The following is a 226,089-nucleotide window of genomic DNA, read 5'->3' as shown; positions in this document are numbered from 1 at the left end:
GACTGGATTGGAGTTGTCAAAGCTGGTTTCCATCAATATATTTCCATCGTTCCCCAAGATCAGAGCAGCATAATTACGATTCCAGAGCGTCCATGGGAAAGAATAACAGCAATTATGAAGTTGACAGAAGCAGAATGTCATGGAAGTAAAACTTCAATTCGCCAAAGTTATTAAGATCATGTCAAAATTTTGATGGTTGGTCCAAAGCTGTTTTCCTTCCAAGAAAAAATGTAAATTTACATATATATTGTGAACAGTATAAGAGGAAAAGCTATTTTAAACATGGTGAGAATTAAAGATCTCAGATTTAAAGCAACAGCTTCAGCGTCTTCTGCAGCCACATCAATGTGTTGAACAGATTTCTGACTGCGAAGGCCAAATCACTGAACTGAAACACAACGGAATGGTGGATATTACCCATGATTCCCTGCTTCCTGAACCACAGGAGCTGATGCTGTCACAAATCCACCGAACTCTGGTTAGAATTTTTGATATTATAAAAGTGCTCCTGACTATTGGAGATAAACACTGGTTTTTTATTACTTCTAAAGGCTAATTTATGTTCAACGTTAGATACAGAAACAGATGCAGCATTCTGTCCCCACTTTTTGTTCATTGCGATGAAAAGGAGCAGTACCAAAGGACGTCATGGGGGGCAGATTCAAAGTATCCACTTAATGCGTTCAAATCCTTGTTGCTCTGATAGTGAGTTGTGTTTTGCAAGATCCATTGGGATATCTTGTTTTGTTTTCTTTGGAACAACTGCCTCACTTGTTATGGTACTTGCTGAGTTTGTATAGAGCACAGAGATAAAACTTTAGCGCCACAGTTATTTGTATGCATGAGCTCTGGTCCTGTCACTGCTTAATGAGCTCCTGTAGCAGCAACAAATGATCCCTCAAAAAAAAAAAAAGCAGATTAATGGCTCATATTTTAAATAACGAATGTGTGCAATTTTGAAAGTGGTATACTCGGCCAATTATCAATATTCTGTACGTCTCCAAAAGAACCTGTGTTGCATTAAATCAGTGCGAGTGTGATTTATTCCATCTTAATATTTGTCTTCATGATGCTTCTTTACCACTGAGGAAGACTGTATATGATGCATTCAATTAGTTTGAGGGTTGCATTATGACATCATATAATAAATCACTCAGCAAATGTTATAGTGCTCAAAAATCTAACGAGAAAAACACAACAGTGGTCAGCATATACGACTTTGCTGAACAGGCTGAGTAATAGCTCATATCTGCCACACATGATAAATATTTTTATTTGTTAAGCGAGTGGGAATTTTCTTCTGTATCTACACAACACTTGACGAGTCCAAATGAGTTCTGCGACCATCTGACCTTTGACCCAGCGTCAGCAGCAGGCCAACGTTTTCACTTATCAAGTCAAATATCTCCATCTACCGTGTCTTCTTCTTCTTTCCTCTCCCACACACGCCTTCAGAGAAATATTCCTCAATTACATCCTTAAGACATAAAAAACTGGAGCAAAACTTAAACTGCTTCCTTTGTCATTCCTTTGATTCACAGGACATGTCATGGCCCCTGAATTGATGTGGGTGTTATTATAAATCAAGGAAAAGCCTCAGGGACCTGTCCGGGTTGAAAGTGAAGAGAAAAACAAAAAATACTGTAATGCACTAATGATAAGGCAAAGAGAAATACAGCATGGCGGCAGTAAAGCCCCTTGCCGTTGGTTGCCACCCGCCAAACTAAGAAGAAGAAGAGGCGATCGGGCCGACCAGAGAAGAAGAAGACATAGTAGATGGCGGTAATGCACCTTGACGTTTGTTTCCCCCCGCCAATAAGATGAACAAAGAAAGAAGAGGCGATTGGGATGTGTACCAACAGTTTCATCCAGTAATGCAGTACAGGACAATGCACCACATTTCCCCAGGTTGAGGACAAAACGTGGGGCGAGGCGCACATCAGAGGGAGCGCGACTGTGTTAATGAGAGGGAGGAAGTGAAAAGATGAAAAGACGATGAGGGAGGAAGGGGCCGAGGAAATCACTGCAACGAAAGGGAAGAGGGGGAGGAGGGGTAACGCAGATATGAGTTGGGAGGCGGAATGAAGAGATGGCGAGATAAAAGATGGGAAGAGTTTATGTGTCACAGTAGCGCCAGATGAGAAGGGAAATGAGATGAAGAGATATACGTGGAAATGGCTGCGAGAAACCAAGGAAGATTGTTCCAGGGCGGAAAGATGGAGAACGACAGATAAAAGTGACAGAGGGCATTGAGACATCTTCATTTATGGTTTTGCCTCGTGCATGAATCTGGAGTTTCATTGGTGCGTTAATCCTCCCTGTGTATCTACAGCATCAATATCCTCGTTCTCTATTTCACTCTGCTCTCCTTCTATTACCCCTGACTCATGTTTTATCACCCCCACTGTTTCAAATCCTCGTGACCTTGCGATGTGCGAATTCACTGACGTTAACGTGCCCCGGGACTAAACGGAATAAAACGCACTGGAACTTTTTTTTTTTAACAGTGTGTTGCTGTGATGCATTCGACGTTTCCTTCATCCTGGTGATTTCCATCAAGCGCTCAGCTGAACAACGAGGTGGGACATTTTTCTTCACCTCGTGACCGATGGGATTTTTTTTGCAAAGCGCAGCAAACAATCAGAGGCTTCGTTAAACATTGATGAAGACAGAAGGCCAGGTGGCGACGGCCGTAAATCCAACACTGAGCGATACAAAGCGGGACAAAGGCAGTTTCAGTGCATGTTTATATGAAGAGGAACATCACCATTCACAAAGAAGTACCTCATCTACATTAATAACCGTTTCCATAACGACCATCAACATCCCACTGGCCCTATTTCGTCCTCGTTTCATTCAGCATGTTGAGCTGTCGAGTTGCATGTCAGTGGTTTGGATTTTCCATTATCGTATCTCCCGACTGTGGCTGCTTATGTAAAGGCTGACGGATACATGCTCTAATTATAAACAGTGGAAGTGTTGGACCACTTGTAAACCTGTAGTTCTACATCCACCCGGAGGCAGCTGCTAATATAAGCACAGAGCCATCAATGTAGAAAACGGGGGGGGGGGGGGGGGGGGGGGGGTTGACTTTACAGATTCCTGCCGCCATTTCTGCACCAATTGAAGGAAATGAAGTTTCCAGTGGCTGCAACATTTTATGTGTGCCGATTCAGTTTTTCCTCTTTAAGATAAAATATCAATTTATCACCCACTTGACCCTTTATGGTGTTTTTATTTTCTTCTATTTTTAAAGTCAGACGTTTCTCAAGCAAAGGGGTCAGTGAGGGTGAGTTGGGGGTGTGGAGGGGCGGGAGGCTACCAGGCGGAACTGGCTGGTAATTGAATGCCGGGTTGGATCACACACACATGACTGAGCTTGGCAATATGATGGAGCAACGTCATGTTTGCCAACCACACATATTCCACAACATCACATTTACAGCTCATTTATCTCTTCACATTCATGCATGATTTATATCAATATTATATCTTTTTGCCAAAAAGAAAATAGGGAGCCCTCTGGATATTTTGTGGTTTTACAGCCAGAAGACAGGAAACACGAGATCCAGTCACTGAACTGGACCATTATTGATCGTTGATCCTCAGTGTTCAGAAATCAATATGACAGAGTCACACTGCACCAGGATATTTAACAAACTGATATTTAATGAGTTCATCACCATCTGCACACAGACAAGGAAGTGAAGATTTTACGCTCATTATCAAAATATCATGGTCGCGTACAAAAGAGATGCAAAAGTTCGTGAACAGCTTTGTTCACGTCATCACTCACAATACTTCAAATCAGACACCAGCACCACAAACCTGCAGATTCACAGAGAGAAGAGTTGTTTTATCTGCTTTGATTTGATTTTTTTAAAAAGTTAAACGTACTCACTAATGTGATGCATGAGGTTATCAGTGGTTAAGAAATCAGGGAGGGTGGAGTTAAAGAAAATCAACACAAAGTCCACTCTATAGTGAGTTCACTATATTGTGGTGCTGTCCAAATGTTTAGTGACATTTTGAATAGCCTACACAGTGGAGTGGTCCTGCAACAATGATGTGCAGAGAAAATTTGGTGTTTGAAAGAGTCTTGGGTTTTTTTCTTGTATCGATGAGCTCATGATATTTTCCTCTACAAATAAGCTCCTATATGAGGAGGAGGGGTTAGTGAATGAGTGGAGAATTTATGTCACGTCCTGTTGCTCCACCCCTCACGCTTCTGAGGGGAGAATCTCCTGCAGCGTTGTTCATGTGTGAAACATTCAGACATGGTGGCGTCAAGTCTCCGAAACAAGTATTGTCATAAACAATGATTGTCAGAAACAATGATTTCTACAGTTAATAGGAGGTTTAGTATGAATAGAGCGTATAGGATTATAAATGGAGTAATTAGGTTTTTTTTTTTTTTTACACTTTTATGTACCTGTCTTAAATGTATGTTTTTGGTCTTTTACAAATCAATACTCATCATTATCCTGTCACATATTGGTAAAAGTCATCAATACCAGCTATGCACAATCGCTTCCTGCAAGGTCTACAAGCGCCATCAACAACCATCAAACCCCACTGGGCTCCTCCATCATTATCTTCTCGTGTCTTTCGGCCGCGGTCCTGAAGGGCTGCCCCTGTGCCTTGAGGATGACACATTTACACAGCGTGAGCAAAGGCTTGTGAGGCCGCAGCTGACGCAGGTCGCTGGATGAAGAGATCATGTTTTGGGGGTTCTGGTTAAAAAAAAAAAAAAAAAATGGAGGAAAAACTCAATTTTAATAACCTCATCAAAAACACACAGATCACACAATAACAGTACGAGCTTATAATTCACTTACCCTCCACAGTGCCACCAAAATGAACAGTGGGATGCACATCAGCGGAATGACCAGAATTATAGCGCCGATGGTGGCGCCCATAGGTTCGAGATTGTAACCATACACAGACAAAGAGTATCTATTTGCCAGTCTACACAGCAGCAAGATCTGGTGGACAGAAAATAGTCCTGTTAGAAGGTTTAGCTTTAAAGAAACAAGTGTGGTCTGCTTTGTAGAGTGAGACAAACATTGGTCCTGCAACTTGCAACAGTCAGATGCAGATTCGCAGGTATAACTTTTCCAGTGACACACGTGGATATGATGTTTATCGTCACAATATATATTGTTTCTGTGGTTTGACGTAAAAAAACAGAAGTTTAACTGACTTGGGTTTTTTTTTTTTTACACGTGAAACTCCAGAACCAAGGTTCATGTCTTTATTACATTGTTTACATTTGGTTTCACATTGTAATTCAAGGAGCAGACTTTTGTATGACATGTGCGTCCTGTTTTTTTCACCTATGTGGGCCGTGTCCACTCACCACAGAGAGGAGCGGCGTGATGAACATCCAGCAGTACTTGATCACGGGGTTTGGTGGATACCCGATCATGTCCTCAATGTTGTCGTAGAAACGGTCCGCTCCTGCATCTCAGCAATGGATGGGAGGTGTTCATCAATAAAAAGGGAACAAAATTGTTGTTTTCACAGGGAATATAATTCAATGAGAAGGGGAAGCAGGTTTTCCTAACAACCTCAAACTACTGCCAACCTGTTTACATATGTTTAGTAGATCAGTAATTAATTAAAAAAACAAATCCAGACACATTTATAGAGAGCACAAACATATTCATTAAATATTGTGAAAAGGAAATAATGATAAAAGAAAAAAAAAAAAGCAAAGATCCACATGCAGAGAAAGTGCTGATGCAGGCTTAGACCAGCAGGTAGAGCACTCGTCACAGCCCTGAATGAAGATGGACAGTGGCATATTTTACATTGAAATGTTTCCTATTATTCCCATGTACCATGTATACACAGGATTGTGTTTTACCATTCCCACCGCCAGGAATATTAATTGAAAATTCAACAATTAATTTCAATTAAGCATTTTACATTTTCAGTTTACCGTGCCTATGGAGACTAAAAGAAAAAATTCGATTTCAGATAGAAGTTATTTCTTTTTTTGAAATAACCTTTTTTTAGCCGATGATATGACTTACCGTACACCCAGCCGATGATGATGGTCTCCAAACAGGAAATGAAAAGGAAAATGATCTCACTGGTTCCATACTGGTCAACCAAATGAAAGGCGATTATCCCTCCCTGAAGCACGAGCAGGAAAGAAAAATATGTTAAAAACTCAAAACGTCATAGCAGGTGCATCACGGCATCACCGTCCGAACAATAACTGTTCGTCTCCTGCAGTTTCCAGCAGGGTTGCCAGATCTGCGGTTTGGTTTAAGGCTACAATGTCGATCCTGTATCATGTGTTTCTTCGAGGTCGGGTTTGGGCTCCCCAGGTCCCTTTTAGCTGGGGCCCCTGAAAGTCCCTTTAAATGCTCCTGTTTCCTACCTCAGTGATGAACGTCAGCCCCAGTAGGAAGCAAACCACAGCAATGACCAGGACCAGGATCTCCCTCGCTCCAGGCCTCCTCAGGTGACGTGGGAACATGTCTGTGATGGATGTGGCCAGACTCTCCACCAACATAAACTGTGAGCACAGACCCTCATGATTAGATTTTTGTAACTATGATACAGAGATGCTGTATTTTGTATGACGCATTACAGACATGAGTGTCGACACCCAGGAGGAGGACCGTGAGGAAGAAGAGCACAGTCCAGAAAGTTGAGCCGGGCAGCATCGACAGAGCCAACGGAAAGGATATGAAGATCAAGGTGGGACCTGTGAAAGCAAAAATTAAATAATGTCCAATTCTTTAGAATGAGCTGTGAAAAATGAGCTCTGGAAAATGTCAAGACAATTGGGTCCCGACATCCTCCTCTCACGTATGAGGAAGACATCAGGAGATTCTCCGAGTCAGACCTGTTCACAACAGGAAAACATCTGAAACATTCTGGTGAATTCAAACTTGACCCAACCCATCTCTCTCTGTCCTGCCGTAAATACAGTTTGTCTACATGTAGAAAAAGATGCAGGTAATAATTTGTCTCAGCTGCTATTGGCCATATTACTCATGATTTTAACTGATTTAATGTTTTTCTATATTGTACTTATTGTCTCCATCTCTCTTTCAGCTGAAGTTTGTGTGGATCGTTTCTGGACTAAAGATATCCTTGATCCTAAATTGTACAGCTTATAGTTGATGAATGTATAGAAAAAAAAAAAATATATATATATATATATATATATATATATATATATATATATATATATATATATATATATATATATATATATAAAAGAAAACGTCATAGAAAGTCGACATCATTTTCAATGCCTGTGAAAATCCTTTGGCACAGCGACTGAAGTGAAACACCTTTTTAGCTGTTTCTAAATACAAGATGCCATCTTGTGGACAGTGGAGGTAGTTGGCACCACTGCCAGCTTTCCAATGCATGGTGATAAACACAGCAACTGTTTTAGGATTGCAGCGTTAACTCACCTGCATTGACAATCTCCTCTAGCGGAACATTCTGCGTATGAGATATGAATCCCAACACTGAGAACACAATGAAACCTGCAAAGATGCTAGTCGCACAGGTCACACAGCACAGCACCATGCAATCCCTGCAACAGAAAAGACAAGTCTGAGTTTTCAGAAAGCAGCACTGATGCAAGATGGCGAATGTGATGACGTGCATGAATAAGCATCCCCAACCTGTAGCAGTTGCGGTTGTATTTGTTGTAGCTTCCCAGAGTGGTCAGCACCCCGTGACACGTGGCGCAGGAGTACATCACACACATTCCTGCATCCTCCCATGCCTGGAGAAGCCATGAGATTCGAATCACACTGTCACACATGACAACTCTTTATATGCTCTAATCAGTTCATCTCCAAGTGGATGTTCAAACCAAATTTGCAGAAATTCCCTCAAGGTGACCTTGAGATATTGTGTTCATGACAGACAGACAATCCGACGACATAATGGCTCTTGCCACTGACTGTTAGCTGAGGCATAAACATTTTTTTAAGGAAATTGTAGAGATAAGAGAGAGAACATCCAACAGAAAATACAACTCATCACAATTAAACAGAACTCAGTGTTAACAACTACAGTATGTATGTGCATCACATTTATATTTTTACATTCAAGTCTGTGGGTGTAGCTGCATTGTTTACACGACTGTCTGTCTTCAGGCCCTCGTCCTGACAGCATCTGGATAACATTAGGGGCACCACAGTGCTGAGAGTCTTTCCTGCCATATGAGACGGTACACTTCCCACTACACAACACACAGCTCCCCCTGCAACGGGTCTGAGTCAGTCCCAGCCTCGGGTCAGGGATGGACGCCTCAGTCTGAGGTGAAGGACCTTCCCTTCTGACACTGGACAAAGAGGAAACTGTTGCGCCCTTAGGAGCATGCGGTTTATTTCGAAGTCTTGGTTGGCTGCTCTGCATATTCACACATGGACAACAGCCGACACATTCACACATGACACAGACCACAGATGTAGGCCAGAGCTCCATTATGATTTCCTCTGCAGCTCAAGAGAAAAACAGATGCCTGCACACTAAACTCGAGCATGCTATTAGAAACAGATCTGCTTTTTAAGACCATCTCACATTGTGCAACTCTTCTCTCTGACATATAACTCCTTTCACCTGCTTTCAACATTCAACAATAATGAGTTGTTCCCTTTGCTTGCTTCCAAGGTTACAGAATAAGATTCTCACGATAGTTCAGAGTTTTATGAAAAGCTGTTTTTCTGGATCGCCTGATAAGCGCAGCCACAGCTCGTCTTCTGACCGCAATTGCATTCAAAATAAAAAGGAATCCAATAAAGTGTCTGGGAAAGAAACTGCAACAGTAAAAATATTCTTTGAGAAATAATCTCATTTATTTCATGCACACACTTCCTACAGGAATCCTTCTATAAACATGTGTGTGCATGTACGCAAACGTGGCTGCGTGGGAAGAGGAAATGACCCCCCGCCTGCCACCCAAAGACAAAATTCTGCAGGGTTAACCCTCTGATGATAGTGTTTCACCCCAGAAGCTGACAGTTGTGTTGTGAGAAAAAGAGGCAGAGAGAAGCAGGCAGGATGGGGGGGGGGGCTGCGGATGGCTTTGACGATCCATTTTGTGGGAGAAAGACCCTCCCCCCTTCTTAAGCTGTTGTTGCAAGCAGCATTCCAACTAGTCTAGAATCCACCCTGTTCTTTTTAAAGAATGTAATGCCATGTGTGCTTTTATGTAAAAAAGGTTCAAACATTTGCAGCAATGGTAAATTACCAACTTCAGTTTCAGCTTCAATCTCGTTATGCTGACTCATTTTAGTGTCTCTTTAGTCGTAACAAACACTAACATGTTAATGTCCTCAAAATAACCATAAACTGGCAAAAGTCCAAACTATAGAACTAAATATCGGTATTTGGCGCCTGAATATAGATAATCGTAAATTGCTATAAGGGTATTTTGTCCCACCCTGAGTGATGGTGTTTATGTCTCACTGAGAGAGGGCCTCAGTTTGCTTTTATTGTTAAGTCCCCGAGAGATGAGCAGTGAGCCGAGAGACCATGTTCTGGTTGGTTGTGAGGACAGTGCTCATGAGAGGCAATGACACAGCCAACACTTTATTTTAGAGCCACGTGCTGAATTTTAAAAAGTAATCTTACACTTGAGTCAGCGAGCCTGCTGAAATTTGGGTAGAGGTAGTAGTACAGGCCCTGCTGGGCTCCTGGGAGCGTCACTCCACGGAAGAAGAGGATGAGCAGCAGCAGGTAGGGGAAGGTAGCTGTGAAGTAGACCACCTATAAAACACACAATAACACAGGTTGTTGGTTTCATATGCATTGACAGTGCATGTTACTTTGTAAAGCTTTACTAGTCACACCAAATTTAGCATTCAGGTTTCACACTTTTTGCTCAGGTTTTGGTCTCCACCCTCTCAATCCTGACTAGATATCTGTCTCTTTTGCTGCCCACACTCTACTACACTAGTTAGCTGGTCGCTAACTTTGTCCATGTGCAATTTAGTGTCGGCACATTGTGTAAACTGGGTTTAACTCACTTGATTTTTAAATGAAATCAAAAATAAATCCTGAATAGCAGTAAATATACCAAAACAAACAAAACAAGTGAAAGATGCTATAACATTTTAGAATCAAAACCAGATGACGATTCTACATCTTATGAAGTAGATTTGTTTTATATATACTGTATTTAAACAAGAAATAGATAAACAATACAGTGAAAATAAATGATCACTGATCAAGTCCCCTTCAGTAAATCTATACCAATCCAAAAACAAAAAGAGCTACCGGCAGCTAACATGAGGTCTATGCAACTGCCAACGCAGCATCAATCAGCGTTTTCAAATGGTGAGTTGTTTTCAGTTCCTTCAAATACAACACACGCAGCAATTTCACTTTAAGAACCACTTTATTTCTCCTTTTTGAGTGCACACAAGTGAATCAAGTTCAGTGGCTTGTTCAAAGCAATAGATCAGCAACTTTCCTGTCAGTGTCCGACATCTTCCTGGCAACCTGGCAAAAGGCCTGCCTGTGGAGTCACATCACCCTATGTAGATGAGGCTGATTGGACTGTACCACTATACAACAGCCAGAGGGGTGTTCTCAGGACCCCAATTCATCCATGCCTCTTCTTTCAAGCAGAATCCCCCTGCAATTTATTATGTACTGGCCAGCATGGTATAACTGTGCATTCAGGTGCTCCTCACAAAGTCCCATTTCCTGAGTTGTGAAGTTCGGACTTTGGTGTGTTCAGAATGTCAAAGTGTGGAAACAAATTTGACGCTGTAAATAAAATGAGTCATTTTTATGTTTTTAATGGATTTAAACAACACCAAAACAGCCTCTTCCAGTATTTGCAATAACAAAGCAGAGAAAAAGGATCAGGTGTGAAGAAATAATTCTAAATTAACTCATAGTAACGTCTGGTTTGGCTCAAAATTCTGGTGTTGGTCACTCATGAGAGATGCAGTTTGGAAATGACAGAAGTGTAACATTTGGCAAGTTCACATTAAAAGCTATAGCAGCGAATTGGGAACTTTGTGAATTGAGGGGCGTTCATGTGAATTTTTAAATTATTATTATATATATTACATGTTCTACTTTCACTTGCTCTCCAAGTGTTATTCCTTCCCATGATCCTTCACATCCTGTATGTTAAAAAGCTACTCACCTTTCCAATGGATTTGATTCCCTTCCATACACAGAAGTAACACATGACCCAGGCCAGCAGGAGACAGAGAGCCAGGTCCCAGTGCACTTCACCCAAGAGCTTGTCAGACACTCTTAACAAACGATGCCTGTCGATGACACCGGAAACAAATGAATACACAACACACAAAGATGTTATAATCGCTCTAATCGTTTGTCTTGGATGGTTTCAATTTATATTGAAAAAGGCTGCAAGGAGAAGAGCACACATTATTCTTGTCATGTGGAGCAATAGTATGTCAGGATTGATTCACAGTATCTGTTCTCACGCTAAATCACAAGATTAACATGTGGAGAGAAGCAGATGTGTTTTGAAATGTCTAAAGATGAGGGGGAGCGAACTATGGTGCAAAAAAATTGAGTTTTGACATTTCCCAGTCTTTCACATGTGAAGAATGCAGCAGGATTTCGTTGTCTTGATCCACGCCTGTGCAAGTACACCGCATTTTGCAGATGTTTTACGAGAGGGCTAAGTTACAGTAAATGACAATTTTCAGGAGAATTCAACCATCTGAGAGCAGCCAAAGTTGTGTTGTATTTACATTTAGAGCATTTAAACTGCTTTGTTTTCCCTGCTGTGTTTGGGTGGCTCAATCATTTACATCACACCCACTCAGCAGCCCAGGAGTAAAAATGGCCTCTCAGTATCAGAGAACCATGAGGAGCTAATAGCTGAAGAATGTTTGGCCTAAAGAGAAGCTCACTAAAGGGGGAGATTTTACTGTTGTGTTCTCATGTTAGAAGAAGTAAAGTCACCGGCGTCTCTCTCACCTCCAGAACTCCTCTTCTGATGAACTGTCCGGCTGTGACAGGTCCGTTACATTGCTGGAAAAGTAAAACATTACACACAGTTATGTCAAGTGAGTTGAAATCACAGTAATAATAACAGTACTTTCTGAAAGGCTAAACACTATTCAGGTTCTTCTACATTGCAGTCTTTCTAAACAATATCACACAGAAATGCAATCAACGATGTCTAATGAGATGTGATTTTCATCATTATTTAAATATATATATATATTTATTTATTTTTCCGACCGTACATATAAAGATAGATGATGTGACATATTGCCTCTGGTGGCTGGTGGCAGTATAGGTTCCCTCCTCCATGTGAGTGGATGGGACATGTACTGAACTAAAAAGACTGGGCCACAAACAGCTCAATGGTTAAGATGCAACTTACAAGTACTGGACGGACTCAAAGTCTTCAGGCAAGGTGATGTTGTTTAGGAACGACCAGTTGGTGTTGGAGGAAAACAGGTGGGAGTTGTCCAACATGTTGACTCGACTATGACATAACTCTACAATGGCAGAGGAGAGAGAGAGAGAGAGATCACAGGCAGGCGAATGGTGCGTATGTCAAAACACTAAAATATGTTGGAGGTTTTATTGTGCATTTCCTCCGAGGTCTGCAACAAAGGGAGCTTTAGTGTGTATGTGTGTTGAATTCCATGCTGCTGATCAAATACAGATGTGCATAAAAAGCCAGCATGTGTTGTTGATGGCGTCCTACCAGTGTTCCACCAGTTGTCACAAGTAGACCAGGGCAGGGGGCTTTTGAAGGAGTTAATCATGTAGAAGATATTCCAGGCCAAAATGATGATGAAGAAGGTGCTCAGATAAAACGTGGCCACTTGGGACGCCATCCCCACTCCTGCAGTACACAATGGGTTTTCAAGCAGTTAGTGAAAGCCTCTGTGGCGGCCGTCTTCTGCCGTGTAATGCAACACTCACAGCTCCGCAGGGCTGGTTTGGATCCCAGCTCTCCAACACTGGTGCATACATGTGTTCTCCGGTTCACTTGGGTTTAGTGTGAACAATAAACCAAAAGTGTGCACAATCAATGAAATGTCCCCTTACACTTACTATTAGTGAATCCTCTGCCCTACACAACTCAGCCTGTTTGAAATGTCCAGTAGATAAATGGGGTCACAAGCTTGACGGAGGATGTACAAGTCAGCTATTGTTGAGAGTGGAGCGCTGCTGAACTCCTGCAGAGGTAGTAAAACCAGACCACTGAAGAAACTCAAAGACAGGCTTCTACACTTTCCTCAGAAAACAGCTCAACAAGGTTAAAATGCTTATACAACTGTTACCTCTATATTGTTGGTGGAAAGTAAGAAGTAATCTCTTGTTATTTACATGATTTGAGAGCGTGCGAGGCTGCAAACAGCTTCGAAACCAATTATGCAAACAATGAAAAACATCCATTTCCTGTTCTATCAATAGACTAATTGTGTAATTCTCCAAAAATGCGTCGAAGCCTTGTTTTTACCCTCGAACATGGGACATATCTTCCTCCAGGCAGTGACTGCACCCTCGCTGGTGTACTGGCCCAACGCAATCTCCAGGAAGAGGAGAGGGGCGCCGAAGAAGAGGAAGAGCACAAAGTATGGGATGAGAAAAACAACTGGAAGGAGACAAAAGATGAAGAAGTCTCAGACCGAAGTGGTGTGAGGAGGAGGTTCGACAAACACCGGCATTCAATAATCACACATTATGTAGCAATTCCTGTCCATGTTATAGAAGAGTAGGGAATGGTTGGAATATCAGATACATCCGCATTGAATGGAGTTACAGTCATATTATATTATTCGCAATATCCTGTTTGTCTATTTGTTTGTTAGTTAGTTTGCAGGATTGCGCAAAAACCTCTGAACAGATTCTGGACAGAAAGGACATGAAACAAAAAAGAAAATCATTACATTTTGGGTGAATCCGGGAAAGATCGAGAATTTTTTTGGTCATTTTCACTGAGAATCATTGAGAATGGGATTCATTCATGGATCTTGATAAGAAAAAAAAACTAAACTCAGGCATGTTTAGGGGACGGATATCTATGCATGTGTACAATATGGTGCAGCTTAACTGAATTTAAGGGGAATGTTGGGCCTTGAGGGAGATATGTGCTCTACTGAGAGTTCTAGTTGTGGTTTTGAGTGACTTGATTTAAGACTTTTGGTGTCTTCTGTCAAATTATGGCAAGATAAAACATTTCATAGCAGTTGATATTGTTAACTATATCAAGGGTCCTTCCTTGGGAAACGCCCCACCCCTCCACTACATTTCATTGAAATTAGTGTTGTAGTTTTTGCGTAATCCTGTATCACAATCAAACAAATCAACAATCAAGCGGACAGAAGTGAAAACAGGTATGTGTTGTACCTCCTCACTGAACACATTGCATGAGCATTACTTCCATATATATACAGTGAACTTATGTTATGTTGCTGTTGATGAAAACTATATTGCGATAATTATTGTTGTCAAATTGCATGTTATATATGCAAAGCCGACTCTCACCTCCTCCGTGCCTGAAACACAAATAAGGAAATAGCCACAAGTTCCCAAAGCCAATGATTCCCCCAGTCGTGGAGAGTAGGAATTCCTTGTTGTCGGCCCACTTCCCCCTCGGCTGAGCCCCCTCTTCACGCGCTCCCTCATCTGGCCCCACTGTTGCAGCACTCGGTCCTCTGGCTTTTTCCTCGGTCATGGTCTCTCACTCTGTTGCATGGACACATAATAAACACTGGAGTGATTTGCAAGCCAGGTCTCCCATGCTCTATGCAGCTCTCTTATACTCGTGCACTTTTGCAGATATGGAACAAAAGCGTTTATGATGGTGCTTATAATTGTCACAGCAGTTCACACTACATGGAGTCTGGTTGAATCAGCTCCAGAAGAAAGAGGCTGTGACAGAACCAACCAAACTGCAACATGTAATCCACTGCTCATAAATTGAAAGACATTCACACAAACATGTCTAGCCTCTGAAACAAAGATTAGAAGGACTCACCCTTGCAGCCTGCAGCGTGCTTTCTCAATCAAGTTCTTTGACTGAGGGAACTTTGAAAAAAGAAAAGAAAAGATTTGTAAAGAGGGAGTGTCCACACACACACACACACACACACACACACACACACACACACACTCACACACTCACACACACACACACACACACACACTCACACACACACACACACACACACACACACACACACACACACACACGGTCCTCATCACGCAGTAACGTCACATTGACGCATTGACGTTAGTGCGTGACGAAGCAGGAAGTAAAAGTAAACAACGGATAGGAAGTGAAAATGTCAGGCAGCGTCAGTCATCCTCTCTCCTCCCGAGTCTGTGGCTTCTCTGGTGCTTTGTTAGAAAATGCCTGAAGGCTTCACCCCCCGATAAGGACAGGGACCCAGCAGGAGGCCGGCGGGACCCCGGTAAGACACCTGTGGAGCCGGGGAGAGTCTGGCTGCGGCTGCCGCTAATGATAAGCTAGCTGGATGTGATCAGTTCCCTGGTTTTGTTTACTGGGTGAAATGTCCTCACGGCCATGGCTTAAAAACTTCACCCTGACATTAGGTGTGTGCGACGAATAAAATCACCCCCTCTCCCTCCCTCCCCCACCTGTCCCCGGTCCTCACACCTGCTCAAACTTCGGCTGCACGTTCAGACTAAAGAGTTTGTTCTGTCCTCCTGTTGTTTCAGATGTAGCCATGTTAGCCATCAGGGCGTCAGAGGAGGAGTCCGCCGAGATGGAGGAGATGGACACCTCGGAGCCCAACTGGTGCTGGTTCTACCTGGCGGAGTGTGGAGTGTGGCACATGTTCGAGGTACCTCACGGGACAGGAGGACAATTCTAGGACACATAGAGAGATTACACGTGAAAACAAGAAAGAACACAACAATGTCGTCAGTGCAATATGTTCTCAATTTGCCCTTTTAGTTTCTGTCCACACCAAACTCTGTGATTACTCATGCAATAACTGTGATAGTGTTATATTCATATTTCTTTATTAGAGTCATGTTCCTACCTTTACATTTAGTCTCTTGTTCTTTGCTCTATGTGCAGTGCCCTTGACAAGCAGCCGTAACACAATAATTTATCTATCAATATCCACGGAAAGATAAAAAATCTGAGTTGTATACTAACCTGAGAAAGTAAGAGTAGTGTGTATGACTGTAAAAAAAACAGTGAACAGGATAACGGCTGTGAAATCTGATTGTAAAAACGCATTTAAATGAAAGATCCAAGTGATCAAAGTGCATTGAGGGTCTGAGGGTCAGTCTGACTCCACTGTGTGTACTGCCCCTCCCTCTGACACACATCAACCGTTGTGCGTCTCCTGTCTCCCATCAGCAGAGCAATTGATTAGATGATCAGAAAACCACTCTGCTAATCTCATCATGTGTAAGAATCTTGGGTGTCACTCTTGAAAATGACCTCATCTGAGATAAGCATGACATCACAATTGTCCAGTCGTGTTTTCTGCAGCTCGGGAACGTTTTGGAGGATCAGTTTTTACCCAGAAGGAACCTTGAGATCGTCATTCACGTCTTCATTTGGATTATTGCAATTCTGAACCTACAGATTCTACATAAATCACAGCTTGTCCAAAAGGCAGCAGCCAGCATGTTACTCAGATTTTAGCTTATCTTCATTGGCTTCCAGTTATCTTTGAAATTGATGTTAAGTTTTTATTGTTAAATTCTAAGGCCTGTTCTGGTAAATTTCAGATGAAGTGTCCATGTAGTTCAGGATGTGGTGATTTTTGGAATATTTTATTGACACTTGGCCAAAAATAATCATTTGTTCATGACCTAAATGTAAGACTAGGACCCAAATAATAATAATTTACATTAATTGCACATAATCATATGGATTGATTTTGAAATTAGGAAGAAATGCAATTTATTGGCTTGGATAACTGAATAATGAATAATCGGAATTTTTGCCTCTCATGCATTCATTTATTTTGTCCATTCACTACATAATAAATTAAATAATCATATAATAAACTGTGTTCCTCCCTTTTCCTATCAGATTGACCCCAGTGCAGCGTGCTCTGTGACCAGTGCTCAGATTGAGCAGTGCTACAGCAGAAACCAACGCGGTGTGATGGAATTCTACACGGCCAAGTACACCTACAGACTGGACTTTTCAGGTGTGGTGATGACAGACCAACTTCTTTGCCTGACACTGCACAGTCAAAAGTAAATCTAGAGCCACTTTAATCAGACGGACAATATGCATCTTAACGTAGGTAAAAAGATAGATATAAAGATAAGTTGTGTTCGAGTTCATCCTGTCGAAGAATGAATATTATTATTATATGAGTTTCTGTCGCTAATTGTAATTAAATTCCTCACCAGTGATGCGACAGATCAATGTGACAACAGGGAAGCAGCGGCCAATTAAACGCTCCCTCCACTCTGCAACTGGCTTCAGGTAAGATTTGGTGGTTAAAGTTTAAACGTTTTGTCTTCATCCTCCATGAAAGAGAGAGACGTTTGTAGGAAGCAGGATGAGGTTGGCATGCTTGACATGAAAGGTCAGGGTTCAAACATCTTCCAACCTCAGAAATCCTTAAAATCTGACCCCAAATTCCTACGAGCTCCACAGGGAGCTTCCCTGCTGCTGACCCTCAGTTTAAGTCTCTAAAAAGCAAAGATGTCGCCACCAAAAACACACTTCACAGAATTGATTTTTCTTATATGACACTGAATAAATAACATAACACAAATACACCCAGCCCTGTTTTGTTGTAACAATCCCTCTGTCACTTCTTCTCTCAGGTTTATATGTGATAATCTTGCTTTGCCCGTCCCCTGTCACTGGGAGAGAATAAATACAGATGAGCCCTATCAGGTGAGTGAAGTAATACAAACATTATTTGTTTGATTCACAAACATTGTTGGTGATGGGTTTGTAGCTTTTACACAAACTGAGTATTTCTGTATTTAATATACAGTAGCATACAAAACCAATTAGTAACACTGCAAGTTTTGACAGGAGCTAAAACAACGTGGATATTTAGAAAAATATGTCCTACTCTGCAGTTGTTTACTGATTTTAAATTTCCAGCCAAGCTTTGACTGTTACACACTTGATTGTGTGTCCACAGCTGATCCAGCTCGGCAGAGACACATATGAGTTCAAAGAAGTCGCCAGGTTGTACGAAAGGACAATGGACCATCCAATCAAATCCATCCAGAGGATTCAGAACCTGGACCTGTGGGAGTTCTTCTGCAGGTACACAATGGTCGTATTGTTTTGAGCGTACCCCACAGTGTCCAGAGTGTTAAGCTTTGATGGACTGAAAGAGAACAATCTGTTTTGGGTCCATAAACCTTTTTCACAATCATATATGACATTCTCAGCTGCTCCACGGACACGATTCAAGTTTCTTCATCGTATGTCTGAAAATCTGCTAGTTGGTTGGCACATCATCCGCTGCACATGTCCTGGGACGCTGGCAGGTCCAGCAGCTTTCCTTGCATTGCCGCTGTGCAGTGTCCTTGTAAGTGTTCAGCTCATGGGGATGCCGTGGAAGTTCTGACCGTTTCCCTGCTGTAGTTTTCCCAGTTAAAACTTAGATCCCCTGACAGTGAGGGGTTTCTGTTACAGGCAGGTTCAATCTTTCATATTCTCGTCAGTGAGGGTCTAAATGCCTCACCACATGCACCTAAACCCATGCCAGGGCATTCTTTCCTTTTCAGAAACATTGAATTCATTTTGCTGCAACATCTGAGACATCAGTAAGTCTTTGTTCGTGGAAGTCAATCACACACGTCCCTCTTGCCCCGTGTGGCTTTAAATTACACTCATTTGTGACAAAGTGATGACCAGTGCTCTGTGCTGTGTTGTCAATACTTTGTTTCCCCCCCCCGAAGGAAGAAAACACAGTTGCGAAAAGTCAAGCGTACGCTGGATATCGAGGAGCGAATGCTGTTTCACGGCACCGGACACAGCAACATACAAGCGATATGTACGTTTAACTTTGACTGGCGGCTGACAGGAAGCCACGGCGACGTCTACGGCAAAGGTAAATACTCTGGTGTGATGTAGCATCATTGAAATAATTTAACACACTCATTTTTTGGGTCAGAATCTAACATTTTCCTCACTCGGCTCTCCTCCAGGGAGCTATTTTGCGCGGGATGCCAAATACTCCAGTAAGTTCTGTCACACTACGGGGAAGCACAACAACATCCTGCAGAGGCACGGACTCGCCCCACCGATATTTGCGAGTGAGCCGCCCTACAAGACCATGTTCCTGGCCAGAGTGCTCGTCGGAGAATACACGGTCGGCCATCCCATGTACTGCAGGCCGCCCTCCAAGGACGCCAGCTTCACCAACTTTTTCGACAGCTGCGTGGACGACATGGCCAACCCAAAGATTTATGTCATTTTCGACAGCAATCAGATTTACCCAGAGTATCTGATTGAGTTCTACTGACGCCGAACAAGAACACATGTACTTTTTATTTTGGGGCTGGATCTCAAATCATCAAAATATTTACGACACAGAGTCGGATGACGGGATGAAGCGGAAAAAGAAGCAGTTTAAAGGACGTTTGCTTTTTCTTCCAGTCGGATCCAGTGCCTGACTGGAGCATGAGTCATCTATTAAAGTGCCTTCGGGGGAAACTGCAGAGACAGTAAAGACTTTGTGTACAGTTTGTATACTGTACAGTCTAAGTTATGATGGAACTAGTGGTTAGAATGTTTCTGTGACATAAAAAAGGATGAAATACTAATTTAAGGTCAGTGTTTATGGCGATTGTTTTTTTTTTGTTTTTTTTTTATAAAACGCAGAATCTGTGCTCCGCTTGTGCAATATCTGTTGTTTAAAGTAAGAGTGGCAGCCTGATGGTTAGAGGTGACGTCCTGTCGCCGGCTACAGCCCTGTCATTCCATCCACAGTGCCACATATGAGCTTATTCATGTAGACATGATTCCAAATGACCAAACCAAAACCCACAACACGTTCCTGCTCACTCATGTAACATTGTTGTGTGTCATTCAGTGACGTCAACATCTGTGTGTCGCTAGTACAGAGTATTACGTACACATGGATATATTTTTATTTTGTTTTTATTCATAAAAACACTTCTACCTCTGATTTTTTTTTTTACCCATGCATCAGTGCACTTTCCCCCCTTTCCATGAAAGGTTTTTTTAATTGTGTCACAATGACATAAAGTTGTGATGTCATGCACACTCGTTGTCCTCTACTCTCAACAACAAGTGCCAGTGACGATTGAATTTGGTAAAAAAAAAAAAAAAAAAGACAAGTTCCCAAGATCCGTTTTCGCATAGCGTTGTGTGGCATCATCATCTTTCTTTGAGGGACGAGCAGGAAATCTTTGCACCCAGTGTAAATGTATTCAAAAAAGATATCATAGCCAGCACATGTATAGTACTCTAAAGAAAAATAACCACACAATGTAATGTTGCTTTGCTCTGTGTATTTGTTGAGAACACTGTGTGATTGTGTGAGTTGTTGAACAGCTGGAACAATAAACAGATTGTACGTTTACTGAAACAGTACGAGAACAGCAACAGCATTTCCTTATTGTGAATGCAGGAAAGTCTTCAGTCTTAACACTTAAGCCGTGTGTGTGTGTGTGTGTGAGAGAGAGTGCGTGACGCTATATGTGTGTCTGTAATTTGCACATGTTTGAACTAATAAACTTTTCAGCATTAAAGCGAAACTATTTCTATCTTCTGTGGAACGTTTTTCAGAGACGACTCAGTGTCACATGCTCGTCCTGTGTTTTGAAGCAGAAAGCTCATTTTACACTCAAGACTAGAAAAGTCCTGGTGTGTTTTAAGATTTCTGTTTACAGCACATAACGTTTCCAAACTTTAATGACACACTTTCAACACGTACAAGGACATTAAACTTCCTCCACAGCCCAATCAGCAACATTTCTGTTGCAATCAAGGCATCACTATGGTGTGTTTCTTTACTTCATGTTCATCAGTGGTGAAGAACGTAAAGGAACAAATAACTTGACAAAAATATACTCAAGTAAAAGTATCACATTAACTTTTCTACTTGAGTAAAATACAATACTTAGAAGTACTTGCTATGTGTAGCCTGTAGAAATGTATGGAGCTGCACTTCAGGTAGAAATCCAGCAGAGGTCCCTGTCGACACGTGTAACAGATGAGGAACGGTCGTTGACCCCCTGGCACTCTTCAGCTGAGGCTGGTCCACATTATGTGAGGAGGGTTTTTCACTCTAATGGCAGATTATTGTCAATATTCCTGCACAAGCCTCCTGCAGAGTGAGTCTGCAGCTCATCAGGATGTTTTCAGAAACTCGTGTCTTTACCGACATTATTATTACTTCATTCATTCAAGACATGTGCATGTTGCTGTAATGAATTCCTATGGTGAAATATAAGAGGACGCCAATATCAGTTTCTTCTAAAACGTCTCTCACTTTGCTCCACTTCACTTTGGCACAGATGATTTTCACGTGTTGTGCTTCATCTGCATTAATTCATTGTGATTGCAAATTTCTGTGTGTATACAGTATATATATATAGACCCTGTAGTGGTAGAGACAAGTGAGCTATTTTCATTTCATACCTTTATTCTTCTGCTCGACTGCAGTTCATGTATTTTTTTTATTCAACTGAATTTATGTGACAGAAAGAGAGAATTGAAATTATACCAGAGGTTTGTAAAGGCTGCAGAAAGTGCGAGAGGTGGCTGTGGCTGAGGGTTGGATTGATCGTCCTCCAACCAGAAGGTGGGTGGTTCAATCCCAGCCTTCCTCAGGTACATGCCAAAGTGTCCTTGGGCAAGATGCTGAACACAAAGTGCTGCCCATATATGCACTGTATGAATATATGGGTGAATGGCAAAAGGTGCTGTAAAGTCATCAAAACTAGAAAAGTATATATATATATATAAACCATAATGATGCAATTCTATTCTTTGCTGGTGTGAAAAGAGCAAAAACCACATTCATTTTTTCTTGCCCTCCCTCCGTCCTCGTTTTTCTTTCATCCTTGATGAGTTTGCATCCCTGACATTAGCATCCCTCCCTCCCAGATGACTCCAGCACTCTCACACATATTAGCTCATTGCACATTATGTGCATGTGAATTTTTTTTATTGCTCTGATATTGGTATTTTTATTTCAGACTGAGCTGTTTTCCAGACCCAGGCCATCATCTCTCTGTAAACTATTTCAGATGAGTTAATTGGTCCTGAGGGTGAGATGGACAGATTCAGCGATGAGTGGAGCAGATGGTGTTTAAAGTGTTTGTGCTGCTTTCTGTGCATAACAAACACAGCTTTCAATCAGTATATGTCTCAGTAGATGTATGCTGAGTTCTACTTTGAAATGTTTGAAACTGGGGCAGTGAGTTCACGATAAGTGTCAAATTTGATTTTGACTTAAATATTTACAGCTCCGAGTCTGGAGAGTTATTAGAAACTGTGATGTTTGATCAGATGATATCAACATGTGGAGCGCTGTGTGTGTGTGTGTGTGTGTGTGTGTGTGTGTGTGTGTGTGTGTGTGTTCATTCAAATTTACACATTTTCATTTGTCTCGAAATAACTTTGGATGACATCACCCCGCTGAGAGCAAAAATCACGTTTTTTATTATGGAAAAAGTTTCATTGTTCTTTACAAAACACAGCAAATTATTTCGCTACAGGTTTTCTATAATTTAACCAAATATTCACGATCATCAAAAAACTTATCAAATCATTTTAAGAGGCTCTCTCTGTGTCACAAACTCATTGTGTGACAGGAACCACAACCTGATGTCCCTGAGCAGAGAGAAAAAAAACATTTAATGATAAAAACATTTTAACGTCATGTTGTCTAGGAGGAATGAGAGAGGATGTTCTAATGTGATGGAGAAACAGCACAGTGTTGGGGCTTTTACACATAAAATAACACATATTAATAAATTAAATTCAATCACAGGAAATTAAACATCTTCATTCCACATAACAACACGTAAGTGACGACAGTTCTTTGCTTGGCACGAGAGGCGTAAAAGACTCAGTACAAGCTTTGGCACCATGGAGGAATTTTTCTTTTCATTTTTACACTCAGAAGCTTTTAAAATGCGCCTGGTGCAAAAACATCTTTAGTGACAACCGAGTGTGACCGTCTCTGAGTTCTTTGACTGTGTGTACAATAGAGCAGTGTTATTAGAGGGCAGTACCTGAAGATGTCTTAGCTCTGGCACGATTTCAATGTTAACGATTCGCTGCATTAAGAGGAAAAGTTCAAGGCTCGACCACCCTGAGAGAAATTAGTCCGAGAATTTATTTTGAAATTCTTTCATCCACCGATTTTAAATTTCACTCCTTTGATCTTGTCCGTCTCACAATTGACAGTTTAGCAAATCTTTTTTTTTCTCCCAATACCTGGTGCCTACATTACCCATATTGCACCCAGACAGCCCTGTAGGATATTCATGGCTAACATAGCCTTAAGCTGCAAGGTAAAGAGCGCGCTACAGACGTCTGGGTTTGTTTTGTTGTCTTCACAGATCACTTGAGGATTTCATTCAACTCCGTTTGAAGCCACAAAAGACTTTATACTTTTTTTCTTAAAGTACGTAGATTTCCGCAGGTAGGTACCAGGTTTCCCCAAAATCTATAACCAGACTTTGATGCGTTACAGGAGTTCCCCTTTAAGACGAACCAGCTTATGATCGTCATTCATCTGTCAGTGCCAACAACTTGAAAACCCACTCTGTGGAGATGATTTAAATACTTTTTCTACATCCTCAAATTAAGTGCTCGAAAACAGACCCAAGATTTTAATAATCGTGGAAGAAGAAGAATCAGCTCATGTTTGATCTCAAGGTATTTTTCTTTTTTGGACTTTGCAATCATTTGAGTTCATTATTTAATTTGACAAATAAGCATCACATTATAAAATTTTGTACAAAAGAGGACATTAGTTTTAGTAGTTTGAACCGACACACGTTGTCAGGAAGAGCCTGCCCCTTGAATTCCAAAAAACTCTACGCTTCATACAGACGTCACATCCCATGAATCATGTCCTTCCCAAGCTCCAGGTCTTTTCTACATCCCGTCCGGCTTCAGTCTCTGCAGGACACTATACTTCATTATTTAGGAGACAGTGCAGCAGATCTCTCAAGTTCATAGGTCGCTCTTCTGCGTCCCGAGCTTAGTCCTCAGCCCCTGCCTGTCCATGATGTTCCACAGCTTGCGCAGGTTGGACTGGGTGATGATGTCATCAGGTTTGAGCTGGAGCGCACGCAGGTAGTTGGCCTCTGCGTCAGGAAGTTTGCCGTTTAGGTGGAGGATGGCGCCGAGGTTCATCAGAGCGGCCGGGTACTAAAAGAGAAGGAGACACAGTGGTGAATGAAGGAGATGAGGTGTTTTGTGGCAATGGAAACTATTCTAAACCGTATCTAGGAATTCTGATTCGCTTTTTCTGCAGCGTTTCTCACAAAATGTATAGTTTCCTTTCAGTCTAGCTCTGAATGTTTTTGTTTTACTTCGCCTCCTATTGGTTACCTTTAACTCTTGTTGTTATTGTGTTAATGTTATTATTATCACTACATATGTGAATTTTATCTTGATTGAAATGTCTTCGTGGTTGGGTTAAGGAAAGGGTGAAATTTGCTGATGGCTTAGAAAATCAAATTTGCTTTAACCCCCCCCCCCCATCACAATGTCACACTGTAGTAGCAGAAATGGCTAAACGTGCGTTCTTAGACAGCTCAGCAGTGAACAAAGAGGAAGCTACAGATTGTGTGTGGGTGAGTGTTATCGATATGAATAAACATTTCGAGGTGTGTTCCTCTTTAATAAAAATACCATCTGGCCTGGAACACTGAACCAGCAATGAAAATCTGCAAAATCCAGGTCACAGATCTGATTCCCAGTGAGCCATAACTAACAAACACACCCAAATCTCATCCCTTAAAAAAGTCATCTGCACCTCAACCCCCCCACCCCCAGGCCTGGCCTCGTTCCCAGGCCTGCGTCCTCGCATGCATGACATATGGTTAGCAACTTGGCAACTAGTTCACAGATTTCTCCGCAGAAACACGACCGTTCATCTCCTCTTAACCCTGAGAGTTCGCTCGACCGCATTCCACGTCTAAAGCAGCATTAAAAGACGGGTCTTTGGCAGCGGCTCGGGGGCTTGTTTGGAATATTTCCAGAGGAGGCTGGAGACGTAATGAATGAACGCAGTGAGAGGAGCTGCAGCACAGCGCTATCGCTCCTGCTTCTCACCTAGTGCAACAAATGACTGTATTAAGAATGTGCCTTCATCTGCTTTTATTTTTTCTTACCACTGCAGAGCTCTATGAGCGGTAGAGACACACTAAGCCAGATAAATGACGGTGCCTTCTTCTTTCTAAACAAGTGGGTGGAACATGCAATCTGGGCTGAATCTCAGTGAAGGGGATCAGGGAACGTTAGAAATGGAGCTGTGTTTACATGTGTTCTGTGTAGATAAGAAAACAGCTATAGGTGAGTCAGTCATTCATTTTCTTTGTCTCTGATTTGACAGTTTCCCTCTGAAGTCGAGTCACTCTCGCTGTGATAACACCTCACAGAGAGGAAACGGATGTAAACTCTTCATTTACAGAATGTAGAAATGCATCCTAAGCAAGTTTGTCAGAAAAAAACGTTACAAAACAAGATACCTGCATTAAATCACTGAGTTATTTCAGGGAAGAAATGGAAAATTAAGGAGCAGCCACAGTGAGCATTAGACGTTGTTTGGTTTTGAGCCCGCTCTGTTGTGGTGTTGGAACAAATTTTAAGACACCATCCTTGCTGTTGCCAAGGTAACCGCAGGTGTAGCCAAATATACCAGGGTGACGAAAATCTTGAGTTCATCACATAATCTTTTTTTCATTTACAGGACCCACAGAGTTTCAGGTATATCCTCAACAACGAGTGAACTGTTTCTATTCTGATCACAGTTCAGCAATATATGAGAGATCGACCTCTACGTGAGCGCTGTAAATAAAGCATTTCACCCTGTGTGCGGAAAATGATGCATTTTCTCGGGAGGCACATGATTATTGCTTTTCTCTGCAGCACGTATGATGTGCACTGAATCTTTCATGACCTGAAAGCTGTTGGATTTACTTGATATTTTAGAGACTTTCACTCACTAAGCAGGTGTGAGCTGGGGAGACGTTAAAGACAAGAGACTAATGATAAGAGAAGCCATCCGAGGTTCTGAATACTGGATGACGACAGAATTTTTCAAAGTAAAATATCAAGGCAGTGGTATAACCAGCACTCTTCCTTTCTAATGTCTTTCGTCAGCTTCTAGGGCTTAGACAGGATATAAAAAGACAGACAGACCTTATCTACAAAGTGCAAGACACTGATCTCCATCATGGCAACGACGTTCATAGAATAATTTCCTCTGAAGAATTTTGTCTTCAAATTAAAAACCGAGCGGAATGACAGAGCTTTTGTTTTGAAAAGTTGTGAACTTGGGTCTGAATATTTTGTCGGTTAACAGACCTCTGGTTTGACAATGAAATCTTCACTGCAGATAAACCAGGTAGGATGAACGCAAAGTTTTCTAACATGACTGTTTACAAAAAGCTCTACACACAATGTCCAGTACACAAACGATTCAAAGAGTCAATACATCGTAGTAACTGAGGAGGATTAACACAGGAGAAGCAAACAGGCAGGTTTAGAACAGGCTCTGCACTGGTCGGGTTAAAAACAGTTTGAAATCAATTTAAATGAACACAATTGGATAATTATATGTGGGGGGTGCTTGAGTTTGTCTGACAGGACTGTGGAGTTAAACCAGACAAAAATAAAACACTGCAACACAACACTAGTAACTCCAGTGCAGGGCATGCAGATGAAAATCTAAACCTCTCTCCTGACAACTGGCAACTCTGCACACCAACATGACAAATTAGCGCAGGAAGCTGCTCCTCAGCCTCGTCTGAAAACACAGAGGTTTCTGTGACTCTAAATTACCGCTCCACGACTGGTCCACGCAGCCCTTTTCCTTTCAAAATGACTGATTCGTATGAGGTAGAAATACGATACAGCGGCCCCCGACTTCCTCGGCCGCATCTGTTGACTTCCAGAGACACGGTACGGCACATACGGCTCCGTCTGTTTCGATGCGATGGTCGACATACATTCCAGATCAGACGCCGGGAAACTCTGGAGTCGTTTTTCTTCAGGATTTGCTTTTAAGCACAACGAGACACAACGACCTATGCACAGTTTCCATTTACTGTTTGCCAGGAACAACAGTGCCATGACAGTGCTACAGCATAATGTCAGGATGATGGGTAATATGCCGTGTGTTGTAAATTGAATTTATAGTGCAGGTTTCCATGAGAAATGCTAACAGGCCCACCAGCCCGGCTACTTACATCTGGTCTGAGGCTGGCAGCGCGCTCGTACTGTTTCTCTGCGGCCTCATTGAGACTCGCCTGTCTGAGGAGAGAGAAGAACAGTGGGAGAATTAACACAAACACACGATCTGCACAAATATTTCACAGTTCTCGACGACATTAACTTGCTCTTTTTATCTCACAAAGCAAAGCACGGACTTGAGTTCTTTCAGAGACTAATATGATTACTGTGGGGCACAAGCTCATAAAATACTTGGGAATAACGTTCTGTGTCGAGCGAATAGTGTCTTTAATAGGTAGCTACAGTAGCTGTGTCGTAAATGTCTGATTTGGGGGCATCGTTTCACCACATTAGACAACAGTTAATCTCCTTATTTATATATGATTTTATCCAAGGAACGAATGAGCCAGACTTTCATAGTCATCATCTTTAACTGACCTTCCTCGGTTCTGTCTGGTGAAGTGATGCAGTCATTAAACGACTGATAAAGAATTGGATTGTAATCGTCCTAAAGGAGGGAAGTGTCACAAGTAATTCCTTCATTTCCTAAAAGAATAAAACATTAGAACTGTTGTTAATCTGCCCTTCAGATTTGTCTTTGGACTTTTGATTTATTAATTTTTTTGTTGGACTTTGGTTTTTTTGTATTTCTGGATTTAAATCTCAGTTGTTTGCACTTTGAGTTGATTGTTTCCTGTGTTACTTTGAAGCTTCTTTTCTTTGCGTGCCTCTCTAACTTTATGTCTCTGTCTGGTTTCCCTCCTCCCTCACTGTCCCCACCTGCTCTAATGAGTCACGTCTCAGTATCTCCGCCTGCTTCCTGCTCCTATCTCTCCTCCGTCTGTTCGTCTGTTACATTTCCTCAAGCTTCAATTCTGCTGGTTTCTTTTTTTTTCTTTCTGTGCATTAACGATAACTACCTCATCATTTGATCCACCATTTCTATTTGCATGTCTATGAAAACCTGTTATCATCCTAATTATGATCATCAGTGTAACAATGTGCTTTTAAAACAAGCCAATAAGATTCCTTGCTCACTTTTATCAGCAGCTTTAACTTTAAATCCAGCCAATGATGCATCACTAATCCTAATCTGTTTGAAAACGTTTCATGGTGCATTCATTCTGTTTTCAGACATGAACGTTTAAATTCCGTCAAGTTCCCTCAAATTTCGATGTCTTTCCCTGTTGACATCTTTGTCAGAGTCTTCTACATGTACCACCGGGATATTTGTATTTTTACAATTTTGTGTTAGAAACATCATCAAAACAATCACCACTTTCCTGCTGTCTTAGCACATGGACTCTACAAATATCTCGAGCAACTGACTCGGACGTTAGCGTTCACATACAGTAGAGCCCCTCTGGAAAACTGTCTAAAAGTAGCTTAAGAGTCAATATCCAGTCGCACTACAACACAGCAGAACGATCTGTCCTTTAGATTTACTCTGACGTGTCCAAAAGCCAACCTCGGCCAAAGCCTGAGACTTTTAACTTTTTTACAAATCCTCTGCGGTGTTGCTTTTATGGTGGAGGCCTGAGAGCAGTAATTACTTTTCCAGATATGTGGAGCAAAAAGGAATCAAGGCACGTTGCTCCAGTGATTCCTTCAGCTGCTGCGAGTAAAGGACGTTCCCACTCTCTTTTGACACCTTTTAAGTCTCATGCGCTGTGTGTGCACGTGCTTGCCAAACTTTAAGGGGGAATTCTCCAATGGCGTCTTTACAAGCCCTGGACTGAAACAGCACCATGATGGTATAAACTGCAGGGCTGTTTATACATGTAATACATAATAGCTTTATGGCAGCTATTTCCATCCATAGAGAGGAAATTTACTATACTTTACAATGCTGGTATTACTTATATTTCAAAGCTGTTTATTAAATGGCAGTGGCACAGAGTAAACCCACAAATGGTGAAGCAGCACAGCAGCAAACTTTGTCTTTCAACAACCTCATTTCTTGAAAAAGAGACATTTTCTCAATTTTCCGAAACCGTTTGCTTTTTCCAGTGAGGGAAACTCCATTTCTAAGTTTCACCAACCTGAGCATGTGGGCAGCACTGAAGACCACATCAAACTCTGAGTTGTCCAGCTCCGCAGCTCTCTCTGCCATCTGGGCGGCCTCGCCAAGACGGGACTGCTCCAGTAGAAACTGACCTGCAGAGGGGGGTGGGGACAGAAGAAGTCTTGCTCTTAACAGCGTGTAGAATTCCTGTTTAGTAATTACATTTTCTTATTATTTTCAGATTTGAGTGTTGTGTTGTGGCAAACTGTTAGAAGTGTTGTGGACAGAGAGTGAAGCAGTGACAGACAGAGACTGAAACAAAGGATGATGAGTGGAGGTGGTGAAAGACACGAGCGCCACAGGAAATGCAGAGAAAGCGGTTGACAGCACAGATCAAACGGGAGGTATTTTGTGTGTTTTCCTGTGGGGGTCCGGCCACCTGGAGCGGCACCTATACGAGCGCCTGCCTCAGTCGTGGCTGCAGATGTTGCTGAACGTTGGAAAAGAGGAATGTGCATTGAGCTGTGCATCCGTTTGCTGAAAGCTTTCAAAACAACAATTTAGAATCGGGTCGCACTCTGGACAGTTTGAATTAAAACACATAACTGTGAACAATGTCAGGAAACGGAGCCTCACCGTAGTGATCACACTCCATGTCAGCACTTCCTCACACTCCCTCATATGTGTGTGTTTGTGTGTGTGTCCGCTGTGTTATAATGTGGGACGGATACCATCGCTCCTTACACACTCACACCTGGAGCTCATCCAGTGAACCCAGGTTAACTAAAGCAGCCAGATCTGCGATAAAAAACACAGAGGACCAGACCAAATAAACATCACCTATAGCAAGAAGCTACAAGATAATGGTGAAAAGAGAAAACAGGCGGACAAAGGGGTAAGAAGGGGAAGCAGCTTGGTCCAAAGACAGCAAACGCACCCCTCGCCAGGGACCAGACTGAACCCAAACCCCACAGATATGGCAGCACAGAGAAAGCACCCGCAGGAACGGAGCGAGATACAGAATTAGGAGACGGGGACATCGCACAATGGGGCTTTCAGCGAGACGGGGCAGCTTTCATTTCCTATGAATATCTCGGAGATAGCGGCAACAAGCGTCTTCCTCCGCACTGATATGAAATTCAGTATTAACAAAACGGCAGGAGGAAGGCGTTATCATGTTTCACTCCGTGTTACAAATGGTAAACAGTGTCTCCTCACTCAGATAAACATGGCACACTACATGTCTGTTTGTTATGTGTGCTTGCACCATCTGCGAGGCCTCACAGCGCTCCAACACTCCCAGCACGGACAACACTAAATTAAAGTGCAGGGCGTTTTTGGAAATAAAAACAGTGAGGGAGTTGACACTTCAAAAATGATTATGACCTTTTGTTTCTTTCCAAAATTCTTATCAGGTTAAATGTTGATTTGACTGTATTTTGACGAGAACCCAACTTATATGGATTTTAAGGGGCCAATGCAAATATTAGGGTGTAAAAGTTTTCCAATAATGATAAATCAGAATACATATCAATGTATTTTATTCAAATTAAACACTTTAAATTCAAACTAAATGATATTTTATAGTTTAACCATAAACGTAACCATATATTTATTGTAAATAATTAGGTTAATTAATAATAATTATTATTATCTTTTCTGTATTGTTTATTCAGCAAAAATAAAAGTTTTCATATCAGCAAACAAACTGATTCCAATATGTCTCTTCAAGTTAAAAATTTTACATTTTCACCCTTTTTGTCTGTTGTTTTCATTATAAGCAAAACTACACAAAAACAATTACAAAGATTTCATCGAAACTTGTTGGAAGGATGTGGAATGGGTCAAAATTTTTGAATTAAAATGTCGGTGTGGGTCCAAATCAGGGGTCAGATTCTAGGATTTCGTTTTTTCCATTGGGAGATTGAACATTTCTTAGATAAGCACAGTCGCCTCTTCCCTCAAATGTCTCCTGGTTGAGGGAGCAAAGAAAACAGAATTTGAAGTCATGGAGTTTGGAGTGTTTCTCAGCCAAACCTCTTGCATTCCCATTTATTTCTCCGAGAATAATTAAGAGATCTTGCTGGAAACAATCTGTCATGTTTCAGGGACTGATATAAAAGAGTGTATGAAATTTGGTCAGGGGGACTGTTGGACGTAGTGTTTCGTGTTTTTTCTCCCTTGTGAATGAACCTAGCTGTCGTTAACCAATCAATCCAGCCTTCAAGAAGCCTGCTCCGACTGCCAGTCTCTGCCCGAGTATTACTGTGAGCATCTGGTTAAATTAGCTGTTATTACTGGGGTGCGTTTGAGGGTTTACTGACTGAGGGAAATGATCCAGGAGTATTTCAACGGCCGCCACAGTAAGAGCTGTTTGAATTCTCTAATTGATAAGGAAAGGAGCATCAAAGTTTCCTAACTTATCTTCATTAGCAAACTATCTTTCTCCACTTATATAAGGTTTATATAGGCTAATGCTTGTAAGAGTTGTAAGAGGAGCTGATGTATTTATTAATGACTCTGTGTGTGTGTTCCTCCCTCTGTTGAATTCTGATCCTGAACACAGCTCACTGCAGCGATGCCTGATCATTGCAGTAAAGCTTGTAAGAGCTGCACCACAGACGTTTGGATTAGTAGGAAAGTAGGATATTACTTCAAATTATATTTTCTCTGCTCTGTCAACCACAGGAGACATTTGAGGGCATCAGTATTTCTCAGATTTTTGAATTTTCAGGCTTTATGTTCAAGGGTTTTCAGCATCTGTAAGAAAATCATTCTTACCATAGTGCATGTAGCAGGTTCCTTTTGTTGGGTCCAGTTGAATTGCTCTCAGAAAATACTTCTCTGCTTCTGTCTTCTGCCCCTAAAGAAAGAAGGTGGAAATAATTGTTTGAACTTTTGGATTTTACTTACATTAAGACTTACTTACATAAACAATCTAAATATCTTCGACATACAAGCTAGTATAACAGAGTCTAAACACCCGATTTGTCGTCCTTTTGCTTTCGTATCATCTCCGTCCTAACAAGCATTTTAGCTCTGTATCCATTACGATCCCTGTGCATAATAACCTGAAAACGCTTATCATGTGACCATTCACTTTCACTGGGCGTAGATTGTCTACTCTGCAGTTGGTGCTTGGAAAATATTACAAATGAGAAACAACAATGGACGCTGCAGATGTGCACAAGACTTTTCAGGTTTTAGCTTTTGATATCATGTGTTTACATTTTAAAAAAAATAACTTTGGGCAAAAGCGTCGAATTGAGAGATTGAGTGAAGACATGCAGCAAAGGGCGGGGTCAGAATCGAACCAGGGGCTGCTCAAGCCTCCCTACGTGACATGGATTTACTATTAAAAGAAAGAGGGGCGGGTCAAAGTTGTGTTGTTGTCGTACATAAGCAAAAGGCTCTTAGATTCCGAGGAGAACACGTTGGGGGTAAACCACAGTACAAGGCTTCAGTTTGACTTTGCCTCCCCACGTGTTGTATTGTGGATTGACTCCGGCAGGACGGCCAAAAATGTAGCTGATGGAGTGATTCAATAAGGAAGTAGTGTAATTGCATTATAAGCAGGTCCACTGGCCCATTGTCCAGGGTCCGTCCAATCTCCTGTTCCTTAAACCCTGTTGTAGTATTGGAGGGGGCCTCTGTGTGCGAGAGTCAGGGGCCAGCGTGGATCTGGAGCCCCGAGCCTGAGGGAGCGCAGCAGATGTCCGGCCACACCGGGTGACTCTAATCTGAACCTGTGCTCTAGGTGTGTGTGTGTCTATATCTTCAAATCTTTTAAACAAAGAGAGGAAATGATCAGAACGCAGCCTTAAAGCCTGTAAGGGTTTGCAGCTGCGTGTGCGTCAGAGAAAAGGGCGCAGCAGGTTGGTCGTGTCTTCGCTCAGTCCCTGAGGCTGTGGAAGGAAAGGGGTCAAACGCCTCCGCAGAGGTCACGGAGGGCACGCGGCTTGGTCCCACCTCTAAACTTGACTCAGCTGTGAACACATCTGTTGTCACATAAATGTGTTTTTGTTTTTGTGGGATGGAGGAGGTGGTGTGAGGAGAGGAAGCGTGAGTTTTTCTGCAGATAAAAAAACAGCGTGAGTGTAATGTAACGTTCGGAAGAGCCTGAGCAAACTTCTGTGCCCTTGATGTCCACCAACGCTCTCGTATAAATACAGATACACACAGCGAGGGACTGAGAAATAATCTGGAAGTCATCCAATCACAGAGAGATGTCTACACCAGACAAACTCCCCGTGTCTGCGACCTTCAGACATCAGAAGTTCTAATACCTGTTTTTTCTTTGAGCTCTCTGGCATCAGTCCTGAATCAGGCCCAATTCAAGGTCAACCACATTTCAGCCGAGCCGTTTTCAGACATGAATGTTTTGAAAATTGCGACTTTCCACATATGAAGAGGGCAGCAGGAGATTGTAGGGGTCAGACGTGCTCACAGCAACGTCTTTTGTGTAGGACAGCTCTCTTTCATCCTGAGATATCTGTATTCTTCCAGTTTTAGATCGTCGCTTGTTAGAAACCTCATCAACAAGACATTTTCCTACTTTATTTTTAAATTTCAGACATTGATCAGGGGACTGACATAAAAAACAGGAAAATGTTCAGAGAAACTGACTCGGACATTTGCAGCTCCCATGAAGATTTTTAGGAAAATGATTTCAGTGCATGTCTGAAAGCAGGTATAGTGGCCATGGATGCTAGAGGCCAAACACTTCATTCATTAAATGGATTATGATTCCCGCTAAGCGTCTGATGAGAGGAGAAGCGTGTGTCTGTCGGGCACCTTTCAGTAAGACAGTCACGTCTCATACGAATTATCACACTTCTCCAGGCTCTGCAGAGGAATCAATAAGAGGAGGTTTGCCTTTCTGCAATGTCCCATAAGTCACTCAATATGCATTATTCATCACTCCGCTCAGCCACCTCAGGTCCCATTTAATTACACTCAGCCAGGTAATTAACAGCTGCAGTCGCTACGAAGACAATGCTTTGTCTTCCTCAGTGTGTGTGTGTGTGTGTGTGGGTGTGTGTGTGTGTGTGTGTGTGTGTGTGTGTGTGTGTGTTATCGGACTTACAATGATGGACAGGAGTTTGCCGTAAGTGAGGTGGGCGGGGATATGGTCAGGCTTGGTCCTGAGGGACTCTCTGTACCAGTGGCCTGCTTCCTCCAGTCTGTTCAGCCTCATGTAGGCCTCTCCTGAAACACATCACCCACCAGAGGTAAATTTTTTTCAGGGATATAATAAGTTGACTTTAAAATGATTGAAAACCCAGAAAGGCAGAATTTGTCATTTTATTTAAAAAACTGAAGTTAAGCGTTTTTACCTCCACCAAGGAGGTTTTGACCTCTATGTACTGGACCGTCATGGGATTACGCAAAAAATTACTGAATGGGCGGCACTGACGTCACATTAATAGAAACACTGCCCTCTCTCCATCTGACTAAACACACTTCCTGCTCGCGTTCAGCTCATCCCATGAACCCGTGCGGACATCACCCCTTGAATATATCAGCGCTGCCGTCAGGATGAGCTTCCCTTAATGTAATTAGTGCTACAATAACAAGGAGACTGACGTGATTTATTACATGGATTAGTTTCAAGAGGACACAAAGTCCATCCACGCATTCATGAGCTACAGTCCTGGAACTAGACAGGTGGTTCGAAGGTTTTGTTTGGCAACAAGTTAATGTCAGTTTGTTAAATTAATTTATTGAAAGAGCAAGATCCAAAATGGAAACATGTGAGATCCATCACTGAAGCCAAACTTGACCCGGGAGTAAACTTTTTATTTATCTTACATCGTAAACAATCAAAGGTGAATAGTATTATATACGCCATATGGATACATCATCAAAATAAAATGACATTTCAAACAAAGTAATGAACTTTTAACCCTCTTATTGCAGCTGGTGTGTTTTAGATAAAGATTCAGGGTGAAACAGGCTCCGACAGTAACTTACCCATCATGTTAAAAAGGCTGTGTGGTGCAAACTGTTTGGGCATTTTCTGCACCGCTTCCTTATAAACAGACAGAGCCTCCTGCAGTGGAGCAAAAATTAAAAAGTTCAATTAGAAAGTCCAGTTTTCAGTTTGAATTCAGGCAGAATACAGGCCAGTTCTAGTCCGACGTTAAGAATCCTCAGGTCCTTCTGACTCACGAGAGACACTGACCTCCTGCTGGCCCTGTTCGTGCAGCAGCTTCCCCAGGTTGTACAGGCAGCTGGTGACGGAGCTCTTGTGGGCGTGCGGGTCCTTCAAGTTCTCGTCAGGGATTTCGGCACAAGTGAGGAAGGTGCGTTTGGCCTCTTCCAGGCTGCCCTGGTTCATCAGGATGATTCCCGTGTTCAAATATGCCGCTAAGTGAGAGAAAGAGGGGGAGTTAAACCTCCCCTCACTTACAGACCTTCTGACACAGACACCAACCCTAGACAACGACTAGTCCACAACTTTCTGTGGTTGTTACAGGTTTGTTAGCATGTGTCATTTCTGACTGGTTTCATGCACAACTTAGATTTCTATCCACGAGGGCGGTTATGTTTTTGTGTGCGTTTATTTCTTAGTTAGCAGGATTATGTGGAAAAAACGACTCAACCGAAATCCAGCATAATTTTTTCTTTAACAACATGTTGGATTTTTTGACATTTCCCGAGAATAATTCAGGGATTGTCATAAACACAAAATCAGACATGTTTAGAGGACTGATAGCAGCTTGTTTGAACTGAAGATTAAGGTTTAAGATTTGTATCAAAATAAGTATTTAAGGAGATTGGGAGGATGTGGAGGATCTGACAGATATTTAAAGCCCAAAACAGGCAGGACAGAGGTCAGAGGCAGATAAATGGACCGTGAGAAAAGTATAAGGAATAGAAATAAATGAGGCAAATAAGATTGAGCTAAGGGAGCACTGAAGATTTCAACCGGTCCTCTCTCCCGTGCACGACTGTCCTTGGTAAAGTAATTGACGGGTGCTGATCACACGTGAGCGCTCGAGTGTGAGATTGAGTCTCATCATTTGCCCATCGAGCTGAAATGGCCTGAGTGTGGTCCTTTTAAAATGGCCACGTGTCAAAAGGATGCGTACATTAGCATAGAGATTGGAGCCTGATAGCGATCCGATAAGAGATCATCAGCTCAAACGTCATTAATCTAAACGTGTGACTTACATGCCAGTGTCGGTCGACTCCCAATGGCCAGTTTGTAATAATGCAGCGCTTCAGCCGAGCGCTCGTTCTCCTGCAGCAGCAAACCTCTAATACAGAAAAAAATCAAAAAAGTGTGAGAAACACCGCAATCTACACAACAGAGGATATGTCTTTCTATATTAAATCTAAAAACAGTAAAGGAAGCGTTGACCAACATGACAGCACATCAAAGCGACGAGGGGGATTTTGGGTGAAAGCTAAGGAATAAAAAACACAGTATCCTTTAACCGAAAATACCAGCGCATACCCCGAACATACCCAACCATCCATCATGTTCAAATAGAGCCTCTGTTTTAAAGAATGTGAAAACACCATCGTTTGGTTTCCCCCGCACTCTGTGTTGCTCTGCCAGCTTCCTGACAACCCGTAACTTGAGAGGGAGCGGAGAAGTGGGGGAGAGAAAAAAACAATGTCAGCGTGTGAGCGGGGGGGGGACACAGGTCTGCTGCGAGGCTTTGACACCTCGCGACGCAGGATTGGAAGCGGCTCTGCGTTCTCCCACAGGCCCTGCGAACCACGACTAATCAAATCAATGGCAGAAGGTACAAAGAGCCACCAGACACACACACAGGAGTGATTTTCCCTTTGTCACGCTCTTGCATCACGCCTCGCACACTTGCTTCTTAGATCTATTTTTGTTTTTGCCTTCTTCCAAGTTTTTGCCGTCTGCCACTTGATTCCTCGTCGTCTATTTATTCCCACCTTTCTTGTTGTGCCTCTGCGATCTCGAGTTGATGGATGGGAGGGATCAGAACTCTTTTAGTTCTGAGCAGAAGGAGGCGAAGCGGCATCTTAAACACTCACAGGTTATACAGCATGTCGGCCATGTTCCCTCGGTAGTGCAGAGCGTTCCTGTACGCCCTTTCCGCCTCCGCCATCTTGCCCTGGTTCTTCAGTACGTTTCCCAAGTTTCCCCAGGCTGCAGGAGAGGAGTCCGACAAAAGTTAGACTTTCAGAGGAAAATCACAATGTTGGTGAGAAATAAACAACTGCAACTTGTTATTTAAATCACAAGTCATCATTATTTACTCGTGTGCATGGCTTTACTGCTTATTTTCAATATGTATTTTATGTTAAATAGCATTACATCTGTATTGCACTGTTATGTGTGTATATAAAAAGATTTCTGTATATTACCTTGTCATTATCTATACACTGTATATGAAGATGGATGACACATCTCCACTTCCTCCCACTATACAGAAATGAAGCCAAAATATCCCAGATACGAATGATGCCATCTTGCGCATTTGAAGCCAGAGTCTGTACAGTAGCGACTGCTGGGCAGAGACGTGGCATCGAGGTCTCATTGATACATGCGCTCGACTAATCACTAGTCAGTATCTGCTCAATCATGATACGAATAACATGTGTGATTTTTTTATTGTCCCATCCAATAACATGGAGGAGACATGGTTTACGACCCATTCTGCAGCCAACCACCATGTGGCGATCAAGCCTCTTTGGCTTTAGTTTTGGGAGCTGTCTGTCACCCATCTTTAAATACAGTCTATGGCTGAAATGCAAACTGAATTGAAAACATCTGCAGTCAGGAAATACAAAAGGTAAAGTTGTTAGTAGAATGTTATACTGCGGTCACACACAAAAACAGAATAATAAACCTGCACTATTTACTGTTTTTGTATGCCGGGGAAAATGTAATGTCTATAACACGACTCAAGTCGACTGTTGTGGAGAATGAGAGTCTGAGCTTTTGTCTCACAGGGATCAGTTTTGCCTGAATATTTGAAACTTTGTCCATATTTAATATGGACACCTGGCATTTTGACATTATATATGAGACAGAAAATGTGGAAAACCTCAACAGGTCCCATTTAAATGACTATATCAAAGTCAGTCTTGCAGAGATGAAGTATCGTTCTGCTGCTTCCTCTGTGAGCTGAGCTTTGTTGCAGAGATGGTAAATTCTGTTTTTTTCTTGCTGACAGTGCCACATCGTCACATCTTTCAGGATCAGAAACATTGAGGTTCAGAGGACACCTTGTGTAGAGATACACATCATCCAAAGGGCTGGGTATTGTTTGAAATTCTTAAAGTAGTTTTCCGGAGAACATTTTTCTCTCCAACTAAAATAGAACAAAACTTTAAATGCGCCAGTGGAACTTTGCCATAAGAACAAAAAAGTTAAGTTTTGCTCCAAACAAAAAGTCTGTCTTATCTATCCTCGCAAACCTGATGCTTTTCAAATAATAAATCGATGTTTTACATCCAATTTTTACAAACTCAGTGGAAATGTTTACTGTTTTTTCGCGTCCTTAAAACAAAACCATACAAGACTTATAAAGACATTGCTGCATAGGAACCATTGCTCTAAACTCCACAGGGTACATTCTGAAGTTAGGAAGCTTATGTTGACACAGTGACTGTGGCCACAAGGGGCCGTCTTGCAGCTGTGGCTCAGGGGGCAGAGTGGGTCGATCCCCATCTCCTCCAGTCCACGTGCCAAAGTGTTCTTGGGCAAGATGCTTATCCCAAAATTGCCTCTGATGGCTTTGCAGACAGTGCGAGATAGAAGAAGCACAGCATACAATAGTGCTGAAAGAATGTGTGGTATGATGGATGAATGTGGCTTGTACAACAAAGCAAAATGCAAAAATGCTCTATAAATATAAGCGCCTTGTTTAAAATCAGCAAGAATTTTGCTTCCACCTTTCAGGGCTGCACCATGATCAGTCAGAATCCCCAGCTCTTACCTTTAGCAGGATTCACACTGATCCCAGACTTGTAGAGATTCTCCTCGTTGCTCCAGTCCCTGTTTCTCTGAACAGTTCTGAGTCCATTCAGCAACACTAGACCCGCACAGAGACACAACAGTACGGCCCTGCAGCCTCTAGTCCTCAGTCTCACATACACTGTTCTGAAACCCGCAGCCACCAGCAAACAGAAGCCGATACTGGGAATGTAAAGTACCCTCTCTGCTATCACAAAACCTACATAGAAGAATAGATTGGTGGCGGGGATGAAAGGCAATGACAGGATGCTTAATGAAAACAGCACCAGGTTTTCGGTCGGGGGCAGGGACGTCTGCGGAGGACAGTGGTGAAGTCCAGCTGACCCGTTCAGGGTGGTCTTTGGCGGCCCATGGTCTGTGTTATGATTTGTGTCAGGAGCGTGGTAACCGTTCCCGTTGGTGATTGACTTCCCATTCGCTACATGGGCTTTCCCATTGGCCTCCTTTAGTTTGGAGGCGGGACCACGAAGGCCAAACATAGCCAGGAGGATCAAACCACCGTAGAAGGCAACAGTGTGAAAGTTCCTCCAGTCGGCCAAGGATCGGACCAAGGGCACGGCGTCCATGGACCAATCGAAGCTCAGCTTGTCAGGGCAAAGCAGGAGCCAGGCGTTGACAGCGGGCAGGTGCAGGAAGGTCAGCGTGCGAGTGAGGAAATGCGGCGAGTCGGCAGCGGGGTTGTCAGAGTTGGAGAAGTTGGGGGGCTTGTTGCCCATCCAGTAGAGACGGGCCGACAGCAGAATCACTCCCCAGGAAGCCAGCAAACTGAGACTCAGCAAAACACTGATGTTCTTTCTCTGAAAGGGAGGAGAGAAAAAAAGTCACACTAAAGGAAAACACCTAAATCAACATTTTTGGTCGAAGCCGCAGCTTTTTGTCTGCGCTCCAGAGCACCTGAAGTTGTTTTCTGTTACAGAGCTATTTTTGATTTCTGTCAAGTTTCTCGAACTCTGGATCTGAGCATTAGCTCACCTATAAGTATATTTTAAATCTCAGTGGATCCCAAGATATTAAAACAGGCAATCCAGCAGTTGTGGTCATGTGCATCAGAACAAGGATTTGGGGTCTGATTTATAAATCCACCTTTTAAAGAAATAAAAATAAAAAACCTCCCTAATTTATAATTTCAAAAAGTAATCTCTGGAATGTTTTCGATAGCTGTCTGCAGCTAAAACCACACTCATGTACATTGTGCACTTCTCTGTGACACTGCAAATTAAAAAAGCACCGCAGCCAGAAACAACGCAGCGCTGTCGACATGGAGAAAGTAAAATATGACAAATTGAAACTGGTGAGAGACGCCCTGGGATTTGGACAGCTCTGCACTCTAATACATGTCACTTTCAGCCAGCAATGACGGTTTACATCAAGACATCATAATCTTAATGGATAATGTCACATTGAAAGCGATGAAAGACGCATTGTTTTGGATTTCTCGTTTGGTTTGCGAGAACCTCAGGAGTGTTTCATTAAGGATAACAAGGAAAAAACTCAATTATAATAACAAAAAAAATCTATGTATTTCCATATGACTGTGAGGTGAGGATTATTTCTATCATTTCTCATGTATTAGTATTCCTCCCTCCCTTCACTTTTGATCTAGTTGTGGTCAACTTTGAAGTAAATATGAAGCATGAGAGCTTTTCCTTCCTAAGTCCTTCCTCGTTGCCTGTCAGAGTTGCAGTGAGTGTGACTGTTAATCAGCTTAGGGCCACATTGTGTTGGTATGTAGATGCTGTTTACATCTCATAAGAGCATTAATTCCGTAACATGATCGCAATTAGGTTCTCTGTCACGCAACACCTTTCACCCCACTGTCATACGCCATGACTGAATGGCCTCCTTTTAAACAGCCTAAGCTCAAAATTATGTTAACTCCTATTGATACATACTTGGAGTGAAATGGAGAGAACACTTCATAAAACATAAAAATAAAATCTGCAGGAGAATATCTCAGATTCGAACTAGCTCTCCAGGGCCAAAAGTATAATGCCTTTCATTTGCTCCACATTGGGCTGTATTCTGCTGCATGATGACATCCTTGACCTGTTGACCTTTGGACGTAGCCTTGTTAGATTTCATGTTAGTCTCAGCAGGGAGAGAAATAAACGTAGCAGGAAGAGAGATGACGTTGTTTGTTTGCTTTCCTGTATGTCACATTTCTTCAATACCACATATTGACATTGATACTTTCTGAAATCCATTACTAGACAAAATATCCCCAGTTCACGACAACGCCATCCTGTGCATGATGTTTTTCTCTGTCTTTCTAAAACCAACTTACAAATTAAAACCAAATTTGCCAGAGAAATAGAGAACTTGGACCTAAATCGGTGTAATAACACGTTCTTTTGAATTTTTGGTTTACTCCATGTCCAATCCAGATGCGATCGATACGCTTTGGCCTCATGCTGTCCATCTTTACATAAACTCTATGGTTTACCTTGTGGATTAAATACAACATAACATCATGAGTGATGATCAGTGATGCTGCTCACTTCCTATGTTCTGGGGCCATTTATTCTTCCGAGCACATGAACTCTGTTTGAACCTCTCCTGGATTAGAGCTGCGTGTGCATGTTTGCATCCTGTAAGTGCTGTTTAAAGTCATTACACAGCACAGGACAAGTTTATATATTAGTGGTCGAGTAGTAAATGGTTGTGATATAACTGATAATCACCGATATAATACAAATTTGACTGAAGTACTCTCTCTTACAGAGTAAGGTCATGTGAACACTCCCAAGAACCATAACACCAGTTATCCAACCCGCAAAACCCAAGTCGGGATTAGAATAAGAGGGTTTGCGTTGACTCGCCTGACCCCTGGCTCCAGTTCAGTGATTGATTTCTCCAGAGCTGACATGGAAAAGCATGTTTCTTGAGCAGGTTAGATGAGGTGGGAATAATAGGCCCAGCTAGTTATAGAAAGCCAGAGAACTCTTTAAATTGGGAACTGAGGAAGGAAGAGAACAGTATATTGATTTGGAGGCTGAAAGGTGGTGCACAAAGGATAAGAGTCTCTTTTACACAAAAAGAGGGGGTGTGCTTATTGATGGATGAGCCCATATTGCCTGTCAGGGGAGGAAACTGTCTGAGAAATCCAATTCTGCTTGGTCTCAGAAGATAAGCCAATTCCAGCAAGAGAGTCATTTGTGGTATTTAGGTGAATGAGCTTAATTTTACCCCTCACTGCCTTGTCTATTTCCAAATCGTTCTTTAATTGAGTTCCTGATCAATCAGACGCAGACAAACATACGCAGACACTCCAAATGAGTCTGATTCAGCTTTTCAGCTATTTTATGATTTCACAGTCAGCAGTAAACATTAGTTTTCAAGCCAACATATCTTTTTAATATGTTTTTGCACAGACGGCTTTAAAGTTTTGTCAGGAAATGATGTTCTTATTTGTGGAGATCTGGATGTGCTTTGTTTGGAGACTTTGTCACTTATTTCATTACTTTGACTGCCTAAAGCCTGTCTGACATATATCCTTTACCATTTAAACTACATTTCTAGCAAAAAGTACATGTCCATGTGTATCAACTAGGCTCTTGGTACCTGATAGAACCTGCTGGGACCCGGGTTGGGCAAAGACAACACTGCACATGCGGGGAAACGGGGAAAATGTTGGGCAGGTCGGGTTCGCTTAGTTTCTCTGGATACATAATTGCAGCCCGAGCCCCTCTCTAGCATCACATTTTAATAACTTCTGGAAATGTGTAATGTCATATTATAAGTTTTGGCTTGTTACAAAATTAAAAATACACCAACAAAAAAATCAAATGGAAGAGACAGGCCAGATTTCTCTATTTTTTAGCTTCACTGCTGTCTGGTTTAAATCGTTAAGAACTAGTTCCAGCTCCATCCGTAGAGATTCACAGTCATCCAAGAACAGTTGAATGGAGGGAAACTGGACTTGGTCGTCGATACTTTAAGACTTTGACCTCTCAGCTAAGAGGCGTCTTCAGTTTTGAAGAATTGAATGGGTTCAGTTCCAGCTATGATTGATTGACCTTCCCAAGATCTGTACGTATCCACGGAGCACACGATGGCATGATTCCCAGCCAGCTGCCGACCGTTACATCCCGTTCGCTCCAAGCCTTTAAACCTAACACTCTTTCACATATGTATCTCCTCCTCTCTGGATTCTCATTTGGAAATTCATCGTCGATTTCTGTGGCTTTCCCTCAACTACTTTTTCTACTCTCTTTCAGTTTATTATCCACTCTCTTTATTGAATCAACCATTCTCTCATTCTCTCCGTCTCTCTCCCTCTTTCCACATATAAACACTCTTGAGGCTTCATCTTTTACCGGTGCTATTCGTTATGACTTTCTTTCACTTTATTAAACCCAGAAGTGTGTGGTCTGACTGTTGACACTGAAGCTTGCAGTGTGTTTAAAACATGTCTGAAGAACCAGCGGGATACGGCTGACTTCATATGTGCACTGTTTAAAGCTGCTGTGGACTGACGCAAGACAGCAGGGGAACGATCTTCCGGACCTTTCTTGTAAAGTCATGTCCAATTTCAGCGGCTCATAACTCTTTCCAACATTCTAGGCTGATTATGCTTGGGAATTTTGTTGCTTATTTGTCTGATTGATTTCAATTAACCTCTTGTTATCCTCCAATTTATTAACCTTAATGATAACTGATTAGATTTCTTCTCATGAATCTCTAAAATAAAGACAAAACCAACGTACTAACCATAACTGCCAGCTACTCTTTGAGTTAAAGTTGCATTGGGAGCCGACTATGGGGCCATTCTTTCTCATTGACATGTGCATGGAAAGGTCTTTCAGCGTTTTGGACACAGTGTGTTTGTGCAGCACTCATCCAGCAGTGCTCATATTTGATGCATTAAACTGTGATGAAAGGTACAATGAGGCATGCATCCAGTTCTTTTTCCAGCTCACTAATGTGCTCAGCATTCCCCCGACTTTACCGCAAATCACCCCGGCCACCAGACAGCGGCATGTCTGGCCGTGAGAGGGCTGACTTTGATCTATTGACCCGAATCCTGCCTTCTTCTCTCTGATGACTTTATATAAAGATGGACATCATGACAGCTCCATGCAGATATTCAAGTATTAAGTCTTATGATATGTTTGTTGTTAAATAGTTGCAATAAAAGGGGTTTTAGCATCATGATTGACAGCTGTGATTAGCGCTTTGATTAGGCGGGTGTATACATGTGAACTCCGGCTCCAACAAACATCATAAGCAAGATAGCAATATCGCTAGAACTGTTAGCACTGTTGCCTCACAGCAAGAAGGTCCCCGGTTTGGATCCCGAGTTGTCCTGAACATCTTGCACGTTCTGCCGGTGTCTGCTTTGGAATTTCTCCAGGATTCGACTCCCATAGTCCAAAAACATTTTGGGTTAGCTTAATTGGAAACTAATCAGATGCCCTTCGTCCACGAGGGCATCTGATTAAAGAAGGGCTGCCATCGGTTTTTAACTTGACATTTAAAAAGCTTCCTGTTTGAGAAAAGTCAGGACATCTGTATCATAGGTCGTTTACACAGGGATTCTTTGCATCTGATTTAGCTTAGCTGACCCAGTTTGTGGTTACTTGATGGATGCCTTCAATTCATTTGTGGTATTGAAGTGATTCTGAAGCTAATTATAAACAGCTTTAATGCAAGATACAATGGGCCTCATTGTGTGACCACGTTAAGTGGCACATTCAAGTGATTTAAGGCACAATCCATCATTTGCTTAATTACCAAAATGGATAATTCAATAGTCAGAGCAATCAAGTACATCACTGTTTTTAACTTTCTGCTGACTTTGTTATGACAGCGGAAGGATGCACAAACAGGTATACTCATCCAGGCTTTTGGGTGCTTTGACTATAGTGATGATCAACTCAAACAAACACTTTTTCTGACTGACTTGGAGCCGTAAGTGGTTTCAGACAGGAATAAAAACATGTTTTGCATGAGAACGAAAAAATGAACTCCTGTCTAAAGACCATCCATCAGAACTAGTAATGGAGGCCATCATTTCACAGCTGAATGCTTCTTCTACAGGATAATTGGCACAACATTCATCGAGCCATCAGCCCGTCACGCTGCGTGCCTGCAGCGCTCATTGAGACAAACGAGGGGCCCATAGCGCTTAAAAGTGCAAACCGGAGAGGACACTGTCAGATCCATTAACTGAGTACCTGTGGTAAAAAGCTGTCATCCGTCATTTGGCTGCAGGTGACAAAAATCCAAAGGTGTGGAAATTAGAAGGAATAGGAAGAAAGAGAAAAAGTCCTTAATTTTATTTAAAGAACTATATTTAATTTACACATTTGATCTGATCTGATTTATGCTTAAACAACAACAAAAAACTACTGTATGCTTCTGTTACTGACAAACTAAAAGTAGAAAGAACAAGGACTTAAGATCATGGCATATAAGTCTCATTTTGCCTTGTCAATAAACTGCAGAGCTAACACCGCACCTACCTTTGTCCCCATCTATCACTCTCTAACTCTGCCCCTGTCCTTCGTTGTCTCATTCGAAATCTCATCTCGCCCTGATTAGGGAGTTAATAGGATGAGAAATTGGGTGCCGGTCAGAGCGCATCTGTCCCTCTGTTACACAGGAGCTGATTTGCATTTCCTTATTGTTTGCGGCAGAGACCAGGTAATGTGGTAAGGTTCTTCTGCTTCATTTAAAAATAAAATGGAAAAACCCTGAATAGAAAATATCACACTCTTATGTTTTTTCTTGGCCACAAATGTTTGCCATCTCTCCACCTGCTATTCAGCAGCGACTGATCATGCCTCAGTGGCAGAGTCTGATACAGGAGAGGCCAAGTGGTTCAATCCCAAAGTGCTTTCAGGGCTCAGTGGGTGAGAGAGACGGAGAACAGATAAAGCAAAGGAAGTGAGAGCATAGTTTCCCTCTCTCGCTGTTCTCTCTCTATATCCCTCTCTTTCTGTGTTCCCATGCGTCCCGAGACGTCTGGCTCGTAATCGAGGAAAACAATTGCCCTCGATCCTGGCCCCGGCACGTAACGAGCTCCCCACCAAGATAACCGTGACTGGGGCAATATGGGAGGGCACTGCCAGAGTGATAAACGAGCCAGATGTTAGTGGTAGCGGGGGGGCACTGGGAGGTTGGCAGCGGGACTTGACGGGCTGGCACAGGGATCCTGGCCAGGGTTATTGTGTCTGGGCACAGGGGCGGAGGCTGCTTGATGATATCCCTGCTCTGCTGCATAATAAATACACAGGAAAATGTGATTTTTCATAACGGCCTCTGACAAGAGGGCTGATGAAATCTTTCCCACTGTAATGCAACAGACTGGAACACACAGTGCTCGATGTCTGACAGGTTGTGTGTACAGAGGCAGATGGAATTATGGGAAAGCCTGATAATACGATGCAATCGAAACAAAAACTACCTCTAATTTATTTAATGTATTCAATTCTTCACTCTTCTTTTTGTTGAAGTTTAAACTGTAGTCAAACTTTCAAAAGATATCAGTATGATATTTGATGAATCATATGTCAAACAATCTTTATCTGCACAAAGCGGATTTCCTCTCTGCGGATTCTTCTTCTCTGTCCATTGGTTGGTTTATAAACAGGATTACACAAAAACTAATAAGTATTTTTAAACACAACTTGATTGAAGGATGTGGTGTGGGTCAGGGAAGAACTCATTAAATTTTAGTGCAGGCAGCTGCTGGGCCATGGCAAATGCTGACTGACATTGCTGTGGACATTGATGTTCTGAAGAGTACCCTGAATCTTACTTATATGACTCTGTGCTGTCTTTGAGTTCCCCTCACTATTTTTTCCTTTTTATTTTATGTTCAGATTGTGTCTCAGCAGCATTGGGCAATTCAACAAATGCATAGTTGTCTTGATGCCACAGTAATAATAACTTTCCATTTGGTTTCCACTGTGTTTTCCTTTTTTTTTTTTAAGAGAAAACACAGAGGTAGTTTGTTGTATTATTGCATCATATTGTTTTTCTTCTCTCTTCTCTCTTTATATTTATTTTATAAATGAGTAACATCTGTTTTCCCGCTGTGTAGCTACTCTAGCATGATTTACTAGAATACAATTTGAAAGACAGGTGTTGTGTTGCATCTGCTAAGGTCTAGTGGTTGTGAAAGCACACGTGTGAGTCATTCTCGGCACCGAGAAGCAAACACATCACGACTCCTTCTCTCCGCCCTGTCTGATCTCTCCGGGCTGCTCGCCGCTCGCCCTTCACCAGCGGGTTGAGGATTATCGTTCTGCCAGAAACAACTCCTGGAGAAGCTTCCCCCTCGGGCCCGGTGAAGCCTTGAACGACCGTAGGTAAAACGATTTAGATGGAGGCAGATCGTAAATAACCAGCACACATGTTTGAAATAGGCGGAAGATAGAGGAGAAACTTACACAAGACAACGAAAATGCACTACTCACAATTACATCACAAACCTTGCAACAAACAGAGGTATTTATAGATGTTTTTCACAAACCACTATAAAAAGATCCTCTAACACACACACACACACACACACACACACACACACACACACACACTGAGAGCCAGACTGTCCTTGCTCCGTAAAACCCAAGGGGACTTTTTATTATGCTGGTTATACGTTTTTTACGAGGGGCCATCATGTTGGCTAAGGAGCTGTTTCTCTAATCAAATGTGGAGAGCCTGCAGGAGGAGGCTGTCCACTCAAACACTGATTCCCACAATCAGAGGAGTCATTGCACCAAGGTTGTCCTCCTCGAAAACTTCAGTTTGGAGGAGAAAATGGAGTCCTGCAGAGGAAGCATATTGTGTGTTTGTGTGTGCGTACATTTGGACAGCTAACTTGATGAGTGCACGAAAGCTTCCCCCAGATTAGGGTGTGTTATTGTTTTTCTGCCAGGACCTTTACGTCACCTCGAAATAGGAAAAGCAAGTCACCCCGAAAATAGCTTTTCCTGCCACGAATGAGTGTGTTCACACACAAAATGAGGCAGAGATGCTAATTTAATTTCTAGATTTCTTGCATTAATGCAAATCTTTTTACCGCAGCAGATGGAAATCGGTGGCCGTGTTGTGAGGAAGTGGAAAACTTCCCCCCTCTGCATTCAGTTTCTTCCTGTTTGCACATGACAAATGAGAACGCATTTCATGCGCAGGCCGTGTGGTTTGCACAGGCGAGCCGCTTTTCTAATTACACACCTGACAAAATGCAAACCGTTTCCACACAAACAAAATTATGTTGAGAGAGAACAAAAACACTTAATCTGCCAGGGAGGAAGCATTCACAGCTGGCTGAGGTTTGCCTCTGAGGTAAGGAAGAGGAAACAGGAGTTGTAGAGGGGCCAAGGCGAGCGTCGGTGAACAAACGCTAACCCCGGGCAGCATGCATTCATTTACCTTTCCTAACAGGAGGAGAAGAGCCTGGCGAAGTCGGAGCCTCTGGAATACAAAGAGGTCATAAACAGCCGACACGGCCAGCACCGTAACCCCCTGCTCCTTCCACAGCATGCTGGCTGCTGCACACCACAGGCTGGCCAGCATCCAGCCCCAGCACCAGGCAACTGATGTGCCACCGCTGCATCTCCTGGTCTCATGGGCCCCGTGTGGGTCCCTGCGAAGTCCACAGTGTCTCGCGTAACAGAGAAGGGACAGCAAGAAAAAGAAAGCAGCTCCGACGTCCGCCCTGCCAACCACACCTGCCACTGCCTCTGTGTGAATCGGATGAGATGCGAAAAGGAGACCGGCCAGCAGGCTCCACAATCCTCCGCCCAGGAGAGGGCGGCTGAGGGCCGTGAAGAGGGCCGTGACCAGGCCGTGCAGCACCACGTTCAGCAGGTGGTAGCCCCAGGGACGCAGGACATGCAGGGTGTAGTTGAGGCGGAAGGAGAGGGTGCAGAGCGGGCGGAAGGACTTGTGGCTGCCGCTGTGTGTGAGCAGGGTGCCCCAGAAGTCGTCATACAGGATGTTGGTCCATGGAGTCTCAGGGAGAAGGTCCTGGTTGGTCTTGATAGCTCGGCTGGAAGAGCAGAAAAAATCCATAGTGTTATAGATGCAGTATAAATCATCAGTTTCAACATTTTCACTATAACTCAGTATATAACTAGAATGACACTCAGAGAGCTCATACCTCCGCCAAGGCCCAACAGTCCTCTTATAAAAACACATTTAAATTCAAAAGATCCAGATTTTTATTTGGATCAGCACCAACTTGCACACACATAAATATCAGGCCCCTAAACATGTCAGAGTTTTTTCTTCAAGATCTATAAATCATCAGCAAAAATGTAGAAAAACACCTTGTCTCCCAATGTTACAGAAAAAAATAAATAAAATAAGAATCCGTGCCCTGATCTGGATGTGCACCAAAATTGTATAGGTTCTTTCCTGACCCATAACACATCCTTCAAGCAGTTTTGTGTAATGCTGCTCACTAACAGACAAACAAATGCCAATAAAAACATATCCTCCGTGGCTGAGGTAATGAATAGTTCAATTGTTTTTCAATATTATTTTTTTCTTACTAATTTTTACTGACTTCGTTCGTTTTTTCCTGTTTGTTTTCTTGTTATATTGCGTTGTGTTGACAGACTGTTAGATTGGGGCATAATGTAGCTGTGAACACTCACATCTTAATGTACACTTGCACTATTCATAGATCCAGCATCAGTTGAATTGGTGTTTCTGCACAGTTGCATGCTGCGGATCAAAATGACTCTTTAAATGGTGCGAGTCAACCAGCTCAGTGAAGTTGTAAACCATAAAATAAAAAAAACTGAAGTTAGAGTCGCTATAAAGCTTCTTAAATCTGAGATGCACCGTGGAGGCGGATGATATTTGATTCCAGATCATAATAAACCGCACCTTTTAAGTACAAGTACTCCTGTGGTCGTTTGTTATTATTAAGAAGCTGCTTTAAGCTCAATATAAACATTGTAAAAATAAGTATTTTAACATATGAATCTGTAATTTTCAAATAAAATCATCCTCCTGCATCTTGACACACATATGGAAGAATGTTTTCCATCCTCCCAATGATCCCCGCATAAGTGAAATTTAATAGACAAATGCAAAGAGTACGCCAAATGTAATAAACAGACCACAGAGGCCGTTATTGAAGTGAGACATGGCCTCTGAGACATGAGCTCACACACCGCACACACAGACACACACACACACACACACACACAGCATGCACATACGTCACAGTGTACCTGCAAACACAAATGCACAGGTGGCTTCACGCCCCAGAGGCTGCTGTGGATTCTCGTAATTAGTGGATCATTACTGGAGACACGAGCTGCATTCGTACACACACACACACGCACACACACACACGTACACACATGCTACAAATGAGTTCACCACAGGGATTAAGAGTGATGAATGGGGAGGCAGCTTCAACAACTGAGCAGCAGTGTAGGAGAAGAATCTCCAAAGTAAAGCAAAAAAAAAAAAAATGGAAATTTTAAAAGGTAAATCTGGCGTTGATATTACACAGGGCCTGTCAATAATAAAAGATATATTTATATTTTTGCAGATTATTTTCCTGAATCTGAAACTAGTGCCAGGGAGGAAACCAACACACATGAAACAAAGAAAGCAAAAGGGATCTGGTCACAGGAAAGGAAAAAGGAAAAACACAATGTGGTAAAAAGAGAGTTGTTAATATGTTTTTTTTTTTAAATGCTACGATCTATAAAGCATGTGAGAAAACACTCAGCGGTGGGTAATCCCACCAAACAAGTGGACACTGGACTTGAGTTCTGAAATGAAACCAAAATAATTTGAAATAGCCTTAAATATCCAAGTTACCTTTTAAAAGTTACCACTTTTACCGCTGTTCACAAGCTGCCGCATTGCTGACGTCATCACTCATAAATCAATTCATATTTTATTTTCACGTTGCCACATGACAGCTCGCATCACGTGGCAACCTCCCCTCCTCAGGGTTTGATTATTATCAGCACTGTTTGTGTTTGAGCATGTCGCAGCACAGAGGGAAAAGGAACGCGACGGGGGGCCGAGCCGAGGACTTCCTTTGTCTGGAGATAACTTAGAGCTGAGAGTGTGGAGAATGAGGGAGGGAGAGAGAGAGAGATTACAGCCTGTACAGTTATTAAACCAAAAGAGAGGAGGAAAATAGAAAATGGGCAGCAAATGGCACGTACAGTAAACCTGCAGACCTGGCGTCAAAGTGATAATTGCTCAATGAATGATCCCTCATTTCATTTTCTGAATGTGTTTTCCTTCCAGCCCTGTCATCGCAGGAGCTGTAGTAAATTCCTCCGTTTCCCAGGATTGTTCTGCATCAGAGAAAGGCCGGTGTGTGTTTCTCAGGCTCCGGAGCCAAAGTGGAACTCTCCCTCGTCCGATATTTCTTTGGAGCCAGTGCATGACATCATCCAGTTTACCAACCTCTTCCTCTTTCACTGTAGTTCCACCGTGAGCTGTTACTCATGAGAGGTTTTACGGTCCCGCCACAGAGGGACTGAGGGACGAATACATGAGCTATAAACATGAAGTGAGATGTAATAATTATCAACATTGAAAGTTTTATTTCTGCTGGATTTACTTTGAGTGTAATGTCTTCAGAGTATAGAGGCTATGCCAGTGTCGCATTACAACAAGACTCTTGTAACTTTTAACTTCACCTCTAAGAGCTGTGGCTCAGGGGTTAGAGCGGTCGTCCTCTAACCAGAAGTTTGGCAGGGGGCGTTTCTGAATGGCCTTCCAGGTTTCCATTCATGCCACAGGTGGCCTCCCACATTTGATTTGAGGGTGTTAACTTTTTCAAATATATATAAATATTATGTCAAACATCCCAAATGGTTGACTCTAAGTAAGCATTAGCCCTGCAAGGTACAAGATGGTTTGAAACACTAGGTGGCGTATATTCATGCCATACATACAGATTTGTTTTGGAAATTTGGTTAAAAAAGAATTTTAAACCAGCAGGAATGTGTTTAATCAAAGAACAGTCATGTAGTTTAGTTCACAGCTGAAAAAACACATTTAACATTCAGTATCTCTTTAAAGATTTGGCATGTAGGATTTAGTGACACCTAAATGAATAACCTTGACCTCAACCTCTCCTTCCTGCCGGTAGGAGAACTACGGTGGCCCTTAAGTATCATAAAAACTCTGCAGAGCCAGAGTTTGCTTTGTCCATTATGGAACCTGCTCCCGATGTAAATTTCAAACCCTCATTCCAGGGCAATGAAAACTATTATTTACTCATGAAAACAACATTATGGTTCATTTTCTATCTGCCAATGAATCAATTTCACCTCAGTCTCACACACTGGACCTTTTTAATTATCCTCAAAATTACATTTTTCTGATGCATCAATGACAGAATAAATCTCTGATCTGCCAAAATCTGCAACTGTGGCTTTTGTTTTCACCATTTTTCTGTCACCACAGGCAAAAATAGACTCATTATCAAATCCGAAACATGGCTATATCCCCCCTCACCCAACTCCCTCGTGTACCCTGGCATGACTCGGGTCTCAATACTCACTGGTGATAAATAATTTAAATATTCAAATCAGCGCCAACCACTCATCCCCTCCCCTGTTCCTGGCCAGCACTGCAAGGATGAAAAGAATGCATTAGCCAAGAGGGTTTGGGAATGGATTGAAAGTACTGGTGTGTGAGCGTTCATGTTTGTGTGTGTGAGGGGCCAAAGGAATAAATAGTTACATGCAAAGTGTGCGTCCTTATGTTTGAGAGATTGTGCACATGTGCGAGAGCGTGTGCGTGTGTGACTACGGAGGCCAGCGCTGACGGCTTCATTGAGGCCTGTCGCTGCAGCGCCGCAGATAGAGTGGTCTCCCGGAGTGATTGCTCTTACAGAAGGGGGTCTTTTGTATTCAGCCACCGTATATGGGGCAGGCAGGCTGCGGGGCACTCCATTCACAATCCTCAAAGTACAGGACGGGTTCGGTCTTTTCAGTTTTTTTTTTTTCTTCTGGGGTGGGGGGAGGTAAAATCGCAGGGATTTCCATCAGCGGCTGAAAAGAGACATTAGCGGTTGGGGATTTTTTTTCCCCTTTTTTTCGAGGTCCATTTGTAGAAGTGGGAGGTCTTCTTTCACCTGTCCACCGCTTTTGATGAGAAAATTGGCGTCTTTCAGTGTTTGGGTATGTGTCTTTTCCATATGCAAATGAGGCACTCCACTGCCTCCCCAGCAGTGATCTCACCACCAGTGATTTTCTCCTTCATGCACTGTGGCTGCCACTGGGCCTCTTTAAGGGACAGTCCACCACATAATCCTACACGGAATGTGAAAAAATATATAAGGGAGGGGGGGCTGACATTTTCTGTATATTCTGAATATGTAAATCAAAGATGTATTGAGAATAGAAATGTGATAAATGATATTTGGTACGTAATTTTTTACACTGCAGGTGTCTGTATTCGGGGGAAACACTGAGCTTGAGTCGGGTTTGGACACAAAAAACGGAACTCTTGTCAGGTTCGGTTTCGCTCAGTTAGTGTTCTATCGGCTACGGTCGAGTTTGGACAGAAAATTGTGGCACAAGTAGTCCAATAAAGAGGAGTAAAATATTTTCAGGTGGAGCAGTGGTCATCTCTGGTACAAATAGGTACAGTCAGTTATTGAAAATCTTTATAAAATATAATCTGAGAGCACTTTCTAACATTAGAGGCCCTGAAAACGTATTTTCTCAATCAGCTTTTTTTACTTTGAGTAACATAAAAGCATATATATATAAAGTTATATATATTATATATGTTCGTCAGCTGGATTATACAAAAAAATGCTGATTTCAGATTTCTACAAACTTGTTAGAAGGATGGGACATGGGCCAAGAAAGTGCCCATTTGATTTTAATGCAGATCTGGCACATCCAGGATTTTTTTATCATCTTATTCAGGTCTTTGACCTTTTCGCCATCTTCCCAGTAAATATTTCATAGATCTTGATTCAAATTCAGGCTTATTCAGGGGACTGATATATCTATGAGTGTGTGTGTGGAGGAGGCTGGGAGAGCACCCCCACCTGTACGAGAGGATCACTCAGCGCAGGTGAGAGCTGTTAGCTGATTGGTCCTCAGCTTTAAAAGGCAGCAGCAGAGGACTGAGACAGACACATGGAGAAAGACTGAGAGACACTGAGCTGAGCAGAAAGTGCTGCTACTTTAAGTTTCTGTTTTAGTAAGTTTCTGTTTTGTTTAATAAAGATGCTGAAAAGCACCAGCACTGCCTCTGGCCGTGTGTGGCATGGTCAGCTGCCGCAGTGGCGCCCAACGTGGGGCTTCACACATAAAGTGATGTCAAGTTTTCCCATGCACCGAACACATGAATCGAAATCTCACTATTGTTGTGTGGCTGTTTGCTTATGTTGCCAGGCAGCTGAGTCACATCTGATCAAGCCACACCCACAGATAAAATAAAAAAACATTTGTTATGTGAAACCTCTTAAAAAACCTCTTAAAAATAACTAAGGGGTCTATAAAACTTGGTTAATTAATACTTTAATCAAAACCAAATTGAATTTAAGTTCTCTGGGTACACACATGTTCACAGAACTTTATTTAAACACTGTGTTCCAAAGCAATTCCTACCCACATATGAACACATCACTTCAACCCATATTAACAAATGTAAATGGAGGTTTCATTGGAATACCACCCAACATAAATAGCTACTTTGTGGTTGTTTCAAATGAAAACACCAGCGAACATGATTTCATCCATTAATGAGCTCAACGGAAACATGATAAGATTATTTCACTTTTCTAATAAATCCTGCAATGGAATCCCAGACCACTGGAGTGTATCTGTGTGTGTTTATATCTCTCTGAGGACATCAGTGCAAAAACATGATCGCACGCTCTATTTTATATAAACCTCTCTGGCCTCTTAATCAAATGCACTAAGTTGTTTATCCAAGACTTCAGCTGCAGTTTCAATCACGTAGACCCTGGTGATTATTCCCCAAGTCAACTCTCACGAGGCTGAGCCAGGGAGACATCTCTCTCTCTCTCTCTAAATCTTATAAAATAGTTGTTTTCTTAATTGCATCCATTTGAAATTCAGTTTACAGATTTCATTTAACACACTGTACCACACCTCATTCCCGCCTCTCTGCACTCTGACTGTATAAACACATCCATATAAACTAAAACAGTAATATTAACAGTTTTAATAAACAACACACTTGAGTCTAATTTAACTCTAATAAACCTTATCCAATAAACTGCATCTCTTAATCATGATTGGCTGAATTATTACATTTCCTAGCAGAGCGTCCCCCTCCTCCCTGACGGCAGTAGAGATTGGATGACGCAAACATTCAACCAGTTGCAAGTCAGTGTCAGGTGTCAATCATGAAGTTTCACCTTGTTTTTATAGCATCAGATAACTAACCGAAACCAAACTTAAAATTAACCTCAATGTGATGAGAACCTAAATTTACAGAAACAATTTTTAACATGCATTTTGACTTTTTGGCCCATGTCCTGTGCACTAACATGGAGAAAGCAGAGTTTACTGAGATGCTTTTGAGGAGCTGTCATGTCGTCCATCTCAGTCCATGTTCCCTGTCCCCCATCGTTCCCTTCATTCCCTTCATTCTCCTTCTCTGTGCCCCTGTCTCTCCTTTGTCTTCACTGTCTTCCTTATTATCTGCTTCTGCTTCATCTGCTCACCAAGCTCTTTCCAAGACACTTCGTCTGGCTGAGATCTATCACATTTCCATCTCTGAGAGCTAATTAGGCACACGAACAGAGAGCTGCAGCAGACAGGACTTCTCCTCACACAATGCTGACGTTGGGCTGAAGCACCAACGTGAGCACACCAGTGATGCTGCAGGAGTAACAGGAAAGCAGATGATTAAGACTGGATGAGGACAAAACTAATTATATCAGCACAGAGGAGCTGGGGAGGCACAGGAGCTGCCACTCGATAATTAAAATCTGCATGAATTATCCTGTGTGTGCACTTATTATATTGTGTACAAAAATGAAATCTGATTCCCTGAAGTATCTTTTTTCTAAATATATTTTAATTAGTCACTTCCGAACAATAACAATGACAATTTGTTAAGATTTTTTTTATTTTCACAGAACACAATGTGCTTGAACAACGAACAATTTTCAAAATAAATTCAATGATGCATGTTTTTGCTAAAAGCTTAACAGTAAACAATGAATTGTTTGAATGTGCACGTCACTAAACCAGGACCTGTGCATGGAGGTTGACCACTCTGTGTAAATGTTGGCCCCTTTATGGCCCTTTTAGAAAAATCTTAGATCCGCCACTGAACCAATCCATAGATAAGTTCTGCTAAACTATAAGAAAGCATCGACAGTGCTTCTAATTAACTTGTCCTGCTGGGGTAAAAAAAAAAATTCATAATTTACTGACAATGAAAAGAAGCTATTGATTTCTATTTCTTTATGCACAATGATCTGTATTGGCAGGAGGCGCTCCAGCATTTATTGATCCCACTCTCATTAAGATTCAGTCTCACAGTTTCTGGTAAAGTGTATTAAAGAGAGTGTCAGGGTCCACATCACCTCTGTGTTAATCCAATACTAACAGGATTAGAAAGTGATCATCGAGTGCATAGTTTCTGAGACATGCACGGAGGTCGGGGGTCAAAGAGTAATCCGATTTAAGGTTCTGTGTGGGCTCATATACTGCACATGTGGAATGACACAATATGTATATGAGAACCTCCGAGTGTTGGAAGGAAAACAACTGTTCAGGGCTTTGTTCCCGGTGAACGCCGCAGCTGGTTGAGGATAAAAATCCCATAAATTTCACCTCAATGGTCACTCCAGCCGGGAACGTATTGTGCTGCACCACATGAGGCGAGCGAGCACGTGGAGATCTGCTCTTTTTCCCCGGTCACAGAGGTACCTGCCCATCCATCACGGCACAGGGTTGAACGATCATGATTTAAGCCATTATACGCTTTCTGCCTGGGCCTGAGTGATTCATCCATTGGCTCGTTATCAGCCGCCGGTGTGTAGCAGCAAGACACAGGCAACGAGGAGGTGGTGATGAAAGAGTGACGTGTTGAGAGAAGCCAGAATATTATAAATTCAGAATGTCTTTGTTCTGAGCAGCGGCATGAAAATATCTGGAAAATTAGTTTCAGACATTTTCCAGAGTTTTACCTTTCACATATGAAGAGTGCAGCAGGTGATTTTTTTCAGTGTGAGACGTGTTCACAACAGGAAAATTAATTTGTGAGTCAAGGGGTGGTGGGGGGGTCCAGGCTGCAACGTGCTGTCCAAAACTGACCGAGCCAGAGAATTAGCCATGCCTGACCTGAACCCAACAGGCATTCTGTTTTTTGTGTGCCTGAGGTTTTCCCCGATTACAGATTACAAGTGCAGCATTAAAATTCAAGTAGATAGCCCAGCCGACAAGACCGAAACCCAAATATCATTTCAAAGTTAAAAACTTCATGAACACGCCCACTCTCTAACAATGAATTTTCCGGAAATGTTCCAGCCGTATTCACATGCGCAGGAAAAGTTACAGAAAATGTCAAGAGCAACTGACTCAGCTTGGAAGCAACTTAACAGCCATACATACAGACAATGATAACATATTTCCTAATTTATTATCAACTCTTATTTTCTGTTTATTTTGTGTATCTGTGGGCCGAAAGGTCAGGAAGTGAGTATTAAGGGTGTGTTCAAACATCATACTTCAACAACACCACTCGCAGAACAATACCCCCACCAGAAGTGGCCCGGCTACTTTCCCACACTCCCACGCCACAGTGGCACGAATATGAGGGGGAAAAGGAAAAATGGATAAATATCCAGATAGCATTCATAAAACTCTGACACACTGCCAGTGGATTGGCTGCGACAGATTTATGCTGAGCTGTGTGGAGGCTCTTCCCTTTCCTCGGTGGGTGAGAGTGAATCTAAATTAATTTGGCAGATTTCCATGCCCGGCTCAGATGTAATTATTTGTTTCTTTCCATCATTTGAAATGTGTGAACAGTGATAAACTGCTCAGTAGAGCCGACCACTGAGGACACAGAGGAAAAAAGAAGGGAAAAAATGGCAAGATTCTCGTCTTTTTTCTTTGTATATGTTAGTGGAAACAAACCTGAGACACAAGTGGATGAAACTTCCTTTGTATTCAAAACACTAACCTAAATTTTTTTATCTGTTCCTGCTCAGCTCACTGGATCTATCTATTCATTAATTAAAAATAGCCCGTCCTCCCAGCAGTTTTCCCAAGGGTGCAAAAAAACCAGGAAGAAGTTTAGGGGAAAAAAGAAACGGGCAGTTTAAAGACTCATGCAGAGATTTTTGTGGAAAAAAAAGGATTTTAGACAGCAACAGCAAGACAGATTAATATTTACATTAATCATTGTTGTAAAGAAGCTGTATATGTTGTGTACTATATGTATGTGTATAAATATAGCTGAGGTTCCTATTGTTGTAAATATAGACATGTTGCACAGCCAACAATGCTTCTGCAGTGACCCGAGGTGACCCCATCACGTTGGACCGCCTGTAGAACAAGTTCAAAGTGCACACAAGAGAACGTACAGATTTAACACACAACAGGTGCATGTATTTGCTCTTATAAGGCAATAAGCTTTTTTTTTTTTTTCGTTTAGATCCCTACACAAATAAATATCAATGTTTCAAAAACCTAAAAGGACATTTTAAAACTTAATGAAGGACTGAGGATGATTACAAACATTTTTTATCTTCCCCTCACATCAATATCTACCCACATGCAATCAAGTGACACAAGTATTGGTGAAATTAACTGCAGTGATCAAAGAGCCACACTTCTGGACACGCACTCCTCATCACTGAGATCCAGCTGTTTAAGCTTCATCAACAGAACCAACAGCTCAGCTCCGACCTGATTAAGATAAAGTCCCCTTCACATCCTCAGTCTGTCCCAGCAGCCAATCAGGACAAACTGATTTCTTCCGGGGGCTCTGGGCTTCAAAGAGGCAGAAACAGTCTGAGCTAAGTGTCAGGAAGTTGGCTGTCTCTCTTGTGTCAGGCCGCGGACTCGCTTTCATGTCCCCTGTGAAGCTGGTTTCCTGATTAGCAAATAGGCCGGAGTCAACTCATTGTGTTTAAGGTGAATGTGGACTGTGCACTCATACAGACCTTGACCATGACTTTAAAGATATGCAGGGACATAAATAAACTAGAAGGGCACTCGGAGAGCGAATACCTCCACCGAGGCTGATTGTTCACTTTATCACCATATTTACATGTATTGAGATCTGATACATATACCGTGTACACAGGAAGTTATGTTGCATGTAACTGCTTACAACACAGACAAAATATCTGCCGTGCATATCATTTCTATTTTGTATTTCCCAGCATTTATGTTGAATGTTTCATTTAATAATTATCTTATCTTACTCACAATTCTGCCCATTTTATCTTTCCTAAGTGAATATCAAATGAACTTTCGTGGATACCTAAAAGATAACATGAATTTTCTTGCTAAAAATAAGATAAAAGATTGTCAACACCCTAATGTCCGTACATTTATCTGGAGCCCAGAGGTGATTATCTCATCGTAAGACTGGGAGCAGGTGCACAAAGTTCACAAATGTCGCTAACACCTTTAAAGCTCACTAATGAACGCATTATGTCCCAGTTGTTTTAATCCTTGCACAAACAAACATGTAAACAGAACAAGAAGTGAATGTAAACAGAGGGAATTAGCCACTACCTGCTTCCAGTCATAGCTAAGCTAAATTAGAGGATAGCTAATCTATGCCCAGCAGCTACAGCTCCATGCTTAACGAAACCAACAAGAGCGTGGAATCAATCTTTTCATCTAATTCTCAACATTTTATTTGATAGACTGCAACTTTATAGAGTCCGGACTCAAACCCACAGACATTGAATGGAATATTATTTTTCGAATACATTGTTTTAGTTTGTCTAGTGGTTAAAAAATAACAAACCCAATCAATGAGTTGGCGACTCCTTCATTTATTTTTCAGCAGATTGATTGCAAAGTCTTCATCTTCATCTAAGCGACTGATTGATCACTTCCCTTTAGCTGCTCGCACAAAACAGAAGTGATCCGACGACGAGCTGCTGCTGCCGCCTCAGCTGAAAAGGTGACCGAGCCCACCGCAGTGTTCCCTGAGTGATGGTGTCAATGAAAGGCTGTGATGAATCTTCAGCCTGCACCAGGGCGAGTGCTATGGGAAATCAATGGCTAATAAAACTAAATGCTTTACTCTCCCCCAGGGCATACAAAAAGCACAGTCAGTGGAAGGAGAAACTCGGTTGGGGGTTCGAGGGGGTCAAAACTGAAACCTTAAAGATCATAGTTATAAACAATAATCAAGGGTTTGTTTCATTTAGATAAAAACTTTTAATGACGAAAAGAGATAGTGCCAATTTTACTTCCGCGCATCCTCTTATGTTGGTTGTTAAGCAATGCATCCACTAGAGGGCAATCTTGAGTGGAGACATGTTACTTATTCCTTAGAAAGTGGCAAAAGGCGCAGTCTCTCCTCAAAAAGTTCCACCAAATTTCTTCATGTTCTATTGTCGTCTTGCTTAAACTACTATCTCCACTGTTGCCCCCAAGATTTCCAGTCATATCCCTAAGCTTTCAAGGACGTGCAAAAAATATATATGAAATGAACGCAGAGTATGGACATAAAGTTCTGTTTGGATCTGTATCTAAACTTGAGCCTTTGCTTTGCACCCGCAGAGGAATGCTAAGCTGTGCAGCTGTTTCTCTTGCATGTTAAGCATCCAATCAGAAACTGGTATTTGGAGGAGGTCAACAACAAATTACAGTTTCACACCTCCATGAATTGAACACCCCAAAGACCACCAGGAACTGCTTTGGAATAAGATTCTTACATACAGATTAGTTTCCCCCTCATGCATTAAGACTGGAGCCCTTAATGTGAAATTTATGGGTATTTTAAAAGTGTCTCACCCAATAAATATGCCATATGCCTGCAGTGGGGTGCTGCGCCAAAGAGATTTCATCATGAGAAGTACATTTAAATGAGCCAATATCCAGAAGCAATGGACTGGATTTTATAGGGTTTCTAAAATCCTTTCCTGGCATTACCACGCATCCAGCGCTTATCGGTAAAGCAGTGGCCAACTTTAACACCATCCATCCCATCAGTGGGACCCAGCCAGTAAACCACCTCCGGCACATTAGAAAAAAAAATCTCTTCATCCAAATTCTTCATCTATTATGGCCCCAGCAGTTAATTACAGTGTCTGACTGTGGACGGTTAATTAGGGTGGCTTCCTCCGACTCGCCTGCATCCACAGTGATAAATGTGATGCTTGATTAATGTTCTGCCTTGGCCAAACAATACACGAATCACAGCTGTGTACAGGCTGGGGATATGATTTAAAATGCCAGACAGATGTTTTGCTGTATCTCTGCTCCGTACTGCAGATACAACATTGCTGCTTCTTCTGGAATTCAGGCAGAAATATGCTGTTTTACTGTGGTTCTAATTTACTGCTTGCCACTTTTACTCTCAAATCATAATATGCATGTCATACATCATTTGCATGTATGAAGACATAACCTCTGGAATATACACTTTGTGAAAAGATTAGCTATTTTTCTAAACATTTAGTAAGTTTCAGGAAATTTGGGAGTTTCCTGGATTTTCTGGAACATAATGACATACAAAAATGTTTGGTTGGAATGATGAACAGATTTGAGTGCTAACAGGACTGTTTTATTCTCTTCCTATTTTTATCTGATAATCACAACATTCTGCACTGTCATTGGGTTTTTAGGTTTGTAGGAAAATAGGACAATTCTATGTCGGTCTTTGTCACAATCTGCTTCAAACGTGATATCAGAAAGAAAGCTTTAGAAGGAAAGCTTTAAATACTGGTAAATGTTTTAATTAAGTGACAAATATAAATGCAATAGGGTGTGTCCACCACCAAAGGCAACTAAATAATAGTCTATTATGTAGTAATAGGAATTTATTTTTGGCTACGTGGGTTATGTACAAAGTAATCAATACAAATTCTGCTGTCATGCATTCAAACTTAATATTTGGGAAATGTTAAAGTCATAACAAGCTATTTTCTTAGCAAATATTCTGTTGAGTTTACTGTAACAGCTCCAAAAACATGATGATTCCATTATCAAGCGTGTGAGCATGTCTTTTGTTGCACCAGGTATAATTCCCTTACCTCTTTAATTCACTCTGCCTTCTGCCTCTACAATCAATTCCGCTGACCTAGTTCCAACAAGCAACGGGTGTTGGCACAGTGACCTAAAAAAAAAAAACTACTGCCCAACTAAAATTTCATGATGATCGATCAGCCCCCTCCATACTTGAATTCAAATGAGGGACTCCCGCACTGGGGACAAATACAGTGTTGAACATTAATTTTTCTCCACAGGAACATTCTCTGCTCACTTTTCACATAGTCCAGCAGGATGGTTTGCATGTGTACATGTTCGCTCACATAGGCAGAGCACCAGGTGTGGACACAAAGCATCAGTAACGTCCTACATTAAAAACCGTAACCATCACTTTATTCACCGGAATCAACAACATGGTAGATCTTGGCTATGCCCAGATGGATCCAATGTTCTTTCTGTCTGGTGTCCCTCAAAAATAAATATATCATACCCTGAAAACAAACCAAACACTGGATTGTGGTCCTCACTTGACACTCCTACTATGAAGCAGCCCACGAGTCAGGAGTAAGGAGAATTTTAGCTAAAGACCAATCAAATGATGATTTGAGGAGTCCATGTTTTGCGGTACAGGTCTGTTCCGTGGAGCCCAAACAACTGCTCAAACTTCCAAGCAACTTTGAGAAACCAGATAATTTCTGATCTTGCTGTGGAGATTACAATGAGGCCAACTTTAATTGCTGATGACAAATCACAGAGCCAGTTGAGGATCTGAGTGCTGCAGTGCTGCCAAGGGAGCAGCTGGAGAAACAAAGCCGCATTCTGTTTCTCGTCAAAAGCCTTCTGTCTGTGATTTAACAAAAAAAAACACTTTAATGCTTCAACAGAATTGGCTCGTAATCTGATCACAAATTAAAAAATGCAGCTATTTTGAGAATGTGGAGGATGTGTATGTAAAGGTTGGCTGCAAGTTGTACAGAAAACACAACACCCTGCAATGTCACAGTTCTGGAGCAGTTAGCCTCCTCTCTGCTTTGACAGCTTTCAGTGGTCAGATTCACATGCAGCAGTTGTAATGGCCAAGTATGCTACACTAACGGAGTGTCCAGCACTGTATCCAATCAGGAATAGGCCTTCCTTTCTTTTGCCGTGACCGGTTGTCACATTCCAGCATTAGCCGGAGAGAAATGGCAGCTATAGAGGGGTACCACGGAGGGCAACCCTGACCAAATCTGTCTTCCTTTCAAGGATCCGTGCTAATTATCTAAGATCTTTTCAAATTCTGATCTGTGATCTGTTGAACATGGCTGGTACAACGAAAACCATTTGCCTCAACTAGGCTTGCACATTGGAACCAATGAAGTCATCCCAGAAGTGCAAACCCCATCCATTTGACCCCAAACTTAAGACAAAGCAAAAGTTGGTGAAAGTGATTCAAAGGTACTTTAAGTTGAACCACGTTTTCATTCAACTCTGAGAAACCTCAGCAACGCAAACTACATGAATGGTGAACATAAATAATTATTGCCTATGAATTATGAGACCAACAGCATCCAGTGCAATAACAAAGTATGTCAAATGCACTTCCCCCACAGGAGGTTTCATATAATCCAAGTTTGTCAAACTATCAGCATGGCTTCCAAAATATATGGTCCTGTTTAAAATGCAGCAGGAAACCCCATTATGAAACCATAAAACGCATCGTATAACATCATAAAAGTGGCATATTCCTGTCTAAGATGGACTGGAGGGACAAGCAGACATGATGTCATGCAGCAACACCATGACATTCACATCAGTGGACTGGGTTACAAGTGTTTGTAGCCAAGTTGTGCTTTGTCATTCAATATATCCATATAAATTGCAGCTATAGAAAGTGATGATCGAAAGAACGTGGACCTTTCCTTCTTGCTGCCACAGTTGAAAGGACTGACATGAGGGTTTGCTCAGTGGAACAGTTTGATACCAGTTAGCAAAATCCGCCTGCCAACACCTCCAGATATGGGATGTATCAGTTGCATATTTTTCAAGTTGATCCTGCTCTTGTTAGCTTCTCCAGGATTACCAACCCTAGCTTTAAGTTAGATTTTGTGTTGAACGTCACATCAAGGCTTCATATTTACATACAGACATGAGAGAGGTATAAATCTTCCTCTAACTTCCTGCAAGAAAGAACAGAGAGCTTCTCCCACACGTCGACCTTTGACTTCTCGAGCGCTGCAAACACACTAGGAAGCTATTTCAAAAGAAAACAAATGAGAAGGAGTGCCGGAGGACGGGTCATTTCATTTCCCAGACAAACATCTTCCCTGTCTGCAACAGGAATGTCACATGGTATGTTTCTTCTGCTGATAGCACTGTCACTTAGATGCTGCAGGTTATGGCAAGAAAAAAAACCCCAGCAGGGCCATGCAGTGTAGATTAAATTGTTGTTCAGCCGCTTCAGTAATGGATGGACTGGGGGAATTGTCACGGTAACGAGCGAGCCTTGGGAGGAAAGATGTCTGGGTGGATCTTTTGATCACACAAACCAGTGCGGTGGCGCCGTGGCACTCAGTGACCTCAACTCAACAGAGCTGAGATACAAATCTGCAACCATACAACACCTTTGGACGTTTGATCAGTTCAGTTTCACATGAAAAATGTTTGCCTCTGCTATTGAATTTCTTTAAGGCAGCGGGCAACCAATCAAAGTATCCACACAGTCCCAGCTCCCTGCTGCATGTTTCTCATCAGAAATGAAAGTGAAACCGTGCCACAGAGCTCACACAAACTGGTTGTATTACTATCAAAAGCGAAACATGAATAATTCAGCGCCCTTCCACCAAAAGATGAAAATGATATATTGAAAGGGTTAACTGTGAAGGAGATAAAGCTGCAAAAATAAATTGCTGTCATAGTTCTTCAAAAAAAAAAAAGCAGCATTTTCCATAACCATTGATCCATGAATATCAAAATGATGGTGAGAAAACAAATTACATTCTGGAGAAAGATAAGTAGAGTGGCGGTTTTTTCTCTGGCTGAGTGCGGCAGGAAACCAGCCAATATCAAGTGCAGGTTTCTCCCATTTATCAAGGTTGATTTGCAGTATGAGTTTCTTGCAATCAAAAAAGCCACATTTAGTTAAACAGCAATTCACCTTAAACCCCGGGTACCTGCAAAAACATGCCATTGCATGACTCTACTGAGCAAAGATGAGGTGTATTGAACAGCGCGGTGTATCAAACATGGGAGAACTGACCTTGCCTAGATAAATAAGGAGGATCGTTAACATGACGGATGATGTGCTTTTTTGGTCCTACGCGCAGATTAATGACATTCCGACGGAGCCAAACCTGAATGAATCGGTGTTACGATTGGGCAGGAAATGATGTACCACAAAAACCAAAAACCTGCGGCTGCATGGTTAGACAGGAAATTACAATCCACTTTCCAACTCAGCGCAGTTTAGCATCAAGCCGTGATTCCCTCCTTTAGAACAAAGCTATGTTTGTTTTCCAACTTGCAATTTCCAGCTCCTTCTGTTTCAAACTATCTATAATAATCAGCCGTCTCGCACTTCTTAATGTCATCACCACTCTGTGTAACCTTCTATTGTGAGAACCTCCAAAAGACACATCTGCACTGAGACTTCCCCACTTCCTCTGTCTGTGCTATCTACCGTGGTTCTCCACTTTTAGACGCTTATCAGGAGGAAACAGGAAGAGGATAGAGGCTATCTAGCTTTGCAGAGTAAATCAAGAAGATGGGAATGAAATGAGAATATAGTTTATGGCATCCAAGCATATAAATCCAGAAAGAGTGAATATGGACAGATAACAATTTGACACTTGAGACATTTTATACATGCACAGCTTTTTGATTTTGACATCCTACAGCTTCTGTTTCGGCAAATTATTTTACAGAATGACTGATGTTGTGCTACAAAGACACTAAAGGGGAGAAAAACACCAATTATAGCAAACTAGAGTGACAAAGCTCACAGTATAATCACTGCACTCCTCCGATATTACAATAGCAAACACTATAACTGTACCCTTGAGTGGAGCTGGCAGGGACTGTCATCTGATCCCACCTGAATCTTAAATCCCTCAAGCCCTCACACAAACCCCCTCAATCTCCCCTGCACAGGTTTTTATGAGGTGAGAAGCGCAAACGGATTTTCCCCACACACACCGAGCCCACTTCTGACCCAGAAAGCCGTATGCACATTGGTACATTTCACAGGAGTAAGCTGAAGTATCCGTGCATGAAGGTGGAATGAGTTCGTTTTTTTTGCATTGCTCAGCGAGGGTTCAGCGCCAAGGTTGACGATCTAATGGATCTCTATTGGTTTTGTGAAGAGCCTGGTTCTTAGAACTATAATTAAGGCACAGCGCACTCTCATATATCCCATGCTGAGATGAATGGGAGTTTTATCGCAGCGAAACGTTTTTTCCTCATCATATTAGAAGTATTTATCAAACTGAAAAACATATATTCCTCGTTTTATCTTCAGCAGCAATTTATTCCAACTCAGTAAAATGAATGAAGCTTGAGGGAAAAAAAGCTTCAGGTGATGATAACGGCTGTCAGCTTAAAATGTTAGCGGAACTCAAACAGCCGTTATCTGCATATTTTATGTGGAGCTGTCACTGACGTCTTTATTTGCCAAATGTTTGGTCTGGTAAGCATCAGCAAAATTAAAGGAACTGTTCAATATTTTGTTGAGTTTAAAAGATAGATCTTAAGCTAACACATGCGAGCCATTCACAGACATATCGGTATCTGTGTTTATGTTTGATATTCATCAATCTAAAAGCCTTTATTGTAACAATGCAAAAAATATTTGACATTATAAGTTTGTTTATTTTCTTGATTCAAGTTCTGTGTATTTGGTTGTGTTTGTGCTTATATCGGAATCTGAACTTTTTTAGTCCTTTACTCTGAAACATCCAAACTGGTCTGAGCAAAAATCGTATCAATCTTCTCATCTCATCAAAAAGATAATACGCTTATTTTCCAAAATGTCAAACAATTTCTTTGGGGTCAGTCGATGCAAACGTGAAGATTTTATTTCGGACGCTGCCTTCATGACTTCAAACCCTTTCAAAAAGATCTGCATGCACAGCTCAAAGATCATACAAACCACAGCCAGCAGACCCGAGCCATCTCCCTCCACCTGATCATTTACACCATCAACTACTTACGGCTGCACCATCACTGGGGGGAAAGCTGTCAGCGCAACAGCTCCTCATGCACAAACAGACTCCTCCACATTCTGAGAAACTGCCTGATGAGAGTCAGAACTAAGCGTTTTTCTCTGTCAGAGCTGATGCCGGCTGTAGTGAAACACGATGGCTTTGTGTTGCAAAAAAAAAAACGCACATTTGATTTTCTGCTCTGACAGCTGTTCTGGGCTACAGACAAAAAACTTCACAGTCACTGAAAGATGATACTCGATGGCTATTGATCGCAAAAAGTAGAAAGGGTAACTGCTTGGGATTTGTGTGATCCCCCAGCTCGGGTTGGGTTTTATATTACACCCTAACTGCTCTAAGTTGTTTGAGAAGTCCACCTTGTAGTTTGAAGAGGGAAAGTGGACGCCGGCCTCTGTGAGTAATCTAACGCCACAAAAAGCAGCTTTGCTTACAAAGTGTGCTATAGTAGATCCAAGCCTGTGCTGCTCAACACAATTATGAAGGGTCTCAGTTGGAGACGAGCACGATAAACACACGTGACGTTGACTGGATAAGAAACTAGAAAGATTTATTTTTCACCACACTATCTGTGGTTCTGAGGAATTCATCCTCCCAAATCCAGCCGGGGTGTTGCGTGACAAATGTGCGGCTTTGGCATTTGTATCTTACAGGGCGCTGGCAAACCTGTGCATGGATACCAGTGTTTAGGGATCCACATATGGTGTGTGTACAGGGAGGGTCGTGGGACTGAGGTTGCGTGGCCATGTCTTGGCAGACGGGCGGGTTGAATGCAGCCTACAAAGCATAAGGGCCGGCCAAGGGTTAGCAACGCTTCAACCGGCCTCGTATGCAGGACAATGATGGACAACGTTAAAATAGACAAAAGCATTTCTTCTCTGTTTGTCTACAGGGTCCTGAGGCAACAGATCTATGAAGTACAACATGTATTAAATTAGTCATCTGTCATTAATGTATCAAACAAAAGGAATTCCCCAAAGCTTCAAACTGTGACTACGGCTAACAGCTGCTATGATTCCAACCAATCTAACCCTTGGTTGGAAAGTTTTCTGGTTATTTCGAAACTTTCAAAAGCTCAATGAAGAATACTGGATTAATACCCTCACTGCCCAATGATGCCTCAAAATAAAAACAAGTAGAGTCACTAATTCAGAGGAAAACTTCAAATCTTCAATTTATTCTTAGGTCAAAAGTTTGAGTTGGCTTATCTTGGAACTGTACATGAAGGGGATTCAGTCTGTTATGGCAATAACTTGCAAAAACGTTTCTGACAAACTGCCTCACTACCCTTTCATTATAAAGAACAAGCCATGCAAGCGGCTGCGTTTGCCAGATGACTGTTTTTTTCTGCCCCTTTAAGGATTGCAAAAGCTGGAGCGCATCCCAGCACAAGAAGATGGGCTTTAACATTTTATCTTGAAGTCTTCAGTGCAACTGCTGTGATTTCTTTTAATCAGCGTTGAACTGGACACCGTTGTAAAGCTGAAGAGAAATTCTACTTCACCCAGTTCAACACACTGGTTTCAAAGTCCTGACATCTGCAGGGTTGATCACTGTGTGCTGATGTCAATTAAAGCTGCGAGTAATCAAGATGAGACTCTTTGTCTCCTTCCTTGTCTTGAATTAATAAAAGAGACATTTTGAAAGTCTTCTGATTTGTCTTTGGACTTCAAAACTTGTTTGTATATATAGATTTTTTTGGGGGATATTTGGATTTGGATCTTTTTCTGGTTTCCCTCCTTTGTGATTGTCTGCACCTGCCCTAATGCGTCGCACCTGAATTTGCCAATCCCCTCGTTATTTTTGTGTATATAGTCCCTGTGCTCCACGCTCCTCTCTCAGTTCGTCTGTTAGCATCCCTGCTTTTCCTTTGTGCTTCAATTTTGCTTGTTTGTCTTCTGTTTATTTATGAGTTCGGAGCTTTAGTTGTTTGTATTCCTGCCTGTTTAATCGAATTCCATAGACCACGCCTGCCTTGCCGTTTGCTCTTATTTTGCTTCTGCCAAAAACCACACCGTCGATTCTGTTGTTTAATCAGTAGTCCGTGTCTTCAACCTCACATCTGAAGAGGCAAAGGCAAAAGCATCAATAGCAAACACTGACTCTTTTGACGCCAAGCGAGTAAAAACGTGTGTAATGCTTAAATACATGCAAGTGCAAACAATAGTGACACATCAGAAGAGTTTTTTTCACCACCAACCCTTTTTGTGAGGTTTGCTTCTGTTCCTCCTCGAAAAACATATAATGTACGCAAACCTGACCCAAGCCTCCTACCTCAAAACCATCTCAAATTACTATTCATAAGCACTTTTTATATCAGTTATTCTCACCACATTGTTCATTTTCAATTTCTGCTTGTATTCTACGATGTCACTCATTTCTAAAACGCTTACAGTGAAAATTCCTCCTGACAGGCACGAGCCGCACACAGCCCAGTCGGAGACATTTTGCTCACTCACATCATTAGCCCACTTCTTCCCTCAATATTTATCTCCTCCGAGCACACACAGTAACTTAAACAGCCTCAGCACAAACGAAGGCAGGTTTTAGATAATTATTCCACGAGAGGCACAGGAATTCCTGGCAACATTTACCAGAGTGGGCAGAAACCCTTCCCAGCGAGCCTTGGGAGCACCAACACATTCAAATGAACTGATTATGAGCTGCAACAATATCAGAATCAGAGATGACAAGGGTCCTTTTGTTGGAGCATGACCAAATACAATCATTAATTGTACTAAGTGATGTTTTTGAAGCTTATGGATTTTGTCTGTTGGTCCTGTAATTATACCCTCGAATTAAAAGTTGAGGGACATTACAAAGTTAAAGCTGCAGTGTATTATTTACACTAACACATTATGTAAAAGATTTAAACAGACTTTTTTCTAAACTGCATTACTGATCCCTTTAACCTTCTGTTACTTTGACCTTTTGGGGTTGGGCCTGCCTTTACAACCAGCCACTAGATGGAGAGTTGATACTAGGCTTCGACAGCTGTGTTCACTACAGGATATGTTAGCTTGGTACAAAGAAGCCAGTTAAATCGGAGCATACCCGACTGACTCTAAAGTAATTTTGTTCACATGTATTTTTAGCTCAAAAAAGTGACAGCCCTAATTTTATCGAATTTAAGTCGAATGTTTCCTCCAGTTTTGGTCGACTTTGTAACTGCTACAAAGTTTTTCAATAAGTAATACGTGGTACAATACACCTATGTAGCTAGGGGCAATAAATAAACAATCAGAAACACTTAAGAAACCTGCCCTCCTGCTTTACAGTTAAATTTACTGCTCTCTTATCTGAGTGGCTGTTGATACAAGCATAGGCTTATTCCTGACACAACAATGCTCCTCATTAACGGAGCATATGTCCACATACTTGCTACATACAGATGTTTCTGTGGAACAATTGTAAGTCGCCTAAATGACCAAAATAAAGACGCGAGAAAACAGCTCTCTCCGTGTTTTTAACGCTCTCTGGGGGTTTTGCAGTGATAGATTGTCACATGTGTGTTCCAAGGGGCTAAAGTGTGTGCAGCAACATTCATACAGGCAATTGATTAGCACTTCAATTCAAAGCAGTGCGGTTTGAACTATGATGAAAGGGCACTTCTGAAAGACAATGCCATACTGATGCATTTATGGGTTAACCTCAGAAACCAAGCTAGAGAAGTAACAGATGTTGAAGCCAGCAGAGTCAACGATCCTCAACTTCATTGTGGGGCGCTTCTCTTCAGTCACTGCTGGGATATTTATGTGGATCTTTTAATTGTTTAAACCCTTGTTTGGGATAAAGATTTTCAGCTTTACCCATGAGGATATATTAGATACAGAAATGTCACGGTGGTTGTACTGGGAATGTGCTGGTTGGTAAAATCCAAGTTTCACCAAACTCCTCTAAACCCACAGACCCTCACCCAGAAATTAAATTGTTCAGCTCTTCTAAAACAAAGAAGGAAGATGTTTTTACTTGAATCCCCAAATGGCCCATAATATATTTCTGAGTACTGCTGAGGGATTGTGATGTGACTGGGGTCACAGATGTTTTATGAATTCTTATTCTTCCACTTAGGATGCATTTCATTTCACAATGTCGCCTTTTATCTTGTCCTTGCTTCCATTTCTGTGTTGACTGAATAATGTCCTCGTCTTCCTGCTGAAGGCATCCATTACTGAGTTGATTTGTCAAAGGGATCTGTTAAAAATCATCGGAGCCTCATTTGTTAACCTGTCAAGAGCTTTGATGGGTATTCAAAGGAGAGTTCGGAGGTTAGATTAAATATATTTTCCAATCTATGACCACAGTTAAACAGCAATCAATCTAACTGCCTACATAAACATATCAATACTGTGTAAATAAATGTAGGCCTTCTGGCTAAACCCAAGAAAGGCCTGGCTGTAAACCAGCAGATCTCGGCTTGATTTTTCCCCCAAATCAGAAATGTACTGGCTCTCATGCTCTCCCAGCTCCTGTAAAACTCTGTCATTTCACACGCACAAGCTTTTCGCTGGGATTACCATTGGCCAGGAGAGTGCTTGGCCAGGCCCAGAGCAGTGCCCAGGAAAAACACTTGACATGATTGAAAAAGCAGAGAGCAGGCCAGAACATCCCCACAAATTGGAGTGCACGGACGCAGACGAGTTATCAGCTTCGCCATCTTGTCTCGCACGATAGGAACTGCATGTGACGTGCAACGAGAATTTGATTACAGGGTGAAAGGTCAGATAAGATTGTCTGAGTTCACAGAAGAGGACAAAAGTAGGAAAACAAATTTGTCTACATCCGAGGCCGTCATCTCCAGAGCAGGATGATTAGTGCAGCGCTCCTCCTCTTCAATCCCTCTCTTGCTTTAACCTTTTCCTCATAACTCTTTTCTAATCCCCGAAGGATGAGACCGGGAGCACACAGCTCTTGACCCCGAGCGGGGACAGCGTTTGATGAACGACCACGGAAGGTCAGACCTCTGATTGGTATTCACACTCCTCCATCTGAGAGTGCTGAACCAAAAACGCAAGTGTCTGTCCCCCCCGGAGTGTAAATTACCATGGTGACTTTGATAGATACACAGTGTCCGTGGATACTGAACTTTCACTGAGGCGATGGAGTGCGAGCGTGGGGCGAGGCGGGCGGACCAGTGCACCGGGTAATCTGTCACCAAATGGCGTTTTGACAACCTCGCAGTGTCACGGTCACATGTACGGACAAGGCTGATGGATGAATTACGGCGCTTTGTGGGGGTATTTGGCGAGGTGTGATGTAACTGGAGACTCACTTCCACCAACGCTCTTTCTTTAATGCATCTCGTCCTCCATCACCTCCACACACACACCAAACACACAGTGGGGTTACCGATGGATGTTGAAAAGTGGGGATGGGGCTCTCTGACCTTTTTAAGTGTCTGGAGACGCTTACCAGACTGAGCTTTGGACGAACAGGGGTCAACCTGTTCACCTTCTTTAAATCCTCAGAGAAATCCACCACATGGCTTAAATGTCAGTGATTTTCACTTTGCGATTTAATACTAGATAACGGAAGAACTATTAATATAAATTCTGACAGGGCTTAAAGCAGTTATGCCCATATACAGACTTTAGAATCAACAAAGAACTACCTGTCATTCCCTCTTCTTAAGAGGCTGAACTTGTTTACAGTAAGGGTGACTATTCTCACAAGCATAGATAGAAGGAATAGAAGAGCATCTACTGATACCACTATGTTGCTTGAGAAAATGTCACAATTTTTATTTTTTAAATTTGCAGTAATGCAAAAATATTCTCTGATTTGTCCGATGTGAGGTTCTCTCTGATTTCAATCTTTTTGTTTCTGGATAGTTTGTCGGACAAAAGCTGGTGAACATTTCATAATCAAAATAATTAATTGAGTAAAATAATGAATAAACAAATAAACGGATAATTAATCTTTATCTTGTGATCCCCTCAGGCTTGTTTTGGGATCTCTTCCAGGGTCACAACCCGCAGGCTGCTCATTATGAATACGGTATATTCACAGAAGTGGATATTACCAACTAAACTGTATTTTTATGAAAACAAACTCAGATGTTTGTTATTAAAAGTGTCTTGTCTGATCCACCTTTCCCTTTCCTCCTTACTGTACACCTCTGTGCATCAGGATTCCTCTGAAGGTCCCCCCACAGCATGGTCCTGTGTTGACATTTTTATTCAGCTGTTTGCAAAATTAAAACTCCCAGTTTAAATTAACTGGGTTCCCTCAGGGATGGGGGGCATTGTTATAACAGGCAGGGATTGATTCCTCTTCTTAAACAACACAAAGAGTATGTGAGGCGCTTCATGTGCGCAGCAGGCGCTGGGACCTGGGCTGCACAACATGTTGTGGACAAGAAGCATGTGCAGATGTGGAGATGAAATCATGTGCCATTTTACGCACATGCAAGGAACATAGGATACATGCATGAAGTGAAATGTGGAGTTAAGCATTATGAGGAATAACTGGAGAGCTGTGCAAGTTGAAGGACCAAACTGCTCCTGCTGCAATTTTACCCCTCAGCTCTCAGCACACTCCCCTCCTGTCTTTCCCTGTCTTTGTGCCTGCAGCCTGCAAATAAGCTCGGATTTATTATAAGGCTGCACGGACAAAAGCACATGCAAACCAGCGAGCACTGCGTCCCCCTCCTCCTCGTCCTCCTCCTCTGCTTCTAACAGGAGCAGATGACATGTGGAGGAGCGGAGGCTGACGGTGCTGCAGACCCCATCGTACCTGTCATCGTAGCAGAAATCTGCGTCCAACGTGTTCACATAGAGACCCACTGCCACGGCCGTGCACGCCAGCTCCGTGATCATCTCTCCGGAGCAGAGTGGGAGAGGAGCTGGTGTAGAAAACGACAGGAATCAGATCCCTTCCTTCTCCTCCTCCTCCTCCTCTTCCCTCTCTCAAGTCTTATTGTGCTCTTAATTTAGCTCTCCGAGGTGATTTTCTCTCCCCATGACGCAAAGTGTGCCAAAGTTTGCCATAATCCTCCTAACCCATGGTGCTGAGGCTCGGGGTGTTGCCGGGGTGTGGAGCCGTCTATCGCCGGCTGTGGCTCGGGGCTGTGCGCATTTCTGTGCCGCGGTGTCCTCCTCCTGCTCCTCCGGCTCAGTGTGCGCATCTCTGGGCTCAGGCACCGGAGAGAGACGAGCGGCGAGACGCGTGCGGTTTTCAGGGGAGGCCGCGCATGCGCACCGCAGAACAAGGTGGAGGGAGCTGGAAATAAAGTGACACCGCTTCCATCCTCACTGGAGAACTGAGGTGTGGGATGTGATGCAGGAAGTCAGGCACAAGAGTGTGACTGTAGCCAGGGTGATATTCTAACCATAATGTAAAAGTAAAGGGAAAATCATTCCATGTAATTCATGTGTAATGAGGTGTATGAGATTTCCTACAGGTACAGGATATAAACACAGAGACTTATATCAAGTTTGATTTTTAAATCATGTTTGAGGTGTTAAAGGCAGTCCTTACTCCAACAATAGAATATACAAAACAAATATATAATACAAATAAATCAAAACAACATCCACAGTGTCAAAATTAAATATCATAAATATCAGTCCCCTCTTTTTCCGACTCATAATACATTAATACTTTAAAAGTATCTACAATGTCAACAAACTGACTATATCGGGGTGAGGAGTTAGATATGTCAAAAGCTGCCAGTTGAGGTGGTTGGGCGTCTTATCAGGATTCCTCTTGGGCACTTTCCTTTGGAAGATTACCAGGAACGCCAAACTGAGATGAGACACAGGGGTGGACCGAGAACTGTCTGGAGAGACACTGTAACCCCTCCTACTTGGGAATCGGCCTCGGGGTCCCTCAGAGGAGCTGGAAAGAGAAGCTGGGGAGAGAGATGTCTGGAACAACCTGCTCCATATTAATCACTCCATATTAACCCATACAATGACTTCTGCTGCTGCAGGGACCACATTATCTCCTTCCAACCCCCCAAATTAAAAATATTGATTTAGTTGCCATCCACCAATCCCCCCAACTGTCACCACGAGGGGGCCTAACTGAGAGAGGTTGTGTGATGGATGAACTCGCCCTATATGGCGTGGATGCATACGGGTGTCGGTCAGGCAACCAGCTGGACCGATGCCTGTCCCACAGTCAGGGAATCAAAACAGATGGTTGGAGAGGGATGTGTGGAGAGTCAGGGCATCGGCTGCCGATGGGTGAGACAGTGACAGAGCACCACAGGCCGAGGTTAGGGAACCATTTGTAACAGCGACCCTGATTCCAAACAAGGCTCGACCCTGACCCCCGCGGAACCTGTTGGACTATTTAGGAAAGACAGGGTGCTCTGTTTTTATCCCTGAGACTTATGTCCAAGTGCTTCCTCCTCTGCAGCATCCATCAGCGCTGAGAGGTAACAAACGAGGGTCCTTGTTTGGGCTGGAAGAAGAAACTGTCCCTCTGATAAACGATCTGTGAGACAACCTCAGAACTCGGCCTTCTTGCCGTTGCTTTTGTCATCTGTACACGGCAAACACACACATGCAAACACAAAGCCCGTACGAGACGAACACCGTGCCCTCGTGCTGCCCCGTGGGGGGACAAGGGGCGCTCTGTCCTGCAGCAGCCAGCACAAGTGATTAAGGGATTAGCGACGGAAAAGCAGGAGAAATATTCCGCAGTGTAAACAGGTCCACGCACGGCAAAACAAACACGTCACAGGAGAAGAAGTGTTTACCCGCTGTGACTGATTATGGACGAGCATAGTGAGTGTATCGCTCGCTCTAAAGGTGTAAACATGGGATGGTTCAACATAAAAACATCCTTTTTAGGTTTTAGCTGCAGGTTTAATTTGCATCTGACGTGGGAGTTCTGATCTGATGAGATGATAAGTAAATTACTAAACATGCTTACAATGTTTTTATCTCTAGGAATCCTGAATTAAGTCTCAATATTTGTCTTTGGTTGAAATTCTTCTTTTATTTCCCGTTCAGTTTCCTCTGGTTTTTGAAGGTGAAAATCATTTTGTAGATCTTATAATTTAAAGCACATGGGTTTGATCACTTTTAAGCAACGTTGTTTTGTTTTAGGAATAATGAAAACACTTCAGGTAAAATTTCTCATGTCTAATTCAAACCTTTTAATAATAAAGTAAATTTCCATCGACCCTGTTATTAAGAGATTTCAGGCCACACCAAGCGAGTAATGGTAATTTCCCTCCTGCTATTTACTCCGGAAACACTGCTGCTTCACCCCTGCAGATAAACATCTCACAGGAAACAGATAATCACAGCTGGAAGCACCAGGCCCTGCAAAAAATAGCTCACTGATGGTATTAATATCAACATCTACCCTCAACAAACTGAAATCAGGAGCCAAATCAAACCCACCCCTTTGTGGAAAATAAGGTCACCTTATAATTCTGCCATTCGGGAGGATCAGAAATAGAACTCTGCCCGGAAAAAAATGAGGGGCTTGATAATTTGTTTGGTTTTGATGCTGTGTTACGATGGATACGATGATGAGCGCTTGTTTTAGAAACAGAATATTCAGTGTAATATTCAGTAACCAAATCGAAACAGTGTGGCACTTTAATAACAATATAGAAGAAAATAAAGCATTATATTTGTATTTCCAGTCACATTAGAGGTTGGAGTCGTACTTTCTACCAGCATACATAACAACGCTTTTAGTTGACCGGCCACTTTCTGTGACTTGAGTCATAGTCTGATCGAATTAGATATCAAACTGGGTCACATTACACCAGAATGGGCTCCGTTAATGGAAAATGTGAGTCTGAATCCTCAGAAATACACGATGATGTTTACAACATTGGAAACAACAGTTTACCATTCACCTGTGTGAGGCTCAGTGTCAAACATGTCTTCACATACCTGTCTGCATGTCCCACTGCGACTGGTGCGAGACATTTTTCTGTCCACATCTCTCTGCAGTGACTCATGCTGAAAACAGTGATTCTAATCTAATCAACCAAATCCCCTCTTTTCTCACAACCAGGGAATCTGGCAGAGAATCGTTGGCGTGACGATGGCTGCCTCCCCTCTGATGGCTGTGGGCCCAGCCCCAGAAAAATCCCAGTTTGTGCTGGGGACAGTGTAAACAGGACAGGATGAAGATGCTCAGATGGAAGACATTAGTGGAGGTAGAAGTAAAGGTGGATTGGAGGAGTTTGTGCTCGAAGGCGTTTTCTCCCAGGTGCTTCCTCACATTTAACAAACGACCACTAACACTGGCTCATTTCTTCCTCCCGCTCATCTTTTCCCTCAATTTCAATCCGTAGATGCTCAAGAAAACTTCCTGCTTCCCTTCCAAATTTGACCCCTTTGATTATTTTCTGCTCGTGGGTTGAGTTCCCCTCAGTTCCCCTCGTTTCACAATAAAAGGGGCATTCTTTGACATTCACCAGCTGTGATCTTAAAGACGTCATTGGACGAAGTTTAAAGAGCCGCGTAACGCCAACACAGCTCCCTTCCTGTTCATGAAGTCGGGGGAACCTTGAGATGATTTCTCACGTTAGGTAGAGGAACAGGAACTTGTATCATGTCCAAACACCATCGTGAGAAACCGCCGTGATCACAGCGAAGGGCCCAAGTGTTTGACGTATTCCCTTCACTTCCCCTCTGCATGTCTCACTCCTGCTTTGCAGTGGACCTAAGATGGGATCGCCTCGCACGATTTCCCTACATGCACTCCTTCTGTCTCCCCCGGCCTTCATCACATCCCGTCACCCAGTTCTTCCTGTCGTCTGTAGAGTGGAAAGTCAGGAAATCGTCGTTTACTCACTACTGGAAACAGCTTTTTCTGATTTCTCCCCTGCGTGTTTGTTTGTGTGCACTGACAGTCGGCCTTTTATCATCCATGTGGGCACATGAAAGAGGCTGAGCCAGGATGTGTGTGTTTTATATATACATACAGTAGATGTGTGCAAACATGCGTGCCAGCATCGAGGAGAGGAGAGGTCAACAGGACGTGATTCACATTGCCACAACAAAACTCAGCAGCATTTATAACTCGGTCGCGTTCGTGTCAAACCGGTTTGGCGGCCATGGTGATCTGTCAGAGCAAAAAACGGTGCTGGATCCCAACACGGTCCAGACACGGCAAGAGACATTCACCATCTGCCTTTACCGAGATAAAAATAAAAACTCTGGGACAGTTTCATGGGGGCGAGGCTGACGGAGCAGACCTATGGATGGGCTGCAGATGTGCAGGCTGCTGCTGATATAGTTATAAAATGCAAGGACGGTGGAGGACGTGATACAAGGAGATGCTTTGTACCGGGGGTGCACTGTGGAAAAGTGTATTCTGGGTTTCTTCACAATTTTGTTAAGTAATGTAAACAGCTCGAATTACGTGTGTATTAATATTAGAACTATGAGAAATGAGAAATTTACCACATCGACCTCTTGACTCTTAGAGTAATTCCCACAAGCCCAACGAATATGAACTCAAAACACTCGCATTTGTTTTCAAGCATGTGAGAAAGACATGATTTATTAAATGAGAAAAGACAGAGCAGAACAGAGATAAAGATTAAAAAGGGATCCAGGATCTGTCTTTGGTTTTTACCAAGCTGCCTCTGGTCTGGGAGCCTGGAAATTGAGTTTCCAGACATGTCAACAGAGGTGATCCAAGTCTCCCTGAAGTCCCACGACGCTCCCCTGTCCCTGGATGGTCCTTAAAAACCAGTGTTTTCTCAAGAGTCACTCAAACGTAAAGACAAAAGGCCGGGATGGACATAATTCAATCAAACAGCGCGGACGTTTATTCCAGGTGTTTTAAAACATGTGTTTTTTTTATGTGTTGTCGTCTGAGAAGAGCGCACGGTCAAGGACCGAGCCCCGAAAATACTTAACATTTGTTTCTCGTCAAAAACTGTAAATGATATTAAATAAAACAAGATGTTGCAGACAGTGAATAAATTACACAATTTGGATGAAATCCTACACATGATTAAAACAAGCAGGATCGGTCACGTGTAAAATATAATCAGCGATCATATAATCGCAATCCCCCCCCGATGAGCGGATTATAACCACGTGTGAAAAGTTCATCGGCTCGTGATTCTGTCGTCGCAACTCTTCAGCCCGACGACGGCGTAACATCTCGGCGACAGCAGCGGATCGAAGAGCTGCACCAGCGCCGAGAGGGAAACGCTCTCCTGCAGAACAAACAAAGACACACGCCCAGAAAACAAAAGGAATTAGAAACACATGGACGTAAAACATTTTTCAGCTTCTCCTCCCACTTTGGCTTTGTGACCCCTGGCATCTGCCTGCTGTGTGATGTTCTTACTAACAACGATTTCTCTATTGAATGTGCAGGGAAGAACCATCTGTACAAATATTGTGTCAGGAGAACTCATGCGTAAAAACAAGTTTGTCTTCCTGGATGGCTACAAATCTAAATGTGACTTATGAATTAAATAGATTTATGAATTATGTTGATCACCCCCTGGTGGCTGGTGAAAGTATAGGTCATACGTTCACGTTAAGTACATTTTCTGTCATGATTGTTTGTTCAAGTGTTTCTTTATTATCTTTGATTTAATGCTTATAAAAATGGGTGAGACTGACTCGTGATCGGCAGAATCTAGATTCCGCCGCACCCATATCCTGGATAATTGGTTTAATTTAATTCAGAGAGGAAGTGGAGACGCGTCATCCATCTTTATATACAGTCAATGCTTGCTACTGGCTACGTATGTACTTTTGAGTATTTTGAGTATTTAGAGAAATTGTTCACATACTTGCTATTACTGCAAATAAAAAACATGGCGGCACTGAAGTTAGCGTATCTTCCTTACACTGCCCCTACTGTTCATGTGCTGCATCTTGAGGACATGTTGCGTTAACCAAACGTGAACCAAACGGACGCAGGACAAAGCCAGTAAGAATTTCTCCAGACTAATTCTGTACTTCTGCTGCGTTCTAACGATTTCATCATAATGTGAAGAAAAGGAAAAACCCCTGTTATTGTGACTCGGGAGAGCTCGTACATTGTTCCACTGCTCGTCTTGTCATCGCTCCATTCCAATACATGATGAGCTGCTTTTGTCATGTTGCACATTTGGAGGAGTTCGGTTCATAAGTGAAACCAGATAGAAACAGAAGAGGTCCAAGTTTCAGTGGATGTAAGTCTATTGTCTGTGTGTAAGTGAAAGCAGCATTAGATGATGTGGCTTTTTGCACAGTGCACTGCCAGATGACAGCCCCCCCCCCCACAGCTGCATTTTCTTAACTCTCATACTGACGTCGTTTTCAACTCGTAAATAAACTGCGAGAGCAAAATAGAATTGATGAAATTCAGTTACGGCTTTTGGTTTCGGTGCAACGAGATTTTTTCAGAGGCCTCGTCCGTGTGATTTCCTGAGAGTGGTGTAAAATCAATTTGTATTCAATTGTTGCCTCCTCACCTGATTTTCACCTTGGTTTTACTTGTTTACTTGGTTTTACTTCTTGTGTAACATACGTTGTATTGACAAGTGTTTGATTCTCCGAACCCAATTTTAACGCTAGTATTTATTTATGACATATTGTTAGGTGTCATTGGGTTTCTAGAAAAGTGCAGTAAAATAAAATGTTTTATCAACATTGAATTTTATTTAGATGGTGATGGGACAGCAGGATAATGCAAAAGATTCAGCACAGGGATGGGACAAGGGCCAAGAAAGAAGCCGTTACATTTTGGCGTTGGGTCTGGATCCAGGATTTTATTTCTTCTCCTTCTTTAATATTGTGAAAAAGGATTTTTTTTTTCTATATTTTCATCGACTTCCCAGGAAATCATTTGTAGATCTTGTTAAAAAAACAGATTTAAATCCATGAATGTTGACAGTTGGGTGCGGCTCCGTTGAATTTAAGGAGAGCGTTGGGCCTCGGTGGAGGTAGTTAGTTCTCTGTACCGCTGAGGCTGATGATGGAACAAACTGATCTGTGTGTTTTCTACATGCTGCTTAAGAACACTTATCATCACATGGATCTCATTCATCGGCTCCTCTTCTCCTCCTCCGGGGAGATCTCTCGTTGATGTCCGGCGCTCTCGACGTTTTACTGTATATGCTCGTGATTGCACGACCTTATTGAGGAAGTCCGTCTGACACACGAGCTCAGCATGTAATCAGAGGTTGAGAGCCGGCGGCTCGTACGCACTTTATCTCATCTCAGTGACTCGGAGCAGAAATTAGCATTGTTGTGTTTGGCTGCTGAATCATTTGACGTTTAACTGGAGGCTGGTTTGAATTTGGACGACACCTTCGTTACTGTGAAAGATTTGAAGGGATCAAGGGATGATGACACACAGGATTCGTCGGCTGGGACACAAAGTTCAAATCACAACCAACAGGCTGATTATATCATGAAGTGAGACCTGTGTGCCACATGACTGCTGGGTAATTTCACTGTGAGTTACACACTCACTTCAGTGTTTTTGCACACTTCCCATGTACAGCATGACCCCAACAACACAAGTGACCTGTATCCATACATTTATAAGAATATTCAGTAAGAACACGTTGAGGGATTTTACCTGTTCTTTCAGGAAACACAGACGATCCAGGAGAATCAGACCTTCGATGCAGGGAGCCAGCGTCACCTTCAACTACGCGACAGGAAGACAGGAGACAAAGATTCATTTCTCTACATGAAACAAACATAAATATTCATTCATTTCATTTAAGAGTTTTTCACAGTCACACATCTGCTAATATGTCCCTTAAAGAGCTACTCCCACTAATGTGACAAGTGTCAATAGATGATAAAGCCCAGCATGCATTGGGGCGTGGATACCATGTGATGGAGCCCGACAAAATGCCCTTTGCATGTTCAAAACAACAGATAGAAGGGACTCACCATGTTGAAGGCGTCCATCTCGCCCATGCGTGGCCTGTGTGTTTCGTGGTAACTCTGGATGTCGTCATCCGTGAGCTGAGGAACAAGAGAAAGGTGTCGATCAGAAAAGGAGAGACAATGTGAATACAGGGGAATAAAAGAGAGAGAGAGAAGAATCCGCCTGATTTGAATTTGAATATGAATTCTGGGCCCGACCTTTGATTCGTCCAGCTCCAGTCTGCGTAGAGCTCGACGAACGTAGTCCACGAAGGATGTAGACTTGGAGTACACTTTCCCCACTCGCTTCTCACTGTGGAACAAACACACATATGTACATTCTGTCATTCCTGAGTCCCTGAACATCTCATTTCCACCTGACGGAATAAACAACATTCGCTCATCATGCCTTTTTTTTCTTCACTGTTAAACACGTCTAAAGGACTAAACTGGGATGAATAGACGCAGCCTGGAGGAAACGAATGGATATCCGATCCTGATCTGATGTAAGTCATTAACCTGAAGGTCACAGAGCAGTGGGGACCTGTGTCTTTTAGGAATCTTTGATCGAGTGTGTCTGATAAGAGCTAATTGGAGTCTGCGACATTTACCTGAATCGTTCGTTTAACAAATCTGGATCCAGATCTGGACTGAAATGTCCCTAAACTCTCAGTCATTAATGATGCTAATTAACAACAGCAAATGTGCAGGAAAGCTCCATTTGTATAAAAGGTAAAGAGCGGCTCATTATCCTCATCTAGTGATAAAATGTTCATCAGAATCTCCCGAGCCCAAATGAACGTCCTCAAACTAATTGTTTTTTGTGTCAGAGTCAAACACATGAAGACGAAAAATAATGAACGTAGAATACATTTTAAAAAAAGAAGAAGAAATAAAAATTGAAACCTGTATTTTCGTCTTTCCAGAAATGGTTACATCCACCACTTTTGTTCCAGAATGAAATATCTCGACAGCTGCTCTTTTTTTTATTTTTTACAGCAGTAATGACAGGAGAGGGTGAATCCTGTGATAATCCCCTGATCTTTCCTCTAGCGCCACCATGAGGATGACATGTGTCAGTTTAAGTTCTAAAATAAACCAGAAACAAAACCTTTTTCTCTCTGGTTCAGAAGAAATGTGAGATATCTTGGAATATAATGTGCAGTGTTCTCTCACACAACTCCAGGTGACAATTCCTGTCTGTTACCTTTTATAGGAGCTGTAGTGATCCCTCAGAATAACGTGAAGAACTGCTCGGTAGAACAGAGACTCCATCTGAATCTGTAGAAAAGATCGGATGTAACTTGACTCAACATGATGCACTTTACTGTATTTTTCAAAAACAAAAGTTTATTATCCCCTCGAGACCCATCCAACATGTGTACGAATGCTCGATAAACATTTCTGACACTTTCCGAGCCGAGGACTGTTTTTCTGATTCTGCCCCCGGCTCCAGAAAAGTAATCAATCCTCTGCGTGATTGCATTAATATTTATAAATATTCCATATGAACGTGTGAGCCTATCGTGTGTCAGCTGTGGCCTGGAGCTCAGCGTTCTGCATTTATAAATAAATACACTGCAGTCCATCACAGACTGAAAACAATAGCAGAGTTAATGGGCTGATTGTTTGAACACAGGCAGGAGATTAACGGTGATGATAACCGAGTCGTGAAGGATTGTGAACCCCTGCGTGTTTGATGGATTTGTTTTGATGGGTGCAAAGACATTTAACTCCCAGTCGTTTACAATGATGACTGCTAGTTTATGATATTGATTACACAGAGTATCCATTCCTTACTCACCCCCTGGCCGAGTGAGACTCTCTCCAGCGCCTGTGTTTTTCCAGAAAAACGATATAAAGCGTTAATACCAGCTAAAATCCACCCGGACACAAATACCATTCCCTGCTGTGTGCAGTCAGTTTATTCACTTGAATTCAGGCTCTTGTTACAGAACCGCAAAACAGTCGCTACTACATGTTTATGTTAGAAAGATGCTGCTGTGCACTTTTTATTTTTTATTTTTGCGGCGTCACTCAAACTCACCAAACACGCAGACATCCTGGCGTTCCTGCCGCAGAAGCAGGACTGGCTGCGGAGGTACCGGCTCAGAGGGAAACCACACACACTGTGCAAACACTCTGAGGAGGAAAACACACAGGAACTAAAACAGTGAGGTGACTGATCAGCTTGTGTTGAATAATCTTGTTGCAATCAGTGGATATGAATTTTAAATATCTGTCCAGGGAAGCTCATTTTAAATTACGTTAATGAAGAATCCATCTCTTCTTCTTTGTTTTTATTATCTCAATCATCTAAACTTTATAGATTTAACTTGAATGACAACGCGAGCACCAGGTTTTTGTTTGAGTCTGCACCAAATTGCACACTCATAAATATCTGTCTAGTAAACATGCCTGGTTTTATTTTCTAATAAAAATCTGTGATTTACTTTCTGAGAAATAAATCGATCAAAGATTATGAAGGATTTGTTCAACTAACAACCAAATAAACAAACGCAGACAAAAACATAAACCTGCTCGGTGGAGGTAACAGTCATGTACTAGCATCTTGTTTGCCATGTTGGGAAATACACATATTTGGTTTCTCTCAAACACACACACACACAGATTCCCAATGGGAGCACACTGTGTGACTTCTTGACAGCCTGCCATCCTTTTCATGTCATTTCTAAAAAGGGTCAGTGACCGGGGCCGAGACACGGTGAGTCCAGAGGGACGCGGTCAAAGGAAGCACTAATAACATGTGCAGCTGCGGCTGCTCATGAAAACTGCTCTGGACACGCTAACATGGAAGCGGTTGGGTCAGCCTCCCCTTCAGCCCTGCACATGGCGCGCTGACACAGGCCCTTAGCGGTAATTGGAGCAGACAAGCCTTTCCTCAGTCTGACGTGTAGATTACAGCCCGTGCATGAGGCTGTTTATAATAACCGGCCTCATGCTGACCACGGAGATCACATCTGAAGTAGCCGTGTGCATGCACTGCAATTAAAAGGACAAATATTTCTCATGTCCTTGTGCACGACTGGACACGTCCACTTGAAAATGCGGGCGGCCGCAGACGTGAGACGCCTGAGCTCTCTCGCCTGTGAGCAGTTGTGAGTAAACACGATGGGATTGGACAGAAAGTTCTGACATCATCTACACGAAACGAATGATGCATTTGAGGAAATGCTTCATTCCAAAAAGATCAGATCATACAAGTTCGTAACCGCCTTCTAGAACGAAGCTTTTCAGCCATTTAGCTCCTTTCTGGGGTGAGGCGGGCCACCACAGGAGCTGGCCTGCATCCCAGACTGCACTGTAAGGCCAACATGGGAGAGAGAGCTTGAGCGTGTGTGTGTGAGTGAGTGAATTCCTTTTGTTCCTCTCTTTAAAAGATGTGTTTCGAGAAACAAGCACAGAGGAGTGTTTTCAATCAGATGTCATGAGATCATTTTCCCCCCCTCAGCTGAAGCTACGACGGCCCTGATGACGCCAGGGTCGGAGGGCGCACTGTTAAGAAGCGATGACTCTATCGACTTCACAGAGGGTTCTTTCTTAAAGTCATGCAACGTCGTCGGGGACATTTTCCTGATATTGACCAGAGATATTTGAGTCAGTTGCGCTGGACATTTTACAGAACTTTTCCCACCAGGTCCAGAGAAAAATATCCAGAAACTGGGCTGTGTCACCATCAGTGCGTGTGTGCGTGCGTGTGTGTGTGTGTGTGTGTGTGTGCGTGCGTGTGCGTGTGCTTACCCTGTGCAGCCGGGTCAAACTCCTCAGACAGCAGGTGATAGCAGCAGCCCACGCTGCAGACAGCGGCCAGCTCCGGTTTGGCCACAAACATCCGCAGGGTGCTGGGAGCCAAGTCGCCGCACGTGTGCAGCCCGACCATGACGGCGTCCTCGAGGGTGGAGAAAGCACGCAGAGAAAGAAGAGAAGAGAAGAAGCAGAAGAGAGGAAGGAGATCGATGGTGAACTTTATTGATGATGACGCGCCTGCACATTTGGCGCAGCAGTCACATCCCACACTCACCGCGGTGATGCAAACTCCAGCTGCGGTGACAGACGTGTAATTTCAGGAGCTGCTGGCCCTCCTGTCTGCACCGTCACCCGACACGCACTAAATCTATTTCCAACATTTACTTTCCGACTCTCTGCGTCTGCTCACCTCCAGCTCGTCGATGAGCTCTCTCAGCTCCGTCTCCGCGGTAACGTACGACGTGAGGGGTGAAAATACGGTGGCGGCGCTCTCGCCTCTGTTCAGGGCTTTCCTCTCCAGGTTCTCCCTCTTCCTCCTCTCCCTCTCCTCCTCGCTCAGCCGGCTGGGGGGAATTCTGGTGGATGTAGTCTCTATCACGTCCACTGACAGGGAGCTAAGGAAGAGCTCCTCGGTTTCTGGGTTTGTTGTGGGGCTGACATCTGATAATACAGTTAAAACCTTCTCCTTCTCCTGTGTCATGATTCCACCACATAAAACACCACTGTCATCATTCGCTCCAGGTTTTAGTTCTACTCCTAACTCCTTCTGAGGTGAATGCGCGGCCTCTCCACGTGCCCTCGCTGCCTTGCTGTGTTTCTGGTAGACTCTGGAGAACTTCTTCAGCTTCCTGTTCCTCTCCTGGGCTCCGTGGGTGTTGGTGCTGGACGAGTCGATGCCGTAAACCCGGAGACCGTACTGCAGCGACAGGAAGGAACTCAGGTAGCCTTTCCCCGAGCCCACATCTATCACCTGGGTGGGAGAACAAAAGATGGACGGAGAAATAAATTCCTAAATCAGGGTCGTAAGACCAATTATGGAAGTTTATAGTTGTGTTATTCTACCTGTTTGACTCCACAGCGCTGAGCCAAACAGGCCACCACCTCAGACATGGCCTGGACCTCATGAGACTTTTTGGAGTTCATGAACTCATCTGTTTCCAGCTCAGCACCTGGAGCATCACAGCAGCAGAAAAGTGAAACATATTTACATGTACTTTTAAATAAGTCCCAGATCCCTCCTGGATGTTTTCATACCGTCGTCGCTCCTTCCTGTCTCTGCTGGTGCAGCGCCACCCTCAGACCCCGTCTCTCTGAGGCCCTGCAGCAGCTCCTCCCTGCTCCAACACACTCCGAGGCCTGGGAGCGAGTGGGCCCTGGCTGCCTGCAGAAGTTCACGGATATCGACCAGTCGCTTTGTTTCACAGCAGAATCCAAACGTGGTTCTGGGCTCATCTGTTTGGGAAGAAAGGCACAGAAACGTCAGCAAATTTGCAAAAAATTGTATTAACTAATGTAGACATTTACTTAAACTTAACATCCATTCAAATTCTGAAGTTTTTGTTCTCTTTTATAAGAATGAATGAAATCATGTGAAGACTTTGTTCATTACCCAATACAAAGGAATTTCATTTGTGTTGCTTTCAGCATCAATTTATAGTTTAACAGCAGCTTCATTGTCCAGAAACAATGATGTGGTTACAGCTGGATGATCCACAGGCCTCAGTGTGAATGTGTTTTCATTGGATCTACTTTTCTACCGCAGATGAGAAGACTGCAGTCGTTGTGCTCTCAAGAAAATGAGACTAAATTAAAACAGGGCTGCCTCCACTTGGTTCGATGCCCCCAGAGGACGAGAATATTCCTCTTTGGTTTCTGACTGACACTTTCATTTAAACCTTATTTTCTATTGACTAGAGAAATACAAATAATTACTCCATTAGAACTTTTGGCTTGTGTTTATTCTTTGTATTTGGTAACAATGCACTCATTAATGTTGGTTATCCATTCATCGAAACTTAAATAAGCTGTTAATAAATCAATTTTGCCCACAACTGCTGAGTATATTAATAACGATAAATTAACTTCTTGAGTAATCAGTTCAATAACTAATTATGCTTTTACATATTACTATTATTATATAATTTGAAAACAAACAAACAATGAAATAAAAAAGAAATATAATATTATTATAAAATCATAAATCAAACTAATCATAAACGAATCTAATATAGATGCATTATTAGAAACTGCTGCTCACAAGTTTACTTAACAAACTTTTTAATTAAATTATTTTCATGGCCACACGACTTCATGTGTATTGACCTTTAGCTTCGGGCTCTGGCTCCCCCTGCTGGTCGCCGCCGGAGCTGACAGCGGACAGGACCTCTTCCGGCGTCACGGCCACGAAGCGCGTCCACACGTCGCGCGTGTAAAAGTCCACAGTGTGCGCGTCAGCGATGCTCAGGGTCACCGACAGGAAGCGCGTGACTCCGTGGATCCTCTGCTGGATGTCTGAGAGGCTGAGAGAGGAGGCACACATGTTCGATTCCCACCGAACCGACGCGTGGGAGAAGTCCTCCGCTGATGACGTACGTCCAGACATCATCAATAGAAAATGCTTGTTTGATTATTTTCCCTCAGGAAACAAGAAACTAACAAAGTACAGAGACTGAACAGCCGAGTCAGCGTGCGACAGAAAACTAGAGATGATTCTGGAGACTTAGAAAGAAATTTAGTCATTTTCAAAGTATTTTCAGGTTCGTAACAGATGCTGGCTTTAGAACACGCTCTGGGATCGACTGGACGTGGCTGCTCTCTTTCTACGTCATCTCCCAGCGACAGCGGAAACCTCCACATGTAAACATCTCGCGTCTTTTTTTTTTGAAGATTTGGCTCAAATGGCGCCGACAGATCGTAAAATGAAGAATAAAAAGTTTACAGGGAAAGATGGGAGCTGGAAGAAATCAAACAGCGGCGTGCAGGGGGTGAAGAAGAAGAAATGGACCCCAGACCACAAAGTGTTCGAAGGCAGCGTCAATGAAGGTACTTCTGTTTTATTCAGCTTCTCTGTTGAAGTTTATTTACATTAGTTAGATACAGAGAAAAAGTTAAATCACACAAGAAGAGAAAGATCCAGGTACAGCACGTTTAAACCTTTAGATATGCATGTCACCAAACTCAACCTAGAAATATAGTCATTTAATTCCTCTGCTTCGTTTGTCAAAATGTGCTGCTAGATAAAATATTTAAAAACATATTTTTTTAAACATATGTATCTTCTGATAAATTCGGCATATAAATTATCTAATAATTATTGAACAATAAGGAGTGTCAATTTGAACTTGTGTGTATTCTTCACTCCTCAGGTCAAGGGTTTGCCTTCAAGAGGAAGGAGAAAGTCAGACACGAGTACAACAAGCTGCTGCGGAAGGATAGGAAGAGGAACCCCGAGTCCAAGCAGCTGTACCAGGATGAGTACCCAGAACATCTCAGACATCTGTACCAGGCCGAGGCACAGAAACTCAAACAGGAGGCCTGGACCAACAGGGTCAACAGGAGTAAGCAGAGGATGAAGGGGAAGGAGAGAGAAGAAGAAACTGATGAAGATGATGATGCAAAAGAGACGAAAGCTGCAGATCCAGATCCAGAAGTTACTGTTGGATCTGAGCCGACAGATTCTGTGACTGGGGACGCTGAGCAGTCTGCAGCCGCAGAGAAAGAGAGGTGAGGACTATTTTCACCTCTGTCCATGTATTTGTTTGTCTACTGGTTGGCAGCTTTACACTAAAAACACTGAATGTATTCCACGAAACTTGGTAGGAGGATGTGATGTTGGTCAGAGAAGAACAAATATTGTTTATAGGAAAGAGTTGTGTAACCAAATTACAACTAAAATGTCAGAGCCATTAAATGTATCAAAGTATTGCTGGGTGTATGTATCATGTTGATGTGTCAGATGTTCATTATTAGTTGCAGGCAAAAGCAATTCAGCTTTAAAATGTGAAATGAATTCTCAGTAATGTTCTCCTCTAGTCTCCCAATGAGCAACCGCATGAGGAAGAAAATACAGAATAAGACGTCGTACCAGAAGACAAAAGAGGAATTTGAGAAAATCAAAGAAAAGCGGAGGCAAAAGAAAGGGGTGAGCTGTTTCTCTGTTTTACTTCTCATTCCATGCTCTGTTTCCTCTGAGTTTTATTTTACTTGACTTTAAATCAAAGTGCAGTCTGACTGGTTGTGTTCCTCTGCAGGAGTACTTGAAGAACAAGCAGCAGAGAGAAGAAGCCATTCAAAAGTACAAACAGAAAAAGTTGGAGACGTTTCAGATGCTGAGCAAGAAGACAAAGAAGGGGCAACCGAATCTGAACCTGCAGATGGAATATTTACTTCAGAAGATACAGAGAACTGAGAAATGAGTCTGGGAGCGATTGAACTGAAGAACTTTCCTGTATCTGACTGTTTTCAAAAACCTGATGTGGTGCATCAGGATTCTTTCACACATGATTCACATGTCGAGTGATAATCTGATCTCAGACTGATTTGCTCCTTCATGAGGGGCTGTTTCATTTCATCTGTGCTTTTTCTGTTATATTATGATTTTTTTTTTGTATTTTGCTCTGGAAAATGTTGAGGCCCATTTCATCCTCACACCACAAGATGGCGTTGTAATACATGAACCGATGGAAGAACATACACGTGTAAGAAGACATTCATTAAAAGTTATAGTCACAAGATTTTAAACATTAACACAGCGACCAACTATTTTTTATGTAAAGACATGAATAGGGAGTGATGATGAAATCACGCTAGAGGTGATGAATATCATATATTTAACCTTAAACCATAGACCTTATGTTGAGATGGGCAACATGACAGCTCGCAAAAGAGAAGCCAATACGTCTTGATCGCCACCTGTCATAAGCCCTGTCTCCTCTATGTTAATGAATGGGACGTGGACCACTTGAATTGTCAAAATAATTTCTCTGAAAGATGGTTTTGGTCATTTCAGGAAGTGGAGGAGCCTCGTCCATCTTTATCTGCAGTGACTTTAATCAATAAATATTTGAGTTTCCTGAAAGTTCTTTCAAGATGAGCAAGGAATAGTTTTGGTAAGTTGCTCCACAACACAAAATTAATGAGAAATGTTGCAACAGTCAGTTAGTTTAACTTTTATTACATCCGCCGAGGAGGTTTTGTTTTTGAGTTGTGTTTTCTGACTACCATGATCGGTCAGGGAAGAATTTGGTTCAGATTCAGATCTTGTCTCTTTCTTTAACGTGGTGAGATTATATGTTTTTACAACATTGTGATAAATTTCGTGGTGTAGTTATGGAATAATTCATGGATCTTGATGGAATAAACCAGACATGTTTAAGAGACTGATATTCATGAGTTTGTGCAATTTGGTGCAGATCCAAATAAAATCCTGGCTCCAGTGAATTTAAAAGTGGTTTCAGTATGTGCTCTACTGAGAGGCAGTTTTGAAATGGGGAATAAAAATTAGTTTAAGTTGATTGCCAACCTAAAATAATATTTCACTAATCTAAAATGTCTGTATAGTTACATAGTTTTACTTTTATGAACAAGTTACATCTTTAGAAAATTAAAAAACATTTTCTGATCCAAGTAGACATTTAAGTCCTAATTTAACCCCAGTCAACGATACATTAAAGTTCATGACACCATGATCCTGCTGTCGTCATAGTTACACAGGATGTAAACGTTGCATACGTGTTGCCCTCATCAAGAGAGTTGACTCTGCAGCCCTCCCTCTCTCTCTCTCTCTCTCTCCCTCTCCCCCTCTCTCAGCGAGGCAGCAGCAGGGACGCAGGCTGAAAAGCCTCAGGCTGCTTCCTCATGGCATCACATGGTTGCAGAATGACTAACATTCATCTCTGAAGCAAAGACTTCCTAAACTCCGAGCGCGGCCGCTGCTCTGCTGATCACTGAGAGCTGAGGGAACAAAAGGCTTTTCACCATCTTGTGGGAGTTATTTGGAAAAGGTAAGAGCTTAACTCAATTTTCTGGTTTATTTGAAAAAAGCGATTGTTACGTGAAAGTGTTCAGAGCCCGAATTGAGATGAGATCAAATAAAAGCTGAAGAAGAGAAGTTTTTTTAATGTGTAACTTTTTATATTCATCATCATCATCCGACACGTGATGCTGCTGATAATGTGGATCAAAACTCCACTTGGCACCGAGATCATTTTGTAATTACTTCACAGTCACGTTTGTGTTGTGGCATTTGATCTTTGAAAACCACATTTTCCAGCTCTAAGTTCAAAATCAGGCGCCTGCTGCACATTAACAGTCTCCAACAGGACAGACTCCAGTTGACAGAACAATAAGACTTTGCTTCAACCCTTTTTTCTTGAGTCGTGACGTGATGGAAAACAAGAAGAGTCACTGTGAGAGCTCAGAGGGGGGAAACATGAAACAGTCTTGCAGCACAGTTTTCATTTTCAGTTTTTTCCTGCCTCTGGGTGACGGCTCTTACAGTCTGGCACGTATTACGCCGTCATGTGTTCTGTATGGTCGGGTATTAAGATAATCCTTTACACTGTGTTTACATTTCTTTTTCAGCTGCTTGTCTCGGTCCTGTTAGAAAAAGGGAAGCGCTGTAGAGTTAACAAAGTGTTGCACTGTTGCATTAATGTTCTTATTAGTTGTGTAACGCCACTAGTGCCAAAACAGACTTTTGCGGTGATGAGAAGTTTAAAGTTTGACCACTTGTCTTTCATATTTGTCTCCATCTTCGTTATCAGGGATCTAATCATCTCATGCTATATACATTCTGACTCTGTCATCATGGTGACCACGATAGCCCCAGAGGACAGGATGCAGGGCCAGTGAGGACGCCCGACGTCTGATTGCAGAATTACATGCTCCTCAAGTGTCCTTAGAAAGACAGAATAACAGAGAGGCAATGGAGGAGGAGTGCAGGGTGAACGGCTTCGGACTGAACCCAGGCAGGAGGAGCTCGGACTGGGGTCGCATCGCCCTGCTGGACAAGACCAAGGAGTTCTTCCAGACCTGCGACGTGGAGGGCAAAGGCTTCATCACCCGCACCGACATGAGGGTTAGGAAAACAGTGTGTGTGTGAATAAGGCTGAGAAGGAATTTGTAAAAATATGCAAACTATTCGGAATCCAGGGATTTTATTAGGACGGATATGCTGAGCGCTTGAGGCTGCAGCTAATGAGCTCTTAAACTTGCTTCTCTGTAACTCCACAACTCCAGATTTTTTCATTTCCAAACATAAGTCTTCAGCCCCAGTTATTTGGCTGAGCAATAAAAACAATATCAATAATTTTCATAATAAAATTCATCAATACCAATATAACAAAAGTTCAGTATTTATCTGTGTATTGATTTTGCTTTGTTCAAGAACAGTGAGGAGCTATAACACGTAATTAAACCAAAAACTTCACTCAGCAGCGTCTTTTATTTAATACAGATTATTAACTTGAATGAATAACGAGAGAATTTGTTTTATCTTTATATAATTTTATCGTATCTCCGTTTGAAAGAACAAAGTCTTAATGCAATTTTTTTCTCATCATATATGTTGTGGTGCAAAACCCAACACTTCCCTCTTTTAATGAAAAAACCCTCGACTCCATTAACCCTCTGCAGAGAACATTAGGACGTGCTTCATCAGTTTCACGTCACCTCGCAGACACTTCAGCCTCATCTTCACCATTTTCTCTTAGTTGTGAGTTAGTTTTTTCTCTCCATGTTACATCACCGCACTTCACCCATTCAACACTATCAAAACATCTGGTGAAGTGGCAAAGTGGCACCGCTGATGGAAATGGTGATGAGGATGATAAGTTCAGCACACACACACACACACACACACACACACAAACTTCAGAGCACTTACAGTGAGCGAGCCGTGTTCTATGTTAATTATGAGCCTTTTGAGTTTCATACCTTTTGTTGCTTTTGTTGGTGTTTATTCTCTACTGAGGGTTGCAGAGCCTGATTCTGCATATTTAAGCCTTTTAAGATACTTTCTGATTGTAATGCCGTAAAAAAGCAACTTAACTGATTTCGACTCTCACTCCTGATCTCTCTCAGGATGAACCGTGAGCCACATTTTATGTTGTTGATCATGCATGTGCAGTTTGGCTCAGTGCAACATTATTTTAAATATCCTGTGTGTTTTCCTCGCAGAGGCTCCACAGAGAGCTGCCGCTGTCTGCGGCCGAGCTGGAGGACGTGTTCGACTCCCTGGACACAGAGCGAACAGGTTACCTCACGCTGGAGGTCTTCTCCTCAGGATTCAGTGGGTTTCAGACTCTATACACACTCAAATGCAATTAAATATAATTGAATGCATTAAAGTATTGCTTTATTTATTATATATTGAATAGTTCAAGTACTGAACACGAACAATGACTTTAAGTTTTGTACATTTACAGTCAAGTTGGAGGTAAAAATCATGTTCAGATGCTTCTTTTGTGTTTATTTTGAAAAACACTGCTCTGCCTCAGGTCAGTTCCTGCACGGCCGAAGGATCTCCATCGCAGACGACCACAATAAAGCCCCCAGCCCCACGTGCGGAGCCAAGGAGGCTCTTTATCAGAGCCAGTGGGAGGCCAAGCTGTTAGGAGGGGAGGACGAGGAGGAGAGGCACTTCTCTATGCTGCTGGAGAGCCTGGGAGCCAGCAACGTGTTTGAGGAGTGAGTTATCACTAAACACTTTCTAATATATACGCATTTACTCATGTGTTTATATATATTCTGCTTCTGCACCTCTTCAGTCCAGGTGAGGTGCGCAGTCTCTGGGCGCAGCTCCGGCGAGACGAGCCTCACCTCCTGTCCAACTTTGAGGAGTTCCTGGCCAGGGTCACCCACCAAATAAAAGAGGCCCACCAGGACAAAAGAGAGATGGAGAGCGCCCTCCAGAGGTAGTAACACACACAAGCACTCGTGTCCTAACCCTACTGACTGTCTACCGACTCTGACTGTCTGCAGATTGTTGTTTTTTTATCCTGTTCATATCGCAAAACCATAATAGTTCAAAGATTCATTCTTTTTCTATATTTGATTCTATATTTCATTACGTACGGCCAAATAACTTGTCTAGAAAGGAAGGAAAAAGTTAAAATAAGTTGATTTGAGATCGATCGATAGATGTATAGATAGATAAATAGATAGATGGATAGATAGATAGATAGATAGATAGATAGATAGATAGATAGATAGATATATTATACAATTTCAATAGAACATCAGGGTTTTAAAATAAATGCAGTCAGTTTGGATGCACGCTTCATTTCTCAATAGGTTCTCACACTTAAAACATTTAAGTGCTCCACCTCATGTACCATAATGTTCTTCATGTGTGTGTGTGTTACTGCACCGTGCCAGGCCTGCAGCCTGAGAGCGATTGCATGGATTTACCTTTAATTCTCTATAGAACAAACGTTATCCGTGTCAAATGACTGCTAATCTGGAGGCTCGCTCTGAAGTCTGACCACCTTCCGCTGCCGTGGAAACACATTAATATAACATCATGAAAGGCGGCGAGAGATGTGACATGACTCGATTAGTATTTTAATTGCTTTTCTCTTGTTATAAGCAGAGGACCTCATCTGATGATTACTGAGATGATGTGAAATTACAGATGTGTGTTTGTGTGTGTGTGTGTTTGTGTGTGTGTGTGTGTGTGTGTTTGTGTGTGTGTGTGTGTGTGTGTGTGTGTGTGTGTGTGTGTGTGTGTGTGTGTGTACACATGTGTTGATGGGATGTAAAACATGTATGTGGTAGTTTTCCCACGACACTGCATGGTACAGCTTGTTTTTCCTCGCGACTTAACTAATTGGCTGATTTGGGTCTTAACAGTTGTCAGAGGGAATGTAAATACCGCTCAGTATTCTTTTGAAAATGAAGCTCAGTGTGTGTGTGTGTGTGTTTAAGTATTTACATGTAATTAGAAATGCAGAGCTTAAGCTGAGCCGAGACGACAAAGCCACCCTGTTCCTAGATGTTATAGATATTATGTCACACTGTTCATTCACCAGTTTACCATCATTGTCTCATCCCTGATGTCCCCTCCTGTCCCTCTCTGCAGGAAGGCTGCAACACACGACAGCGAGATCCGCCATTTGTACGAGGAGATGGAGGCGCAGATCAAAAACGAGAAAGACAGGCTGCTGCTGAAGGTACAGCTGCTCGCCTCTCCTCTGCTTTACAAAGTGGTTGTGTTGTTTTGTGGAGATTTTCAACTGCGAGTCATGTGATGCCATCTACCCGAGCGCTCTTAAAAACTTTTTCTCCCCTTGGGCCTTCGCAGGACTCTGAGCGTCTTCAGTTGCGCAGCCAGGACCTGGAGCACCAACTGTTTTCAAAGGAGAAGGAGCTGGAGCAGATTTTCCAGAAACAGAAGCGGGTGAGTGGACGTTTCCAACACAACCGAACAACAAAAACAACAGTTCACACAAAATTCAGAAGCTGGAAACTCACTTGGTGTGATTGATTATAAACATTAATGTAAAACGATGTAACCAAAGACAAGGCACAATCATACAACATGGGGTTCATGTGAAAAAAAACGCCCTATATCGCAATGTATCTGCACTAAACATGATTCAGTTCTTCCTTACTTAGTAGTTTTTGCATCATCCTGCTAAAATTATAAAGCAACTTTCAAACACAGAGGAAAAAATTAAACGTGAATGTCTAGGGTGTGGAATCCAAACAAAAAACTAGATCTAGTGAATTGAAATGTGGTTTCATTTTGGGGCCCTGGTGGAGGAATGCACGTTACTGAGCTATTTGGTTTTAGTTTTAAAATATTGGGAGATAGTTGTGTCTTTCAGTAACATGGATGTCATTGTTATCAGTTTGAAGGCTTTGTCACCTCAGGACTTCTGACATAATAAGTTAATTAAGAAAAACTGAGGTGATGCATTATGCTTCTGTAGTTTTGTAAAGAAAAGAAAAGTCACCAGAATGTGCCTCAGTGTAAAAGGTGGTATTACTCTTTACCCTCTCATCATGTGCCGTGGGGAGGAGATTTAAACTGTTCCCTTTTCTCCTCGGATACTCTAAGAACGCTCGTAGGGAATTAGTGCCTTTTCATTTCCCCCCTCTCCAGTTAGAGCTCCAGTGCCGCGAGCTGAGCAGCGAGAAGCAGGAGAGCCACGTGGAGAACGTTAAGCTGAAGATGACCAACGACGAGCTGCTGCGGGCGCTGGAGTGCACCAGCCAGGAGCTGGGGCTGGCCCAGGAGCAGCTGACCGTGCTGCAGGAGCAGGCCGCCCGGCTGCACCAGGAGAAGGAGATGTGGGTACACACACACACACACACACACACCCACACACACACACACACACTCACACACACTCGCTCACTGCACTTATTTAAGTATCGTTTGCATCAACAGTGTGTTTCCTCACCAGCCTTAAGTCTTAGATATGTCTAATCCTTACTTAGTCTTTACCTTTACCCTAAACTAAGCTTTAACTTGAAATAAACCCTGACAGTAGGTTTGAAATACTTCAAACACATACTCTCACTTGTACTTTTACTGAGAACTGAATGTTTCTGTGTTGTTCTGTCTTGTTTTAGGGAAATGTACAGAGTAACCGAGGGCCTGCAGAGAGAAAAGCAAAGTCTCATGAAGCAGCTTGACCTCCTCAGGTATGATAGGGTCTTTTTTTTTTTGACACCTTGGTGGTAATTGGTTTAAATCTTTTTGGCTTCTGGCTCGGTCCCTAATTGGCAAACACCACAAATCAAATTCCAAAAGCAGTTGAAGGATTTTCATAATCCCGGCAGAGGGGCATTTCTGCTTCTGCCAAGGTCACCCCTGTGTATTTATTGTATCATAATCAAGATTACACAAAAACTGCAAAACAGATTTCCACGTAACTCTGTGGCACGAAGCGCTGTGGCTCAGGAAAGAAGCCATTACATTTTGGTGCAGATCCAAATCAAGTGAGATCCTCCAGACTTCATCTATCATCTATGAGTGTGTGAGGTTTTCTGCAGCTTGATAATTTAAGGCATCTGTTGGGCCTTGGCGGAGGAATGCGTTCCACTGAGTGATATTCTATTCTTTTATTTTCCATTGAAAAGTTTTCAACTTTAATTTCAGAGAGATGAACAAACATTTGAAGGACGAGCGAGACATTTGCTGCGGTGTAGTAAGTCAATGTCACTTAATTGCTGTGGTTATCCATCGTGGTTTGACCTGAATTCATATTTTTGTAACACGTCCCTCTTTGTTCAAACAAGCCCCGCACGTCGCTCAGAAAGAAGCAGAAGCAGAGAGCGGGCGTGGCCAACATGTTCGACGACACCAGCCAGCCGGTGAAAAGGTGATTCATTCATCGTCTGTGTTCTCTTTTAACGCAAATCACTCCTGTCAGATTCTTTCCTGTGTGTCAAAGAAGAATTTCCTCTTCTGTGTGATGAGAAAATCATTTATGAAAGAAGGAAAAACAGAGGATATCTGATTCTATACACGTCCAAAAATCAACCAAATTAACACTTTTAACACAAATGATACTTTTATCAGACATATTTGAGCACTTTGGCCTCCAGACTCTAATTTGTTCAAGTCAAGTGGATTGATCCAGTATATCCTCTGTCTCTCCTCTGTTTCCAAAGAGCCCCTCTCTTGGTGGACGGGTCCTTCCAGTCTCTGGAGGCCTTGCCTATAGAGCACCTTCATATCGTGTTTGTTGCTTCCTCCTCCTGTAGTGAGGATGATACTACTGCTACACCCCCAACCAATACCTCCTCCTCCTCCACTGTCAGCGCCCCTGCGTGTCAGCAGCGTCCTGCAGCCAAGAAAAACTCCAGTTTATCCAACGGCTTCGCCAACTCTGCTCCTCCCAAAGTGCACGATGTGAAGACGAAAGCCAAAAAGTGGCCCAGCAAGGTGGCTCCAGTGAAGAGGGTGACAAGGAAAGACAGAGAAGGAGGGAGGCGAGTGGAAGTCGAGAAGAAGACAGGGGTGGAGGAGGAGGCGTTGGACGGCCCAATAGACGGCTGGCCCCTCCGTCGAGTCATCTCCATCGAGGAGGACCACCTACCCCACCTGCTCCAGGGCGGGCCCCAGCTCCTACTGCACCAGCTGAGTGAGGAGGAGGATGAGGAGGACGACGATGAGGAGGAAGATGCAGGGGCAGCACAGAGTGACATTGAATCTAGTGTTGTCGTGGCAGCAGACGTCCTCGCCACCCAAACCCCCAGTCGTATTCCAGTATCAGTAGAAGCTCCCATGGCGAGGAAATCCCGCCTCGCTCTGGCAAAAAAGACGCCCATTTCTCCGAGAGGACAGCCTGTAGGGAAGGAGACGAAACCAGTGCGTCGACACACACACACACACAAATATAGGCCTGTACACATATACATATATCTCTTTACACCGATATTTAAAAAATGTATTTGTGTGTCACATTAAAGCTACGCTATGTTTTTATATTTGTTTATATTTCTTTTGGTTGGAGCACCTGTCACAAAACCCAGTTTCCCTCAGGGATCAATAATAAAGTATTTCTGATTCTGATCTTTCATCATCAGAAGACGAGAGAAGTGGAACTCTTCGCCCCGGACCGCCTCTTTAAAGTCGTCCTGGTCGGCAACTCCAGCGTGGGCAAGACGTCGCTGCTGCGCTCCTTCTGTGAGGGTCGTTTCCACCCGGCCACCACTGCTACTGTGGGTGAGAAGAAAGACGTACTGTAACGATACCGCACCGAGTCTGTGGCTGTTTTGAACCAGTCTGAGCAGCATGTGTATGTACGCGCGTGTTTGTGGATGCGAGCACAGAAGAGGGCGACTTAGTGTCACATGAAAGAGCTTGTTGAAGTCACACTGCCTGTCTCAGAGCCCTGGCACACATTGTACTGTGCAGATTATGTCACTTCTGAGGGATTTCTCTCTGCTTTCATCTTTCCAAATCCTCACTCAAGCCTCGTTATCTCCACTTAGTTCAACCCCTCTGTCAGTGTCGCACCTCGCTCGGCCCGGAATCACTATTTCTGTCTTGGTTTACTCTGTCAAAAACAATTATTGTCATCAAATATTAGTTACATATGAGAAATGCAACGTCTTTTATCATTCAGACAATGACACCAGATAAAAACCCTCCTACATGGAAGTTCTTGAATAATCCTGGTGATATTATTGTATGTTATGTAGGTATTGACTACAGTGTGAAGACGTTAACCCTGGACAACCTGCAGGTAGCCATGCAGCTCTGGGACACAGCGGGTCAAGAGAGGTTAGTTTTTATTTTCATTTTTAGATGCAGAACAGTTTCAGCCAAAATATATTTATAAAAAAATAAAATAAAATAATCTAATAATTTAAATAAAACAGAATCAAAATAATAAAATGAAATAATGTAATATACTTAAATTACATTCATGAATAAAGTGTATAATTCATCCAGAAGTACCACATCAATTAATTTAAATCCATATTAATAACCAAGTACAGCATACTATGTGTACGTTAGTGTATTTTTCCTTGGTTGAATGCGTATATACAATTTTTTAAACACTGTTACTGATTAAAATCTCTTTGTTATACTTTTTTAAAATGTCTTTTCTGTATAGTTTTACAGTTGTGGTATTCACATGATGATATCTGACACCCGTCACTGCAGGTACCGCAGCATAACCAAGCAGTTCTTCCGCAAAGCCGACGGCGTGGTGGTGATGTACGACGTCACGGAGGAGGAGAGCTTCTCGGCCGTGCGACCCTGGCTCATCAACGTCCAGGTGTGACCTTTGACCTGCCATGTTTTAATTTTACGTTATGCTTTTTTATATTTACAGCTGAATAGATTTTATATATGGTCTTGTTTGTAGTGTGATTAATTAGCCTAGTATTTGAATTATTATTATAAGGTTCAACATAGGTTTCAATTCTCATCTTAAAGGAGCAATTTTAAAGGATCCGTTGATTTTTAGAGCTTGACCCAAACCACAGACTAACCGTCAGGATAAATCAACTTTCTGTTTCTTGAAAATCCTCCTAACTCGATGGATGCACAACATTAAATCATCTTGTTTTTAGGAAGCTGCAGGAGAAGGGATCCCTGTCCTCCTTATAGGCAATAAAATGGACATGGATGGAGAGAGGCAGGTGTCATTCAAAGAGGCCGAGCAACTGGCTTATGTGAGTTTAACTCAGATGTCCTGGATAATTGACGCTTTGGACTGGTCCCTTTTTTCGATTCTGTTAGAAAACCACTGCAACACCAATGAAATCAAAATCTGTTCAAATTCAACCTGCAATTATTGACTGTTCCAACTTTGTCTTTGACGACGTGTCCGTGCAGGACAACAAGGTGATGTTCTTCGAGGTCAGTGCCTACACAGGCAAGAACGTGACAGAGTCCCTGACGCACCTGGCCAGGTAAGATCCCGGCTGTTTATCAAGTCAGTGTGTAATGTAAAAGAAAGAAAACATACAGATTCATGTGCAAGACTAGAATAACCTATGACCTCTTACCAGAAAAATCGAATCAGTTCCTCTGTGGTGGCGTCAACGTTGTTTGACAGTGTCTTCTCTTTCTTCCTCCATTTGTCTTTCCTCAGAGTGTTAATGGAGCAGGAGGACAGGGTGAGAGACACGACAGTCAGCCTCAGTGCTCAGCCCATGAAGAAGAAAGCCTGCTGCAAGTGAAGACTCACAGAACGACACAAAGAAAACAGCTACAACTTTTGGAAGAAATTGGCTTCTGATCACTTCCGAACCTGCATTATTAGAAGAGATGAGTGAAATCAGTTTTCTACTTGTGTTAAGGACCTTCACATAGATTGCCGCCATTTTTGGCTCAGAAATTCAGTGACGATGCTGTCGGCCTGAAATGATGAAGCTGAGATTATCTGCAGTGAAACTAAGGTGCTGGGCTATTTCATGTAAATAAACTCATGCTCCGTGAGTTTATTCCCTTGTCAACTTGTCTCTTGTATATAGATTGTAAAAAAAAAAAAATGTAGTTACTTAAATTGTCGTTTCCACGGGGACAAGAGGCCTAAACATTTTCTTTTGCAAAATATCAGCGTTCTAAATTTTCTCCCTACGTCTCTGGTGTCATATGTTTATTCTGTTGAAGCTAAAACTGAAATAAATTATTAGAAATTCATTGAAATGGTTTTAAATCAAAAATGAAATCAAGAGAAAAAGAAACTATTTGACTTTGATTCTTTGTAATTTTATTCACGGTCTTTGTTCACGTTCTTTCCGACACAAAGTGGTTCATGACGTGTTGCATCTGTGTGTTGGTTCCTGCCCGGAGACATTGTTCGGTTTTATTCTGGCACCAAAGTACAGTTGTTCTGAATCGTTTTCCTCAATTAAAAGAATTAAATTAATTACAGTTCATCTTCGTGGAGTCAATAAATCAAAACAAAAAAATCACATGCGGATATATAATCAAATAAAAGAATCACTGTTGCTTCAATACAGTTACACATAAATCATCAATCTTCACAAATAACTTAAATAAAAACAGGTAATGACTGTGCTCTTTTCCTTTTAACATCACACAGATCAACGCTTTTCAATTAGCTGCACTAACAATATAAAGACTCTTACATTTTTTATTTTATAATCAAAAAACTTAAAGGTCGAGAAAAAGAAATCAAGTTCATTTCAGAGGTTACATTCAACGATGTTCCCGGGTCGATCGAGTTGGTTCACGTGATGGAACTATTGCTGATAAGAGACTTGCCTATTCTGATGACATCGCTTAGGTGCTGGCATAGTGGCATCCAATCAGATGTGTCGGGGGTTACCCTCGTTAACCAGCCGGGATTCTTGTCTGGGAGCCTGTGCCCCTCCCCCCTCTCCAGATGTGTCCAGAGGGGCTGCGGGAACGTCCACGCCAGAGCGCCGCCACCGCTGCTGTCGTCGTGGTTGTCGTTGTTGTTCCTAACGCATTTTATAGTCGTGGGAGATGGCGGCCTCGCAGAGTTGTCCTTTGAAGTCCAGCTCCAGGGTGAACTCCAGGTCACGCTACCGAAGATAAAATGTCCACGTGAATAAAACCGTCACAAACCACAACAGGTATTTCAATCCAGTGGTGCAAGTTCACTTACTCTCTCTTGAACTTTAAATTAAACTAAATTGAATTAAATAAAGGTTTGTTTACTGATACTACTCAGGTACATTTACTTGTACTTATTCTCAAAGACAGATTATTAGATAAGACTTCTTCTTCTCTTTCTTTTTAATATTTTGCTATAGCCAGCCAGTTAGCTTAGCTTAGCACAAAGACTGGAAACGGGGGGAAACAGTTAGCCTGACTCTTTCCAAAGGGAATTTCCATTTTAACCACAGCCAAGGACATTATTCTTTTCACTGGCATTTGTTTGTGTGTCTGAGCAGAATCACTGGAGTCCATAACATTTTCTGGAGGGGTGAGGCATGAACCTGGGAAGAACTCAATCATTTTTGGCATGAATATAGATAAACAGGCAGTTTCTTTAACAGGGCGAGATCGGGGCTTTAGCCTTGGAGGAGGTGTGTAGTCTCAGAGCGCCCTCCTGTTTACATTGTGGTGTTTCGACTTCGTGCCGATCCCTGATGAGTCTTACCACATTCTTCTCATTGGGCCGGACGGTGATGCTGCCAAAGATCTCCTCTCCCTTCTTGACAGTTAAGTAGTCCTCCAAGTAAAACACCGTCTGCTTCCAGTGAGTGCTGGGAGCATCTGGAGCTGAGGAGAGGAGGGGAGAAGGACAGAAGGGAAAGGGAGGACGGAAAAGAAACAGGAAAAAAGAGGGGAGGAGACGAGGTGGGTTTAAACAGGACAGGGGTGAAGCAGAAAAGAGAGGACATGGGGAGAGAGGACGGAAAAGTGACGTGAAGGCGAGTGTGGGAAAAGCAAAGATTTACAAAACGGCCTTGGGTGTGTTCACGTGGAAAAGATGAAACTGCAAAGCAACTGGATTCTTACTCTTCCAGTGGGAGAAACACAGAGGAGAGAACTCCCTCAGTGATGCTCAGCCTCGGGCCCGACAGACTCGGCCAAACATAGAACCTCCTCTACACAGTATTATGTAAGCCCTGGGTACACACACATGTATTAACATAAGCTTACATAACAGCTTAGCTACTAGTCATAGGCGTCCTCGACGGCAAGTTACACCGGAGAGGTGCTCGGTGGTTGTGATCGGGTCGACTCGTGTAACGCCAGCAGAGTGTAGCCGAGAGCTACGAAGCTGAAGTGCAGGAGGTTTCTATTAATAGACTCTGACTTACTGCTCAGAAAAAAACTCACAGGCTTGTTGGACATCAGCGTGAAGAAGAATGTGAAAACTAAACCTCGCAGTCTCTCCCATCGTGTATTCTTTATGTAGTCTATTATAAATACCTGCATCTTCTGGCCTCTTCATCAAAACCCAGAGAGTCAGGAAACAGAAACGATAATGAAACATGTTTTTATATTAACATATTTGTTTCATTTGGTTTTGCTATTTCTTGCCCCCATTGTAAAACGGTGGCAGCAGAACTATCAGAGACAGATATCTGAAAATGTGATGAACAGAGTGTCCGTGTTCCACTGGTGAGGTCACGACTCACCGGTGGAAAATCCTGTCTTCTTGTGACACTTGGTGAACTCGATGTTGAAGTAAGTGACCAGGGCGTGGACGTAATCATTGCGTTGAATCTGCAGACAGAAGGCTGAGGTGAAGGACAGGTCCTCTGGCTTCACAGTGTAGATGTCCACTTCCTGCAGAATGAAATAAAATCTTATTTCATTTCCTCCACGGAGGAGGTTGTGTGTTCATCTGCGTTGGTTAGTTTGTTTGTTAGGCACACACACACTCACACATCACCCCCCCCCATTTTCCATTATACATGTATATGTCCTACCTGATTATTCATCGTGTGTGTGCGTGTGTGTGTTTGTGTGAGTGTGAAAGCCCACAGGTTGAATCATGGGCTGAGGCTTGCTCACAGTACACATGCGTGTGGGTGTCCTCCATCAAGTCTACTAAGGGAGGGAAGGTTTTTGTTGTGTGTCTGTGGGTGTTTGTGTGTGTGTGTGTGTGTGTGTGTGTGTGTGTGTGTGTGTGTGTGTGTGCTTGTGTCTATATCGAGCACCGCCTCACAAAAATGGCCTCAAATTTAAGTATCACATTTTCTTGCCTGCCAAGCTTCACACAAACCGGTGCAGAATAGTGGAGGTGGAGGTGAGTGTCTCTACTTAGCATGTAGGTGTTGTATTTAATAAGGTGGGTGGGTTGCGCTACAACCTGCTCACCTCGTCCGGCCTATTGGGCGTTTGGATCGCTCAGCCTGACGAATTGCGATTTGTCACCTCTGTCCTTTCCAGTGATACCAGGCCAGTTTCATATCCAGCAAAGCGTAGGCGGAGAAGAAAAAATTCCCTGGGAGTGACTTTGTAATTTCAGCATGACAGGAGTGAGTGGCAGTTTGAATTACGTTGGGCTGAGGTGGCTGGCAGCGAAGGGGAAGGGGGTGAATACACCCTGAATACGAGATGCAGGCAGTGAGAGTTCATTTCCAGACTAAAAAGTTAACTAACCTCCACACTAACAAATAAGTCACCTTTTTCCAACACAAGAGGAACCCTCCTTTTGTTCCCTGTGTTGTGACGGAGAGCCCGTCTCATTCCTGCTGGTGACTGGGCGCCTGCTCGTGTGTGACATTTCACCAGAGGGAGAGACGGAGTGAGACTTCCCTATTCGCTCGGACCAGCGAGGCCTGACATTGTTTAAATCAGAGACCGTGACCGGGCATGAACGGTAAGAGGAGGTGAGGATTTAAGAAGGAAAAAGTGGGAGATGAGACTAAAAAATGACACGAAGAACAGATAAGAAGAAAGAGACAATCGGATAATATCGCATATTTCAAAATAGAGAAGAGAAAACGTGATATAAGGCGGTGAAGAGGACGAGTGAAAGAGGAGAGTAAATGGAAAGAGAAGTAAAAAAGGAGAGAAAAAAGCTATCACCTCCCTCAATGCTCTTATCCTCTGTTCATTTGTGAGATAAAGGAAAAGCCCACCGTTGTATCTTTGAGGATGGAAACAGAGCGGCAGACTATTACAGCTCCACAGAAACCTCTATTATGTCCCAGAAAATGGTCTCAGCTGACGGGGATGAGTTCATGTACTCGGTCAGAAAAACCACAAAAGAGGGAAAACTTTGCTTGTTTGTCTGATGTGCAAGTTTTTACAATTCAGTTGATGTGTCATTGGTCTTTACATACAGTCTGTATACTTGAACACATCTAACCTTCAGGAGGCAGGAGTTGGTCACCACCTGCTTGGTATCTACCACATCCACCAGAGGCTCTCTGATGGCCACGTTGCGAATGCAGCTCATGTCGAATCCGTACACGTTTTCCCACCCTGTGCACACACAAAGAAAAACATCTGAGGCACAACCACCCATGTGGGAACACGTGAACACAGTCTGTGTTTTCAGGTTTTTTTTGTTTTTTTTGGAAAGCCCTGTTCTCTTTGTTCCTGCCAAGCTGTCAGCACAATAAAAGGTAGCAGCAAAAATAAAACAGAGCGCTTAACTCCTGCCAGGAAGAACAGCCTCGCACTCCTGCTGTCTTTCTGTCTATCCAGCCCCGGTGTGGAAAAAGACGAGCCCTCCTGAAAATAAACTCCGGCTTCCTCCTCCTCTTCCTCCTCCACCATGTCTGGCACATTTTTTTAAATAGAATTTGGGCTGAAATTTTACAGAACGAGCATTCCTTCCTCCACTCCCTCTGTCCGTCCACGAAGTAAGAGCTCAGGGGGTTCGGGTGGGAGGAATTATTTTGGGATTTGAGTGAAAGTATGTTGCTACGTGGAAGGGAACAGGGCAGACCACCTGTGTAGTGACAGGAAGTTACTGACCCAGATTCTGAGTCTGTGCATGTTTAATATTGCCACTTTGATCGGGATTGTAAGATTAAGCTCAGCGCTCCTGCTGTGAAAGCTATTTGGACACATGGAGTGAGTTTAGAGGAAATAATGCACTGTGGAATAAAGTCACTTTTGGTGCTACTTTCTAAAAGGCTTGTTTTACACAAGTTTCTTTGTCGTTACTAATGGCTTCATTAATGGTTAGCCAGCTTTATTGTTAAAAAGGACATAAACGCAACTCCAAATGAATGCTAATGCTGGTCCCTGCCCACTAATGTACACAGTAGCTATTTGCTCGCGAATTAGCCATATAATCTTTATTTCTTTATAACTGCACACACTCTCATAGGGGATGGCAGAATTGGCAAATCCAAATCATCCAAATCATCAATATAGGAACTAATTAAATTATCTTATAATCTTAATACATCTACGAGTTGCAGGTTATAGAAACCTTAAGCAGGGTTTGGGTTCAGCTTAACTATTTTGCCTGTAGGTGTGAATGCGAGCATGAATGCATGTTTGTTGGCCGGCGCCCAACGTCAGCTGGGATCGGCTCCAGCGACCCTCAAAGGATCTGCGCTATAGCTAATGGAAGGATGGATGGATGCACAATGATCATTAATTATGCACAGCTAGGAGGGGAAACTGAGTGAGATGGAAACATGAAAAATGAGATGACTGTACAAAAAGAGAAAAAAAAACACCAGAGTAAACAGCATGCAACTCTACAGAGGCTACTCACAGTGAATCTTGAAATCCTTGTACTGCCTGTCTTCGATGGCGACGACATAGAGAGCGGCCCGGTCAGGGAACATCAGGCCTCCGGGTTTCTGCGGGAGAGAAGCTTCACATATCGGTGGACGCACCACAAAGCCCATCCATCATCCTCACTGTTCACACACACCTGGTATGCGACATAAGCTCACACATGGTGGGTTTAAAAGCCTGCAGGCAGCTGAGCTCAGGAACCAGCTCACTCATGTATGACCTCAGCATCTGGGCAGCAGACGCACGCACATGAGCATACGGTAAATCCTCTCCTTAATCACTGGCCTGTGTTTGTGTGTCAAAAGCCTTTTTTTGTGTGAGCAGCTACAAACAGCGGGAAACCAACGTACCAGCCACTTGTCCCTGGCAAATATGACGGTGTTGAGCATGGACTCGTAGAAGAGGCAGTAGCCCATCCACTCGGAGATGATGATGTCCACCTTCTCCACGGGGAGCTCCACCTCCTCCACCTTGCCCTTGAAGATGGTGATGACTGTGGTTCAGAGACGCACAAAAAATGCTGCAATTATTACATCGGGCAAGGAAGTTATGTCTGTTTGTTTGTTGGATTGCGCAAAAACTACTACATGGATTTCCACTAAACTTGGAAGGATGGTCCAAGAAAGAACTTTTTCAAGATTTGTGAGCCACACACAGATATCGTGAATAAATGGATGGACTGAAAGTGAAAAAAAAACATTGTATCTGCACTGGTGCCGATATATTAAACACTGTCACTAAAGAGAAAAACTGTGGTGGTAGAAAACTTTCATCTATTTATTTATTTCTCAGTCATTAAACTATAAATAAAGATCTGGACATGATATTCGGCACTTTTAACTTTTAATTCCTATGTGTTACTGAAATCATCAGCAACGTACCTGAATTGAAAATGGAAAAGATGAAACAAAAACCAGCCTAATTTCCACTGTGCAGGTCTTAGAAAAAAACAATCATCTGCTGCCAGACCTCCGCCTGTGACGTCCAGGGCCACGTTTTACAGCGGCAATCAGCGTCACTGCAGGAGTTCTGATTGATGGCGGAGATCCTGGTTATTCAACAGGGACGAGCTGCCAGTTAACCACCAGAGCTGTGACTAATGTTGTCGGGGCGTGACGGTGATGATGAAAATATGCAGATTTTTCACGCCACGCCTAATCCACGTGTCATCGTGCTGTTCTGCATTCAGACACAGGGACATAAGGTGTATTGTAGTCATGGAAAACCACTCAAACTTACCATTGTGCAGGTGATTCGACTTGATGATCTTCTCGGAGTATTCAGATATACTTGAACATTCTATCTGTGAGCAAAAATGAAAAAGAACGATTTTCTTGTGCAGAACCAAACAGGGCGTTTTCCACCATATTCCCACCATACACATTTACAGCAGATTCACCTTTAGGGTGTGAGACGAAGGACAAATTTAATCAAGCTCTGATAATCCATCGAAACACTTACGTCCCTGGTCACCGCAGACCCAGAGCCACATGGAAACTAATCCATCATTTTGCTGGCCCATCCATGGGTTTAATATAGTATATGAATCATACATAACTGTAGGAGACACTGGTGGTAATGTATAACCCGTGACTTGTGGCTCTAAGGGGAGCCAGATGGTTCTCAGTGCCTCTATGTGTGAGATTGTCTAAAGGAGATTATCAATTTCTATCCACTGGTTCTAAAGAGGAATTTTCAAAAAAGGCAGGATACACGTGTAAGTGTGTGTCAGATAAGATATTTAATTTGGACACCGAATGGTGTGTATGCGGCTTTTCTCTCTGATAGAATCTTAAACTAGATCTAAAATCTGACAGATGATGTATTTGTGGGGTGCATGTATCCGCCTCACCCCGTACACGTGTTTGGCACCGGCGTTGGCAGCGAACATGGAGAGGATCCCCGTTCCACTCCCAACGTCCAGGACGATTTTGTCCTTGAACACGTGCTTGTTGTGGTACATGGCGTTCCGGTAGGTCAGCGTCCGCACCTCGTCTTTCAGCATCTCCTGTTTCAAGATGGAGACAAGGTGAAATATTTTTAAAACATTTCTCATATCTTTTCGAGACATTTCTCTTGTGTTGTTCTTTCACATAATGAAATCCAAGGTTCTGTTAAGAGGCAGAAACCAAATCCTTTTGGTAGAGCTGGTTCAGGTCTGTGTTGGACTATTATATATAAAGTTACGAAATTAACATGCAAATAATGCAAACATTGGACAGAATGACGGTTTGCTCAGCAACATGTTTCATGTATAATGGTGCAGAAAATACAGTATTTGGGCCAGAGGTCTCCATGACAGTGGTGGAGCTTCTTGAAATAGGCAGGGGTACGACACAAAGCCTTTGGGGAGCGCCTGATATCCATCTCCCCGAGCCCATTCACACATCCCACTTTCACTTCTTCTTCTCTGCTTCGCACTCCTCTAATCAGGCCACTCTCTTTGTCTGCAAGCTGACAAAAACCTGACCCACATGCTAAATATGGACTCTATTAAAAAAAAGGTCTATATGTCCGCAAAACTTTTCCACCATCCTCATTTTGTAGATCAAGGTCATTAGATTGGCTGAAGCTCTATAAATGTAATTTAGCAGTTCACTGTAGACGACTGTAAAAGACCGACAGGAATTGGTTTAATTTATGAAGAGCTGGGAAAACTGCTGCAGTAATAACCCTCCTCTGCTGTCCACCAGTGCAGATTCAACTCAAACCTAATGTTTGGTCTTTCGTTGGTGGAGATAGAGTTATATTTTCACTGGAGGACTCAACTCTTTTCAGATGATCGCCTTGTTTTGAAACCCAAAGCCTCTCTGTTGATGGAAATCTGTTTCTTGACATTAAGAGCTGACTGAGAGCCAGACCACCAGGGCTGAAGCTCCTTGGCAGAGCTGAGCGGGTTCAACAGAACAGGGAGCATCTGGTGTCATTCTTTTACTCTAATCATACCAAGCTGCTCGTCACGGTCCGCCCTACCTCATGGATGCCAAAGTGGGCGTAAGAGTCAAAGTAGTAGTCCCGTGATGTCATTTCCTCGGGGCTGAGGAACTTGGCGATCTTGCCCCTACTGGGACAGGTGGACAAGGCTGCTACATGAGGCGTGTGGGGGACGCAGGACATGTGGTGAGTGGTAGGCACTGGTTTAGGCAGCGGGGAGGGCTGAGCAGACTGAGAGAGTGGGGCCGTCACAGGCTGCTGCCGCTGGAGGGGAAAGAGGAGAAGAGAGGGGTAAAGTTGTTAGCAGAATTAAGAAATGACAGCGAGTTAAAAAAGAATGAGTTGTTCAGGAAAGTGTTTTTTTACATTACAGAGTTGACAGTGTTTGGTTTATAGAGGCAGAATTAGTTAATTTACAGCTTTTTTCACATGGACAATAAAACAGAGGAAGCCATGATATGATAAGCAGTCGATAAGCAATTAAAGCATATTCAGTCAGTAAGTAATTCCACAGACAGCTGGTAAAGGATGCAGGTTCCGTTTCAGCACCACGGACAGAGGACATGTGATCAACCAATACGTGCATGCATTAGAATCTGATCATTTAACCTGAACTGCACATCTGCATGTATCACTAGTATTACTGCACATCTGCATGTATCACTAGTATTACTGCACATCTCCTGCATGTATCACTCGTATTACTGCACATCTCCTGCATGTATCACTAGTATTACTGCACATCTCCTGCATGTATCACTAGTATTACTGCACATCTTCTGCATGTATCACTAGTATTACTGCAGTCACATTAGTGTGCACAGATCCCCCTCTCCATATCATCTGCAGGACACCGGGAAGTGCACGTTGCTATGCGCGCACGCCATCGCAGCATCACCGATTCCTAAAAACGAGGTTGGCACAACGATACCACGGATATAATTAACAATCAAGTCAAATATCGATCTGCACATTAAAAATAACGATGCTGACAGTTCCCCCCTCGCGGTCCATCTGTTAACCGGCTGCAGGACATCACAAGGTCCCTACCTCCGAGCTGTCCGCCTCCGCCATCTTCCGCCGCAGCAGCAAACACCGCGACGAATGCCTCAGTCCCATGAGAGCCGACGAGATTTACGCACTAACTCCTCAAAGTGGTCGGGAAGGTTTGGTGTAGAGTAGAAACGTGTCAGAAATAACCCAGAGTTACCGAATGTGTGGCTCCAATGTGCGCAAAAAAGAAAGTCATAATAGGACACGTGTGATGCCGGTTGGCACTGTTTCAGTCACATTCAAAAAAAGTTGATAAATCGATTTGCGTAACGTGGAACGGTCAGTAATCCATACTGTAAATGTGAGACAGGTTGTTTTAAAGTGGGGGACGGGTATTGCCTGGAAGGACCGTGTTGCAGCAGAGAGGTTGACGGTCAGATCCCAGCAGGAGTCGGTGGATCTGTTAACACCGGTGCGCACCGGGTTGGGTGTCCCCCGTACCCAAACACCGAACCCCAAATCAGTGCGCAAAGATCCGGCTATCCGCGGGGATGTTTATTAAAGTGTCGCCACCACCAAGAAAAGTGGAGACAAGCTGCAACCAGCTGCGTCCTGGAGACAAAAACTCCTTCTTCTCGTCTCCTTCACCGTTTGGAAACACTTGACATCTCTCAGCTGTGACGCTCCTTCACAATCCACATCTCCATGCGCCCTTCACGTCTCCAGATCCCGAGGAAGTTTAAAAAAAATAAAGGGTTCAAAACTGTCAACCCTCGGATAACATGAAATCACACATGAAAACAGAGAGAGAATCTCATAATTGGAGCCATTAAATGAAATCAATCTCTGCTCTCCTCCGCCTCCTCACTCCACTTTCCTGCAGGAACAGAAGCGCAGCTCCTCAGATGCTGGATTATATAACATAGGTGTTTCAGCCTATGTTGAAAAATCAAACCAAATACGACATGAGGCATTAAGATGCTTTATTAGACTTCAGCTACATGCATTCTTGATGTAATGGAATTTGCAGGGGAGATAACTACATGTATTTTCTATTAATTGGGACGCAGTCACAGGTGTGCACATTTTGACTTGTACTATAGCTGGTTTTTGTCGCAGCAGCCAATCAGGATCGAGGACCGGTGTTCTAGAATTAGCTGGACCAATGAGAAATTAGATTTTTACACTAACAGTTCAACCAGTTTGTCCTTCGCTGCAATTTCATATTGTTTCCTTTTTATATTCAGTCTATGATTGTTACAGAAGGCTCTGCTGAGTACGGAAGCATATTGCTGTCAAGATGTAAATAGATAAAACCATTCAGTGACATGTTATAACATAAAACTTTTCACGTTATAATATAAAACATCCTATTCTAACGTAATATTTTATTGTTGTTGAAACACAAATGTTTTCATGTTATAACGTAGAACATGTCGCATTATAACGTGATAATGTACGTGTATAACATATAAAGTGTACCGCTGATTTCTGCATCTTGCTGCTCGCTCATTTCATACTTACTGTCTGAAATTAATTGACTTGTTTTGAAAAGATATTTGACACCAAAGGGAAAGAAAATGGGCTCATGTCACATTATTGAAAAATAAAACACAATGAAACACACCAGGTTTTAGTCACATTTACAGATGAGCTGCATTGGTGGTGCTTAAAAAACACCAGCCTACGCAACACTGTCAATGATAATGTGTGCATCTTATATGTTATTCACACACACACACACACACACACACACCAGTGTGGGGGCAGGAGCACAGAGTCAGGAGTGAAAGAAGTGGGCATACAATTTTTGATTGATGAAGCTGATACCAATGATAAAGATATGAGAAACAACCCTGTTGAATTCCACTGTCAGAGTCTGTGAAGAACCAGGACTCATGGAGACAGATGTCTTGTGATTAGACACCAACAGTGGTGGCCTGGACCGCAATCCTTCGAGTAGTGTCGTGTGTAGAGGCACTTTTTTAGTCTTTATTATAAAAATCCAGTTGAGCTGTGATATAAGAGAATGACGCAACAAAATCAGTGTATATGTGTAATTTATTATGTAAATATTTTAACGATTGAAATAAAATACTTCATTTAAAACCAACACCACATTATGACGGTGGTAAACTTTACCATTCTTATATAAAAGGATCAGACAGTAAGAATAACACTACACTGTGTACAGACATTCTTTTTCCAGATTCATATCAGGTCCGTTTGACCTTTGACCTTTGACCAATGGCTACCAGGATCAAACCAGTTCATCCTTGAGTCCAAGTGAATATTTTTACCAAATTAGAAGAAATTCCCACAGGGCGTTCATGAGATATGTTCTCGAGAATGGGCAGAAAACATAATGTGTCCTCTGGCATAAAAAATGAACTAGTGCGTTTGTACAGGTGTTATGATGAGAGGGGCGGAGTTTCTTCCATTTTCGTTTGGCTGAGGGCAGAAGTACGGATAAAGTTTCTCTCTATAACAATGGCTTATCAAAGAACAGATGCATGATTTAGAGTCTGCATTGTAAAAAGAAACCAAACCTTTGTCATGGTCTACAAAAACGCCCAACTTCTGAAGCTCTTCTTTCAATACTACATTGTTTGAGTTTGCAGATGAGGAATATTTGCCCTCATCCAACCCAAAGGTCCAAAATCCATTTTCAGTTGACAGCTTTACATCATTCTTTCTATCCACCGACTCCCTGACCACGCCAACGCTCCAACACGTCTTTCCTTTCACCTGCACCTCAAAGTAAAATTTCCCTGTCGTGAATCCCTCTTTTGCCAAAACCTCAGAACATTTATCAAATCTCTTTGGATTGCTGCTAACTTTCTGCCCTTTCCATTCATCTTTAACTTGTTTTCCATCTTCGCTTATGATAAGTGCGCAATTTGCAGTGTCGGGGTCAAGGGTCAAGTCAACCGCATGTTCTCTGATTCTTTTCATTTTGATCTCAGGAATGTTTTCCATTATTTCATCAACTCTCTGATGCAGCCGAGTCACGTCTCCTCGCGTTGCCTCGAAAGACAGGTTAGGGCGGAGATCTGTGTCGGGGCAGTTCTTGTGCGGAGGTTTGGACAAGGTCGGGAAGCTCTGGAGGAAATAATAGTGGTCCTCTGACTGTGACAGATGCTCCAGCTGACTGCTTCGGCTTTCGAGCTCAGTAATTTCCCTCCTCAGTTCTTTGAGAAACTCTTCACCCTTTTGCTTTATTGCACTGTGCCTCTCCTCGATCGCCTCAACAACCTCGGCCTGGCTCGCCTGAATGAAATGGATCAAGTCGGTAAACACCTGCACGGTGGCTTTTTCCTCTTTTTCAGAATCTACCTCACTGACATCGAGTAATTTTTCAATCTCCGCTATCTTCTCAATCCGTGTTTGTATCAACTTCTGGATTTTTGCCTGTGCCTCATCTTTTGTCGCAGCCACCTTTTCGTAATGCTCCTCCAGGGGGACAGCGTTGTGACCCTTGTGATTGTCTTTCAAACACAGGACGCAAATGAAGGCCTGCTCCATGCAGCAGTACAGCTCTGTCATCTTGTTGTGTGTCTTGCACATCCTGTCGTCGAGATTCTTCACTGGCTCTAATAATTTGTGGCCTGCGAGCCCAGCAACTCTCCGATGTGGCTCCAGGTGCAACTCACAGAAGGAAGTCAGGCACGTCAGGCAAGATTTAACAGCCTTTTCCTTTATCTCAGAGCAGATGTCACAAAGAACGTCGACCGATGGAAGCTGTGGGCCTGGAGTTGAGGCTTTGACTTGAACCATCTTTTTAAACTCCTCAGCTAACTCAGAGATGACGGTGTTGACTTGGAGTTCAGGTCTTGTGGAGAATGTCCTTTTGCACAGCGGGCACTGGCAAGTGTCCCTGCTGTCCCAGTACGTGTGGATACATGCGCTGCAGAAGTTGTGCCCACACGGCATCGAGACTGGGTCTGTGAACACGTCCAGGCAGACGGAGCACAGGAACCTCTCCTCTGACAACAGAATGCTGGCCGAAGCCATATCTGGACAAAAACATCGTGGAGAGTTAGAACTCACATCTGTGCTGAATAATCTGTTAGATTTTTAATAGAAGGTTTTAATTTACCTGTAAAGTTGTGAGTTTTAAAAGCAGCAGCTTGAAATGACGAGCAAACTGTAACTTTCCTCTCTCAGTTTCATTTCAGCATGTTTACGCCTGTGAGGTTCCCTCCCCTGATGCTCCGTTGCAACACTTCCTGGCTCCGTTTAACTCTTTCCACTCTGTTCACATTGGAAACTCACTAAGGATGTTAAATACGTTGTGGCAGCAAGGTGTTAAAACAAAGGGATTTTGGCTGATGACCTTTCATGCCATTCAGGTGGAGGCTGTGGCTCAGGGGAGAGAGCGGGTCGTCCACTAACCAGGAGGTTGGCGTATCGATCTCCCCACAAAGTGTCTTTGGGCAAGAAACTGAACCCCACAGTACCGAGAGCGTGAGTGATGTATGGCAGAGAAAGGGCTGCACATAGATGCAGTGTATGAATGTTTGTGAACGGGTGAATTGATCAACAGGACTCGAACTCTGACCTTTGTCTCACTTGGATTAAAGTGTTTGAATCCAATGCGTTTTATGTTTTTCTCTGTTGTTTATTGCAAAGAATCGTTGTGTATTCCTACGTTCTGGTGTTATTTTATTGATGTGAAGCACGGTCTGAGAAAGGAGCTATAGCCTACTGAATAAACTTTACTAATTTACTTACTTACTCACTCACACACAGACCCTATAACTTCCCCTCATCCAAACTATTTCCCCCGTGCACAGACGGATAAATCCCTCCACCTTCTCCCGAACACACAGAAAGCATTCAGGCAGGAGATTCTTACATTTTCCCGCTTCACCTCTCTAACCCTCTCTGGCTTTATATCCAAGAAATCCTCTGGTTCTCTTCTAAAAATAATTCTCAGTTCAAACTGGCTTTTCCCAAACCAGCAAACACACGAGGCGAAGAGGATATCTCGGTCTTTTTTCTTGATAAGATTCTTGTCTGCCTGAATCGTGCTGCTGTGTTATCATTCCTCCTTAACTCTGTCAAACCAGGCTTTGCTCTGTCTTTGCAGGACTGTTACGAAAGTCTGACCACGAGAGGTCAGGCTCAACAAGCAGCCGTCACGTGGCTTGAACTTTGCTTGGTTGCACTTTAACAGAGGGGTGACTTTTAGCATTTAGCAGAGCTCCTACCTCCACCGCCCAACTGTCCCCCCTACATTTAATTTCACTAGATCCAGATTTTTATTTGGATTTTATTTGGATCTGCACCAAATATCATGGATTTTTTTTCCCGTCAACATCCACATGTTATTCTTTGAGAAATCAATGAAAATGTAAAACAAATTGCTGTAGTTAAAGATGTTAAAATCCTGGATTCGCACCCCAGATCCCAATCTGCACTCAAATCTAGTGGCTTCTTCCTTAAGTCATTCCCCCCCCGACACAAAATTTCATGGAAATTGAAGAAGTGGTTTTTGCAGTTTTACTGTGGGACAAAATCCAAACCCACAGTGTGAAAATTAAATGATTGCACACACAACTGTGGCAAGTCTTTCTGTTTTTGTGTCACCACTTTTATTTTTGCCAGTCATGTCCTGTTCCTGTGCCCCCTGTTAGAGAAGAGGCCCACAAAGCAAGGCACTGCCTGCAAAATGGGAAACCTCATTTTTATTTGTTCCACTAAACAGTACGGAAATGGAACACAGTTTCCTGTTTGTTTTTTCCTCTCGTTCTGGTTAAACTTCATTTGGTGAGAACTAGACATGACGGATGACATCCTCTGCTTAGTAATGTTGTTTGGGCAGACTGCTTGTCACCATGGCAGGTGACCGCTGCAGAGCTCCTCCTGCAGCCGGGATGATGGCTCCTCTAATGGCTCGCTGGCTTATTGAATTACAGAGGCGGAAAAAGAAGCAGATACGCAGTGAAGATTCGGCACTGGTCAAAGAGGAAGAAAAATAAAATTATAAAAAAAGCATCAGAGAGACAGTTCCTTTATTTAAAAGATCTTATCTCACTTTTAAGGCCTGAACATGGTAAAACACAAGATTGGATATAAAGATGGATGGATCCACTTCTCCCACTGACCAAATATGAAGCCAAAATGTATGACCTATGCTGCACCAGCCACCAGGGGGCCTTGTCATACACTGGCCTTGTCACAAATTCTACACACTAAGTCTGAGGCTCTGTTCACTGCAGTCAGTTTGTCTTTTATCTGTCTCTTGATGTGTTTGTCCATGTACACCTCAGCATGAGATTCTTCAGGGGGTTTGAGTTTACACTGTAACCGAGGCTGAACCAGGCAGCAGCTCCATTTACCTCTCTGTCACTCCCCCATTGTGATTCTGTCCTCAAGTCCACACCAACGCTGCCTTCATGGACAGTAGGAAATAAGGCAAATGTCGTAAAAAAAATAAAAGCGAGCAGAATTTAAATAAAATGAGAACTTTTGTCTTTTTTTAAATTCCATTACCAATCCCAGTTGTGGAGACACTGGCAGCATTGTCTTTATGTTGGACATAAATATTGTATAAAATTGATCATCTTCCTCCTCATCACATCTGAAGCAAAATGCTTCTTGGTCTCTTTGACTTTAATTCCTTTTTTTTTTAAAGGCTGTTATTTCTTAGCGTAAAAGTCACATCATGCACGTCGACTTTTTTACGAGCTTCCCTGAACGCACCATCTGCAGATCCCTGCTGTGGGACCCTGAACGCAACAAGCTGCACTGAAGCTGCAGAGCCAGACTCGTTGTGACGAGAGGAGCGAGGGAGCGACGGGTTTCTATCCGCACCGAGCATCGCTCCGGTGAGTCTTTACTCCGGTTCCACACTCAAACGTTAGTTTCACCAAAAACAATCCGGTTTGAAACGAGTCCCGCGCATCCACGCCGCAGGTGCAGGAGCTGTTTCTGCCCCGGGATGCTCCAGCTCACACCCCGTCCTGCGAGAAAGTTTGTAAGCACGAGGAACCGCGAGGGACTTTAACTCTACGCTATTTATGACGCAGTGATCATCGTCATGATCATGTCATGACGAGACAACACGTTGGTTGACCTCAGCAGGCATCACCCGTGGGAGGCCTGGTTTGGAGAAGTACTGCAAGATATCAAACTACACGATCCAGATGTGGCTTTATGAAACAGCAGGATGCCTGTAGTCCAGTGTGACTGTTTTATTTCTAAGGATCTTCACCTCAGCTTTCATCTACTTCACCTAAAGACTGAGTGATACGGTCAAACTATATCATGATGAATCTCGATACTGATAAGTATCGTGATAAGTGTAACTTAAGTTTTCTTTTGAAGATTGGAGGCAGAGTGAAGTTTGTCTCTTGTCTTGTCTTTGTCTGAGAACTAGAAACACTTGATAAACATGCAATTCTAAGGTTGTTGAATTATACCTCACTTAAGCATTATTTCGATTTTATATATATTGTGTTTAACAAACCCACTACCTTGTTTAGGTTTAGAATACTTTATCTCCCCAGCAAATGATAGATCTAACACGTAAGTCAGTTGCAAATACTACCTACTGTTGTGTACTGTAAATGACTCCCTGGCCAGTACACACCTTCACTCATATCTTTCGGTGCCATATCCACTGAAGGCCAGCAGATCGATATCGTGAATGAAAGTGCCTCTCATTGACCTTTTATTTTCAGAGCTGAAACCGTGTTGCTCAATTAATGACTCAGGTTTATGGTCTGTTCAATGATTTTAAGACTTCTAAGAGTGGACACAGTTAGGAAGGTTACTTTTTATTGTTGCGTGTGCAAACTGCAAACGCTCCATAATGACTTTAGCTGTTGCTGCTAGGATGACATTTGATAGGCAGCTGTATCCCTTTGGAAAACAATATCAGTCTCACTTGCTGTCACACGCAATAATACGCTGAGCCCTGATGAGAATGAGTTTGTTTGGACTGCTTCAGTAATGTCTTTATTGTGTCTCATTCTCTTAACTAGTTTCTCAGATAAAGATTATGGTATTCTGGGTTGCAGAGACAAAACTTGAGGATTAATGGAAGTAAAATAAACTAATGAAAAAGTTTCTATTTTTTTTACTCTGGCTTTTCAATTTGCATTCGATCCACAGTTAATTTGCAGCATTGATTTAGTGTTTTGTGCTGCTTGTTTAAACAGGTGACTATTCAGGACCATCCAGAAAGAGTTGTGCTCGTGATTCACCATCATTCTGTTAGTTTTTATGTAGCAGTACAGTTACAGTACATTTATTTCTGCCACAGATTGCAATGGGATGATGTCTCCAGCCACCAGGGGGCGATCAAGATAATTTAACTTCCCTTTTGGGAGCCGCCATATCATAAAAACATCTTTACTTTCAGAAGTGACCTGGAGGAAGGAAGATGTCAGTGGTTTATAAAGATGACCGGGAGGACTGGGTGACAGTGTGTCTCAAGTACCTGCTCTTCGTTTTCAACTTTCTCTTCTGGGTAAGTCGGCAATCATCTTTTTGAGATACCTGCGGCCTCTTATCAAGCTGAGAGCAGAAATATTCATCTTCAGAGGAAAGCTGATGGACTCCGAGATTACACTGTATTTACTTAGCTGCTCAAACATTAATAAATAAGCTTGATATTCAACCTTTTACAGAAACCAGTGGCTGTTTCTATAAAAAGATGTAACTTAGTTTGAGCTTATTCTCAGTTGAGCCTCTTATTGAATTGGAAATAATGATAACATACTTTAATACAAGCAGTGAAAATACTGTAATGCTCCTTTAAAACTGCAGGCAGAGAGACGTTGGAAGGAAGGAGCCATTTAGAAACACGGGGAGGATTTAGGAGAGTTCTGAAAAGGACTTGGCCCAAAGTGAGTCATCGATTATTCAGGGTTTTTCCAACTGCGATGGAGAACAGTGCATCTCTGGCACAACACTTTATGATCCTCCAGTTTGCAGCTGAAGTGGTACAGCAGAGTGTCGGGGGTCATTTTAGCACATTTCCAAAGTCTGAATAAAGGAGAGGAAACCTTAAAGTGAAAGTTAATACTCTCAACTCGCTCTTTTAGTCATTTCCTCTCACGCAACAGTCTTCTGGGTGGGACATGTTTTGGGCCGGGCGCTCAAGTCCAATCCGAGTGGCGCCTCCTTGATTGGCCATGTGTTGTTGTGGATTCGGGGGATCTTGCCTTTGACGGAAAGGGATGAAGAGTACAGACACTCTGAGGCATTTCCTCTGCGTCCACCACCCTGCGTTTGAGACAGGAAGAGGTCTCCACGCCCGGGCTTGACCTCTGTATTCCCACTGCTGCTGTGGCTGTTGTTCTTTATGCCTGACTGCCTCGGCTCTGTTTCTCTTTTTATTTCCTCCCCCTTTTCTTTCTACGCTCTAATCACTCCCTTCCACTGGCCTCTCTCACGTTGTTTTTTATCTCTATCTGTTGCTTATCTAATATCCTCACTTCCTGTGAAGTCATAAAACATTTGGTCTTGTATGTGTTTTGAAATGAAACGACACTGAAGATATTTCCTGCCTCTGTTCTTGGCTTCCTTACCTCCTCTTTCCTTGTTTCATGACTCTTACTTTTATCAATGCTTTTTATCTCATTTTCTTCTCTGAAACCTTTCACTACACCCATATCAGTTTCAAAGCATCTCTTTCTTTACCTCTATTCTCTAATGTCTTTCCTCCCTCCCTCCGTCCCTCTTCTCTTCTCCTGCAGGTGGGTGGAGCTGCCGTTTTGGGTGTCGGGGTCTGGACGCTGGTGGAGAAGAGTGACTACTTGAGCCTGCTGGCCTCCAGCACTTTCGCTGTGTCTGCGTATATCCTCATCCTGGCTGGCAGCCTGGTGGTGGTCACAGGCTTCTTGGGCTGTTGTGCTGTCATCAGGGAACAGAGGCGCTGTCTGTCCACGGTGAGATGGCAGAGACACCACTACTTTAAAGTATATTAGTTTCACTCAGATAAAACTATATAGTTCTTTTCCCAGAAACCACTACTTCTTCACCGCACTAAAAACAACATCCATACAGGGTTGGTAGCTTACATCAGTTAAAAAACATTAAAGTTGTTGTCTAAGTGCAGGTACGGTTACTTCTCACAGTACACAAAGTGGTTTACAAAAGTCTGAATGGACTTTGTGAGATGATCATGGAGCATTTTGCTGTTTTCCAAAAATGTGTTTTCATGTTTCTACCTCTTCCTAGCATCTTCATATTGTGCACTGTCCTTTTTTAAAGTAGATCATCAAACCCCCACTCGAGGACTGAGGGGCTCACATTGTTACAAGGACTGAAACATGTATGAACATTTGTTTAAGTACAGAAAATATGATTCTTTATGTTGCACATGTTGGAAATGCTCCTCACTGTGTCATACGTTGTGTCATTGGAATGATCACGTGGGCAGTAATGTACCTCTGAGACGGTACATGCTCTCCTTGGCCTAAGTTCTGTCACTGGATGCTGACAAATGGCTCCGACAGGGCCCTTATACTGTCCTCTTTATTTTACAGAGGCCGGGGCCCGATGGGAGAGAAGCGGGCGGGAGGTTAACGTTCACTGCCGCAAGACTATTTATAGTAATGTTGATGGATCGAGCAATATGAGAGAGAAGTGGGTTTGCAGGAGGGAAGAAGTGGATGTGTTGAGGATTTGGAGTCGGTGGCTCATTTTGGTTGAATATCCACCTTTTATTGATGTGCTATTTACAAATTAGTTTGGGGAGATTAATGATTGATGTCAGCGTACGTGCACGAGTGAGTGTAGAAGTGGTGAAACATTTTGTGTGGGCAGCCGACAGAGAATAAAAAAAAATCTTGTAACCAGGAGACGGAACACAGTGTTTCTATACGACAGTGTGAAAAAGAAGATTAACTTAAATGTTGTCAACATTAATTCAGTGGGATCATTGCTCAGTGTGTGTGTGTGTGTGTGTGTGTATGTGTGTGTGTGTGTGTGTGTGCGTGTGTGTGTGTGTGCAGCAGCATCTGTCGTGGTCCTGAATGAAGCAGCGATGATGCTGCTGTCAAACCCGCTCTGCGACAGCTGCACCTAATGACCTGTACATGTGTGTTTGCGTTGCGTGGCCTGTGTGAGGTTTATGTTCCATTGTCTGAACAAAGAAAAGTGTGTGCATTGTTCAAGGCTGTGTCCAAAATCACCCACTCGTTCAACACCTACTCTCTATACAGGGACTATGCAGTGGACTATATAGTAGTGATGTCATCGGACTTTCTTTTTCTTTAGTATAAATACTTTTAGGTAAGAAGCACACTGAACGAGCTTGTTTAAAAGGAGAAATAAACTTGTCTGCTACAGTTTTCACTTTGTGACCGTCTACTTTTTATAATCCATTTTGGGATACAGATATGAGTGATTGATTTTGGACAATCTGTTGATCTGGCTCTTTGTGCAGCAGTCTGTCACAGCTCTCAGTCTGCAGGCGATGTATCCGATACACACTTTGTATTTCAGTTAGTACAATAGAACTTCTCATTTAGGATGAAGCTTATAATTAGAACCTCCAGCTGGTGAGATATTGACTTTTAGCTGTAGTTAATCACACTCATCTGATGCCTGTTTCTTTATAATCCTCATTTTCCCGAAGAATACAAATGAATATTTGCGCAGTGCTGATTTGTTAATAATTAAACCAGCGTTATTTAGTTTTTGCCAACGTGCTGCTTTGAAGTTAATTGTGACACATATTGGCTGCGGTTTGAAGCGACGTGGGGAGCTCCTCTAAAGACGCCTGAGAGGAATCTGAAGCTGTCACTTTGTTCTCCCGTCGTCTTCTTTTCGTGCAGCTCCGCCATCTGTTTCCGACGTGACAGATGCAGCACAGTGACAGTTGATGGAAGTTTTTATTGAGCCGTCACGAGTGTGAGCCACTAACTCAGATGAGTTGGCACCGGGCGACAACTGTGCTGAAGTCAGACGTCTGGATGAATTGAAGTCCTGTGTGGAATTTATTGACTTTTTGTCTCTCTGTGTCCTTTGTCTCTTTCCACAGTATTTCTTCTGCCTGCTGTTTATCTTCCTGATTGAACTGGTGGCTGGAATACTGGCCTATGTTTACTACCAGAGGGTAAGTGATTACCTGCGTATTAGTCGAGTGGTGATGATCTTAACTGCAGTATGTTCCTCTCCTTTGCTCTCTTCAGACTCTTGGAATATTTCCATACTTCACTTAAAGCAGAAAACAGTTGCAGGGCAGGAACCCAGACATCTGTTCAGTTAAAGTTTTTTTTCTTGTCTTGCTTAACATGGCCCCTTTGGGATTTCACTGCTTCTCAGTGTTTATTTTTTTCCAGCACCATGTGAAAAGGTTTCCCAGAAGCCTTTGTTCTGTCTCATAGGACCCGGGTGACGACTCGGGGAGAATCTACACTAGATCCTTTAGCTTTGCTCTTTTTATGTTGTGAGAGTTGTGTTCAGTGTCTGGAGTTTATCTACACACACACACACACCTTAGAGTTGTGTTGTCTTACAAACAAATGTCTGGACTGCCATGATATCTGAGATTCAGCGCAGGGTAGAATCACTCCGATGATAAAGGCTCTCACCCTCTCTCTGTGCGTCTCACTGGTTTTCATGTCAGTGTACGTGACCGGTTTGAGTTTTGTTGACATGGTGGATGAGACGCATCAATCATCATGTTCACAAAGGAGTGGGAGTTGCCCCCCCCCCACCCACCCACTCACCCACCGTCTCTCTCTCTGTCTTCCTCATTTCCAGCTGAGCGATGAACTGAAGCAGCATCTCAACCAGAAGATGACGGAGAACTACGCCCAGCCAGGACGGGAGGCCGTCACATTAGCTGTGGACAGACTACAACAGGATGTATGGACTATGTTTGCAAAACCCTCCGAGGTGTAGTTTAGTTTAGTTCAGCCGGAGGAACTCAAAGTGCCAGCAGGGTTGTGTGGGGATAAAAGATCCACGATACACTGTCAGTAATTTAAGTTGCAAGAATTGTACTGATGTGAGGAAGTGGCCAAATCTGAGTTAAACCTTAAAAACTGAAACAAACTGATTTGTGTTTGTGACATAATGAAAACCAAACCCTTTGCTTTCTTCTGTCTGACTTTCCAGTTCAAATGCTGTGGCAGCAACAACTCCCACGACTGGATGGCGAGCGCGTACATTTCATCGAGGCACGCAGAGGGCAGGGTTGTGCCCGACAGCTGCTGTAAGACCATCACCCCTTTCTGTGGCCAGAGAGACCACCCGTCCAACATCTACAAGGTGGAGGTCAGTCTGCAAAATGGACAATCACTTAAGTTATGAATCTTAAATAAGACTGAATACTACTGAGGACTCTGAGAATTAACCAAGTTTTTCAATTCTTTGAATAAAAAGGAGAAGAAGGGACACAGATAAAATATCCTAGTTTAAATTTTTTTTTTGCGTCATGTGCAGACGTCTGTTTTAATGTCTGTCTTTGTTTAATCGTAATATCTCTTATCTGTAAATTACCGTGCAGGGAGGATGCATCTCTAAGCTGGAGCAGTTTCTGGCCGACCACCTGTTGGTCATCGGTGCAGTGGGAATCGGCGTGGCCTGTCTGCAGGTAAGTCACATGTGATAATGGAGACACAAACACACAACTGTGGACAGACACGTAGCTGCTTTCAATCGTACTGCATTCTAGTCTGCCTGCACAGTTGAAGACCTGGCTGTTTGAATGGAGGGTAAATGGACGACCACACGTAGACTCGCCTACACGCTCAGCTGAATGAAATTTACGTCACTCTGACCTTTTCTGACCGTCGTGTATTCACAGATGTACAAAGTCTTACATCAGCCTAACAGTTGTTAAATGAGCAAAATAACTCTACTGTCTTCAGCCTGAATAAACTCTTCTAACAAGTATAGAAACCAAATGATTAATTTATCAAAATGAAGCGCTGCCTTTACCTTTGCTGCTCTTTGTTGAATAAAAGCAGACGGGTGGATTTTCAATCTCTCCATTACTGAAAATGTAGCATCGCAGGTCAACAACTTCTAAATGGACACGTCTTTTCATCCCCGTCTCTTAGTCATTATCTAATTTTCATTTTTCATCCCTGTTATTTGATTTCACCCACACTGAGATGGAGCTCTTAAGCTCTAAAGCCTCATAGAGGAGGATACAGGGACAGTTTTCTTTTTACAGTGATTCTACCAACCATGCGGAACCCAAACAAACCTGCGCTGATTCTTTAGAGTGGTTTCTTGTATGCCCTAATGAAACAGAGAATAAGGCCTGATTACCTGCTGAGTCGTAATAATCAAGGCCTGGAACTAAAAACATATCACCTGTCATGTAAGATGTCTTTTGTTGACGAGAGAATTTTTGTTCGCTGTTTCTATGATGTGATTTTTAATCAGTGACAAATTGTCTCAAGGGACATCTGCATGAACGTATCGATGCTTAACACATAAAAGAGTTGTTGAATATATAATCCAGTGAAATCTAAAATCTAAAACTCACATTTACCTGCTTAGTTTAAGTGTGATTTAACACTTTCACTCCATCTATACATATGTTTCCTTTTCTAATCTAGTCTTCACTCTATATATCTACTGTCCGTCTCAGTGTTGGTCTTCTCTCCTGTCTCTGTTACACTGACTGAAATAACGTAGATTTGTTGAAGTACACATTAAACCACATTGTAGTTTTCATCTTTTTACGTTTGTCTTGTGTACGACATTAATTAACCTGTGTGGTGCGTTGTGTTGTCTGTGTTTGTGTGTGTTGTCACTGTAGCTGGCTGGGGCAGCCTTGACAGCCTGCTTTATTTATCTGCTCTATAAAGAAGAGGAGGACGACTTCGGTACTTTGTGATTTAGCTCTAGAGCGTCTTTGTGCTTTAATCAACGGGAGCGACCAGGTTGGAGGGCATTGTGGGAATTTCATACGTGTCTGCATGTTTGTTCCTCTGTGAAATCTCGTCGGCTACTTGAACCTATTTACTTTCCTCCTTGAGCTTTGCTGAGCGTGAAGCATGCAGATGCCTGGCTTTGGCTGTGTGTCGCTGCATGTTGTGTTAATGGGCTTGATTACACACAACAGAACTGCATCTGCTCTGTGTCATGTTCTTTATATTCATAAAGAATACACACACACATATAAAGTACCTGTGATGACAGGAAAATATGGTGACATGTCTTTTTACAGTGTAAACAATGTTCTCTGTTTATTCCCTAATGACAAGTCCACTTTAAATTCCAACCTCGACCAGGCTTCACTATGTATTCGTTGATAAGTAGGTTTAGGGTTAGTTGCATTTTCTAGAAAATATAATAATAATAATACTAATACTTACAGGAACCTAACGGAAGAGAATACACCACACTTCCATGATTTGGATATCTCCTAGTAAATGATCATGAAGATAAATTGGTGTTGTTGCTATAGTTACTCGGAATCTAAAATAGACCACTACTGCTGGACTCTCATGAACATCGAGTTTCTTGAAGAGAAATTCAAATGTTGCTAATCCTGTCAAAAGAAGGTTTTTTTTATAATGTTTTGTTGGTTTCACTGAGTTAAAACTGTTTATTTCTTAATATTTTTCCATCATAACTAATTTCTCATAAGTTTCAAATCACCACCGTCTCCTTAAATTAGGCTTCAAGAAAACAATGAGCCGCAATGTCAGTGTTCTCTGCTTCTGCTGTAAATATCCTTCATGAGTGGAGGAGCAGAAACCTGAAGATGGTTTGTGATGAGTGGATACACGGTGATGAAGCTCCATGACTCTTCCTCTCTGGGCTCTTAGAGACTCGGAGATTGAATCTGGGCACATGACTGTTTATCCATCAACCCGGCAGACCCAGGGGCTTCAGTCAATAACCGCTCCTGCTGATCTGTCTTTATTTCTTTTTGTAAAGTAGTGAATAGTATAGTGCTTTTTTGAAATTGCAAAATTTAATTAGACATAATTTAGGCAGTTACACTTTTATCAATAACAAAGTTAGTTCTCTCAATTAACTCAAGCAACACATCAAATGATCAATATATAATAATAACTTTATTTATATAGTATATATATAGTCTTTAAACCTAAAATAAATAATAATGTTGTATTTGATCTATGATATAATTTCTGCCCACATTGCTCAACCCTCACAGTGGTTATATTAGATTTTCACGAGTCTCTCCTCTCCAAAGTGCTTTGTTTCGTATCTGCTTGCACAAGCATGTGCACACACACGTGCGCTGCAGTAACAATGGCTGCCTGACTCTCGACATCCCCATAGAAACCAGCCTCATCCTCTCCAGCAGTCTCTAACCCCCATCACCTTTAACCCCTCGCTATCACCTCGGGCTGCTTCCTGCAGTCCTCCATGGAGACTCCTGACTTAACACTCCCTGTTTTCAGATCTGTGGGATGGTGTTCACCTGCTGCTTGTCCCGGAGGATCAAGATGGAGCCTTACTGAGCCCCCCCCCCACCCCCAACACACGGACGGAACTATGACCTGCTGAAACCAAACTTCAGCCTCTGTGCTCTGAACTCTGACATTTGCCACCCAAGACAAATCCACAGACATGTTTCGGGTCACATCCAGACATGTCCCATTGAGGCCGAGTTTCAGTTCCTGTGTTGCACTTCAGTTACAACGCACTTCAATCCAGGCTTATCTGTTTCTTATCCAGGCTTCCTGCAGCCTCATTGCCTTGGCTGAGCTGCATGTTCTAGTGTGAGCAGGACTCAACAAAGGGAATCTCTCATATTACTTTCTTATAGTGATGGGAATAGATTTACCATGTGTTCACTGATATAATGGGCTTTTCTGCAGACTCCAGTGCTTCAGTAAGTGGAGTGAGGGGAGCACTGTGTGCGATACTGTAAACGATAGAAGGAAACTTATGGTTGTAACACAATGTGCCTCGTTCACAACTTTATGTATTGATTCTGTACCTGAAATATGAATATTAACAAATGACGTATAGTTCACTGTCTTTATATTTGTAGTTATGTCTTTATTACTGACAATAGGACTAAATATTAAACTGTATTATGGTTTATATAAATGAGCAATACAGGTAGTTAAATGTATGGAATCAAACATGAAGACATTTCCACTCAAATATTTAGAAAAGTGAAAAGTCATCTCAGCTACTCTATCTCTGAAGTAACGACTCCACCTAGTGGTCGTCAAGGGTCATATACTGAATGTGTGCAACTAAATATTCCACTTAAGTCTGATGCCATATTATAAAGTATTTATATTCATATGATACCAGAAAAAATATACATTACAGATTGACGTATTTCATCACACTGTCGTATCATTCCCTGCATTTTTGTTTGAGAGCCACAGAAAGTAACAGCTATATTTGTATTCACTGTCTAATCTATCTGTCCGTAACTTTTGCCGAATCTATTACCGTGGGAAAAACAATGTTTAGCCTTGTTGCTGCTGTATTGTAGAGGCGGCGGTGCCGTGTAATATAAAGAGTAGTAATATAAACCATCAAGGTTTCAGAGATCAAAAAAGTGAAATATCAGTTTGAATTTTTATTTTATTTTCCATATAAATCCCTTGAAAGACTTCGTCACAGTTGCAGTGACGGGATTTGTGTATTTTCAAATGATTGGTGCTAATGTAGATGGTTGATAATGATTTAACAGTGGCATGTGCTCCACCGTCTGATTGTGCTTCTCAAACTATTAACATGAATATGATAAATAAATGTTTGAATATTGTTGCATCAGTTTGTTTGCATAGACCAGAGTGACAGGTCCTTCACAGGTTACCTGGGGTTCCGTAAAATTAAAGCCTTGTACAATATGTAAGGACGGTGTCTGAACCACTAGAGGGAGGCAGAGGTTTTCAGTTGGCAGTGGTCGGGGCCTTTAATTCAATTAATCATGTGAAATGAATCCTGCAACGCGCCACGGTAACAGAGGATGCACTTAAATCGTTGTTTAATTAATCTGTTGTACTTGTCAAAGATTCAGAAAGGCTCAACTCAACATGTTTGAAATCATTTAGGTTCTTTGCAGTTGACTGGAGTTAGAAACAAATCTCATCCTGCTCCTCTCGGCACAGAACAAGCTTCAGCAGTGCAATTCAAGAAAAATCTCAGAGCTCATGTTGGAAATGATTCACTTGCCTTTCTTTCACGGAGCGTGCCTGCTAATCCAAACACACCCTTCATGTGCAGTTTGCTCCTCAGAGCTCTGTGTTCTCCGCCTCGGTTTTTCACGTAAAAGCCCCTCACATCTGTCTCTCTGCGTTTCCTCTGTGTACACTGAAAAAACCAGCTTGTCAGAGTCTCTTCCAGATAATGGGAGCTGGATTGAGAGCTCAGATTGAGGTTGTTCGCTTTATCGGGTGACGTGTGGGCTCGGGCAGGAGGACACTGTGAAAACGCTGGCTCTGTGTGGGGTCTCCCACAACTCCACATTGGAAAATCTTGTAGCCTTCCCAGATCAGACCGCATTTGCGTTGCTGGTGTGGTTTCGAGGGAGGGTCTTTATATATTACACATCATACCACTCGCTCACAGTGGGAAAAGGGGGTCTCAGACTTGTCGACCCCACTGTAGATTGTTTGTGCTTCACTGTTTGTGCTGTATTGTTGCCATATGACCCGACTATGTGTCTTTGAAGCATGACTTTTCCCTTTGTTTCTCCTCAGCTCCGGTTTACTTACCAGACACTGTGTCGGTTCGGAGCGATCCATCACTGTCGCACATTTAAGGGAAAAAGGGCACAAAGTTTTTAAGTTTGGATTTTCTCCAACATTTTGGCTTCAGCAGCTCTGTGGAGTTTCCTCAGTCCCTTTGTCTTCATCAGCTGGAAGAGTGTGGCTCTCATTTCCTGCAGATGTCACATACACACTGATGCAAGGCGATGGCACGCTGACTCTGACAAGATAGAAACACACACACACCTACACACACACCTAAGAGGTTGTACACATTAGTATGCGGTTTACACCCTCTGCCAGAGGAAACCTGTGAGGGAGAATTGAGAGCAGCTGGAGATTCACCAGTACCATGTGTTGAGGCCTCTTTGCAACACACACACACACACCCACACACAGACACACACACACTCACATACACACTCACACACTCTTTTTTGTAGTTGTGAGAGCACACATTGACATAAATCATTCCCCATCTCACCCACCTGTGCATATATGTATAAGTTTAGAGAACTTGTCTTAAAAACACCTTCTATAATGAATTTTATGTTATTTATTACTACTTCACGGTTTTTATTATTTATTATAAACTGTCATATTTGCATGTTTAATCGTTTTTAATTTAAGAGCCGTGGGAGAGGCATCGGAGGTCGAGGGACATTTTTTGAAAGAACTGAGTCTTCCACCGCCCCGCTGGGATCTGAGCTTATTTAAACTGTCTCTTATTTTTCCCTTTTTAATGAGAAACTTTTCTGTGTTTATTCACAGTCCACATGTCCCTCATCACACACATTCAGAGACTGTTGCGTTTTAACCTTAACCTAACTGAAACCTAATCGGAACCATGAACCAAGTCTTTTAAAGTTGTGAGGAACAAACAAAATGTCCTCGCAGTCACAATGTGTCCTTGCAACGTCAAAATATCCTCACGTTAAAAAGGCCTCATGATGATGGTTTGCACAGCGAGGACTTTGTATTGTTGTTGTAGGAGACAAATCGAAAAAAATAACCTAAACCATGACCACCTCTTGCCAAACCTTAACCAAACCAAACCTCACATCTCACCTTTAACCTTCATGTGACCTCAGACCAGGCTTTGGTCCCCATGAGGTCCGCTGGTCCTGACAAGGTCAGTATTTATGCTGACAAAGGTCCTGTAGAGGTAACAAACACGAGGACACACACACACACACACCGGAGCAGTGGGGATGATATTTCAGTGGCACGTCTCTAGAAGTTACCTCAGAACACATGTTGTAGCATCATCACTATGTCTGCTATGAATGTGCACCGATATCACACTTGACTCAGGAGAGCACAACATTCCTGCACTGAGCGGAAACATGATGTCCACAACCATTTCTCAATTATAGGTGACTGCACTTCATTTTGTAGAGTTTTGTTTATGTCTCCTTGCATGTTAGCACACAATCACATGCATGAGTTAGGGGATTTTTGGGGGTGTATAAGACTCGTTGCGCTCTCGTAAAAACAGACTCTGGCACAACACAACTGTTGTGTCAGCGAGTGCACCTGTGTCCAATATGTGCAGTAAAACTTGCGTCCTGACTTGCGATGATCGAGCGCCGCTGCGTGTAAAGTATAATGTATTTGTGAGAAACATCTCCTGCAACACGTAGTTTATAACGCAACACGCCCGGAGGTGAAGGCCGATTAAGGAGATGGACATTTATAAAGACGAGCGAGACAAGAGGCGTCATGTCCCGGACAGACACTCAGATTACATCACCGTCCAATGATCGGTGTAGTTGCTCACCAGACCTGTCCAGATGCCATGTCAACACACAGACATCATGATGTAAACGTATGATGGAAAACCACTTTGAAGTCCGTCACAATTACAGACGCTGCAGCGGAGGTGGATGAGGCTCAGGGTCGGTCCGCAGTTGTAAACTATTAAACTTTGTCTGGAACTGGACTTCAAAGGGATGTTTTTAATGAAGCCCAGTCCGAGGAGGTTAAATCATCTGTAAACAAGCTGCAGGTGGATTGCACACTTGTGCAACAACAAGCAAATACGGGAGTTACGTAATTCAAAATACCTGTCCGTCATTGCCAGCTAGTGTTTAACCGCTCGATATCTGGTTGATCCGACAGAGAAGCTCCAGGCCTGGTTTCTGTCCAGAGCAGAACCACTTCTGTGTCCGATTAAAATGTCCGCTGACCTTCATACTCTGACTCCGCTCTGAACCAGTTTGCCTGCAACACATTAGCTCTGGCCATAAATGTGTTTGACAGATTTTGAAAAGAGAACAAAGCTATAGGGAAGGAGATGTCGTGTGTGGGTCCAACTTCAACACTTCTATATATATATATCGAAATTGAGAATAAATGTTTTTGGCATGTAGAAATGATCAAGGGGATGTATGCACATTATTTTTTGCATTTCCTCAAAAGGCCTTTGGATGCTGCCAAAAATACCCATGATGCACTTAATCAATAAAAAATCACCTAACATCTCCCTGGAAATACACAGTTGTCAGTGGTTTGTTTTTTATTTCTATATACAATTTCTATGGAAGACTTTGAGAGACGTCTATGAATAAAGCAGTCATTCCCATCCTGGGGGTCAGGACCAAAGGGCTTGCAACGTAAACCTGAAGGGTCACGAGAGGATTAACGGCGGGAATTAGAAAAACAGATGCTTGCTACACAAATATTTACTTTTTATGACTTTTTGTGAATCGTTGTACAATTTGACATCTTGAGCGCAAATTAAATCCGCCACACTTACTACGACAAGGTTGAGCAATAAAGATTTAAGTGCGATGATATAATTACCGTTACGCAACACGAGATTATGTAACGAAAGTACAGCTGCAGTCCAAACAACAAACAACAAAAGTTATATAAATGAATGAGTGGATAATCAAGTCATAAAAATGAAACTGTCTGTTTTTTTTGGCAGTGGATATTTCTGTATTGCTTGCAACATGGCAGCAAGGTGCAGATGCTGCTGGGGTGGGTGTCGTCTTACTCTCCTTTGCTTCATTGATGATTGGAGTTAACGAGAACTTCATGAGAATTTAGCATCTTTAAGTTTCCGTACACACGGTTCTGAGCTTTCATTGCCTCATTTTTCCTAAAATAATCAATCTCCGTCATTGGTTTTGTTGATGTTGAGCAGTAGGTTGTTCTCTGTGAATTTCCTTCATTGTTTATATTCCGGCAGACGACAGTGATGTCATCTGCATACGTCACGATAAGAGCTCTCTGTGTCTGGGAATGCAGTGGTGGGTGCACAGTACTAACGAGGGGGACACACTGTCTCTGTGCTGACTGTGTTTCAGGTTTACGTTGAATGACGACTGTGTTGTTACACTCAGTTATGATGTCTGCAGGTTGTTGAGCTCGTCTCAGTTGTAGCTACGGTGCACAAACTCTGATTTTGTACCATGACAAATATTTGCTTTAAGCAAACTTCTACCACCGCCATTACCACCACTACTACTACTACAACTACCACTTCTTCTACTGCTTCTACTACTACTACTTCTACCACCACTGCTTCTTCTACCTCTTCTACTACTACGACTGCTTCTTCTACTGTTACTACTACTTCTACTACTCATTCTGCTGCTACTACTACTAATTCTTCTTCTACTACTTCTGCTACTTCTTCTGATAGCATCTTACTACTTTTTCTACTACATTACGATATACTTCTTCGACCACTACTTTTTCTTTGTCTTTGCTTCTTTTTCTTCTAGTACTGCAACCTATTTCTTGTTCTACTTCTACTACTACAACGGGTCCAGTCATTTTTAAATTATTTACCAAAATGTGTTAAACTCATCCCACATTTCCATTAAATGCACATGTTTTAAATTTCACATCCAGTTTAAAACGATTGACCTCTTTGTAGTGACAGATACCATGTTGCAGTTTTTCCACCATAACATCTTGTATAATAATTTGATTTTGACGCTACAAGCTCGTACCCCAATCCCCTTAACATTTCTCACTTGCTTCCCAGTACCCCACAGTTGAGGGGGCTGTGGTGTCGGAGGTATGTTTGTGTGTGGGGGGGTTTCATAGTGTGTGTGGGAGGATCTTTGTCCATGGGAGAATGAGTTTAGATGGAAACAAACTTCAAAAAGTGTTTCAAGACAGATTTCCAAGAGCCTGCTGTCTGATAATGATGATGAGTGTTGTGTTGATGGGGGCGTTGATTGATACCAAACAGATGGCGGGGTGGTCGTGAGGTCACACCGTCACTTTGTGATGTATAACACCTCCATCACCGCGCAGGTACCATGGTGGCACCTGATCGAACAGTGATAAAGCAGGAATTTGTACAGAAATGGAAAATAGGAGTCGGAACATTGACTTTGACTGTATACTCGACCAGCGCCAACCATTGTGATAAATAGCAACAGTTAAATTAGCATGCTTACACGATCGAAGTTTGTGTATCAGCATGTTTGTGTAATGCCTATTCTTCGTGCAGAATAGGTTGTGGTGCGTGATCAGATCTGCTTACATTATGGGCCGTAATTGACGTGGGCTCGTTTCCCAGCGTGAGCCGAGGAGAGAAGTGTCTGACGGGTCAGAAGGATGAGTTTTCAAAGTGATGGATGTTGCATCTCTTACATGTGGTGAAGCAGCTCGACGAGATGGAATTTCATGCTTCAAGTATGTCAGGGGTGCTCGACTTCAGCGATGGTATCTGTGCGCTGTAATTTATCCGGGCTGGGGGGTGTTTCTGTTTAAAGCGATGATTGGAGTCTGTAAAGCAGGCTGTAGTCTGTCGGCGCCCTGCGGACTGTTGGGCCAGGTGCTTAGCCTGCACAAACAAAACGCCACGTATGGGTCAGTCCGTGTCAAAGCATCATAACTTTCCGGCCGCCTATTTGGAACATTGTCATTTTTGTGGGATTGCTAAAGTTGTGAAACACTGTGGTTCAGGGGAAAATAGAAATTCAAGTTACAGCTTCTTGCAGTCAGACACACGAGTGTGTTGCATGGAAACAAGTTAATTTAGCCATTTAGCAAGTTTGGTAAGTTTGTTAAGCAAGTTTGTAGTTGCTTGGTTTTGTTGTGTAGCATTTGTGTTATAGGTTAGCAGGGCAAACGCACACAGTTTGATTTTCAGTGGCCGAGCGGCGCTGTCTCTGTACTCATTCATTCAGTTTTCAAGTTTCTAGTTTATTTATGTCATTCCAGCCATATATGTAAAGCACACAGTGGAACGCATGTCTAAATAACACCAAATTCAACGCTGCACCTCCTTTGGCTCTTAACAATACACAAGTGAAGTCAATGAGATGAACGGTTCTTGAGATACATGTTCAACAGAAAGAGATTTCTACAATTAGAAGATAGATTTGAAACCTATGGAACCGATTTTCATGTGTCAACGATCACAATTAAGAAACTAAACTAGTTTAATCTTTCTGGAGGTCTTGGTCACATTATAAACAACAATTTGACCAATTTTAGAATATAGTTTTCCTAACTATTCAACTTAGTTGAGATATGGTCAGTCAAAGTCACGGTCCCCTTAAAAAGTTCAAACTTTGTTAGTCTCCCCTAATTGTGATCCAAAAGTGACACTGAATTACTTATATTCAGCTTTGTAACATCATGTGTTGAAGAAAATTCCAGTTAAAGGCAAAAGCTGCAAACATTACAAATTAAACTGTTCATTGTACGAAAACACCAAAAACAGCATATTATGTGTTTGTGTGCTGTGTCTGTGCACTGTTTGCATCTTCTTTATCGTTACGCATGTGTACGAGTGATGCAAACATGGTTTCTGTCGTATGTGTGCAAGATGTCCGCATGAAATCAATAACATCCTCTCTTGCCGTCAATGAAAAACATGACTGACAGTCTTCCAGAAATGAGGAGCAGCGCTGCTCATTTAAACACGGAGCCGTGATCTGGAAAGGATAAGGCTTTTGTATAAAAAACGATTATTCTGTCAACCTGTGTTTGTTTATGCTGCTGAGATGAATGGAAGAGGAAGAAGCGGATATGATATTTGGAGGAAGACTGGTTACTCACAAAGAGATGTGTGTGTGTGTGCGGGGGGGGGGGGGGGATATACAGCCACAAAATAGCGTGAGAGGAACTTCTCGCTCTTCCCTCTGAGATCGATGGCATGGGGGAGAGCATGAGAGTGACCTTGACTCGGTCATGAGAGCGGTGCGAGCTCAGAGGAAGAAAACGGGGAGGGGGAGTTTGTAATCAGTAAACAGGCTCTGGAGTGCCCTTTAGGAAGTAAACATTTAAATACGAGGCACCGTGCCATCGCTGCACACGTGCAGCCTGGAGAGTTAAGATGGAGGCAAGACAGACAGATGGGAAACTGGCTGAAAGGAGGGGAAACATGTTTGGACTTTGAAGATGTGGTAAATGAGCGCAGGCATCAAACTGTGATGCACATTCTTTGATTCACACTCATTTACTGACATTTGAAAACACAGGAGAAGGGAACTTCCTGCTGTATCTCTCTGTATGTCTCTTTGTCTCTCTCTCTCTCTCTCTCTCTCTCTCTCTCTATATATATATATATATATATATATATATATATATATATACATATATTTATCCCTATATCTCTATATATCTCTCTCCATACCCTCATTCATATTTAAGTATCTTTCCATTTTTATCTCTTATCCCTCTCTACTTCTATATCTATCTGTCTGTCTGTCCATCCATCCATCTGTCTCTCTATCATCCTTTCTGTCTCTCTCCACCTCCCCCATCTCTATTCTCTATATCTATATGCTGTATATCTCTAGAATGCTCTCTCTGTATCTGTATCTTTTCTGTGTAACCCTAACCCTTTAAGTAAAAACCCTTTCCCCGTTCTGAGACCCACTACAGATGTGCATCACAATAATCCCTCCTCACAGATAATTTGTCTTTTGTAACTTGTCCAACATCTGTCATCACTCACATCATCTTCACATCCTGAAACATTCTTAAAAACCTCAGATACACTCAGCAGGATGTAAAACAGGCACATGGATTAACTCGTGCTGTGATTGATGAGGAAATGTTTACAGTAACCTATTTTCTAAGTTTCACAGCAGCAGTACGCTCCAGGTATTTATCCTCATCTCAGCCTCGATATAAATATAACATAAACAGTAGTATTTCATGGGAGTGTGATGCTGCGGAATTGTGAAGCGTCGAGCTTTATTTTCTTCAGAAAGGTGCGTGTCAAGCCTTAAGGTGTGCAGCTGCAGCAGCTTTACAGTCTTTACACGTGGATATCATTTCCAATGCGTCCCGGGATGATGCATGTCTCAATAAACCAGGATTTATCCATCCAACATGATTCTGAACGTCGTAGTAGTCTGGCCCCGGCCTCCTGCTGTTTCCCATCTGTGAAGCGCAGCCGCACATACAGTGATTACAAGCTGATGGGATTTATAAACAAAGATGGCTTCAGGATCAGGGATTCTCATGTAAAGTAGGAGGAAACTCTCCAGTATGTCAGTGTAATGCAGAGCTGTCGTCAGCTGAGGTTCTACAAACCTAGAAGAAAAACACAAGCAGGCTTATACCTTCAGTTTTGAAAATTTGAAATCTGCACTCGTAATTATAAAAGATTATTTGTCCTGTATGTTATTTCACATATAGTGCTGTTTCTTTCTTGTTGTAGTACTACAGCATCCCAAGTACAGAATACATAAAGGTAAAAAAAGAATACAATAAAATAGAACAGCGGAACACAAAAACAGCAGAAGTGAACATAGAAGGACTGTTTTATTATGATATTTTAATAAACAGCTTATTCTCTTTTAAAGCGCTTCAGCATTGAAGGTTTTGTGATTTTCTCTCTCAGGTGATTTGAACTCTTTATTTGCACATGAGATTTATTGGTGACAGTTTGAACTCTGAGTGTGGTTTGCTGCTCAGACAGTTCAGCAGACACTGGTTAGCTGTTTCTTCTGTGTGGCAAGGGAAGTTTCACCAATACTGTGACCGCAAGTGTGTGTCTGTGTTTGTGTGTCTGTGTGTCTGTGTGTGTGTGTGTGTGTGTGTGTGTGTGTGTGTGTGTGTGTGTGTGTGTGTGTGTGTGTGTGTGTGTGTGTGTGTGTGTGTGTGGGGAAACTCTGGCTGACTGCAGCATACCATCACACAGATACTCAAGCACACACTCATTTCCCTCTGCCAGAATAGGATCCATGTTACACTTAACCGACTGTCTCTGACACACATGCCTCACATTACTCTTGGCGTCTTCATTGCCTCTCAGAGTGAGTTGTGTACGTTTATTTGCGCATCCAGGCTGTTTACATTTTGCATGAGAACTGCAACCCATGAGAATTGAGCTTCAGCTTCGGCATTAAACTTTTAAATCACCGGCTCAAGTAAAGGAGTAAAATGACACCAAGGAGTCAGATGCAGCCGTCGTGTGATTCTCCATCTTTCCACCAGATGGACTCGGTGCTCTGAAAGGCCATTTTGGCTGCAGTGAGCGGGCTGATAGAAGTAGAAACCTTGACTTGGACCATGCTGGTGGCTGCGATGATGGAGTGCATCAGTGATGAACGTGTGAATCATGCCTTCAGGAATCCTCAATAAAACAAAAACAGGCTTTGAATAAAAAACAAAAAATAGCGTGGAACTGTTTGTTCCCTGTGTTATTTTGTGTTAATATTATTATATCATACTCTGGCCTCGGTATTTATAGTTCTCATTTACGGCGCTCGCAGAACGCCATGCAGAAAAAATGAAAATAGTCATGTGGCTATGAATAAGTGATTATGTTTTTTTCGCACGAGGAGCAAACTCGGAAACAGTTGCAAAGGGGGCAAGTTCACGTGGGCACTAAAACAATCACCATGGAGACCATGGAGATTTAAGTGCGCCCGCGTGTGCACATGTGTTGTGCGCGGGGCTCATGTGTGATGTTTCACCAAAGCCGGCCCGACGTCTTCTTACAGAAGTGTCTCTCTGCGTTAAAGGGACGAACACGCTCGCCTCCAGTTGGCGAGCGTGTTCGGCCGCATCCAACTGGAGTGGTGTGATGATATAAGAAGACTGTTGAGGTGAAAAACAGGGAAGGTGTTAGGGATCGACGCACAAGCGGAGAAAATGGGATCTGAAGGCGGAAATTGTCTTTATGAATAGAAACAGACAGCGAAAGATTTTTAGTAACTGATGCAGCCAAGGAAGCGACGGCCTCTCCCTGACATTTATTAACGTGCCTCCATTTTAATTAAACATAACCACTGTTTGCCTCTGGAGACAAAGAGTGTCGCCGCCCCGCCGCCGATTCATGCCAGCGCTCATTATGCAATCCCAAGCTTTGATAATTCCTGCAGTGCATCGTTCAATTAGAAACACATGGTCCAGAGATCGCAGAGGAGCACGGAGCTTCTCATGACTACACAGCCGCTGTGCCATGAGTAATTGTTTCTCCCTCACTGGTGCCGAGCCATTTTTTAACCTGCTGACAGCCAGCGAGCGGGAGGAGGATGTAGAGGGAGAGATGGAGGACAGAGCCGAGGAGGGATACGTGAGAATTAATCCATATCTTGAGTTTTTAGTTTTGACATTTAAGAGGAGAGTTGGAGGAAGAGATAGGAGAAGTGAGGAGGCCTGGGTTATTCTCCTCCTTTTCCTTCCTTGTTTTTTTTTGTTCTCCTCTCTCAGCCAGCAGTTGTTAAGAGTGAGGGAGGTCCCAGGTGAGCTGGAGACCAATGGAGGCTGACATCATGACAGGACACTTCATCAAAGCCTGCAGAGGCTGTTTGGATACCTGCCCGGGCCGAGGAAGAACTGTTATAGCTATACTGCCAGGCAGAACAGGAACTCTGATATCAATTTTTTGATAGGTCATGTAATGTGTGTGTGTGTGTGTGTGCGTGTGCGTGTGTGCGTGCGTGCGTGCGTGTGTGCGTGCGTGCGTGTGTGCGTGCGTGCGTGTGTGCGTGCGCGGCCATTTTATTCAACTCTGACCCAAAAACGTCTTCTGGACTCTTTCCCTTTTCACCTCCTTCGCTCCTCACTTGTGATACTGTGTTACATTCTGTATTCCAATATTTTGGAATGTTTATCCCGAAAGCATCTTGGGACACGTGCACCACGTGTACACACACACAACACATCTGGCTGCACTCTCACAGGATGAATGATTCAAAGTATTGATTGAGGTGTTAGGAGGTTTGAAGTCCTGTCTTTTACAACTTGAGGGGAAAAAAGAGGAAGAGCATGTGTAACACTGTAGATGCTATCACGTCTTTATTGCCCAGTAGCTCTGTATTTATATTCAGATTTTATTAAACAAGTCCTCGATACCTCCACCGAGGAGGATGGGTTTTTGTCCACAGTATTGCTCGGACCACAGTATTCTTCTCTGGTATTTGACGCCTCATTAATGAAGACTCTATCGCCACCTACAGGCATGAGCATTCGTCGTTACTCATTTTTGCGTTCTTGTTTGGACTGAGATGTTTTGTCAAACGGAGGTTGTGTGGAGACAAGGCCTTGAATGTGGTTTCATAAGGGAACTATTGGGTCTTGGCGGAGGTCTCTTTGCTTTAAGGAGTACCATGCTCGTTTGGTTATAAAACTGAGCTGATTTTTTTAGATGTGAGAATCTCAGTTTTCTTATGATTGCAAATATAGCTTCCGAAGTCTGAGAAACATTTTTTTGACATTTATAAGCAAAAATAACGATCAACTAATTAAGAACAACACAGAAAATTTTGAAATTCCTATTTTTCCTTTAAGGCGATCGTAGGTAACACTAACACAAGTTTCTTTTCTCGCTGAGCAGACCTCTGCTTGTCTTTCATCCCTGAGTCGGACTTTGTGTTCCACGCCTTTCTCCACTTTGTCAGATGTCAGTCACTCCTGGCCGGCGGGTGCTACCCTGCTGAGTGGTGTGTAAGCCGGACTCAAACGCTCACAGCTGTTCGCAGCCGTTTTAGATGGAAAGACGGAGGGAGAAGGGGGGAACTTGAGAGTCGTGAAGTCAATCAGACTCTCAAAATCCCCCCGCTCTGTTCCTCCCTGTGCCCCGAATAAGCAGAATAACCATTAGGCCGCTGTGGTTGTATCCCCAGCTCACATGACTCAAATCCCTTTCTGTGGGAAGCAACCATTTGGCACCTTCTATTAGTGGGCTGGTGATGTCACCGGTCCGAGCACCGGGAGCTGGTCTCCGGGGCTGATGTCACCGAGCTGGCGGCGTCGTCGTGCAGCTCGAGCCGCTGACGGACAGCTTGGTGTGTTTGTGTGGCACAGATGGTTGGGGAAGGGAGCAGGGAGGAGGGAGGGACTTGGGTGCCAGCACGGAAGGTGGCAAAGACGCGTCTTATCAAGTGGTGCCACACGCAGGCTCTGATGTACGATTGTGACAGGACGTTTTTCTCCCTTTCATCTAAATTTGTCTCCTATTGTCTATTTTTTCCCTATTGTTCCTCCTCGCCTCATTCTTCTCGCAGTCATTAATTAATTTCTCTGTGGCCTGGGCCTTTTTTTTTCTTCCTGCGCACTCTTGCTTTTTCTTTGTCTTTCTCTCTTTCCGGGCTGCTATCTTCTCTGGATCTCTTTTTAAATTTCGTGGCGGTTATCAAAGTCTCTCATCAGTGCTCCTTCCTGCACTGTCTCCTCCATTTCTAATTAGAACGCCTTTCTGTTTTAATGCATCTCTTTGTTTGTCCCTCACTTCCCTCGTGTGTTCCTCCTTCCCTTCATCCCCTCACGTTATTCTTTCTCTGTCCTTTTCTCCTTTGTGTGCGCTGACAGGCCCTTTCCTCTCATTGATAGCGATGGCAGGCTCAACCCCACTTCATAATGCTGCCGATATTTTTCCCACTGGAGACCCCACTGTTGCTGCTGCCGCTGCACTCCCCTGCATCCCAAAAAAAAAAAATGGACAGGGACCCCTCCCTCCAATCCATGCTCCTCTGTTTCCTCCAGCTCTGCCAAGCTTCTGCTATTCAGCACAGGGAGGGGGGGTGCAGCTCAACAAGACTGGTTTGTTTTGGAGGGTCACTGGGCCCCAGCTTCATAGAGATTAATGCTTACACAGAGTGGGATGACGTTTATGAGGCATGGACTAGAGGATAGAAGAAGGGGAAACAGTGCGAGGTAGTGGTGATGGATCAAATGTGACCCTTTGCTGACGCACACCGCCACTTTCGGTGGCAACTTTTTTGAGGGACAGAATGGGGACGTCAGTGAGTTTGTGGGACGGAGGAAGAGAGAAAGCGGCCACATCTGTGCGTAAAATCATCCCCGAGGAAGAGGAGGCCACCATCACAATGAGCCGTCCTTGCATTTTCTGTCTCTGCGTCATTCATAGCGGTCGCTGACCGATGGCGGCGAACTCCGAGGCAGCTGAGTGTGAAAGTAACTTCATCAAATAATTCATTTCTCAGCTATTCGCCCCGGAGTAAATATAAATACGTGTATCGACATCGCCTTCGGTTAGAAGTGATCACCACATTTGAGCATACATGCACACACAGCAGTCATGAATTCATCCATAAATGTCTCCAATTATATCCGCCTTTAGCAGAATGATGAATACCGCTCAGCGGCTGTAAAAGAGTGTTTACTCTCCTCTGCGCTCCGACGTGCATCACACAGTGCTACAAAGGCTCGGAGGGGAGAAGTTATCAATATGAAGCCAAATTAGAATGGATCTGAAAAGAATTAGAACATGCACACTGCTCCCTCCCCGAGCAGAGCTCCATCACTCTTTACAGCCGTGTGATCAATGTGGCTGAGACAGTGGAGGCAAGCTGATATCCATTCTCATTACTGGCACTGCTGCTGCTGCTTTATTCGAGGCGGCCGCCAGAGGCTGAGACGCCGTCTGCATCAGGCGTTGTCGGAGTTGATTTGCAAGTCGCCGTGTTCTTCGCAATGGAATTATTGCTTTTATTGTGCGGCCTTTGGCTGAACCTAAGATGTGTCTGTAGCGATTGTTTATGAACCTGTGCAGTTATTTCAGAGCCTCTAATTTTTCTTTTTGCTGCAGTCAAATCGTTGACTAATCAGACCGTAAAGTTGAGCCACATGACGGATCCCAAAAGTGAAGCCAAAGCATCTCAATCATCTTGTGTGGCTGGCTGCAGTATATAGGTTATAAATCCCTCCTCCTACATGTTAGTGGATGGGATATGGACATTAAAAGTCAAAGTACACACATAACATTTTCTCAAATATGGTTTCTGTCATTTTAGGTAGCTCCTACCACACTGATGTTTGTTCAAGCCACATATTAAGAATAATTATTGCCTGACTTGTCTCCCCTTTTCCCACTATCGAGAAATGAAGCCAAAATATATTGGATACAAATTCTGCCATCTTGCGTATTTGGAGCCAGAGTCTGTGCAGTTTTGAATCTGGAAGTTTCACCCTGTTTTTATAACATCAAAAAACAAAATGAAACCAAACTCACCAGAAAAAGCTTTTAAAAATACATCAGTATGACAAGAACTACCTAACTGTTTATTTTTTTATTTGGTCCATGTCCCATCCACTAACAGGGGGGAAGGTGGGGTTCATACAGCAGCCAGCCACCAGGGGACAATTGAGACGCTTTGGCTTTGCTTCAGGCGAGAAGTCATGTCCTCCATCTTTATAGAGTCTATGATACAAGTGCTCATTTTACTGGTAAGTTGGTCAAGCATGATCTATGAGTAGAACATTACCTTTACCTATATTTTACATAATACGATTTGAACAAAATACTTTTATCGCTTCTTTGAGAATATATAGTCTTTATAGAGAGTCTTTGTTATTGTTGCACATTATCTGCAGTAATTCTCCAGACATGATAAAGGGAGATGCAAATCAGGAGTGAGCGTGACGGACAGTGAATGCAATCCAAAAATGTGGAAGGAGTGCGAGTGCCATGACTTCAGCGGCCTCTTGTTCTTGAAGTCCCGTGGAGTTGAGATTATCATCAGCTGCTTCATAACAAACATTCCTTCTCCCTCGATGAAGCCGTCTGAAGTAAGCAAGAGTCCCACTGATTCAATTCTGTTTCCCCTCATTTCACAAAGTCGTGTGTCACATAGTGAGTAATGGCCCTCGATGCGTGCACGCGTCTGCACTCGCGCCCGCTCACTTGTGTGTATGCACAAACACTAATGTCATTTCCAACAGAAACAGGCTTTGTACAGTGACTACATGTGCTGCAGCCTGCAGATGTTCAGATGCAGACTTTAGCACACACGTGTTCAGATGGCGTCACACTTCCATCGCCTGCTCTGTAAGATGCTCAACAACTGGAGCTTCTGTGAGGGAACATTCCCGAGCACAAGATACATCTTGTCATGTCTTAATTCAATTATAGTGGTATGCTAAATATCCATGCTTGTTTGTCTTGGTTCACTTACACATTCATATGTCAGCTAAGATCCCCGCTCGGCTTCCTGCAAACTGCTCTGTTGTGAGCTGGCGGCCTTTGGGGGGCAGGCAGGGATCAGGGTAATTGGATTGAAAGGGTAAATTATTTTCTACAAACACATTTAAGTGCTGTTGTCATGTACGCAGCTAATTGTTTTGGGGGCTTGAGACGTTTTCCTTGGGTACAAGAAGCCTTTTGTATTACTGTGTTGTTGCTCAGTCCAACATGGAGCAGTGGAAACAACTAGAGACATTTGATTTGAGTTTAAGAGCACTAGTGTGACATATGGCATGGACCTTAGGGATTTGTGGGTAATTCAGGCATGCAAGAGGCTCTGGGAATCGCCAATTTGGAATGTTCAACATATCTTTTTCTCTGTTGAACTTTTTCTCTAGTTAGGGCAGCACACTCTGCAGCAGATATATGTTGGAGTGTGACCTGTGAAGCTCGACTTGTGTGGTGATTCATTTCTCATCCGCGTTGCACCTGTGAATCGGGCCAATATCATTACTCACCCGAGAGAAAAAGGAAGTAATAAAATCTTGCATCTGGACCCAGCAAAACAAAGCACTGATCCTGCAGCACATACATAATATCCCATCGTGTTGTCATGTAAATATTTTCAAGTAATTCAACACCACACTTCTTTTATTCATCCCAGGTGAGTGGTTATGACTGAGAGGAGACCACAGAGGCCACAGTGAGAACGATAGGTGATATCCATTTTGATGAATGCCAAATGTATGCTTCTGGAAATGGGAGCAATTTCACAAGGGCTGAGGGCTGCGTTAAAGCGCTGTGTGACTCTGGTTTCTACCAGTGTTCACTCAGGAAGTGCCGCATTCAATTCATTTGTTCCCCGTGTCGTCTCGTAGACGGGGCAGGTAAGCGATGGTGGCGGCGGCAGAGCAGTCCTCCATCACGGCTGATGGGTGTGACAGTAATGCCGACTGTGGCTGCTAATGGGGCCGCCGGGACGTTCTGCTGTGTGCGACATCAATCAGGGTCCTCAGCACGCTCACTCAAATGGCCCTCCTCGCTCACTCAACACGCAGCAGATGTCCCACTCAGATCCTCCAGCACACGTATAAATAATGCCAAACGCATGCTAATGACGCTGCTCCGTTGCTTTGGCAAAACAAATCCCCATTATGGCTACAAACGGCTGCACAGTATCGAGCTGTTTCTTGCATCTTATTGAATGCTGTGTGTTGAGAATTCAGTGTTATATTTTTGGAGTTGAAACAGGATTTCTGTGGAGTCTTAAAAAGTCTAAATATATCTTAAATTTAATAATTGAATTGAATTGAATTTAAGGCCTTAAAAAGTCTTAAATATGTTAAAATATTATGTTTAAGCAGGCCTGAAGTCAATGTTGATTTATTTGATTTCATCTTCAATCATGGGAAAGTGTAAGTAATTCTGAGGATCCGTTATTTCTTCATATATCTCATCTTAAATTGTTCTTCAAAAAAATCTTTTGTTCACAGACTATATGTTTTATCACAGTAAATAGGAATCAAAATACTGGGTTTATTATAAAGGAGTAAATTGCCTAAACGTTTCAATAAAACTAAAAACTTCAATAAAAAATACTAAAGAACAAACAGAAACCATCATAATTGGCAGAGTCATGATGAAAGATCCACAACTGAAGTGTTGGATGCTACTCTTTCTGTGCAGCACATATTCTGCCCTCGTTCACCTCAGTGCATTGTTCCAGCTAAAGGACGGGTACCAGTCTGTGGTGGTCCCCTGGGTCCCTGTTAGCAATTAAACGGACTCACCTTCACAAAGGATGCCACAAGTTCTTCAGAGTTAGTTGAGATGTCACTTTAATATTTAGCTTTTTACCTCGTCCCTGTGGTCCGGTGCTGAATCGACACACCGGTGTGTGTTGGAGCGGAGTGTTGAACCCCCCCCCCCCCGGCCAGCTCGTCCTCAGGGGGGTGAGGAGCGAGCGATATGCTTAGAGCAGCATAGCCCCCTCGTTCACTAAAAATGCTGAGACAGAGTAGAGATGCGCTGATCTGTGTAAGATACACTCCTGAACGCGACAGACTGTAACCTTCTGGCAAAGTTTCAAGGTGTTTGGTGTGAACTGTTTCCATCTTGTCAGGGTTCTTGTCTCAGATGTAATCTTTGTATCCAGGGCACGAGGCCTTTATTTTGAAAGTCCAAACGGCTGCATCCTGCTGGCCTTTTATTTTCCAATACTCCATAGTGTATCACCCAGCTTCTCTTCCTGCATACACTCCTGTCACCTCATCTCTTAAATAACGAGATTGTCCCTTTGTCTCAATGTACCTGCTCATTTCCTCCACTTCCACAGTGACACAAAGTTTTAAAGCCCCTCGATTTCCCCTCTGCCATCACATCTTCCCCCCCAGTTCACCCAGACAGGGAGGGCTTTTTGCAGTGGGTCCCCTCCCCCTGTAGGCTGTAATCACCCTGAGAATGGGGTAATTAGGGCCACTGTAGGGTAATTACCAGAGCTTGAGTTGTTTAATTACGGCCTTCTCTGGAGCTGTCTGATGCCAGTGACAGTAGAGGCGCCACTTACTGGTGGAGGGATTTCATCCTCTTGACTGCAGCAGCCTGAGAGAGAGAGAGAGAGAGAGAGAGAGAGAGAGAGAGAGAGGGTACATAGTGATTGAATGAGTGGGGGGGGGTTACAAGAGTTGATTTGCTGGTTTCAGCTGCTCAATGAGTATTTTCACTTGTAACTGAGCTTTTTCTGGCTTTTGGTAAAATAATGAAAACTAGAATCGCACTAGTTCGAGCACATACCTCCGCCAAGGCCCAGCAGCCCCCTTATGAAATTTGTATTTATTTGTAATTTTTCGGCAGAGGCGATCATTAGTGCTTGATCTGAATTCAAGACATATTTCTAGGAACCAGGAGGACTAAAGCCAATAGCTTTACAGTTATCATTTTTAAACCACTTGCTGCCGGAAGTGACTTGGTGGAACTCACTTTGGAGTTGCTTTTGGTGAAGTGTACAAAGTCGTGCTAGAGAAAGTCTTGGTTTTGGACACTCAAACATGACACTTATTCTCTCAAAAATTGAAAGTGATATTTGCAGCTCATGTTTTGATATTTTGAAACGTGGAAACCCTGTAATTCACTGTGGTGGACTGTTTTAAACGCCGAGCAGCGGGGGGCCCACGGGACAAACAGGCCCCCCGTCGGCAGTGTGTGGCAGGTTGCTCTTTAAGGAATCACGCATGAATGTGACCGAGGTGGACGAGGGCCTCTCCATTGTCCCTTCAAACTGGCCGTGACGCCTGTGGACGGACATCTTGGGCACCAACAGTAAAAGACCTGCAGACCTGCAGATTTGTGGCAAAGTTCATGTGGGTCAATCCCTAAACTAGGGGAAAGGAATTCACCCAGGCGGCCTGACATTCCCCCAACTGGAAAGATGACTCTGTCTGCACAGTGTCTCACACCGATCCCAAAATAGTGCACGGTGAGACGTTTCCCGCCACCCAAAGACCCTGATTCTAAAATTCTAACTAGACTTAGATATATGATTAAACCCATCTTCCTATATTTTGCCCAAAAGCAAAAGTTAACCAACCAGACAAGTTCAAATCGGTTTTTAATTTAGCTCAAACAGAAAGTTGGATGCAAACATTTACGGGGGATAATGTGTACGTATGTTTACTAAACATCAAACTCATCCAAATTTTTGATCTTAACAAATGGTGATCGAGAGGCTCTTTGATGGTGGGATGACCTGTCGGGATTCCAGTCAGTTGCATGTGGGCGGTGTTTGTATATCCACTTTTCCAGAAACCCTCCTAACTCAAAACACCAGTTGAAGATGTAACGAAGGAGAAATATTTCCTGACAGATGTGTTGATTGACAGTGGCTGTTTGACCTGACGAACCCTGACCTCCTCTTCCCCCATATGACCTGGTTTCGGGACCCCGGTTTTTTAAGAGACCCACAGGTATTTCTGTGTTGGTTGCAGAAAGTGTCCATTGAAGCCACATCCTAACCCGGCTCCTCTTTAGCAGGTTGTAACTCTCCTCCACTCTCAAGGGTTGAATGACAGACATGTGTTTCATATCCTGATCTTCAAACAGTTATTGTGAAAGCGGCAGATGTGACGTACCATAATTTTTTGAAGATATGTGGCATGATGCTCGACAGATGTTACAGTCTGACAGTGGATGGTGATGGATTGACTGGCTGCTTTCTTCTGGTTGAGGAACCACAGTATCCGTAACAGTAACCTGCTTTCAGACAGACTTTCTTGAAGTTTTCATTTATATGTGAGAACACAAATGTCCCGAGTCGGTTTCTGCGGACATTTTCTGGAACTTTTCCTGCCAGCCCCCTGGCAAAATGTCCAATGAGAGAATACAGCCGGAAAACCCGGAAAAAAGAATACAAATGCTACAGACATAGAAAATGCAGACAAAGATGTCAACCTGGAAAGACGATGAGATTCGAGAGCTTTTGGTGATAAGGGGCCGGCGTCAGGGTTGATGTGTGGTAAACAAAAACCAGACCCAGACACCCCCCCTCGCCTGACTGTTCCGGACAACCTCCTGCTGCGTTCCTCACATGGCAAAATGTCCACACCCAATTTTCCGAACACTTTTCTAAGTTCAAGTCTGAAAACAGCTGCAGAGGGAATCTCGTCCACTAGAGGATAAAAAGAAACGGTAGCATCATACAGGAAACACCACAAATACCTCAGTAAATTATCTCATATAATCCCTGAGCTTCTATCTGCTTTCAGTGGGTGCACTTCTATTAACAGCCGGTGAATGTCAGGTGGAACCGCCGGTCATATGAGTGTAAAACGAGCGGACGCTACAGGCTCGTTGGGAGCTGCTATTTCTGGACGTCCTCGACTTCCCTGGTGGTTACGACGCTGGGTCGGATTGACACCCTCAAATCTTTGACACTCTGCACTCACTATCTCTGTCACCAAGTCCGCTAGCGTTTCAAATGAGATGTCGAGACGTTACGGTTTGTTCCTGAAGTCATTTTTAGATTGTGTTCACACAGCGTTTATCACGGGAAGAAGGACGCAGGAGCTTTGCGGACGTAATTTTTTCTTGTTGGGACCCTCCATGTGTTTTAGATGGTCTCTGATGTGTTTACCATGTGCCACGTCCTCTCATGAATTAATGAAGGTGCAGGCTTTTATCAACTCCCTTTGCTCTGTGGAAGCATTGAAATTACAAGTGTTAAAAAGCTGTTTGTTTGCTCTGACTTTGCTTTGATTGATTGCATAACATGTAATTAGTCTTTGCGTAATTACTCTTTCAGTGTTGAAGTTCCCATACAGAAATAACTCCACTGTATTTAGTAAGAACGCCTCACTCCCCCCCCCCAACATGAGTGCTGCTTATGATTTGGTCACCTGGTAGATTTCTTTCATGCCGTCTCCTCCTGGGAATTTCTCTTTAAACAGAACACTTTGCTTTTGAAACTTATTTCAAAGCATTCGGAAAAGAAAAAAACTTTGTATTAGTGACCTTCCTGAGTTCCAGCTATCTCCTGCATCCGTCTGCGAGCCTTCTCTCCAATTAGTGGGAGAAAAACAACCTAACTCAGAGAACTGAGACAAATTCAATCACAGAGTGGGAAAAAAAAGGCAGCCTCGCCGTTTGATCTCCGCAGGCAACAGGATACAGAAACCTGCGCTCAAACATGTTATCTTGAGGAATAGACTGCAGCCTCACCTCCTCCGTCTCCGTGACCTTGTCATTGGGCTCTCCATCTTATCAGAGCAAAGAATGATGTCAGCACTCATTCCCTCTTCACCATAACAAGGGGGTGAAACCGGACTCTCCTGCAGCCAGTCGGTTAGAAATAATTAAAGTGGAGGCTCAGTGATTTAACAGGAGACCACAGATCGATAATAGCCTGTAGTGTGAAGACTGAAAAATGCTGGGTTGGTTTTTGCAGCGAATAAAAATAAAATAAAATGATAAAAAGCCCTCTCCACGGATTCTGATGTGTTTCCAGTGTCACATGAGGCTGCCAAAGTCTGGTTTTTAATTGGCTCCCTTGTGTTGATCATTGGACTGTTCTCTCCTGAACTCCTGAAGCAGCAGCACAGTGCTCGCTGCCTCCGCTGCCTATTAGAACTGACAGTTTAGCATCCATCACTTAATGCGTCCAATTTCTCAGCCTCCCGTCTCCGGGAGAACTTGGAGACTAGTCTCGCTTCTCCACTCTCTGCTTTGTTGTCCCTTTTGTTTAGGCCGCACTGGCGTATGCAGAAAAGCGTTAACCCCGTCCCCTAGCGTCTGTCAATCAACACAGCGCCTGTGCTTTATGCGTCGCGTCACTTTTGCCGAGCCCCGTCAGCGGAGATGAAAAAGCCACCTGACCCCTTTTCTAAAGCGGCGCTCCGCTCGCTGCCCAGTGATCGCTTTACCATTTGTTCCCTTCCCCATGGTTTAGGTTTGCCCCTACATTTCATGGCTTCAGACACTCTCACTGAGATCAAACTCCCAAAGGCCCGACCCCCTGCCGGGACTCCCTCTGAAAGTACTAATGACCCTGTTTGTCTGAGGAGAGACCGGCTCTTCTGCTCCTGTGTCTGCCCCCCCCCCCCACACACACACCCACTTTATACTGATTGCTTTGCCACTTGTTCCCCACTTGTATGACCTTAGCTGCCGTAAGGGCAGAGGATGGTTGAACTTTTACCATGGGTCAGTGTCTCTGGTGGGAGAATAGTGCTGCTCTGGTTTAGTGGGGAAACCACCTGCTGACCTGCTGATGACACAGGTTGACAAACACGTCATAGTGAAGATTTCTATATGAGAGCAACACTGTCTGTTCTTGATCTCTAAAAGTTGTTGAGTGGGAACGATCTCCTGGGAGACGGGTCTAACTGCCTGATCTTCGCAATCAGCAACTTCAAGAGTAATGCTGAACTGTAGATCGATATAAAAGACTAATACCCACCATTCAGTTGTGTTTCAGTAGCAGAGGGCGCTGTTTCTCAGTGAAAAGTCACATAGTGTTGCTTTAATATGTGCCAGGCCTGCAGTGTTGAATTTAAATTTAGATTTAGAGTGAGTTTTTAATATGTCAGTTTGGCATAGCTGCAAGGACAAAATACTGTCAGTAGGAGTATTGAATGTTAACGTTAATGCTGCCTTGATGTTCACAGCCACAGATTCTGTGTAAATCCATCCTAAATCACAACATGACAAAGGAGCAGCTGTATCATTTCCATCTGGCCGTGTTTCAAAAACACAAACTATGTAAGGAATCTGATATGAGATCCGCGACTGTGGATCCGGTGTTTTGCAGTGATGCGTCTTTCCTCTATGTCAGCGGTTAGGATCGCGGAGAGATCATCTTAACTGCGATGATGCTTTCCTGGGCTCTGACCAACTCGACATTATCCGTGAGACTTGAATTTGGCGCTCCCCCCACCCCCCTCTACCCGAGGGCCTCACATTACCATGAGCCCACAAAGTAATTTGTAGACAGATCATTTCAATGACCTCTGACAGCAACTACACATTGTTCACTGTAGTCCTTGTTTGGCAGAATCGCTCTCAGGGTTTCAGTTGGTTGCTAGTTTCGGAGGAACTGGCAGGAGTGTCTGTGGTTTCCCAATTAGTGGTTTTGGCTGATGGGGCAGGGGAGTAGCGTTAGTTAGTGGAGCACAATAATCGGCTTCATGTTTCGACTTGTATGAAGATCGGAGGTAACCAATGAAAGACAGAGAGACACATATTAAAACCCAGTCAGTGCTTATATTGTCTGTACTTTATGGAGGGACACAGTATATCCAAGAGGCGACGTGTGGGCTGCATGAAATGAAAATCTCCAGCTCAGATAGCAGAAACAGAAGAAGCTGGAATCGAGTGAGAACTCAGAGTTCATGCATCAATTGCTTGTGCAGATGCTGTTTAGTTTTCAGTCGTAATCTTTGATGGAAGGTTTTTGTCTGCAGACTTCTCACCCTTTTAGAAACACATGGACTTTTTAAAAAGGTACAAACTCCAACCCACTTTCCTAACAAGCACCCTTCAACTGATACAGCAGGACTTCGGCCCGGGGTAGACAGAATTACTCATCTTCTACAATCATGGATCGTAGCAAATATTCAAATTTTTAAAAAAAGAAAGAAAATGTAGTCTTCCCTCAAGGTGTTTTTGTTTTGTTTAGTACTGTGAGCAGAAAAATTGCAACGAGAGGCCCAGTGGATTTCTCTTCTCCTTTGGGACAATGGCTATTACAAAAGAATGCTCCTCCGCTTCTTAGATGTCAAGAACGTAGAGAGCTTTTCTGTTTTTACTCATTACAACATCTCAGTTGTCAGAAAACCAAGACAAAAATCAATATAAATGACTTGTGAATGTAAATAGAATGTAGTTTAAGAAGAAGAGATACAAGGGAGTCTGGAAGTCTGAGGCTGCTTTCAAGTGGTCTCAGACGTTTGGACCTCACTGTGAATACTTTTAAGAAAATCGGGACTCATGTTTAAAGAGGTCTCTAGTTTAGGTTTCTACATAATTGGTGTATATTTGGCCAATAAAAATGAAAAAACACAAACTCAATTGAATGACAACAACATTTTAAACTGATTTATTTACTTTCTGTTGACATATTTGATTCTTCTACTTTCATGATGAGAGTTTACTGTACGGAGAAATAATCTGTCGGCCCGATGCTTCAGTTCTGGCTCAAGTGAACTTGCAGGCCTCGTTATCGATCAATCAATTAAACTTTATTATATAGCACCTTTTAAACAAATCAAACGCAAAGTGCTTTGATGATAAATGAATTAGTTTTATGTTTATTAGTTGTTATGACCAGTTGTTAAGTTCAACAGTAGAAATGATCATATGTTCTTATATGTCATCTCACATCTTGGTCCAGTCTATTCGTGTGTGTTATCTATAACCTCATAACATTTTTGTGGGTGGTTCTGTGTATTTTGGTTTCGAGCTTCAGCCAGTTTGTTTTTATCAGTTCAAACACAGTGCAGCAGTTTTATAGAGGTCACCATGAATTTACAACACATCCACAATGAACAGGCTTTATTTCCAGCATGGAACAGTGTGGGTAAAAACAAAAAGTCAATGACTGGAAAACTTCTTGGCAGATTCACTGATTTTGAAGCGAAAGGCCACTTGAGGGGGGAGGGGTGGGGGGCTGGGGTTCATCGCTGCTCTGGTACCTGTGAGAAAACCACTCTCTCTCCTCTGAGTCTCTGGTCTGATTAGTCAAAGGTTTGGGTTAAGTGCCCCGGATACTTGTGGGTTTCAATTTAGAGCCTTGACCGGAGTCCAAATCATCTTGTGGCGACCCCCAGAATAACTTCTCCACTGAAATCTGGTACGGTGGAAACCATTTATAGCGATCGCTGTTACAGAGATCAACCGCTTATGGATCCAAAGCTTTGGGACAGAGTCGCTCGTAAAAGAAATGCTGTTTAAATATTTCACAAAATCAATTAAGCCACTTACAATGTTAATTTTGGGTCTTTTCATAGACAACAACACATAAATATTTTTTTTTAACTATAGCCTACAACTGAACGTTATTGTGTGCTTAAGATCTCTTCGAACTTATTTGTACAAGGTTAATGGATCCATGTGACATCTTTCTCTTCCTATTTAATCAGATCAGTTGTATGAACCAACTCAGAATATAAAACCACTGTCAGACAGCACACCTACGGGTTTCTATTAAAGATGTCAGACACTATGTTTTAGTGTTTTAGTTATTTTATTTTTGTTTTAATGTACAAGAAGAATCCTTGGTTTAATGCTCAGTGATGATATTTCTGTTAATCCAACATAACAACGTGCTTTCTTCTGCTGCTTCTCGTTGCTTTGAGCAGCATCCGAGCCTCCATCACAGCTGGAATCGATACTTTCTCCTCAGAGTGCGATGCATGAATAGATAATTACAGTCACCGTGGCAGAGGGAGAAAGCCGATGAGTTGCGAGCGTTGTGTAATTACTCTTCAGCCTGTGAAAAGAAGTGCCTGCGGTGCCGATGCTTGTGCTGCGAGTGTTAAAAGGAGCTGATGATGCCTGCAGAGTCACCGCTAGCTCTGACACAGAAGTAGGTTAGAGACAGAACCTGTGTGAAAGAGCTGCTGAGGTGACAACACTGTATTCCAGCACATTATGGAGTGAAAGAAACACTGAAACAATGTTTTAATTGTACTAATCAATGCTCCTGCTCTGCTGCTGTCTCAGTCTGATTTAGTTTCAAAGCTGGGTTTTGTATCGTCTCCTTTTCTGGGATTTAAACGCAAGAGAATTGTTTGTTTTATCTGCTTTTGGAGCAAATTAGTGAAATTGGATTCTGTTTCATATTTGGATAAATAGAAAATTGTTTGTCCATCCTTCAAAAGGGTGAATCAGCGGTGAGGGATGAGGTAGATCTGAACCCGATTGCACTGACTCATCAAAAAATCCCCCATGTGTAACTAACCATAGGTGGTATTGAAGAAGGGACTTGGCTATTTCGTGATTGGGCTGTTCAGCATCGATGCAATGTATCTGTTTTGTTTTACACTTGACGGAACGAGAGCACGTCAGCAGAACAGCAAAGTTCGATTCCTCTGCGTGTGTTCATGATGCAACCAACCAACTCGAGCGTGACGGCCAAATGTAGCCACAGGAATCCATTACAGAGGAGGAGAGGCAGGTTTTAGACATGGCTCTATGATGCATCGATGAGAAATAACCTTTATGAAGCCATGCGTGTCATCCTCTGGGATCAGCTCCACGCCTCCTTTGTGTGTGTGCTGGATATTGTTAGGAAAAGGAATCACAACCCAATTTGGTGCTTGAATTGTTTTCCTTTGGTGGAGCCAGAGTCTTTCCAGTAGGTATAGGGGTTCACTCCCTCTGGTAACGGAGGACCTTGTTGTGGTGTAGTGGCTGTGTCGCAGCTGTACGGCAATATAACAGATCTCCTACGGGACACTGATTGAGTTTGAAATAGGGCAGGTCAGCCCTGAGGTATCCGAACAGGTCTAATGGATCTGCAGGAGCCCCTCCAGGGCGCGGCTGGCTTGTGAGGGTCAAAGCGGGGTCGTGTTTATTCAGTGCATCTCTGAGTGTGCCAGAAACCACGTGATTTCTCCCTGTCCCTTTAACCCATTCACATTTTCTGCATCCCCATCCTATACTGACCATGAGCCGGGCTCAGGCCACATCTGGATGCAATTCCACTTAAAGCTGACGCTTAGAAATCCAGCTAGAATTCCTTTGGCCGGGGAAAAGCTGGGAGACTTAAATGGAACCAAAACGAAAGAAGGATGAAATTGTAAAATAGAACTGCTGTTTTTTATTCATTATTTATTTATTGTTGCAGTGCACCATGACGTCTGTCAGCCTTAAATGATTGCTTGTACTGTGGGCTGTCAAATCCGGGGATTTAGACAAATGTGTCACATTTATATGGATATTTCGTAGCGTTGTGGGATCCGGCCAAGGGAGCCACGGTTTCACATTTGAGGCTGTTTTAAATGGGAAGTCACATTTCATTAAATCCAACCAGATTTTTGGAGCACCTGCCAATAGTTAACTACACTCTTTGAGAGTGATGCAATGGGGAAACGGAGTGGCCGCAGGACGAGGAAAATAAGGCACCGAATGTATGACACAGGAAAAGAACCAGAGAGAGAGAGAGAGAGGGCTGAATAGTTTTCTGTGCAGGACTGTGGTTCAGCTACAGTGAAAGCAGTGTATTATCCTCAGTGAAGGCTTGGCACTCATCTACTGTGTGAGGCCAGTCGTGACCCACTCAGCTGTTGGCTTTTCTTTTTATCAATAGTTGGAACAGAAATGAGCTGGAAAAGTGTGTTAATCATGAAGTTAGTGGTCACTTGTTGCCTGTTAGTTTGTGTCAGTAACAAACAAAAATATTTGCATAATGCAAACATAGGAACTGACTGATTTCAATGCAAACTTAAAGAGAATGGGTGAATTTATTGTTATTGATGTAACTTAGTGTGTATTATGCAAATGTGACGTTGTGATGTCACAAAGTTGCGGAAGTGTGGGACAAGTGACGAGATTTTTTCGGGATCTCACCCTTTACACACGAGAGGAAAGAGAAACACTGAAAAAGCATCCAGTCTCCTTTAAGTCCTGCCTCATTGCAAATCAGAGCGAGGGGTGTTCTCACTTAAGGCTTCATTCTCAGTCAGATTTATTTGGAATTATCTCATTAAGGGGTTATTTTGTGCTCCCAATGGGTCGAACTGAATTCGGTGCCAAGTTACATCGAGTCCAAGTCTCACAGAAGCTGACGTCTGCACAGATGGCGTCACACACACACGCACGAGGCAGAGTTAAATTGCTTGTAAGAGCTGTTCATTTGCATTGATGGGCTGTGAACTTCCTCTCGGCCGTGGACCAGAGAGCCAAAGAATGCAACTCACATTGGATTTGAAAAGAGATATTGACTTGAATTGTGATTGTGTCTGGGGAATCGTTCACCTGTGCTTGTCTCAGTAAACATGCAAACAATTATTTCCACTTTGTTGTTGACCGGGCATGTGTGTGATTTTGTGTACATACTTGTGCACGCCTGCCTGTGTGTATTTCATGGACAACACAGGTCCAACCCATGTGGATTCCTGGGATTTGCACGATATCATGTTTCAGGTTTTCCGATTGGGTGTAAGACACTGACCGACCTGCTGAGACAACAGTCAAATTCAAACCAGCTGGGAGGCGTCGCTCACTGTTTACTGATATTTATCTGCGACTCTCACTCATTGCTCAAACACGATCAATGGATGGCGAGCTATAGTGATGGAGTCACTTAGAGGAAAGTATCCGACAGGAAAGATTTGGTGACGGAAAAGGAAACGTCTGAAAGATGAGAAAAGGGATAGATCCTTTAAGGGTCAGTTCACCCAAATTTCCTGAATAGTTTTAGGTTAATCCTTTGGAGATAAATCGAGATAAAAGTGAGCTTATTTTGTTTGTGTAGCTCAAAGGATTTTAAAGTCATAAATTAAAAACTGTGGTCAGTGTTGCCTATAGATTATCTTCCAAAAAAAAAGTAATATATTGCTATTTAATTTATCTTGAAGTGTTGTCTGACCATTAACTCCAAGTCTCCGCAGAAAAGCCAAAGTTTCTTTTTGTATCTTCAACCTAAAATAATCAGTTTGTGGTGTAGAGACCACACATCCAAGTTTCTTCTTTTAACACTCACAAGAGCTTCATCAGGCTACATGAAAATTTGCGAATGACCAAATGTAAAGAAAAGTGGAAACAGTTTGTGGATAAATAAGAAGTCGCATACAGCTGTGCACAGTAGCTTTGAACATTTCAGACAATTAGTACAGATGCATATGTCAAGATTAACTATATTGAAAATACCACAGTGTAATAGTCAAAGGAAAAAAAATGCAGATAATTACAAAAAATGATTAAATCAAATGTTGTTTTCCCCTTTTGGGTGAACTGACCCTTTAATGTTTTAGCCATGTACCCTCACATCAACTTTTGATGGAATACAACAAGGAGCTAGAGTTGCAGGACATGAGGACATGCTGCACGGACATGCTGCACGTGTCCTCACACTCACCTTCTCATCAGATCGTGGGCACGGACACGCCCCCTCCACCACCAGACCTCAACGTTATCGGTTGTGTCAGCTCCACAGACAGCGGAGGTCTGGGACCCTCCTCCTGACCGGCCCGGCAGCTCCCACAGGAATTCCACTAATGAGGCACTATGGGGAACAGATGCAGTGAGGGCAACCTGGGCAAAAACAACCTGCCACAGTCACTTAATGATCACACACCCACACACACGGTTATGTCACAGAGGCCTTCAGGGATCAGGCGGCTTGTTTTTTGTGTCTTTCTGTACACGTTGCAACAGAATAATATGATTCTTTTTTTTGTCAATCTTCTACGTATTGATTCAGTGTGTATCGGTCCTCATTTCAGACCATTTCCAGGAGTGAGAGCTGCTGCTGAAGGCATTTATAACCACACAGGGACCTTCACCATTACTTTAAGCTTTCATTTCTGTATATGAGGCAGGAGATATGCCCTCAGCATCTGGTATGTAATTTCAGGAAGGGCCGTGCTGTCCAGAACACTCTATCCATCCTTTCCGAAGAGCCGAGGCGGTTTATTATTACAGTGCGGAAGTAATATCAGATGCGATGTTTCCACACGCCAAGAATAATGCAGAGAACATGCCTCGAATGAACGGATGGAAAATGGGCTCATTCCGACGCTCCCAAGGTTGCAGGCCTCGACTTCAGTCATCGCTGACAGTGTTAGGACATGTTTGTGTTTGTGCAGTTGCCTGGTGTATACGCCGCCGCCCTGTGATGTTTGCATCCATTGTGGTCGGAACGCACGGTCCATGAGCTGGATAGGATTAAAGGGCCAGTTCAGAAAAACAAGAGGAGGCGGCCAAAAGCAAACAAGAGAATGAAAAGAGAGAGAATATCTGCCAAATATACACAGACTGTAAGAAGTATAGCTTCACTTCTGTCCTCTCTGTGTCTGCGTTTATTATTATAAAGCACGCCTGCATTGATATCAAATGTGTTTTCTTATTTTAATAGGATCACCGTGCATCAAGGGAATGTGTAGGAGGGGAGGAGTTAGTTTCATGATGGGAGGGAGAGGCGGCGTATCTGCTCCAGATGTGTGTTGACACACTGTCAGGTTGTTTGATCAGGTACCATGAGGCCATCCTCTCCTCCTCTGTCCGCCTCCAGCTCTCTGTTTCTCACACTCTCCGCTCCTCTCCCCCGTCTTACTTTTCCTCTCCTGCTATGTTTTTACTGCTCTTAACCTCCTGTCTTTCCATCGTCCTCCGCCCGACGTGAAGCTTCACATGTCCACCGCTCTCCCTGCCCTGTCCAAAAAGAGAAAGATGATCCAGACAATGGAAATGAGCACATACCAGCTGTTAGTAGCGATCAGCTCACGCTTACCTCAGTCCCAGATCGGAGCCGCAGATTAAATGCAGAACAGAAACCCCATGCTAACTGCATCTGGATGCCGAGTCCTTTTTCATGAGATTCTGGATTGCCTTTGGCACAGAATCAGCGCAGGCCCCTCTTTCATGTATATATTGAGATTTATGTAGTTCCAGCGCATGATAAAAGCTGATTTATAGACTTCGACAAGTGAAGATTGTGAAATGCGGATTCCAGGTTCGTTTTAGGGAATATCAAAGAATTATTGGGTCTTGTGATATTGTCTTTCCTCATTATCAAATTTAATGTTAAAATATACCATACACCATAGTCTTTATATTTATTTCTTATTAAAACCCACAATCTTGCCTGCTGCTTTAATTTGACATTAAATGAATTATAATACCTTTATAACACAAACATTTACTTTATCTGTTTCTTTGCAGCACAAAGTATGTGTCTAGACTCAGTTATTATTGTTTGTGGCACCTTCTTTTTTTTACAACTGGCATTAGCGTTTTTTAATTAGCAGGAAACAGGAGTTGAAAAGCCGACTCAACACTCAAAACAACACGGCCCACCCAAATCCAAAGCGTTTCTTAGACCTTTAGCGCTGCTCAGTGCTAAATTTCTTTAAATGTCTCCGGGGAAAACATGAGCAGAGCGAGGACTCGTCAGGAACTCAACAAGACACATTTTGTGATTGTGGCCTCACTTGCACAAACATGTCGGGTTCAACCCCCTGATTAGCTCTGTGCAGAATCCCTGCATGTCTGCTGAGTGAGACCTCAGTGACTGACAGCCTGTAGACACCTATAGCAAAGCTGCCCGATCAGCGCAATGGAGTCTCGACAGATTTTTAACAGCCCTGTAATCATATCGATTACCCTCGAGGTCTGAGGGTCCACATTGATTAAGTCGTAAATAAGAAGCATGTCCCCGGTGAGAGGGGATCATACAACAAACGGCTTCTTGATTGGAGCGTTTGTTGAAGGGCGGGCGAGATCGCTGAGCTGAAGTTGACTGACTTTAAAACTGTAATCTTCGCTGCACCGTGCTGCCGGGGTCCGCTCCCTGATTGAATAATCGAAGATGCACCGAGAGGAAATGAGGGAATCAGTTTCGAGGGATTGGGTTATCTAAGTAGAAAATTACACTATTGATTTTCTTTAAAGCGCCCCGCCACATAAGAGTGAATTCAGTCATTCTATAGGTCAGTATGTCTGCACTTTCCTCACACTCTCTGCTACGGCTTGTGTTTGATGCTCTGTCTCTTTTTCTCGTGGTTCTAACCCTAACCCAAATAAACGCAGAAGAGATTATAAGCAACATAATATTAATAATAACCCCTCTGAGCTTAATTATTAACTTAAAACACACTTAGCATTGAAAAATATTGTACTTTGTAAATTCAAATGCCCTGTAGTTAAAAAGTGTGCACTACTTAAACATTTTAAAAGCAATAGAGTCTGAACGGGGTGAGTCTCTCCCAACAGGTTGTTTAAAAAAAAAAGTATTTTAAAATTGCAAAACTTGAAAACCAAACTCATATTCCAGCAATTAAAAAAATATATAATATACAAACTCATTTTGGTGGTTTTGTCTCAGTGGTATTTATATTTCACCAATTAGTATAGAGATTAGTACAGTTTTCGTCAACCTTCCTCCAATCAAGGTAAATGCACCTTTTATACAAATTAAAACTGCACAAGGAATTTTGAACCTCTCTTTGTAAAACTCTCCTGTCAGAGAACATCATCAGACTCCCTGCTTAGGTTTCTAATCTTCAAAGTCTTGACTTTGCATTCCTTTGTGGTTTTTTGAGAATATTTAGTGTCTGCGAACGTTCCCACCTCCGCGTCCGGTTTCACATTTCCCTCCATTATGAGACCTCCGTCGTATCTGAGCATGAATGACGGCACAGCACTAATAATAAGGTTACTTGCTCTGAGACTCTTTGACGGGGATGCAGATCAAATCTCACCATGTCACAGACGCGCATTTACGTCCTGAAATTTCTTCATCGTACAATTGAACAGATTATTATCAAAGACACGCTCATAAGATAGAGCGCTATTACGAATACAATGTGCCCTCTGTGTTTGCAGCAGCTTGGAAAGCTCCCCATTTAAATCCTGTATCATTTTCACAGCAAGTCTGATTTTGATCCAGTGCTACGGGGACAGTTGCGGCTGAGGGCCGAGTCGTCTGGGAGTTTTTTTGTGAAATGGATATTTGAGCAACAAATGAAGAAAGGCTCTTATGTACTTCAGCTCTGACCCCTGTCACCTTTTGCTTAGTTGTTTCCTCACAGAACCTCCAATACAAACAATTGAACCTAAGTCAAAGTGATAGACCTCTTCAGCGGAATGATGAAACGGCACCTCCTGACCTTTGGGATTGTTCGAGCCATTCTCTGTTTTACCAGGTTGTATATCATGATGTCAGGTTCTCTAAGCCCGAGCCCATGCATCTTCCTCTACACGTGAACTGTCCCCTCCTAAACCCGTTGACCTCGCCTCTAATACAGGTAACACTGTGGTAATACCGGTATTGAGGCGGCTTTTGTTGAAGGTATTGAGAGGAGAGCGAGGCAGACAGAAAAAAGTGCTTGGCTGGGGGCATGGGAATCAATGGCTGGGGTAGACAGAAGGCCAATGCAATCAGGGAGCTGAATGAAGTGGGCTTGCAGGCTGCTGAGCCAGCACCAACACACAGGCAGAGAGAGTCATTTGGAAGTGGGTGCCTTCTACTTGTCCTCTGGGCAGCGAGCGAGCGAGCGGCTCTCGTGAAAACACAACAAAGCTACAAGCAGTACAACAAGCATGATGTTTCTCCCACAATTAATCTCCATCATGTATGTACACCCTTAATGCAAGCACACGCTCTTCTGTCTCCATCGCACCCAAACCAGGCCCTGGCTGTATTTATTAATAAGAGCCACGGAGACAGAGATGGATGAGTTCCATTTTGATTTCAGCGCAGCTTATTTGAGAAGAAAAATTGCTGCAGCGCGAGAGGAAATACATGTTTTTTTTGAATGTATGTTGTGTGCAAAGAACTGGAGGAGGAGGTATTAGCAGGTTGAGGTCATTTGGACGATTCTGCAATGTCGTCATTTCTGTCCCGAAGTGCATGTGGGAACAATCGTGTGCATATGTGTGTGTTTGTTTGTGCACTGCATGTTTTGTCTTTGCATGTGTGCAGCATTTCTGCAGAGGCTTGTAAAAAAGTGGTGGCAGAGCCCTGCTGGACGTTTAGCTATAAACATCAGCACATGGATGTTCTGCAGCTGCGGCTCCCCCGTCTCGATGCGAAAACAGTGTTCCGTGTGCAGTATGGGAAACCTAACATAGGCGCCTGACTGGGTGATTTATTTCATATAAGGCCTCAAACTCCCGACACTTTGATTTTCTCTGTGGTGGTCTCGGGTGGTCCAGACGCAGGCAGTGAGGTCACAACTTTCATTCACTTCCAATGAAAGCATAGGTGGTGTGGTTATTGTCGACCACAGACAGTAGTAGTTACTGTAAAGTCAGACAAAGTCTAAACAGGTCTCGCTGCAGAACTGACAAAATGGCCGGCACAGGCTTCTCTGGTTGGAATAACAGGGAACTGTTTTCTTTGTGAGATCTCTGCTGGCAGACCAACGTTCTGCCATGCTGCTTTCCTGTTAAATCACTGTGGAAGTCTATGTCCTCTGGCTCCATTGTGTACTCAACCTCATCTGTGGGCACAGTGGGTGTTTTTCATGAGCTGTGTGTGTGTGAGTGAGTGAGTGTGTGTGTGTGTGTGTGACCTTAAAAATTTGCATGCGCATGGAGAATTACATATTTGTGTTGTCGTCGTAGACCACAGCCTGACCCTGTGCAGGAAGAACCATTGTTGTTTTGACATTTTCTGCGGAAATTGAAATTTATGAGATAAAAGTCTCAAGTGAGATAACCTACCAGGAATCTGCCTCTAATTTTGGCCACAGTGGCATTTCCTTCACCTTTGACACAAAGAAGTCTTATTTTACCGACAGTCTTCTCTTTACTTCACTTTTGCTCCAACAGATTTAGCTCTTGTCACGTTATTTAATTTCCAAGCAGAATAATGCAAGTTCTTTGAACCTTGTTGCAACGTCAGTGAATCTCTCAAACGTATATATTGTATATATGTATTTAGTTGTTACTATTTTTTGAAGTTATTATTAGTATTTAAATAGAATACAAATAATCCATCTGCTTGAATTATTTCAACAATCTGTGTGAGGCCATTATCTTTGTTACTAGAGAATATTGTTGCTGTAGCTGCTACATTATAAATATAGGAGAAGCTGATTGTGTGGACTTAAAATGTTTGTGTGTATTTGAAGCTAACAAATCCAAAAACAAAACCATGACCCCGTGAAACCCTTAAATCTCTGGCTGCTTTCAGACATGCACTGGACATTTCTGGAACATTTTTAGCTAACCTCCTTAAGTTTAATGTGTGGAAAATATCTCAGGATGAAAAAGACACGTAGAGGACACAGACGAAGGTGTCAACTTGGAAAGACTCTTGCCTGAAGATTCTAGAAATGTTCCTTTTGTTGTGAACGTGTCGTACCCACACATCTCCTGCTGCGTTCCTCATACGTATGTGACAGACCTTTTCCCAGAGTTTTCTGCAGTCAATGTCTGAAGACAGCTTGAATGACACACACATTGAAATCTTTACTGTAAGTGTTTGAGTGGATCATTTATTCATAAAATTGCATCTGAGTCGTTTATGTGACCGATTAGAACAGTTTACTTCAGATTAATGAATAAGGTCTCAGGACTGTTAAAGCGTGTCAGCTGGTTGCTTTGGCTGTGGAGGGGTGTGTGTGTGTGTGTGTGTGTGGGGGGGGTGCATGCGTGCAGGGTTAGATGACCGACTGGGCAGCATGAAAGCACATTGTGGTAACTCCACTCGGGTCAAACTCTCTCCAGGGACTGGAAGTGGAAAGTGAATGCTGCCAGTTTGGACATCGGGGCTATGACAACTGCTCTCAGCAGCATCTCATCTGACAGACCTATTAGTACTGACGCCAACATGCAGAAGGAAAACAAGAGGGAGTCAGACGCTGTAAGCTCAGAGTACAGTAGGGAGAAGTTATGCTTTGACAAGTAGAGACAAACACTTCAACATGTGGTCTTTCCTCGTACTGTACATACACCAAGTACACACATCATCACAATGACACGTTTCACACCACGCCCCCTAAAACTCATCTCAACTCGTGGACCACAGGGTGAGAGACATTTGTGTTTCATTTCTGCTCACGTACTATTTGCCAACAGCCAAGTCTTCCCCACAAAGAGGAAACTGAAACATCAAACCCCTGTGATTATCCCAAATACAATTATTTCCAATTGGCATACGACGCTGCAAACGGTCACTCCTGGTTGGGGCGTAATTGGGGTTCATGAAGACGGCATAAATTAAGAGATATCTGGTTACACCATCCAAGACAGCTCACAGCTCATGGGCCGTTAGCTAAAATTGCCCTTAGAGTTCACACTTGGTTTTACCTGACGCACTTCTTCTTCACATCGAGGGAGAAGTGCTTATTGCAGGACTCACCAAGAACTAGACAAGTTCCAGTCCTGTTGTGTTTCCTCTGCTCTCACTTGATTGTTTTCAATAGAATGTTTGTGCTGCCATAAAACACAAAGAACCCAGTGCCCCGATTTAATCATTTGTGGCACAACCGATTGTCACTTGGTTGCTCGTACATAGATTAAATGACGCACGCAGTTTGTAGATTTCTTTTCAAAGTGCCTTGATTTTGTTTGTGCTGGGGCGTCTTTTTTTTAATGCCTCCCAGTGTGCTGCATTCAGTTGCGTTTGTAAATGTGAAGTTCTTTGTGGATTACAACTGGGATTGCGGTTATTTACGCAGTCTTCAGTTTGTTTGTTGAATGTTTACAACGGAGTATTTGATTAATGTGTTGGGTTTTCTGTTCAGTCCTCATATTTGTCTGTTGTGGTCTTTGATGGGGTGTTTTATGTCTCATTCCGATGTTATTGGGTCTGCCATTCATGCACTTTTCTTCGCTCTCGATCAGAGGTCTTGATTTGAACTGCCTCACTCTCAATCATCTACTCTGGCTTTGATTTGTCTGGCCGAAGTTGTTGCTCAGACACCCAGGTGTTTCTCATCAGTTCCATAAGAGGGAGTTTGCTACTCACCTAAACCTTTCCATACGTCGTGGTGCCCTTTCTTCCTGCGCTCGGGTTTCAGCTTACTGCCACCGATGGAACTCGAACAGAAAGCTCAGCTCCTTTAGACCTGGATACTGTTAGAGATCCAACAAAGACGTCGGAGCTGTTGAGAGTTGTCGCGAGCCGTTATTTTGTAATGAGTCCTGGCCTGTTCCACTCACTGGTCCCTCTGTCGTCTCAGACACTGGAGCCGACTTCATGTTTCACTTGACCATACAGCTTTGAAGTATTTCTTGATCTTAATTAAATTAAAGCGAGTTGTGATATTTGTAAAATTGAATTAGCTCTGGATTACCTGCATGTATTGTTGATTAGACATCAATCATTTTGCCTTGAAAATGTCAGAGGAGGAAAAAGACTAAAAACTAGAAATCAGAAACCACATTTAAATTCACAAGAGCCGCCTTTTTATTTGGATTTACACCAAACTGCACACGCTCATATCAGTCCCCTAAATCTGCCTGACTTCTTTAATCGAGATCTATAAAATGTTGATAAACGCCCTCTCTCGCAGGACAAGTGATTAATATAAATTGAATGGAATCATGTTATTACATAATTAAATCTGTTTTTGAATCACAGCAGTATCATTGTAAAAAAAAAAAAAAATCCAACCAGACTTTGTGTCCATATTGCGGTCAGATTTTACGAGACTGAATTAATCTGCCATGTGTTATAATGGTTAGCAGGCACCTGTCAGTAAAACACCGCTTGCTATTGTGAGCGAGGGGCCGTCGGCCTTCACAGGGGCCACAGGCCTCTACTTCACTTCAGCCATTACAAAGCTTGGCTGAATTCACGCCTCTTCGTTTTAACAGCTCTTGGCCAAACGTTTAGGAAAATGAGCAGTGTCCTTTTCATTGGTGCACCTGGAACAAGTTTATTTGGCGTGGCTGGAAATATTCAAGGTATAAGGAAAGGGAAAGGGGACATTTGTGGAATGAGTCTTGCGGTTTATGTTGTCCCCGAGCTACGCCAGACCACTTTTTTCATTACTTCCCCAAAGAGAAATTATTTTCTGCTGCTCAGTTTGGTTATTACAATGGCATTTTGGCCATTTTGAACATTGTTTAGCTACCGTGGTAGACTTTTTTTCATGCAGGTCATCCCTGGGTGAGATTTTCATGCCCGTTCTTTGTTGTAGTGACGTGAATCCAGGATGTCAGGGTTCAACCCATTTTCTCTTTCCAATGTGGCCTGTTTGTCTGAGTCAGGAGAGCATGTTTGGATGTTTTATCCTCTTCCCTTTCCCTGTTCACTAAAGCCTCAGGCATTTTCTTACAAGTGTCCTACCCCACTGTGTTACTCATTTTATCCTGTCCTTTAATTGTCACAGACATACTTCTTCAAAAAAACCACAAACTTTAAAAAAAAAAATCATGGTCCCAAGCAATAGCATGGCCGGCAATCTTGAAACAAGCACACTCACATAAGGACACACTCACGCACACATCTGGTTTCAGTTTCAAATGCCTTTCCTTATATATTTTCCCCCGTTCATCCTCACACACACAATAGTCTTTTTATCCCGTCTAAATCTGGTCTTGCGCGACCGCAGCCACCGCGTCCAAATGGGCCAATGAATCGCAACGTGTCATCAGCATAATTAAGCCATTTAGTGCTGAGAGCTGAATGTGTCATGCGTTTCACATGACGCCAAACATTTCCGCATATAGATTAGGTGAAGTATTTTAACTGTTCTGTATGAAAGGCAGGGAGGAAAAGTGAAGAGTCCTCAGTGGCTGTGGCATTTTCACAAAAAGGCAATTACCATCAATCATGTCGAATTCTGTGTCAAGGTGGCCTGAAGTTGATTCCAGTACCGTGGGGAGAGCGTTTTGACAATGACATAGGATCCTCTATTGGCTACTAGCAGGAATGTAGAAGATGAAAGATTCTATTGGACCTAATGGAGGCCATGGTGTGAAATGTAATGCATGGCCATTGACTATCATTACGTCCTTGAAAAGCCAATAAACTGCTGTAGGACAAAGACCATTATATGTCATTAGAACTCAGCTCGTACCCTTCATCTGAAAACACTGAATTATGCGATGTCCCTTTTAGCAACTATGACAAAATGCTGTTTTCTAGTAAAATGAGGTTGAAGTTGACAAATGACATCACATGCAGGCAAAGATTAAAGATAAAGCCAAGTAGCATCTTATGAAGTTAATCATATAACCTAAAGAATAATTTTGGAATCGGAAAGTTGAGTTACCGTGTTGCTGACATCATCACTTATTAACCTGCTTCTAAACTGCATGTCCGTCTCTCAATCTCGCCTAACACCAGACTTTTTAAAATTATTTGTATGCCTTTCACACCTGATCATTTTTATTCACTCGTCAATAATGTGCAAATATTGGAAAGTGATGTCAATGTGTTATTTAAACACATTAATACAACATTTCTTGTTTACAGTGTCCATACTTTTTCGACGAAGTCCGAAATACTTTCTGAGGATCTCAGACTCCTCATAACCACATGGGGACGTCATAGTTACTTGCTTTTAAAAACCAGAATGTATGAATAGTGGGTACTTGTGGGATTAGTGGGGTAATACTTCTCATATGTGTTTATATCAGCAACACTCATCACGATGTTTGCTTGTTACACCAGCTGAACAAGACTAATGTGATAATGGAGTGCTTTGATAAGAAATGGAAAGGCTGAGCACAGTTGTGGGAATAATATATTTTATTTCCTGTGTTAGAATATATTAATGGGAATGCCAGACTTCCTTTGGCCTCCGAGAGAAACCTCCTCTGGCAGGGACACAAACAGAGAAGCCTTTGCGTTTGCCAGAGTTCAGCAAAACCGTCTTTCTCATCCATCTTTTTCTACCCAACACTCAGTTCTTCTGTGCGACTGTACACACATAATAATCACCTGTTTCCGAGTATCCTCCCGTGAGTGTTTACTGTCCCAGTGAAGGGAATTGACAGATCCCACTTCTACTTTTCCCGCCCTCGGCACAGAGCATTCCAGTGCTGCGCAAAGGTGTTGCCTAATTAGTCACCCGACCCTTGAGGTCAAAGGTCACCAGTGCACGCAGCCTGAGGGGAACCCGGTGATATTTTAAGGAGTTTTGATTGTGGATACCTAAAACAGAGGAATACCCTGAAGGCTCCGCAGGCCATCGTAAGTGCATTACCTGGGTCACAAAATGACAGGTGGTGGGCATCAAGATGGAGCTGTTGCATTTTGTTGACCCCTGGTCCTCTGCTCGCTCCCAAAGCTCTCAGGTAGGAGTAAGAGGCTGCATTTGATGATGCAGGGGAAAGAGTCCGTCCTTCAAAAGATGAAATATTTGCTTGCGGCTGACTTTGGAAATTGCTGCATGTTCCCTACCTGGACTGGAGGAGCCCAGAGGACAGAGAAGATAATAGATACAGCCTCTGCTCTTGATTAAATGGATTGAGAGATTTGACAGTTTATTTCATATATACAACTTATATATAACCTTAAAACAAACACTTTCAATGCAAAGGTCACTCATTCCTGCCCACTTTGGTTAGTGCTGCTATTTCACTAGTAGCTGTTGCTCGCTAGCTATTGTGTGAGACATATTTAGGGGACTGATACTGATTTGCAATTTGGGTGCGAATCCAAATAAAAATCTGGATCTAGTGTTTTGAAATGTGATTTCATAAAGGGACTGTTTAGCAGAGATATGCGCTCTGCTGACTACAACTCTATTTCCAGCTTTTGGACGGTTGGGATAACAAACTTTTAATCCATTCCTTACAATTCTTTTATTGTAATTTTAGTTTTGGAAAGGCTTCAGACTTTATATACATAATATTGCTCATACCTCAAATGAACACACACTGCTTGGGTTTATGGAACATTTGAAGCTTGACTAGCTGCTTTGCCTGGTTATCCTTGCCAAGATATGAGGTCAGTCACTATTTGGAATGGAGTTTAGTGTTGAGTCAATAAAAAACAAGCAACAAATTGAACAAGGGATAAACACCTTAAATGACTAAGTATTAAAAAATGAAGTGGAATCACTGTCAGAGTAAACAACAATAGAAGGTATTTTTCCGGTGGACTCTCTCACCTCTGAAGACCGGAACAGAGACAGAGTGAGAGAAAAAACAGGCGTGACAAAGTGGAAAAAAAGAGCCATAACCCACAAATATGGAAACCTCATTTACAAGCCCTGGCCTCTTCATTATGGATCTCAGCCTGTATATCTTCCCTGCTCTTGACAGGTGATACCTGAGATGCATAAATCCATAACATTCCTTCCCACTGTATCTTTACTCCTCGCCACCCAGAGTTTGTGGCTGCACACACTCCGGAGGTCTTTGAAGGAATGCTCTCACTCTCCTTTGCCCCAAGGGTGTCTGAACATTGTGCAGTTGACCTGCCACACCGTTAAAGTCCCCGAGCCTTCAAACGCCACGTTCAGGTGCTCTGTTTGATAGTGAAACTCCAGTCCCTGTTCGTATCTGGCATCATCAGGCATCCGGGGTGATTCACCGACAAGTGGACAGCTGTAAGAATAGGTGTGAAAAGAGCGGAGTTGGAGTAATATATTTTTCAGTATTCAATATTTTCTCAGACTGCCTAAAAAAAGCTACAGACTTCTACAGGTCTTTGCAAACAGCAGTGACGTAGATATTTATTTTATTTAAGGGGCGGGCGAAGTCAGATCTGATCACAAGTGGTCACTTGAGACGCATGTGGAGACAAGTTCTAATGCCAGGTGTGAACTGACATACTTAGAGCTGCCTGGTCCAAGCAGACGAATGTCAAAGCCCGACATGAATAGAGCCTATGATTTGTAGCCTGTAGCCTCTCCTGGTACACGTGGCTTTTAGGGTGTCATCTCTGTCATTCACTAAATTACCAATAACACTTAACCTTTGGCTCCCTTTTTTGAGAAATGTCCGTCAAGCAGAAACCGAGGCTTGTTTGGGGAAACTGTCTCACTGTGCTGTAGCGCTCGGATGCAACAATTGATGGTGTGCTGAGACCACAGCTCTGGTGCTGGTGGTTTGAGGGGGCTTGTGGGAAGGAGAAGAAGAAAAAAAAAAAAAAGTCGTCCTTGCAGCGCTGCTTCATTCTCGTGGTCTCGAGCTGTTGCTGCAGCCACCGTCTTTCTGTGGTGACCGCAGTGCACCACATTTTGTTTTCCTTGGGCCATTGTCCTTCCAGTTAATTAATCCGCTGACATAAAAAGAAAATGAGACCAAAGTGAAAAATTGCGGAGAAAGGCAGCGAGTTAAAAGGCTCTGTGTGAGTCATTGTTATTTACATTTTTAATGACTCTAAATTTGATTCTAAAGCTCTGTTTATTGCTGTGTGAAATTTGTCACTGACATATAATGTATATATTTTTTCTCCTGCTGGGGTTTTCCTCCCACTCTTTCTAGATCCATGATTTAAACAGTGCTGTTATTGCACAGTGAGCGGGAGCAGAAAGGAGTATTCAGTGCAAAGCATTAGGAGGCCACACAGACAGTAATAAGTCTGCTCCATCCTGACTGATAGGTCGGCTTTATTACAACAGCCAGAGTGCCGGAGATCCCTGGAGGAGCACATACCTATCTGCATGATGGATGAAGATTTTAGTCACAACAGAACCCCTGGTCGCTTTAGGGGGAGGAAAAGAAAAAAAAAACATTTTTATTGAGGATTCTTGAGAAGCACTATTTGGCCGATGAGTGAACAATTCAAGCAGGAGCGGAAAAGTCAGGGTCTCAAGCTGATAAGATATCGAGGATTTGCGGGAGACAGGTCTCGCATGGTTATACGTTTCCTCTCCGTCCACTGGGGGATTCGAATGAATGAGCTCCAGAGGTCGAGCGGTTAGGAAGTTTGGAAAGTGTGAAAGTAAGTTGAAGGTGCTAAGTTGTCAACCAGCCATCAGGCAGCAGGGTGGATGTAATGAGCTCTCTGTGTGTGTTTGTGTGTGTGTGTGTGTGTGTGTGTGTGAAAGGGTATTTTCGAAAGTATGTGTGTTAGTGGTTGTTTCTTTTCCTTTTTCCGTTCCCCTTCTTTCCTTTTATATCGTCCGCACACATAAACACACTCACAGGTCGCTCTGACGCCCACTTTAATGAAAGGAGAAGAAAATAGCTCCACAAACCCTGCAGATTTATCAAGACTGACTTCTTTGCTGGGCCTTTGTTAGCGCACTGAGCCCTGCAAATACGGGATCAATGAACACTATAACAAGTCGCGCTAAACTTAATTTCCTGCTTGTTTACAGTGGCCTACTGCAGCGTTCATCAATAACAGAAAGGCCATCTTTCTGCAGAGGTGGGTCTTTGTTGTGCCTGTTTTTGAGACCCCTGCTACCGCTGGAGCTCTGCTTTGCATATTGACACCGGCGAATGTTCTAAAATGTGAGGTATCGATTCATTTTAGCTTTATAAAAGTCGGGCGCTGATTGATGGCGGCGCTTGGCTCAAAAACATGTCAGGCTGCCTGATGGATGTTAGGCCTGGTGTAACATGTCGGTATTGATAGGCAGGGGGGAGAGGGATTCTGTGCTAAAACATGCATGCGTGTGTGTATTGATTGGTTGATGCAGAGGGATCCAGTGTGAGAGTCGGAGCTGAGGCCCTCGGGGGGGTCATGAATGTGCTGGTGTGAATGTCAACCAAGGTTGGAACCGGTCGTTCCGCAGCACGTGTGTTTAGCGTGGGCTGAGACTGTGGGTATGCGCCTCAGATGCGTGTCTGTGCATCTTGTAAACACAGATACTGAAGCGGTCCACTTCCTAAAACATTTCTTCTGAATTTTGGTTGCTGCACAAAAAACGTAATTGCACGGCTCTCAGAGCTGTGGCATGTAGCCACACCAAGACAGATTTGTGGAGAGATTGTTTTCAGGAAGTCATATTCAGTGAATTTCAAATGCAATCGAAAGTAAGCCACTAAAATCCACCTCCCATTGTACTATTCTCATAGTTTATAAATCTTCAGTGAAGTGGTAAGCCTCGCAATCTCTGCACCCATGTTTCTGACTTTGCTTGTGTTGGCAAAAAAAACTCAAAAACTTTCGATAGAAGACAATGATAGATGCGGTTTAAGGAATGAAATAAAACACCAGAGGGGATTTTTCCATTCGGTGTCTGCTTCCCTTCTGCAGACACCTCCAATTGTTTGCTGATTCATGAGTGCTGTGAGCTGAAATGGGCAGGTCTGTCAGTTGACACTTTTCATTTAGTAAAATAAATAGTTGTATGTTTGGCTCAGGCACATGTCTCTTGTTTTGCCACAGGGCACGCAAGAGAAACGTGTCAAATTAAGCTTAGCACATGTTTTATGATATGTGGACTGTCCAACGCCGGCAAAGATGTTTTATTACGTGAGATATTAGCCTGTTTCATGTTTCTCCATCCACAAAAAACAACAAGATCTTTCAAATGCGTGTGATGATTAGTGAGGAACTTTTGTTGTTCATAAATGCATTTTCTAATCCCCAAACAAATACCAACCAATTACAGAAAGTGCCATTATTGTTAAGTTACCACAATGACTCCGGAGTATTTTATGTAAAACACTTATTGACGAGCTGTTGTAGGTTTTGGAAAAACACCTTCCACACAAACAAAGAATTTTCCAACAGCCCTTAAATGCAACATTCAACTGTGGTTCGGGAGCTGTGAATAGTCAAGAAACCTCATTCACAAATATAATCCAATCCACATGTCTTTATATGCGTATGTTCTTATACACAGAATTAACAATGTGTAAACAAGATCTTTTATATATTTGATTTATTTATATGAACTGGAAGTGGTTCAAAACTTAACATATGCCGTTTATGCATGTGTATGTTGGGTTGTATTTACTCGTAAAACAGTTAATCCAAAAGTTTTGCAGGTTGTAAAATGCTTATTTACTTAATAAAATAAAAATACAATTTCTTGTGAATGTTGGTTTTATTTGCGGATAAGGAAACATGTATTTAAGTGTGTAACTCTGTGTACTCCAGAGTAATTTCAACTGTTTTGAGTGTACTGCTCTAACCCTATAATGGTCATATGAGGGAACACCTGCCTCACCCGTCCGTCACTATCAGTGTTTGAAAATCTGGAGAGCGGTGTAGATTTCCCCAGATATTTGTTCAGTAATTGCTAACAGAGTAACCTTTGTCACTAATGTTACGGTTATTGTGTTAGTTTTGTCACTACGTGGCGATTAATCTTATCTAGACGATCCTCCAGACGACGCAGCTCTGTCAGATATCGTCATCCGATCCCGATGATCTCACTCTTCGGGCTGTCGTCCCCCGATAGCAAAGGTTAATACTCTTTCCAGCGAGCAAAGATCATGTTTGGATAGTATGTGGCGTTATGGATAATATTGTGACAGTCCGTGTTGGTTAAAAAAGCCGAACTGGCCGACAAAGACGACCCGATTTACCCTGCTGCGGTCGCGCTGATTGTTTTTCTCTTCAAGCTGAATTAGAAAAGTTTAAATTCCTTCAACTCACGCCCCCCACTGTGTGTGTGTGTGTGTTTGACCTACAAATCTGGACCGTGTCATATTTAATGCATCTGGGTGCCACGGTGAGTTAACCTTTCAACTCGGGCTCCAGTCTCCCCATCTTTGCAAGACATTTCATTTCCCAAAGCCAGAGAGAGAGAGAGAGGGTAGGTGCTGCATGTACCTCTCTCTCTCTCATCCTCACACCTGCACCCACCATGGAGGAAAGAAAAAGGGGGGAGGAAGGGGGGAGAGAAAGGCAGTGGTGGATGCACGTCTTCATGGCTGTCCTACAGTAAATTAAAACTAGAGGAGCAATTTCCTGAGGCCCAATTAGCAGAAAATTGGTCCTGTCTGTTGGAGTGATTCCCGTGGGAGGTGGTGGGGCGGGTGGCGGAGAGGTGGCTGGGGGGGGCTGTTGCTGAGAGAAGGAGGGAAGGTAAACTGTGCACAGATTGTCACGTTACAGTGTGTGAACTAGGTGTGTGTGTGTATACTTGCAATGAGGATAGAACGAGGAAGGTTAAACAGATATAAACAGTGAGATGGAGGTTGTCAGAAAATCTGCACTTAAATATTAGATTTATGAGGGAAAATTACTGAACAATTTCAGGTCAATTACATAAACATCTTGAACCTAATGGACGACAGGGAAACAAATAAATATCCTCTTGTCCGGTCATTTTCAGTCGGCAAACAGTAATTCATCTGTCAATCAAACTGTCTTTAGAAGTAAAGAAATCTTACCAAAGAAAACGAACATATCAGCAGCAAAATGTCTGAATTTCTATCTTTTACAGTTTCAAACTGATTAGAAAAGTTGAGGGGCTTGAAGTTGAAGTGTAAGCCCCCTGAACTGTCAGTACTGAGGCACCTTTGGCAAGTTTCACAGCTTGTGAAAACACTTTTTGTAGCTGCTTAGAGTCTTTAAATTCTTGTCTGACTGAATTTTCCATTGCAGAAATGTAGTTCTGTGAGACTCCTGGGCCGTCCTGCATGCGCTGCTCTTTTGAGGTCAATCCACAGACTTTCTGTGATATCTAGGTCATGGGACTCTCCAGCTTGGGCCCATTTAGGTCGTCCACTATGGTTTTTGAGGTCTGAAGTTTGCTCCCAGAATTTTCTGGTATAATTGAATCCATTCTTCGCTCCACCAGTGAGCTGTTCCCGGTGCCATAATGTATGACCAGTCACCCCCATGCTTAACAGCTGGAGAGATTCTGCACCTTTTTTTCTCTCAACATTCCTTTGCTGCTCTCTTTTAGCTTCGTTAGTGCATGTGACTTGTCTCCAAAATGTATCAGGCTTGGTTAAATGTTCCTTTTTCTGATTATTGCTGAGAATGCAGGAAAGCGTGTCTCCAAATATTCTTTCATGGAGCTCATATTTGTGCAGGTGTGGCTGCACAGTAAAACAAAGCACCACCAACCCAGAGTCTGCGAAACCTTCCTGAAGGTGCTGTCTTTTCAGACGTGAACAGACATGAATGAAAAGTGTCAGGATTATTGGGTTTTTCCAAGTTGACGTCTTTTTCTGCTTCTTTCTACGTATGTTTTTCATTCAGTTTCACGTTATCGACAACCACTCATTCTCTGCGAATTGTCCGCACGTTTTAGTTGGGAGTTCTGTGCATGTCTGAAAGCAGCTTCTTAAAGTTCTCCTGATCTTTCAATCCTTAACTTAAACGTAATTTCTAGATGACAAAGTTGGTAAGATCGACAAATACAGAGAAGGTTGAGAGGGAGGAGACTGCAGGAATCAGGCCCTGAGGTCTGAGAAGGTTTACTCACAAAGCTACAAGCATTTTCACTTGTCTTTCGATCTTTTTTCCAAGAATCCAAGAATGTCTCAAGAATCAAGTTCAGTATGTTTTTGCTTAAATCACAGAAAAACCACATGAACTAATGAGGCGAGACGTTTGAGTGGAAATCTGCTGAGCTTTAATTTCACCATAATGTAGAATTGATAACAGAAGCAGCGGAGGTATATACAGTATGTGAGGTTTTATAACACACTGCATGTGTTCTCCACAATCAATTCACATTTAACCCCCGAGGGCTTCGGCTGCTGATGACATATCGTGATGGGCTTGGTCAGACACAGGAGTCGTGCAGAGAGAAGGAACTGGGTCAATGTCAGTCCTGGTTCGGGATCGAACCGCGCTGGCTGCCCTTCACTCATTGTTAATGAAAGTGTCTGATCGATCGATCGATCCCTACAGAACTCATCAACCCGGCTAAAGTCGATGACCGACAACAGCCATTGATGGAGTTATTGTTCTTGCTCTGGTAATTAAGTAAACATTTAATCTGAGGCCTCGACTCTCCTCGTAAATCTTTATCTCCGGGTTTACTGATGGCAAAAACACATTTTATTGTTTCTCTGCGTCAAGACAGAGAAGTAAATCACTAAAACTGCTGACACGCTAACAATTCAGTGTATGTGGTCTTTCTTGCTCCACTCAGGAAATAACTGTCAAAACCCTGTAAATAAACATTTTTCATTATTGATTGCATGAGTGTTTATAAAATTTAAATAACTTGTTTTAGCTTCTCAACTCAAAATCTGTAAATCATTAATTCTGTTTGAGATTTTAAATAAATTGCTATGAATTCATAGCCAATCTGCTAAGAAAAATGTGTATGCATTAATTAGAGCTGTTGAGTTTTGGCTTTGAAAATGGACACATTCATTTTTTATTTTTTTTTACAGAATCAAGAATAGCCTCTGCTCAGCAGACCTGAATCACCCTCTTGGTTCATTCATGCTCTTTCTTTGAATTAAATAAAAGATGGGTTGTCCCTGCTTATGAAATTCCTCTCATCAAAAAATCATCTCGATCCTCTGGACGAGATTATGTTTCCCAAGAATCAGAGCTGGTACTGATGACCAACAAAGAAAAATCCCCAAAAACTAAATCCTTAAATCCTCACATATGTCGGTTTACATTTGGCTCATATTATCCATGGTTACAACTTTCCTTTACTTTGTGTTTTCATTTGCATAAAAATCTCGTTATTGGTCAAAATAACCAAATACCATTTGTTTTCGCAGCCTTTTAAACCCCAGTTTTATTATAGTGGTTTCCAACTGTGAATGTAGGACAGAACTTTTAATGAGCATGCGCCCATGTGGCTCCAACAAAGAGACGAGGACATGGCGATCCGACATTGTCTGCCTCCCTGTTGTTCCTCGCTGATAAGATTCAGCCTTGTGTCTGCTCATCCATCTAATTATCTGTCTACCTGCCGGCCTCTGTCCATCGCCACCCTGCTCTATTGTGTTTCACTCCAGGCAGGACAAACATGACACGCTGACCTCTGGCCATTAGAGACCTTTCATGCCAAAAGAAAACGGTGACCCTTTTTTACCTGTGGCGCTCGGGGGTCATCGAACGCCACTGTTTCAGTGCGACATGCTATTCTATGAATTGAAAGGAGGACAATGGCAATTTGCTGCTGCCAAGTTTCATAGCCTCAACCCAACTTCGACTATTGCAAAGACAAAAGCGAGACAACGCTGACGTGAAACCAACTGAAAACTGACCCTCATTTAAACTTCCCTGAACGGAGGGACACAGCTTCTCCTGCACTTGGGGGTTAATATATAATCACGCACACAAGATCTCACACACGTAGACGGGGCCTGACCTGGATTTTTGTAAAGCTCTAACTCCCGTTGACAGCGCTGTTATTCAGAGATATCAAGTCTTATTGTCTCCTTTTTTTTTCGAAGGAGGATCACTTACTTCCGTAAAAGCTCTAGCTTGTAACAATAGGCCTTATTCTCCTGGTGATTGAGGTGCGGCTTTATGCTCTAGATCTTGATGCATAGGAAGGTAATTTCATGGCTCCTTCCTGCAGACACGAATCAGACACAGCGCCCTATTATCAAGCCCTGGGTATTAGGCTCCTAGGTAGGGGATGGAGGTGGAGGGGATATTAAGCCTCACAGTGTGTGTATGTGTGTGTGCGTGAGTTGGAGAGAATGTGTGTGTGTGTGTGTGTGTGTGTGTGTGTGTGTGTGCGTGGTCGTCATGAAGCAATAGAGTAGGGACAGCGAGGGTGGGGGGGCTTTCAAGTGGTCCTGTGCTATGATGTATCGCGTTGCCGACTGTGTGGCTGCTGCCATCACGTCGAAGAACAAAGGGGTGTTTATGTCAAGCCTGACTGATTTGGTTTTTATTAACGTCGTTACCTCTCCCACTCCCCTCACTACTGTTCACACATCACTCCCCTTCCCCCATTATATTAACTCCAAACGCTGCAGAGGAGACCACACCGGTTTGCATTTGTCTCCCACCCTCAAAAAAAACACATGCACACACGCTGTGCAAGCTTCTTTGCCCGACTGCCGTCTCAGCTGGGGCCTCCCTGGAACGTGCCATGTATTCTCCCAGGAAGAGACAGACCTTCATCCCCACTTGAGTTCTCCCCCCCCCCACCCCCCAGAGCCATTTACACAGTGAAAAAGGTTAATTGCTTGAAACGCCAGCGGTGTTATTTCAACTGATTCCAGGGGCATCATATTTGATATTAAACAGACAAGAGATCACTGTGGAGATAACAAACCGTGTGCCAACGGATTATTTGCACATGGGAACGGGCAACGCTCTAATTCTTCGGATGAGTTTGGGCGATAATTTAAAGGATAAAACAAGAATAATTACACTCAACTTTTTTAAAAAATCTCAGCGACAGTACAATAAAACCATTTAATTCAAATCAGCTCTGAAGTTGTTGAACCATTTTCAGTTAAATGTGACTTTACTCTCAGCTGTTCCCACCCATGAGTGATGGGTCCATGTGCACAAAGGCTGTCCTAATCCCTCATGACCACAGTGTGCACACTATCATCACCCCATGAGGACCATTAGCATCGGATCTGTGGATGATTGGTTTCTACAGTTCTGGGTCAGCGTTGAGTTTACTTTGAGGTAGCAGGAGCCCGGGAACGAGACAGAAAGATTTGGATCAAAGTGGAGGATTTTAGAGGAGAAGAAAGACGACAGACAGACAGAGGATTAACTGAGAGAAACATTTGACTCGACAAGGCGGAAAAATGTTGTGATAGAAACAACCCGTCCCTCAAGATGTTCACAAGTGATGTCACAAATTCAGTAGTTTCTCATCTCTGATTTCTGTGCCAGAGCCTAATTCATCTGAAGACTATAAAATGTAATGGGCTAATGTTCAGAGTGCAGCAGTTTGGCCGTCCAGCTTTATGTAGGAATAGCACAGCATTGTGCTTAACATTCACAGCATGCTCACAAAGGCAATGCTAACATGATATGTTAGCATTAAAATTAGCACTAAACTCAAAATGTATCTGAAACCAGTGTTAGTAAAGTCTATTGTCTGGGAACTACAAAATTGTGCACATAATTTGAAAAGTATTATAATAATTATTCAAATCAAAAGAGGGGAGAGTGCCCTTTATATGTTAATTATTTATATTTAATGTACTTTCCTATTGAGCATTTACGTCTCGTCATAATGTTTAATTAACTTCATAATTGCTGCACAATTAGCTGCTGCCTCACCTCATGAATTAGTTATGTTCTCTGCATTCAGTTGAATCATTTGTGCTCAGAAGAGAAGTTTTCACTGTACGTGCGTGTACGTTAATGTTTCTGATTCTGTCAATACTCAAACACATTAGTTGTAAGTGGCGTCGGAGAGGCGAGCGCAGTCAAACAAATTACACAGAGAGAGGTAGCCTGCGCTCGCTAACACGTTACAGTGATTGAGTTTGAGAGGTAGAGTGTGGCGTTCTTTAAACACACTGTGTTTGGGGAGAGGTGGCGTATTTAAACACATTATGGATAAGAGAGATTGGGGGTCTTGCAGCGAAATGCATTACAGAGTAGGAGAGGTTGAGGGAGTGCAACATTTCTAAACACATTACGCAGAGCAGCGATGGCATGCTTAAACAGAGTGTTGATGGAGAGTGGAGAGAGAGAGGGGGTCAAGAGAGTTTCTGTTTTATTTCTGCGAGATGTGTGTGCTTTGTCTTTCCACTGAGTGCAGACTGAGTTTTGACTTCAGCTCAACCTGAGTACACAAACTTATCGCAGGGATTGGTCTCACCTAACGCATACATGAGAGCTTACTGGCACACGTATACACTCAAATACACACATATAGGTACATGCAAGTATTCACGGATGCTAAAGTACACCCATGTTTTATTGTTTTTTTCAAAACATGAGGCGTCTAATAAAACCAGCTTGTCGAATCACTCCCAGACCTACACTGCTGACCCCGCCGATAAAGCCTGTCATGAAAGATTAAGCTCAGATCCAGCAAAACACTTCAAGACATGTTCACCCATACTTTATCTTAGCATCGTGTCCGGCCCAATTAACCTTACAAGCAGCTCCTTTTTTCACGTTGCCAACTCTGAAGCAGTGGGGCACCTCATCTCTGGCATATTTCTTCGCCTGGCAACAGAACACCTTGAACAAAAAACAGCTCTTCTGCTCCTGTAGCAGTACTCGAGTCGAATCTTTTCAATTAGCCAGGTTGACTTTGCATGGCTAATTAAGTCCTCATCCTTGACGAACTGTCTGACTTCTCCTCCAAGCCTCTTAGCGGGGGTTTACAGCTCCGCAGGGGCCAACAGCCAGACGGATTGTTGTCCAGCTGGAATGGGATTAACAGCGCACCAGGAGCCTGAGGCCCACAGCCCCTGAGCTTTTGTTTGAATCTGAAGTGTCGAGTTGGAAGGGGTGAAGCAGGGAGAGAGGATTGAAGTAATCCCCCCCTCTTCATGGCTGCTCCCCAGAGGAGCAAATCCCCAGAAAACCACTGAACGCCATAGACCACCAACTGCCATCAGAGCCACTGTTTACCCATCACACCCCAGCAGGTAGAAGGCCAAAGTAGACTCCCCTGCGCTGACATGAATTAATGCATGTTCTGTTGGGCAGCGTTTGGTGGCTCTAATCAAAACATGATGTTCCCGGGTGAGTATAGGATTGTCTGGCAGGATTAGAGGCTTCTTGCTATGCAGCAGCAGGTTATGAAACCCACCCAGACCACTGGGATTTAGTTTGTGCAGCCAGGACAATCAGATTATTTATAAAATCAACTAACTGCCAATATCAATAATTTTAAAAGACATTGGCAAGAAAAGATTATTAGCATACCCACAGAAAAACTTGGAGTGCTGACCAGTGATCCCTGAGCCTAGAGAAAAAAATCAAAAAAATTATTGTAGTGCTGCCAAGTCTTAATATTTCAAACTTCAGTTGCTCAAGCAGGTTCGATCTTAGAAAACTGAATATCTGGTATATTTAGGTTTAAATGGTTTAAATGAGTAAATAACTGAATGTTAAAGCAAGTAATCTCTCCAAAGCTCTCAAACACACCTGTGCAGGTAATAATAGACATTTCCATGCTGCGGAATGTGTACACTGAGATTATACAGTGTCGGTAAAGATGATAACAGATGATTCAAAAGGTTGGTATTTTGCTAAAGGACATGTTTTGTTTTGTGATGTAAGTTTTGCCTGCATACTTCCCCTGACAACTGTTGTTTTAAAGTAATCCCGTGTATAGAAGATGAAGACACAAATAAGCTGAGCTGCGTTGGCTAAACTTGTCAACTCTGCAGAATCCTGCAACAAAGAACATAGTGAGTGGTTTGTTTTAAAAACCTCCTCCCATTTTAAAGGATTAGGGGCAGAATTCTGTAAATTGCCACGTTAGTCGAAGGTAAAATCAGGTTTTACAAGTTGGAACCAGCTCAACTGTAGAGTGAATAAAATCAGTCAGTATAAATCCCTTTTGACACAGCTAATTTGTCTCATTAGTTTTTTGGATGCCTCTTGGGTGAATTTTATTTTGTATTGTTTGCATTCCTGACAAATACCATGATACTTAGCTTGTGGTGTGACCTCTCCTCTCCCATGGTGCACCTGTGCGTCAGCCCTCGGTATTGAGCCAATACCAACAGGTTGTCTTTCATCGCAGCGTGACAGAAGCACATGGAATTACAGCAGAATCCACCAAAAACAACCACACTGAGCCGAGGGTTAACGCTGAGCCCGAACATCAGAGGGAAACAGGAGGACGCTGCTATGTCTATCATCCAACAAGAATCCACCCCAAAGAAAAACACAGGGACGAGATGCGCGGTGGCCATTGTCCAACCTCCTGTTGGCACAGGGAAAACAGGATGTGATGAGTTCTTCTGCCTGAGGTGACTGGTGAACCACTGTGGCACCAGCTTGGAAACTTGTGATTTTATGAGAGCAAACAGTTGCTCCATTTATTCATTCCCGCAAGACAGTTTTCCGTTTTGTGTCTTTTGCTCCATTTGGAAGCAGACAAGTGTGTAAAAAAAGTTGGCCCACAAGCAACTCTATCAATGATGGGCATTGATATGAGGCCTTGAATAGAGTTAAGGCTTCAGGGCACTTTTACTTTTTGAAGGAAATTCTGTGGTTATTGGAACACTGCGCCATTGTGAACAATTCAAAGCGCAGGTGGCTGATGTGGTTTGTGTCATATCTCTTTTTACAGTTATCACAAAGACTTGGATGGATGCAGAACATGTCGAGTGCAGCTGTTTGAGACACGTAATACATCGGTGTCATCTTAATCTTTTCTTTTTATCGCAAACCGACACCCGACCACACACAGCCCCCCTACAAAAGTACAGTATCTCTCTGGCTCTGCCTATTGAAATGCTAGATGGCTACAGTAGCCCTCAATGCCACGGCATGACGTGACTGTGCGTTGGAGAATGCGTTTAGCGAGCTTTGCCCGGTTCTCACCAGCAGGAGCAGAAGCAGTTTTTTTTTCTTTTTTGATGCAGCATTTCTTGTGTCAGTTCTCGGAGACGTCAGTACTGACAGTTCAGAGAAAAGAAGCCTCTGACTGAAGAGGAATGAGACTGATCCTTTGCCAGACAGCCTCAGTTAGGGGCCACCATCCACTTGATTCCTCCAACCAGGCCCTGCCTCCACAAAAGCCTCCGCCATCCACCCACTGTCCGCCCTCCCTGCATTCATTTCTGGACGTGAAGTGATAACAGAATTTGTGGGGAACTGTCCAAACAGCTTGCCCTGTGTTGCAATGGGCGATATGTGTAGAGTTTTGGATATGTCGCAATTTGGGATTACTCCATCGGAGGGGCATTGGTTGGCTCAGCATTTCAACAGAAAAAAACAAAGCTCCTTCACCCCTTGTTTTTTGGCGGCTAGCGAAACAAGCCACAGCTTGATGTTTGTCCTGTATATTGATTGTTTTTCTGTGTTAATTCACCAGATGCTGCTGAAGCTGAATTTTTAAGCTTGAGCTGGAGATATTTGGTCTCAGGTCCCAGATGGACTGTGATGTGCCGGTCAAACCGAGCATACAAATGACACGCTGACTTATTTATTTTACCTTGGACTGTTGCACTGACACAAACTGCTGACATTTATATCCCATTAAATCCCTTCTTCCCTCCTCACATTATCTTCCTCTGTCTCTCGTTTTCTCATGGTCAAAAGAAGAGTCTTCAAAAGTCGGCTTCACTGCCATTTGTCCTGATCTCTGGACACTCTTTTTTCTAAGTATTGGAGACATTCTTTAAAGACATTTATTATAAGGCACTAAAAGGAAATGGGGTGTTTCATTTGCCATAATGAAACCTAATCACTCTGTGGACAGTGCTTTGAATCCATCTGTCCAGTGGTTTAATAGTCTAAGTTGAGCCGTAGAACAGAGTGGCCCTTGGTCTGCAGCCTGTCGGGGAAAGCAGTTGAAGGAAGGGATTCCTTTACATCTTAAAGGATTTAAGTTCGGATAATGATGAGAAGAGTAGACGTCCAACTTTTTCCCCCTGGGAAAAAATGGATTCTGACTGATGCTGGTGAATCCTGTAAGAAAACTCCTGACAGGATTTGTTGAGGAAATGAAGCAGTTTTACTGTAGTGGTACACGATCAGCTGAGTACAATTTCGGGAAAATTCAACATACATCTTTTTCGTCATTGACCTACAGAAAGCCAGAATCTTTATGACATTTCAATTAACTGTGTGGTTATTGTCACATTATCAACAGAGCAAATAGTTTTTTTAAAAGGCAGCAGCTTTCTAACTAGTGTTTAGCAAGCCCACTAATCATAGACTCTATATAAAGGGATAACTACTTTCCAAGTCTTTCCACTATCCAGAAATTAAGCCAAAATATGCAGGATACTGCCATCTCACACCGATGACATCATTTGGAGCCGGAGTCTGCGCAGTAGCAATTGGGCGACAGAGCCACAATATCCCAACCAAAGCATTTGATCGACCAATCACGAGTCAGTGTCAGCTGTCAAACGTGGCATTGGATAACACATGACAAACAAACTTACAAAAAAAAACTAACTCTAGATCAGTGTGATAAGAACTATGGCCAAAATAGCAGAAACTGTCTTTGGTCCATGTCCCATCCACCAACTTGGATGTATGACTTACACTGCAGCCAGCCACCAGGGGGCGATCACAATGCTTTGAATTTACTTTTTGGGAGCAATGACCAGTTTTGTACAGAGTCAGTGCTGCTAACTTCTCTTTCCTCCTTAGTACTCCACACAAAATAAAATTACTGGGTGGAGAAAGCAGCCCTGTGTACAACAAATAGAGAGAAGCTTTAAAAGCTATAATAACCAACCAGCTTTAGCTAATGGGTAAGTATTTTCACAGAGTGCTGTGGACTTTCCAAACCTATCCTTAAGTCTTCGGTTCTCACACCATGAATAAAGGAGAAGGATGAACACAGTTCTCAAATGGACTGTTAGAGAGTGAGAGTCATGTTGGCTACATTTCAAAAAACCCGTGTTCAATTTTAAGCTGTGCTCTTTTCTTGAATAGAACTTTTATATCCAGGTATAAAAGTCTCCTTGCAGCAAAGTGCGGTGCTAAGAGTTTGCTGTTTAGTATTTCGGCTGCCTGTTATTTGCCAGGCATGTGTGAAAGATAATTGGTCACCTAGGAGGCTTTAATGGAGCTGCTTTGATGGAGTCATTTAGTTGCAGCTCTTTGCATTTCATCACTTCTGTCCGTCAATTATACTTGATTTACAAGGTGTCTAAGGGACGGCGAATGTGAAGCATCAATTTGTGAGTGGGTGATTGCACTAGAGAGAGAGGAGATGGCAGAATATATCATTCATTAACATGGCAGGATGTCCTTCAATTATCCCTTGTCGAATTGGCGTGAGTCATTTCAGCCATTACTCTTATCGAGAACGACCTCTCCCAGGTACGAGGTGAGAGTCTGCATGAGCGCGCATGAGCTCGTGTTACTTGTAAAAGAAGATACATAACCACATCAGAAGCGTATGAGACTTTAGCTGAGGCATTGTGCCTTTGTACAGGTGGGACTCATCGCTCACCATACAGGCCTGTCAGAAGTCTGTGTTTGCACAGATGGTTTGTATTCACCCAAGGCCCTATATGAATGCTTTAAAGTTGAATACAAGAACTGTGTCTGCATAGAGTAATGAATAGAGAGTACATGAGAGTTTCGTTCTCAGGTTTACATGACACAGGGTCTCATAAAAGAGCTAAAGGTGACAGACATGAAACACTTCCTCCGCACAGGCAGGGGCACAGAGGTTGTAAAGTTCCCTGAGGTTCCATTACGAGCCCTGATAAATTTCAACTGATAATATTGTGCTAATGGCTTTTAGAGAGAGCTAGGACAACAAATAGAAGAAGACAATTGTGTTGTTAAAAATGGGGACTTGTGAGTGTGGTCTTATCTGGAGGAAAAACAGGCTGAAGTAACGGAAGGTGATGAAGTTCGGTGCCAGTCGAGCTGCGTCGCTGTGTATCTGCGGTGAGTTTTCTTCTCCTGATAAAACACAGAGATGTTTTCTCTTGGCGTGGAAGCGCTGACCTGTTCACACAGCTGGGCTGAATCACCGTGGAGAAATATGTGACGGCTGAGTCACCCACATGCCACAACTCATCTACTATATTAAAAAGAGACGTTCAGCAACTGTGCTAAAATACATAATTCTGCTCGCAGATTGCTTTTCTCTGAAATCATGTGGTACCGATCAGTGTTGGGCTTTCAGAAGGAGTATTATCACTTCTTGGAAGCTATTATTGTGCTTTTGACAACATTTTTTTAGTTGTACACCCAAAACTGACAAGTGTTTCACCCCCTGCTAAACAATGAAGGTAGCCTCTCTTTCAGCTGGAGATAAATTGGAGGAAATGGCAGCGTATTTTTGCATTTGTGCATTTTTTTTTATGTAAAATGACTGAACTAACTAAAGCTTGGCTCAGACCATATGAATTTGGGGATTCATATGGCCCTGTCTGAGAGGGACAGAGAGACTTTGGGTCCTTTAAACTCCCGTAGTCTTGAGTCCAGCTTAAAAAAACCTTTGCAGCTGTAATTTTATTGCAGGAGCTCCCTAAAAGATTGATTGATGTTACATCCACCAAGTCGCCAAGTTGTTGCATTTTGAATCGCGGCTCTGTTTAAAAATTAAGGAAACTCAGCCGCGGCCAGGATCCTTCAACTAACGTTTCTGCACATCATCTATTAAATCTGTGAAATACGCACAAAACTAAACAGATTTGAGGCGTTTCGGAGAAAAATGCATGTGCTGCTTCCCAATGTGGGACTGTAGGATTTGGTTTGACAGAAAAAAGAGCCCCAGATTGACCATTACACACTTACAGAGCTCACAGCAGCAGGAATGCAGTTGGTGTCTCTATCTGTCTGTCTCCCTCCAGTTCTTATTTAACACACATATTCTTAGAAGCGAATGTGAGCCATATTAAATCTGACTCCTCTGCAGAGCGGTAATGCGAGCACCGGCGGTTAGTTTTATATGTTTCACAAGCGTGTAAATATTTAATAGAAGAGCAGGCTGGAGTGCTGTGTCACTGTTCCTGCCCCGACAGCCACATTGAGGGAGAAACGCTGAGAGAATTTCCTCCTGACAGATGAAATTTATGAAGCAGATTCATATACGTGTCTTATTCTTAAACATATTTCTGCCACAGTTGGATTCTCGGGTCGTGTGACACAGACATGGACATACAAGCTGTTTACGGTCGCAGTAGATGTTAGTTGGTATAGATGTTGATCCCTCACTTGATATGTATGAAACACGATGGCGACCAACAGCATTCCAAACTTGGGATGTGTGTTTGGGGTCTGTTTGGTATTCGGTTACTGTGTCCTGTGCGCTTACAAAAGGCCGGTGGGAGTTCAGATGCATTTTTTTTGGTCTCGTAGAATTTTTCCGTTTATGTTTTTAAAAAACCACAAGTCTCTGACACACATCAGTCCTGATTTAGAGATTCTAATCAGATGAAGAGCTGGGGATTTGTGCAAGACTAAAACAAATAATCAAAGCTGGATGCATAAACACTGATGTCAAACTTTCCTGTGGAACTTGTGGTGTGCGTCAGAACATTGCCTGCCGGGCTGCAAAGTTATCTGACTTCCACCGACAGGCCTCTTGTTATTCTCCTTCTTTTATATTGATAAAGCATCAGAAACAAGAGGCTCCTGCACCTGTTGCATGATGATTCTTCAGTTACATTTTGTACAATTAAAAAAATACACTTTCAACACAATAAATCACGTCTTGAAGGAACCACGTGACATATTTTCAGTGAAACGGTAAAGTAGTAAAGAAGAAAAACTGTTTTTGGGTCCAATACCAAACTTCTCCTCAGCCGATCAATAGGCCAGAAAACAATTTACTACTGGATGACACAAAATATATATCAAACTAAAAATGTATATATTTTACTTTACTGTACTTCTGTTGTATAACGATTTTTGAGAAAACATAACGTGAAAGCTAAATTTAAATTCCCATTTTCTGACCTTTGTGATCTGGATTAGAAAGGACAGAGAAAGGCAAAGTCCCACCATAGTGCTTTTAGTGTCATCATTGCACCCCCATCTTAACCTCTCCCCATTTACACTTACATTTCAGTGAACTAGCACAGAGGCTAATGCTCTTTGAAAGATCGCTCACTGGCTCTATTCACTCTGACTGTGGGTGTAGGTGGGAGGCAGGGGTGAGGAAGAGCAGATCTCTCAGAGGCCTGTAAGCTCCCTGATTCCACCTCAGAGGGAATAATGAGCTTCTCCACTGTTGTCTCAACCGATCCCTGAGCTTAAATCCCCCCCCAACAAACCTCCATTCACAAACGCAGCGTTTTGCATTTCCGTATCCATACGATTTAAAGAAATCCTTCAGGTCATGGATTAGTCCACGACCCCTCCTCACTTCAAGGTTTCTTTTTTCCGCATCAGTGACGCTTCATGAAGAGTCTTCTTTGGACTTGTCCAGCACTTTGAGGTCACTCCATCATCCATTTGCAACATCGCACTTGTTTTCCAGCTGCTTTGTTGGTTTTAGATGTTGTTTTTATTACTTTAATTTACTTCAGAGGAGGAGATTACGCCTCTGCTCTGGTTGGGACATGGTGATATTGTTGCTCAACAAGTGCATGCTCTCTGATGTCAGACCAGACTCCTCCATCCTCCTCCTCCCCCACGAAAACGTCAGCAGTGAGGCTGGGCAGGAAATGATACGATTTTATGAATCAGTGTTACGTTTCACTCAGATTTCCTCGCTTCCTGTAAACGGTTCCTGATCTGCCCTTGTACCATCGTCATCCTCCCAGCAGAGCGGACACATCTGTGCGAGGCGAAGCTCCACAAGGGACTTCAGTCACCAGAAGATGGATGGAAACGTATCAGCATTGGATAAATACACCCTACAACTTCCCATCATCCCTCCCTCGCTGCAGCAGATGTTACAGCTCGGTGGTGTTTTCTCTCCCATGGTGCAACGTGCTTCCACTTCTGTTTATTTATCCTCTCATTCCCGTACTTCCCTTGAGTAGATGCGGAAACTGCGTGTGCACACACGGACCAGCGTTTATGTGAGTGTAGGTGGAAGATCTCCTTAAAAGAGATTACCCAAGCTCCGTCATGCACACGATGGGGTTGCGTGACCCCATTGTAAACCTGGAGGCTGACCTCTGACCTTTTGAGAAGCGATGAAATGGAGGGAAACCTCCCATTTCCCTCTGCCCGGGTCTGGAGACTCCTCTGGCGTAGAGGAGGCATTGTTAATGAGCTCTTGAATGGATTTTTAATGAAACCGCGACTTTGTCTGAAGAGTGACGGAGCGGCAGAAAGAGACAGGTGGCAGCACTTGACCGAACAGATGATAAAAAGAGGCGTAGATTTTATATTTTTATAAAACATTTATAAAGACTTGACTTAGAGAAGTCAAAGTACATGTCTTTAATAATATAACTCTCAGAACCTCTGTCTGTAAAAATCCAGATGTCTTTTCTGTTCAAACTGTCTCTTTATCCGTATTCAGATATATAAGAAACACTGAGTTGACACTTTCACATTCTAAGTTTCAGGCTTCAGATACTTTGATACACAGCGGATTGTCTCACAGAGAGACAGGTTTGCAGAGTCCCAACAATGTTTTCATGCCTCTGCACCGGCCACTGATCTGTCCCCGTGTTCAGGTTGTTCATCCATTCGTTCATGTATCTGTCCGTCTCATTCTTAGGAACATGATATCTCAAAAACTCCTTAAGGGAATTTCTTCAAATTTGGTGGAAATGTTCACATAGACTCAAAGATTAACTGATACGATTTGGGCGTTCGAAGATCAAGGTGGCCTCACAAAACATATTTGCAAAACTTGGTCTTATATTCCATTTTTACAGCCAAATACAAATGTTTTACAGTTTCACTTTACTCGCTTGTCATTTGTTACTGCGTCTTTGATGATGTCGTGTGATTGTGGGTCCACATGACAACACAAATCACAATCACCATAGTGTCTTCAGCATGTTTCAAAAGAAAAGGCCTTGAAAGAAGTTCACCACCAAACAAACGGAAATGCTGCTACTTGCTACTGTTCTTCCTATCTCCCTCCTTTTCCTCCGTGTTTCCTGGACGTGTCATTTGCTGAGTAAGGGCTGGCGATGACCTCCGCTCAGTTGAGTGGGAGGTGGTGTTTCTGAGCAGGAAGTGAATTGGAAGAGGAACTCCTCTGGAACAACGGAAGCGGAGGCTGTCCGCACCTTGAACTTCATGTGTCATTTAATGAAACAGCCGTGACTTATTTTGTGCTAGCGGTGGTGATGGCCACACAGGGTCACTGAGGATGTGCACAGGGCAGGTTTGTAGGTGCGTGGTGCAAAAGAGGGAGGTCAGAGGTCAGGGAGTGAGAAGTGCAGGGTGGGACATTTCCGATGTTCACTGTAAAACGCACATGTGAGGTCATGTTACCATAATCATTTTCTCCAACGCACACAGAAGATTAACAGCGCCTCCCATACCACGGAATTAAGATACACCATCATATCGATGACAGCACATTGACACCCGCCATGCACACGGACCTGTCTGACGCCTTCGCCCTAACCACTGATGTCCTCATAAGCACGGTGTCTCATGTCCGCTTCTATTTTTACGGGCAGGCGCTGAAAGCCTCTTGTCAATGGGCATCTCATTCCATCGCCAACAGCGTGTCACCATTTATTAAGTCGTCATTACTTGTGGTGCCGGGGGGGGTGTCGGAAATAGATTGGCGAGGATAGGTCCGACTGTTGCTGCACTCCCTAAAGGGCAAGCCATAAAGGCGTGTTCCAGCACATCCCACTCCGGCGGTGGAGATCGATGCAGCTAGCCAGGCTGCTATTAGTTTGGTTAATGCAGACAAATGGGAGGAAGGTGGTCGATCGCGGTGGAGGAAGAGAGGCAGAGGTGGATGGAGTGGTCAGAGTGAAAGACGAGGGCACTTTCACGTGTCTGTCAGCACATCTATTTGTTTTGGGTAAACATCTAAAAAGGGTGTTTAAACTGAAGGCCGATGAGTAACGAGGATGTGGACGCCACATTTGTGGGAGCGAGGACACAAAGGAAGACGTGGGATACACACGCACACACACACACACACACACACCAGCCAGATTCACAATGGTTTTACTCTAAACACAAAATAATAAGCATTTTTTAATTTAAATCCACTAAAAGAACTCATAAAGGAATAATACAACTTGCTCTTTTTATGATTACTCATATCCATAATATATTATCGTACTCAACAAGTTAGTTGCTGAGATCTGTGAACTCTCTGACATTTCCTAAGAGAGGTTTGATGACGCAGGAAATGTGAGTACTTAGACGTTCAGGTTGTAAACAAGTCAACCATTTAGCCAGATCATCTAAAGCATTTTATTTTGGGGGTAAAACTAAAAGCAACACTCCCTCATTACACAGGAAAACCAACGATAAGTACAGTCCATCAAAGCTGAAACAAGAAAACCACTCCGTAAACTGCGATTGATATTTATAATAGACTATTATCTGGATTAGAATTTTATTGTTTGCTTTCATTTTTCTGTTCCAGATAACTTTGGCCTAACCACAGGGCTCAACAGGGGTTTTTCTAAATTTTTCAGCAATGACACTGTGTTCCCAGCAGTTCACTCAATGCAATTTTATTTTTACCAATCGGGAGAATAAGATCCAAGATGTAATAAACTGTAATTAGCCCCACATGGTTTAGCTCGCTAACTTTGTCTTATGCTTTATCCAGAAATTAATTAAGATACCAAAAACATGTTATGCTGCGCAGAATGCCAGATATGTTTTACGACACGGGCAACAAAACAAAAGCACTGCTAGGAATGCTGGACTGTGGGGGGGTGGGGTACCCTTATATAACACAACACACACACTCATCACGTTCGCAGCACCATCACTTCGCACTGTGTTTTAGTGTGTTAAGGTGTGTGAGTTGACACATCGGCACTCCTGTTTATCAAAGCTTTTATCACATCACCATTGCCATGCACCCCCCACCCCGTCGAGAGGAAGCAGAAGGTGCCCACTCACACACACTCACACACAAACACCTGCAGGGGCCAGCAGGGGTTGAGAGGAGTGTGTGTGTGTGTGTCTGTCTGTGTGTGTGTGTGTGTTGACCTGCCTCGCTGATGTGAATGACTTTACCAGAGACAGGATCCGTCTCAGACTATACAGGTTAACTATCAGCATGTGTCCGCCTCACACCGGCTGGCTCCATGCGGATTTGTCAAACACACCACGTTTTAAATCAATACTCTCTGTGGGAACATTCTGACCTGTAATTTATGAACAATATCACTCAGAGCTCCCTGTAAGAAAACGTAAATAAATATTCTGAACCAAAGAAAACTTGTTGGAAATGATTACGAACGCGGTTTTAACAATAAAGAGACTTTTTAAAGTAATCTTGCATATAATCGAATTTGTTGAAGTCTACACATGATATGGCCATTATAGAAATTAGACACTGTTGTTCTGTCTTGACTGGGTTTGATTTATTTCTCCCAACATTTCCCAGGACCACGACTGTTTTTCTTCAGCCCTGACAGTTCAATTCCAATGTTTAACACAAAGATCCTGAAATGTTAAAGAGCTGAAGTGTTGAATGCTTTGCGCCCGGACTGATATAACTTTAAAATGTGAAAATGGCTGATTTCTGGATCCTACCTAGATGTTAATAAGCACAGACGTCGTGCTGATACAGCTGTAACATATAAAGTATCTGTTACACAATGAAATAGGACAATTAAAAAACTAACCAGGCGTTAGTTCAGGAGCTGTCGCCTAAAATCAAATTCATTAAGTGAAAGAGTTTAACATCTACAGCTCCATGAAAACTGAGAAAACTCTACAAATAGATGTTACTGTCACCGTGTTACAAGCACGTTTAAAAGAAAAAACAAACTAGCAATACCTCCGCCAAGGCCCAGCAATCCTACACATGATTTTCTAGTTTGTATAATTGAAATGTAAAAAAAAAAAAAAAGTAGTTCTCTGATCACCTAAAATACTTATTTGTCACAATTCATAAAAATCATTGGACCTTTAATCCACATGGCACACGTCCCATTCCTCCACCAAGTTCAGTGGAAACAGTTGATTAGTACAAATCATGGTACACCCATGTGCGTTGTACAAGTACACAGACGCAGCTTGTTTCTTGAAGATGTTTCAGCCCTTATCCAAAAGAAGTCTTCAGCTCTAACTTAGGGCTGGGCAATTAAAGGAAAATGTTGAAAAACACCTTTGCAGACACACAACCAACAAAAACTTTAACAAGACACAAAAAAAAGTGGCACAAAAACCAAAAGAAAAATTTGAGCTGTGGGAACAAAAGTCAACTCAAGTCAGTTAAAGTACATCAAAGATCACAAATTCACCTCAATTAGAACGTCACACAACACCCTGATGGTGGAAAAGTGGAGGAGGTCACAAAAAGAGCAACAAAAGAACGACAGGTCGAGCTGTCCCCTCTGGCTCTGACGCTAAAGACACGTCTGTTTGGGCTTTTTAAAAATCCCAGTGTCACATCTTAGAGCAGACGCAGCTCTGACTGAGCAGAAGAAGAGGAAGAACGGTAGAGGAAGGAGAGGAAAAAGGGTTTTTTTTGTAAAAGATACAAGAAACTACTGGAAATGAAGAATTGATGACTAACATAAAAGGAAAGAGTGACGAAAGAAGAGATGAGAGTATAAAAACCCAACCATCCGCTGTGCTTCATATCTACTACTGGTTTCATCGCTGCTCTCAAGTCGCCCCCTCCTCTATCTATCTCTCTTTCTCACCAGCACTCCCATTCTCTCTCTCTCTCTCCCTCTCAGCTGCTCACCCTCCCCTCCCCTCTCTTCCTGGATGGTGTAGCTCTCTCTCTCTCTCTCTCTCTCTCTCTCTCTCTCTCTCTCTGGCAGTCTAGTGGAGCTGCACACAAGGATTAGAGGGTTTGCTGTGAGTGTCTGCTCTGAGGAGAAGAAGCCAGAAAGACAGAGATAAAATAAATTCTCTGTAAAAAAAAAAAAAGAAAGAAAGAAAGGAAGGAAGGACAGCTTCACTGTTGTGGATAAGTGATCTGATTTACCTCCACTCTGCCTATCACCTCATTCAAGCCTGCCTGAAGCCTTCACCTGGGGGAGGACAGATAAGCCAAGGGGGACTATATATCTCGGACCTCCACTCGCACAGGGGAGCCATGTGAGCGGCACCCCTCCACCCACTTCACACCACAGAAGTCCCCCCACATTGAGCCCTCAGAGCTGGGGAGCCCATCCAGGATTTTTTCCCCTCCTCTTCTTCTCCTCCCCACCTCCACCTCCCTGGAACCTTCCTCTGTCAGAGGGACTCTCCGGGACTCGGCGGACCCCCGGCAGGAGCCACTCATCTCGGGGGAACTCGGGGTGCGAGTGCCCCCCTGGTCTGGAGGCCGTCCGGCAGCACTCCAGCACCATGGATTACCTGTTTGGGATTGTAGTGCTGCTGTGTGGGGCGGTGCAGCCGGGGAGAGGAGTTGAGCCCAAGCACAACGTACCCAGGCTAAAGCTGTCATACAAGGGTAAGCCCACTCTCTCTGCTCCCTCCTGACTCCAGGATACACTGCACAAGGGTCTGCCTCTGCTGCTTTTAACACAAACTACCATGCTTGGTCTATCCCTCTTGCCCGTGGCTGCTCTTTCATGCTCTTCTTTTCATCCATTCTTCTCATGTTGAGTATCCCTTTTTTCCTCCTCTATTTCTGTGAGTCTATTTCTGCCTCTGTGTGTTGTCTCACTCACTCTTTTCTCCCTCTTGGTCAGCGTTCAGCATCCAGCTCAACCTCCTGCACATTCCCTTCCTCACATTTACTCACTCCTTCCTCTGCCTGTCCCTCAAAAACTGACTATTCTCCTTGCAAATGGTCAGATTGGTTCCATATGCCGAGGAAGGGCTCTGGCCCGGAGCTAAATGTATATATTGGCCCCTGTACCAATTTTCCCCTTGTGCTGTCCCCTTGTGCTTGTACTGTACAGCCCCTGTTAAGTGCTCTGAAAAGGCAGTGGAGCCTCTGTTTTAATGGCTTCTGTCCCAAAAAACTCAAGCCTTGGTCGTGACATGGAGCATTTCTTTAAGGGGCCGTGCATGCAGGTTTTCCCAACTTCTCATTACTGTACTGTAAATGGATCCAACAGTTGTAGAGTTTTTTTTCTTTTTTAAATGGAAAAATACTTACGCATGTTGATTTAACGCGCATGCAATAAATCATCTATCTGCAGCCGAATGCATCGGCGGAGAATGAGAGGGAGAGTTTAATGTGAGAGTTTTTTATACCGTGCACGTGTGCGTTTTTGACGTACACAGCAAACATGTTATTCCCTCTCCTTCTGTGTTATTTTGAGGGGAGACTGCGGAGCGCCGGCTCTTCCTCTCCTCCTCCTCCCTCTCTCCTTCTCTCTCCATCTCGTCTCTTCTCTCTCACACCCTACACTAAATCAGGCTCTTTGTAATAGCAGACTTTTCATCTCAGCTAGAAATAACTGTCAACATTTTTGGCATATTTTGGGAAGGTTTTTTTTTTTTTATGTCAGTGAGGGAGGCTATTGTGGTTCTTTGTCCTGAAACATGACCAAAAGTATAGAGCTGGGAGTGTGGTCTCTTGATTCTTTATTTTAGTCCTGTTTACCCCCATAAAGCACAGTGAGAATTTATGAACGGGCCGATCATCATTTCGCAGCTGAAAAGTGTGTGTTGACCTCCACCCCAAGGTTTGGTTCCTCAGATAATTTCAGTCCATGTCGAGGGAAAATCAAATTTTGGTCTCGAGAAGAGGGTGAATATGATGTTTGTCACTCTAATTCATTTTCTATCTTTAGCAAAGACGCTCTGTATAACTTATGTTTAGAGGCCTGCTATATGACATGCTTTATTCTCTACATGGAGCACAAGTTGTAATTTAGGGATGGTATATTTTCCTTTATCACCCTTTCAACTTCCAAATTGTCTGTGTTCTAAATCTACAGCATAAAAAGCTCAAGACTTAACCCACTTTTCTTTTGTGTCCTGGTTTTGATGCCATCACAGTGAAGGATTTTTAAAAAGGGTGATGACATGCATTCACCATGCGAGCGTAATGAATCTGGAAAGAATCACGGCTGAACTTACCTGCAACTCACGTCATATATCCCCGGGGCTCCATCATGTCAGCTCGCACAAACCTGAGCCTGATGGGAAAATGTCACCCCTTCTTTACACAGCCATCTGTTTAAAGAATGTGAATATCGCTCCCCTCCTGCTCGCCCATGTATTTTGTGATCCTCTCCGCTATTCAGTCTGACAAGTGAGCATGTTGCAGACAACGATACAAGACAAGAGATATGTCATCAAAGTGTGTATTGAGTAACTGTGCCGAAAGATGGACGAGTAGAATCAAACCACAAGAGCAGGTCTGCAGCCTGTGGTAATAGACGGACAATGATTTTTACGAGAAGTGCATCTAAGCGTGTGTGTGTGTGTGTGTGTGTGTTTGTGTTTGTGTGAATGTTCTTGCCACATCTTGGTGTGAGGACTCAACACCCTCTCTTGTGATTTCCTTCTCTTAGACTGTAAGTGGTGTCTCGTTGTGTGAATTTGTGTGTGTTTTAGCGAGACATAAAAAAAAGAAAAAGAGGGAAGTGTCAGGTCTGGTGTGCGCTCATATAATTAGACACCTGGTTTTGCACTTGTGCCCGAGCACAAACGCATGAGCTCACAAAATGGTATCTTTTATTGTGCCGTTGAATCAGTGTTTCTGCAATTACGTGTGATTGCAAACTGCTGTTGGCTTGCACTGGTGTGTGTGTGTGTGTGTGTGTGTGTGTAAAGACATGAGAGTGTATCATGTGCCGGCGTCTTTGTGTGCCACCGCTCGCCGCTGCCTGCGCTCGTGTCTCGGCCCCACAGGTGTTTGATGGCTCTCTTGATGCCTGTCAGGGGACGCTTCTCAGTTAACGCCCACACCGTGGCGGATACAGAGGGAGGAAGGGGAGGATGGTGGAAGTGATGGCGGAGGGGAGGAGATTTGCTTTTAATGAAGGAAAAGCTGGCAGACGTACAGTAGGCGACGCAGAAGGACGGGAGGCTGGTCGTTAAGTGAAGTGTCACTCATCCCCTCTCCCACCGCGAAGCCGGCATAGTAATTAAGTCAAATAAACAATGAGAAGGAATCCTCCTGGGAGGGACGGTCAAACAAGCGCTGAGCACAAGAGTGGGCCCGGCCCCTCGACTGGGACGATCACAGACGGAAAGAGAGAGCGAGGCCCAGGACGAGCAGGGCCCTGTGATTTGAGTCCATGAAATATACACCGTCCCCGTGAAAATCATGCTCGAATGAGTGCCGATGATCCGCCTCCAGGGACAGATTCAGTCAGACAAAAGTGACTGATTCGCTTCCCCCTCGGAAAAGGACGCAGCAAACGACTGCAGAGTGAGCAGTTTGAGCGCGAGGACGTCTGAGAAATGGAGGCAGGTTGATAAAATGACCTCTCTGGGGGACAGCTGGTGCAGCAAGTGCGGAGTAAATGATTTCCCAGTTGGGTCAGTTAGACATTCAGCAAAAAGGATCTGACTTGACGGGGACAGAAGAATGATCACAGGAGTTAATTATTTTCTCCTCTTCTTAATTCTGAAAGAGCTCTAACCTCCCTCGCCTTCACACGAGGAGAAGAGGTGGAACTCAAGTCCAAGTTAAAATCCTCTGTGAACGTTTTACAGATGTTGACTTGTTGATGATGCATGTGCCACAAAAAGTGAGTCAACACCTTTGAATATCCTGCAAAGCTTTATTATCAATATCGAAAACATGATCTCAGAATTTAGGGTTTTTAAAACATGACAACTATTTAATGCTGCAGCGGCACAGCCTCCATATGTCCCTCCCATCAATGCATACCTGAACACATACCTCCCACAAACATCATGAGGAACACTGACCCCTAAAGGTCATTCAGTGCACGCGCAGCACCCAGAGATTCCAAACGCGATAAAGCATCAGATTCTGCGAAAAACTTGACCCCAATGTGATCCCAGAAAAAAGCCGCCAGGGAGCGGTGCTTTAAAACCGAAAGGCCTCGTCAGACAACCTGATAATTACCATCGGCTCTGGGTAATTACGGCGCCTATACACTGCATGACCTCTTAACGCCGTCATAGGCCGCCCCCACGCCGGCTCAATGGGCGGAACAGAGCGAGGAAGATGGAGCGCTGCTGAGAAAGACATGGGGGAATCTGAAATTGGCTCGTAACGCTTCAAAATAGACACTCGGTGTGGAACCGCACTCAACGCAGTCTGGACTCGGCCCCCGTAATAAGCGCGTCCGTGTGTGTGTGTGTGTGTGTGTGTGTGTGTGTGTTTGCGTGTGGGCGTGCCTGCCTGTCTGCCGGGGGGGGGTTGAATAAGCATGTGTGTGTATATGTGTGTTTGTGGGTTTTTGCATGTGTGCCGGGTTTATCAGCTTGTTTTGTCTATTCATTATTTTATATGTGATTGAGCAGCATCCCTCCCCACGTCTCTTTCTCTCCGTCATATCTGTCCATTCTGTGGGCTGAGGCTGACAGAGCGGATGTAGATAATTATAAGGTGTTCGCCCAACGCGCCAACTTTGGAGATGTCTGCCTCCCTCTCTCCCTCTTCGTTCTTCCTCTCCTGCGGCTCAATCCCTCTCTCTTTCCCACCGCAGCCCCTAAGTACAATCTCCAAGTAGGCTGTGTGTGTGTTTGAGTGCAGCTCAGTTGATACAGATCCTTTTCAACTCTTTTCGGACACACACACACACTGAACTGCCCTCATCTTCGCTCCCACATTCCAATACTATAAACCAATGTTTTGCAGTGGCCTGCTTTTCAACTCTGCCCGTATGCTACATCCGAACACACTGCATATCCTCGCACTGACTCACATACCTGACCGCAGTGTTTGCTGGAGCTCCCACCGCCCCTCGTCCACAAGTTGAGAGATGCTATAATGAGTGTGTATCCGAACTGACGCTCGTTGCCCCACAGATAATTGTGCAATGACACAACCGACGCTTGCAAAACAAAAAGCCATCCATCAAGTTGCTGAGAAATCTGTCACTTGTTTTTGTTGCAGTTTCACTCTTGCATACGAAAGTGAGTGTTGTCGTGGTGTTGTATCTTATTATGCATGATTTAAACCAACACAGGAATGCAGGAGGAGTGATTTAAGTGTGTTATCATTCCCCCATGTTGAAAACTGGCAGGTAGAACTTCTGAGTTCACCGGCCTCTCCTTTGCATGTGTCTTTGTTTTACTCTTTTCATTGGCGTGTGTTATGAAATGTTCCCCAGCGGTCGTAAAATGTTCTCTTGCAAATAGCTGTTATTACTCGTCTATTTGCTTTAGAGAATTCAATTTAAATGAAAATGATCATCGAAAAATAAATAAAAACTTGGATGTGTGCTCGCAGAGGCCACAATAGGAGATAGTGTCGGTGCTGTGTGTGTGTTTGCTCAAAGATTAACGTGTGTGCTCACAGCAAATCGTATACGTTCGTTGTGCGTTTTTGTCCGTGTGTGTACATAAGCGTTGTATGGACATGCACACGGAGGGGGGGAGAAAAATATCCAGTGTCTTTGCATCTGTGTTTGGGACGTGGGCTTGGGTTACAGCGCGGTGCAGACTGCTGGTATGAATGGGTCCCGCCACCTGCTAACTCTCGTCAGTCAGACGGAGGGAGAGCGAGGGCGCACCGTTCAATCCGAACAGAGTCGAGTTACAAATGAGGGGGACATCTCTGCAGAAAGACGGAGAGACGACAGACAAAGGAAGAGAAGCGGCAGACAAACAGAAAAGAAGTTGAGATCCGGAGTGTGAAATGATGGATGCACAGTCATTTATATTAATTATAGACACTGTTAGTGGGTTTTAATCCAAATCGACCACTCTCATTGTTTCCAACGTCACATTTTATGGTGAACTTTAAATACCAGGCCCTTAAAATCTCAGTGATTTAAAAGTCACGTTTCTGCGGAGCGCAATTTCTTTTCTTCCTTTCTCATGGACTTGTTATTTTCCCGTCATAAATAACACAAGCAGCTTGAGATATAATGAGGAAGGTTTTGAGAACCCTCTCATTTCATATTTCACATCGCCACATTAAGAAATAAGAAAATCCTGGCGTAATGAAATTGCCGCACTTGGGGATTTTATTGATTATTATTTTCCAGCGGTTCCAGAAATGTAGACACTGTTCATTTTTATTACACCAGCCCTCGTTTTGTTAAACAATATCTCTAACTGGCACGCATCTGTGCACACAGCGATCCGTGTTCCGGTGTCTCTGTCGTCAGTTTGCCTGGGACACATCCAGATCTGGAGCCCTGCCTCATTAATTTCTAATAAAATGGCAGAGCTGACATTCAGCTGCACCGTTCGGCTGACAGGCTGCACTAACAGGCAGTGGCTCCAGACATGACCACGCTAACCACAGCCTGGTTCCTCTTTACATCCATCCATCAAACTGCCTCCCGCTCGCTGCACAGCTTCGCCGACGAGTGATTTTCCTGAATTGCACACACTCACAGAGGAGTCGGGCCTGGTGGCTGTGCTCGCATGCAAAAGCGAGTGTATGTGTGTCTGTTTGTTTTCCTAAAAAATTAATGTAAACCAGAGCGACCGAGCAGCCTGGTCATACTGCGAGCACTTAGTGGTGTGTGAGCGAGCTCTCTGCGGTACACATGGCCAGGCCTCGAGCCGTCTGTGGTCGCAGCACTGGTGGAAAACCGCTCTCTGTGGTCCAGTCGTCCAATGACAGGAGGAGACACACACTAATGAAATGGTTCCATATTGGACCACTTTTCTTGTATTTTTTTTTTTATTCGTCTGCGCTCATGTTTCTGTTTCACTTTACTGTCATTATCCTGGCTTTCTAGTTCTTTGTCTCTATTATTCTTTTCTTTTTCTCTTTCGCTTTCTCTGCTTTTCTTCTCCCGTCAGCTCCTCTTGTAAAACTTTGCTCTTGTTTTCTGCATCTCTCTCTCTCTCTCTCTCTCTTTCTCTTTCTCTTTCTCTCTCTCTCTGTCACTCTCTCCCCGGGGAAGAGCAGGAATGCTGTGCGGTGACGAGGAAGTCTAGCATTTGGGTTGAGAAAGATGAATGGTGCTGCGCATACACATACTTAGACGACTCTTATAGATTGTGCGCGGTTTGGGATGCAGCCGCTCTTACCTTGTTAGTCACTCTGATGCGTACGATATCCTACGGTTGAACTTGCTCTGAGTCAATGTCACGGGGACAGAGTTTGATGTTGGATCGTCCCACAGGACACGACACTGACTCTGATTTACGGCCATGAGTAACTTTTGGTTGCAAACAGAAAAGTTTTGAACTATTTCGAGGGGAACTGTGTTTTGCAGAAGTGGAATCAAAGAAAACATAGCAGCCAAGGAGGTGATGTTTTCAACCGTGTCTGTTTTTTGGTTGGTTTGTTTGTTTGCGGCCAGGATTACACAACAACTACTGAACAGATTTCTCAAAACTTGGTGGAAGGATGGAACATGGGCCAAGAAAGAACATCAGGACAAAAGGCAGACACATTGTCAAGGATATTTAGGGCAGTGATGTCATGAGTCTGAGTCGGGCTGTCGGGCCTTGGCGGTGGAATACGCTCACCCAAGTAGCATTCTAGTTCTTCTTCTTCTAACGTCTTAAACAACACTTCTAGCATCGTTGCAATCAAGAAGCCCATCAGCTATCGTCTAACGACAAATTATTTGTGGCTTCTGGTGGAGACGGTGGATATTCTGGCTCCCATCTTCCATTCACCAAACATAGTCCAACTATATTCCTTTATCGTTTCTCTGCACAAAACTTAATCAGTGATACTTTGCTTGGGTTTTTTAGGTCCAGGTGACATTTTGGCTCTTCTCCATCTAACAACCATCTGCATATATAGCAGATTTATTAAAAAGCCAATAGCCGATGAAATTAGTTCGATTTGTTCTCTTTCTCTTGCTTTCCTCTCCGACTGTTTACCTGTGGGCGACCAAAGCTCCAAAATCTTGTCCCTTATCTACAGGTTCTGCACATTCATATGTAGACACACACACACACACACACACACACACACACACACACACACACACACTGTTCTCTGGGATTTAAACCGAACAAAAGAACCTTATTTTAATCGTACAGTTCACGGCACGGTGTATAAGGAAGCACATCTCCTGACGGCGCAGTCACTCAGCTACACCTGAATGACAAATCCAACGGCGCAGGTTGTATTATACAGAGGATCACCATGGAAACCAACCCACACCTGCTCCTGTGCTTAGACAGCCAGAGAGAAAAGGGAGGGTAGGTGAACTTTTGTGGCCCGTGTGGATGATATCCTTGAGCTCAGGATAATATTTGAGCACTTTGTTAAGCAAAGCTCTCAGCAAATTTCCAAGGGGCGGCCGCCAGGTTTTTTTTTCTCTCTCTCTCCCTGACACCTGTGTTTTGTGGCCAAGGCCATCACGAGAGCAGCAGTACATGCACACACACACACACACACACACACACATGCCGCACCACACACGGAGAAAAAAGAAAGCTTTCAGGAGGCAGAGAGTGACGTGCCAAACCAAACCACCGGAGATATTACTGCACTGTGTGTCTTTGCGTTACTGAAGCTCGGCCTCGCATTTGAAAGATAAATGTGTGATTCTCCACGCCAGTTCCTTTTCGAGACGCTAGTTTCTCTTCAAACTTTCCCTGCCTGTCTACTGGGTCGTTCTTTTGGTAACACACCTATTGGATCAGAGTCTCGCACCTTCTGCCAGCGGCAGGGGAAAAAAGAACAATGTCAATGAGCAGGAAATGAACAATGTGTCATTCAAACTCTTTTTTTTTTTACATTTTGAAAACAACTCTGGCCTTGTTGAGCTTTCACTGCATGTACGAACAAGAGAAACACTTAGAAATGGTGCATTATTTTAATGGAACCATCTGTTGAATCTCAGTCAAGTGTTTTTCTCCGTCAGGCTTTTATGTTTCATGTCACTCAAACACACAATCACACACACACACACACAAAGATAAACATAATTTAATGCCCTGTCGCCTTTCTTTCATTCGCTCTCATTATTCCGCTATTGCGTGGCATGTAGGCGTCTAAAACGCCTGCCTGTTTGGAAAATGGAGGAGTGAAGAGCACTCCACAGACAATTGCACTTGAATTTTGAATATAGTTTTTTTGTTCCTGGGGATTTTTAAGACAAGAGCCAGGTTATTTTCCATAATGGAGGATGACAGTGGAACGGATGATGATTTATTTGAATGAATCGTTTGTATTTGTCGGTTTCAAGGGCCATACAGTGAGTGTGTGTGTGTGTGTGTGTGTGTGTGTGTGTGTGTGTGTGTGTGTGTGGCATTGTAGAAACATACATGTATAAATGTATAGATAATCATAATTCAGGATGCTTCTTTCAAACATCATGTGTTAAGAGTTGCATGAAAACTGGGTCAACACTGATTGCGCAAAATCTTGTATGTACTCAGGTATGTCTGCATATTTGCATTTGTGTGTGTGTGTGTGTCTGCTTGCAGAGGCCATCGTTCCTGTATGAATAATGTGTGGAAGACAGGACGTGTGAGTGAAAGAGAGCAGACAGAGGATGTGTGTAACAAGAGAAAGTGGAATGGAGGTGGGCAGCGGAGACCGAACCGAATGAAGTGTGCAGTGTGTGTCGGGACTGGAATGCATTCACACACACACAGACACAAGCATATATGTATGTTTAAATGTCAATGTGTTCCAGTGGCTAGTGTAAGCAGACTGTGGGTTGGGAGGGGGGCGTGTGGTACACATACATACACATGTGTCTGTGTCTATGTGTGCGTGTGTGTGGGTCTGTGTGTGTGTGTGTGTGTGTGTGTATTGGGGGGGTCCAGGGCCATAGTGTGTGTTCAAGATGGAAGCTGCTGAGTGCGCTCACTGTTCAACTAGTTCATGCTGCATAAGCAGAAATACTCAACAACTTCCCAGACTACAACTTTGTCTGGGAAGAAAAGAGTGTGTGTGTGTGTGTGTGTGTGTGTGTGTGTGTGTGTGTGAGTGTGTGTGAGTAGGGTGTGTTTAGAGAATTGATGTGGTGTAAACATTTAGGTCACAATAATATATGCATGTCAGTTTAAGGGTGTGTTGGGTGTTTGCATTTTAAAAGTAGAGCACAGTGAGTTCATGCTGAACCTGTTTTGTGTTTGTGCGAGTCTGTGTATGCGTGTGTGTGCGTGTTCTATATGCTACTGAATGTCTGTGTGTGTGTGTGTGTGTGTGCCTGTCCTCTTCCTGGTTACTATATTTTGTATGAGCTGTGCGCTCCCCTTGTTCCTGTGCTCCCGCTTCCAAACGAGCGTGTCTGTGTTTAGGTTGGAGGTCCTTAGGTGCTCACGCCCCAGTTCCTCCAATTCTCCAAACCACAGTAGATCCCAGCTCGGATAAAGCCTCTTTGTGTATGTGTGTGTGTTTTTCATGTGCGGAGGCAACCTTGTCTTTGTCGGAGATCACCACGTGTTGAAATATGCGTGAGTGTTTTTCTACTTTTGGCTCATCTGGGGGGAAAACCTTTTCGTGACGATCCTCGGACGCTGCCATTTTGGAGCACATTCCTGGCTCCTGGACTCGGCCCCGGAGTCTCACTTTCAGTTGATATGGGTCGTCACATGTTGAGCCAACATGGCTGTAAAGAAAGAGGAGCTGGGAAACATCTCTCCTAAATGGAAACAGGGATAAAATGTATTCATTTGCTGTTGATCGTTTGGCCTTAGAGCCTCAATATCTGCCATTGTTTTCCTTTTTCTGATCTGTCAAGCTTCTAAAACTATTTATTTTTCCATTTCACTCCAAATGTGTTTTCCTAACTTGACTTTCTACCACATCCCTTACTTTGTTTTCCATTACTTCATAGTTGCAACTTAAAAAAAAAACGCACATTTGCTGACATCCTGTTTTCTGATGTCGGATTGGTGAACTGAGATCAGCGACGTTCTGATTGGCTCATTTCTCTGAGGACACCTCTTAACTTCAGTATTTGATTTCATGTCATCTGAGCACCGCTGCACTTTCCCTTTTGTGGCACAGTACGTGTGTGTGGATGCCAGGATGCGGGTTTGCATGGAACGGCCAGTGCAGAAAAAAAGATACCTACACACTAACACCCCCCCCCCCCCCCCCCCCCCCCCCCACCCACACACACACACACACACACACACACTCAATCCATCTGTGGTACTGTACAAATCCTCACACACATTCACAGACTCCCATTCATGCCCGCTTCCCCCCCACTTGATTTCCATAGCCTCAAACCAAAATCCAAGTGACGCAGATGAGCTGCGACCGTCTTTATTAGGTGACGACCACGCCCTCCGGCTGGTCCTCCACCACCCCCCTCGTACTGCATCCACAGGAATGGCTGACAAACCTCTTCCTCCGTCTCCCCTTCCATCAGTCCCTTCTTTTATGTAGACACAGATGTCCAAGGTCTTGCGCACTGTGAGTGGGCGCAGATGGCTCCTATAGCAGCCCGTCAATCACGGCTCTGTGGGGAGAGCAGGGAGATCGCAATCCGCTGGACTGCACGCTCCTCTGTGTGTGTGTGTGTGTGTGTGTGTGTGTGTGTGTGTGTGTGTGTGTGTGTGTGTGTGTGTTTGTGTTTGTGTGGTCTCTATATTGTGTGCGTGCATGTGTCCACGCGGTGATGACACTGATGATGATGGATGATGTCGTATGATAGACTGAGGCTGATGTATCGGAGGACTTTACCTGCGGGGAAATCAGAGCACATGTTTTGTGTCCAGTAGAACAACCAGGGGCACATGTTTAATGGATTAATTCAATTTCTTTTTATTAAACTGCAAATCAAAAATGACTAGTGCTATTATAATTACTTTAGATCAGCCACCTGTCAGCTGACATATTTTCATCGTGGGAGATGCTTTTTGATTTACTGATACAGATTTATTTCATACATTTGCTCAACTTGGGCTCTCCACAATGGTAATATCCAATAATTAGATGACGTGAAGGGAAGAAAAGGTACCTAATAAAGTGTATTTACATTCAATCATGTGTTTTGTGGTCACTTAAGAATGTATCTATGAATATAAATTGAATATCTTGTACTGTACAGCGTGAAGCAGCAGGATTACACATCGTGTTGCATTTACAGAATGTGTAATCCTGGGTTAACTTGTTCTCAGGAAGGAAGTGTTCTTTGTTAATAAAACACTAACGTTGGGTAAAGCCCACTCATCAGAGTTGATGAAACTCCTCGTCTGTGATTAAACGTTAACTGACTTGTCAGCGCTCCGGCTCGACTTTAGCCCACAGGTGAAGTCTTGTTCTGGTTTCTTCATTTAGTTTTAATGTATACTCCAGGACTTTGTATCCCTCTTTAATTTGAATTCACATAATAACACATTTACAGATACACGCCGCACACATACACACAGTGTCTCCCCTCGCCCTGACTCCGAATGAATTATTCAACCAATCACACGGCTGAACAGGTCTGAACCGTGTCCCTGACTGGGACGTGCTGTGTTTACTTTAAATGTCTCACGCTATACCTGACTGACGTGTGTCCCCGTGTGAGTGTGTGCAAGTGTGTGTGAAAAAAGCAATTACAGAAGCATGAGAAAAGGTCTCATGTCATACCACAGGGCGTCATGATTGGAGGGGAGGGGATTTTTTTCCTTTGGATCAAAGAACAAATTTAGTTTTTCTACAAATACATAATTGATAGTTTTTTTAATGCAAAAAGATTTAAATCCTCTGAAAAAGAGTGTTGTAAAGATGAAGTACTCAGCTTGGGTGACAGAGACATACAGTTATGAGGAATTATGATTGTATACTAGTTATTTGCAATATCTCCACAGCTTTGAATAATTTCTTTAGAAGAATAAATGTGTTTTTTTTCCGACATTTCTATCTGTTCATTTATCAATCCTTGTCCATAAATTCCTTTTTCCTAACTCTCTCTTCTCATTCTTTTTCAGAGATGTTAGACACCAGTAACCTCATCACCTACAATGGCTTGTCCAACAGCTCGAGCTACGACACTTTCCTATTGGACGAGGAGCGAGGGAGACTACTGGTCGGAGCTGAGGACCACATCTTCTCCTTCGACCTCGTCAACATCAACAGAGACCACAAGCAGGTAAGACTCGTTCTGGTTACACTTCTGCTCTACTTTCTCCTCTCTTTTCTTCTCCCTCTGGAGTCCATTACTCCATCTCCTTCTCCCCTCCCCTCGTCCCTCCCCCTGTCTGTCTTGGTCCAGACAGGGCCGTCCATAATTCCATTACTCCACCTGGACTAGGTTAACGGTCTTTTTATCTGATTCGAGCGGCTATCATTGACACAAACCTGACAGACTTGCCTGCAGGCTGCAGAGAGCTGAGCAGGGGAATTAAAGTGCTGAAAAATACATAGTCAATGCAGAGAGGCAGAGTGTGTCTCTGCATTCTTTTTGCCCTTGGCTCGGATGTGTGTTTTTTTTTTTTTTTTCTCTTTTCGCTCTTTTGTTCTGATCCTTGCATCATTAGGAGATAAAGGCCAAAAAGCAGTGATTAAGCAAATCTAATGTAATTACCCTGAAATTTGCAACGCAGCTTCCCAGGAGAAGAAAACTCAGCTGATCTACAGAGGAGTTAAAGTTTCAGAGCAGAAAGAGGAATGTGTGTGGATGTGTGTGTATTGTACCGACATAATAATGCACATACATGCACGTGCATATTTTTTCATTGGCTTTTCACATCTGTGCAGCTCACCAACAAAAAAGTGATCTAGATCACATCCACGTTTTTAGTTTACAACCATTCCCCCACTCATTCATGCACACTCACATGCTCCACGTGTGTTTACACCTCCTGTGACAATAGAGCCTTTATTTTAAAGATCAAAGCAAATGGAGAAAGTGCCATTTAGGGCGTTTGATGGTTTAACTTGTTAGAAAACAGTTGCAGTGCCATTTGCATGGTTCTAAAGAGATGTACTTAATCTCTTCACTAATCATGACTGATTTACCAGATACTACACGAGAACAGATCTGGTCATGCAAGTGCAGTGTACGTGTTTTGTGCACCTGCCCATGTGATGCATATTACTGTTACTGTTACTGGGCTGAAACTCACAAAGACAATTGCGTCAAGCTTGGCGTCACTTTGCGTTGGGTGTAAGATAAGACCCTTTGGGCCATAGATGGATTCGCCATAAGGAAAGAACAACGAACAAAATGAGTCCTATCATTTCCAAAAGAAAATATCAAAAGCCTGTTTTCTTTTCATATTTGAAGTGAAAAGTGCAACCATATGCTCGCGATCCGAACTGTAGAAAGGAGTTTAACATTTTAAATCCCATAATTTGATCCAGAACCCATATTTAAGCCATATAAAACGTCTATATCGACAAGGCAAGTGAAACATAAAGGGTAGAGTTCCTGCATATTAAAGGTTTTACTCATGGTCCATTTTTAACTCTGTTTGTCTCTCATCCTTGTTTTCCCACACTCTTTTTCTTCTGCACTTTGTCGCAGTCTGTCATTATATTGTAAAAGGCTTTTGAATATTTATCGAATGTACATGAAATACGGACCTAAAATGAAGAAGTGAGTAAAACATGACAAATGAAGAGTCATTCTCCTGGAATTCAAACAAATCCGGTTTTCTTCTGATTCACTGCTTTGACTCATTGCCTCTCTGCATCATGATACATCGTGTAAAACTCCTCTCCACCTCCAGCATAGTGTGACTTTGTCTTCTTCTCATTTTGCACAGATTGCATGGCCTGCCACCCCCTCTAAGAGGGATGAATGCAAGTGGGCAGGGAAAGACTATGTGGTAAGTCTACACTCATGATGGCATCACGATTTGAGCGCTTCCATTAAATTTCTCTGGAATTTGAGTTTTGTCAACAACACAAGATAGAAGTAATGGTCTGATCCCTGTAGAGAGGTGGGAAATTAGCTCAGATAAAAGTGATAGTAGCCATGTCTCATGTCACCTCTACCACACTGTAATCTCTGTGGACCATCCCCCACAGGCTCGCACAACTGAACACACACCGCAGCACAGATGTTCGGTCACACTGAAGTGTACGCAGCGTCTCAATGGCACATTACCTCAATGACGCATTACCTCAGAGGTTATTCGCCTCTGTGATGTACAATGTAATGTTGGGAGTATGTTGCCCGAGAGTGCGCACACACACACACACACACACATATATATATATATATGTATATTTGCGAGTGCATTATTTGATCTCTCTTTATCTAGCATGATTTATTTGCTCACATGTGCAATTCAGCACAAATTTGCTGAACACGTACTATGTGCCACCAGGACGGTGTTAGTCTGTGTTATCTCTGTGTCGCTGTTTGCATAGGCCCTCTCTGTGTAGTATCTGATCTTAATTTCATGGCTGGATGAGTCTCGAGTGCAGCGGCTGCAGGTTTTAAGGATTACCCAGAATTACACTGTGCTTTTTTCAAATCGCAGAGGTTCCACCGGGGTCCAAACTCACCAGCGGCTTTTTCGGCTCCAGACACACAAACACTGAGTCGAGACCACACGAGGAACACTACACCTTCGCTGCCTCGCATGGTGGAAAAAATAGTGGGCTCTGGCAGCACAAAATCACACAAAACACAGTGATGAGGTATTTGCGTGCTGTGAAAATGTTTACCCTTGAAAATGAGGCGGTGAGAGCAGAGATGGAGTGCAGCACGGGAGGCCTTGATTGGGACATTACTAAAGCATTCAGAGCTCCTAAATTGATGCATTTGTCCAAACCACACTTTACAGCCGCAGAACAAATGTAACAGCTGCCCCCTCCTCTCCAAAATGCCTGATGGCTGTATCATTCTGCTTGGCAGGATGAGTCTGTAACTTGGCCCAGGTTGTTGCGTTTCAGTGAACAAAGCGTTCGGATACTGAAGCGTGGCTTCACAGCTTTGCAGAACTGCCTGATGTCATTTCCGATTATTCGTCCAGCTATTACAGACGCTGAAGGGAAATTAACAGTTATCCTGCGTTTCCACTGAATTTTTCCAAATTCAATTAGATACCTCAGCATAATCTCAAAATTCACTCAACTCATCCAAATGTCTACAAACCACACACAAATCTGTCCGCCCATTTCTCCCATGGAAAGTCATCGTGAAAGAGCCCAAAGAGAGTCATTCATTTTATCCAATAATGACTCATTTATCCTCTGCGGCTGTTGTGGTTTTTTACATAATGACATGGTTTGTAAAGCCATTTTTTACCTGAGGCCAAGATCGAGCTGAATGTTTGAGTGACTTGAATAAGTAACGTCTGTCAGTGTTTAGGTGCAACCTACCTCCCACATAGCTAACGAGTCCAACTTGTAGAGAGCCGTGTAAAAATACTAAACAGAGCTGACGTCGGGGGTGAGGGTGGCTGGGGGGGAGGGGGGTTATAGGAGCTTATGTGAAATGCATATAATAAGGGTGTGAGAATGATGTGGGGGGACATTTGTTCCCGCTGTTCGACAGTAGGGAAAACAGAGGGTAAAGTCGTTACGTTGACACAGTGTTCCAGAAACATGGACAGGGCTGAGGTTAGCCACAAGACATCGTGCAAGTTTAGTCTTCCTCTGTGAAATCAGCAGTAACAGTGTGGCTGAAGTGTGCAAACTGAGTTGAGACTGTGGGTTGTTGATAAGGTGCACACGTGAAACGTATTAAATCCTGCAGTTCAGCCCAGTCAGAAACTGCTATCATGCTAAAACCACGTATTACATGTAGTCCGACATACCTGAATTGACATTTGGATGAAATTAGGCGTATTCACTTTCGACGACAATATGATGAGAAAATTGGGAGCGATTTCCAGTCTGTGCGCTAAATATGAAGCTAAAACCAGTAGTCAGTTAGCTTAGCTTAGCACAAAGCACAACTTCTGCTCTGGCTTCATATTACCTGTCCCAATTCAGGCTCACTTTCTTCCAAGTGCGGACCTCAAAGTCTGAACTGAGATGAGACACTCTGGTCTATGGAGGATTTCTGTCATTTGCGTTGTCCCGCCCTTACCGCTGACTTGGGAAACAGCTGCTCAGAGTACTGTCAGGAAAGTGGTTTCCATTTTCACATCTTACTCTCGGCTACAAAGTGCATTTCCCAAAATGTCCATTTTAAATATGTTTCTGCGGAGGAAAAACAGTAGGCGCAAAAGACAATTATTTCTACCTCTTTGAATAATAGCAGGACATTTTATTTTTTGGGAAAAGTCAATTTTGTATTGCACTGGAAAATGTCATAACTGCAACCTGGAGCCTCGTATTCCATTTATGTCTCATGAGGGACATCATCAATTCGACAAACTGAAGCGTCTGTACTGTTCAGAGGCCTGAGGAGATATAGTGGTTGAGGGAAGGAAAAAAGTATTTGGCAGTCAGCATTTGATTTGATGTGTGTATGTGAGCGTTACTTTTCCAAATCCCCAAACAAATGTGTACTTGTTTGTTGGGTAGTTATTCAATGTATTTATAATAAGGCAAACCACGACCTAATCTCTTAAACACATGTGCCCAAATCAACTCCTCAAGGCCGCTAATAACACCAACCAATCTCCTTGATTAGCGCTCTAATAAACAGTCTCACACCACTGGGATTATCAGCATGTGACGGAGAGCCAACCCAAATACCCACGGTAAATTGAAACACATGGATCATTAAAGATCTGAGGTGGATTTGCTGATTTGACTTACAGGTGGGATTTCCTTGAATGAGACTCGGTTTCATACAGTTGTTCTTTTTTCTTTTCCAAACCAAGTGGAAAGTCCCTGCTTTAAATTCCAACAAAGCTTTTCTCTATTCACCGTTATTCTCTGCTTTCGATTTGTCTCCAGTTTCAGTTGAATCACATCTTTTTTTATGATAGGTGTCCGCTTTATTTTCATAAGGGGTAAAACCCTATTTAAACTTTATGATATGAAGGAGTGAATTGGCAGAGCAGGGGCTACTGCTCACATAAGTCCTTTTGTAAAAAAAAAAAAAACAGAAATTTGCACACGAAATTAAAGTAAATCTCTTTACCAGCTGTATAAATGCATCCAAAAGTTGTGGTTTATATCTTTATTCTATGTTTATTTGTATTTTGCAGAAAGAGTGTTCTAACTACATTCGGGTCCTCCAACCGTACAACCAGACCCACATGTACATCTGTGGCACTGGAGCCTTCCACCCCATCTGTGCTTATCTGGAAATGGGCAAGAGAGCAGAGGTAAAGCATTGTGGTGACTTGATGTTAGCTCAGTCCAAATGTTGTGGGGTTTTAATTTATTATATATATGTGAAAGGTAATTTAGATTTCATTTGAGCATTCATTAAGAAGTCATGAAATGTGGCTATGGTAAAGTAATGAGACGGAAAGTCCAATATTGTTTCCCCTTAAAAAAAGATTTGTGCAACACAACTACACTAGTGCGATCACACACACACACACACACACACACACACACTTTTCTGTCAAGCGCAGCAGTGTTCGTTCCCCTCATTGATTATCTTCTCATCACTGTTTTCCTTTGTGTGAAGAAGTGGAAAAAAGTGGTCACTACACGGTTCGACTTCAGCCGTTGGAAATTAAACAACCTCTCCCACATAAAAGTTTAATCAGTCATCCTGATAGAGGTCTACAAGTGAATCAGTGTAACAGCGTGGGTTCTGTCGACGAACAATGGGGAGGGGATCGAGTGCTTGCACCATGCAGATTGTCCCTGCATGAGTTCTCTCGAGGTTAAACATGTGTAATTCTTGTAATTGAATTACTGAAAAGTGAATGATTCGGATCTCTTGTACCCTTTGTTTAAATTTATTCAAATACTCTTGAGATGATTTGTGCCTTTTCTTCTTAATTCTACTTTATTCCCCTTTGTGTAAATTGCACCACTGCTGACTCTGCTGTTCTCTGTAATCAAATAAATTAAGTTTCTGGCTGAAATTGTGGAGTAGCCCTTTCCAAAGGTATGAGGTACAAGCGGAATATGTTGTAATTTGAAACACAGGCTATATGTGTACCTTTAGGCTTAGTTTAGCTTTCTCTGGCCTTGTTTTGAACTCTGACCCGTTCCACCACAGGACAACATCTTCCGACTGGCGCCTCATTTTGAGAATGGCCGCGGGAAAAGCCCCTACGACCCCAGAATGCTCTCCGCCTCGCTCCTGATCGGTGAGTTTGACCCCTCCCTCGATTAGTTCCAGGAAATGTGCATTCGCCTCAGAGCCGATCATTTGTTCCTATAACTTTTACTTTTTCTCGTTGGCAGATGGGGAACTGTACTCTGGCACGTCTGCTGATTTCATGGGAAGGGACTTTGCAATTTTCCGTACGCTGGGAGATCATCATCCAATCAGGACAGAGCAGCATGATTCAAGATGGCTGAATGGTAATATTCAGAAATTGATTTTTCAAACGGAAGGAATCAATTTTCCTGTTTAATACAGCTGTTTGTGTTTGCCTAGAAATACAGATGTTTCCTGTGGTGTTGTTTAATGACAGCTGGATTTTGCAAAAAACGGAAGCTAGTAGGGTTCAGCCTGCAAAAACTATACAAACACCAACAAATGCCCATTTTCTGGACCCTGATATCCTACATACACCTCAAAATATTCCATACAATGGAAATAAGTTCTTGTCATTGGCCGGTTTTGGGAAAAAAAGAAAACCTCTGTGCGTTTCCAACGGATTTCAAAGCATCAAATTCTCTCACAAGCATCAAGTCTCCAGTCATTTCCGTTAATGTGCAGACATCAGATACCAGAGCCCATTCACAAAGTCACTGGACTTGTCTGTGCCAGTAAGATTAGCGCGGCGGTGAGAGTTATTGACCGCTCGGTCTGTCCGGCTATCAGTCGGCACCGCGGAGGACTCGGCGAGCCACAAAAGGTCAGTTTGAACCTTTCCCTCAAGCTGTGCCATCCCCCTTTTTTCCCCCATTCTTTCCCACAGAACTAATCCGCTCTCAGCTGTTTTCCTGTAGTGGAGTCAAATTCCTCTCAGTCCCCCCCTCAACAGCCTCCCCCACCACCACAAACACTGGCCTCTGTGGTGCAGACGACTGTGAAATATTAATAAAGAGCCATTTAAATAGGGAGAAGTCATCGCCGCCGCTTTAATCCCGATCGATCTTTCACCTTGTTCAAACAAATTCGCTAGGGGGGGCGGTCGCATCCTTTTGACAAAATCTAACTCCACAAAAGAGGGATTGTAATTGCGTGGATTAGGGGATGGGGATATTCAGTTGAGCCTTTATCAACAAGGTTACATGGTGCTCACATGTGAGAAGAAAGAAACTGGGGAATGAATGCTTAATAGCAGCTGATTCTGAAAAGGGATTTAGGTTGAGATGGCAGGTTTGGCTTTGATCGCTCTGATTCATGAATTATATTTATATGTCTCTTCACCTTCTTATGCCCCCTCACTCACACGGAGGCTGGATTAAATCTCTTGATGAAGTGGCCTTGTGTTGGGAATCAAATGCAATGAATTGTACGACCACAGCAGTTGGCAGCGTGTTTTTGTACGTGAGCGCGTTGGGTTTATTAAAGTGAGTATTTTAATGGTACAAATTCCCAATAAAGGTATGAAGCATGTGTGGGGCACACATGATTCATGCCACAGGTCTTGCACCCGCACAGCGCTTATAAATCTGCTTCCCTCTTTGGCCACAATCTCCTTTTTCACAGCTACTCTATATCCTGAACGGCCACAGAGGCGTAACATGGCACTGCTTGTTTCTCTCCGGCTAACCCCCTAGCTTTTAGACACAGGCTCGATTTACGCGTGACGACGCCTCAGTGACTGTGGCCGCTCTCTCTCGGCCCTCGTGCCCCTCAGAGTCGAGGTTTTATCTCAGCCCTTAAGGCCTCGGCCTGCCCCGTTTAGCTTTTGATTTCCTCTCGTGCTTAAAGTTGAGATAAATTTATTCATGTGTTACCCGGCACAATCAGAGCCATGTGTGTTTGCAAGGATGTGGTCTAGAGACGGGGGTTATATGGGATTTGGACTTGGAGCACTCACTTGGGGTAAAGTCAGATATTATAACACCGGGGTGTAAAGTAAATGGCTGTTATTACTGAGCCGTGACTGGAGAGAATCATGGGGGGATTGGTTTCTGAGGTGTAAAATAGGGGTGAAAGGTTCGTCATCGGGACAGAGGTTGGGATCATAAAATTACATTGGTGCATGAAGTAATGTATGATTTGGCTCCATTATGCACTGCGGAGAAAGTTATGCTGGTTTATTGATATTCCGTTCTTCCCCCAGACCCCAGGTTCGTCAGCGTACACTTGATCCCAGAGAGCGACAACCCTGAAGACGACAAGATCTTCCTGTTCTTCAAGGAGAACGCCATGGACGGAGAGCACACCGGGAAGGCCACCATCGCCAGGATAGGACAACTGTGTAAGGTAACAACACACACACAGCAAAATCCTCTCCAAGATGCTGTCTGTTACAGAAATGATGGCGTGAATGCTTACAGAAACATGTTGTTACAGAACGATATGGGAGGTCACAGGAGTTTGGTGAACAAGTGGACCACTTTCCTCAAGGCTCGGCTCATGTGTTCAGTCCCCGGGGTCAACGGCATTGATACGCACTTTGATGAACTACGTAAGCCTGCATTCTTTATTCGTGTGTAGAGAAAAGATCCTTTTCAAAAAGCTTCCGCTTCACCGGCTCTTTATTTTCTGTTTCCAGAGGATGTGTTTCTCATGAGTTCTAAGGACCCGAAGAATCCAGTCATCTACGCCGTATTCACCACATCCAGGTACTATTCTGTCCAGATCTTTTCACGATGACCTCTATCATCTGTGTGCAAGGGCTGGAATTCTCAGTTAGACACAGATGCTGGTAGTGCCATATTTGTTTTGTTGATTTGTTGCTAGGAGACTGGAAGGAGCTGATATGTATTCAATGTGCAAACCGTCCTGGACGAGTTATTTCCTCTGTGTTTAAAAAACACACACACACACGCTTCATATTTCCTTTCAAAGATTCTTCCTTTCATCAAATCCCTTTATCTGCTATTTCCTAACCATTTTAAATGATGCAGGAAAATGTGAGCGACCGAGTGTGCCTCTGTCGAATTCCCAGACAGTGCTCCCCCTTCCCATAATCCACTTACAGGTGTCTTACGGTTGCTTTCCCCCCCAACCCTTGAGATTGCTTTTAGCCAATTCCCAATTCCTCGCTACCTGTCTCCTTTTTTTTTTCTCCATCCATCGAAACCTTGGCAGAGGCTCGTAGGGAAATCAGATTATGGGGCAGGAGGGAGCAAGAGAAACACAATATTCCCTCAGCGGGAACGCACGTCTCTCCCCTGGCCGCCGCCCCAGCACTGAATAGGGTTTTCAGAGGCCCGGGTGTGGCACTATTGAAGCATGCGGCGGGGGCGAAGGCGCGGGCCCAGGCAGATAAGTGAGTTGAAATGGCACAGATGGCGGCACTTATCATGATGATGATGAATTTGCATTTGGGAAGGAGGAGGAGGAGGCGATATTGTGTCCAGTGGTGTCTCCAAAAGCGCTTTGAGCGGAGGACAAGCGCCATCAATCACCGCTCATAATAAAACCGGTGGCTGGATGAATAGAATGGCGGTGCGAGCAGACGCATACTGACAGTCGCCTTGCATCAGCGGGCCCGTATGGCCTTTCTCAGCTCTCTGGAACGTATCGAACTGAAAAGGTTGCTGCGTGGCGGGGGGGGCGTACACCTACACATGTGAGCTCGCCCTGACGCACACACACACACACACACGCTTTAAAATTCAATTATAGGGCATTGAGGAATTAGAGAAGTTTAATTGGTTTTCTAAGTGGCCGGTTTTCAGAGATGAATAGAGCAGAGATTCAGAGAGACCAGCTTTTAATATCACTGCTTAATGAGGCAGAAAGAAGCTGCCACTGACAGATCAATGTTTGATTGTGTCCCTCCCCACTCGTGTGTGTGTGAGTGTGTGTTTGTGTGGATCTACTTTGTGTGCCTCTCTCTCTGAAGCTGTGTGTATCTGCACAAACACATGTTCACCCTTCTTCTTAAGCACAGACATATGAGTGTCTGTTTTTGCCCCCAGAGTTAATTGAATTTCTCTCTAATTAACATTTTCAAATGCTAATCCATTCATCTTCCCTGCTTTGCTGAGTAGTGTGTGTTTGTGTGTGTGTGTGTGTGTGTCAGCCACATCCTTAATTAGTCTGAGACAACTTCCCATTGCAGCCAGCGAGACAAAGGATGTCCCTAAATCTTAGAGAAGCATTTGTTTCCTGCAAACGCAACAGATATGCCGACCAAATATAAATTCCTCTTTTAAAAAGTGTCCCTTAGAATGATAATGAGATTATTTTTGAAGATCTATTCTATAATCTATCTAATCTGTAAAATCATGTAACAGATCTCCTCATATGTGGTCAGAGGTTAATGTGCCTTCAATGCTCAGAGCAAACAGCAAGCTAACGAGCAAGCTAACGATCGTTTTAATCTCTGCATGAATATTTCAATAACTCTTGGAAATATATATCTTGGATTGTTCTAATGGAACTTATATGAGTCACTGCTCAAATTGCTGTCTTCTGGACGCCCCGGGACGGAGCAGAAATTGAAATGAAACCCACATAATTTCCCTTCTTTTGCGTGATTGATTGACCTTGTCTTCGTCCGACTTGTGTCTGGCTAGCGAGAGCGAAATCCGCCCATCTGGCTAAGGGGCAAAAAAATGCTCGCAAAAAATTCATTGGAGGGAGATTTCAAATATGCTCTGAACCAGGTCTCCCGTTTAGTTGGTGGAGTGCCCAAATTCCTGTCTGCTCTCAAGAGGCTGGAAACAATCACAGAGGAGTTCCTGTCTGTCATTCCCATACTTAGGTAATGACAACCTTACTCCCGCTCCGTCTTTGTGCGATGAAGGGTCATTTTGTTGTCTTTCTTCAGGATTTCACAAGCTCCTAATCCCTGTCTCCCAATCACCTATAAATCCCCTTTGTTCCTGTGTGTCATCTTTCTTCATATCACCGCCCTCCCATTCCCTCACTCTCTTCAACTTATTCTCTTCTCCATTTCTCTCTCTCTTCCTCCGCAGTAACATCTTTAAAGGCTCCGCGGTGTGTATGTACAACATGGCGGACATAAGGAGGGTGTTCCTGGGTCCCTACGCCCACAGAGATGGACCCACCTATCAGTGGGTGCCCTTCCAAGGGAGGGTGCCCTACCCTCGTCCTGGAACTGTGAGTTTCCACGTGAACTGTCCACATTTCTAGAAAACTAAATACGCACAACACAGCTTCACATTCTTTTTGCCGTCTTTCTCAGTGTCCCAGTAAGACGTTCGGAGGTTTCGACTCCACCAAAGACCTTCCCGATGACGTCATTACTTTCGCCCGGGGCCATCCGGCCATGTACAACCCAGTTCACCCGATAGGGGGGCGTCCCATCATGGTGAGGACAGATGTGGACTACCAGTTCTCCCAGCTGGTGGTGGACAGAGTGGAGGCAGAGGACGGACAGTATGACGTCATGTTTATTGGCACAGGTACGCAGTCAAAGTACAGTTTACTGCTTGAAGACTATATATACTACTGTATAATACTTTAAAGTGAATTAGGTTATATCCAATGAGATGTGAAAATTCTTCAGGAACTGTATTTTTTTCCTTGAAAACATCAAACGATAATATTTTGCAAAAGATATTTTTACAGTCAAGCAAATATACTAACAGAGGGCAGCAGCCACAGATTGTGTTGTTAATATGGAAGTGCATCTTTTTTATGCACACTCTGTTTGTCTTCCAGATATGGGAACAGTGCTGAAGGTGGTGACGATCCCCAGAGAGAGCTGGCACGACCTGGAGGAGGTGGTGTTGGAGGAGATGACGGTCTTTAGGGTACGACTTTGAACAAAGTGTGAAAAACATGTATGATGTTTAAAAATAGGCACCAATGTGATGTTTAACAGGCTGTGTTTGTTTTGTACAGGAGCCCACTACCATTACTGCCATGGAGCTGTCCACCAAGCAGGTAAAAACATATTTTAACACAATATAATTTACACAAAAAGTTGTTGACAAGGAAAGAAGCCCAAGAGAAAAAAAAGAACTTATGGGCCTTAAAGAAAACACTGGTATCCAAAAGAAGCAAAGATGTCTAATGTGCCTAGGAGAAACAAACCCACAACCGCTTTCTTTTCATGAGAACGTTTCCAGGCGAGCCACACAGGAGCACTCAAGTTTTAAATCCTTGCTGTTTCTTTGGCTCCCACAGCAACAGCTGTACCTTGGCTCGTCCCTGGGTGTATCGCAGATGTCTCTGCACCGTTGCGAGGTGTATGGGAAAGCTTGCGCCGAGTGCTGCTTGGCCCGAGACCCATACTGCGCCTGGGACGGCACCGAATGCTCAAGATACTTCCCCACCGCCAAGAGGTAGGAGGCACACACGCTCGCACATTAAACGCTTCTCCTCAGCCATTATTTGTGAGTTAAGCAGTGTTAGCCGAGCTCGTACGACTCTTCTCAGCAACATCCGGCCTTTTGTGTTAGCGCCTTCTCACGCAGTCGCACCTGGGAGTTATCAGTACACCTGCAGCGGGGCTGTTGCAATTGGCTCTAAAGACTTTTGCTCAAAGGCAATTTCAACACACAACCTGGTGCTGTAACCTCAGACCTCCACTCGCCTATTAGCAAGTGTACCCCAATCCAAAAAATGTACCCGGATACGCGCCAAAGCATCTAAACATGGAAGTAATCTGGAATAGGAATATTACACAGGCCCAAAATACCGTCATTAAACACACACACGCTGAGAACACTTTCCAAGAGGTAGAATTCAGCAGCCTGGGTTTTAACTCCTGTCAGAAACAGTTGCTGTGAGTTGTGCACCCATCAACTTACAGCAAAGAGGAACACACACACACACACACACACACACACACACACACACACTCTAAATTATAGCCAACAGGAGCTGTCTGACCGCTTCACCCTGCAGCCAGGAGGTATGAACATACACACCCTCAAATTACCCTCTGCTGTATCCAGCGGGATTAGCCCGACCACGACAGCCCTCACACACACACGCACACACACACACACACACACACACACACACACACTCCTCTGCTTCTCATTCATCCACAACTTCTCACACCAGCAGAAAGAGGCCAGTGGGTAAACGCCAGCTTGGCAGCGTTACAGAAGAGGTGGCACACCCCATGGTTAAGGGCCAGGCCCCGGCTTCTTTCGGCTCCCTCTCCTCTCCCTCTCCTCTCCCTCGCCCAATATGGGAACCAGACACCCGGCCCCGCACGTGCTCAGACGACCAAAAAGACAGGAATGTTGGGTCAGGAAATGTACAGAGAAGGAACCTTGTGTGTGAGAAAGAGACAGAGATGAGTTTCCAAATATGTATGGCATAGGGAAGTAAGGAAGTGAGGAAGGGAGGAGGGAGGTAGCCATATTTGGCGTGCAGGAGTCACACACACACACACACATACACACATGGGCCATTTCACTTCATCTGTTTCTTTTTCACCTACAATGGTTCCCATCTTTATTTCCTCCTCAAAAGCTGTTACCTCACCTTTGGCTTACCCCTCCTCTCCCCTGCTTGATTTTTTTTTTGTACGGTGTCCATCAGAAATATAAACCATGGCAACTAGAAACAGGGAAGATACAATGGCAGTTAGATTGATGTGAGTAAAGCCCAGCTGAAAAAAGCCCAATGGCACAGTGGACTCTCACGTCAGGAGGACAAAGAGCGCGCCTGCTTTTTGCGAGGAATTTCAAGGGCGAAACTAAACCGCATTGGTTTCAAAATCAAGACTCATCAGAAGGCAATGAGGCTCGGCTGTTTTATTGCCCCTGTAGGTTTATGTTTCTTAAATTCTGCCAGGCTTTGGATTTTATTTTTTCACCCATGTGATTTTACAGTAGAGTAAAGGTTGAGCAAATACACATTTTCTGTCCCTTTAATGAAAAGGAGGCAGAATGTGGAGTAGTGCTGGTCAACATTGCCCCCTAGTGGTTGCAGCCAAACAGCACAGCGAGCAGAACATGTGGCAAGTGCATTTCTGCTCTTTTCAGTTGAGGATGTGACATAATTTATTTTTACTGTGTCCCCAGGCGAACCAGACGACAGGATATCAGAAACGGAGACCCTCTCTCCCAGTGCTCAGACCTCCAGCATCAAGGTAACGCCATGACTTCACACTTACACACACACCACTGGTCTCCTCTTCTTTCACACACACGTCCTAATCTCTTCTACCTGTGCGTGTTTCGGTTTTGAGCAGACGACGTGGACGGCGTAGGAGGCAGTGTGGAGGACAGGAGTGTGTTCGGTGTGGAGAACAGCAGCATGTTCCTGGAGTGCAGCCCCAAGTCTCAGAGAGCGCTCATCTACTGGCAGCTGCAGAAGCTCAACGACGACCGAAAGCACGAGGTAGGAAATGTGTAATCTTCATCTCGGTGATTGTAAGATGGCCACAGCCCAGTTCTGATGATAGTATCTATAATATCTCTTCCATGCTGATTAGATCCCTGCAGAAATCTATGATCCTATTGACCTTTAACCTTTGTGACCGAGGAGTGGAAACCTTAAGTTGTGAATGCTTAGATTGACTTTTGACCTTTTATGATACAAGAGAATTGTACCTATATTTGTGTAACCAGGCATTCAGGGTGAGTTGTTTTAAGAACAGGAGAGATTCAAACTTTTTTTACTGGATGACCCAAATTCTTCAACAAGGTGTTCCCATTTGAATAAATGATGTCACAGCAGTTTCTCATGCGATGCCGAACATAGCCTTAGCTTGAATGAACCAGTTCTTAACCCTACAGATTTGTGGACAGGGTCTTTGGAAGCTTAAAAGTTTGTAGCCATTGACTTGTCATCAACATCATTTTGACTCGTCAAAACAATCTTTAATTCTGTTTCGACCACTTAAAACTTCAACATCTGTAATTACGTTCTGATCAGTAAGATTTAATCTACTGTTGCCATTCATTGATGTGTGCAAATATCTGCTATTTCTATCTTTAATTCCAGTTGTAGAATTGTAGAAACCAAATATTTATTTCTGTGTGTTTCAGATCAAGCTGGATGACAGAGTTCTTCGTACCGACCAGGGTCTGCTCATTCGCAGCCTCGCACAGTCCGACACAGGAATCTACCACTGCCAGGCCGTCGAGCACGGCTTCATTCAGCCCCTTCTCCGCCTCAACCTCCAGGTCATCCCCTCCCAGAAACTGGCCGACATCCTTCCAGGAATACCCGGAGCGGGAGGCGGCGTGGGTCAGTCCCCCAAGCACAGAGTGTGGTACAGAGATTTCCTCTCTCTGTTGGACCACCCAGACCTCAACAGCGTGGAGGAGTTCTGCGATCGAGTTTGGAAGAAGGAGCGCAAACAGAAGAAGCCGAAGACGCCCAATGGCAACGATCAGGGTAAAACTGACAGCGCTGCGTTACGGCCTAAAGCTACAGCTCCCAATGCTCAGAGGCAGCAGGCCAATCCACCGCAGAGCAGGCCATGGCTTCAGGCCGGAGCTCCGACAGTGGAAGGGCCGGTGCGGGGTCAGAATGCCCAGAAAGGTCAAACAAATCTGGGTATGGTGAGTGGCCAGGCGACGAGGAGCAACACGAAGACGCAAAACAGCCAGAAGGGGCAGGGCGGCCTGGCAGGCTCTCAAGCGGCGGGGGGGCAGCGGGCAAACAACCAGCACGCCGCCAAGTGGAGACGGATGCAGGAAAATAAGAAGGGACGCAACAGGAGGACCCACGAGCTCCAAAGACCTCCGCGTAGTGTTTGAGATCAAGCACAGACACGCACACACGCAACCAGATCTACACACACAAGCACAAACCCATGCATCCACACATACTGTCAACACACAAACACGTTCTCGAGAGTGTTTTTCCAGTGTATGATTCAGTGACCTCTCCATGACAAGAACAAAAACACACACATCAGACACACAGTTTAGATAGAAGTCGAGCCGCACACACGAAACTACAATAACGCTCTCATTCAAAGACTCAAACCCACATAACCTTGGAAGAGGAGGATGAACGGAGGATGGAGAGACTGGAAAATACTGTAAATGTGTGAGCATGTGGCTGGTTGCCTGGGAGACTGTCTGGCGCACAGTTCAACCTCCTGTACATAAGCTACTAAAATAAGACGGGGACAGACTGAGGTGTTCGTCAGTGAAGCAGATGGACTTGACGCTGAGAGGACAGTGGCGTAGACGTTTATTAGACGCACGGACATTTACGGAAGCGGATACAATGTTTTCCGACCTGCTTCCCTCTTTGACCTGAGCATGTGAACTGCAAGATAGCATAAACAGACTCTTATTTTGAAAGGACTGCTTGAGGACAAAAAGATTCTTCTGTCTCGTCCGTACGAACAACAGCGCCCCCCACAGGAGGAAAAGGGAGGCGTGCAGTTCAGCTCGACGTGTGCACAGCTTTGCACCGGTGGCCCACACTAAATAGAAGCGTTATAAACATGCAAAAACTGCAAAGTCATGCGGAGAAAGTGCTTCGTCGCAACCCACTCCACCCGAGGCATCGTGCATGTTGTCAATCAATGTTTTAATAAGCTAGTTATTTTATGGAGTTCTTGGGTCTTCTTTTTTTACTCCCTACCTGAAAAATGTTACTTTTATATTTTCTTTCCTTTCCAAACCAGTGGTTCTTTTTTTTTTTTGCAAAAACGAGCAACATAGCCGCCTCATCTTGCATTACCCCCCCCCCCCCCCCCCCCCCCCCCCCCTCCGCCTCTGAGGATCCTGTGTAACTTATTACGTCTTTTCTGGGATTTCACGAATTCCGGTTGTCGGCGTAATACGTGAAAAGCCAGTCGGAAATAGACTGCCACTTGTTTTTTGTGTACATATATACAACAAACGTAACTCTCTGTGTATATACAGTACATATACAGTACGAGAACACCACTTGATAATTATTTATTGCTCATTGTTTTGTGAAAGGGTTGCATTTATTTTTGATATTATGGTATTTCTGGCTCATCAGTACATTGGAGAAACAACGGCAACATCGTCTACATGAACTTTGACGGACCAACTGAGTGAAATACATCACAGAGGGTTTGAAAGTGAATTAAGTAAAAGGGGTTTTGCGTCATTAACCGAATCCCGTCTTTAATAAGCACAATTTAGTCTCTTTTGCCATAACCGACGATTTTTTTACTTCGCTTTCCTTTCCCCACATCCACCAGACATGTCGTTCATGCATCGAGTCGCCATGATGTGTAAGATAATTCCCCGAATCTGAGAAAAACCTTAGCTGTGAATCTCTGTAAGAAATAGTGGAGAAAAATGTAAAATCTAGTCTGAGGAGAAGACACCTTATTACTGCATGTGAATGCTACCTACAGCAAGTGCATCTTTTTTAATCGTCTCTCTTTCTGTGTTTTGTGTGAGAGGTAAAGTTTCCTTAAAAGCAAAGTGTGAATTATACTTTTGCCAAAACAGTGATTAATAGCGATCCAAGACACTCCGGCCAAAGCCGTTCGAAATCCAACCTCAGTAATCTCCGATTCAAGCTGGTAACCCCTTCCCCTTGTCTTCCTTATCCCCTCAATACACGACAAGAGTATAAAGTGTCAATGCAATAAATTAGAGCGGATAGCGTTCTGTACCGGCACTCAAAAAGTTTGGTGTGTCCCTAATTTGGGTCTCTCCCTCAGAGTTAGAAAAAGCGAGAGAGCTGAGAGTTTCCGCTGCTGTAACACGGCTCTTTCTGGCATGCGTTCAGTTGTCTAAATAAACATCTCCGTTACAAAAAATACACGTTTCTCTGTTTTTATTTCAGTCACAAACTTTATGCCCAGAGCCTGTCTCACGGTCCTGGTTCTGTACCATCTGTGCTACGACCACTCAAACCGCTGCAGAAACTCGAGACGGTTCATTTTTATCGTGCTGCAAGAATCCATTCACATTTATTGTCTGTCTGTGCTGGAGGCAGAAAATCGCACAGATGGTTTATTCGAAACTTAGACCCACCTCACCCACCTGAGAATAAACAGAACAAACTGCTCAGATGTGCTCGTAGCTCTCGGCTGCTCTTAATAAATGTTTAATGTCATTTGCAAAAGGTTTTTTTTCTTCACAGGAGATATCTTGACTCGGAGCAGGAGAAGAACACATGTTAGGAATATCACCAACATTCAGTTTGTTCAGTGAAGAAGCACAAACAACAGCAGGAGCCTGAAAGTGCAGCAGGTAAATGGAATTCAGTCTCTGTTGATTTTTCCCGCGGCCAAGGAGGTAATGTTTTCACCCCTGTGTGTTGCTTTGTCTGATTGAACGCAACATCAGCTTAAAACTGCCGGACAGATTATCACGAAACTTGTTGAAAAGATGAAGCAGGAGTTGATCAGAGGGAACACGCAGGAATATTTTTTTTTATTAACATGTTCCTAATAATTGATCTTGATAAAAAGAATCATAGGGGGACATTTAGGGGACAGATATTTATGAGTGTGAGCAATTTGACAGAGTGGGACAGAGTGCCATTCTTGTTTTTATTTTATTGTTTTGTTTGTCACATTTGCCCAACAGTCTCCTTAAATTCCTCAAGATACATATAAACCCACAATGCCAGCTTCACATTTCTGGTAGTTACAGGTTTGTAACCCTGTGAAATAGCAACATTTAAATCTGCTAGATCCAGATTTTATTTGTATATAAGATTTTTCATCAAACTCCATGAATTATTTCCTGAAAAATAGATGAAAATGTCTAAAAAGTACTAAATTATCTCAC

General features: G+C 43.2%; 10 protein-coding genes across 20 annotated transcripts; 5 read left to right on the top strand and 5 right to left on the bottom strand.

The window, feature by feature from the left end:
- Positions 1-3,649: 3,649 nt before the first annotated feature.
- LOC109632852 (sodium- and chloride-dependent betaine transporter-like) lies at positions 3,650-15,046 on the bottom strand. Its single transcript, XM_020092345.2, has 16 exons — positions 14,981-15,046; positions 14,488-14,688; positions 13,460-13,594; positions 12,698-12,838; positions 12,368-12,485; positions 11,956-12,009; positions 11,147-11,273; positions 9,619-9,753; positions 7,659-7,762; positions 7,443-7,567; positions 6,609-6,721; positions 6,392-6,529; positions 6,039-6,141; positions 5,360-5,460; positions 4,839-4,985; positions 3,650-4,733 (listed from the first exon to the last, which is right to left on the bottom strand). Exons 2-16 carry the CDS (start codon positions 14,675-14,677, stop codon positions 4,566-4,568), a joined length of 1,899 nt encoding a protein of 632 aa, XP_019947904.2. The 5' UTR covers positions 14,678-14,688; positions 14,981-15,046; the 3' UTR covers positions 3,650-4,565.
- Positions 15,047-15,237: 191 nt separating this feature from the next.
- LOC109632853 (protein mono-ADP-ribosyltransferase PARP11) lies at positions 15,238-20,697 on the top strand. 2 transcript variants are annotated; one of them, XM_020092346.2, is made up of 8 exons: positions 15,238-15,558; positions 15,685-15,809; positions 17,021-17,141; positions 17,350-17,425; positions 17,773-17,845; positions 18,102-18,229; positions 18,871-19,022; positions 19,120-20,697. In XM_020092346.2, the coding sequence occupies exons 1-8, from the start codon at positions 15,516-15,518 to the stop codon at positions 19,434-19,436; spliced, it is 1,035 nt and encodes a 344-aa protein (XP_019947905.1). In that variant the 5' UTR covers positions 15,238-15,515; the 3' UTR covers positions 19,437-20,697. The 2 variants fall into 2 exon arrangements, with proteins under 2 accessions (XP_019947905.1, XP_019947907.1); XM_020092348.2 differs by having other exon boundaries at positions 15,241-15,416.
- A 1,886-nt stretch (positions 20,698-22,583) lies between these two features.
- Positions 22,584-74,624, bottom strand: tmtc2a (transmembrane O-mannosyltransferase targeting cadherins 2a). The gene is made up of 12 exons (XM_020092097.2): positions 74,390-74,624; positions 48,712-49,330; positions 39,293-40,127; positions 37,383-37,497; positions 36,540-36,625; positions 35,548-35,732; positions 35,337-35,415; positions 34,450-34,571; positions 32,145-32,226; positions 29,401-29,515; positions 27,376-27,439; positions 22,584-24,328 (listed from the first exon to the last, which is right to left on the bottom strand). Exons 1-12 carry the CDS (start codon positions 74,470-74,472, stop codon positions 24,131-24,133), a joined length of 2,583 nt encoding a protein of 860 aa, XP_019947656.2. The 5' UTR covers positions 74,473-74,624; the 3' UTR covers positions 22,584-24,130.
- Positions 74,625-79,106: 4,482 nt separating this feature from the next.
- On the bottom strand, positions 79,107-88,938 carry mettl25 (methyltransferase like 25). The gene is made up of 12 exons (XM_020092441.2): positions 88,561-88,938; positions 87,493-87,690; positions 87,301-87,407; positions 86,648-87,208; positions 86,233-86,380; positions 84,518-84,612; positions 84,275-84,304; positions 83,678-83,751; positions 82,690-82,783; positions 82,495-82,569; positions 82,172-82,243; positions 79,107-79,805 (listed from the first exon to the last, which is right to left on the bottom strand). Exons 1-12 carry the CDS (start codon positions 88,841-88,843, stop codon positions 79,695-79,697), a joined length of 1,848 nt encoding a protein of 615 aa, XP_019948000.2. The 5' UTR covers positions 88,844-88,938; the 3' UTR covers positions 79,107-79,694.
- ccdc59 (coiled-coil domain containing 59) lies at positions 88,687-91,684 on the top strand. Of its 2 annotated transcripts, XM_020092443.2 has the most exons (5): positions 88,687-88,826; positions 89,125-89,280; positions 89,604-89,961; positions 90,271-90,379; positions 90,489-90,984. In XM_020092443.2, exons 2-5 carry the CDS (start codon positions 89,136-89,138, stop codon positions 90,651-90,653), a joined length of 777 nt encoding a protein of 258 aa, XP_019948002.2. In that variant the 5' UTR covers positions 88,687-88,826; positions 89,125-89,135; the 3' UTR covers positions 90,654-90,984. The 2 variants fall into 2 exon arrangements, with proteins under 2 accessions (XP_019948002.2, XP_019948003.2); XM_020092444.2 differs by having other exon boundaries at positions 88,811-89,280; positions 90,489-91,684.
- Positions 91,685-92,099: 415 nt separating this feature from the next.
- Positions 92,100-102,589, top strand: cracr2ab (calcium release activated channel regulator 2Ab). 5 transcript variants are annotated; one of them, XM_069520290.1, is made up of 18 exons: positions 92,100-92,240; positions 93,062-93,316; positions 94,417-94,528; positions 94,737-94,926; positions 95,007-95,153; positions 96,320-96,410; positions 96,542-96,637; positions 97,346-97,533; positions 97,819-97,890; positions 98,348-98,396; positions 98,488-98,570; positions 98,863-99,562; positions 99,781-99,919; positions 100,399-100,480; positions 100,868-100,982; positions 101,281-101,382; positions 101,546-101,622; positions 101,805-102,589. In XM_069520290.1, the coding sequence occupies exons 2-18, from the start codon at positions 93,164-93,166 to the stop codon at positions 101,890-101,892; spliced, it is 2,484 nt and encodes an 827-aa protein (XP_069376391.1). In that variant the 5' UTR covers positions 92,100-92,240; positions 93,062-93,163; the 3' UTR covers positions 101,893-102,589. The 5 variants fall into 5 exon arrangements, 4 of the variants coding, with proteins under 4 accessions (XP_069376391.1, XP_019947631.2, XP_069376393.1 ...); XR_011240220.1 differs by having other exon boundaries at positions 92,101-92,240; positions 93,003-93,316; positions 99,781-99,915; XM_020092072.2 differs by having other exon boundaries at positions 92,101-92,240; positions 93,003-93,316; positions 98,956-99,562.
- prmt8b (protein arginine methyltransferase 8b) lies at positions 102,403-112,691 on the bottom strand. The gene is made up of 10 exons (XM_020092073.2): positions 111,857-112,691; positions 110,846-111,070; positions 109,725-109,880; positions 109,112-109,175; positions 108,223-108,365; positions 107,847-107,934; positions 106,479-106,594; positions 104,797-104,947; positions 103,809-103,930; positions 102,403-103,227 (listed from the first exon to the last, which is right to left on the bottom strand). Exons 1-10 carry the CDS (start codon positions 111,923-111,925, stop codon positions 103,144-103,146), a joined length of 1,218 nt encoding a protein of 405 aa, XP_019947632.1. The 5' UTR covers positions 111,926-112,691; the 3' UTR covers positions 102,403-103,143.
- A 1,151-nt stretch (positions 112,692-113,842) lies between these two features.
- On the bottom strand, positions 113,843-116,387 carry LOC109632743 (E3 ubiquitin-protein ligase TRIM39-like). Its single transcript, XM_020092176.2, has 2 exons — positions 115,899-116,387; positions 113,843-115,815 (listed from the first exon to the last, which is right to left on the bottom strand). Exon 2 carries the CDS (start codon positions 115,811-115,813, stop codon positions 114,191-114,193), a length of 1,623 nt encoding a protein of 540 aa, XP_019947735.2. The 5' UTR covers positions 115,814-115,815; positions 115,899-116,387; the 3' UTR covers positions 113,843-114,190.
- Positions 116,388-118,496: 2,109 nt separating this feature from the next.
- tspan11 (tetraspanin 11) lies at positions 118,497-129,487 on the top strand. Of its 5 annotated transcripts, none has more exons than XM_069520283.1 (9): positions 118,497-118,632; positions 120,171-120,278; positions 121,510-121,701; positions 123,801-123,875; positions 124,526-124,630; positions 124,883-125,041; positions 125,274-125,360; positions 126,540-126,663; positions 128,158-129,019. In XM_069520283.1, exons 2-8 carry the CDS (start codon positions 120,192-120,194, stop codon positions 126,615-126,617), a joined length of 783 nt encoding a protein of 260 aa, XP_069376384.1. In that variant the 5' UTR covers positions 118,497-118,632; positions 120,171-120,191; the 3' UTR covers positions 126,618-126,663; positions 128,158-129,019. The 5 variants fall into 5 exon arrangements, with proteins under 5 accessions (XP_069376384.1, XP_019947617.1, XP_069376385.1 ...); XM_069520284.1 differs by having other exon boundaries at positions 118,508-118,632; positions 120,174-120,278; XM_069520285.1 differs by having other exon boundaries at positions 118,545-118,632; positions 120,072-120,278.
- A 64,802-nt stretch (positions 129,488-194,289) lies between these two features.
- On the top strand, positions 194,290-225,112 carry sema3aa (sema domain, immunoglobulin domain (Ig), short basic domain, secreted, (semaphorin) 3Aa). The gene is made up of 17 exons (XM_069520013.1): positions 194,290-194,826; positions 207,285-207,445; positions 209,064-209,126; positions 212,415-212,534; positions 213,389-213,479; positions 213,577-213,696; positions 215,577-215,719; positions 215,810-215,924; positions 216,012-216,081; positions 218,389-218,533; positions 218,619-218,838; positions 219,098-219,189; positions 219,281-219,322; positions 219,566-219,723; positions 221,422-221,489; positions 221,592-221,740; positions 222,391-225,112. Exons 1-17 carry the CDS (start codon positions 194,721-194,723, stop codon positions 223,105-223,107), a joined length of 2,580 nt encoding a protein of 859 aa, XP_069376114.1. The 5' UTR covers positions 194,290-194,720; the 3' UTR covers positions 223,108-225,112.
- The last annotated feature ends 977 nt before the right edge of the window (positions 225,113-226,089 follow it).

The sequence above is a fragment of the Paralichthys olivaceus genome, chromosome 23 (genome assembly GCF_024713975.1).
Source record: "Paralichthys olivaceus isolate ysfri-2021 chromosome 23, ASM2471397v2, whole genome shotgun sequence".
Classification (NCBI taxonomy): Eukaryota; Metazoa; Chordata; class Actinopteri; order Pleuronectiformes; family Paralichthyidae; genus Paralichthys; species Paralichthys olivaceus.
This window is presented reverse-complemented; position numbering and strand designations above follow the sequence as displayed.

Coding starts and splice junctions, on each gene's coding strand:
- prmt8b (XM_020092073.2), bottom strand. CDS start 111,925: ATGGGACTGAGGCATTCGTCGCGGTGTTTGCTGCTGCGGCGGAAGATG. Junction 109,881..110,845: donor CCCACTTTGGCATCCATGAG/GTAGGGCGGACC, acceptor ATCTTGAAACAG/GAGATGCTGAAAGACGAGGT. Junction 109,176..109,724: donor GTGCCAAACACGTGTACGGG/GTGAGGCGGATA, acceptor TTTTGCTCACAG/ATAGAATGTTCAAGTATATC.
- LOC109632852 (XM_020092345.2), bottom strand. CDS start 14,677: ATGACCGAGGAAAAAGCCAGAGGACCGAGTGCTGCAACAGTGGGGCCA. Junction 11,274..11,955: donor TCAGAAGAGGAGTTCTGGAG/GTGAGAGAGACG, acceptor TGTCATCGACAG/GCATCGTTTGTTAAGAGTGT. Junction 9,754..11,146: donor GAATCAAATCCATTGGAAAG/GTGAGTAGCTTT, acceptor TGTGTTTTATAG/GTGGTCTACTTCACAGCTAC.
- tspan11 (XM_069520283.1), top strand. CDS start 120,192: ATGTCAGTGGTTTATAAAGATGACCGGGAGGACTGGGTGACAGTGTGT. Junction 120,279..121,509: donor TTTTCAACTTTCTCTTCTGG/GTAAGTCGGCAA, acceptor CTTCTCCTGCAG/GTGGGTGGAGCTGCCGTTTT. Junction 124,631..124,882: donor TGGACAGACTACAACAGGAT/GTATGGACTATG, acceptor CTGACTTTCCAG/TTCAAATGCTGTGGCAGCAA.
- cracr2ab (XM_069520290.1), top strand. CDS start 93,164: ATGGAGGAGGAGTGCAGGGTGAACGGCTTCGGACTGAACCCAGGCAGG. Junction 95,154..96,319: donor ATGGAGAGCGCCCTCCAGAG/GTAGTAACACAC, acceptor CCCTCTCTGCAG/GAAGGCTGCAACACACGACA. Junction 101,623..101,804: donor TCCCTGACGCACCTGGCCAG/GTAAGATCCCGG, acceptor GTCTTTCCTCAG/AGTGTTAATGGAGCAGGAGG.
- LOC109632853 (XM_020092346.2), top strand. CDS start 15,516: ATGTCCTCACGGCCATGGCTTAAAAACTTCACCCTGACATTAG. Junction 17,142..17,349: donor CTACAGACTGGACTTTTCAG/GTGTGGTGATGA, acceptor ATTCCTCACCAG/TGATGCGACAGATCAATGTG. Junction 18,230..18,870: donor CTGTGGGAGTTCTTCTGCAG/GTACACAATGGT, acceptor CCCCCCCCGAAG/GAAGAAAACACAGTTGCGAA.
- mettl25 (XM_020092441.2), bottom strand. CDS start 88,843: ATGATGTCTGGACGTACGTCATCAGCGGAGGACTTCTCCCACGCGTCG. Junction 87,691..88,560: donor GCCAGAGCCCGAAGCTAAAG/GTCAATACACAT, acceptor CTTCCCAAACAG/ATGAGCCCAGAACCACGTTT. Junction 82,244..82,494: donor AGATGGACGCCTTCAACATG/GTGAGTCCCTTC, acceptor CCTGTCGCGTAG/TTGAAGGTGACGCTGGCTCC.
- ccdc59 (XM_020092444.2), top strand. CDS start 89,136: ATGGCGCCGACAGATCGTAAAATGAAGAATAAAAAGTTTACAGGGAAA. Junction 89,281..89,603: donor CGAAGGCAGCGTCAATGAAG/GTACTTCTGTTT, acceptor TTCACTCCTCAG/GTCAAGGGTTTGCCTTCAAG. Junction 90,380..90,488: donor AGCGGAGGCAAAAGAAAGGG/GTGAGCTGTTTC, acceptor GTTCCTCTGCAG/GAGTACTTGAAGAACAAGCA.
- sema3aa (XM_069520013.1), top strand. CDS start 194,721: ATGGATTACCTGTTTGGGATTGTAGTGCTGCTGTGTGGGGCGGTGCAG. Junction 218,534..218,618: donor CCTACCCTCGTCCTGGAACT/GTGAGTTTCCAC, acceptor CGTCTTTCTCAG/TGTCCCAGTAAGACGTTCGG. Junction 219,724..221,421: donor TACTTCCCCACCGCCAAGAG/GTAGGAGGCACA, acceptor CTGTGTCCCCAG/GCGAACCAGACGACAGGATA.
- tmtc2a (XM_020092097.2), bottom strand. CDS start 74,472: ATGATCACGGAGCTGGCGTGCACGGCCGTGGCAGTGGGTCTCTATGTG. Junction 40,128..48,711: donor TTCTCCTCCTGTTAGGAAAG/GTAAATGAATGC, acceptor CCTCCCTTTCAG/AGAAAGAACATCAGTGTTTT. Junction 32,227..34,449: donor GCAAACTCCTGTCCATCATT/GTAAGTCCGATA, acceptor TTCTTTCTTTAG/GGGCAGAAGACAGAAGCAGA.
- LOC109632743 (XM_020092176.2), bottom strand. CDS start 115,813: ATGGCTTCGGCCAGCATTCTGTTGTCAGAGGAGAGGTTCCTGTGCTCC.